General features: G+C 51.0%; 11 protein-coding genes and 1 long non-coding RNA gene across 23 annotated transcripts; 6 read left to right on the top strand and 6 right to left on the bottom strand.

Moving 5' to 3' along the window:
- Window positions 1-13223: 13223 nt before the first annotated feature.
- ADA (adenosine deaminase) lies at window positions 13224-34583 on the top strand. The gene is made up of 11 exons (XM_055722354.1): window positions 13224-13335; window positions 20622-20683; window positions 23832-23954; window positions 24091-24234; window positions 25018-25133; window positions 27415-27539; window positions 29950-30021; window positions 30278-30379; window positions 31140-31207; window positions 31699-31828; window positions 33085-34583. Exons 1-11 carry the CDS (start codon window positions 13300-13302, stop codon window positions 33184-33186), a joined length of 1080 nt encoding a protein of 359 aa, XP_055578329.1. The 5' UTR covers window positions 13224-13299; the 3' UTR covers window positions 33187-34583.
- A 1787-nt stretch (window positions 34584-36370) lies between these two features.
- Window positions 36371-62829, bottom strand: PKIG (cAMP-dependent protein kinase inhibitor gamma). 3 transcript variants are annotated; one of them, XM_055722362.1, is made up of 4 exons: window positions 62811-62829; window positions 48200-48267; window positions 38448-38623; window positions 36371-37304 (listed from the first exon to the last, which is right to left on the bottom strand). In XM_055722362.1, exons 3-4 carry the CDS (start codon window positions 38596-38598, stop codon window positions 37225-37227), a joined length of 231 nt encoding a protein of 76 aa, XP_055578337.1. In that variant the 5' UTR covers window positions 38599-38623; window positions 48200-48267; window positions 62811-62829; the 3' UTR covers window positions 36371-37224. The 3 variants fall into 3 exon arrangements, with proteins under 3 accessions (XP_055578337.1, XP_055578336.1, XP_005439067.1); XM_055722361.1 differs by lacking the exon at window positions 62811-62829 and adding an exon at window positions 53924-54055; XM_005439010.3 differs by lacking the exon at window positions 62811-62829 and adding an exon at window positions 53628-53858.
- A 6843-nt stretch (window positions 62830-69672) lies between these two features.
- On the top strand, window positions 69673-78054 carry SERINC3 (serine incorporator 3). The gene is made up of 10 exons (XM_055722252.1): window positions 69673-69807; window positions 70367-70528; window positions 70997-71190; window positions 72305-72384; window positions 73143-73280; window positions 74134-74303; window positions 75035-75125; window positions 75534-75711; window positions 76136-76363; window positions 77132-78054. Exons 1-10 carry the CDS (start codon window positions 69769-69771, stop codon window positions 77268-77270), a joined length of 1419 nt encoding a protein of 472 aa, XP_055578227.1. The 5' UTR covers window positions 69673-69768; the 3' UTR covers window positions 77271-78054.
- A 293-nt stretch (window positions 78055-78347) lies between these two features.
- On the bottom strand, window positions 78348-87881 carry TTPAL (alpha tocopherol transfer protein like). Of its 2 annotated transcripts, none has more exons than XM_055722254.1 (5): window positions 87793-87881; window positions 85858-86310; window positions 84939-85132; window positions 82946-83056; window positions 78348-82229 (listed from the first exon to the last, which is right to left on the bottom strand). In XM_055722254.1, the coding sequence occupies exons 2-5, from the start codon at window positions 86294-86296 to the stop codon at window positions 81954-81956; spliced, it is 1020 nt and encodes a 339-aa protein (XP_055578229.1). In that variant the 5' UTR covers window positions 86297-86310; window positions 87793-87881; the 3' UTR covers window positions 78348-81953. The 2 variants fall into 2 exon arrangements, with proteins under 2 accessions (XP_055578229.1, XP_055578228.1); XM_055722253.1 differs by having other exon boundaries at window positions 87824-87879.
- Window positions 87882-95835: 7954 nt separating this feature from the next.
- On the bottom strand, window positions 95836-133795 carry HNF4A (hepatocyte nuclear factor 4 alpha). 2 transcript variants are annotated; one of them, XM_027805166.2, is made up of 10 exons: window positions 133246-133795; window positions 111388-111562; window positions 109441-109535; window positions 106865-106971; window positions 104183-104338; window positions 100740-100827; window positions 100068-100223; window positions 99547-99783; window positions 98743-98865; window positions 95836-98073 (listed from the first exon to the last, which is right to left on the bottom strand). In XM_027805166.2, exons 1-10 carry the CDS (start codon window positions 133292-133294, stop codon window positions 97931-97933), a joined length of 1329 nt encoding a protein of 442 aa, XP_027660967.1. In that variant the 5' UTR covers window positions 133295-133795; the 3' UTR covers window positions 95836-97930. The 2 variants fall into 2 exon arrangements, with proteins under 2 accessions (XP_027660967.1, XP_005439063.1); XM_005439006.3 differs by lacking the exon at window positions 133246-133795 and adding an exon at window positions 115232-115477.
- Window positions 117889-129649, top strand: LOC114015795 (uncharacterized). Its single transcript, XR_008734191.1, has 2 exons — window positions 117889-119627; window positions 122797-129649. It is a non-coding gene; the product is annotated as an uncharacterized LOC114015795 (long non-coding RNA).
- Window positions 133796-134716: 921 nt separating the features above from the next.
- Window positions 134717-140180, bottom strand: R3HDML (R3H domain containing like). 2 transcript variants are annotated; one of them, XM_055723076.1, is made up of 5 exons: window positions 140026-140180; window positions 139068-139427; window positions 137601-137719; window positions 136934-137066; window positions 134717-135810 (listed from the first exon to the last, which is right to left on the bottom strand). In XM_055723076.1, the coding sequence occupies exons 2-5, from the start codon at window positions 139326-139328 to the stop codon at window positions 135691-135693; spliced, it is 633 nt and encodes a 210-aa protein (XP_055579051.1). In that variant the 5' UTR covers window positions 139329-139427; window positions 140026-140180; the 3' UTR covers window positions 134717-135690. The 2 variants fall into 2 exon arrangements, with proteins under 2 accessions (XP_055579051.1, XP_055579052.1); XM_055723077.1 differs by lacking the exon at window positions 140026-140180 and having other exon boundaries at window positions 134717-135591; window positions 135695-135810; window positions 139068-139689.
- Window positions 140181-158651: 18471 nt separating this feature from the next.
- Window positions 158652-171907, top strand: FITM2 (fat storage inducing transmembrane protein 2). 3 transcript variants are annotated; one of them, XR_008734199.1, is made up of 4 exons: window positions 158652-158860; window positions 160822-160986; window positions 166647-166792; window positions 171185-171907. XR_008734199.1 is itself a non-coding variant. In XM_055722540.1 (3 exons), the coding sequence occupies exons 1-3, from the start codon at window positions 158688-158690 to the stop codon at window positions 166648-166650; spliced, it is 342 nt and encodes a 113-aa protein (XP_055578515.1). In that variant the 5' UTR covers window positions 158652-158687; the 3' UTR covers window positions 166651-167174. The 3 variants fall into 3 exon arrangements, 2 of the variants coding, with proteins under 2 accessions (XP_055578515.1, XP_055578514.1); XM_055722540.1 differs by lacking the exon at window positions 171185-171907 and having other exon boundaries at window positions 166647-167174; XM_055722539.1 differs by lacking the exons at window positions 166647-166792; window positions 171185-171907 and having other exon boundaries at window positions 158653-158860; window positions 160822-165304.
- Window positions 171555-185419, bottom strand: GDAP1L1 (ganglioside induced differentiation associated protein 1 like 1). Its single transcript, XM_005439001.4, has 6 exons — window positions 184899-185419; window positions 181821-182013; window positions 178268-178441; window positions 176049-176146; window positions 175780-175894; window positions 171555-172935 (listed from the first exon to the last, which is right to left on the bottom strand). The coding sequence occupies exons 1-6, from the start codon at window positions 185076-185078 to the stop codon at window positions 172592-172594; spliced, it is 1104 nt and encodes a 367-aa protein (XP_005439058.1). The 5' UTR covers window positions 185079-185419; the 3' UTR covers window positions 171555-172591.
- Window positions 185420-189556: 4137 nt separating this feature from the next.
- LOC102049354 (oxidative stress-responsive serine-rich protein 1-like) lies at window positions 189557-194418 on the bottom strand. Its single transcript, XM_055722469.1, has 4 exons — window positions 194332-194418; window positions 193645-193764; window positions 191866-191976; window positions 189557-191203 (listed from the first exon to the last, which is right to left on the bottom strand). The coding sequence occupies exons 2-4, from the start codon at window positions 193719-193721 to the stop codon at window positions 190519-190521; spliced, it is 873 nt and encodes a 290-aa protein (XP_055578444.1). The 5' UTR covers window positions 193722-193764; window positions 194332-194418; the 3' UTR covers window positions 189557-190518.
- Window positions 194419-194466: 48 nt separating this feature from the next.
- Window positions 194467-201736, top strand: LOC102049183 (oxidative stress-responsive serine-rich protein 1). 5 transcript variants are annotated; one of them, XM_055722470.1, is made up of 4 exons: window positions 194467-194568; window positions 198123-198239; window positions 200047-200160; window positions 200921-201736. In XM_055722470.1, the coding sequence occupies exons 2-4, from the start codon at window positions 198163-198165 to the stop codon at window positions 201612-201614; spliced, it is 885 nt and encodes a 294-aa protein (XP_055578445.1). In that variant the 5' UTR covers window positions 194467-194568; window positions 198123-198162; the 3' UTR covers window positions 201615-201736. The 5 variants fall into 5 exon arrangements, with proteins under 5 accessions (XP_055578445.1, XP_014135301.1, XP_055578446.1 ...); XM_014279826.3 differs by lacking the exon at window positions 194467-194568 and adding an exon at window positions 195680-195756; XM_055722471.1 differs by lacking the exon at window positions 194467-194568 and adding an exon at window positions 195774-196277.
- Window positions 201737-205112: 3376 nt separating this feature from the next.
- On the top strand, window positions 205113-239441 carry JPH2 (junctophilin 2). Its single transcript, XM_055722894.1, has 6 exons — window positions 205113-206075; window positions 213549-214332; window positions 230251-230369; window positions 233911-234701; window positions 235777-235874; window positions 236946-239441. The coding sequence occupies exons 1-5, from the start codon at window positions 205697-205699 to the stop codon at window positions 235855-235857; spliced, it is 2154 nt and encodes a 717-aa protein (XP_055578869.1). The 5' UTR covers window positions 205113-205696; the 3' UTR covers window positions 235858-235874; window positions 236946-239441.
- The last annotated feature ends 5323 nt before the right edge of the window (window positions 239442-244764 follow it).

Below are 244764 nucleotides of genomic sequence, written 5' to 3' on the forward strand. Positions count from 1 at the left end.
GTCTGCTCTCCCTGCTCCGGCTGAGCCCAGTAAAGGACGACATCTCCTACAGGTGCTGCAAAGGCAGCAGCTCATAGTGTGAATAGCAGTGTGTGCATGGGGCAGCCAGGCTGCACTTCAGCCCTTACTGACGGCCCAGGCTGGAAGGGATGTTTTGAGGTGCTTTTGGCTGCAGTGCATGCTGTCCATGCTGTGTTTCTGACATTATCTCACTCTCCATCCTGGAGCAGGGAGCTCCCCAGGCCACATGGAGAAATCCTGGTCTCCCTGTGCTGTGATTTTGCTGGAAACCACATCTAGCACAATGTGTTTGGGGTTAGGAGAGCCATTTCCCCAGTGGCTGGCAGCACTCTCCACTGCCAGAAGCTGACCACATTCAAACCCTGGTTTTCTTTACATCCCCTGGTCCTGCTGAGCTGTGGTCTGCAGCCTGCGCAGGCGAAGCCACTCTGCTGGCCTGCCATCCAGAAAGCATGCTCTGGATTGCCTTTATGAGAATGAAACACAAACACTTTGCAAACCGCAGTCCTTGAGTGCGAGGCAGTGAGCCGAGAGCTGTCAAAGCAAAAGGGAAGATCCTCCAGGCTGCGCAGGTGAAGCCCAGCCAGCCTGGTACGCGCAAGTGGAGTAGCAACAAGTGCAGAGGCTCTGGCTCCAAGGGACATCAGCCACCCTCGGCGTTGCAACCCTGGCTTGGAGATCTTACTTTGCTGCTGCCACTGTTCACCAGTCCCACGTGGGATCCCCGTCACAGAGGTGGTGCTGGGCATGAGAGGAGACCAGTGGTGCAGCCTCTGCTGCAGAGCAGCCTCCTTGTTCAGCAGTTTGGCTCAGGGATGCTCTGCTCAGCCCAGGGTCCCTGCAGGGGGGCAGAGCTGCTAAAGCCTCTCTCCCTGAATCCATGCCGTGATAGTGCTGCTGTGCCTTCCCTTGCGTTACATTCACCCTTATGCCACCTCTGATGGCACCAGAGCGGCTGCAACTCATGGAAAGGCAGATTGAAGGTTCTGCAGTGACATGCAGCTTCTGCTTGGACCTGGCCATGTCCCCCACAGCTTGGTTGTCCTTCCTGTCCCCACACAGGGCCATGGGCACCTGCTTTGAGACAGCTTTCCTCTCCCAGGACCTTCCCCTCCCTGGGCTGGTCTGTGGGGTGAGAGCCCAGCCTTTCCCCTCCTGCCTCTGAGCCCTGGCCCCTGGAAACATTTGCAAGGAAATAGCTGAAGGTATTGAAAGGGGAGGCAGGAAACGCTCCGAATTTTTTTTTTTCTAAATATACTGACACTAATGTTGTTTGCAGTGTTAAAAATAGAAATCAAGGGAACCTGCCTTTTTCCTGTTTGCTTTCAGCTCTCGCTTTCCTGCCTGTCTCTGTGTTCTGGGGATCTGCGTGAAAATAAACCCAATGAAAAAGATCTCAGCAGTGTGCAAAGCAAAGCCAGATGGGTTTTACCTCCAGCTCCAGCTTCTCCAGACAGGGCCATGCCCCCCTGGGCAGCGTGGGGAGCTTGAGGCTGTGAGCTCGGTGCCTCGGGCAGCTGTCCCCACAGGCTCTGAGCTGTGGTGGGACCATGTGCTGACACACTGCTGCAACACTGGCCGCTCTTGCTGGGTGTCTCTGGCAGTGTGGCCACCCTCCTGCACCCTGTGTCCAGGCTCTGGTCACTCTCCTGACTTTCCCAGGTATCTCAGTGCAGCGAGTTGACTCCAAGCAGTGCTGCTGCTCTCCCTTCTGCGGTCGACGGAGAGCCAGAGCTGGATCTGCTGGTGTGCTACTGCAGGAGCCCTGGGCAAAATCCCCCCCGTGCCCACCTCTCCTGTTGAAGATGTTTCCCCAGGTGCCTGCGGCTGGGCAGAACACCCCTCCACCACGTCCTGTGTGTGCTCATTCCCAGGTCTCCGTCGGTACACTGGGAAGATCTTGTTGCCAGTCTCTCAATGGCTGTGCTCAGCACCTGCACCGTTGAATTCAGAGGCTGAGGGATTCAAGCTCACTTTGGCAGTACTGAGCCAGACCAGGGCACACAGAGCTTGAGGGATAAGGATGTGGGAGCCAGCTCCCTGCCCTGTATGGGGAAAAGAAAACACCAGAGCACAGCAAACTGGCCAGGGAGACTGTCTGAACACCAACGTGCTTTTCATTCAGGAGGAGATACCGCACCCCTGGTCAGCGCAGCTGCCTGCCTGCTCCAGGTGTTCAGATGAAAAGCTAGGCACTCATTTTTTAGCAGAGCAAATCAGGGTATGCGTGTCTTGGATGGAGGCTGCTGCCTGATTTATTACAGACACAGCTCTAGGTGCCTCAGGAGAGTAGGTCCTGGCAGAGGATGAGAGACAGGCGTATGTAAGGATGGATTGCAGTGCACAAAATGCTGCATTGTAGTAAGACTGCTTGGAATGCAGTCTTGCATTCCCTTGGAAGGGAGGATGAATGTGTCTTCTGGCCCAGTTTGCATTCCTCTGCCCTCCCCGTTCCTTTCTTCAGTCAGTGAACAGGGAGGATGGGCAGCCCTGGGCTCTGGTCTGTCTTGGAAAGCCACAAGGCAGCCAAGCTGCTGGGGGACTGGCTCTGCTGTGCCACCCTCTGGGCAGCATCCCTCAAAAGGCTGGTATTTCTAAGGAGTGGTTTTCTGTAGGGTGACAACTTACTAGGTTGACCTCAGGTTGTTCTTTCAAAAGTCTTTGGTCAGCTGAAAATCAGGTGTTTAAAATGTCACTGGACTATCACGAGTCACTGTCTGGGCCGGTTTTGTATCACAGAGTCAGTTCTGCGTGTCACTGGTAAGTCCACTCTTGAACCTGGCATGATGTGATTTTAAAAACACCTCCACAAGAAGCTTCCCTGAGTTTCCTTCCCCCTTCCAGCTGCTTTCCTGGCCCTGGCATAGCCCTGGCCCCTGGCAGCCAGCCCACCTCTTCTGCAGCTTTTCAGCTGCCTCTTTCCCTGCCAGGCATGTCTGGGGCCGCTAGCGCTCGGTCTCTTTGCTATCAGCAAACGTTCAGGTCTTTCAGCAGCCATATGTCAGCGGTATCCGAAGGGGCCGTTGGTTTGCAGAGTGTGACAGTGACCTGGGTTGGTGGATGGATCATGACTGGCTGCTAACAGGACACCCCTGCTGACGGGGTTGCATCGGGGGCTCCCTGATTGTGCTTTTGGGGCCCATTTGGGCACCAAACCTGTGGTGGAAATGGGATCCTGACCCCACCTGGTGCTGATCAGCAACCTGTCAAGGTGTTAACTGGGACTGAACTGGAACTATTGACAGAGGATGGACGTACAGCCATGGAGACTGACAGCCCATCCCTGTAAGCTTCTCCCCTGCTTGGTGCACTGAGCCTGCACAGTCCCTCTGTAAGGCACAGAGGGCAACTGCCCCCAGTTTACAGATGGGAGCTGAACCCCAGGAACTTCCCAAGCTTTCCCCTGTTCCCGGTCCTGCTGCTGACCTGCAAGATATCCCCTCCACAGCTTTGGTGGGAATGAGGAATGGGACACAGCCTTGGCATCCGAGCTGACGCCGGAGGAGAAAATAGCCCTTTGAAAGGACTTTAGCCAGAACTTACATATTCAGATGCTCATCTGCACCCGAACCGAGGGCCCTGGGGTGGCGGGCAGCGATGTCACCCGGGGATCACCGGAGGCGGCTGATGTTTCCACGGCGCTTGTGTTCCCCTGCTGAAGGACGATCGCCCTGCATCACCGCAGCTCCGGGGGCTGGAGCTGCCTTCTGCGGTGGGATGGGTAGCAGCAGCGCCGCAGTTCCACAGCCCCCAGACCCACAGATCCAGCTCTGCAGCTGCCCCCTGCTCTGCAGCCCCGCAGCAGCCCCCGGCCCCAACTCCACAGCCCCAGCCCCGCAGCAGCCCCCAGCCCTGCAGCCCGGCCCGCAGCAGCCCCCACCCCGCAGCCGCCCCCAGCCCCGCAGCCCGGCCCGCAGCCGCCCCCACCCCGCAGCCGCCCCCAGCCCCGCAGCCCGGCCCGCAGCAGCCCCCAGCCCCGCAGCAGCCCCCAGCCCTGCAGCCCGGCCCGCAGCAGCCCCCAGCCCCGCAGCCGCCCCCAGCCCCGCAGCCCGGCCCGCAGCCGCCCCCACCCCGCAGCAGCCCCCAGCCCTGCAGCCCGGCCCGCAGCAGCCCCCAGCCCCGCAGCAGCCCCCAGCCCTGCAGCCCGGCCCGCAGCAGCCCCCACCCCGCAGCCGCCCCCAGCCCCGCAGCCCGGCCCGCAGCCGCCCCCACCCCGCAGCCGCCCCCAGCCCCAGCCGCAGCCGCCCCCACCCCGCAGCCCGGCCCGCAGAGCGCACGGGCTCTGCCTCCCTCTGGTGGCCGCTCTGCTCGGGCTCCGCCGGGCGCCGGTGGGGGGCTGCACCCCGGCCCGCACCCCGCTCCCGCACCCCGGCCCGCACCCCTCTCTCGCACCCCTGCCCCGGGCTCCCCGCCTGCCCCGGCGCCCCCCGCCCCACGGCGCTTCCCCGCGCCCCCACACGCGTTATCCCAGCCCCGTGCCCGCGGGGGCTGCAGGCAAGGCCAGCGGGTTCGCAGGCAGAGCCCGATCCTTCCTTGCTCAGCACCATTCCTGGATATTCACCTTTCGCTTCTCAGCGAAGCCTTTCTGCTGTCACTGGAGGAAAACATTTTGTAGAAAACTTGCATCATGCCTAGGGAAAGACTGGAAATTAAGCCAGCTTCCCACCTCACTAGAGACAGCTAAGAATTGAATCTTTTCTTCCTGATAATCTGTTTTCAATTTCTTCTGCCACCCTTGAAGACAAGAACTGAACAAAACAAGAGCTCCAGGAGATCCTATAGAATATTATTGGGGTCAAGGCCCTGGATTAGATAAAGTGTCTCCAGAAATCTCCAGCTCAACACAGTGAGGCTCGGTTCCTCTTCAAACTTTTGTTCCCGGAGCAGGAGGGCTTCCCGGGCTGCCCAGGGGCTTGCAGCCGCCTTTCGTGGGGGCAGCAGCCAGGCAGCCCCTGTATGCCCCAGCAGCACCATTCCTGCTGGGAGCCAGCACTGGGGAGATGGGTGGGAGCATCTGGCTCTTCCCCTTCTCCCTCTGCTTCTTCTCCCCTTCACCTGCCTTTCTCTCTCTTCCTGCTATTCCTTCTTTTAACAGCATCCAATGCAACAGCCCTGGTGTTGATATTTCTGCTGGTGGTCTGCAAGCCCAGTTTGAGGAGTGAGCATCTCCTGGGACCAGGACCCCACAGGTGAGTGCTGTGACCCTTAGTCTGGGACCAGTCAGACCCCAGCTGGCCCTGCGAGAGGGGTGATCTGGGCATCCTGGGATGGCAACATCGAGCTGGGACCAGGGAGGACAATTTAAGTTACAGCTCTGCTCTCCAGATCCTAAATCTGGGCATGAAGATAGCTCCTGTATCACTCAAAATCACCTACAGGCAGGGTGGAGCAGTAGCAGGGATGGACTGATGCCAGCCCAAACCCTGCTGTCTGCCAGGTTCAGGGGTCTCACTGTGCCCTGGGTCAGGGTGGCAGAGGGGCAGAGGCAACCCCCCAGCTTTGCTTTGCAAGATGTGACACTGCAAGTGTCAGAGCCCTGAGAACACGAATGGGCCTTGATGGCCTCACCCAGCCCCGCACCCATGGGCCCAGGAGCTCTATTTAAGCTCAGCCCAGGGCCTCAGACTCTTTCTGAGCTGTGCTGGAACGTGTGGCTCCAGTCCAGCTCCAGTGGTGCATGGCCATGGGGTCATTGGTCCTGACCTCAATCTACTGACTGTCTTCCTGGCCTGGTGTCAGCCCTACACCATCACTGTGGACCTGCCTGGTGCTCTTGGACCCAATCCTGATGGGCACGGTGACTTCTCAGCTTGACCTGGGACCTGCCTCATCGCTGTGATTACTGCCTTATGATCTGTGCTCTTGGTTGGACCTGCCTGCCTGCCCCAAGTCTGTGCTGCTCCCCTTGCCGGCCCAGTGCCTGGGTCTGGGCACAGCTCCGCATCTCTGGACTGGACTAAGGTGGAGGTGAAGGTATGGGACAACGATGGACTCTCTAGCCCTGGTCCACCAGTGCTGCTGAGACCAGGGACCACTTTCAGCTGTGGCACTGCTGCACTGCAGCCTGAGCCGAATGGCTTGGTCAGAGCCTGTACAAGTGGAATAAGCCAGCACTAAATCCCTGATGTGGGGTTTTGGATGGATGGGATGCCCTTTCCCCCAGTGCTGAGGGGCCCCACACCCCCCCATGGTGTGACCCGTCCCATGCAGTGGCTTCTGCATCCCTTCAGCAGCTGACCAGCCTACTCCCATCTCTTTTGCCCCAGTCCCATCCAAACTGACTGTGTGATAAAGGGTTGAGAGCTCAGTTAAAATGCCTGAAGAAACGCAAAGCTGATCCTGTGGCTCCTTGTGTGGGGACACCCACACAAACCTGGCTCCAGAAGGTGTTGCCTGGGCACCCTGCGGAGAGGTGAGATGTGACACTGGCTTCAGCAGGAACTGGAAGCTCCCAGATCCCCTTGACCCCTGCCTGGCCTGGGAAGAGGAGCTGTGCTGTTGGCTGGGGAGATCCAGGTTTTCCTGCTGTGACAGCATCCCACTCTGGAGCTGAAGCTGTGATACTAGCAGGAGTCTGAGGAGGGCAATATTATGCTGCTGTTTTCTGCTGCTCAGTCCCAACCAAAGTATCTCTAAGAAGGTCGAGTTTGGCAGCAACATTCTCCCTTTCTTTTTCTTTTTGCCACTGCAGTGAAGATGGGGCGCATGGCACTGTCCTGCGGCACCACAGCCCGTCTGAGATGTGCTGTCCTCAGCTCCTCTCTGTCCTTCAGTGGGCTGGGTGGCAGTGTCTGGTCAAGCACTTGTAATCTAATTACCTGCTTATACTGGGGGCTGGAGGGCAGCTCAGCCCTCCCAGTGCAACACGTGCAGCTAAACCCTGGCACACAGTCTCCTCTGGGGCTGGAGAAGCTTGTTCCCGCTGGTCACAGCAGCCAGGTGTGCATACAGCACCCTGACCAGAGGTTTCGTTTGGGATCCTCGTTACTCCATCCCAGTGCAGTGACTCTGCAACTTTTAGACACTACTGGACCATGGGACAGGGTGTGAAACCTAATCTAGCTCCGTGGTGGCTGGAGTGGTCTGTGAGGATGGAAATCTGCTCCGAGCGCAGCCCTGGATGGCGGGAGGAAGGGCTGGGAAGCACTGTGGGTCTGGGGCTGCAGAGCTTTGCGTAGGTAGAAAACTGCACAAGCCTCGGCTCCCTGGGCTGTGCCTTTCAGAGAGAAAATCAGAGGTGTCAGCCCATGTGTCTCCTGGTCCTTAGTAAAAAAGTGGATTTAAATAGAGACGTGTGTTAACCGGCCACAGCTGGGCTTACACTTGGCCTTGGGAGCTGTATCTGCATTGCTCTGCCCCGTGACCCACTCGCCAGGGCAGGGCAGCCTGCTCCGTGCGGAATTTCATCGTGCCGCAGGAAGGGTTGGGGTGGGGAATCGTTCTGGAGGGGGCTTGGCAGGCTCCTCTCCGCTCCTCCCTGGTGGGTCCCAGTGCGACGGGCTGCACTGCGGGCTCAGGGTGCTCTGGGCCAGGACCAGAAGGGCTAGTCCAGCTCTGCAGGAGAAGTCAGGCAGGTCTTCTCATAAGGATCATGTCCCAGCCCCATCCTGGACACTGTGCTGCTGCTCCTGTGGAGGTTCTGATCTACAGGTGAGCTATGCCTTCTGAGATGGTGCTAAAACCCCTCAGGAGAAGCACATTGGGCCAGGCTGGGCTGAATCTGGGTGCAAACCTGGGTCTCTGTTGGTGTGTGGTGCCTACAAGAAGGGCCGCCACCTCAGCAGAGAGAGAAGGGCCTGATCGCCTGTCCTCACAGGATGGTTCCTTCTCCTGCAAAATGGCAAGGATGGCTCTTCCCTGTCTTTCCCCTTGGCTCCTCTCAGCACACCCTGAGACGAGCTCAGGGCATTGCTGAGCTCCAGCTCTTGCACCCAGTGCCTCAATTAGGGATGTGTTTAAGGAACGACATAGCCGAGGAATGTGTCCCCACTTCCTTATTGCTGGCAACTGGACATGGTGTGGGGACCTGCTGGGGCATGCCTAGCTTGCATTCCACTCCTGTTTCTGCGTTTCCCTTTGTGAGCTGTCTGCACCTCACCTCCACGGTATGGCAAGGTAAACCCTGATTCCATTTGTGGTGTCGTTACCTTTCATCTTGAACTTGCATACTTGATTTTCGTACTGTGAAGCTGACTGACAAAGTGGGTAGGGCAGAGGGAAAGGTGGTGGTCCCAGCAAGGCGAAGCTGCCCCGTGCTGTGGGGACTGTGTGCTCCTCTCGCCTGCAGGCACCAGGTCCATCTGCAACCTGTGATCTGAAGAGCTGGGTGAGAGCAGGGCTGCCTTTATCTTTAGATAACCCACAGCTTCCAGGGTGGGTCTTGGAGGCATTCCCAGGTATGAAACACTGCCAGACCCAGACCACTGCTCTTTTCCCCAGCCCAAAGCACTGACACCATGTTTCTCTGCCTTTTCTCTGCTGTATCACTTTTCATGCTGTGCTGTATCAACGTTCTGTGGGCTCTGGAGCAGCCCAGTTTACCCATAGCTCAATTCAGACAGCCTCTCTGGTCCAGGAGATGTTGAGAATAAGTTCAGATATATTAGCATGGCCTGACGCTCGGTGCAAAGTGGACCTCTGTGTTACAGCCTTAATCTGGTTAGGGGATCAGCGTGGCAGGCTTGCAGCAGCCCACGTGGCTCTGCCAGAAGCTGCATCCCGGGGGATGACCAGGAGTCTGTGCTGGGCATGTTGACATCAGCCAGGTGTGCATTTCTGTGCTGCTCAAAAAGGGAAAATGCAACCTTTTGACATGATAGCCTCATTTATACCCTAGGGTATGTCTTGGGGTGGAGGGCCACTGTGGAGGTTAACAGGTTTTTCTATTTTCATGCTAGTGTCATGTGTAGTGGTGTGAGGGTTGTGGTATCCTTGGAGCAGTGCCAGGCAGGAGCCCCCGGCAAGGCTTGCCTGCCCAGTGGCAGCTCGCAGGTGTACTTGTGTAGCCACCAGCCCTCCGAGGAGCTGCTTGGTGGCACCTTGTGGTTGCCCTAATGCTCCTGGGGCTGCAGTTGCGTGAATATCCTTAAGGAAAACCTGTCACCTGCTCCCTGCTGATGGAGAGCTGGGGGAAAGTCTGCCCGGGACCGTGGCGTGATGCAGGACCTGCTTCTGCTTTTGGAGGCCAGTGTTGGGGCTGCTTCCAGCTCCTTTGAGAGCAGAGGGAAATGAAGTCCCTTTGGGGAGCAGCGTGGATCCTCAGCTGGGTTTTTGCCTTTCCCATTAACCGCAGGGTCCAGTGATCCCCAGCAGGAACCAAGGCATTCACAGCTGAGTTCCCACCAGTGACTCCAGTGTGGGGACTGGTGGTGTTTCGCTCTGCGGCAGAGGTTTTGCCCTGCCCTGCAGGGAAGCTGCAGAAGTTAAATGGGAAATGCTGAGATAAGTCAGGGCTTTGTCTCAAAAACAAAAATTTTGCAGAAGCAATGGATGTTTGGGCTGAGAGCGTCTACTCTTGCAAAAACGACCACTATAGCAGTATGTCATGTTTATATATGACAGCAGCTTTTGTAGTATCTTGCTAGTAGAATTAATCTAAACACTTTTTCTTCCCTTAGCCACTTAGCATGAGCTGTAGTGTGGCATTCTTTGGTATCTAGTAAAAAAACAAACAAATTACCCCAAACCAAAACAAAAAAGTATTTGTTTGTTTGGGTTTCTTTCTGTTTTGAAAAATCTAAGCCCAGCATAAGCAAACATGTTAATATCTTTGGGAAGTTGTTTGCAGGTGTCAGCCACCCTGACACACAGCTGGTAGTAACCTGTGGGACCAAGAGAAAGAGAGCAGGTTTAAATATAACTTCTGGGAAATAAGCATTGGAGTAACTTCCAAGATCAGCTTTACCCCTACTTTGCTGCCTGGGATTTTCCTAAAAAGACAAGACAATCGATTAGCAGCAGAGACTGAAGTCATAGGCAGACTGTGTGGATACCAGCAGCTGCTTCCCCCCAGGGATGGCTCCAGAGCATCCTCATGCAGTGCCTTGTACTTGGCCAGAGCACTGGAAGCATGAGATGTGTTCCTCCTACCATCCCTGCTAGCCTGTGGTGGCTTCCATGCATGGTAATCGAGCCCCGGGTGCCTCTTGCATCCCCCAGCCCTGTTAGTGTGTGCACTGATCCCTCACCTTTGCTCCAGCAGCCCTGGGGAAACAGCACAGCTAGTGCTCCTGCAGCTGCCCAGATGTGCATCCTCCTGCCTGCATGCCTGGGACTGCCTCTCCTCCTGCTTGCAGGGGTCAGGAGAGGCTCCCAGCTCAAGGCAGCGACACGAACCGAGTGGGCAAAATCACATTGGGACCTTTCATAACTGTGTTTTCCTCCTGAATTGTTGTTTGCTTCTTGTTCCTAACAGCAAAGCTCTGGGGAGCATCTGTTGTGCTGATGGGATGGAGGGGTTTTGTCTCTTCTCCGCTACAAAAGCACCAGCCCTCGACGCTGAACCCAGCACAGGGCTGGCTGTCTTTTGCAAGTGACTCAAAGGTGTGACCAAAAGGGAAGGGAAAGCAAATGAGGTCAGAAGTGTTGGGCTGGCACAAATATCCAAGCAAGGGTGTTGTGTGGAACACAGGTCCCTGCCCGTGCCCCTCTGGCTTGCCAGGTAGGAAGTCATCATCAGCCATTAAATAACAGACTTGTTCCTCTTGAGCCTTCTGGCTGCAGGGAGATGTGGTCTTCTCCGTAGGAAAACATGCATTTAATACTAGCAGCACAGCAGTTATTGCAACCACCCTGGTTAAGCCAGTGGTAAAGATGGATGAAGTGGATCAAGGTCAGGTCAATTAAAATCAGCCCAAGCCTTATTTCCAAGGCTCTGCAACACAGTTGCGTGCGATGAATGCACTGTGCAGTCCTGGTGCTGACACTCCTGGAAAGAGCTGAGTTTGCAGAGCACGTGCATTTGCTAAGCAGAAAAAAAAACCACCAAAAACCCCTTACTGCACCATTCCCTGTCAATGGAGCCAGTTCAGCTCCACTTGCCTCTTTCTGACCTTTGCTAACAAGTCATCTCCTGGCAGAAAACTACCCACATGTTATTTTTTACCTTGTAATTTTCTTTGATCTCAAATAAAGTCTCTAAGTGACCTATGTCCTCCCAGTGCAGATGACACATCGAGCAAGGCTCTGCCCACAAAGGAACATTAGAAAGCACCATGTACTCACACTGGGACTGTTATTGTTACAGATGCTTTGAACCAGAAGTCAGACCTCAAATATATGATGCTGTGGGACATTCTCCAGGCAAAATAGGTGTTTTTCAAGTGGCTGCTAAAAAAGACCCATGAAGTGGAGGTGAAATAGTCCACCTGAGCCAGAGCTCACTTTGCCCAGGGACAGTTTCATACCCAGTTGCTAATTTGCACACTCAGGCTTTGTGTTTCTGCCCAGAACCTCCATGCACAACCAGGGGAGTTTTACCCAATTTCAGCAATTGCAAAGCTTTGGGAGCTTGGAACAATGTCACCTTTTGGTGACTCCAGAAATCACAAGTTTTCGTGCAAACAACAGCTGCTGCTTATTCCCACTGGTTTCCCATCAGCCTGGGGTAGCACTGTGCCATCCCACAGGCTCCCGAAAGCTCTGAGCAGTTCTGGCACCGTCCTTGGCAGCTAAGAGTTACTTCCCCCTGCCAGTCACTAGTTTGTAAAGAATATTTTTGCCAGTTAGCTGTGGCTAATGTGTTTTTATTTTTTACAGTATGGATACAGTCAGGGCACCTCTGAAAGGTGGTACTCCATAAAAGAGAACATGTTGGTGAACTTTCTCCCCAGCCAAACCCTGCACTTTTCCCACGGGCTCCGCTGCAGTGCACGTACCCAAATGACCTTGGGATTCAAGCTGAAAAACTGCTGGTTCCTCAATGCCTACTTGGCTTTGGGGCAGATATTCCATCACTGCTCTCATGGCAAAGCTGGGGAGGAGTGGCAAGGGATGCCAGTGGCGTTTTCCTGTGGAGCAATGACTCTGTAGCATGTTCTGCACTCACTGAGCAGTGCCTAGCACCAGTTTGCAATCCCCGCTTTCAGGGCTGCTCGCTCCCCTGGGCTGTTTCATGTCACCTTGCTGGGGTGGCAGCGTGGCTGTGACTGCCCGGTGCTGGAGGAGCGCCCAGCCCTCACCATCCCCGCGGGCAGGGCTCCGGTCTAGCTAATCCCCTGCTGCCAGCTTCCACAAACAGTGTCCTTCTGGTGTAAACACAGCTGGGGAAGAAAAGGAAACTTCATTTCCCAACCATTTGTGGTAGCCGTCACACCTACAGCCCCAAATGCTTTCTCTGTTTATGTGCCAGAGCATGTAATAACAGTATTTTACATTAACATAGTGATTTTCATCTCCAAGGCTACCAGCAGAGCTGGCCTGAGGTCTGGGGATGGCCTTGCCTGCGCAAGCGAGAACAAAATGCAGAAGAAAACTGCCACAAAACCGTGGTCCTTGGCTCTGCAGTGACTTTGGAAACATCACCTGCCTGCTCAGCACCTTCCAGGCAGCTTGGATCTCACCTCACCCAGGGCTGCACGAGGACTCAAGGGAGATTCGCTCTGGGGAGTGGTTCCACCTTGCAGATTTGCCTTTAGCTAAATGGGTGCAACTTTGCGGCTGCTTCAAGACTGGAGCAGCTGAAAGCTCTGCTCCTCCAGATCAGAGAGGCTGTGCCCGGCAGGGAAGAGCAGGACTTTGCCCCACCATCCCTGGCACAGGCTGCCATGTGCATCACCTGTGGGAGAGGAAGGCAGGAGGCAGAGGAGCAGTGTGGAACATGGTCAGCAAAAATCAGAAACGACACACTGAGCCTGGGTGTGCGGGAGCTGAAAGCAGGTGTAGGATGGACCAAACAAGGCCAAAAAGCCTGGGGCAAAAGAAGAGTCACTGGGTAGCGACTTTGCCAGCAGGAAAGAGGGCGAGGGGTGGTCGTTCCTCAGCTGAACGATTAAGTCCTTTTTAGGTTAAAAAAGTAAAAATTGTTGTATTGGCTTAAGACTGCAACCAAAGTCGGAGCGCGCGTTCCCGCCCCGGGAGCTGTTTCTGTCCTACGCTGTTACCCCCGCGTTTTCTTTTCTACGGTGTTACTGGGGGCGCGCGGGGCGGGGCTCCGGGGGCTCGGGGCGGGGCCAGCTCTGCCCGCCGGGGCGCGCGGGGCGGGGCGGGGCGGGGCCAGCGCGCGGTGCGGGGCGGGGCGGTGCGGTGCGGTGCGGTGCGGACAGCGGCGGCAGCAGCAGCATGGAGCGGGGGCTGCGCGTCTTCGGGGACCCCAAGGTGAGGGAGCGGGGGCTGCGCGTCTTCGGGGACCCCAGGGTGAGGCGGCGGCGTGGCCGGGGGCGCCGGGCTGGGGACGGGACGCGGCCAGGGGCAGAGGTTGCCGTGCCCCGGAGCTGGGAGCCGCGCCGTGCCCCCGGGGCCGGGGACGGAGCGTGCCCCCGGGGCTGAGGTGCCGCGCACCGGGGCTGGGGGCCGCGCCGTGCCCCGTAGCCGAGACCCCGCACACGCAGCCGGGGCGGGAGTCGGGCTGCCCGGCGCGGGGAGCGGGGACGTGCCCGGGGCGCGGCAGCCGAGCCGTGCGGGTGAGCCCTGGGGGCCGCTCGGCGGTACCGGGCAGGGACCGCGCTGCCCGGGCCCAGGGACCCGGCAGGAGCTGCTCGGGGGTCCCGCCGCCGCAGCGCCCGCCTGGGTCACCCTGAGCTGGGGCACGGCTGGAGGCACCAGCGCTGAAGGGTCCGGTGCCCCAGCCGTTGCCTTTCTCCTAAACCACATATCTTCTCTGGGCGTTTTTGTTTCGGGATTTGTTTTTATTGTGTTGTGGGTGGGTTTGGGTTTTTTTTTTGTGTTTCTCTTTTTTCCCCTCTTACACATTTAGTTCAATTATTCTTCAGATACCCAAGATACCATCTTGGAGGCTGCTGCCGGAGTGTGCTCCAGTCTTTTGTTCTTACCATGCGCTGTATAAATACACCTCAAGTGGGATTATACAGTAACATGTTTATTAATCAGATCATTAAAAAGTTGACAAGGAAGAAGATGGCCCATATGTGGTTAGCGATGAACCCGTATCCAAGGGCAGACCCTGCCCGTGCTGTGGGACAGCTCGGCTCTTCGGCTGGGCGCTGGGTGCCGGCGCGTGGGGCGCAGGTTTGCTCTGCCAGGCAGCGCTGGGCTCTTGGTAGGCAGAGAGGGGCCAGGGCAGAGGGCACCAAGAAAAGTGATGTGAGGATCACAGTGGGCCTGATCTGGGAGAACCCCGGTGGTGGCAACTGTATGTGGCTTTACTGGAGAAGATGTCTCTGAAAAGCCATAAAGGTTGGGGGGATTTTGCTGCTGTTTGCATTTACTGCCACTCCCAAACCATTTATCTCTCATCTTGAGCTTACACCAGGGAGGTCTAGTGTACATGGAGAAGCCTGTGTGCATGGGTCTGATTCATGTTTTGTTCTACTGCTACGTGAGGTTTCCCTCTTGGAGAAGGTGACCCATGCAATAGCAGGCAAACCTTGATACCAAAATCCAGCGAATGGCTGACATCGGCTAATGGTTAAAGTCTTTTTAAGAGTACTTCACTTTTGGGAGTTGTTGTCATCTCATCAGCTCCACTGAGAACAGAAGCTGTTGGTGCACTGTAGTGATTTTAAAATTTTGGCTGAGAGAAGCAAGTTTTTCTTTCACGTGTGCTTCTTCCTATTTTTTCAGTGTGTGGGAGAGTGGGGTCCCAAAGAGAGAAACCTAGGAAAAACCATGCAGGGTTTGACTGCTAAGATCAGGCTTCTGTTGTCTGGTTGCCGGCAATTACGAGACTGGTTTTCCTGAGTCAGGCAGTCCCTTTCAGTCCTGTGAACCTGCTAAGTCAGGTTTGGGAGGAAAAAAAAATGGGTCTGAAGTCAGTTAATGGGCGCTATTCATTCCCCTGGACCCTCTGCTATTGGGAGCGATCAGTTTTGTGTTTTAGAGATGTTTCTGGTAACTGGAGCAGCTTCGAGCCCTGGCTGAACACTGAGGCTGGGGCTGCCTCCACGTTTTTCGGGAACTCGCAGACTCCCAGCAACCGCAGTGGGTGAACAGGGAGCTGCTGGGGCTGCTGGAGGGTGACTTTGAACCCTGCTTATCATGGCCATAAAAGAGCAGAAAAGACTGCCATTCCTTAGACGGCGACCATCAGCCTCTTCCCGGCTTCACAACCAGAGCAGAGACCACGTTCTTGCTTGCCGCTGCTCCAGCGCAGGGACTTCAGGACACACGACTCTTCTCCTGCGGCTCCTGTGTGCCTTGAGCAGTGCTGTGGGGAGCAGGATGGGAACGGGGGCTTCTGGGGTCAGGCCCGCACCCTGCCAGCCACGGAATGCTTGTTCCCAAAACAAGCATCACGTCGCGTTGGGCAGGTGTTCCCGCAGGCCCTCCCGGGGCATGCTTTGTGTGTCATGGCATTCCTAATCCAACCTTCCGACGTGCCCTTCGCACCTGGGAACTGGTGGAAATGGCCAGAACTGGCTGTAGCTGCGTCTGTCTTGTCAGTGGTTAGGGGAGCATCTGGTGACCAAATCTGGATGGCACCAAAGATGTCCGCTTGGCTGCAGAGTGCTGGCGGTACCCAGGGAGGTTTGGGTGGGCGTTCTGCCCTGCCCCCTATAACGCTGCAGCCCCCCCTGCTCGAGACAGAACTGCCCATCTGTGCCAAGCTGATAGTACAGGTATTTGCCTTGGGCACGAAACAAATAATAAAAATTTTAGAAGATGATCCTTATTGTGGGGAGTGCAAGTACATGAGGGTGTATCCAGGACGATGTTTTCTTTGGCTTATCCACTTTTTACACACAGCCTGACCCCTGACAGGTCAAAGCGTGGTGCTGCTGAGCATTGAGCTCAGCTGTACCTCAGGCAGTAGGTGCTCGTGCGCATACTCATTCCTTCGGTAACATGGCGCAGGCAAGCGCTCGGATAACCTCCCTGGATCCACTTGTCAAACGTGGTGACAGAAAGAGGCTGGTTTGCTGCTGCACGAAGCACAAGGACTCTGTTTATTGCTGTGAAGCGTTGCCTCGTTCCAGCCCCATGTGGGTGCGAGGTCTGTGGTGGCTCAGGGAGGGATGTGACCCTGCCACCCCCTGGGAGCTGTCTCTGCAGGAGGGGGATGCGCAGCCACCAGCACCTATTAACAGCACCAGGAGCCTTGTACCGAGGTCAAGTAGTGGGTGCCAGGAGAAGTGATACTAAAGGCTGCTCAGCACAGGAGCATCCTCCTCCTCAATCACCAAACCCACGCATCCTGTGAATGCTTGTCTAGAAAGCACAAATATTTCTTGCAATGGACCAGTGTGTCGTGTGGGTCTTGCAGTCTTCCACGTTTATCTTAAAAGCCCAAGCTTTAAAGCATATGGTAGATTCGTCTCTAAAATGCATTTGTGGGCGTCATCAGGTTTGAGGACAGTACTGTGCCTCTTCCACTTCACATCCCTCTTGATCCACTCTCACCTCTTGCTTCTAAATGAGCGTCTGTGGTGAGTTTGTGACGAGGCTGCTCCTGACAGCATGCTCTCATAAACCCACTGTTTAGGGAACACATTTCTTTCTTTTTGCAGTAACTGGCATTCATCTTATCTCTTGTTGATTTTTGCTCTCTATTAACATGTTCCTGGCACGTGTATCTAACAATTGACAAATGAGAGCTATAACTACTCTGTTTTTCAGGTATCAAGATCAATAGAGTAAACTTTAAATTACCATGTTTTAATGTGCTGATAAATAATCCTGGGCAAAGTCACTGCTAAAGGTTTCAAACTGATGCAACTTTAGCAGCTGCCTGGATTATCTATTAACAACTACTGGAAAACATCAAAATAAAAGGTGAGGTGGATGTTACTTTTACCGTGGTGTTAGGGCTGATGTTGGTCATTGTATATATTTTTAAAAAGCACTAAAACCACGTAATAAGAGAAATTCCCTCAAGTGCCTTAGCTTGGATGGTACTTTTTATGCCACGTAACAGGCAAACAGAGCAGTTAACTGCTCTGTCATGGTCGGCTGAACAAACCGTGGAGGAAGAGAGAAGTTCTGTTGGGTTGACTGTAGCTGAAAAGACTTTGAATGTTCGGTTACCTTTTAATTTCACTAAATTGAAAATAATCAGACTCAGTCTATTAACAGAACGTACTTGTCTGCAGTTCCTCATTTTGTGTTTGAATTTATTTTTAAAGCTTGTGAATTTCCAAAGAAAACATGCTGGTTTTCAGACAAGAAAAGTCACGCCAATGCCCTTAAAACTTCTCCTTTTTTTTAAATCTGAACTAACTTGCTGATATATGTGCTAATAAGTCATGTGCCATGGTTGAGCTAAAATTTTTTTTGCATAAAAATGGAAAGCGCTCGGTCTGCTCAGAGAGCCTTGCTGGGCATTATCTGTGCTGAGGACGCACAATTTATGGCCATTTATGTCTTTTGAACTCGTCCCTCTGGCTTTTCACAACTCTTCAGTGAAACTCTGAGATTTTATTGAGTTGTATGATGGGTTTTTGATGCACTGGCCAGCAGCCAGTGAACTGGCTCCCAGCTGCAGCGCTGCGGAGATGCAGAAGGAGGGCTGGAGAGTGGCTGCACAAGGGTGGTCCTGAGGGTCCTTGCTGCAGCTGGAGGAAGAGCAGAGCTCCTGCCCCAGGAAAACATTTGACAGCTGTGCTGCTTTCTTGTTCTTCATCAGAGCAACCGTTACCATGTCCAAGTTAGCTGTGAGAAAGGAAGGCATGGCTGGTCCCAGAATGGTTGAAGGCTCCTCTCCAGTGCTGGTGGTGCTGTTGGGGTCCTGGACCAAGTGTTGAGATCCCTGTTTAATCTGCATGCACAGGCTTCCTCTCCAAATAAACCAGAGGGCTTGGGGTGGGAGACCACATGTTCATGGGTCTCTGTGCCGAGGAGCAGAGCCCTGGACTGCTGCATTCATCTTGTTTCTGCTTGCTCAAGCATTGTCTCCTGGAGCAAGAGTTCAGAGAAAACTCTTTTATCTTTAAGTGGGTACATTCCTTGACTTATAGCAAGGTCACGTCACCCACTTGTATCTGGAAAAGTCTTGTGCTTTGTTTACCCAAAACAAACACGCAGGAAGAGAGATGAAATGTAATCTGCAGCGAGCAGCCTTGTACAGACCTGGAAACCTGCGGGGTTTGTGGGCAAGGCGCCTGGGGAGCCGAGCTGCTGGCTTGTGCCTCTTCTGATTGTGTCCTTATCTAGGGCTGGCTTTTGGTGAAGACCCTTGCAGGCACACCTTTACTTCTCTTGAACGTCCTTTGGTAGTCTTCATAGCACAGATTAGTTCTCAGCTGCAGAAAACGCAACACCCTGCCCCTGCCCAATCTTGATTGGGCAACACCCAACACCCTGCACTGATCTTGAGGAGCTCCACAACTTTTTGAGGAGAGCAGCATTGCACAAGACTTTCTTAGCACTTGGTTTAGGTCCCTCCAGACCCAAAGAAATACATGGCAGGAGAAGGCATGGCCTGTTGCTGCTGTTGGAGAGGATCCTTGCTGCTTTACAAGCATCTCGTCTGCAGTAGTGGCAGGAGGTGGTTTGCATGAACAAAGGACAGCACTGAATTTGCTTTTGCATTCGTGGAAGTGTCATGTTGGGATGTTCTTGCATGAAATGCTTGAGAAATGTTTGGAGTGAAAATATATCCAACATGAGCGAGTTTCAAGCCTGTAACTCCATCAGAAGGTCACAAGGGCTTTTGAAAACCTCAAGGAATGGAGCTTGCATGGTTTTGAAATGGGAATTGGAGCTCAAGAGTGGAAAATGTGCCAGGCATCCACATCTGGTGGGGCAGATCATGCCTGTAGTCTGTCATTTTATCTGCTGCTTCTCAGGACTTTTAGTTCTCATAAGCAGGACTGTGTAACTTGAGGTGGGGGGAAAGTTCAGGTTTTGCCCTCTTGAAATCTTCATCCCTGTAGATTCAGATAGTGTCTTAAGGGTAGGAGAAGTGACAGGGATATCTTTTTACAAACTGTGAGCAGCAGTGTCTGTGTGGGTAGTCATGACCCCTGGGCCAGCTGATTGCAACGGTGCAGGATCAGCAGCTCGAGCTGCCCTGAGCATTTGGTATCACATCGGTGCACGTTTCAGTGGCATCTTCATGGCCATCCTATGGAGGTGGCCTGAACAAGCACTGTCCCACCCCAGCAACGATGGCCTTTTGCAGCAGAAGTGGTCAATGAAAACCGTGGCCATGAGTCAGAAGGTGGGTGTCAGGCATCTAGGGCTGCGGGAGGAGATGGGGATGAGAGCGAGCTTGTGGGCATCAGTGCGTGCCCCAGAGATGGGCATTGCCACCCTGCGCTGGGAGCTGGGCCAGGAGTAGTGTCAGCTGCTCGTGGGTGCTTCACGGGAGAGCAAAAGGCTCTGGAGGTGGACAGTTATCCATTGCTTTGCTTGTAGGCACCACTTACTCATTTTTCTTCCAGCTTCTTGTAGTTATCGTTTGATACATACCCTGCCATCAGAGGATTTGTGGGTTTTAATTAGTAACCCTGGGTGGTTTAGTTAGCCATGCAAATACTCAGCTCTCTTCTGAATCCTACTCAGTTCTTACTCTCGGCATCCTGCAGCAATCATCTACACAGGAAAATCTGCGCAGTGTTGTAACTAATAAGAACTTTGTGTGTTAAGTTGCTGCTCTACAGTTTCATTAAAACAATAACAAATGTATTTTGTAAGCTGTTCTGTTGCTTGAAAGAAAACAGTTCTGTAAATATAAAGATCTGGCTGAAACATTTTACAGCTAATATTTTCCTTCCCTGTTCAACTTCCAAATTACTGTTACCATGTTCCTCTCAAAAGTCCCAGCTGTCTAATGCAAAAAGCTTGTTCTTCTGGGGCTTTTCTCCAAAATCCATTGTTTAAACAATTATCAGGGAAAGAGGACTCCAGCGTGAAGAGATCTGAGTTACTGTCCCAGGTTTTAATGGGGTGTTTAAAGTGTTTTATTTTTAAACCAGCTTGTTAGCTTTATGGGGCAACTCTTGGGTTTTTATTTTTTACAGCACATTGGACCATGGGACTAACTCCATGTGCAGGATTAGAAAGCCTTTAAGCTCTGATAATGCCAAGTAATTAACAATATATCAGGAGCCGATTCTTGGAACTGAAGTCAAAGTTTTTGTTTGAGGACTCTTAGCAAATTAATTGATGCTTGGGTGCCTGTGAATTCCAGAAGGAGCAAGCTGGAAAGTGAAGGTGTTTGGGGTTTGTTTTTTTTCACTCTTCCCAAACTCTAAACCATGCAAGCTAAATAAGGGTGGGGCAGTTCCTGAAAATTACGGGAAACAGAATAGATTTCTAAAGATCCATTAATTGTGTGAGCTGAAGCAGCAACAAGCAAATATTTAGACCTTATGTAGGTGCTGAAAAATAAACTTTATGATGATAGTATTTAAAAAATATTCTTGTGCTTCCTCTTTGTCCCTGTGTTGGCTGCATTTATACCCATGTTACACCAGCTGCTTATCTCTAAACTTTTGCTGCGGGTCTCAGAGTACGTCACTGATTTCCTCGTTATCTTATTGCAGGTAGAGCTTCATGTCCACCTGGATGGAGCCATTAGACCAGAAACAATCTTGCACTTCGGCCGGTGAGTTGTGGGGGGAGGAAAGCTCTGCCAGCTGCGGTTCAAAGGCATCCTCTCCTCTACTTGTCCAGTTCCTGACAGAAGAGCTTGTGCTGGCAGGCTGGCAGGCGCTTTCCCCTGTGTGTGCTGGTCTCATCTCTGCACAGATGGGTCCTCTGGCTGCACGATGCAAGAGCACTGAGCGCATCCCAAAAGGTCTGCGCTGGTAGCAGGAATGAGAGCGCGGTGGGCATCGGTCCTGTGAGCCGGGCAGGCTAAGAGGAGCCACTGTGAGAAAAGTACAGAAGATGTCTCATGAACAGAGCTGTCTGCCTTTGAAGCGTACCCAGGAAGCAGCAGACTCCGTCTATTCTTGTTTCTTTTTGCACATTCCTAATTGCAAAAGCGAGTAAAATGAAAGCAGGCTGGGAGCGTCGTCTCAGTGGTGGTGCTGTGCCGCAGCCTTGGGAGGCAAAACCAGCTTGGGTGCTGCTGTGTGCCTTTGAACCCCAACTGAGCCAGCACTCGGGGAGGCACGCTTGTGTGATGGTGACCCAGGAAAGCGCTTGGCAGTGACTTGAAGAGAGGTTGTTTCCTTGACAGAGCCCACGTGCATCTTCTTGCCTCCGTGTAGCTTGTGTGGGAAGCACCAGGGTGAATAATTAACTGGTGGGAGGACCTGGCTCCATGGTTGTAAGCAGAATAAACTTAAGACTTCTTCTGGCTGTCACTATTCAAAAAGCTAATGGAGACCAACAGGTACCCTCAGATTGAGAAAGCAACAAGCTTAAAAGTTTTAGGAAGCAGCTCTTAGGCACAACTCCAGTACTATGGGGAGGACAGCAGTGAGGAGGAGGAGGATAGGAAGTGGTTCTGGCATCTCATGAGCCCAGCGGACTCCAGGGCAGTGCAATCCTAGGGGAAAGTATTCCTTCTAAAGTAGCTTTTTCTGCAGCAAGTGGCCGTACGTTTTGCAGTGCGGTCAGAGCAAAGAGGGTGGATCAGAGATGTCCATCTCATTCGTTGCAGGACATTGGCACGGTGAGCGGAGTCAGGGTTCCTGCTGGCTCTGCCCTTGCCAATGGTGGGCTGCAGGGCTGGAACACGAGTCCTGATGGACAGAAGAGCCGGTGCTGATTCTCTGGGGCTCTGCTGGGTCCCTCCGCCAGCAAAGGAAAAACACCGGTCTAGTCCCCAGGAAGGCTGTAGGAGCCCTGAAGTCCAGGAGGCACCGGCCATCTGAGGATCCTGTGCTTCAGTCTTGCTTAGGGCAGAAACCTTCATTGCCCGAGTGTGTGCCGAGTTGCCTCTTATTTTTAAACAGCCCTGGCATCCCCTGCAGCTGCCAGCCCTCGGGTGGAGCAAGTCTGTGCTATTCATGGGCTCTAAAACTAGCGGTCACACAAATATAAAAGCAATGGGGCAGTGCAGGAGTCTGTAGGGAACTGCTTTAATAACCTCACCCTGGACACAAGAAGCTGCTTGTGGTCTATTTTTGAAGGTAAAGACCTGAAATAAATTTGCCAGGTGGTGCCTGACCATATGCAAATAACCCGAAGCTGCTGGGATGCACAAGCCCCCTTGGGCAGTGGCTGAGCTCGGCTTTTTTGAGAAACTTTGGCTTCAATTCTGTCAAGTCTGGGTCAGGCTTTGCATCCCCTCTACCTTGCCAAAGGGTTTAGAACCATGGCAGATCCTCGTGGGCTGGGGTGTCCCCAGGAGAGGTGCCCTCTCTGCGGTGGGATGGTGTGCGTGGCTCTGCCGGTGGCTGGAGGTAGCTCTGGGCAGGATGCTGAGGTGCCCGTGGGCACGAGCACGTTCCCCTGGGGCAACTTTGCTCTGGGAAGGCTCCTGGCTACCAGGAGGGTTGGATGGGGTAGCAGCAGCTCCCAAAGCCGTGCTGGCAAGCTCTGACTCCAGTATCTGCACTGTGGGTCGTCCCAAAGCACTGTCGCTGCTGGCTGTACAGAGGCAATCCTTTGGGAAGCACAGGAAAGAGACCGGGGAGACAGCTCTGCCATAGGAAACTTTCCCTGGGCACGTGGAGGAAGACCTGGGCTTGTTCTCGGAGCTGGAGACCGATGTGTCAGTGCCACGGAAAGGGCAAAGCAGGGAGGAAAACCGATGCCTTGGCAGTGATGAATGTCCTCTGTTGAGCGCCAGCAACTTAATCTGTGCAGACTGCATGTGAAGGCTGAGCGTGGGGCTGGTTTCCTTCCTGCCCGAGCAGGGAACGAGCGATGTGTCCCCTGCCCCAGAGTGGGGTCCTTTGGGCTGCTTCCCGGCGGGTTGCTCATCCGGATGGCTGCTGGCATCGGGACGCTAGAGCTGGCTGTGGTGGTTTGTCTCTATTTGCAGAGAGATCCATCGCTCAGCTGTAATCCACTATGGCAGGAAAGAGGATTAAAAACAAATATCTAGTTATTATTCCTAATTTAGGTTGGCATGTGCAGGGTAACAGGGTGTGGGGTGGGGGTGGCAAAGTCTGCCCAGGGAGCATGCAGCATTCTTGGGGGGCAGCCTCACCAAGCCCAGCTGTCACCCCAGAAGGGACTCCAGGTGCTCCAAGGAAAAATGGTATCTTCCCTCTTGGAAGCATTGAGGTCAACTTTGCCCTCTTCATCCCTTTGGCGAGAGCAGTTGTTGGGATTGTCTTTTGCTCCTGCGAGGGAGTCGTCCCCATCAGAGAAGGTGCCACCGCAGTGCTGGGCTTGGGAACCGGCTTGCTCGCAGGAGCTGCCAGCGTTAGACCCACAAGCCACAATGCTTGTGTGTGTGTCATTTTTCAAGCCTTTGAGCCTGTGTAAGTGGAAATAAGCTTTTCTAAAGAATTTTGGCAATTCTGAGACTACGGCTAGGAGGTGCCAAGAAATAATCCAAAGACCCTTTAGATGAACTCCTTGTTAAACTTAGAATGTGCTCTGGCTGTGTTCCTGCTGGGTCACTCTGGGCTTGTATTCTGGTTTATTTATGCTTTGCCTGTATTTTGGATTGCCTGCCTTCCTGCTGAGATACAGGGCTGCATCTGTGAGGGGATTTTGGAAGGACCACGTGTGCCATCTTTTCTGTGAAGAAATGGAGGTTAATGCTGCCAGCTAGGTTTGCTGTATGGAATGGAACCACGAAAAATTCAGTAGCCTTCCCTGTCAGTAATATGTGGCTTCATTTCCAGGAAAAGAGGGGTTCCTCTCCCTGGCAGCACTGTTGATGACCTCCTGAACCATGTCAGCTGCAGAATACCAATGACACTTACTCAATTTTTAGGAAAGTTTAATCACTACATGCCTGCCATTGCGTAAGTGCCCTGCTTTGTGCTGCTTCCCCTTCAACCCTTGGCAGGGCCCACTGGCTGATGCTGCTCAGCCTTGGAGCTCACCTTGCCTGTCCCCCGTGTGCCCTGAGGGTGATGGGTCCCTCTGCCGTCCCTACAGGGGTGACCGTGAGGCAGTGAGGAGGATCGCCTACGAGCTGGTGGAAACGAAAGCAAAAGAAGGAGTCATCTACGTGGAGGTCCGGTACAGCCCTCACCTCCTGGCCAACTGCTGCGTGGATCCCATCCCCTGGGGCCAAAGCGAGTGAGTGACCCTGCCGTGCCAGGGGGCTGGTGGGTGGCCAGCCAGCGTGTGTTCAGCCTGGTGTAACCAAACCTTCTCTCTCCTCCAGCGCAGCCAGCGCCGGCACGCTTCCGCTTCTCTTCCCCATCGTTAGGATTTTTCATCTTAAACTATCTCTGCATGGTGCCGTGTCCTAACATCCCTTGCTTTGGGCATGTAATTCTGCATGTGCAGAGCAGCTGTGCTTAAACTTCTGGCTGAAGCCGCTCTTGGTGTGAGGGAAGGCGGTGTTTGGATATGGATTGCCTGCATGCAAAATGTGAATTTGAGCTGGTGGAGACAGAGGGCAGTACTGGAGAGGGCTGGCGGTCTGGTCCCTTCTTTGCATGTCATCCCCTCTGTGATGTGTGCCTCTGATTAAAGCAGTTCTGGGCTCTGTGGCCCCTTGCAAATTGTGCTGTTGAGCCCACATGCTTGGCCCTGCCCAGCAAGCAGTTGTGTGCCCTGATGAGATGCTTTGGCAGGATCAGCATCCAGATCCCTTAGGCTTTTCTAGATCTTGCTATCATCTTTGCATGCTTTTGTGCCTGACATCTGGTAAGTGTGGGCATGGCATGGGTGCAAAAGGTGCTCTTCAGCTCTGGGCAGTCTCGTTGGGCATCTCTGGATGTTAAGGCGAGCGGGACCCCGGGCAGCCTGGGTTTTGCATGGCGTGTCCTGTAGGGATGCTGACTGGACCTGTGACCCCTGCCTGCCTCCCTGGTGGGTGCCCAGCCTCTCGCTGACCGCTTTTCTTCCCTGCAGGGGAGACCTCACTCCAGATGAAGTCGTTAACCTCGTAAATCAGGGACTACAGGATGGAGAAAGGGATTTCCGCATCAAAGCCAGGTCTATTCTATGCTGCATGCGCCATATGCCAAGTAATGTATTGCAGCTGCCCTGCTGCTCTGCTCCCCTTCCCTGACGCGTGGCGGCGGGTGACATCCCCTGGGTTCAGGTCCCCACAGAAATGCGGGGAAAGCCCCGGTCCCATGGCCCTGGGTCTGATGGGTGCTGAGGAATAGTTTTTTCTTGGTGGGCGTCCTCTGCTCCCTTCACTATGGGGAAGGGATCTGCTAGATGTGAGAGTGGGGGCCTGTAGGCACAGCCAGTATTGGAAAGGGAGACAAAATGGGCTTTTCTGTCCTCTCCTGGGAGCGATGTGGTTTCTGCTCTTACCTCGCTCCCTGCCCCAAGGCTGGAGCTCTCCTTGGGCCAGCTGAAGCCATTGCCACAGCGAGCAGTTGTGTCTGCCGTGACCGTCTGGTGGGTCCGGGAGCAAACAGTCACGGGAGAAGGACCAGGCGTGAGACCTCGCACTGCCCCTGCTCATGGTCATGCTGCTACAGCAGCGTAGCTCTTCATCAGCCTGGATCATGGGTCAGCCAGAGAATCCACTGGCTGCGGTCTCTGCTAGTTTAAGTTGAAAACACAAGTAAAATATACTTAAGTCGCATATATAAAATATTTTTTTATAAAATCAGCAACTCTGAACTTCGTCGGTAACAGGTGCTGTGACCCAGGATAGGAAGAAAACCCAATTTGCAGTGTTCCGTTGGGCTGCCGAGTTCTGCGAACATCTTCCTCTAGGGAAAGATGCAGTCAGAACAAAGTTGTATGACAGTAGCTGTTCTGTGTGAAGACTTTGTTATAAACATCTTCATATCTCACAACAGGTTTATGTAGGCTTAGTAGGCTAGATGGTGGAAAGATTTTTGCTAACGAATACATGGTTAATTTGTGTCTAGAAATGTGAAAAATTATATTCTTGGAAACTGGATGATTTGAGAGTGTTTGTTTTCTTGCTTATACAATCAACCCCAAACAGTATTTGAAAACTTGAACCTTACATTTCTGGCTTCTAGGAAGAAAACTTTTTTCTTCGTAGAAACTGGAAAGCTGTAAGGCAATATCGCACTTGTCTGCAGTTGCAGTTGTGCCGGTACACAAGTGGTACAGGCAGAAGGTGGCGGGAGCATCTGAAGAAATGTGCAGCGTGTGCTTGCACAGCCAGGGGCATTTGCAAACGATGGAGTTGGCACTCTCATGCCTGTGTCCCAGGGCACCAGCTCTTACCCAGAGCCACTGACGTGCTCGATACGAGAGTCTTTAGCACTGCATTCAGGTTGTGTTGCACAGTGAGGAGCCACCCTGTGATTTGTGAACTGCTGAGAGAAAGGCAGAGGTGCCAGCCAGAACTACCTCATATTAAACTTGTTAATATAATAATGGCTCTAACCCAGTGAGCTGGAAACTGATGAAAAATGAAGGTGAAATTACACATGTTTTATTGTATGTTTATATGATTTTGGGATTGTACGTACACGGCAGGTGCCTGTTAATTATTAACGCTACTGTTTATCTCTGTTTCTTGGCCTTTTTGCTAAGGGAAAGTGCTATGTGAGCTGGTAGATGTGTGTCCTTTCTCAGAGGTTATCTATCCTGAGCAGAGATAGCTCTGAAGTAGTTGTTGGCCCTTTGTGACTTTCTTTCTCACTGATGCCAAAAAGACAAAACTTCGCAATGTTAAAGGTCAGCCTTCCGGGAGGCTGACCAGCTCCTTCCCACCAGGAGTAGCATCTATTGTCCTGCCTGGGGGAGTCGGGGGTGCTGTGCAACAGGGCAGGGCTGTCATACAGGGCTCAGCAGACATCCCTCCCAGCCCAGACTCCTCCATAATGCAACACCTCCGATGGGCTGGTTCTTCCTTGCCCAGCCTGTCACGGGGTGAATGCTCAGGAGCAAGTTGAGGAATTTCTCCCACGCACCGTGTTACAGCACCTGGGTTGTGCAGTTCAGCTTACCTTGGGCCAACTGCCACAATCACCACCGCGTTTGGAGGTTTTTGTTGTTGGGGTTTTTTTCCCCCTGCTCAAAATGAGCAAAAAATCATGATGAGAGCAGTTTTATAGCTAGTAAATGCATTTGATTTGCCTTTCATTGATGATGGACTAATCAGTTGACAGCTCATATTTGCCTGAAGATGCCAGACCTTTGTTTGTTAGTTTTCTTTTTGAGTGTCAAATTTTAGGAAAGACCAAAGAAAATAGCTTTAGCCTTCTATTTATAACTAGGCTATAGGACCAGGATTTGTTTAGAAAAATGCTGAAGGTGTGACCTTCACAAATGCTTTCTGCTCAACCCTGGCGCTGTCTCTTCCAGGCTGGTCCCCGGAGGTGGTAGAGCTCTGCAAGAAGTATCGAAACAACTCTGTGGTGGCCATCGACCTGGCTGGAGATGAGTCCGTGAAGATGGAGAATTCCTCTGAGCATAGGAAGGCTTACGAGGTTTGTTCAATAAGCTGCTTAAAAGAAATTATAAGAAAAACCATATATTGAGGGGATATGCAGCATGTTATTCTGACTGCAAACAGCTGGTACAGCTTAAATGCGCTGCAGTTATTAAAAACAGTCAGTTGAACAGCAGAAGTATTTGTTTATATTTTCTAAATAATTAATGGCAGGCATCATTGCTTACACATGGCCTTAGAGCTGGAGCTTGGCACGCTACCCTGTAGCACAGAGTGCAATGGGAGTGACATGGAGCCCGTGTCCCCTTGGCAGCACCCCGGGGGGGTCTGCTGCTGCGGCTTGGCAAAACCACCCCCGAGGGTGGAAGAGACTGGCCTTTCCAGTCTGGCAGAAATCTGCCCAAGGAGAAGAGGAGCAGCTGCAGGTTTGAAGTGCTTTTATCTGATCATTTCAAATGCAAACGCTGGAATGGCTTCAGGAGCCTGATCCGAGACTCTCCCTAGACCTCAGTGCTTTGCAGTGCTCGGAAGGGGAAGCCTCGTGCCTCGCTTCTCGTTGGTGGGAGTTTGGGGTTGGTGGTCCCCTGCATCAGCGGCAGACGAGCTTGTGCAGCAGCAGCACTGCTGGAAAGGACAGTGGTTTGCAGGCAGCGCTCAGGTCTGAAGCAGCACAGGGTTTTCTCAGGGTCTTTGTCCCTGTCAGCGGGAGCCGGGAGCCGGTGCAAGGTCCGCCTGCACTGCTGTGCTGGGTGAACTGAGTGGTTCTAAAGTGAGATGCAGGCACAGGGTTTCATTAAGAGGCAGGGAAGTATGCCTCATCCCGCCCTGGTGTGGCACTGTACCCAGGTCCAGACTCCTCCATCTGAAGGATGCGTCTTGTCTGTGCTGGGGGTTCGCTCAGGCTCTGAGATGCTGAAGCATCTGTCAACCCCTCATGGCCTGTGTGGCAGGGAAGTACATCCCCATAAATATTGCTGCTGTGCTCCGTGGGGGACATAATGCACCAGGGAAGCTGGAGAGACTTGTCATGTCCCTCAAGCAGGCATGTTCTGCCTGGGAGCTCTCGGGGCTGCTGGAGGGGAAAGAGCAGATAACAATGAAAACTTGACTGGTTGCTGGCTGTGGAGGAGCACCGGGAAGGATAGAGCCAAGCATCCTAGGACCACTGTGTCCAAAGAAACAGGGATCATTGGAGGAGAAGCCAAGGGAATTGCCATGTGTCCTTGGACAAATGGTTTGAAAAAGTGATTAAAGCATTTCTGGGAAGGTATACCCATGGGTGGACGTTAGACACAAGCTCCCTCCTGGATGGAGAGGCTCAGACTTCAGCAGCCAGGAGGATTAGTGGGGAAGGGTCCTTGTGCATGTGCTTTTCCTGACCCCTCTGCTCCTGTTGTGATAGTTAGGGATGCCTGTCTTCAGAGTGGGGGGTGAGAGTTTCTGCTTTCTTTCATCCTCTGTAGAAGCAAGTGGAAAATCTCTGTGCTGGTGTGAATCTGTCTCTCTTCTTGGTCTGGTACTTCAGCCCAAAAGAATTTTTTATTTTAAAAAGTGTCAACAATTAGCTGTTTGGGAAAAAACAGCACTGACTTAAATGTAGGGAGCACAGAGTGCCTTTCAGGTTGATGCACACAAGGCTCCTCTGAAGACATCCTAGGTAGAGCCTGGCCTGATTTACACTGGGGTTCTGTGTGCAGCACATGAGGAGCTGAAAATTAAGTAACTGAAAAAAGACCTGAGTGAAAAGGTCTGAAGGAGTGCCCAGGAAGCACGTCTGCTGCAAGACGGGGCTTGCAGCCTGCCTGCCGCTGCCGGCTGGGTGGCCCTTCTCCAGCAAGGCAGGAGCCAGGCTTCCCCCAAGGTTGTATGGCTTCCCAAAGCCCAGGTAGTGGCCATCCTGGCAAGGGATTTCTTGGGATGGCCACAGAGAGCATCTCAAACTGCTCCCAAAGCTGCACCCGTAGGGTGGTCCCGGCTGGGCTGCCTCTGTCCCCAGTGCTCAGTGTCTGAGCTGAGCGTTGCTTCATCTCTGCCCTGGGGGCTTTTAAGTTCTCCCATTTGGTTGCAGCCAGCCAGAAGAGGAGGAGTTTCAGACAGGAGCTGCTGCAAGGTTTGTGGGGAAGGGCAGGGGGTGGAGGAGGGAGAGCTTAGAGCTTCTTGCTGTCTAGAGGAGACAGCGGTGAGCTCAGCCGGTATTTAAAGACCCTGAGGAGTCTGGCTGGGCTGCAGGGGAAGGTAACCAGGCTTTCTAAGTTTCTGTGTCTGGCATTCCCGAGCTCTTCTCCTAGCCTGTGCTGCAGCAGAGAGCATGCGCCTCTCATGGTGCAGGGCTCGTGATTTGGGGGCTCTTCGCACAGAGTTGTGCCCCCAAGAGTGGTGCCAGCCCAGGGGTTTGCTGACCATGCTGCAGGCGATGGGAAAGGACCGTGTCCTCCCTTGGTTTGCAGGAAGCTGAAAGATGTGGGATTCATCGTACTGTCCATGCTGGGGAAGCCGGCCCGCCTGCCATCATCAAGGAGGTACGGGGAGCTCCTGGTTGGGGCTGGGAGACTGGCAGGGGTGGGAAATGCCCCTGCACCCCCTGCACTGGGGAGAGAGGGACCCATGTCCTCTGTCCTCATAGAGCAGAGCGAACATCGGGGATGCAGGCAGAGATCTGGCCCCGATGGCTCTGAGAAAGACCTCCCCAGAGCTGGCTCGGTGGGGCAGGGCTCTGGGCGGGCAGGAGCCCAGCTGGTGCTCGGAGGCTGTGTGTGGTTTTCCTGTGCTCTCTAGGCAGTTTATCTCCTGAAGGCTGAGCGCATTGGCCATGGTTACCGTGTCCTGGAGGACCCTGAGCTCTACAAGGAGCTTTTGGGAGCAAAGATGCATTTTGAGGTAAGGATGCATGGTGTGGGTGTGACAGCCAGGTAGCTGCTGTCTGAGTGCAAAATCAGCCCTCGTTTGTGCTGTGCTGCAGCCAGGGACACGACCTGACATGTGCGTGCTTTAGTATCGACACATGTGTGTTGATGTTGCTGTTGAATCCAGATGCCCAAAGATCTGCAGCAGAAACGGTGGAGACACCTGACTGTTTGCTGGGATCTTTGCTACACGGAGCACTGGTGCACACAGCAGCTTGCAGGAGGTGTGTAGCAGAAACAAACAGATCCTGGTCTGGCTAAGGATAAATTTTAGAGGGCTTATTCACTAATTTGTATACCTCAAGCCTCCTACCACAAATCAGGCTGCTGTACCAGAGCCTGTCTGGTTAGAGGGTGGAAGTGACTGGGAGTTACTGTGCATGGGCAGATTTCCTTGGCTTTTCCGCAGGATGGGTGTATCCAACTAATATATGGAATATTTATGTATGTACTTAACGCCAGTGGTTTCTTAACTGTGGTCAACACATGGCTGGTGGCTGGCTGGCCACGGGAAACATCCCGGGGGCTCGTGCTGCTGCCACATGGGCTGTGGGCTCTTCACATCTGTGTCCTGGGATGTGCACTGGTCCATTGGAGTAGCACCGAGGGGCAGCTGTGAACAAAGCTCTAAACCTGTATCTGGCTTTACCAGCATGCTTAGCTATCTGTGTACACAGCTGGGGTTCAGATCTGTGTGGTTGATTCTCATTTTTGTGTTTAACATCCCCAAACAGGTCTGCCCTTTGTCCAGTTATTTCACTGGAGCATGTCTTCCAGACTTTGGGAAACACCCAGTAGCACAGTAAGACTTCTCAATTATGTTCAGTCTTAAATAACCGCAATTTGGGTTGATTATAGCTGCTTTATTGCTTTACAAATCTAACGTACATTAACCGCTTAGGACAATGTAGTGCATCCTCACCCTTTGGCTCCGAGGGTCCCTGTGCAGCTGGAGGGGGTCCCTTGGGGAGGCTGTGGTGTCTCTCCTGCCCCTGCTCTCAGCTGTGGGGTATGAGATGCTGCATGCTGGCTGCTAGCCCTGGTTTGTGGGTGAGAGCTGAGGTTGCTGAACCTCTAGGTACAAGATGCCCTGCTCCTTGCTGCACCGCAGCAGCAGATCAGTGCAGAGCACTGGCGAGACAAGCCAAGCCCTGTGTTTATGCACAGCAACACAAGCTGCAGGGACAGCTGTGAGGTCTTGGCTTTTACTGCATTTTACCCTGAGAAGTGCACGACCGGTGCTGCATCCCAGTGTTTTGCCCACCACGCCGGTTCAACCCAAGTTTCTTGCAGATTTAGGAAGGATCGTGCTAACTATTCTATAAACACGGATGACCCCCTCATCTTTAACTCCAATATTGACAAGGATTATAGCATAGTGAAGGACTACATGGGCTTCACTGAAGAGGATTTCAAGAGAGTGGTAAGTTGACTTTGGCTGGACGCTTTGCTGATGTCCCGGTGCAGCCCAGGACAACCTGCTGGTTTTCTTTATAAGCTGAAGAGTTTTTAATGGAAGTCAGAAAATCTCACGCTGGCTTTGTAAGCAGGAGGCTGGGGGAGGGATGCTGGGAGTGCTGTGGGGATCAGGGGGATGTGAGTGCAGGGTGGGCTCTGCAGGGGCTGCATCATTTGGGCTGACTGCTTTGGGCTTAATGGGGAGCAGGTCAGGGTGTAAATTGTCCACTGACGTCCTTGCAGCAGGTCACAGCAGTAAGGAAGGTAGGTGACTGGGGGTTTTTTTTGTTTTTTTTTTTCTTCTGGATTTAGAATTGCAGGTAGGTTATTTCAAGGCCTGGCCCAGAAATTAGCAAGATTCAGCAGGTACGAAAATGCTTGCAGATTTTGCATAACATCAGCATGCAAAAACTGAGTTGGAAACAAAGTGACTGCTGGCTTCCATTTGGCACACACGGTCATTTATGTGTCTTTGATTACATCCTTGATTTTCTAATTATTCACCCAGGACAGAAAGACGGGATAGCTGTTAGGAGGTTGACTGGGTACCAAGCAAACCTGTCCTTGTTTGCATTTAGAGTCATGCTCCACACTTTCACCTACATGTCTCCAAGGATACTTGCTTGGATTGGGAAGTGCAGGATGCATCAGTCCTGCTCTCAGCTCTGGCTGGAGGAACAAATCCCTTTCTCCTAAAGACATCACCCTCTCTGGGTCTGGAAGGAGGAACGCGGACAGCTCTGGGATCCTGGACCCAGCTGTCCTGCTGCCAGCTGTCCTCTTCTGGCAAAACCAGGTTGTTCCCGTGTAATAGAAGAGAAGTCCCTGCGGAAGGCGGCCGAGCAGGTTAAATCGCACAGCCAGGCTGTGTCCCAGCAGCATGTCCCTGTGTCCCGTCAGGCTACCACCACCTCTGTGCCAGGAGGGGCCCTTGTCCAAAGGGCAGCTGGGAGCATAGGAGCGGGTCTGCAGTGCATATCCTAAAAACTTTAAAGTGTTTAGAGACCTTTGCTTTGTGCCTGCCTCATTCCTCTTGGGACTGTTGCGAGTGATGGGCTAGAGCCCTGTAAAACAAGGCCCTGGAGATGAATCTTGGAGGGGGAACTCTACACCCTCCCTCACCTGTTGCTGCTCAGGGCGAGATGCTGGGCTGCGCACAACCATGTGTCTGTGTCTGGTGTGTCATAATGTCTCTCTTGTGTCCCTCCTCTGCCCCCCCAGAACATCAACGCAGCTCAGTCCAGCTTCTTACCCGAGAAGGAAAAGCAGGAGCTGCTGAACACGCTGTATGAAGCCTATGGGATGGTCCCCAACGCATTGTGACCCATCCCTGTGAGCCAGCATGGAGCGGTGGCCCTTCTTCATGTGTGCTTGACTCCTCTGTGCTAGTGGGAGCACCAGGAGATGTGCCCAGAGTTGGTCTCTATTACTGGCAGCCCTGTGTTAACCCTCACAAGTGCTCAGCAGAATCAGCTATCACATATACCTATCTATACCCTCCCAAACTCCCCCAAATGGATATCCAGCTTCCTGTCTTGCTGTTCTGCCCGCAGACGGAACCTGCCTCCTAGACTGACTCCCTTCACCATTTGCCAGTGTTTCTGTACCACAAATGTGGACAGAAGAACCTCCCCTGCATTTTTTTTCCCCTCTTCCCTTGCTTTATCTGTCCTGCCTCACTGCCTAGCCGTCGCCTGCAGTGCAGAAATAACCACCTTTAACTGTGACTGTAGCCTGGGTGACTTCACCTTTCTAGGAAAAAGGTGTGTCAGTGCTGAGAGGGAGTGAGCAGGCACTCCAGAAACAGGGTTTAGGAAGTTGGAACATATTTTTACCATTTTGGGCCAAAATCTGCCTTCTGGGACTTTTCCCAGTTCTGTACTTATCCTGGAGAATTCCTGTGAACTGCAGTTTGCTCTTCCTCTAGCTTTGTTTAGGACTTGGAAAAAACATGATCAATCGACTGTTTTAACTACTCTGCCCTCCTCCTGACTTGATGTAATCCTTAGGCGCTATTAAAACTGAATGAGTAAATTAATAAGCTGGGGCCCAATGTCACATGTTCACTCTGGTCCCATCTGAATTGCTTCTCTCACTCAACCACGGTGCTGGCTGGAAGTCAGATCTTCAGTTTGGTGGAGAATTTATACAGAAGTATTCACCATAAGCCATTATGGTGCATTATAGTATTTTTACTTAATACACAATAGAGCTGTGCAGCCAGAGAAGAGACCATCATTTTCTTACATGAGTGTGTGCTGTGCTTTAGCATCCTAGGTGTCTGCCAAGGTGCTTACTCCAAAGATACTGTACCAAAAAGTTGCCTTTGAGAAGGGGCCGTGGTCACACACTCACAGTGTGTGAGACTGGTCCAGTCTCAGCCAGCAGCGACTGCGTGCTGGGAGTATTTCCATGCTTTCTGGGCTTCCATATTTGTCTTCTGAGTAAAATACTCATCTCTGAAGTATGTGGTGCATATATATACACACAGATATATATATATATAGCTAGATAGATGGATATGAGAGAGTGAATTTCTTACTTTTATAAAACAAATGATAAAGCATCATCTTTAAGATCATGATTGCAGTAAGAACCAGGCTTTTTTGGGTAACTTTTTCTCCAAAAATTGTTTCTGAAGAAGAGTTGCTTGTTTGGATTCTGGGCAGTTGATTGTTAATCCTGTTTAATAAAATAACAGATTTATATTAAAAGATAAATCCTCCTGCCTTTCTGTTCAAGGGTGACTGTTAGGAACTGTGGTCTGTGGTCCACAAGGTGAGCCATCGTACCCCTGCTAGAGCACAGGGTTAATCGGTCGGGGTGATGGGGGCTGTGGCAGCTCGATTCCTGACTTCTGCCAGCTCGGAGCACTTTGACAGCCACAGGGAAAGTTTCCCTGCTCCCTTGCTAGACAGGCAAGTTGGATTTATGGAAGCAGGTCGTTCCAACCTCACGTGTCCTCCCTTCGGTAAGCAAAGGGGTGCATATCACTGCTAGAAGCAGTGTTGCCATCGCTGCGTCCTCTCGCTTTTTCTGGCACATATCAAAAACAGTTTATGGGGTGGGGTTTTTTTTCCCCTGTTTCCCGAGTTGTGCACGGTGGGTTGATGCTAAGGGCCAGAAGTGATGCAGCCTGGGCTGCCGGGCTGTTGGACTGCACTGTCAGCTCGGGCAGAGAGTGTTTGCTGAAAGACTTTCTGATCGTTTAGTGCTGGGTTAGAGTTTCAGGAAGTCTGGCAGGCCCCTATATTCAACTGAAACGAAGGGCTGGGAGCACACGTGTGCTCAGCAGCTTTTGCACGTCAGGATGTCGCTGGATTAAGCCAGAGCCCTTGGTCTTTCAGCACAGTCAGCAGCGGCAGCTGAGCTGGCTCTTTCACTTGCAGGGGGAACCTGATGCCTCTTGCCTGTCCTCTGAAGGTAGCTGGCCAACAGGTCCCCCTAATCATCTGCCTAAATGTATTTCTGGAACAGATATTTTCTGACCAGGGAGAGCTAAGATTAGCCCACATTTGGCTGCTGGAGGTCTTGCATGGTGCACAGTCCCTCTGCACCCGCCTTTCAGCTTTCTCTGGATGTGTCAGCGTGAGCCAAAAATACTGTTCAGTGGCAGTGAGGAGAGCTGGAAATGGGGCTTAAAGACCCAACTGTGCGGTCAGCCAAGCCCAGCAGCTACCTGCTGTTTTGCCCCTGGGAATGGGAAAATGGGAGCAGGCTCTTGGCTGCTGGCCGGGCAGAGCTGCAATAGCATCCAGGCAGCTCCGGCAGCTGAGCTGGTTTGCAGCTGCCAAAGCAGCAGATGCAGCCACTACCTGGCTGCCAAACCCTTGTTCCTTGTGGGGACTGGAGCTTCAGACATCTCTGTGCTGGTCCCACAGCCATCGCTTCTCAGAGGCCCACAGACAATTCTCCCTGTCTGGCAGCTGCTTCTCTGCTTATTTATGGCCTTGTTTTCTCTGATAAATTTCAAACTCGTAACATTCAGTTCTTCCCTAGGCTGCCAGGGTGATGCTCGTCCTTGTGTCACCAGTGGAGAGTTTCTCAGGCCAGCTCTGCCTTGTCCCTGCGCCGGCCAGTGGTCCCAGCCAGGCTGTGGCTGCTTCCCACAGCTGTACCGGCAATGTCCTCGTAGCTCTGTGCTGCACAGGGGAGACACCTTTTCCCACCGGCACCTCCCGAGTCCCGAGCCAGCCTTGTGCCTGACTTCAGGGGCAGTATTGAGGGGAGCAGTGCTCCCATGGGTGGGTGAAACACCTGTGGGAAAAGTGCTGCCTGGCAGCAAACCTACGAAAGTGGGGCAGACTTCTAGCATTTTCCATGCCCAGCTACATCTGCTTCCACCCAGATGCTGCAAACCTGCAGGTTTTCACAGAAGGGACTCTTGTAACACACTCTCGTGTCCACCTGCTAGGGGAAGCCGGTGGAACAACCCCCAGCTCAACCAGCTATGAGGCAAGACAGAGGAAAGAGAAACATCCAGGCAAAAAAAAACCCCCTCCTTCAGTACTTGAAGGCTGCGTTATTTATTCCAACAGCTTATATAGTTTTATCAAACCATCTTTAACACAAAACATGTCTCCTAAAAGAGAGAAGGGTGTGAGATCCTACCAGAGATCATTTCAGCTAACAGCTTGCAAAGTTAAGCCTGAATTTTAACAGTCAAACCAACAAAATGTTTCTCCCCTCCCCTTAACAATACCTTAAAATGCTAAAACCCGAAGAAAAACATGCCTGTGGCTGGTGCTGCTGGTCTGTAGGTGGAGTTCATCCACACAGAGCTGTGCTTTGGTCCTTTCCTGATGCTCAGTGGCAGCAGCACAGGTGAGTGGTGCTTGACGTGAAGGCAGCGGGACTGGCCGGGTCCCTTCCCTGCTGCCCACCCTGATGAGGGACCACATGGACAGTCCAGAGGCCAGGTTAGGTCTAAGATGCAGATGAGGGTGAGGCTTAGAAAAACCAATAATCTAAATTCCTAATCTATGGAAACAGAATAAATAATAGTCTAAATTTGCAAAGGAGGAAGGTACCTTGGACAGGAAAGTCTGACATGTCTATTATTACTGAAACTGTTTTTTCCCCTAGGGGAAAATTGCAGCTAAGGCATCTTGAGAATGGCTCATATCACTACAACCACGGCAGTGTTGCTCTAAATCACTAGGGATGGGAGCAGAAGTCTTTTGGAGGCGTCAGTCCTTGCACAGCATCTTGTGGTGCTCTAAACAAAAATGGTTGCAGCAGAGGCATTTGACAGACAACTTGCTGTTCCAGGTTGGATTTTGTCCGCAGATTCAACAGCAAATTCTGGTTTAATGTTCACAGCAAGGCCCTCCTCCTGCCCATTCCACCCCCTGTACACTGTCATGGGGAGGGGCTGTTTTCTTGCCCCTTTGGTCTTGCTCCAGGGTCGTTCTCAGAAGAAGTGGCATCTCTTTGGCTTTCTGCAGAAGGGAGGATTGGGAAGAAAGCACGGTTACACCCTGCTGAGGACACAAGCGATCAGTAGTTGCCACAACTGATTTTATTCAGATTGTCACCTGCAGACCTAGCGCTACCCTCCTGTGGCCAGATATTTGGCTTAAGACTATTGGGTTCTCCCTTCTCGTTCCTGGAATACAAATGCTTCTCACGCTGCCGGTGATGCTGGAGGGAGCCTGGGGGCAGGGATGTGCTCTCCTGGATTAACCTGCCACAGCAACTCACAAGTGCTCCAGGAATTCCTGCCAGACATCCTGGCAGCTAGCTGAGATGCTGGCTGTTAGAAAAGCTCTAGTTTGTCCTTGTTACGGATGGGTGGGTGGAGAGGTGCTAGTATGGACATGTTGAAAGAGGTACAGTTAGGGTAATGTGTTCTAAAGTGGTTTTATAGTTACAGATTGTAGGCTGGAGGACTAAAAGAGCAAGGGCAAAAACTGAGTTTACCCTCTGCGGTGGTGCTGGATGTTTTGTTGCTCGTTAGTGAAATCAGAGTGGCTGGTTTGCTTGTGCTCTGAACAGAGGATTCATGCTCCTTGTAGCCAGCTGGCCAGTATATACTGAGCAGGGTGATCCTGCTGCCGTGTTTGGGCTACAGGGGAAGATTTGTAGGTGGCTGGTGGTGTTTAAAATTATTTCTGTGACCTTTAAGATACCGTGGAACTATTTGAAGGCTGATTTTAAAAAAAAACAACCCAAAGCAACCAGCAAAGAAAAAGCAAACCACAACCTGCCCCACACTTGATTTCTATAAAGCCTAAGGTATACCTGATGTGTAATTTGCTGTGGGATGGCTCTTGGTCAGCCCATGGCTTGTTCAAGCACCAGTGGCTCTACAAACCAGCCGAGCGAAGGGTCTTGGCTGGAGTGTGCAGTGCTCATGTGCCAGGAACCCAGGGACCACCCTGTTCACTGCAACAGCCCCTCAGCCTGCGGAGTCTCCCACTAGCTGAGTACCCACCGAGCATGAAGACACTGGCTGTAGCAAGGCCTGAGCATCTGTGTGATGCTCCCAGAGGCAGCACTGGTCAGCCGTACTGCCGTTTGGTGCCTTGCTCTTCCAGCCTGAGCGCCAGGAGCTGAGTTTACCGGTGTCTGCAGCAGCTCACCTGCTCCTTCAACGGCGAGGTCACCTAGGTCCTTGGTCAGCTTGCGCATGCTGATGGTGGTTGCATCTCGTTGGATGTCATGGACAGCGTTCCTCCGACCGGCCCGATCGCAGGAAATAAAGTCGGTGTATGTGCTGGACTCTACCTCCATTGCATCTCTATACACCTGCAAAATGCTGCAGAGAAAACACAGCTGTGAGGTCAAGGATGCTCAGCAAGCCTGGAGTCATGGCTTTGCCCAGGTTAGGTTACTCTGTGGAGTTAAATTACAGCATGAAAAAATAGTCCCTGTAATTCTGCTCCAGCTCCTCTAACAGTAGCTACTAAAATCTCAGATATCAACCCTGTCATGTGGGATGGTGCGGAGGGTGACCCATCATGCTGGGTGAGGGCAGGTGGGCAGGGAGGGTCCATCCCAGCTGCCTTGCTGGTCCTTGTTCTGCCTTCCCATTGCAAAGCAAGGCAGACAAGGCGTTTGCCTCCCCTTTTGAGCTTCTGTCCTTCTTTAGGAGCTGCAAGGTCACTTGCAGCAGCTTTTTTCCTACAGAAAAAGCCCTCCTTCTGCCTCAAAATGCCATGGGAGCTTTGAACGGAGGCCAAATCTGGCTCACTGTGGGGGGGATGGGGTGCTGATCCAACCTGAATTCGTAATGGGGAACGGTCAGGGCCTGGATGGGTACCCGCTGGAAAGCTGGGGGAGCAGGGCAGCATGTTGTGGGGATGGGGCTTTGGGTGAGTACTGATCTCCGCTGGCTGCCAGATGCCACTGAAAAAGTGTCGCACTGGACTGCTTTGGGATAAGCACTTTAAGATGTGAAAATCAGCCCTTCTGTGAGATGTTTGGATCCCTTCGCTCCAGGCTGGTGTCTGTGCCAAGCACAGCATGAAGAAAGGCTTGGAGCAGCCACTCGTCACACGCCAGCCCCGCTGTGAGCCAGCCTTTAGTTCAGCCTGTCAAGTCCTTAAGTTGTTGGTTTTTCATTCTAGCTGATGGTGTAACTCGGGTCCAGGGAGCTCACCGGCCTGGGGAGCGCAGCGCAGGCGTCCTGGCTCCGGGCAGAGCTCGCAAGCGCACGCTGCCTCTGCCCTGGCAACCTGGGGCTCTGCTCCTGCTCTTCTTTATTCAGTTTGGCACTTAGTTTCTTTTTCTACATGGAAGTTAGAGATTGATTGTTGTCTTATCTGTGATTCTACTCACTGTGAAAAATGCCCTTAGCCCTGCTGATGCTGCCAATACTTGAGGAGGTCCCAATCAGAAACACTTGTGTGTAATGAAAAAAAATTCAGCGTCTTGTCATTCACTTGCTTTTGTGTCTTGGGGTTAACAACCCGCTGAGAAATTTGCCTAGCCTCCTGTACAAACCCTGCTTTAAGACTGATCTTCCTACTAGGGAAATCTGCTGGCAAACCACCAGCCTGGGCTGGAATCGCACTCCTTGCTCTGTAATCCCCAATGTTCAGGCATTAGAAAGGAGATACTGGCGAAGAAGCAATAGCCAGGACAAAAGAGGTTAAATTCTCCCCGTTCCTGAGACTGAGCAGGGTGCAGTAACCTCAAACCTGCACAAACCCAGTACATTTTGGTAGCTCCAGGGACTCCTTCCTTGGTGCTGATGCCCGCTCAGGCAGTGCTGGCACCAGTTTGCTGGTGGGTCGTGGGGCTTGGCCCACCCAGACCCCCCAGGACAAGAGATTTGCTTCTCTGAATCCAGCACATCCTTGCAAACACGCGCCTCCCCTCAGGGCTTGGTGTCCATCTAGCCCCTGTTAAATGACCCCCAGCAAAAGCTGCATCCTCTGTCCCAGGGAGAGATGCCAACTGTTATTTCTCCTTGACTTCCCTCCTCCCTTTCCAGGCATGCCCTTCCTGCGACGAGGCACCCGCTCTGGATGCAGCAGGCTGGTTGATCTCAGCGAGCAAAGCGCCTTTTGCCCAGGGCAGGACAAGCATCCATCATTCCCAGACAAGTCCTCCTCACAGCCCATGGCATGCCACAGGCTGCTGACTGTCTGTAGCTGCCGGAGCGATGGCATACGGACTTGGGAGGCTTCCCTAAGTGATCCTGGGTCCACCTTCACATCAGTGAGGCCAATCCAGGGGTGGTATGCTCAGGAGTCCTCCTGCACTTGCACCGGAGATGGACCACCTGGTTCGTAGGATAGACTCTACAGACAGGGGAGCAGGAGCCGGCCAGCTCCGGGATGCAGCATCTTCCCGGTGTCCCTTGATGTAGCTGCCAACGGGGGGTGTGCTCACCTGCGGCAGTGCCAAAGGGCGGAATGCCCCATCACATGGGAAAAGGATGGGATCTTGATTAAAAACAGGGGAAGGAACCAAGTGTGCAGAAGCTGGTCCTGCTCAGGGCAGGCTTGGTCCCAGCTCAGCGGACGGCAGATGGCGTGTGTGGTTTAGTTATTTTCCGTGGCTGGGCAGGCTCCTGCCTTCCCCTCTCTGCGCAGAGAGCTGGAGAGGGCGGATTTATGAGCAAAGCTTTCAAATTTGTGCAGTTCCTTCAGGATTTTCAAGGTAGGAGGCTCTCAAAAGCCTTGCAGGCAGACCCCTCCCCGCTGGCAGGGACACACCAGCCTCTACCTCCAGGCAGCTGTCAGACCGAGGAGGTGATGGGAGCAGCCACCTCAATTTTTTGATAGAAAAACCTGATTTTTCAAAGAGCATTTTCACATTTCCAGGCAGATGTGTAACAGTTCAGTGGGTTTTTAGTCAGTGGAAGAATCTTTTAACATCTGCCAGGGGCAAGAAAGGAATCACTTTCCCTCTTGCCCACGTAGTTCAACCTGAAACTGTGTCACTGTGGGCAGTCATTTAGCAGTGGCAGGGGGTGCAAAGAGCGCTGCAGCACCCGCCGGCCCCCCACCTTCAGTTTTTCATACTCCCGTGGGCCAGCAGGAGGGAATGATTTTGCTCTTGCAAAGCACATTGCCAGAGCTTTTGCCAGGCGTTGTGGGAATAAGCCCACAGCACACAAATACACCGTGCAAGGGGTTCCAGGGTGCTTCGAAGACATGATTCAGCTTGTCCCCAGAGGGCCATTCTGTGCCTCCCTTTCCTCCTTGCTGTTGATGGGAGTAGGAATGGTCCCTGCACCCTCGGCGCAGCATACCAACCTGTGGAGGCAGGGCAGGGGACATGTGGCACGGTGACAAAGGACCTGCTGCCAGTGGCTCATCCCTCAAAAACTTTTCTGTGCTGCTTGGAGGGAGGTTGTATCCCCTCCAGATGGCCACAAGTGAAGAAGCCCCTTGGCAAGCTGCCACAGGCACCCGACGTGTCCCCAGAGCTGCCTCTGCTCCCATGCCCCCTGAAATAATCTGGCTCTGCCAAACCTGCCCTTTGGTCTCAACTTATTTTTCTGTGTTGTCTTGTGAGGACTAAAAAATCTGGAGCTGTAATAGTCTTGGCTTTGCTGGCATGAGCTCAGCTTCTGGAGCGGTTTTGCTCTTGGATTGCAGCTGGGCTCACCGGCATTTTCCAGGGAAGTCACCCAGCAGCTGATGGATCAGCTGGCTTTGCTGTAGGTGGTTGCAGCTAAACAAGCCATACTTATACTGGGGCTGAATTGTACCCATTTAGAAGGTGGATGCTAAGAAATTCAAAGGTTAAATGTTTTTTCTGCCTTTCCGTAGAAGAAACCAGGGCATTTCTTTTGGGTCAGCTCAGTGTCGCTCTTGGTCCCACTGGCAAGCCAGCGTTTCAGTCCCATTTCCCCGTTTGCCTGCTTCTCCACAGCACAGATCCCAGGGACTACAAGCAAACAGCTACTGCAAATAATATAAGAATGGCAGACAAATGACCTGGAAACGCCAGGGGCAGGTTAAACTCAACACAGGGCCATGTGCCTGCAGGGCAAACACAAGCCCTGTGACCTGAGCCAGTGGCCAGGCTCTAACTCCCAGGGATCAGATGGATGTTACAGTCACACCCAGCCCTGGATTCCAGTTTCAAGGAAACCCTTCACACGATATCGCATCTGTCCCTTGTCTAGGTTAATCTGTAGGCTTTTTATGGCTAGGAAGGGATATTTTTGGACTCCACAGTGATGCTGGCCATCAGCAGGCTGGGCTGAATTCAGCCAGCTTCCCCTCCGCTGCCTGCTCTGCTCTCTTGCTGCTCTGCCTCTTACCTCTTGCCATCCTCAGGATTTTCCGCTCCACCTAACCCACCTTTGCAGTGAGCACAAAGGGCCCTTAGGTCAGAGAAAGTCCTGTTTGTCTCTGCATGGCAGCCGTGACATTTTTGGGCGTAAGGTGGCTTAGTCACCTGCTTAGACATCCCTTTAGGGCAGCCAGCACAGCACCCCTGGGCTGCTGTAAGGAAGGAGGTTCAAAGGCTGAACACAGCAATGGATTTCCCTGCTTAACTAAGCCTGGAATCGTTGCCTGCTCCCACCCTGCTTTCCTTCAGAGATGTCCCTCTTCCTCAGGAGCAAGCGGAGGCATTGCCCTGCCCACGGTGCTCTCCCCTGGGACACCCAAGGAGGGGGACCTGCGCCTCGTCCCCCCCTGCGGCCGCAGCGGGCAGCCCCCGAGGGCAGGGACCGCGATGCCGAGCTCCCGGAGCAGGAGCCCCAGCAGACTGATGTCCTGGGGTGCTGCTGCCCATCTGGGGCCCCGGGCCAGCCCATTGCCAGTGGCAAGAACCAACAGCTGCGGGTTCTGGTTGGAGATGGCTCCCTCATCCCACAGCCCGGCGGGGGACGTGCTTTCCCACCTGCTTGGTGTCACACCAGCAGGTCTAATGCTCTCCTTTGGCCGCCAAACTTCTAGAGTCATAAAGCCACAAAGCCGAGCTAAACCTTGCTGTGTTTCTGGGGTGAAATTTCAAAGTTCTGCCAGGGAACAGGGATGCAACCCCTTCTTCTACTCATGCATCGCATCCCACTTCTCTCCCCTTCATTGGCAACCTGCAGGGGCCATGGCATGAAGTCACAGGGTCGCCTTCAGACGCTCCGCATTGTGCAGTGCCCCTTGCCCTTTCATTCCAGGGTACAGTGACTATTATTAGACCTCTCCTGCTGGGGCCGGATCCATAACAACAGCAAAACATACTCAACAGCCCTGCTGGGCTTTTAAAATATTTACAGTGTAAGATGGTTTACTGCAGAGGGGGGCCTGGTAGAGCACAGAGATGGGAGCACCGGGATTTCTGTGCTCCCTGTGGGGCTGCTGTGAGGTTTCCTGCTGGGAGAGTCGCATCCAGCAAGGAGGAAAAAAAATCCTGTAGGCTGAAGCCATCACTTGAGGTCAGGGGGTTTCCACCAACTGTCTGACAGCTTCCAGCTGGAATTTCCGCAAATTTTCCACTGGGTCTTGTCTGGGAAGATGGGTGAGGGGCTGCACATCAAAGAAGGAGGGCTCTGCGATGGTGTTATTGGGGTTAGAGAGTATTTTTAGACCTGTGCTCATGCCTAAAAGGCCTCGCTGTGGCTCATGACCCCCATGCACTAGAATTTAGACCTGTGGCCAGAAGCCAAGCTGAAGATGCAAATGCCCGGTTGGGAGCCTGGTCTGGTAGTGGCTACGTATGCAACAAGCATTGGTAGGGCTGTTGACAGGGTCTGCATCAGCGCAGAGCTCTCCTGCTTTCCTGCTGGGTCTGTGGACCCGTCAAAATGTGATGGTGACGGGTCTCGTTGGCCAGAATTGATATTCTCCAACCTGCTGAGCCCCAGGTTTCCCAGTGGATTGAGGAAACAGGCAGGATCATGGCAGCAGCCTGGTCTCCTATGAGGGCACATGTGTCCCGTGCTGAGCAAATTCTTTCCAGGCAAGAATAGTGTGAAAATGCCTCACCACACTTCAGTGGTGAAGAGATGTCAAGGCTAGGCATGGCACACTGGTATTTTTGGAAAGCTTTTGCTGTGGGATTCCTCATAACTCTGCACCCTCTGGCTCTTACACTAAATACAATCAATTCAGTCAGCACAGACATCACAGCTTCTCCGGCCACTGCAGTGGTTTTGCAGGAGCAGAGCTTCTAGGGTTCTCTAGGACTTAGTGGAAATTTATAATTAATTTAGGAAAAGAGTAGATACAGCAGGGGGACTGGGGCTCAGTGTCCACAAGCAGATCCCTCCTTTTGCTTTGGCCTGGTTTTACAGTATAAAGGCCACTTAATGCCTGTAGAACTGGTAACTAATTGCTTAGCCCCAGGTCTAAGATTAGGCTTGGAGACTCCTCTGCAACTTCACAAACTTTGCATTTAGCTCTACCAAGCCCCTTAAACTCCATCCCCTCCCTCCTGGCCTTCAGCACACCCTCAGGGACCCCTGCTGCAGTGTCTCTGCTGTCCCAGGCAGTTCCTGCTGCCCCACATCCTCCCAGCCACTGCCTGGCTCCCAGCTGATACAGGAGAAGCTCCAGACAGATTTCAAAATCACGTCCAACCCTTGGCATAGGGGTAGGGTGAGTCTTTATGTGCGCTGCTGCAGTCCCCATGGGAGAGGGGAAGGCTTGGGGCGGGGAGTGTGGGAGCCAGGAGGGGATTGCTCAGCCCCACCGGCATCTCGTTAAGGTCAGGATGTGTGGGTGAAGGCGGGAGGGACCCAGTCTGTCCGTCTGTCCATCCGCCAGGAGGGCAGCCCGGTGCCCAGCTCTGGCCACGCAGCACTGCCAGCCAGCATCCCCATGGCTGGAGCAGGCAGCACCCCTCTGCCAGCCCCACGGGAACGGGTGCTGAGCATCTGCTCCAAAAATCCTGTGCCACGCAGGAATCACAGTTTGCCTTGGCAACCAGAGTTGATGGAGCTCTCTGCTCCTCCCTCCTCTCAGCACCAAGCCTTGGCTACAGCTTCAGCCTCTTCTGCAGCTTCTCACTAAGTTGATTAATGGAAATAATTGGTCTCTTTGTGCATCTGGAGACAGTTGCCGTGACAGCAGTTGTATTTTTGTTTTGTTCCCGGGTTGAACTTGTTTTTCACATCCCACAGCTTCAAAGTGCTAATAAATCAGGGCACTCGGGTGTCATCCCCCCCACCTCTGAAAGGTGCACATCCCTCCGAGGGATGGGGTGGCAGAGCGGGATGAGGCACACTCAGCCCTAGCAGCCCTTAGGATGTGGCAGGCTGGCACCTTTCTCCCCCCCGACATTTTTCACCCCCTCAAGCCAGGTGGCTTGAGGCACACTGGGTGGACATGATATTCTGACTTCTGCACAGAAAGCAGCGAGACAGATTCCCTGTGTTCACCCAGCATGGCCATGAGCACCCATCACCTTGTGAGCTAGCACCCAAGTGTCTCTCTGTCCCCTGCAGAGACCCTTTCAAAGCTGTAAAAAGTATGAGGCCATGAGTCCCTTCTCCATTATTTTTATTTTCTCCTAATTTCTTCTTTCCCTTCCTTTACTTGTCAACATATTTTTACATGAACAAAACCAGTGACTGCGTGGAAGATCTGCTAATGCAAATTTGCAAAGCAGATGAACCACAGACAAGTCACATTAAACCCTTCAGCTGCAAAAGCCCCACAGCTGCTGTCACAGGCATGTTCCAGGAAGACTCGTGTATTTTCCCTGCTTGTGATGTGCATCAAACTTGGCCACGGGGTGGATTCCTTTGCAATGGAAAGCCCCTCCAGACTTGGGTTCCCAGTCTTCCCCCAAATCATTCAGGAAGAAAAGTCCCTACTGGATTTCACCTCAAAGGCTGGAAACCCCTGCCGTGGTCCCACAGGTCTTCTGATCACACCAAGGTGCTGACCTCTGAGTGAACATCACCTACTCAAACCCCGCTTGAATTCCTGGCCCAGGGTCCCTCACTGCCAGCACCACCTCCCCAACACCTTGCAGGCTTCCCTGAGCAAGGAGAAGTCAAGTAAGTGCTGAGGAGATGCAGCTGGGGGTATTTTCTAATTTTCTATCCTAGCACAGCTGCCCTTGTCACACATAAAAGGAAGGTGTGAGCCATAGCAGCCCTCGATGGGATGGCTCTGTTTCTGGGTGGAAGAGGACCTTTCTATGGCAACAGAGGTGAGCGAGAACAGATTTTTATGCCTAATGAGAAAGAGTAATTTTGTCTAGCTTTTCTTTGTGATGTGAGGAGTGGGGCTCTCCTGCTGTGTGGGAGCAGTGCTGGTGTGGCTGGGAAGGAGAGCTTGGCTTGGAAGAGGTGCTGTGCAGGCTGTGCCTGTGCAGTTCTGGCTGCTGCTAGGTGAGGGGGCTCTGCTTAGCACGGGGGGTGTGAGGCTCAGAGCCACCTGTCCTGGCTTTTCCTTATTCAGGCTTGCACAACCCCATAGAAAGTCTCATCCAGCATCCACAGAGCCCCTCGGACTTGGTGTGGTCTAAGGGGCTGAGTGAGAAGCTGTGAAGCCTCCTGAGGTGCGAGAGCCCTGGCAGCTCCCAACAGTACTTAAAAAGAACCGGGGCAACTCTTCGGAGCGTCAGTGTGGAAGGAGGCTGATTAGCAAAACCAGGCTTAGCTCTGGCTGCCACGGCAGGGGAGCAAGCTGGCCCCAGACCTCCCACCCCAGGCAGGGGCAGTGCTTGCCTGGGAAAATCTATCTTTGGGAGCTGTGGGAGGGATTGGGTGCCTGGCATGGTGCTGTTGGTGTTTTACATACAATAGAAAAGGGAAGTGTAGGAGTGAAACGCAGGCTGGTGGTGGGAAGTGGCTGAGCTAAGCCCTTCTGGGTGGCTCCACGGCTCCCATTACCCACTGAGATCAGCAGTCCCTTTGGCTGTGTGACTTTGCTGGGACCTCCACATGGGCAGGGAAAGCTCTGCTGGCGTGCACACCCCCTTCTCTGACTGTTTCTGTGATGGGTGAAGTTTTGTACATCTGTGTCAGGTGATAGCAGCTTCTGCAGGCAGGGTAAATCTGTCTGCGTAAGTCACCAGGGATGTGACATCTAGTCACGAGTCGAGGCAGCACTCGAGACGTGCCTGTAACGTTACACTGGGATGCTCAGCAATCATTGCAAGTTACAGTCTCAGAAAAGGTGAAGCTTCTAATGAAATGAATTGCCAGCTATGTTATGGTCCACTTGAAAGGCAGCCCAGGTGTAGGATACAGGTGATGCAGGATATAGGTGAAGGATGCAGGAGATGAACTGCTCTGAGGGACCTGCAGGAGAAATGTCTACGTGTGCCAAAGAGTCCTGAGATCCTGCATAGCCAGACCAGCAAACAATACAACCATGGCAGATCTGTGTACAGGAGAGCTGAGCACAGGAACAAGAGAAAGCAGCAAGATGACATGAGGACTGAGGAGATGCTCTGGGCACAGCAGCCATGGAAGCGAAACCATAAAAAGGACTGTCTGAGCTGGCAGATCTGCCGTTTACACAAGTGCTGCAAAAGGTTAAGCTTTGGGGGTTCCCTGGATCTTGCTGGGCTCGCTCTACCCGCAGAGCAAAACTCGCTTACATGGTTGTGTACAGGCAAAGGATATTTCCATGCAAAGTACGCGGGCAGCCTGCAAGCAGGATTTGCAAACGATGTCCGTGTGGCTGGCAGGGGAGAGGCATGGCTTGCACTAGGGGCTGCACTTAGTCAGCCCTGGGACACTGCCTGGGACAAGTACATGGCTATGAAGTATGGAAAATACAGCAGGAAAGTCATTCCAGCAAAATTATTGGTATTTTTTTCCCTTTAGCAGCTTTCTAGCGTCTAGTAATTCACAATATACAGAGGGAGGACAAGTGACTCTATGAAATGGGAAGGAAAACCTCATTCCTGTTTGTGTAATATCTCCCTGTGAATAAAAATTTTATCAGTCCATAGTGTGAATCTTTACCTGAGTTAGTTGACTTTCCTTCTGGACATGACTTCAAACAAGCTTCGTACGCAGCAGGGCAACAGCTTCTGGGGAAGGGAAAGAAAATAAATGTAAGAAAACATAATCTGTGCTTTTGTTGGGAAACATAAAGCTCAGCTGTTTTCCACCAGCTAGGACAGCCGAGGGGATGTGGGGTCTGGCGGGGCTCTGCCCAGCAGGCTCAGCTGGAGCCTGGCTTGGGGACACCAGCCGCAGGGCTGCGGGTGTTCGTATGGCACCTCGGGAGGGTTTGTGCCAACAGAGGTTTGGCCTTTCATGTCTAAGAGCAAGGAAAGGCCAGCCAGGGGCTGGCTTTGCAGAAGTTCTCCTTGGTTTTGCTTCTCCTTTTGTTGACCTGTGAGTGTGCCGGGGAGAGCTGCAGCCACTCATGCTGCCTGACCTGCTCCACGGGGGGACCGGCAGCTGTGGGGGGGTGTGTATAAATGACCATCGGTTTGCAGCTCCACTGCCCTTTAAAGAAGTGACACTTCCGTGTCGGCTTTTCCAAGGCAAAAGGGGAAGCTTGATCTGGTACTTGTAATCACCTTGCTGTATGGGTTTTGCTGCACAAAGAAACCTTGGGTTCCTTTGCTGTTTGTGCATGGCTGTGCCTTCCCCCCTGTCCCCAAGCCCCACTCAGAGACATTTCCTCTGTGGCCTCAACATCTGTGGGTGCGTTGCAATCTCCTGACCTGCAGAGCCCAGCCAAACAAGACACTTGCTTATTTTAGCAGCTGTTTCAGCTTTCAGACTTTTTGGAACATTATGGACTATTTTTTTTCCACTTTGTCCCAGGGACAAATATTAACAGAACAGAAAGCAAGAGAAAAACCATTTAACCATATAAGCCGTAGCTCATCCAGCAATTGATTGGTCTGGCCCATCGGTGTTGAGTACCACTCTGGCTAGAACTATTCCCCATCGTTTTCCAGGCTGGGAGAGATCTACAGCTTTTCTCTCTATTTTTTTGACCCACTTTTAAAACTCCCTAGCTGTTGGAGCCGACAACTTGCTGGCTCTGGTCCTGCTTCAAGGACGGGGCACTTGCTGCTTCTGTGTGTCCGTTTGCCCATCTGTTAAACGGAGCTATTAATACTCGCTCCCCTCGCTAGATGCTTCAAATATTTGTAAAGCACTTTCGGATCTGCAGATGACAGACTTACAGAAGTGGAAAATACTAATTATGATCATGACAGTAGCCAGACAAAGACGTGGAGATTTTACAATACACTTTTTGGTGTTCACCCCATTCACAGGGAAGTGCTTACTGGAAACGCTGGACCGGAAAAGAAACAGTATTCCCACAACTCGAGGAATATGCATCACCCTTTTGGGGCACCAAGTAGGCAAACAAAAGCAGGAAGGAAGAAAGGCAGCTTTGGAAATCTATAAGTCTTTATTTTCTTCTTTTGCCTTCCTGCCCTGCTCTGGCTTGTGTGTTACACAGCCCAAACAGTTAAACCTCCAGCACTTGATGTGTTGCAAAATATCTCGAAATATGTGGCCCTCTGCCAAGAAAGGCTTAAAGAAACTTCTACTTCAGAGCATCATTGCTCCAATTTATCACCGAACAGCCCTCTTCCTGATGGGATGTGGGGTGAAACACATTTTTCTTTCAAAGCAGGCTGATTTTGGTGATGAAAACTCTTAAGCAACTGGTACTGGCTTTCCAACCCTGGAGCCCTGGCTCTGGTTCAATATTTCTTCCCACAGCTCTCACTGGGGAATCTGGAGTCTGCAAACCTGAAGCTGAGCCCCTTGCTCCATCCCTGAAGGCTCATCCTTTTCCAGTTCATCTGGTCCTGCTCCTGGGGTGACGGGCAGAGCTCTGAAGGCCCCTCTGTGCAAAGGCCAGGCAATAACCTACACAGAGTTCAGGGATTTAAGGGTGGTGAGGTCCATGCAGTATGCCTAAGGATGGGGTAAAGTCACTTAAAGAAGAACACTTTACATCTCCTGATCTAGTCCTATAACCCGTCAAGGTACATGGATTATTCTGGGACTCCTGTGGAAATAAATGTTCACGGCATAGCTAAACATCCATACCCCATCAGGAATGAACTACAAGGGCATCAGCATGATGCACGTGTTTGAGGTTCAGATTCCCTCCATGTTTATCAGCTGTTACCCAAAAGGAACAAACACACAAAACAAGCTCGATGCTCTCAGCATTGCTTCAAAATGAATATATGTTCAAAACAAACAAACAAAAAAAACTCTGAAAGCTTTTTGGTGGGATTCAGCATCATTCTACACAGCAGCTGTTATGGTGCTGCTTTTGATCCAGGGAGGAAATCCTTTCTGGTTTCAAGCAAGGTGATGGCAGCAGAGAGAAGGTTGTTCTAGTGTCTTTTGACTCCTGGGTAAACAACAGGCTGCACGCGCTGCTGGTGGGAACAGGAGCCCACTGCCTCCTCTAGTGCCCTGTCCCCGGCAGCAGCTGGCATCCTTGGCCTCGGAGGTGCAAGAAAGCTTGTAACTATAGTGGAATGTTTTTCATAAGTCACTAATTACTCTGATCCAGGAAGTTTTATAATCCTTAAAATACAATGTCCTCTTAATCATACCCAGGATTGTTTTGCTACTGAGATAACTATCTGATCTCCATTAAAATGCCTTCTGAGCTCTTTGTTCCAGCGATACCTTGTGTCGACGAGCACCACAGATTAATTGCACTTTGTGGAAATGGTAATTCCAGTAAAGTTGATGACTCTCTGGTGGGGATATGTTTGGCTTATTACATCACTGCAAATATCAACAAAAGTTGGCATTTTGTTGCTTGCTGGGGAGTTCCTGAGGCAGTGGTTGGCAGCTGGCAGCGTGCCTGCGTGCAGGAGCTGTGCAAAGCGCAGCGAGCCCAGCCTCGCCGGGGCTCTGCTGGGGAGGGAGCGTTGGGGAGCTCACTGTGCAAGCCAGGAACAGGTGGTGTAAAGTACGTATCCCCGTGGGCTCGGAGGGAGTGAGAGCTTTCAAACCGGGGAACAGGTCATTCATAGTCCAGTGGCCGTTCTTCCCGCTCGCGCTACAGGTGCCGGCTGAGCCCTGGAGCGATGTCTCAGCCTCTCCAGCTGCCATTGTGAGGAGCTGGGGACAAAGTCCACCCACAGCTGAACCTGCCCTTCTCACTGTTGAGCAGCTCCCTTATGACTTGGCTTTTTCTAGTCATGGGGCTAGAGACAACTAGAAGCATGGTCGGTTTTTGGTTTTGGTTTTTTTTTTTCCCTCCCCTCTAAAATGGGTACTGTGATGGAAACCCTGTTTTCTGGATCAGTCCATAAATACAGCTTTGGTGACACAAGGAAACCTTGAGAGTGTGAACAAGGTGAAAATGGGAGAGACCAGAACTGGATGGCATAGAAAGGCAAACAAAAGGCTGGGTTGCAGCTTCTGCTGTTCCTTATGGACTTGTATATTCATCCCTGACCGTGCCACAGACCTGTATGAACCCAGGAAAATCATCTGCTTTGTGTGTAGCCTACGGAAAACAGGAATAATGCTGGTGCCTAGTCGCCCAGACAGGCTGCAGGGATTAACACACAGCAGTATGCTGCAGGACCTGGCCCTGAAATGTGGGAGATCAGGAAATATTAACTTGGAAAATGTTTTCCATAGTTATATCAGGCGGCAGGGTTATGTACCTTTGGGTATTCCTCTGAGTGGGCTCAAAAGTAGCTTTAGTTTTCTTTGGAATAAGAGGATAAAGGAAAAAAGCAAAAGTCCTCGTTCTAGCTCACCGCATGCCTGTAGAGCTTCTCAGAACTGGCCCCTGAGTACAGAAATACTGGGTGGCTGGAAGATGCATGGCTATGAAAGTCCTTGGGTTTCCATCTCTTTGTGGCCAAGCTGCCTATGCTGGGAGCCCATATACGGTATTTAATGGTCTCCAGCTTTTTGAGGCATCGGAGCCCATGCTCTTTGGAAAGCGTCCTTGAAAATGATGGCATGGGGGACTTGTACATCCATGTGGAACTCTGTCTGAAGGACTGACTCAATGCCCTGCTCTGTGCTTGAGGTATATTAAGCAGTCCTGGTGCATCCATGTTTGTAAATGGCCATTTAACCTACATCAGCACTATAAATGAATCCAGCCATTGAGGATCTCTTCATGCAACCTTCTTTCCCAAACACCATCCCTCACGAGAGCAGAAAAGAGGCAGTTTCTCAGTTGGGTGGCCACGCATTAGCATGGTGGCCCTTTCCAGCCAAAAGTTTCAGAAGCCAAGGTCTGCCCCACAACTACCGAAGCCAGGCACGCCGACCTCACCACGGGTGAACATCCCAGAGCCTGCAGGGCTGCAACCATCTGAGGGTCTCTGCCACCCGGTCAAGCCATCCCCACTCCACAAGTCTCCCCTCGCGCTTGCACTGCTGCAGCATCCCCGCTGCAGCTGCCTCTTGCTCATTTGACCGCAGCATGTCCCCCTCTTAGTGCGAGTCACCCAGGGCATTGCTTCTGGGTTCACAGCTGTGCTTGGCTCTTGTTCTGCAGAACCATTTACCCGCTCTAAGCAAAGGGAAACATTTCCCAAACACCCCTTTGGGGCCAAGGCATCGCGTGCATGTGAAAGCTCATCACTGTGGCTCGCTACCAGCTCCTTGGGGGACTCCAGAGAGAGGAGGGAAAGACACACAGCTCTGAGGTGGAGGAATTTGCAAAGCCTCCTGAGAATACCACCACACAGCAGTTCTTTTTTTATCCCGAGCCTTTGCCTGTTAAAACATTTGCTTGGAAAGCTGGATGCCAGCGAGCCTCCAAGCCTGCTTCTGCTGTCACACGCTGCAAAGCTCTCACTTATGCCTGCAGTTCGAAGGGAAGCCCTGGGCAGCCCTGCAGCTCCTGACAGCCCTAAGGGTGGTAGATTCATGCCATGGCCCCGCACAGGCAGCACACGGTGCCTGTCCCGCAGACTGGCATCCTTTCTCGTGCAAGCACAGAGCCACCCCGATGCTGTAAGGGATTCCCTCCGGCGTGTTGCTCGGAATAAAAGGGCGCGTGTCAGAAATGAGGCCAGAAATCCCTGCGGGGGTCACTGATCCACAGTCCTGGGTGACTTCTAACCGCCACATCTGCTCTCCGTGCTACCCCTTTGCAGCAAGCACTGAACTGCACGATTTTCCAAGTGAAGCAGCAGCCACCTCCCTGCCATCAGCCTACAAACGGTTTCTCCCAACAACAAAAAAATCTGGGAGGCAGCTTAGTGTTTCATCTCAGTTTGTGGGCAGCAAAACTCTGGCTGTTCACAGTCGGTTAGGTAAAAGTTAACCGTATCTCTAAACAAACCACCTCTTTGTAGCACAGCCGGGGGCAGCGGGTGAGCAGCCGCTCTCTGTGCTGCCAGTCTGGTCTCCTGCCCGCCATCCATCCCAGCCCCACGCCTGCCCCACATGCCTGCACAGCCCTACTTACGGCCACCCAGGGTCCCGCTGCTCCTGGAATGCCCAGCTCCACGGTCCTGCTGCCGAGGAAGCGATCGAGGCTGGATTACACCCTGCTGGCGTTTCTGCCCAGTGTGGCGAGCAGCCGAGCTGGCCAGGGGATCGCAGCCAGTTTCAGACTTGCTGTTTCCTTATACTGGGAGCTGCTAAATGAAGTTGCACTTCTGGGGCCGAGGGGCGTGTTCTCCTCCCTCCCAAGTCAGTCCCTGCCTGCTGTAATCCAATGCTCATCCCGATGATGTCAAGCAGCTACTGCTCAACTCCTACCTTACAGTCGGCAGGAGGGATCCGTTTCCTTTTCACAGCGATCTTTGTTTAGCTTCGCCTTGTAACCCCATCTCCTGGCAGCTGCATGTGCCCGAGCATCCTCCCTTCGATGCCGGGTGCTGCGGCAGCTGCTGCAAGGTGCTTCCTCCTGCCTCCTCCGGTGCATCGCTTGGGTGCACGTCCCAGCTGCATCCCGCCGTTCACCCTCTCCATCGGGGCTTGGCCAAAGGTGCCACTGCACCCTGAGCTCTTTTACCAGGTGTAGTGCTGACAAAATGCCTCCCAAGAAAAAAACAGCTTTGTGTCTTTTTAGAGTGCCTTTTACTCCACTGACTCCCACAGGGTAAAATCCAAGCACGCTGCAGCTCCATCTGCCCCTGCATGCCAGCCTTATGTGGGGGTGAAATGCAGAGGTGGGCACAGCACCTGGATTGAAGGTGGGGAGGGTGCTTAGGGCAAGGCAATATCGAGCACGTACCTTTGTACCCACCCTGCTGTGAAGCACAGCCTGGCAGCTCTCGATGAGCTCGGGGCGGCTCCAGAACAAGAGGAAGTTTGAGCTGTTCTTGGCACCACAGGGGTCCAGGAAGGTCCCTCTGGGTGGTATCACCTTCCTGTGCTATGTCTGCCTTGGGGACACTGCTGGGTGGCTGAAGCCAAACGAACAAGGTGATTGCAGTGCCAGGTCTCCAGTCATCCTCCTGGCCCTTGCTCCAGCCCAGCCCTACCAGTGTGTAGCAAGGTGTGTGAGCACACAAGGGTGTGCACAGTGCTGTCTGCTCCTGCCTGAACACCCAGACTGGAGCAGGGCTCGTTAGTGCTAATTGTTTTGCTGAGAGAGTTAAAGATTCACTCCATCCCTGCTGTAAGGTCACTGGAGTTCTCAGCCTCGTAAGGGGAGAAGAAGTGGCACGACTGAACTGGAGAGCACCGAGGGTGTTTGCCAAGGACTGGATCCAGTCCCCGTTTGAGCTAGACGAGCTTTTATTTCAGGGCAAAGTGAGCAGTGAGAGCCAGGACTTGGCTCTGCCAGCCTGCCATCTCGCTGAGCACCACAGACACAGAAGCGCCGTCTCTGCCATCCGGCAGCTCTGCTATGGCAGATGGGCCCCAGAGCCGGTGGGTGCTGGCGAGGAGCACCAGCCTCTCCTCTCGCCCCGGCACCGGCTGCGCAGCCGGACCCGCTCCACCTCTGCTGACTCCAGCCAGAATGTGTGTGTGCGCCTGAAAACACGCTGTTTGCCGTGAGATACCCACACCCCTGCCATCGCACGCAGGAAGAGATAAAAACACCAACAAAAGCAGCAGGCAGTGCAGGAAACACCCTGATGACAATACCGAGGCACAGAGGAAGGGGAACGGACCTCAACAGAGCAAAACATCACCATGCTCCGTGCATCCCCACACTGACCTCGTGTAGCTCTGCCTCCCGATTCAATTCGGGTTTATTTCCAAACCAGCCCTGGGAAGCCACTTTGATTTCCTGAGACGTCTCTCTCCCCAGTGCTTCTGAGTCACGCGTTACTACTTATCTAAAAGTAAGGGTAAGGGATTCACCTGCCTGTCTTGGTGAGATGCAACAGAGGGAGGAGAGCTCTGCCACGCTGTGCCGAGGGACCGGCACAGCCTCGGGAGGTTGCTACACTGGCCTGGCCAAAGCTGCAGTTTTCTCTCGACTCCAGCTTGTGTTTGAAAGCGATCCAGAAGGCAGCGGCTTCACACTAACGCTTGGAGCGCAGGGTCTGAAGGCCAAACCTGGTAAGGGTGCAAATGCTACACGAGCAACCCAGGCGTTGGCTTGGCAGCCTGCGGCCAGCACCGTTACTGCAGGCAATGTATAGCACTGGCAACAACAAAGCACTTCAGAAAACCAGGAGCACAGCATATGTACTTTTAAAATAAGATGTGATTTTGCCTTACTCAGACCTCCCAACCCTGTGTGTCTGGTCCTGGGAACAAGCCCCTGAGAGAATCCATCAAAGAGTCCATCCTTCTCTGCACACACTCGCATGTCCTTGCAGTGACCTCCTCATCCAACACTATCCCCTACAAGGACTGGTCAAACATTTTCCATCAAAACTCTTTTGAAGTAGAAAAATGCAGTTTCGAATTTTCTACAGAACATAATTTTTTTTTTTTCACAAGGGGAAAAAAAATAAATCCCGAGATGCCAAAAAGTTTGCCTGAAATCTTAACCCATTAGGATAAAAATGCATGGCTTTCAATCTATTTAGCCTTCTTATTTTTAAATGAGAGTTGACATTTTTCACTGGAAAGCCACCTGAATGTCTAGTTAATTCTCAGGTTCACTGTTTCTTGTCCTATTGCTCCACACACCATAAGACATTCACCCAGAGGTGTGGGCTCTGAGTAAATGCAGTTCCTATCCCACCATAGTGAGAAGACGTTACAGCTGCCTGGCACGGCACGCTCCACGTGATGGATGGCATTACAGCCTTGAGCCAACTGACTCAGCTGCAGTCACAATCAGCCTTTAATGGCTTCTACTTTACCGATACACTTGTATTTGATGAGGTTTATGCTGCCTGTTGCATCCATCTGCTTTATACTGTGCTACCCCCTGTGGTCTAGGACTGGTGGCAATGTCACTGCTGCTCTGGACAGCAGGAGGTTTGGCGCTGCTCTGTTGGCTGCTGCTGCTGTTGATGATGCAGTTGGTCTGCAGAGAATTGCGGTGCTTTTTTTTAGCTCTGCATCACAGAGTGGGATGCCAGGGAGCAGCACCCCAGCGAAGGGATGGTCCTACAATGCCCTGCAGCTTGCGCTGTGGGTGCCACCTTCACTGCTGCGGTGCAGCACAGGACGAGAGAGCAGGGCTCAGGGAAGAGCAACAAGCTGTTCTGTGGGTTGACAGTCAACCTTCAGCTGGGGGGAGGGACAAAGCCAGAGCAATCTCGTAAGGCAAATGAGTCAAAATGAGGTGAGAGTATCCCTGAGGGTGCTAATGTAAAGAAACCCACCCCCGGAGCCATGCTGCTGTGCTGGATTGCATGCTGCCTGCTCCAGCAAGAAAAACCACCAGCACAAAGGACTGTTTGGGAAGCTTTAAAGCCCAGGGAGACAAGATGTCACTTCTGAAGGATCTGACCTGCCTCTGACCTGAATGTTTTTGTAGCCTGAGCCTCGCTTCCCTCAGAAGCTTGTGCTGCTGGGGTTGGAGCAGCGCTGTGATAGCCTGCTGATGTAGCATGAAGCTTCCTCACGTAAGAGCAGCTTCCCGCTGCATTTCCCAGGCATTGAGCTCTCTGTGTCACTTGATGTCATCAAGATTGCAAGGAAATGTGGAATGGCACAAGATACGCATGGAAAAAATGTGACAACTTCGGGTTTTTTTCCCCAGACTTCCTCCCCCAAAATAAATACTTTAAATAAACTTTGATCAAAAAACCCACAGAACATATTTCAGCAGTCTGCTGGACTCTTTAAGGAAAGTGTGAATATCTTAAGCCATCAAGTAACAGCTTGCACTTGGAGATTCGTGAGAAGAAGAGAAACTGGCAGGTAAAAGCAGCTTTAGTGAGAAGCCACTCTTTGCTGTCAAAGGGAAAACATGGTTTGCCATCGGTCAAGGAAGAGAGAATGGGTGTCGGGACAGCTGAATGAATTATCAGCACTCAGACCCATTTTGTTTTTATAGAAGTTGTTCATCCAGAAAGGTTCATCAACAAGTGAAATGAAAAAAGCTTGTAATGAGGCTAAACTCATTAGCGAACCGGCTGCAGGGCCACCTCTGAAGCGGGCAGGGTCGAAGAGCCGTGCAGGGCAGTGGGGAGCCCCTCGGCGCTGGGACAGTGGGGACGTGCATCGCGGCTGCCGGCAGGGTGGCTCGGTGTGGGGCTGACATGCCAGCAGGGCAGAGCACACTCAAAAAACTGTTTACTTTGAGCTGGAGCTATTTTTAGCTGCAGTAATCTGTGCAGAGATGATAAAGCTTTTCATTGCAAAGTGAGTGGCTGTGCTTTGCTTCTGGGCAATTTCACTCCATGAGCTCATCCCTTCCCCCTTCCCAGCCGTTACTCCCCACGGACCTTATCTCCTCTGTCTGTTGAGCCAAACACCTCCAAAAGCTTTGTCCCGGCTATGCAGGTTGGAGTCTCAGCCCAAACTGAGATTTTTTTCCCCTCTTTCCCTAGGGAATGTATTCAGTCTGGAAAATAAATGAACTTTTTTTTTTTTTTTAAGTCTCCAAAGTCCGGTTCAAAGCTTTTGCTGAAAGCCCATCATAGAGATGCACCCTCTAATCCTTCATTTCTGCAAAACTGTCCAAAGGCTCTTGCAGCATCAGTCACTTGATGGTTCCCTCTTTGCAGCTGCCACAAATACAAGCAGGTCTCAAACTCAGATCTCGTGGCAAGCCAGCCATCAGGCAGTGACAGCACTGCCCCACGCCACGCTTTACCCAAGGGGTCCCCAAGCCCATCACAAACTCCCTTACACACTCTATATAAGAAGCACTTTACCTGCTGCTGATAGGAGAAAGCGTGGCAGCTGGCTAGCGGCACAAAGACTACAAAACAAGCACAAATCCTGCTTGGTAAGGGATTTGTTTGTCTAAAGGAATCCAGAAGCTTCTTCAGTGTAAACCCACAAAGGTCATGCATCCAGCACATGCTTCACCAGAAAATCATCCCACTAGTAAAAGCTTTCTGGTTTGGGACACGGGGTGAACAGCAGCATCGCTGCCAGCTCAGGGACATATTCAGGGGGGGTGGGGAGAATATGCGAGTATTAATTAAATAGGCTCATTCTGCATGCTAAGAAAGGTCAGATACACAGAAAGAGCTAAAAATGATTGTCAGGATGAGAAGGTACAACAGGAGAGGTGTTGCTCAAGTTGATCGCAAGTGCCTGCTCAGGTCTCACTGGCAGGGAAGCAGGAGACGCTGCTGTCCCCACGCAGGTCCTCCTTCCCTTTGTCCCTCTTTCTGCTGGAGGGGGTGGTTGGAAAAAAACGAGTAGCAGGCTGTGTTGGCAGTTGTGCTTCTCTCTTTTGGAGAGCAAAGGGGTATGCTAATAAATGAGAAGAAAACAGTTGTGTCTGTCAGCTTTATAACACGTGCCAGAGCCACCCAGCCAATGGTGATGGTTTTCCCCTGGTGTTTGGCAACCAGACGCGGATTCCTGTTGCAGATGTGCAGAAGGCATGTAAATATTTTGATCCTGACTTGTGCTCTCAGATAAGCGGGCTTTCACGTGATTTTATTTCATGCACTCTGAATGAGGTACTCCTGCTTTGGAATGGTGAGGGATCAAACTCAGGTTATTAATCCTCTGTTGTGAGTCAAAAGACTGCAAGCTTCAAGCTTCACCTTATACACTCATTCTCTTCCTAAGGTTGGGAAAAAATACAGCCTAACCTCCTGGCATGATTCCCTGCTTTCCACGTTGGTTCATTAAAGGGTACATGTAACCAGATGCCTTCTCACGAAGCAGCTGGCCACCGTGACAGCCAGGATAAGCTCAGCAAGGCTGTTCCTGTGTCCTGTGCCATCCCATGCCCTCAGACACGGTATCCTTGATCTATCCTCACTGTTCCCGAGGCCATAAAGACTGGGACTGGGGAGGTGCAGCATCCCTGTGATCTGGTTTGAGAGCAGCAGGAGTTCAGGGTGCTCCATGGGAAGAGCTTCATGTTCTGGTCAGGGAACAAAATATTCTGTTTGTGCTGACAGTGTGCATAAAATAAACCCAGGGTTTGCCTAATGACCTGGGAGCATTCCACTCAGGCATTGCATACAGCCCTTTGCTCCCAGCATCGTACTGGGAACCCGCCTCGGGTTCCAGGTGTTGCCCAGGTGTGCAGTGGCTGACAGGGAGGTGTAAGCAAAGGTGACAGGGCCACCCTGCATGTTGGGTGGACCAGAGAGGGGCTCTGCCACCCCAGGGTGGATGCAGGGGCTGCCAAAACCCTGTTGTTCCTTACGGACTGCGTGGGCAGAGTACAGTGCTGGCTCCTGGGAGGAATGTGGGATGCTGCGGGGCATGGGATTTGCCAGGAGGCAGAGCCATTAATTCTGAAATGATCCTGGTGGTGCTACAGTGTGTAACCACCTTCCATCCCAACTGTAGTAGCAGATATTAAGACATAGTCTCAGCCTGGGAAAGCTTAGTCTTTTAAATAGCCAAGACAGAGAAAAATAAAGGAAAAGAGATATTATCATCTCCTTTTGGCAGTTGGCTAATGGAAGGACAGAAGGCTAAATGACCACTACAGAGACACATTATCACCCAGCCCAGAACATTAACCTTGTCCACACTGTTGCTGGCAGCATCACCATGCCTGTCGCAGATGGACAGCCTGGTGCTCTTGCGGGGCCCTGCCAGCAGACCTTCCTCACCTAATAATGGCCAATGCCACTCCCCACTGCTCTTGGGATGTATTTTATTTACTGGGGTTTGTGTCATGATTGTTCCCTTATGGTTATTCTAGCATCTCCAGTTTTTAAAGGGTTCCACTTATTCCCTTAATTCACTGTATCTGTTTCGGATTCTTGCTTTCTCCCAAAGCTGGGCTGAGGTTTTTTGGACAGGTGTAAAGTTTTTGCTTTTATGCAGGACTACAGCTTTTTTGGACACAGAGTTTAATGTTTTCATGCAGATTCCAGTTGCTGCTTATTTTGGTGGCTTAAATAATATCCTTTTATAACATCTCTCAAGTTTTCAGCTTTGTAAAACTTGGCCTGATAAAGCATCAAGTATCTTTATTCAGATTATCCATTGCAAGAATAATTTAGCAATGACATTTAAACAGACAAGACATCAGCTTCCTTGAGCCATACATTAAAACCTTAGTTTCGTACAATCTCAAGTTAGATGCCTTATAAAAGGTCTTGCAGAAGACCCTTTAATTAAAATCCTACCATCCAGGCTGCCCTGGGGCAGAGAGTTTCAGTCATAGTTAATATAAAAGTCTGGGTTTGGGTCTGGGTTCCTTGCCCTCATACTGAGTGAGGTGTAAATGCCAGTCACCATCTAAAATACCCTTTACCCAAACTGCTGTGCTGCCTGGCAGCTCCTCCCTGCATGCAAAGGTGGCTGCAATATTTCTGACCTACTCTGTATGCTGCAAACTATCAGTGCAACAGTCATGCCATTATTTCTATATGTAAACATATTTCTATATGTTGGCCATCCTGCACAGGCACGTTAAGGCAGCAGCCTCTACAACAAGCTATACACCTGTAAAATGCCGCACTTGATAGATGGGCACTTCGCAAGCTGCCCTTTCCAAGCTGGCTGTGGCTGCTGGGACCTGGCTGACCAACCGAGCTGCTAGGCAGGGGGATGGTGTACAGAACTGCACTTGCAGTGCAGAATTGGTACCCCAACCTGCCCCAGCTCTCCCTATCGCTATGGCAACTGGCAGGAGATCTCTGTTTGGACAAGAGGTGTTGCTCCACAGCAGCGCTGGCTGCTTTCCTGCAGAAACGAGGGCTCAAACTAGGCAACCAGGAGGGAAAATCCTCTTTATTGTGACTAAGAGGCCCTTTTAGTTATTATTTATCCAAGTCTCCAGGCACTGTAACATATCATTAATAATATAATCAAATCTCAGCAATCTTCAAGGATGAGTTGAACAAGCATGTAGCCAGTTGGGAACCTGAAGAATTCCTTTATGCTTCTTCATTGCTTATGGGAAGACCATCGTTGTCTCTCCAACAGCAACACCAAACACACCCCTTCTGTGCTGAAGGCAGGAGGTCACCAGCTTTTCAGTAACTAAACCAGTTTGGGAAGTTAAGCCTGCTAGCTGTCACATTGCTAACAAGAATGTGGGTGAAACTGAGAGCTAGGATTAATAGAATAACAGCTCCCCCTTTTCCCATCTTTATTTGCATGACAGGAAAAAAAAGAAAAAAAAAGACTCACTGAATCAATCTACTGGTTTATTAGATAACTGTAAGATGCAAAATTAGAGAAACCTCATAGATTTGATATTGAAATGTTGGAAGCTGGAGTGTGTGATCTCACCTGCAGAGTAATTACTGATCTGGAGTAAACCACTACTTGATAGGGGTCTTTACCCCAAGAATTAATGTGGAGGGGCTTGTGTGCTATGAATTTCATCCTAATTTGCTGCGTCCTGACTTCCTCATGTAAAGAGGTCATCTTGGCAAGGCTTATGGTATATTTACCACTGTTTGTTCAACGGTGCTTTAAACTGGGACATCACCACAGTCCAAACAATTCAGTTGTGCCCACTGGCTAGGGATCCAGCCCAGCGAGAGCCAGGAGCTGACACTGGCATTGTCAGCGATGGTATCCAAACAAGCTAAGTTTGGGAAGCTGTTGTCTTTCATCATTCAACATTTTCAGTTGGGTTCATTTAGTTCCAAGCTGGGTAATTACAGCCTCATTATTTTTCCTTTTTACAATGAAGACAAGACTGCAAGCCAGGCAGAATAATTCCTCCTGCTACTGTTGCCAAGATATGATAGCACATCTACGCCGTAAGGAATGTGTCATGATATCAGTTTTATTAATGGTAAATAATGGCCCTTCAGTGAAGCAATACCTTAATGCCAGCTGGTGCCTAGCCATAAAACGCTAACTAAATTTCAAATCCTATAGACAGATAATTGAGTCAAGATTATCACTGCCCAGCACATTCCTTGTTGACCAGCATGCGTCAGGTGTTGCATGTTGGTTTATTCACTGAAATTAGTATCTGGCTGCAATCAGTCTTCCATTCTAAACCCACAAAAACTCATCTAAAAATAAGATATCAAAGTTCCCACGACAGTAAGTAGAGGCCAGGACAAAGGGAGTGATGGTAGATCAGGTATCAGAGAGCAAAATTCATCCTGTCTGTCCACCTTCACTGGCAAGAGGGAGAGCTCGCTGACTACCATGAGTAGATACCTACCTTGTAGGCAGCTTCAATGCAGTGAGATGAAACCCACCCAAGTAGGAAAGGAGAAGAGATACCTCATTTATGCTGTTGTATCTCACCAAAGGCTCTGTGTTCTTGTAGGGACTTTTCTCAGACCAGAAACCACTGCTGGTGCAGTGAAATTTTCTGACATACACTTGGGCACCAGCATGTCCACTTCTGCTTTGCTTTGATGGCTCTTGCATGAAATTGTTTGAGGACTGTAACAATACTAAATATGTGTTTGGAAAAAACAGCTTTGAAAAGAAAATACCCCCAAGAATTGCATTGTGGGACTATCAAAGCATCAGGTTCTGCATAAGCCCCTGAAAACACGGTAACAAAGTTGTACTTTGTTATACAGGTATACAACACAGCTGTTCATTAAAAATGGTAAGCCATCCTTTAGAGTCTGAAAAAAACCTTCTGCCATTATCTCACAATGACTGCAAATTCAGGACTGAACTATTATTTATGTTAGGGGGAAATCACTCTGCTTCTGCCGCTGGAACACCTGTGGGGGTCAAGCTTAGCAAGGTACCTGCTTTTGTTTCCCATGGACACCCTTAACTTTGCAGTGACATGACACTCTCAATGTACATTTAAAAAATTTGTGTGTGTGTTTGTAGTAAAGGCTCCGTGTTCTCAAGCGTGTTCTGCCGCAGGAAGCTGGTTCATAAGATCCCCCTGATAAACCAACACTCAGCCTTCAGTTCTTCCCCTTTCCTCCCTTCCAGAATTGAGCTTGTGGCTGTTCCTGCCCCCAGTGATGTGGGCACAGAGAGTGCTGAGCCTTGTCAGCTCTTGCCCTGCACGGCCTTGGGCAAACTGCTTGATTTAGACTCTCTCAGGCAACAGCCCTATTGAACTCAATGATGTGACTAGAATTAGACTCCCCTAGGGTACTTTTTTTCTAAACCATCTAGGATGGGAAAAACATTTCTATAAAGAATGCCATGACTCACTCTCCAACAGCATGGAGGCTCAGAGCAACCAGAAAAGAGTTAACAGCACAGCCACACACGCGCGCGCGCACACACACACACACACCCCACCCCCCCACCCCCCGCAGTATTTCAGAGTTTCTAAATACAGAGTTCCTTTCCAATCTGGATGCCCATTTTTGTTATCTTAAAAGTATTTCTGGAACTCTTGGCCAGCTTTAAACAAACAAACAGGGAGAAATATTTGTGAAGATAACGTGGTCAAGAGTGTTTGGTTAATGAGTCTTTCTAAATTGGAGGATTTCATTTTTAGACTTCATTTCTTTAAAGCTTGTGAACAGAAGAAAAAATTGCTCTGGAGACATTAAATCACACAACCATCCCAGCTATTGGTTTTGGAATAACAATCATTCAACTTAGCAAATATCGAACGTGGGAAGGGATTTATCTGACGCATCTATATGCTCATGTGAACTCCTTCCTCAAGGAGAAACAATCTCTCTGCTGGAGACACAAGAGGAAGGAACTGTTTTCCCTTCTTTAAAAAAATACAACATAAGCAACTGTAACACACTAAATGCTTCCTGGCACAAGTGCAAAAATGCAGCGTCTAAAATGTCATCTGGTACGCTGGGAGCATTTACATGATTTAAAAGATTTATGAGAAAAAAACCCTATTTGACTAGCTTCAGAGCATCTTGGAAAGCAGCCGCCCCAGTGTGGGGGACAATGGGAAAAGAGGGGGAAAGAAATCTCCGGCTAAAAGAAATTAGTAGCCAGTATGATCCTGCATTGCTCTTTTTAGTACAAGAAAAAATTGGGTCAGGCACTCATCTGATTTTAAGCTGTGTGGAAAGTGAGCAAACGGAGCCTGCCATGACTCTGGGATATGTTCATTTTCTCACATTACCTATTGACTCACATCATCCTGTCGCTCACCTAAAGCCACACAACTCGTCACTGCTCGAGGCAGGATTAAATCCAGAAATTCCTGACTTTTCCTCCCACTATTGTTTCACTAGAAGCTGTTCTGTTGCAGTGATCATTGGTACGAGAAGGCTGGCCAGCTGGATTTCAGTGCAGGCTCTCTCATGGGAGAAATGGGGTCACAGAGGGAAAATAAATCCTTGCTTAATAAAAAAAAGTATATCAGGCAAGGAAAAAACACGGAAACATTTGACATAATAAACTCAGCAATGTTTCTGTGTGCTTGGACAATACTCAGGTAGAAGATTGGCTCACTTTGTGGCCACCCACTCTTGAAGTGGCTACTTAAAAGCAGGAACCTTGATGCCCTGTGCAGCCTGAGGTGCTCTAGTATCAAAACCAAGTCTAGATCAGCATCGCCAGCCGGAGCAGGGGCTGATGCCTGGCTCTGCGCTGTCTTGCCTGCAGGGCTGGGGGAAGGTGCCAAGCTCCAGCGATGCCTCTGGCTGCGAGGCTCCTGGGACGGTTACTACCCACTCACCTCCGTGCAGAGCTAAAGCTGTTCCAACAGTGCTAGCCCCTTCTGGGTCAGATCCTGCTCCCCAGAGGGCCCTGCCTGAGCATCCCATGCTGTCTGCAGGGATACCATGCTCACTTATCACAAAAGGCCACCTTTCACTCCCTCCTCCTTTTCACCAGCCATCTGTTGCTAGTCCCTTCCACGGTTCATTCACAGATGTCACTGCAGAACTTCTGTACGAAATATTCCCTCCAGTATATCTCTGCTTGTGTTTTATTGTTGGTGTTTGTTGTTGGGTTTTTTTTAAATAAGCTTATATTTAATGTTATTTTAATATTTTGCAATATTGGATATTATGTAATTGGTAATATCATTCCAGGGTATTGGATAATGGTGAACATTTCTCTCCATCTGTTTTACCAATTATTTTTACCTAAACTAATGCAGTCTGCAGACCAGAGCACATGATCTGAAGTGAATTGAAGTAGTGAAGAGGTCTCTGGTGACATATAAGGATTTAGAGATTGAGCAAAGGTGTCCTATAAAATAAATTTCTGGCCAAACAAAACTGGAAAGACACAAAGATTACAATTCCTCTATCATAGCAGCAGTGACTCATCCAGTTGCATAGTCACTTGGGGTGAAAAAGAAAACAGTTACTCAATCTCTCAGGGATTTAGACACAGAAGAATATATTATGCAAGTTTTAGCAGCGTTACTAATGGCCTTGAAGCGCACAACTCTACTATGACTCTCACTCAGCTCAGCGGATCACAAATAAGATGACTCACGTATCCATGACATGATAGGAAAACAGAGAATCTAAGAAGTGCAGAGGCAGGTGCTAATGCAGTCACAGAGCACGCAGTCAAGGGAAGATCAGAATTATAAAATCGTGAGCAAAAGACTGCAGAGAAAAGCAGCTTGCATATTTGAAGACTCAAGAGTGTGGACTAGGCTGATTTTTCCTGATCCCACATCGCAGGGGCTCACGACTGTAAAGCCAGGCTGTGCACAGCGAAGAGCCACGCTACTGGCACCGGTCACCTGCGCTTCCCTGGGGAATCGCAGCACACAGCACACGGTGTTCCTTTGCATATTACTGGTGAGTGAGTCTCTGTATCCACAGCACATGATTAGATTAGACCCCAGTGAAAGTCATCTGGGAACTCCATAAACTTAACAATATTTATACTTGAGAGGACTTTCTGCCCTGCTGGAACATCATGATTTTGTAGAAGCTATTAACTCTGACCATTTGAAGACTAAATAAACCCACTGGTGGTTTCAGCCATAACAGTATTTTGCCCTTTATCTAGTGACTAACTTCCTCACGGATGGAGGACTTTTGACAGCTCCTCTCAAAGCACGGTTTAAAATCTGGAGGGTGGAATAGAGCTCAACCCAAAGCCTGAACTAAACTGCTGGAAAAGCAGTTGTCCCTAAAGAAAACCTTGTAATTCTTTATGCTCTGGAGACCCAATCAAAGCACAGTTATAAATACTGTTTAAAGCCAAACACTTTATAGAAGTCCAGTAATTAGGAGGGTTATATTAGAAAGCTGATGCTGATACCTCAAAATGTGGAAGTTTATGCAGGCCAGAGCACAGTAAGATGTTTAGACCTGCATATGGGTCAAGGCAATACTACTGTAGAAACACAGACCATGTATGATTTTTTTTTTTAAAATTTTTACAGTTCGTTTGACCCACCTATTCCAATTTGCAGTTTCCCTTCACCTGACTGAAAGATTGTGGATGGTCAAAGGATTATTTGATTACAACCTGTCTATGGGATGTTACCTGCAAAAACACAGCCCATGCAGAGCAGGGACCCTCAAATACTCTGGGAACATCAGAAAAAGTTCTGCCTTTTTGTTATCACAAAAGGGAGACCCTGGAGATTAACAAGAATAGCACTAATGCACCAGTTTGAGTGACATTTTTTTATGAGCTCAACTGCACAAAGAACTGCAGAGAACTACTTTCAAATGATTATACCTGACACAGTTCCTTTAAATATTACCTAATTTCAAGGCTTTTATTCTAGGCACTTCAGCTAACATATAGATATGTATGGGATGTACCGTTTGGATATGTAAGGGATGCACCATCTCATCCTGCTGTCAGAACTGATTAACATACCAAAGCAGGGTATTTTTGTACAAACCAGGATAACCTCCTGCCACATCCTGTCTTGTTCCCATAGCAGACAGTCACTAGGCTGACTTCATCTTTATCTCCTGTTAAACATGTGTGGTTTGAGGTGATATTACGCAGAACCAGAGGGGGCTTATGCTGGGAAGTAAAATGAGCACTTGGAAATCTCTTTTTACATGGACAGTTGAAAGAAAAAGCTTTTAATCTGTACCCTTTGTCTTTCCCTAGCATAATCCACAACACTTAATGAAACTGTTAATCTTATAAATGTCCTGTGAAGAAAACATTCTCAGTCTCAGGATTTAGCTGAGTTTCATCACTGTATTAGGAAATATACCTACGAATTTGTTTACCCAGGATTTCCAGGAAAGGAACACAGAATTTTGGATTCTGCCTTTATTCTGCAAACATTCATGTGAACAAACAGTGGAGTAGCAGGGATGCGGCAAAAGCCTTCTTACAGATCCAGCTGGTGCACCCAAAAGGGTAATAAAAATATGTTAATAATAAAGGCTCATATATTATCTGAAGGAAGCACAGTTTCACTGATTTATGGTCTGATCTTTTTCTGAAAGAAGCCTGTATGTCTTCATGAATGAGGCTGATTACAAGAGAGATGATACTGTTAACATAATGTTCATATATCGAGTATTAAAGCTGCTGTGGAAAATAAGTGGATGGTTTACTGGATGCTTTTTGTCATTTCTTGGCAATTTTAGATGGTAATAAAGCTGTCATTCTGATTATTTGTCCCTTTCTGTGATGGAAGCAGTTCTTTTGGAAAGGGACTGTGTGAAGGCAAGAAGGGTCTGACGCAGTGGGTAGTGACATGAAATAGCTGGAATTGCTATGGCAAGCACGTATCCTATAACTCAAACTGGTCAGCGCTGACCCTGCCCTGTGACATTTTGCAACACCAGTGCCAATAAAGTAGCACCTAACTGCTTTCTTAATTGCCTGTGTCAATTTTTGTCACCCCACAGCTACCTCTCATCTATTTCATTTGCTCCCAGACCCCCAGCAACAGGGGAGTGTAGGCACTCAGCTGTTTCTCTCTAACTCCTCCAGACTGCAAGTTGTGCACTATGCTTGTAATCCAAAACCCGGGAGGCCCCAGAGCAGAACAATGTCTCTTTTCACATGATTCCTCTACTTCTATTTCCATTTTAAATTACGTCTCTAGCGTTTACAGCTGTGCACCTTCAAAATATGAACCAAGCGTGGCATAAACCGATGCAGAAGTGTGTCCTTGAGAACCCCCACCTCTGAAAGGCTCAGGAGCTTTCCTGCTTCCACCCAGAGCCCCCTCACAACACGGCACAGGCCAAAGCTCAGGGACACCCCTCGGTGCTCAAAGCAGGAGCAGTAACATGGCATGAGTTTTCCAGCTCATCTGTCTCATGACATGACGGGACAAGTGTGGGAGCGAGTTACACGTTCCCCCCCCCGTGGTCCAACTGCTCCAAGAGGCTGCGCAGGCCCCTCCTGGGCCTCCAGCAGGGCAGGTGACAGCAGTGTCCCCAGCCCCTGAGCAGCACGGCCCACACCGGCACCCCTCGGGCTGTCCGTGCAGCAGCTGTAGGCCGCCCGCCCGCTTCCTCAGGCCGCCGGTTGTCACCGTCCCTCCGGTGAGGGGTGAGGTCAGTGCTTGAGCGGTGACGCAGGTGTAACTCACACGGCTTCGACCCAGCCTTAGCACGGACGTGACGCTTGTCACCGCGCCCGGTGACACCGTGTCCCCTCCGGCACCCGAGGGGTCAGCTCTGCCCGTGCAAACGGGGTACAGGGCATGCCGGGGTGCCCTGTGCCGGGGTGCCCTGTGCCGGGGTGCCTTGCCTTGCAAGCTGCTGGCGCTCAGGGACATGGGACGGCAATATGTCGGGCCCCAGCTCCTGCGCGCGGCGGGGGCGGCCCCGGTGACTGACTGGCGGCCCCGGTGGCAGGCCCGCCCCGCCGCCATGCCGCCAGCCCGCCCGCGGCACCCCCGCTGCTGCCATGGCAACCGCCGAACATCCCCCGAGGCCACAGGGAGAGAGAGCTATCGAATGGCTGCCGGGCCTGCCAATCAGCCTCATTCATTGGCTGTCCTGCTGGAGGAACCGCCCACTCACGGACATTTCCGACCAATCAGAGCCCCTTCTCCTCACGACCGCCTCGCGGCGGAGGGGGCGGAAGAAGCCTTCACAAACAGCGACCCCCCGCGCCCTTCGCCGTCCCTGCCTAGCCTCCTGCTCGCGCGCGGCTCCATCCTGCCTTCTCATTGGCGGGCAGCGGCCCCCGAGCGCACCAGCGTGGCAGGGGCAGCCAATGAGCGGCGGCGGTGCTGGACGGGGGCCGCCTGACGCCGCAGGGTGGGGGCGGAAGCAGGAAGTGGCCGGAGGGGTCTCGGCGGTGGCGGCGCCATGGGGGCGGCGCTGGGGGTCTGCTCGCTGGCCAGCTGGGTGAGTGGCGGCTGCGGGGGGGCTGCCCCGCCAGATCCTCCCCCTTCCTTCCCGGGGAGCCAGCCGGGAGCCGCGCCTGGGCCGAGGGCCGGTGCCCCCGCCGGCTCCCCTCCCGCGGCCTGCGGGCAGAAGCCCGGTCCCGCCAGCTGCGGGAGCCGGGGGGCGGCCTCAGCCTCTCGGAGCGGCGCGGGCGCCAGGCTGTAGCTGTCCTGCGCCTGCCTCGGGGCCGCGGGACTCGCCCGGCGGGAGGCGGGTGGCCGGCGGCCCGGGCCCGCCCTTGCGGGGTGGTGTCGGTGGCCGCGGCGCTGCTGGGCGCTGCTGGCCGCTGCCGAGCGGCGGACCCCGGGAGCTGAGCCCGGGCTGATAAGCCGAGTTATCTAGGGGGTGTGCTCAGACACGGTGTCAGGCAGAAATGGCGATTAAACGTTTTATCTGTGCGGTCCGGGAGGGTGTGGAGTGTTGCTAAATGGAGTTTGGGTTTTCCTCTCCCGGTGTCACTGAACACCCCGGTGCCAGCTGCGAGGGGAATGCCCTTACTATTTCTGTCTCTGTCCTTCAGATTCCCTGCCTGTGCAGCGGTGCCTCGTGTTTACTGTGCCGATGTTGTCCCAACAGCAAGAATTCAACAGTGACGCGTCTCATCTATGCCTTCCTCCTCCTCCTTAGTACTGTTCTTGCTTGCATTATGCTGGCACCAGGGATGGAAGAGCAGCTGAAAAAGGTATGGAGGGGAAAACCTCCTTCTCACTGTTTGCAAAACCATTACTTGTGCCAGTGGCTATCGGTTCTCTTTACTGGGAATGGATTACCAGAGACACGAACACCCAATGTGCCTTGTCCCCTGAGTTAAGAGACTGCGTTTACTGCACGGCTTCTAGCTGAAATAACAAATTCAGTGAATGTACATGTTTAAGTATGTGCCTGGTCTCTGAGACCTGACCAGACCTGGAGATTGCCAGTCATTATCTGAGGGCCTGCTGAATGGTGTCTTAATCTTCCTGGATGCTTTTAGTGATGACGTGGGGAAAGAAAGATGATAATAAAGTCTGTGCAGGCTGGCTGAGCACAAGGTCTTTTGTTATCAGATCTCCCAGATGACAGTTGACTGAAAGCCTTGGCTGTTAGAGCACTTAAAGAATGTAATTGCAAATGCAGATGTAAATTCACAACTAAGTGTGTCTTTACTCAGATACCTGGATTTTGTGATGAGGGGCTTCATACTCGCATACCACATCTGGATGGCTTTGTCAGCTGTGATGTCTTTGTTGGATACAGAGCTGTCTATCGAATCAGCTTTGCCATGGCAGTGTTCTTCTTTCTCCTCTCTCTGCTCATGATAGAAGTGAAAACAAGTAATGATCCAAGAGCTTCGGTACACAATGGGTATGTGTGTGAGCCAGCTGTCTGGTTGTCTCCTCTCTCAGTTTTCTTTGCTGAACGCAGTGGCAAATTGTTTATGCCTGCATTGACAGCCTCAAGTTTCTTTTCAACTGAATACAGGGTAATGCAAAGCTTTTCCCCTAAAAAGCTTCCTATTTATGTCTTATGTTCAATGTACTGATAATTGGGTAACCAAAAGGGTGGTGCTCTAGGCACCCCCTCTGTGTTTTCACAGAGATGCTAGATTTCAGCTAGTTTATATTGCCATCCCTGCGCTGACTAGTGCTCATGGGGTCATTCACTAGGCCAGTCTGACTCAGTAAGCCAGCAGAAACTGGTTTCTGAGTTCTGATTCACTGATTTAACTGGGTTAGTTCTGGGCTAGATAACTGAATTACTATAGTGTCATTTAATTTGAAAGAGACCTTTGGAGATTATATGATCCAACTTCCTGGTTAGAGCAGGATCAACGTGGAACAGATTATTCAGGGTCTTGTTTAGGTCAGTTTTGAATGTCTTGAAAGTTGGGGATGCTTTGACCTCTCTGGGCAACACTTGCAATTTTTTGCAATAGATAATTGTTCCTATTCTTGCAGCTTGTGTGTGTTGCCTCTTGTCCTGCTGCTGTGCACCTGCAAGAAAATCTGGTTGTGTCTTCTTTACACCATTCTTTCAGGCAGTTGAAAACAGCAATTAGATCTCCCTTTTCCTTTCTCCAAGTTAAACAGTGCAGTTAGCCTTCCTCCCTGCAAGGATGAGCTGCTGACTCACATTCTGTTTGTTGGAGCTCCTCTTTCAGCAAAGCTTTCCAGCCAGTCAGCCCCCAGTGTGTCCTGCTGCGCAGGGGTTTTCTGTCCCAGGTGCAACACTCTGCATTTGCCTTTGTTGAACTTTGAGGTTTCTGTGAGTCCATGTCTCCAATGTATTAACCATTGCTTCACCCTCTCCCCCTGATTTGAAGGATATCTTTATCTGTAATCCCACTGAACACAACATTTTTTCTTTAAATGTTTGTTAAGGCACTCATCCATGTACAGCAAGCTGCTTATAGATCACGTAAAATGACTGTTGTGTGCAGAGTAAGACCAATATTTTCAACTTATATGTTCTTTTAAAGGTTCTGGTTCTTCAAAATAGCTGCCATTGTGGCTATCATGGTTGGAGCATTTTACATTCCTGAAGGGCCTTTCACAAGAGGTACAGTTGATATGTCATCATGGAATTCTGTTTATTAAACTCAAACCTTTTCACAGACTTAACTGGCTATAGTTGCAATAGTGAAAGTTGTCTTGTAGAAGACAGTGTCCTACTTCTTCAGGTTATCTCGGTTCATCCAGTATTTTGGTGACCAACTGAAGTTACGGCAATAAGCAGTCTCTTTTCCAGTGTATAGCTGTTGGGTATTAGTAATTCAGTATATATATAGATGTATTCATATTAATATATTCAGTATATCATGACATGATCACTTCTGGGCTGAGTCTTCAGACTCTGTTTAGATTAGAGCCAGCTTAGAAAACTGGCAAGTGCTAAATACTTCCCTAGAATCTCTGGAAAAATCTGTGCAAGAAACTTTTACTGTCTGGCCACATAACAGGAACTTGAAGGGGTTGTTGACCCTCAAAAGAAATGTGGCATGATTATTCTTTATGTACTTAGCTAACACAAGACTTCTTTATGTACATCTTGCATTCATTCTGAAAACATGTTGGGCTAAACATTCCCATGCGCAACCTGACTAGCATAAGCTGCACCCTTGAATAGCTGGGACTCCTTGCATGCTTCTGCAGGATGGAGGCCAATATGATTAACAGCATCTGCATTTCTAAATATAGTTCCAGATATTTTCATTATTTTTCTTCTGTATAATTAGTAGCTTTTAATGTATTTATTTTAAACTGGGGTAGCATGCAAATGCTAAAAGCTAATCTTGTTTTTCTTGCTTCCTTTTCTAGCTTGGTTTGCTATTGGTATTTGCGGAGCCTTCTGCTTCATTCTTATCCAGTTGGTGCTTCTTGTGGACTTTGCTCACTCCTGGAATGAGAACTGGGTTGAGAGAATGGAGGAGGGAAATTCTAAATGTTGGTATGCAGGTAGGAATCATAACCTATGAAGGATTTGTTTCTGCTGACCAGTACTCTGTGGATTATCACTTACTAGACTGTGGGCATAACTAGAATTATGCTCCAGTCTCCTTGAGTCACTACTGTAAATATTTGGAATTAATAGCTGCCGTGTTGCTTTTTTCTCATTAAATAAAATGCAAAATATTTTAGGCTTGTGATTAGCAGATCTGACAGTCATAATAAACAACACTTGCCTAGTTTGCGGTGCAAGTGCAGAGTTAGTAGCTGGATTTCTTCAACTCTGACTTTGCCGCCTCCCCTGCTGAGGTCCTCGGGAAGTCAGTTATGTCGATGACAGTGGCTGCAGTACAACACAAAGCGTGCCTCAGCGCACGCTCCCGAGCTGACCTCTAAATTACAAAGTGCTAATTGTTGTGGTTCTTTGTTCATAGCTACAAATGCTGCAACAGCATTTTATAGCTTCTTATAAAGAACATAGCAGAATGGAAATGAAAATGGGTGGCCTTTAGCATAGAAGGGGGAATTCAGGGCTTACAAATAGCCCGTGAGAAGCATGTGAAAAGCACTCTCATTTTGACACTGTGGCCTGACATCAGTTAAGCCAATTAAAATGCTACTGAAAGGCAGGTCCTGCTTCCCTGATGGCAGCGTTGGCTTTCCTCTGAGCTACACTTAGTGAGCCGAAGCAGAAATTTAGCCATACCTAATACAAATGCATTTTGCTAGTCTAGTTTTCTGAACCAGGCTTCCAGGTGAGGAAGAGGGACTGTCTCATCACAATAGTAGCTGGTTATTAAATCACGTTAAATATATTGTTAAACTATATGTGTATTCTAACAGTTCATTTTTTCCCCTCCAGCTCTGCTGTCCTGTACAAGTTTGTTCTATGCCTTGTCGCTGGTTTTTATTGTTCTCTTCTGTGTTTTCTACACCAAGCCTGATGACTGCACTGAGAACAAGTTCTTCATAAGCATTAACATGATCCTGTGCATTGCTGTCTCCGTTGTTTCTATCCTTCCAAAAGTTCAGGTATTCTTCTCTGCTGTTTTCTTCTGACATACAAAGCAGGGAAGTAAGAAAGATGTAGCACCAATTCAGACATAACAAGTTTAAAATTTTGCTATGCTAGCTAGGAACATATTTTTTTTAAAAAATAATCTTGCTCTGAAACCAGCGCACTATGTAGTGACGTATTTCTTGAAGATACGTGTGGGGTTTTTTTGGCTAATGTTGTTTTAGACTTTTTTTCTGTGTGGGAGACTGCTACCATGGTTTTGGTGATGAAAGGTTGTGGCAGAACAGAGACACCCGTTAACGAAAAGCAAAATAAGCTGGTAATTTATTGGCTTAATGCCATGGCTTTGAAATAATGGGTAGGCATGTTTAATATGAGAGGAAGCATGCATGTTCCTTGATTCTGAACTGGTATTGCTCAAATAAATCACATGCTAGATTTGTATCTCTAGAACTGTTAAGCAAGTTGGGATTAACTCAGTTAGAACCCATAACTGAGTTTTGGGCACAGAGAAACTGGATTTGGTTTGCTTATTCCTTCCATGCTTGAGTTGCTCACTACATAAATTGTATTACTCTAAGGAGTTTCTTCCAGTCTTCTGAACATAGAACAAAGCCCAGTGCATTGCTAAAAATAAAGGTTTTCATGCTAGTAATTGCTGAATCTGTGGCAGTACGTTAAAATTATTCAACTATAGGTAAAACTTGCCCTTTTGACCTTGGCTTGCTATTCTGTCTTTGAACAGGAACATCAGCCTCGCTCTGGCCTCCTCCAGTCCTCAGTTATCACACTCTACACCATGTATCTCACTTGGTCAGCCATGTCCAATGAGCCTGGTAAGCAGCAGGCTGTCTTGAGTAACACGTTTTGGTGTGAAAGCAGAAGCTGTTGATGGGGCTTGTAATTATTACAGATCACTGTGCTGATCTGTCTAGATAGAATGTAGTGGGGGCAGTAAAGCTGACTTTACAGAAACCATCAAATTGCACCTTTCCAGAACTAAACTGGGGTATCCGTGAGGGGGGAGAGGGAAGTGTTGGGGCATTCTTATTTTATTTATTTATTTATTACACTTTTGTCTAGCTCACAGGGAAGAAAAATATTCTGTGCCATTGCTGCCTCTGGGGAATTGGAGAGATCAGCAGTTAGAGGGAATGAAAAACTGCAAGCTTATTTGTAATGTCTTCTTAGCTAAATGCTGACAAAGCTCATCTCTCTTTAATCTGCCTTGAAATCCCTTTCAGAACGAAACTGTAACCCAAGTTTGCTGAACATCATTACCCAGATAGCTACACCCACAGCTGTTCCAGCAAATACCACTGTCGTACCTGCTACTCCAGCTCCGCCCAAGTCCCTGCAGTGGTGGGATGCCCAGAGTGTTGTTGGATTGGTTATCTTTGTCCTTTGCCTTTTGTATTCCAGGTGGGATCAGCACTGCTATCAAATGAGAAATGTTTGGGATTTTTCTGCTTTTTTTTTTTGGTTTGAATCCAGGTTTAGTGAAAAATGTACCTGCCTTTATTCATATCCAAGGCTTGAGCCCAAATATGGGTAATAACCCTGGTTCTGTTTTGTGGATGAGGATAGGCCTTATTAGCCCAAACCAGAGAATTGAACAAAATGTGTTACAAGACCTGGACTAGGAACACTGTTTAATTAGGTTAACAAAAAAAGCTTGGATGAAAACAGATCTCTTTGAGAAGCTTCCTTGTGTTTCCAGATGGATTTAAAAAATGTTATTTGCTAGTCCCAGATATTCATTGTAGCCTGTTGCTTGCTTTATTAGCAGACAGAACGAAGTGAAAAAGGAGTTTTTAACCATGTCTCTTTTTGGGTTACACTGCAGCATTCGCTCTTCAAGTAACAGCCAGGTGAACAAGCTGACACTGTCTGGGAGTGACAGTGCCATTCTGGAGGAGACTGTGGGAACAGGCAGCGGGGCTGCAGAGGATGGAGAAGTGCGCCGTGTCATGGATAATGAGAAGGATGGTGTTCAGTACAGCTACACCTTCTTTCACTTCATGCTCTTTCTTGCATCTCTTTACATCATGATGACACTCACAAACTGGTACAGGTAAGAGCAAACAGAAAGCAGCGGGTTGTGTGTGCTAGCCAGCATGTAGTTTCTAGGTGCATAGGCTACTGCTGCCAGGCTGGTTAAGGTGCTGCTGTCCCTATGCCAGTAACATGACAGTTGCGCCTTCTCAATTTTGTGTTGCTGAATTAAGATGTAAAAAGGCAAAATCAGCAGCTGTAGTCCTAGTGGACTGCTTCACAGCTGCAGGGGCAGAAAGCGTGGTTACAGTCCTTCAGATAGGCAAGTAGGAGGAAGGATACATATGAAATTGGTTTAAGGTGGCTTCCTGGGGAGTTTGTCAGAGGCCAGCTTGATACTACTGGCTTGTCACCCTGGGAAAGGTGTGCGTGGACAGCCATACATGCCACTTAAACAGCGATATGATTTCCTAGATGTGTTGGGAATACTTGGACATATCCTCTACTGCTGAAGCTTCTGAACAGCTTTCCCCAGGACTGCCATGTTGTATACATTAGCAAACCCACTTACAGAGCAGCAGCTGTCAGGAGACTATTGCATAGGTCACTCAAATACTTCCTTTAAGAGTAGCACAAGCAGGTCGATTTTGAACAGTGGTACCAAGAACAAGCAGCCTATGAAGGAACCACAGGAAACTGCTGGTTTAGTTGTCTCGCTGTGCTCCCACAAAGGTTCTTGCATCAGAGGGTCCCAAAGGATTGTCCTAACTTCAGATTTATATGACATGTAGCAAGGAGTAGTGGAAGGTGCCTTCTGTATCTATTAATTGACGACTTTACTTTTCAGCCCTGATGCAGATTTTAAAACAATGACAAGTAAGTGGCCAGCCGTGTGGGTGAAGATAACCTCCAGCTGGGTTTGTCTCATCCTCTATCTTTGGACCCTTGTGGCTCCTCTTGTCCTCACTAATAGGGACTTCAGTTAAATTGCTGCACCTGAGCTTACAAAAGTGGGGAACTTTTTGCTGAGAGCCAAAATGTTCATGTATTGCTTTAGTTACACTGTCTATGTTACTGTTTCTTATGTTGATATTAACATGCAGGTGGATAGAAAGTTATGTATTGCATAATGCTTGATGCAGAATCAAAATTATTATGTTACCTTTCTATTTTAACCTTGTCATGGTTATCTTATTACTGCATTTTTAAAATTCACTACAGTTGTGCTGTCAAAGCGCAAAAGAAAGTATCTGTTCTGTCCAATAGCCACAACCTTTCTACTGAATATAAGTAACACTTAGCTAAATATGAGTAATATATTTTAAAGAACAATTATATTCAGCATAATGCACTAGTATGCTAAGGTTTGGGTTCCTGGAAGTTTAAGCCATGCTGCTTGATTTCTACATTCCACTGCAAAAGTTTATTTAAATTATACTTACTTTCCTGTGTTGTGGCAAACCCCCCTGTATTCCTCACCAAAAGAATACAACTTCAAGGTTGAAAAACTGGTTCACTAGTTCCTTTTCAGAAAAAACTCCCTTTCTAGGAGCCAGCTTCTATGGTAACTTCTTTTTTAGCATGTTTGCCAAATATGGAGTGGTAAGTGTATGACTAGCTTAAACAACTTCGATGGGGGTGGAAAAATAGAGCTTCTACTGGATTTCAATTGTCTAATATGCTTATAAAAATAATGTACCTGAAATTATTATTGGCACTAAGGCATTTGCACTGTCAACTCATTTGAATAAAGCAGACTAACTACTGAAACTGTTGCAGATTTGTTGAGAAGCATTAAGAAGTACCAGTTATTCTTCAATGCAAAATTATTAAAATGCTAATTAGCTGCCACAGTGTCCAGTTGGATGTGACTGGATGTTTTCTCCATGAAGCAACTAGGGAGTCATAATGTTTTTTTTTTGAAACAAACTGCATCTTCCATGTGATTCTTGCAACTGTGTGGTTAGTGTGGAACTAAGTATATGTTGCTATTGTCTTTTTTTTTTACAATAAAATACCCCAACATGACACGAGGCAAAAATATTTTAAATATCAAATCAGCAGCTGTTACAATGTGTTTAATCACCCAGTCGTGCATCATAGAAGTACACATTTTGACCACTCCATTTTATAAAATGCAATATAAAAATAAATTTTGTCAAAATAAGATGTACACTTAACCACCCAACGCTTCTAGGCCCACATATAACAGAAGGCAAAATTATTAGTTTGAATAACACTATGATTAACTCATGCCAAAATGAATTTAACAAAACAAATACTTCACCCAGTTCCTGAAAATACCTCAGGGTTTGTAACACCCATTTGCAACAGTATAAATTCAAGTACTTTTATGTACAGTATGCAGCTACCTCTTGTCCCACTTAATGGCAAATGCCATGGCTGCCCAGTGCAGTTCAAGTATCTTTCCTTACCAGGTGTTGGAATTGGCAGGGATGGCTTATGTACTGGGCAAGGCATATAACCTCCAGAAACAAAGTTACTTCAAGTGGAAAAAAGCACAGATCAGTTTTAGTGCTGTAAAAACCAACAACCCACAACCAAAAAAATTCCCCAACCTGTAAGCTTTGCCTATCTTTTCTATTAACTTGCAGAGAAGGAGACTGCATACTTAAAAACAAGTGTTTATTTGCCAAATGCTGACTTAAGAAATTTTGGGAACAAACTGGTTTCTTTGCTAGTAAGTGCTCAAGCTCAGAGAGCATTCTCAGCTCAGTAGTCAGGTGCATGTAAAACAGAGCTGTGCTTACTGTTAAGCCAAGCCAAGCACTGGTTATGAACCTAAAAAGTGTTAGAGATACAGCTCAGTATGGGTGCAACTCTCTCTGAGTTCTAAAGCCGAGAAAGAGCAAATTAGAAGTAACAGTTAGATGCCTGATAAAGCTAAGTTCAAGCTTAGTTTAAACATCCTGACATCAACTGCCCAGCAGCCAAGTTTAAGAAAAAGAAGTTCTGGAGGCATAAGACAGGCTATTTTCCACATTGATGATATAGCCTTATCTATTACATTTAAAACATTTAGTCTTAGTTTCTCTGGGAGCAGAGGAGAAAAGGGGAGGAAGGGACTGATCTAGTTTGCCCACTATTTAAGGCATGCAAGAGAATATAAAAGCCTAAAAAAAAGGGTGTTGTTTCTGTAGAGGTTCCTCAGCCACCTGCTGAATACCACTAGGTGTTTTTTTTTTTCTTTTTGAAGGACACTAAATCAAATTTTGAATATTCAACCTCCTTCTCTAATAGTTACATAAGAGGATCAAAGTAGTTGTTCTTAACAGGTTAACTGTCAAAATACCACCACTTCAAACCCTGCAGCACAATTAAGGGAAGAGGCTCAAAATACCAGTCATGCCTTCACCTCTAGAAAAAATGGTCCATTCTGGTTTTTTTGGGTTTTTTTTGTTTTTTTTTTTTTTTTTTTTTTTAATTTTACATTGTGGCTGGACTTCAGAGGCACTACAACATAAATACCAGTCTCTACGTTCTGGCAGTTAAACAGCATGGGCAGCCACTTACCTAAGTCCTGGTGCTGTGTGCTACTGTCTTGCTAGGTGGCACAAAGAACTGAATTAATCTCCGCAAAACACACAGCATATTACGGTCAGAAATTAAAAAGTGGCTAGCAGTACTCTCTTACTTTAAGTAGATTAAAATTGTTGGGCTTTTTTTCCCCCTACACTAAAGGCAATAGCTGTCAAAGAGGAGTAAGAATTGACTTACAAAAGGTAGGAAAAATCAGATGCTTTCAATGAGGATATTTAATCTCTTCCCACCTTCAATCTAGAACAGTTCAAGTGACAAGTTCCACGCTCCCACAAATTCTGAACTGCCACCCAGAAAAAAAGCTTCACCGTTTACCCCTTTTCAGAACCCAGTCTCCTTTTATAATGCTTGGATGGCAGGTATAGCATTTGCTACCCCCTAGGTCCAGGGTGAGGCCTGCTGCCAGATCAGGAAGTCATTACAGTGGTAGTCTCATCTCTTTTTGGCAATGCAATCATGCTGTAGGGGGACTGAGGGAAAGAAAGACATTCAAAACAGAGTTTGGCACTTTGAAAAGTGAATGTCTGAAATCCTCAAGATGCTTTAGTTTTATATTTACAGAAACATAACTGGTACCTATAATCACACTTGGCACTAAATAAAGATTTCACCCAGAGAAAGTGCTCAAGAGAAAAGTCTCCAATTAGAAGGGAAGGGATGTTCTTTTTCACCAAACAGTGAAATATTTCACCTTGAAGTAACAGGGTGTGCGCTTTCCTGGTCCTAGTGAGGTTTCCCGTCTCCACACTATTACAGAGCAGAAAAAAAAATGTGCAAAGAGTGTGCTGAGAGCTAAATTCTAATTAAGACCATTAAACAGATTGAACCTGGGGAGTGGGAACAGCTTATTTAGACATAGGTATCTTACCCTGATTTGACATTGGAGTCTTAGCTCTGTCTCTAGACAAAGACCTAGAACCACAGGCATACAAGCTAAGGGTAAATATTACAGGGATGATTAAAGTCTAACTTCATACAGGAACATGACAACCAAAGACAAAAGAGGTCAACAAAGTGGAAAACAAAGTTGTAACATTTCACAAAATAGCTGACAAGCACAGTGAACAAAATGCTACAATACCAGGAAATTTAAGAATGTGCTTTCAAATAGCCTGTCTGCATTTGGTTTCACAGACTTAAACTCAAATTCTGCCCAAAGTTACAAGCTAAAGCAGCACCTTGCTGTCTCACATGAAGTATTGCCTTCTATACCTTATATGCCAACTGCTACAAAGCCTCCTTACAAATTCTGTGTATGAGTTAGTTACCCAGTTCCTCATCACAACCAGCTGACAAACTGAACAACTGACAACATGGGAAAGCAGATGGCATAAGTTTTTCTTACTTGGTCCCAAACCTCATTATCTGATGCTGTTATCCAATCGAAAGCCTTAGCACATGATCTAAAAATCTTTATGTTTTCTGAAAGTGAAGGTTGCAACTGTTTATACTAAACCTTGGCATAGATGTTATAGTAGTTAAGCCTCCAGGTATAGTTCTTCCTGCTGTGAGGAAGTTTCAGAGATTATCTGCATACTGATATTCATGGATAAGAAAGTTTTGCTCTGTATTAATTTTATAAAAATATGGATTGAGATATTTCAGAAGTGCCAACTCACAATCTGAACCAAGTGACAGAGGATGGGCCAAGTTGGACTTTTTATGTTTTTAAGCAATCTTCACTGACAGAACTACATTTTGCAGAGCTCAAAAGCAATTTTCTTGTTTTCAGAATGGGAAGGAACAGATGGTCACAAAGCTATGAAATCATCACTGTCACTGTTCACCTGCGTGGGGAGGGGATAAGAAACTATCAAGCTTACCATACTGTAATTTTTGTTTACCATTAGAAAGAATAGGCCAGTTTGCATCATTCACACAGAGGTTGACGAGCCTCAAGTACTCTACATAACTTGTGCCCTTTGCCTTTATCACCCCCAAACTCTGCCCTGCCCCTATTGTGCCTTCTTTAGCTTCCTTTGGTTCTACAGTGTAAAGTGCCTCAGCGGTCTGTTCCTAAACTGCAAGTTTAGGAGTAAGGCAGAGTTCACAATATCCCTATCAGAACAGATCTTAACTGTGCTGGAAAACTTCCCTTCACTGGTTTGTTAATAACAGTAATACAGCTGAGGTTTCATGCCTCGCAGAGAATCATCACATTGCTTGTCATCAGCATCCCCACTCACTAGCATGTCATGGGGTGAGCTGTCGCATGGGAGAACCAACTGTGAGAAATCATGCAGAAAGTCCTCTTCGGAGGCTAGCAGCAGCTCATTCCATGCAGAGATGTCCAGCTTCCCTGAAGTTCCACCATACTCTTCAGGAAGGATCACTGGGGGAATGTTTTGATGAAGAGAATTCAGATCACAGCCATGAAGAAAAAACTGAAGGAGAAAGCAGAAGATAGCTGTTAGTAGTGCATACCAAATGCTTTACAGCAAACAAACAGTCAGCTAACAAGCTTACTCTGAGTTAAAGAGCAAATTTCAGAAATTATGTTTTTATGGGCAAGCGACAGCATACAACATTGGGCAGGTGTAGTTAGACACACTAGTGAGAGGTGTCTTGGGACAACCCAAGCCTAGTGCAGCTTAAATCCCAGCAAGAAACTTGACATGTGCTAGTTTGTGCCAAGATTCCAAATTCAGCTCGTCCCCAAGTTCATTCATGGGATTGGAAGCACTTATCATTGTGAAAAAAGCATCATCCTTCACAATTACATTCAGTCCTATGGAAAGAATACTTGTGCCATGCAGGACACTTGCTTAAGGAGAAGAAGATTTCCTGTGATGCCACCTCCTAAACAAATTGTTACTTGCTGAAATAACCCAACCCCAGGGATAGAATTAATGCCCTGAATACACAGCCTATGTACTAAAGTTCCATATTAGTATGCCAATATTCAATTCCTCAAAGCTTCTCCCTCATGAAGAATTTTGCCAACAGGCATATTTTTAAAAAATATATCAGAAAGGACCAGTTAGATCAAGTAAATAGAACCAACATTGTTCTAGTTGTGGAGTTTTTCAATGTTTTTTTACTTGCAGTGGCCAAGCACATAACCCAAACCCAATAACATTAAAATGACATAAATCCTTACCCGGTTTGCTATCTTTTCCTTCAGAAAAGGCTTGATGATTGCAAAAATGCCTTTGAATATACGAGGCTCATTTATTATGTTAACAGCTTTTATTCGAATGGGGAATCCATCCTGAAGGGTAAAGAAGATTTTTATAATGCAGTTTAGAAAACATCTGCCATCTTCCTCTTTTTAAGATTTCCTGAAACTGACTGCCAGCACAACCCACCAGCTCCCAAACTTTTTCATCTGAGGTACCAACATAAACCAATACAGCAACAGAAATTCACCTCGTAATAGGGAACAGTCTCAGGAGGAGATCTGCAAGCATAAAAATAAAGTCAAGAGACAAGAAAACCCTGCATTGAGAAATACATCGCTGTCAGTGAATTTTCATTTCTTACTGTTCTTCATCTCCCCTGACAAAGACACCTAGGTAATCACTGTCCTTCATTCACATATTCCCAACCCTGATAATGATGCAGTTACAAAGTAACAACCCAGGTTTCTGTGGGGGTGCACCACATTGGGAGCCAGAGCAGGCTGATTCTAACAGTGTGTCCAAACACATGATTTGGTGCCCAAGACACTCTGAAATGTGCTTTTATGTAAGGAAGAAATCTAATATCACTATTTTTCTGCCATTCCAACTATTCTGTCAAGCTAACTGCAAAAGACAAACAGGCTCTGCTGCCAACAGAATACACAGCATCTGCTATACAAGATAGTTTAAAACAACAGCTAGTTATGAGATTTCTGCTGGAGATACTTATTTGCAGAAACATTTTTCCAAGGCAAAAGGTCACGATCAGCAATTAAAGTCTCATGTGCCACAGTGAAGTTTCCTTCCCTTATAACCAGCTCTGCATATACAGAGCAAGCAGTCAATGCTTGGAGTGAAAAGCAGGTAACATGCACTGCAGGAGTACTTTTCTCCTTAAGAAGGTCAGTGAATTAGCTCATCTTTACAAGAGACACAGCTCAGCAAGTCTGATGCAACACATTTATATACAATCCATACTTTCACGTCCTTCACCAAGTTCAGCTTTTGTTTTGTGAAAAGCTTCCACTAATAACAGCAGGACACCCATCACACTATTTGTATGAATTAAACATGGGATCAGACAGTAAAATGACAAGTTTAGATTATCAGCAATCTAAAGGAGCAAGTTCTTATATAGGCATTCATAGACTCACTGCTATCATCTCCCTGAACTCCCCTGGTTCCTCCCATCCTTCCTTACCCCCCATAGATACAACAAAGAACATAACTAGCTCAGGCCAGAATAAAAGTAATGATGGCATAAATCCATTCAAGAGAAGATTTCCTCACCTTACTCCTCCAGATAGGATGGTAAAACATCAAGTAAAATCATCAGACCATCCTGCCACCTTGGCCAGGTTACTCCTTTCACCTTCCTATTCTGTACAACTCCACTTGTGCTTACACCCTTGCTCTAACTTGCTCTCCATCATTTTCCTTCCAAACATCTAGACAGAGATCCTTTTTATTACTCTTTTGTGGCCCCCTAAGCTGAAGAAGACTCTCTTCTTTCAGGGAATGGATGGAAATCCTCCTCAAATCACACCCTCTCTGCAAAATTTTTACAGCAGTACTTGAACTTGCACTTCCCCAGTGGTTAGCTCCATCTTGGCTGACAGGAACCATTTAAATAACAAGCCATTCCTCAGCATTCAGGCAAAACAGTGTCTTCTAAGCGTAATTCGCTGTTCTCTCTCTTCCTTACCACTACCTGACAAAACTAATTTTTTCTCTTCCAACTCAAAGTTTGCATTTCTAATGCAAATTTATTTTCAGGGATGCAAAAGTCAAAAAAAGGACAAGTGAGGTAATTTGGCAAGGGTGTGAGAAACTGGTTGGGCAGAGACACCTTTTAAGTCTGCTAGTAAAGGCCAAGATGCTGAGGTTTCTGGTAACATAGTCAAGAACTCTAGACAAAGAAGCAGTCATTTACAATGCACAAGCTTATTTTCCCACCAGTTCAGGTCTTACCTGAAGAATTCCAATCACTTTTTTGGCTACAAAAGGACCAAAATGAGACGCCTTAGATAAGCTGACTCCTTTGTAGTCTGCCAGGATTACAATTCCATTCACCTGGGTCTCTTCGGACTGAATGAGTTTTTCTAACGTTAAGTATATGGCACGAATGTTCTCAGTAATCGGATAATTACTGGGTGTCCATCTGTCTGAGGTTACAAGACATGGATGGTAAGTCGGAGAATAAATATAAGCTAATAATACACATTCCAAAAACTGATTTTCTATTTTCCTGGACTCTTAAAAGTTAGTCTTTAACAGCCACAGTCCTAGCTCAGAGCAGCCTTTCTTAAGCAAGAGATAAATGGCAACTCATGTTTACTTCAGGGAAAAGGCAATGGTTTTAAGAACCCTGTTCTCTACCCAGCACAGCTTATTAGAAGCAGCTTCAGCTCAGAAAGAAAGCAGGTAAATGGAAAAAGAGGAGAATGAATGAAGGCAAATTTACAGCAAGCCTGGCAGCACCAGAAGTACATAGAAAGCTCTGAATGTTTACATGGGAGTCCTAGGCTCCTCTCTCCACTTACTGTCAAAACAAAACACAAGCTTCTAACTGTAGGCCAACAGCCCTGTTTCAATTTGAGTTACTACACATTAATTTTTCTTGAATTACCTAATATTTCATCAACCCACCTCACTGCATTTTCATTTTGACATAACTGCAGTTATTGCTGACACAGGAAAAGGAACTGGTATACCGTTGGCTAACGGCAAATGTGTCCCTTCACAAGTTAGCTTTTCAAATTTCAAAGAGAACCCATGTACTCTGCTAAGTAACCACTGTTCACAGGAGAGAAGGAAGCAAGGAAGCAGATCTTTTTGACTCGGACACACCTTGAACTCTGAGAACAAAGACATTCATGCATTTCAGTACCTGGTCGGATGCAGACAATGTGGCGTCCCTCTGGGTCCAGACGAGGCAGCACAGTGACAAAACCAGACTCTAGGACAGGCTTTATTGCAGATGGCTTCAAGTTATTGAAGACCTCAGGCCAGCTCCTCCTACAGCTGTGGTAGTTCACCAGAAGCTGAAGAGCTCGATCGTAATCAAATTTCCTGGCTCTGAGGAATCTTAGCAAAAAAGCATCGTCCAGGCAGGTCCCCAGGGAGGGATAGTCTTTGCACACCATATCTCGGAGTGCCTGCACATCACGGAGCCTCCATTCAGGTTTTTCTTGGAGCTCTTCCCGGGCTTTGGTAATGAGATCAGGAGACAGAGAGCAAACATACTTTGGCCTATCTGGCAAGAACTCGTTGTCCGATGGAGACCCCACTGATGGGCTTGTCCTGGTGCAGTCGCTGTCTCCTGACATAATGTGGCAGGAATCTGTCAAAAACCAAGTGTTACACATGACAAACAACCCCACAGACTAACAAGTATATTAACTATTTATGTATTTATTATGTCCTGTATCTCTCTGTTTCTTGGCTAAGGAGACTGCCCTTCCAAGAACAAGCACTACAGCCAGAAGCACAGTTCAGACACTAATTCTCTTGCTAGGATTAGAAAGTGCAGGTTTCTCTAATCTCTTTATCTTATAGCAGGTAGAAAACTACCCTGGATGAAATCTAACAGAATTAAAATACAGGATTACACAGCTGCATTGCAAAACACAGAATTTAATTTGCCTTAACATTTATTTCCTAGGTTTAATTAGAAACTAAAGCAAACACATCCTAGTTAGGCAGGATCTCACATTTGGTCAAATTACACCTTCCTCTGAGAAACTCTCAGCTGTCTGGGCTCAGCTAGTTTTCATTAGCTTCTCTGGCAAATACATGCCTCAATTAGCATGTCTGCCCACATGAACATTTTGAGCAATTCAGGAGGCGCGGCACTCAGGAACATAAGAAACAGCTGCAGTTCAGACTGGATGAGCAGGTGAGAAAATTAGACTCTCATGCCAGCACTGCATGGATATCAAGGTAGGCTTAATCTAGTTTTAATGTGCTGCCAATATTTCTGAACTGGGAGCTGAATTTGCAAATCCAGTAGCAAGTGGATAGAAATGAGTAAAAAAATTATAAAATTATGAGCCTGGCATATTTCCTGCAGCTTGATCTGGGACTTAAAGAGAAATATATGCCTTTTTTTCCTGAGCTAGTCCTATTCAAGAGTCAGTCACGGCACACTATACCGCTCTTGGGTGTCACACAGGAATTGCCAGTCAGAATAATACTATCCCACATAACCAGCTTCCTCCTGCAGTGACAGACATCTGAATGATTTACTTCTACCATCCCTTCCCCAGGCTCCTCGGGAGAGGTCCCAGGATCACTCAGAGGGCTGTGCTTCACCTCCTTACAGACCGGGTTGTGCAGCACCCGAATCCCTAGTCCCTGCCCTGCCTGTGCTCCCAGCACTGAGGTGGGTGTAGGGGCAAGGAGGCCCGCTAAGCGCCAGCATTGTGCCCCTCCAGTCTTATCCCCTCTCAGTGCCAGACCCAGCCCCCCCCCCCCCCACCCCTCAGCGCCAGACCCAGCCCCCCCCCCCCCCCCCCCTCAGCGCCAGACCCAGCCCCCCCCCCCCACCCCTCAGCGCCAGACCCAGCCCCCCCCCCCCCACCCCTCAGCGCCAGAACCAGCCCCCCCCCCAGACCCCTCAGCGCCAGAACCAGCCCCCCCCCCAGACCCCTCAGCGCCAGAACCAGCCCCCCCCCAAGACCCCTCAGCGCCAGAACCAGACCCCCCCCAGACCCCTCAGCGCCAGAACCAGACACCCCCCCCCAGACCCCTCAGCGCCAGAACCAGACACCCACCCCCCCCCCCCGACTCCTCAGCGCCAGAACCAGCCCCCCAGACCCCTCACCTGCAGCCCGGGCCCTGCCCCGCCGCCGTACCAGAGCGCTCCCGCGCAGCTGCGCCGTCTCCAGGCAGCGGCGCCCCGGAACTACAACAGCCGCCCGGAAGTGACGTTGGCGCCGCGCGTGCGCGGTCACTGCCGAGCGCTGCGGGCTCCCGCTCATGCCCGGCGGCAGCGCCTCCAGCCGCGGCGCGGCCCCGTGCGCGTCCCCGCGGTGCGCAGCGGGCCGAAAACGTGGGTTTGCCCCCGCTTCTGGTGGCTGCGCAGTGAGGGAACCCTGAGACCGCTTCGTGGGGGGCACTTCTGCCCCTTAATAACGCCTCAACCTCTTTCATAACGACATTTCATTGCCTCCAGCCGTCAGTCGCAAACTGCAATTCATATATGCTCTTTATATATAAATATATATAGATATAGATATATAAAGCTCCCCTGAAACTGGCCTTCGAGAACAGCAGTGCTCAGGTGGTGACCTCTGGGCCTCTCCGTGCCAGGACTGGGCCTTCCCCCGCCCCGCCTGCGGCCAGGCCGGTACCTCAGGCCGCGTCGCGCCCCGGGAGCGGCAGCAGAAGAGCGGGTGGCGGGAACGGGGCCGCAGCCCCATGCGCGGGCCCTGCAGCCTCTCCCTGCCAGCCAGAGCTCCCCAGCCAGAGCAGCTGCAGGGTTACCTGCTCAGAGCCAGGGGAGCCTCCAGGCTGGCTCCTGCTGGGGTGGGAGCAGGGCCCAGCTGTTGCCCGGGTTGAAATGCCGACAGAGGAACAAAGTGCTAATAAAGGCAGATTGGGTTTTGAGAAGACAGAAAGACGTATCCCACATGAGTTTGGATGGTGATGCCTGACCTGTCTGCATGGAATTTGTAATAAAAAAGATGGATGCTGCCGAGCTTGCTGCATTAAAAATGGTTCAGCAAAAGTGGCTCAGCAGGGAGTCCTGGGGAGCGGGAAGAATGATGCATAACCCCACCGATCAATGGATGCATTTGGTTGCAAAACAGGCTCAGCGTCCTACTGGGGACGGTCCCCGTGCTGCAAGGTCCCAGTCAGCTCGGTGAAATCTTTCCTCTTGCCTGCGCGTTTTCAGCCAGGAGAGGGAGTCAAAGATGAACAAAGAGCGGGAATCCCAGGAACCCACAGCAGGAAACAAGTCCCTTCGGCAGCATCTGAGATACAGCTCTGATTTATTTCTCTTCCAAGATTTCACCCTTATACAAAGTGGAAAATGTTTCAGTGACACCATGTCTGGAAAGAGATATGCCAGCATGGAAACAAATTGAGTGTACCACAGGCACTTACCTGCGGAGACACATTTCAGAGGAGTACGTTGATCCAACCCCACGCTGATGTTCCAGTCCACTCCTGCTTTGGGCCCAGCCAGCTCAGAGCTGGGTGCAGCCTGGCAAGCTGGTGCCCTAAGCTGGGACCAGTTTGGATCTGTGGGAATTAGACCTGCCTTTGATGTTGCTTCATGCCTTTTCCAGTAGCTTGGATAAATGAGGTTGGAGGGGACCTCAGGAGAACAAGAGACCTTACATTGCTCCTGTTTCCATGTGTACAGCTCCTGGGCACAGAAATGCACAGCATGAGCAGAGAAACCACTCAGTGGGACCTGGAGTCCCAGGACAGAGGTAAGAGCCTGAAGCTGGCAGCTGCAGACACAGTTGGGAGGGAGGGAGGGAGAAGGTGCATGTTGGGGAAATGGGTCTGTGGCCTCGCAGCTGAAGGAGGTTCCTGGGTGCACCTGATACAGCTAATTGTTGAAATTAGCAGGGAGGCAGGGCTAATCTGAGAAAAGGCTTCAAAACACCAAATAGCTGGGAAATACCGGGGCTGCAAACAGGAATTTATGCTACAGGTTGCAAAATTTGGTTGGAATTTGCACCTGTCAAACAAGGGAGGAAAATTTAGCAGGGATGTGGCAGTTCCAGACCTGACTGGTTAATAGCTGCTGTAACAGGGTGTTAGGAGTAGGCAGGGATGTTTGAAAGGAGTGATGTGGGAAGGAAGCTCTGTTTTGAGAGCAAGAAGGGCAGGAAACAAGTGAGAATTGGTAGCAATCACATTGAGACACATATGAGAAAGGATACTAAAAAAAGAGCAAGAGCCTTAGGCAGGTAAGAGAGAATAAGGAAGGAAAGTAAAAGTGAGAATACTGCATAGCGAAGAACTGGATGTGAAATATAATTTGGGTATGGTCCCCAAATGAAGTAACTACCCTACCTCGGTTTTCCGTGTAATGAGGAATGTTGAACTCAAGGAGAGCAGTGGATGGTGAATGGAAATGAGGGGTTCAAGCACCAAGCCAAGTTGTAGGGGGAGTTTTAAAGTACTGCCACATGAAATCACAGGAACTGTAGTAAGAGTTTCTGTAATTTACTCTACCTGGTGTTGGCATCCTGTGACTAGTAACCAGTAAAGGCAGAACCTGTCTATAAGGAAGTAAGAGGTAAAAACTGAAAACAAACATCCAGGCACTGACCATCCTCCCCTAACTGGAGAGTGTTGACCTTACCCACAGCAGCAGGAGGGAGAAGGCCATACTGGACCACATGCATGCAACCCTCCCCAACTAAAAGATGAACCTCACCAACTCTGCCACTTCATCAGCTCCATATTTACACTATTTGCAGGAGCTTCAGTGAGGAGTTGTGTTGCCTGACCTTGGGAGCCACACCTGGAGCCCCATGGGGAATCCAGCCCTTCTCATGTTCCTCTCTCCTACCACATGTGATTCATACCTTTCTTAGCTCTGATCCTGGGTGCTCCTGCGCCCTGCCGTTATGTTATAAATGAATGGCTGTTGGTGTTGGTTGATATTTAATGAAGTCCATGTAATACTCTTCACTCATTTACTTACCCAAACAGTCTTAATACCCAGCCTGGGAAAGTTATCTTGGCTTCTTCAAGCTTTTCCACCATCAGCAATAAACATTTTACAGTCTTGGCAAGCTGAGGCTGAAAAGAGAGCATGACTTCAAACAGCATTGCTCACAGAGCAGGCTTTAAACTGATATTAAATCACTAAACTGTGCAAACATAACAGTCCTGTAATAAAGATAATCTATGTGCAGTTCAAGCCGAGAGGGTCTCTGGTCTGAGGGGTGCAGGTGGAACCTCTGGGTTCCCTTTTGAGTGGCTCCACATGAGAGCAGAGAGCCACTAGTTCCATAGTGCTGGGTGAGGTCTGGCCACGCATGGGGCCGTGTTGTATCTCAAGTCCCAGCTTTGTCTATCGCACCAGTCCGGCAGCACGGAAAGGGCTGTAGGGTAGTGGCAGCCCCTACTAATTGCACCAGGCAAGGCTATGCCAGAGTGGTGTAACCTGCTCCACGGGGTGCTTGGCTGTGATACAATCCAACTACTATTCCTTTGTGCTCAAAAGGTGAAGTGACTAAGAAAATATGCCCCAGATTGCCAGAAGTATTCATGGTCTCAAAGCCTGGAAGCACACATCCTCCAGGACAGGCTTCCATGCCTGGTCTCACCCTGCACGTTGTGGTGTGAGGAGGGGATCTCACAGATGACAACCTCAGCAGTGAGAAGCAGATGCTGTGCTGCAGAGCACTGCCCCTGCTCTGCACATGCTCTCCCCACACATACAGCAGGCCAGACCCACATGCAAAACTATGGAAACAGGCACTAATACGCAAATGTACACAAATCTGTAGCATCTGCTGCCAAAGCAGCTGTAGGCAGGCAGGCAGGCAGGCAGCCCCCACCCAACCATATAAAGTTGTGCTAATGTGCAGTTAGACCACCAGGAAGCCAAGCGTGTGGTGTGACACAGACACGTAGCTGTACCAAGCCCAGGCTTTGAGAGAAGACTTCCCCTCACCTTGGCTTTGCTAGCTTCAAGACCAGCAATGTTTTTGCAAAAGCTTGGCGAGGAATGTACTTGGCAGGACCTCTGAATGTTTTAAATATTACAGGATTTTTGTAGTTTAATTTCATAGAATCATAAAATAGTTTGGGTTGGAAGGGACCTTTAAAGGTCATCTAGACCAGCCTCCAATTTACTCTGAACTGAGACAGTATTTTCCCAGTCTTTCATGGTGTTTTGTGGTGCCCTGGCACACTGGAAGGAAAGCAGCTATGTCTGTGGTAGGGTGGGTCCCTGGCAGGATTAGCCCATGCAGGGGGCTGTGAGGTTGCTGCTCAGAGACCTGTGCTCCTTGTCAGCCCCTTCATGGCAATGGCTGCAGTGCTGCTGAGTGTGTTAAAGCAGTGGAGGCACTTGGGTTTGCTCCTGGAGGAACCTGGTTGGTAAAAGATGTAGGATTACTTTCCAGGGGCAGAATGAGGGAAGTGCTGCTGCTTCCTCGGTTGGACTGGTTGATTTTGCTCTTGGGGCTTTCAACCTGGTGTCCCTCACAAGCCCTTATATCAGTGGGAAGGAATGAAGCAGGGCTTGGTGCTGGATTAAGCCCTAAGCAACATCTCAGATGCTTGTACACCCTTGGGATGAAGGAATACAGCTGCATGGCGGGCTGTGAGGAGAGGAGAGGAGCTGCATGCAGCAAATAGTAGGATTTCAATGGAAATGTAAGAGCCTGCAATGCTGGAGCTGTCTCCACTGCCTCCTCCATGGGCATGCAGTACAGCAGGTCTCCAGCCTGCTCTCCCAGGTGAGAAGATGCTACTCTAATCCAGCACCTTAAGGTAATTTTAAGAGAGGGCTAAAAACCACTCAGAAGTGAGGATCCCAAAGGTTGTCCTTTGTGCAAGAAGTGCTGTAGTCCAGAGTCAGCGATTCTGGGTCTGGCACTACAGTTTCTCTTTGCTGCTTCTGACTCGAGATTTTTTTCTCATTTGCTTGCCTCTTAACTGGTGCATAAGCTGGGGACCTCCACGTCTGTTTAGGTGGACCTTTAAGGCTTTGTATCCTCTACAGATCAGCTCTGAGTGGATCCTAAGATATGCATGAGACAGTGCGCTCCATGTTAGTGGTTAATGGTAATACTAATCCACCAACAGAATTAATTAATGGGTATTTTTAAGGTACAGTGAGGTTTTGGAGAGTCCTGGAGAGGAATAGAGAAGTGTATTATTGAGTTACTTTATTGTAATGATTTTCCTGTCAGTGAGGGGGAACATGTCATGTTCCAGGCAGTGCTAACACCTGCGTTGGCAGCTGCAGTGAGGAATTCCTGTCTGCCTCACAAGCTTTCTGCTATGGGTGTCCATCCAGGCATGTCCCTCAGGCAGCTCTTGCACTGCTTATCACACCCATAGCAGTTTCTAGGAGGAGGTACAGAATCACAACCCAAGACCAGAGTCATCTGGCGTGGGGTCCCCCAGGGTCAGAAGGGCTCCCTGATCTTCATGTGTCCATACGGTCTCAAGGGACTGCAGGGCCCAGCCAGGCAGAACTGCCAGATGCAAGGGACTGAAATGGCGCATGGCTTTGCAGAGCCCAGTGGTTTGTGTAACCCATATCTTCTGCGACTGATTTCCCAAGTTAGGGGTGTCCTCAGGCCTCTGAAAGCTGATGAAGCAGCCAGTCAGGCAGGCATGGTATCACTCCAGGTCCAAAGCCAGAGTAAACCTTAGAAATACACTTCCTAAACCACCTTCCTTCCCAAGACCCAGGTTAGACTCAGAGCTCTTCTCCCCCTGGGCTTGAACCGGGCGCATAATGTTTGGAGCTGGGGTCCAGCAGCTGCTTCTTTCTTACACAAGACACTGAACTGAAGGACGTGACTACAGTCTTGTCTGTGCCGAGCTCTCCTGCTCACTCCACACCTAACAAAGCTGACAGTATATTGCCATTTTTATTGGCCTGGCTGGCAATTTTTCAGGTGCTAGGTGTGTTTATGATTATCAGGGTCACACCTTAATTAGGAATGGGGAGAGGGGTTTTAAACATACCCACACCTTACCCTTGTTCCTCCAGCCTCTCTGAATGGAAAGGGGTTGTGCAGTGTGTTGCCTGAATTCCCCAATTAGTTGGTGATATTTGCACCCAGCCTCGAGGGAACTGGCCAGCCTGGCACAGAGAACTGCCTGGCTCAGCAGTGCCACGTTGCTGAGCTGTCCCTGCTGCCTCTTGTTCATGACTATCTGTGCCTGTGTGTGCACTTGCAAGTTTAATAGCAGCAATAGTTGCTTTTGTCAGAGATGATATGCAGGCCATAAAACTCGTTTGCCATTCTTTTCTTTTTTTCTCTCACTGAGATATGAAAGCCGTGGAAAAGGCTCCAGAGTCTGTTGGCTATTTCAGATGAAGGTTATATAAGGAATATGAAAAGAATGCATTTTATAGTAGCCAGAGGACCTAAAAATACCACTTTCACAGATCTTTGGACATCGTGAAAAGATTTTGCAGCTGGAGATACTGCTCTCCAGGAAATCATCCTTAGTCTAGGTTGCAAGCACAGAAGAGGACAGTAAAACTCTTTTGTGTCCCGGAACAATGTAGAGAAGTTGTGTCTTTAAAGCCAACACTAGCTGTCCTCACAGCAGCCATCTCAGGTGACATGGGACATTGCCTGTGGGCTCCAGAGAGCCTAGCAGGGTAAAACAGGGTGGCAAGAGTGGTAAAACCAGTGTCTCAGGGTGATTCCAGGCTGGAGTGACAAAAAGGGTGAGGGCTGGGATTGAGGATGCCAGTTAAGGGTAAGGCTGTCTCTGGGGCAGTTTTGGGGGTTTTCCAAGTGAGCTGAATCCAGCACTAAGAAACGTCCTGTAAGTATTGCACTGATTTAAGATTAACCAGGTGAAGGGCAACCTTGATAGAGCAGTTCATGGGAAGGAATCCAGGAGAATTTATTGCTTCAAAGATTTGATATTACATCTATGGATTTTTTAGGGCATATACCTAGGTGAAACCAACCATGGGTCACAGGGTTCCCGTGACTGGCAGATGAGTCCTTTTTATTCCACATTAAAGAGAAGGAGCTAACTCCTTTTCCTTCGCTTGACTGAACTAACCATGTAGTAGTTGTGTGTGCGCTGAGATAATGCATGTCCTCCAACTGCCTTTGCTGACCTTGTTCAGGCATTAAGTGATGGCATTGGGGCTCTAGGTCATTATGGGTGCACACATATTGAGGGCATGTTATCTGAGGTCTGTCCTATTCTCCTGGGTCCTTGGTCCCAGAGTGGAGGCAGATTCTAAATGCTGTCTCCCCATGGTCTTCAGGTGCACTCTGAATCTCATCCCTGCCTCTCATCCATGCTGACAGTTTTTACCAGCATAACTGTCACTGGGAGGCCACTGGGTGTGCAAGTGGGATGGAAAATCAGGCTGCTTCTCATCCCTCGTACCTGGGATGAGACTGCCCACCTCATTTCACACCTGGGGTGGGAGATGGGGGAACGTGAGGGGCATCTCCTGCAGATCAGAGCTTGAAAATGCTGGGTGATGTTCCTCCCCAGATACCTAATCTTTACAGCCATCTAGACCTCTCTCCTCTCTTCTTGTTATCTTCCTGGGCAGGCTACAGCTGAGAGCAGGCTCCCATGATCAGAAGAGCAGGCCATTAAGAGCCTTCTCTAATTGTCAGTGTATTTCTTCACTTTTACAACCAGGGACAACTTGACTTTCACATTATCGTCTTACCGTGCCCCCTAGGCTCAGCCTGCCTTTGGCTGCACCTGCTGCCAGCAGTTGGATGGCTGTGTGTGAACCAGAGCGGAATCGTCACCCCAAAGTGCTAGAAATTACCTTTGAAATACAAGAGGGACTTAAAAATGAACATATTCTAAATGCTAATAACATATTTTGGCTTCCTTTGCTTGGCTTTCAGAGTGTGGTTACTTCAAGTCTTTAAGCTCCCTGGAATCATGAAAGCAAATATTTATTCTTCATGTTTGTTTTTCTTTTAATGAAAATGGAGATTGTCATTCAATCTTATGATTCCAGCACATGTGGCTTCAGGACAGACAGCTAACATTAGGCTTGCCAGGAAATAGTGACAGCTGGCGACAGCGTCAAACACTTGTTTGGGCTTTTTCCTCAATACACATATGCTTTGTGCTCAGACCAACAGGGAGGTGAGCCCCTTGATTTAAAATAAATCCTCCCAGAAGAAAGAAATCCATCTGTCTGGGAAAAGTTAAAAAATATTTTTGCATTTATTTTTTTTTATGAATACAAACCCTAGTGAAGAAATATTCCTCTGTTTCCATTGGAAGGCAGTAACCAGCAAAAATTAATATACAATATCAAGGAATGCTTGGTGCAAACGGACCAGAAAGGATTCCCCACAGAGTATGCCTACATACAGGAAAAAAGGTTGCTGCAGTTGGAAAAGACAAACGGGTTATTATGGTTTTTTTGCATTTAATCTCCCAATTATAAATAATCAATGTGATTTACAAAATAATTTACAGAAAATGATTGGATTCATCATTGTAATAAATTACTCGGTACGATGCCACCAGCATTAAGAAACAACACAATACTTCTGACACCATCAGCGTCAGTGTTTCATTTTTGCATTGGAAATCAAGGGACAGACCTGCAGCTCCTCTGGCTGGGCTGGCTCAGATTTGTGCCCGCCAGGGACCTCTTGGCAGCCATGGTTCCAACAATTTCATCTTACCGAGAGGCCAGCACCCCACATAGTCTACGGTTAGTTAGAGCTGATACTGCCTTGCGTTGCCAAAAATGACTCAGGCCTGAAGTCATGAAGGGCTCTGTGAGCTCCAGCCCTGCTGGCAACCAGAGAGGCAAGCACTGGGCACCGGAGGGCTCCTTTCCTGGTTTCAGCTGTAAAACAAAGGTCAGATCTGCAGGGTTTTGGCACGGGCAGGCACAGAGAGACAGGGACTGTGGGAGGGAGGGAGCAGAGCAGGTGAGTGCCGACCCAAGGCTAGGGCAGACCCAAGGGGCTTGGGCGAGACAGCATCTTTCCTAGACCTCTGTCATCCTTCTCTGCAGGACTCAAAACATTGTCATTTTTAGGTTGCTGCCCTCAAACCCTCTGAGGTCTGAAGGAGCCGTAACAAATTCTTACCATGTTATGAAGACCTATAAATCTGTTATCAACCACTCTAAGCTGAAGGAGTGACACGGGACTGGACAGAAGATTATATGGCATATCTTAGCATTAAAGATGAGTCTGAGCAGAGATCCTGGGTCACAATGCTCCCTGCACTTGGGCAGCCCAAGACCTTGGTCTAATCTGTGAGGCTCAGGCTCTTCTCACCCTAACAGGTCTTTCCACTTCATATGACCTTCTCCCCGCTTCCTACCAAACAGGCATCCAGTGGTCTTCTTCTAACTGCTGAGAAGCAGTAGCAGGGCCAGTGATATTTTGGGCAGTGCTGCCCATCGCTAGGCTGTATGGGGGTGACCTCATCCCATTAGCTGAAATCTCCTGAATCCCATGGTCCCCCAGCTTCCCAGTCCAGGTAGCGAGGAGGCAGTAATTGGTGTAAGGGGAGGATTTGGCAGTGGTTGCCTCTCTGAGCCTTGTGGAAGGAGGGCAGTCATGGCACAGAGGTAACAAAACCCATCAAAAGGCAGAAGGATCCAAACAGTGGAGAATCCTGGTGGGCCAGACTTTGCCCCAGTATCAGCTGAAAAGATTTGTTAGGCCTGGCTGGGAGGGTTAGTGCGCTGGGTGGAGACACCATGCAAAGATCTGGGACTAGCCAAGGCTGAGGAGTGGTTCTGCCAGTGCTGCCTGGGCAAAACCTGTGTGCTTCACCTGCTGCAGTGCTCCTGGGGGAGCTTCCATCTCCATCAAGTCTGGCTGGGCTGGGGGCTGTCTGGGAAGCCGGCATGGCTGCAGGAGGAAAGCCTTCCATTCACACAGCACAGAGAGTTGCTTGTTCGTGGGGTCTGGTGTGTGCTGAACCAACGCTGAGAGGTGGCAATGGGGGAGCAGTCAGCTGCGCTGTCGCCAGCCAGTCACTGCAACCTCCCCACAGAGGGAGGCAGAAATCTGGCCCTTCATACAAGGACTGAGGGTTTCAGTAATGCTTCAACCTTAGTTCTGGGACTTGGGGCTGCTCGTGGCGCACACCGTCTGTAGCTGCAGGAAGACAGCTTGTGTGGTGGTTGTGGGCTAATCCAATAAGCCAGTCTGTGTGTTTGCACCCAAGGACCTCTGAATGGCTTCTCTTTTCACAGTGACAGAGTCAGTTCGAGCTTTTCTCCCACGCAGTCTTCTAAACGAGGCCAGATGACCTGCAGATTGCTAGATGACCTCCTGTTTCGTGATGGTGGGCTGCGGGATGGAGGTGGGCTGTTTTGCCACAGTTGCAATGGCTCCAGGCAGCAGCTTGTATTGCTCTGGTCCTGACCCTGCAGGTGGAGATGGCTGTGGAGTTTCTGGAGTAGCTACAGAGAGAGAAACCAAATTAGAAGAGGGCCTCGTGGATCTGACAGCACTGGGATCTGTTCTCAGTCATGCGGGGTTCAGATGTAAGCAAGGCAGAGGCTCTGTAGCAAAACCATAGCTACTAATGGCTTGTGTGTTTGCAGCAAGGCAGCCCAGATACACAGGCACAGTTAGATGCCCTGGAAGAAACCACAATAGCGAACACTGAATGAGGGGAGCTGCTGCCATTTTGACCTGTACTGGCTCCTTTTTTGGTCAGCTGAGGTCATCTCAGCTCAAATTCCCAAGTGGTGGCCCTGTGTGGTGGACCAGAGTCTCTGTGGTTTTGCAGAGGGAAAGTGAGATGTGTCTGAACCATTCAGGGGAAGAGGAGCCTTTCCACTGATTTCAGTAGGCACTGGACGGGATCATTCATACCTTAAGGGCTATGTAAAAGCTACAGTCTGCCAAGGAACATCTTGTTGAATTGGTTAGTCTAGCCTAATCTAATCTAACCCACCTCTCTGTTTGTCTTTCCCTCCTTTCTGCATAGGAATTTCTCACACACTTACTATCAGAGACTCTGTCTTGCATGGAAATTTCCTTGCGAGGTAGAAACTACCTCAACAGGCACCCTGGAAAGCTCTCAGTTTCTTCTGGGAGCTCTCCACCTCTCTGGTGATACTCACACATCTGCCCATTGTGCATCTGAGGAGGCATTGTGTTGGCCACAATGACATTTGTTCCCAGGTTCTCCTGGATCAAATGAGGGTGCAGGGGGTGGTGAGCATGCGGCGTTTCACTTGATGAGCCTAAAAAAGTGCATGTAACATTAGTTGCCACAACAGCAGAAGGAGACAGTTCAGATGGGCAGATCAACTGCACCAAAATGTCCAAGGCTTTGTGCATGACCAGCCTGTGCATATGTAATTGGAGCGCACCTTCCCATCTTCCTCCACAGATGCCTTGGTTTTACTAATCCCTGTCTGCTGTCTGCATTTCCTCCTATACAAGATTACATTCCTCTCCTCCTGAGTCACATCTCCACATAAAGAACAGCACAGTGACAACTTTTCATTTTGTTATGTCCCATTGAATGCTCCCACTAGAAAATCTGGGACACACTTTCAATCAGAGCTTTCAGACCCTTTTGTTTTGATGACTCCCTTCTGACAGGGAGGAGGATTAGTGAAATGGCTGGCTGGGAGGAGTTTGGGCATTGCATAGCAAAGCTTGTCTGCATGCAGAGGACTGGGGATGCCTCTTTGTAAATAGATGCACAGCTAATGCATCTCTTTAGGTGGGTAGAAATGGAGGACCCTTTGTTACCACAGCCACTGATAGGGGGAGATGATTCTGTGTGAGTCAAGGGCTGACCTGCGTACAGGCTGTCTCCACCTTTTTCAGGTAGGAAATTACGGCTGTGGAGGTTCTCAAGGGGAGGGTGATCAGGGAACACTGAGAGGCCCCTTGCAGAGCCATCAAGCACTCACCTCCCAGCAGCATCTCCTGCAGCAGGTTGTCAATCTTAGCCATACCAAAGAGCTTGACGAACTGGATCTGCTCTATCATCTGCCAGGTGATGCTCTGTAGCACAGGCAGCAGCAGCAGCAGCTCCCCGAAGCGGCCCCGTGAGTCATACTGCCGGTCATTGATGTAGTCCTCCAGGCTGACCTGCACCTGGTACCGCATCCGCTTGATCTTGGAGGGGTCACTCAGTCCTTTGGCATCTGAAACAACCCACAGACCAAACTATCCAGGCTGCCTCCCTAGGAGCTGCCCTTCAGTAGCAGCATGAAGTCTGGGCACAGGCTGAGGTGAGCTGCCTCTGATTCTCTATCATCTGCTGTAACGGGCACTTTTTCCCTTCTTAGGCTGACTTCTCCCCTCCTTCTCAGAACAGTTTGGCCCAGAGAAGAGACCAGGCAGCATCTCCACAACGCAGGACCAGCGTTAGTTGGCATAACCTAGACTAGAGTCCTCTGATGGTAACCCTCACCAAGCTGGAGCATACCTGGGTCGAAGAAGATGATGGCTTTCAAGCAGGCATATTCATTATCATCTATCTGCAGCTCCTGGAAGGGAAGGACCAGCTCATCTAGGATGCGGATGGCCACGCGGTTCACCTCCACCAGTTCGGGGCAGTTCCGTGGGATGATGTGGTCATTTCCTTTGGACAAGCAGCACAGAGACCACCACCTTATCATTGCCCAAGACTTATCAAGGGTGACAAAGAGTTCAAAACCTGGATAACCAACGCTGAGATAATTTTGAGGGTGGACTTAAGAAGCTCCTCCTTCTGCCCCTTCCCTGGCTCAGCCCACCAGAAATGCTGGTCTGTGTTGCCAGAGCAGCCTCTCCTTACAGAGGAGCCACTCAAGCATGGAAAAGCTGACCAAGGAACAAAACCCTTTTTCTCAATCACACCACAGCCTGCTTACACAAATCTGGGGGGCCAATGAGAATGTTTATAGTCCCCCAACTTTGCCACATGATGTGGCCTTGATATGAATGTCAGCCAGGCCTAGCTGCCCCCAAAGGTTGTGATAAGCTTGCTAAAATACAGAAGAGGTCAAGCTACCACCCTGCAAAAAGATGTCCACAAACACTGAACCACCCTGTCCTTCACCCCAGCAGGGAAGCTTCGCAGAAGCAGATGGGCTGGGAGCAGAAGTGCACTCTTTACCTAGCAGCAAGACGTCCTTGAACACCATGGACCTCTTGGCAGCTCCCAGTAACAGATGTTCCCCTGCATGTGCTCGCAGCAGTGCTACCTGCAACAGAAGAGAAAAGTTATTTGGGTGATGCAGAGACAGAGACAAGGCTGTGATTTCACATAAGCAAGAAAGCCCAGCATTCCTGTGCTGCACTCAGGGATGTGGAGTGAGAGCCCCTCTCCAGTCACAGTCAGAGAAAGAGGTCAAAAAATGGTTTTCTCCTGTGCATAGACAGCTATAAATCCATCAGAACCCCCAGGTAATAGGCAGCACCTGAAACATCCTGTATTCATGGCACATGTCATGAGCAAGACCATGCCAGACTGTCCCAGGACCACACGCCAGCAGTGGGACATGTTCACTGTGGCCCATTTGCAGACAAGACAACTCCTACCAAATGCCGAACGAGAGACCATGCTCCAGCCTAGAAAGAGGGAAGAGGTACGATCTACTGCTGTGGACAGTTGCTGTCCCTCTGGGCCATGCCCACTTCCCACATCATGGGGACCCACATCCACCTGGATGGTGGGGTCACCCTCTGACCATTCATTCCCTCCACAGCAATGGGCATTTGGGCCAGGGAAGCCAAAGGGATGTTTTTCTGCCCTGACGTTAATGATTGAAGTGTTTCATTTTACACCCTCCAGTGGCTCCTGAGAATGTTCTGAATCTTTTGCCCTCCTTCAGTTAAAAATTTCAGAGATTTAGGCAGAAACAGAAGTTAACAATTGGACAGCCTGACACAGAGGCTTCTTAATGCCCAGCCAGGAGCCTCTGCTGAAGAAAACAGTCATTAAACATTAATGGAGAGATTCTGAAAAGTGCGTCCTGATGGGAATAGTCCCCTTTTCCAGTGTGTTATCCCTCAGCATCTGAAAAAGCCAAGAGAAGTCTTACCCTAACAAATGCCAGGAGGATGTGTCACCCATAGAAGAGAGCTCTCATTAGACAAGATGCTGATGTCTGACAGAGGGATATTTTTTTTTTTGGCAGAGGGAGAAAAATGTTATGCAAAATAAACAGAGTGGAGGGTCCTTGCAGAAAGGCTACACACACATGATACTGGGGAACTTTTATCTATATGCCAAAATCTAGCCTGTTTCTATCACTATCCAAACATAGGTGGATATGTTAGCCAAGCTGCTTGTAATTACCAGAGATGCATGAAACTGAGTTTTCCTATCTAATGAGACATTGAAAAGGATGGAAAAACTACAAGTCTCAAGGGGCAGCAAAGCCCTCATGTCGAAATTTCCTGCCTAATACAAGTTCAAGAAAGCTCAGTTTGGAACAACCATTTTTATTTCCTTAAAATTTGCTCGTTTGAGCAGGGTTAAAGTCAATTACTTTAACAAGGCAAAACCATCTCATTTGTATTTGTTCTTGCAGTGATCAACCTGAGATACATCGTTCCATTGTGAACTAGGATAAATATAAAAGTTGTAACACAAGAAAGTAGAACTTTAACTTTGAAATTAAATTGCTTTGCCCCACCAAACCCAGTACTTTGACATTTTGGTGCAGAGGAAGAATGAGGGGTTGGGTATGACCTTTCCTATAAAAATGTTGGCAGTGAGGATTCATTCCCAGGCAACATTTTAATGGCAATGTAACAGTGTTTCCCAACATGAAATGTTCCCACTGGACATGTCTTGACTGGCTCCCATGCCCCTTGGGCAGCTGCCTTGCACATAGCTTTGTTCATTCCTGTTCCCTGGCATTTCTGTCCTTCCTCCTGCGCTCCCCTGCATATTTTCTGCCTCTGTTCTCATACTGTCCTTCAAAAGCATGAATGGCATTAATTGATTAGTTTCAGTGCAGCACAGTCTTTCCTCTCGAGCCCCTTGGGACCGATTGGGAACTGCCTATGATGGGAGGTGGCTGGTCATAACAGAAGACCTATTTCAGTCGAGACAAGCCTGTGGAGGATGCTGAGAGCAGCCTCTCTCCCCTGTGGGAAGACAGGGTTCAGACTGTCATCTTTAGGTTTTGTTTTCTTTGAGAAATTTTGCAGCCCCACAATTGTAAAATGAGCTCATGTAGAAATTGCTGTAGTTTGCAGAGTTACTAACCAGGTTCAATGCCTCTGTTCCAAATGGCACAAGGATGCAATGGATTATGCAGAGCTGCTCCAAGCCTCTGCTGGGCTGCAGCCTGTTTGCTGTGGAAATGTCATTTGCCATTGGAGTCCATTTTGGTTTTCATAATTTTTAAGTCGTGTTTGCCTTAGTAGTTTAACAGATTTCTTACGATTTTAAACAATTTAGCACTTGCATATAATAGAAAAGAGGGAAATATGCTCCTGTGTTAATTGAATTGCATTGAATTCCCTGGGGCTCTGTGCTGCTGAGTGGTTACTGAAGAGCTCAGATTTAGGATTTAGTGGGGTTTGATCAGCTGGATACTCTCACTTTCTGGATATCCTTTTTCTTCATGATATAAAAGTTATGTCTAGGTCAATAGGGCTGGAGACTGATCCTAGATGAAGAGAACACACACTGGGTTTGTGTACACTGGGCAGACTGGAAATACCTTCCTACCTGTGACAGGATCTGTGCTGGCCACTGCCAGATGTGCTATACTATGCCAGAAGTGTTATCCCTTCCTCCTGGAGCCTCCCCACCATCCACACATGTTGCTCAAGACTGACACACATCATGTCCTGCAACATTTGCTGCAGGCTTCTGAAATTTGGACTTACACAGGAGATTTCTCCCTGTATCTCTTTGAGGCTGCCTGAGATCCTGCAGTGCAGTTTTATAGAAGATATCAAACCCCCTGTGCTTATCTTGGTTAGGGAAACAGCAAATGTCATTTTAGTGTGTCATGTGTCAACACATGACATGTCAACACAGTAATTTGTGTTAAATGCAAATATATTCCTGGGGTTTAACCCTGAAAAGAGATTTTCGTATTGCCTTGGGAGCAAACTAGTGTTTAGTTTCATTAATTCCACACTAGGAGAACAGTTACAAACATGTCCCCAGGCAAGAAGCAGAAAGAAATGCAGATAGGCAGAATTGTGTTTAAGTCTTAAGCAGACCTTAGGCTAGAAATCTGTCCTACTAAGTCTCATTACCCTAAGCATTTGTGTAGCACTTCAGGTTTTCAAAGTGCTGCACAAACTATAATTAATAAATAATTGACAGAATGACCCATGCAAAATGCGCACCTGATTATGTACTTAATTTGAGCTCAATGTTATCATGACTGTGCTCATCGACTGATTAGCTGCACATGCAAATGGCCTGTGCTGGCATTGTATGGATGCTGTTCCCAATCAGCTGCAGCAGTCAGGATAACAGTGTGGACAACACGCATTTTCTTTGAAGGTCTCAGCTGCCTGGCTGTCCTTCGGCTCCCCGCTGCCTTCGCCAGGGTAGAGCAAGGGAGGGTGGGTGGGGGGACTTGCCTGGTCATCCAGGGGCAGCTCACAGAAGGCAGGGATGTACTTGGCCCACTCCACCAGCACCAGCAGCTGCTGTTTCATGGACTCACACACATCGGAGATGTTGGCAATCTTCTTCCCTCGGATGTCTCCGTTGATCACAGGAACTGGGGATGATATCTGGAAGGAGAGAAGAGATCCTTTAGCTTTCAGTGCCACAGACAGGAAAATCCCAGGCTTATAGGTTGTGTTGATGCAGATTCCAGCATCAATGATGACTTTTTTCTCTTGCACACCCAACTCCCAGAATATGTGGCCCAGCACAACTAATTTAAATTGAGATGAACCTGGGGATCTGTGAACATGCAATGCTTCAGAGCTGAGGCTGTGGATCATCCTGGTAAACTGCCATGCCTTGAATAGACTGGAAAGCACAGAAGGAATGTTTCTAAAGCCAAGATCTTCCTCCCACTGAACAAATGTGCTCAGTCAAGATCCAGGTGGGAACAGAGGGGCTCATGTAGCAGTCAGCCTCACCAGTAGCAAGGACACGTCCACCCAGTGCTGTTGTGCAAGCTACTTGGTCCCACCAAAGGGCAGGGTACTGCTCCCCCTTCCACGCTGCTCCAGAGCTAGTGCTTGGACAGACCTGCCTTGTCTGCTTTTGACAGGGGACGTGCAGGCTTTACTTCTCCTGTCTGCGTCAGCGTGAGCACAAGAAGTCTCTGCTGAAGGTAGCTTTCCAAGTCCTGACAGTGCTTTCTCTAAGCACCAGGTCATTAATATTTGAATTACCCACTTTGAAATGCTCAAGACAGACTTTAAAGACAACATTCCCTGTCCCCCACCCTGTCCGTCCCTCCCTGCAGCTTTTAGACCCTTTTGGCAAAACTGCACATGTGCAAACGTGCCCACAACACCGATCATATTTTTTGCATGGCGAATTATTTGTGATTGCAGAGACAAATGGGGCCATTTTGTTTGCAAGGGACAAGTCTGATAACTCCACAAGTACCATCACACAGAGCTGGAAAGAACATCTCCCCCAAACCAGGCACCCAACCTCCTGCCCGGTTCTCATGCATAGCTGCTCACCCAGCTCATCTAAAAATTTGCCCTTAGTCACTACTTTATCCTCATGCTTCTGTAAGCAATTAACTCAACCCCATCACTGCCCTCCGCCTGCCCTCGTTGCTCTTGTACAGCATCAGCTCTTCCTGTCCTGTTGCTGCCAGCATTTTCAGCTTGGACCCTGTCAGCCTCCCCAAGGAAATGGAATTCAAATGCCATCTGCATTTTTTTTTTTTCTTCAGGTTGCATTACCTGGAAGCTTTCCAGCTCTTGAGCTATTATTGAATAAATAAGATTGTAAAAATCTCACCATGTATTACCCTAATCAGAGGGCCCGGAAGGCTTAGCAAATAAATAAAGACCTCTGAGTGAGTGACCCGAGATCTTGGAGAAAGCAGCTCCTCAGCAGTATCTTGTTCTAATTAGCTAGGCACATAAAAGTTACCAATTACCGTGCTGGAGCCTGCCTTGTTTAATGAGTCTCTCTGTGCTCTGTGGGAGAGCAGGAGCTCCCCTGGATTTGTCGATGGTTGTAGTTTTTATCAGCAGACCCTGCTCCAGACTTACACATGATGCCACTGCAGGAAATGCCCTTCCCTTGGAGATCTGGTGACTGGTGACCCCATTATCTCACACCTCTAGGAGCAGCACCAATGTTATTTTTATAGGGTATATAAATATATTAGGGCCTGCATAGGACAAGGTGAGACATGGGTTGAGGTCAGATATGCTTTTTGGCTCTTGGCCCTTCTAGCATATCCTCCCCTTGGGGAAGCAGACCTTACAGCCTGAGCCATAGCATGGAGCCCAGGGCACAGCATGTCCTGTCTGGAGCGTCTCCTGGGGCAGCCTGCAGGGTAATACGCCCCTTGAAGCAAGGAAGAACACAGACTGCCAACTCGAACCCCTCTTCATTTTCCCTGGGACAAGCAGTGCTGCTCTCCACAGCTCCCATGAGGAGAGGCAGCTTTTGCCTCTGGCACAGCCCCATCCTCATCACTTGTTCCCACAGACAAGCCCTTCCGACAGCCAGTACACTCCCATCCTGTCCTGTGTCCTCCCAGGGAGTACTGATCCGATGTACACCGTTTGTAATATCCAGATTCTTAAATCAGAGTCATCTTTTCAGATGAATTATCTAGGAAACAAGTCTTGGCAGTACACTTGTGGAAATGGAGAATTTCAAGCAAATACTGGAAAGAATATCTGCATAAAACGAGCATGAAACTGATTCCTGGTGAAACTGCAGGAAGCCAGAACCCAAAGTTCCTAACAGCCGGTGGGGAGGGGAGGCTGCTTGTGCAAGGCCAGCCCCTCAGCTGGCTTAGGCAGCCGCTGCTCCTTGGATTTCAATGATTCTACCTTATTTTCTGCCAGCAGCTCTCCAGCCTTCATGTGTCCCATCAAAGCAGAACAGATTATTGCATATTATTACAACCGAGTTCTGGACCACGGAGCATTAAAGGGATGGTTTCAGGTAACAAATTCTTTTGAAAACCTAGTGTTGAGCTGGCAGATAAGTTACTTAGAAAAGAGGTGGTAATTTGAAGACTCAGCTATTAAATACTTGACTGGCTCTACTAGCCAGGTAGTGCCTGATGCTTTTGTATTTGCCAAAGAAGAAAGAAGAGGTACCTGTTGTGCCAGGACTTCTGCCTGCAGTAAGACATTGATGGAGGGCAAGCTGCTGTCTTCATAACTTGATCGCCGGGTGCTGATTCGGTCCCGTTCATTTTGTACAGCTGCAAGAGAGTATTTTGGCTGAGCTACAGGTCGTTCACGGCAATGCAGATCAAAAACTAGCACAGACTTTTGGCATCCCCCTTAACTGCAGTTTCCCAGCTTCCCTGCCTGGCAGGGCAGAGGTGCAGCTGTGTCTGGTTTGTGACAGGGTGCCTGCAAGAGCTGCAAGAGCTGACCACGTCTGGTGGTTCTGTTTTCACATTCAGTTTACTAGACTTTCCTGGGATGGGGTCATTTCATAACCCAAACATCTGGTTCAAAGCCTGTAGAATTCAATGGGAAAGTTTCCTTTCAAAGGATCTGGCTCTGGGTTTTTTCATTTCAAGCTATGGGGTCTGAAACTGCGGTCATGCTCACGTATACAGCCCAAAGCTCATGTGTGGAATGGACGAGTTGAGTATCTGCACGGCTTCTTTGTCTGTCCACATAACTTCTGTAAGCTCCATTTGGGAAGCTCTTGCACTGGGTAAGTGCAGTTGGAAAACTTCCATCTAAGCTACAATAGGGAAGGAAGTGCAGAACAGCTCCTACTTACCTATCCAGAGCAACAGAGCTCTCTCATACCTTACTGTAAAGAGAGTCTCAGGACAGGTGTCACCCCAATGTGCCTCCCTGCTTGGTCTAGTCTTGAGGACCTGGGCTTTGAGTCTGGAGGTGGCAGCAGCCAGAGCAGAAGCAGCAGTGCTGAGGGGGGGGATCTGTGTCTCTGCCTGCCACGAGGCTGTGGGCTGGCCCTAACTCACCACAGCCATGCCAGTCAAAGCCATCTGCTCAAATAAGTTATTGATCGATGGCAGGGGAAACAGAACAGTCCCTGCCTTAGGCTGGTGGCTCTCTGGATTGATACGTTCTCAATGTATAAATCCACCTGATAAAAAGCAATAATGAGGCTGGGCCAGAAGAAAAGCCATGCAGTCAGCGGCTGTAAATAGGAGCTCTCAAGGTTATGCTGCTTGTTATCAGTAGCAGGCCCCCGAGTTCAGTCACGCCATGATGTTTTCCAAATGTTTGCTCAGTATTAGCTGGTCATGCACCTAATGTAACTTCTATTGAATATTAACAGACAGCAGCAAAACTCTGGGCATGGGATGAGCGGGTGCTGCAGGGTGAGGAGGATTCCTATGTTCTTCAGGAAAAGTCAAGCCAAGTTCTTTGCGATACCTCATCCCCTTTAACAGGGAATAAATGTTCCTGCTCAGAGGTGTTTCCACAGGCTGGTGTTCCCGGGGAAGCCACCCAGACACTGCTGGTACTTCCCTGTTGACATCAAGGACTCCTTTTCTCCCAAGTTTCTACTTGAGGGGGTGTGAACTGGGGGGAGCACAGGGTTTAGTTTCTGTACGTGGGACAACAGGACCAAATGCCTCCCAGTTGCCCCTTTTCAGACATCAATGGGGTGATCTCTGCAGAGTGCCACGCAGCTCCTCTGGGCTGCTCCTGGCAGTGTGTATCTCCACCCACAGGGCCACCAGTGGGGCCACCAGCAGGACCACAGCAGCCCCAGGTTTCCTTGCCACTGTGAATACTCCTGAGAATCAAGCAGGGCTGAACAAGGGGTGAATCCTGGCCTGTCATGTCTGAGTCATGGGGACCTGGAAAGGCTGCAGAGACAGAGAGGCGGGGAAGCTGGTGGGGTGAGCCTGGGCTATGCAGGGCCGCGGAGGGGGATATATTTATTCATTTCTTATGTGGTTAAATAGCCAAAATGCTCCACCTTGCTCTAAGTCCTTTCTGCTGTGGCTGATATGTCAGATAAAACTAAACTCTCTGCAGCAAGAACCTATATGCACATTAGGAAAAAAAGGCACAGAATGACAGTTGGACCTTTGCTGGACTCACTTGTCCAGCAGTGGATTTCATGGTGACTCTGGGGCAACAGCACTTAGAGCAGTTTTCCCAAAGTGTTTCCAAATTTCCAGGCTTTCTTTGAAGTTTCTGCTTCTCACTGATGTTGAGGAGCATTCCCAAACTGCTTGGATGCTCCAGCTGTGTGGGAGCACGGGTGATGTGTGTGTCAGCATGGGCGAGAGTGGGCTGAAGAGGTCTGGGTGTGATTTGTATGAGCACGGGCAGTTCTGAGACACAAGCACAGCCCTGCAGCACTCTTGTAGGGTTGTCTTTGCTGGCATTGTGTGAGATGTCCTGAGAAAGGCCCCTGAAATTGAATCTGGGAGCACACAGGGCCCCCTTGCCTTGCCCTCAACTGTTGGGACAATGGCTGCTTGCAAGGACTTTGCATGGGTGGGAGTGGGCAGGTTGGGCACGTGCAGGGCTCATGACTAGAGGCCAAAATTCTCCCTAAACCCCTCTGTGGTGAGGGTCTGGATCTGGGCACAGGAGAGCACTATGGACAGAAGACAGGGCTGTGATGGCAGGGACTGGCCTTGGGCTGTGAGGGCTTCCTCAAACATATGCAGCCAGTGTGACTGCTGCTGGGGAGAGCACGGGGAAGCCACACCATCACTCACCTTCCTTCTTCATTCCTGCTCGGAAGCACTTCTTAAGTCTGCAGTATCGACACTGGTTTCTTTTATCTTTGTCTACCACACACTGCCTGTTAAACCTGGGAAGAAAGAGAGCTGTAAGGAGCAGCAAGACTGAGCCTGAAGGCAGGAGAAGACAGAGCCCCAAGCTCCAAGGTACACTCAGCTCAGGTTCCCAAAGGCTCACTCTGAGAAAGGAACCCTGGTCTGTGCCATTTCCATGCTTGTTTTAACCTGAGGTTTCTTTGCACTGAACATCTCGGAGAGCCCTCTGCTCTACCTCTGGATGTTCAATAAGGACGGGCTAGAGCTGACAGTTGCAGGCAGGAGCTCAGGCTGCTGGTCTTACTAACCACTAGGCATAGGATGCTCGTGCTGGACTAACAAGCTGCAGTGAAGTTAAGAGTGTGAGCCAGGAGGGTAAGAGCCAGCTTGGTAGCCTCTGTTGTAAGTTAGATCCCAGTTAGAAGGGAAGAAGAATGCATTTAATCTGAATAAAAAAAGGGTAGAAGGTTGTTCCTGAGCTAGCAGGGTTAAGAAGTGGGTTTAAGTCCCTGTATCTCTCAAGGGCTGTGTCTGGGATCCAGGCAGGTTGGTTCTGACCTCTGGGCAGCATCACTGGTGTGCAAACAGGTCGGCAGCCACCTGCGCTTCAGAGAGGACTTGGGAAGCAACCAGCTCCTTCCCTCCACACTTGCATCACCAAATCCATCACAATGGCAGGGTAAACACTGATGCGTGGTTCTTGCATGCAGCACAGGCCTGGTGGCTGTTTGCAGCATGAATTTCACTTGCAAATTTGCTCTAACTTACTGTGGATTGATCAAGCTTGCCAAGTAAAGACAAAGGCTTACAGAGCTGGGAAAGGGCTCCCAGCCATGCTGAGTTTGGTAGCTTTTGAAAAGGCTTGTTTCTACTGTGCTTTTTAAAGCCCCAAGCTAAGATTTGCCCAAATGGATGCTTGAAACCAGCTTTTTAAGCATTTCTGTAGCACTTATATAAAAGCTCCAGTCTCCAAAAAACTGGGCATGCTGGCTTGGCTTTTCCACTGGAGCTGTGGGGAGGAGGCTCTATAGGTAGCCAGCTTAAATAAACCTGGGATGCAAGTGATAATGTGCTTCACGTGCACTCATAAACCTGGGGCTTCTTTCTGTCACTCAGATTTTAGAGTCATGTTGCTCTTCATGCTGTTCAAGTGGCTGTCAGGCCATCAGGAGGAACTCACTCAAAAAGCCTGAGTGATGTAGACACTGAGCTGAGGTTCCCTCTGCGACTCTCTCTGTGTGGGCTGCTCAGAGCAGGGAGCAGGCAGGTCACAGCCACTGGTGGCATGGGGAGCCATGGGCTACTACCAATGACACAAGGTGCAGTGCACAAGTTGCAGGAGTAACATGGGCGCCTCGTCCTCAGAGATGTGCACACGGCGCCGCCCAGCTTGTTGCTCCTTAGATGGTCCTTTGTCATGTAACAGGCAGTGACAGCATTTTAGGTAGATGGCAGACACACTTCCATCTCTTGATGGAGGAAGGATGGGAGGCCACCGAAGTGCCCCCAGGGCGTGAGTGGTGTCTGTGCTGCATTCAGAGCACAGAGTAGCGAGGTGCTCAGCCCCTGTAATAGGGCTTCCCCCCAGCATCACCTTGCTTGCTGGCTGTGTCCACAGTTGGCCATGTCCGTTTGCAAGAACGTGTGCTTGGCCCCTAAAGAATGGGGCAAGACCTGCCAGGGTCTTTCCCTGGTGATCACTGAAGGGTAATCCCAGAGTGAGAGCTGTCTCTGACCCTTTCCAGCTGGGGGGGTGTGAGGTCAGGGAAGGTGGTGGAGGACACAGGAAGGATGAAGAACTATGCTGCTACGCTTTGATGACTTTGCCATTCAGCTCCTACAGACTGTTTTGTCTCAGCCATGTGACTCTGTCCCCTCTGTCCTTACCTGCAGGAGTACATGTGGTTCTTCCGGACACTCCTCCTGAAGAAGCCTTTGCAGCCATCACAGCTGGAAGCCCCGTAATGCTTCCCCGTGGCACGGTCCCCACAAATGGCACACAGTGCGCTCACACCGATGCTGTTGGAAGTGTTGAGGTTGGCTGCTTCTGATGGAGACGTGTCTGCATGGGGAAGAACACAGGAAGAAGAAGACAGTGAGACAGACAGCCAACATTTCCTACTCAGTTTCCAGTAAGAGACTTGACTTTTGGAGGAACCAGCCAGCTGCAGCCAGGCTGTGAAGCAGGGGCCAGTCAGAAAGGTGCGTAAGAAGTGGTGGGTGCTATGAATGTCTTAAGTCAATGCATTTTGAGTGTGCAAAAGCTCCCTGTGTGCCAGGGTGAGACAGCTCTTCCCAAAGGCCTGACTCCAGTGATGCCTCAGACAAAGTGGAAGTCGCAGAGCAGAGCCAAAATTTCTCAGGGATTTGCAGACACTTGGGGCTGCAGTAGTGTGGCCAGAGATAACGCTGGTCCAAAGTTAAAGCTGAGGTATTATAGCTCAGGGTGACGGGCTGATTTATTAGAGAGGTGTTTGTGTTATAGCACTGAAAGAGCCCGAGACACCCCTGAGCAGATACTATTAGAGAAATGAAGTGACTGGCTCCCTTTGCTGGAGAGCCTTTCTGCCAGGCACAGAGCTCCAGCCTGCATGGTGGTTCTTCAGGAGAACAAGACTTCAGGCATGTAACAAACTCAAATGACGTCAGCTGGAAAACTCGTGTGGGCAAACACTACCCATGCAAGGAAGGACTGATCAAGCTAACTCAGAAAGGGGGGTGCTATAGCATGGAGGAGGATGTATGCTGGGTATCTTCCGGAGTCTGGTACCACCACAGCTGAGATTGATGTGTTTTACAGGCCTTACAGACTGAGCGGGGCTGGCAATTGCAAGGATCTTTTGGGAGCATGGGGAATTGCAGCAGCCTCTATAAGAAAGGAGATCTGAAAGGCTCAAAACGATACAAGGCCTACACTAAAACCCCTCCAGCAAGCCAAACAAACCTCAAGGCTGAAGGGATCAGCCCTTAATTCAGTTAATCTAATTGTCCCCTCCCATGTACATTTTCCTGTATCAGCACAGGCATGTTCCCCTGCCTCAGTGGAAATCCTGGTTGCAAATGATACCCAGGATCTGCAAAGCCATAGAAACTGGCTGAGATTTTAATACTTGAGTTTATTGGTGCCTGGTCTCTGGGTTTGGCAGGGACACGGTTAACTCTCCCTGGGATGGTCACAGCTGCTCCCACTTGGCACCCAGCAGAAAGGGAGCTGGGTGCTATAAAAAGGCTGGTCCCAGCAGGGCTCCTTTTGGTAGCTGGAGCATGGGTGCTGGGGGTGGCTAAGGCAATGCTGCCTGGGGCAGGGCTACAGTTTTGGCTTTTATTTTGCACAGGAAGGGGTGTTGCAGCAGGCACTGCACAGCCTACTCGTGCCATCCCTCGGCAGGAGTAACTGGTATGGATCCAGCAGTGAGCTAGTCCTTTTGCTGGCTCTGGCAACAGCTTACATTTTGCTGCCTGCTTTCTGTCTAATTCCTTGTGTCCCTCCTATGTTTCTTCCTGAGTCAGTTTGCTGCCTCTCTGCATCCCTGCCTGGCATGCCCTGTCACACAGCCGCACTTCCGTGCACGCAGCACTGCCTGGGCAAAGCTCCTCTCTCCATTCCTAAAGCCCTGAGCTCCTCCCAGGCCTGTTTGGGCTGTCTCTTGTATCTACAAGCAGCTTGCCTCTGAAAACATCCTCCCTTCCAACGCATCCCGAGGGCTCAGCTGGATGAAGGTCATTCCAGAAGGAAAGTTAGATTTCCAGTTTCAGCTAAACATAGGACTTAGATGAGAGACAAAGGGCTGATCTGCCTATAATCACATTACTTGTGTATCTGTGACAGCCCAGATAAATCCCTTTATAGCAGTATGTCATGCTGTAATCAGATGAGCATAGAACAGGAAAAACTGGCACCATTATCAAAGAAATTACAACATCTTAGACTAATAAGCAGCCAACAATGAAATTATTGCCTAATGGATAATTTTCCAACTGTTTTTTTGGTAGTGCCAGAAATACGGGCTTCTGGCTGCTGCAGTGAAGTGGGTTTAATGGGGTTGATTTAGAGTTAAGGTAAATGGAGGAAACTAAAAACGTGACGTTGAGACCTTGACGCTGAGACTTGTGTTAGGACAGGAGCTCCTCAAGAGGCTCCCGAGCCTGTCTGAACATGGGATGTATTTGGTCTGTGACGGTGGCAAATCGTCACTGCTGAGCAGCTGCCTCTGGGCTGGAGCTGCAGAGCTGTGCAGGGCAGGGGCCGAGCTCTCCTGCAGTCCTCAGCCAGAAAAGGAGGTGGAGGTTTTGCAGGCAGAGGCACAGGCAGTTGCTGGAGAGCCGAAGCAGCCCTGGGCGGGAGACCTGCCCCTGGTCTGAAGCTGGGCAGAGGAGGAGGAGAGGTGTTGGTGCTGCCTGACCCAGCTGACTCATCCACCCTTATGGCGTATTTCATATTGTGTCTGATCTCGTCATATAAAATTATCGTGCCCTCTGCCCTGTGGAGCCCTCGGTCCTGGGGGGCTGAGTCACAGCCCCCTGGGCAGAAGCTTCTGCATACTGAGTGGGAGAGGGGCATGGGGAGGGAGCAAGACCTGGGCTTGTCTCGGAGGGTCCAGATAGACATCGGCAGAGCCGAAAGGGGCTGCTTTCTGCACCAAGACCCCTGGGTGGGTCAGAGCAGCCCCCAGGAGCAGAGAAGGGACTAAGACCCAGGACAGCGGGGGGTTATTGCACAGCAGAGCCCCTTTGGCACCACAGTGTCACATCCATGATGGAGCAGAGCCATAACCTGGGGAAGACGCACACAGGCTGAGGCGAGAGCCCACCAGCACAGCCGTCCTGCGTCAGGGGTGCCCCAGCAGACTCAGTGACGCAGCAGGCAGGAGGAAAGGGCTCGGGGGTCGCCTTCTGCGGTGTCCTTTAGTTTAGTCATTAACCTCTTATTTAGAGAGACTTCAGGGGGAACATGGAGAGGAATGTCCTGTTATCTCTGAGCATTTAATCACCAGGACTTGTTGGCCCCCAAATTGGTGGGCCGGTGTTGTGAATCCTGGTGGGTTAAGTTCCTGAGGGGATGGGAACACTCGCCTGTCCTTGCCAGGTCCCCTTGCCCCTTGTCCTGGGGGCTGAGCCTCTGGGCTCCACCATGCTCCCAGGGAAGGGGATGCCACCCCACACCCCAGCACTGCACAGGAAAGGGTTGTGGTCTCGGGACAGCGGCGGGGGCAGTGCCTGAATCGCTTTTTTGTAGTGGTTTCCACCCTTGCCAGGTGCTACATGGCTTTCTGCTCCAGGAAAACCGAACTCCAGCTGCCACAGGCTCGATTGTCTGTTTGGTGAGCCATCAGCAGCATTTCACTTGGAAACTTTTGGCTAGTCTTTTCTCTTGTTTGGGGTCTGGGGGATGTGAGATGCCTCCCTGTGCTCAGCCCCAGCCCCGGTCCCTGGGCTGAATTCTGGTGGGGACCTCTCATTGCACCCAGCTCCTAGCGTGTGCCTGTCCCCAAGATATCTGGGCTGCAGGGCACTATCCTGCCTGCACCGAGCACAGCAATATTCCACCACCTCTACTTTTCGCTGGGGGAAGCAGAAACCCCCCAGCAAGCTGCTGGGAGTCCCCTGCTGACACCCCTGCCATGCCCCAGCCCTCCCCAGGAGCATTTCGGCGGCTGCCCCAGGGACTGCTCCTCCGGCAGCCCTCAGCTCATCCCACCACAGCGGAGGGGAGAAGACGAAGGGGACTTACCGTTGCCCATCGCCAGCACCTGCATGTTCTCAAACTCCAGAGTGGTATATGCCGGGTCCAGTGCTGCGCTATAATCTGCCATCTCCATGTCTATTAGGGCTTTGGAAAGGCGCATTATCATCAGCAAACACGAGCCAGATTGTACCGATTCCCTTGTCTGAGGCTATTGGCCCTTCTGCCTCCCTCTGCCTTCGCTGCGTCCCCTATCTGTTGTCTTTTATTTCAAATATTTCTCTGAAAGGATTTGCTGAGCTTCAAGGCCTATACTCCCCAGAGGGGTGGAGGCAGGAGGCAGGGGGTTAATCTTTAATCATCTCACCCACTGCCGAATGCTGCTAAGCTGTTTTTTTTTGGTGGAGCAGCAGTCATTCTTGTTGACTGTTTGTTATTGAATCTCAAAGTGCTTTGTCGATCCCAGCTCCTGGGTGCAGGCAGGACCACGGGAGCAGGCACTCACTGATGAGGGAACACCTTCCTGGGCTATTGACCTTGATGCTGAGGTGTGGGTGTTGGTCCTAATTGTACCTGGGGTGGAAAACTTGGACAAAACCCTGCTGGGAGAACAAGGGTGCTCTTCACTTCTGGTGTTGCCTTCCCCTCTCCACTCCTGGTTGCCTTCACTCCCATTTTCCCATTCTTTTGCTCCCTCCATCCCTCCTACCCCCTCTCCTTTTCTCTCCCTCCCTGTCAGGGAAGGTCAGTGCCTGCCTGGCAATTTACACATTGCTATGCAAAGTAACGACGTATGACTCCTTTTACTTCCCTATAAACCAAGTTTTACAGGGGCTGGATGCCCTATAAACAGATCCCACTTTGCCGCCGCGGTCAAATGGTGAGTGGGGCTGGAGGGTGACATGGGTGTCCTGGGCATCACCGGGGCTGCTCCTGTCCCACCACTGGAACCACCCTGTGCCAGACACCCCCTAGCCTTGGGTTTTCACTGACATGGCTTAGAATTTTCAACAGGACCCCCTAGCCTTGGGTTTTCACTGACATGGCTTAGAATTTTCAACAGGCATTTTAGAACACAGCAGGGCTTTACTCTGCAGCGGGATTTTTCCTTCGGTGGATGCAGCTGTCACTAGGTCTCTGCCACCGGCACCAGCAGTGGTCCTGCCACCTCACCCAGACCTTGGGTCTGACCATGCTGGTGCCAAGCAGGTGGGACTGGAGCAAGCAGCAGAGGTGCCTGTGCTCTGCTGCTTGCTAACCTGGGTGCTCTCCTGCCCAGCTGCCCCTGGGCACATCACTCCTCTGCTTTAGACAGGACTGAGCTGTTTCAGTGTAATTGTAAGATCAATGAATGGGAATCTAACCGACTGCTGAATGGCATCTGCATGGCACAGGAGAACCAGCAATTAATAGTTCAATATCAGCTCACTCTGCATTGAGAACATCCCATGATTTTGCAACCGGCAGCAGGTAACTGAGTCAACATACTGAAGATTTGGGCTCCCAGCTGGCTTGTACTTGTGCTTGCCAGGCACCCCAGTGCAGCCCTGGCCCTGATGGTGCCCCAAGCCACCCTGGCCACAGTGACATCGCTGCCACAACATGACACCAAGGTCTCTGGCTCCACAATAGCACATGCCTTTGGGCAGTGGTGCTAGCAACAATTTGCTATTCGTGTTTTAGGAGCACAAGAGATTGTTCAAGCAGCCCTTGCCCCCCAAAGCTATGACCTATGTAGCACTTCCAAACAGCTCTTCTACTTTAAGGCTACAGGTCTGCAGGAGCGAAGCTGAGCAGATGGGAGAGCCCCTGCTTTCTCACTTGGGACTGGTGCTAAATGATCCTTTGCTGCAGGGAAAACAGTCGTCCGGTTTGTGCTCCTGAGAGACTGGCCAGAGCTCTCTGCACTCACGTGCCGGTGGCTCTTCCCTTCAGCAGGAGCAGTCGTGAGCTAAAAATTGTTTTTACAGTGTGCACACTGGGATGGGGATGCTAAGGTAGAGCATAGCCCCCTCTGTGGCCTCGTCCCAGGGACCTCCTTCCCAATCCTGGCTGGGCCACAATGATCCCTTTGATTAGATAAATGCTACAGACACTATGTCAAATATGTGCAGGATTTGCCACAGCGTCTAGTAAAATATCGTAAAAGCATGGCCCGTTTTGCTCCGCTCAGCAAAACAAACCTTTTGCTTAAATAGCCTGCTGAGCAAGGCAGGCTGCAAAGGCTGTTGGCTTCCTGGGCAGGAAGGATTAAAAGGGCCAGGAATAGAAACTGGAGAGGCAGCGTGTGCGGGAGAGCAGCAGATAAGGAGTGGGGAAGTTTGGAGAGCATTAGGTGGCTCACGAGGCTGGGACTGTCGATGGGACGTGGTGCTTTCCGCCCGGGGTTGTGTTGACTGTTGTTTTCTCACTACTGGTGTCCTCTGTCAGTCACCAGTGCCCCCTCCCAAATCCCTTGTCTTGGTGTGGAGGTCGAGGACCAAACCGGCCAAGGACACTGTGTTTCCTTTGCCCCGGAGATGGGTTTGTGATGGAAACACATCAGCTGTTTCCTGGGCGCAGTCTGCTGTGGGAGATGATGTGTCCCCAGGGGTGTTCTGCCTGGGGAGTCCTTGTGTCCCCAACATCCCTGCGTGGTAGGGTTTGGGACAACTTGCCAATGTAGTCATGGCTTGGACTACCCAACAGGACACCACAGCCCTGCAGCTGTTTGAGGTTGAAGATGTTCAAGTCAGCAGCTGGTTGTGCAGCTGATTCAAACATTTCTGTCCTACAGAAGATGTTCTGTCATTTTTATTCCAGACAGAAACAACTTGTAGCTGGCAAACCCCCGCTGGCAGGCAAAAGCTGTTCCTAGACCAGGTGCTCAGGGGAAGTTCAGCTATCAGGCCCTCTCTTCTCTCCTCCTGTCCCCATTTTCTGTGCCCTTCACCCACATCTCCTACGCCAGGAGATGGCTGCAAAGGAAACCATGGCAGCTCCAGGACATGAAGTGTTCCGCACCAAGCAGTTACTTAGTTTTTATCTATTTGAGCAGTAAATCCTTTCCCACGCTGGCATATTATGACACTAATTCTCCCTTATCGATATATCCCTGACTGGCAAATGCACCCAAAGCAGAAGGGTGAAAAGCCTGAAAATAAGATCTATGCTTCTCAGTATATGAGGATCAGGAAAAGGGTATTTAATAGAGCATTTATGATAAGGATGCTATCAGTCACCATGCTTGCAAGCTCTTCATGTCAAGTGGGTGAGCAGGCTCCTCTCATGGGGTTCCTCCTGCCCTTCTTGAACACGGTGTCATAGGATCAAAGGATAACTGAGGTTGAAAGGGACCTCAGGGTCTCTGCTCCAACTTCGTGCTTCGGGAAGCAGAGCCAGCTGAGAGAGCAGCGTGGGTTACTTGGGTCTTGAACAGGATGGGCACCACAACTTCTCTAGGCGACTGGTGCTTGACTGTCCTCATGGTGAGTCACTTTCTCCTTAGACACCGTCTGAACGTCTCTCCAGTTTTTATGCCTGTTGATCTCCTCCTGCCATGCACCCTCTGAGGAGCTTGGTCACATCTTCTCAATGCCCCTGTGTGGGTTACGCTCCTGCGGTTCCTGCTGGCCCATTTCTCCAGCCTGCTGTGGGACAGCAGCCCTGCCTCCAGTGTATCAACCAGACCCCCCAGTCTGGGGCCGCCCACAAACTTGCTGAGCATGGACAGTGATCAGATTGTGGCCAGAAGCCCGAGGCGCTCCTGCCCTTTGCTTTTCTCTCTCCCAGCTCTGTACTCTCAAGAAATCTCCAGCAGAAATGCCTGTGCCCAGAGCCAGCAGGACCAACCTCATCTTACATCAGCGATGCCACTGCTGCCCCTTGCAGCCCCAACTCCCATGTCACTCGCAGCTTCAAAGCCACTGTGGGGCTGGACTGGCTTTTTCTTGGCATGCAAGTGAAGCAGAGATGGGCTCAGGTCTGAAACCTCTCCAGAGCAGGAAATCCCCGAGCAAAGCTAGGGCCTCTGCTCAGCCCACCACTGTTTTCACTGAGCGAGCTGCTGGGGAAGCACGAAGCCCAATTACAAGACAAAGAACAAAAGTCCCAGGGGAACGTCGCCAGGGTAGTCATCTCCACACATGCAAAGGTCCCTTCTGCCTGGGTTTTTTTTTCCCCTTTGAAATTTCAAATTCCAGTTTGTGGACAAAGTCCTGCCTATCTGAGAATATAGATCTCCGACCACTGACCAAACTCCACTTAAAGCAGTCCTGAGGGCTGCTCTTCCCCTTGCCCATGGATGCCTCCGCTCAGTCCCTGGGTTTGCCGTATTGCACCGAAACTTTTGCACCAGAGCAGAGCACTCATACTCATACAGAAAGCGGATTTTGCTTGTTTCAGCCTAAAAGTCAGCATCTCCCTTTCTCCTCATGGAATGGGAAGGACCATCCAGAATAACCAGGTAGGAGCCTTATCACCTGCAATTCATTTGGGCAGCCATTGCAGATAGAAAATGAGAAGGAGAGACAGGACCTTCCATTGTGCTTATACCAGCAATTTTAGCTCGTCATTTAAATTAGGGAAGTGGGGAAAAAAAGGCAGCTTCAGAGGGGATGGAAAACAAGAGGGAACATGAGCTTATGGAAGCAGAGCCACTCTGTATGGTTAACTGATAACTCCAATTTGCTTCTTCCCTCTCATCTTTTCTGATTCTCCCGATTAAGCTCAACTTATTCTCATGCTAATCATTTCTTGACCTGTTTAGTCTGCATTAAAAAATTAACAGAGAGCAGTTTACTGCATGACTGGCTCACACCGAACTGCTACAGATTAGCAGGCAGGCTTTAAGCCTCTACACAGGACTTTTGGGTCTAGCAGCCAGTCTGCACAGCTTGAGGATGAGCTTTTTTCCTGTTTTTAAAGAACAGCTTTTTCTAAAGTCAGTATAAACCCCCCTCCCTTCATGCCTTAAGTATATTTGCTCTGTGACTATTTCCAAATGGGAAAGATAAAGCCAAGGGCTTGTGTTTTGTCAGACTTTTTGTAAACAGGAATATTTAGGCCACACTGTCAAATCCTTCTGCCTTCTACCTCAGCATGCCACGACTCTGGAGCAGAGTTGTCAGTGCGTTAATAAGCAGCTCCAAGGAATTTGGCGGAGGCTGGGGGACTGCAGGTCAATACAGCTGAAACAAGCCCCTGGTTCAAGTGGTGGCTCCAGGCGACGATGTGGTGGACACACAAATGGGGATCTGCTCCCACGTCTGTCCCCAGAATGTCCCCAGCAGCAGCAAGGAGTCTCCAAGAAAACAAGAAGTTGTTTAGGATCTGTTTGCCCCTTGCCAGCCACACACAGCATATCCCTGCCCTGTCAAAACAGTTCATGGAGGTGAACCAGAAAGATCCACCACCTCTATTCAGGGAGGTGGATCAGAAAAATCCAGCCACAAGAGGCAAGAAGTGACCACAGCCACGTGCCAGACCCATGCCTGGGGGAAGATGCAGGCATTTTATCGTCCTGTTCAACAACAAATCACTCTTGGTGATTTATTTTCCCCAGTGCTGAAGCACCTGTTGCTGTGGTTGGGACAGATGCTGTTTGGAGCTGGGGGCGATGCCCAGGACAGGCAATGCCTGAGCAGACCCTGGACACACTATCACTGGTGACCCTGTGACATGCAGTGGCATCCTGGGCTCCCCAGCACAGCTCAGGGTGACAGAGGCAGCTTCATGCAAACCCCAGGCTATTCCTCACCAATGCCAAAGTTATCAAAAAGTGGCCAAACCAACTGGATCTGTCGAGGCCCCCAGGCCATAAAATCACTGTATGGAGAATCAAGGCAGTTACTGGACATTGGGAAGAGACGCTTCAAAGGAGGTAGCAGACTCCGCTTGAACTTCTCTCCAAAAGCAACATATGCATGTCAGCCAAAGCTGGGGTGGACGTTGGATCTGGAGGCAATTATTGGAGCTAAAATAAGTAACTGCTGTGCAAAAGTGGTAGGGGAAGAACTGCAAATGTGGGGACAGACAGACCATTTCAACATATACTGCTTTAGTGATAACACTGTGTGTACCTTTCATCCCAGGACCAGAAAGGGGTTTATTATCCTGTCTAACAAAGGGTCTGAACACTTGAGGAAGTAATTATTAGTGCTCTTGGGAGCTGTTGTTCTGCAAGGACAGTAAGTTTGAGCTGTTCTCAGAAGGGCAGTTGTGCTCGAAAATGCAGTGCCTTTGCTGGTGTGTATTTGCAATCACTCTGCCTGCATTGCAGCCCTCAAAACCAGCATCTGTCCTCTGGGACCTGCAAGTCAGCACTTGTGACTCTGGAAATCTGGCTGCTGTGTTTTTATGCAAAATCACCCAATGGGCCCACGACGAAGTGAGGAAGAATTGTTATATTCACCTTCTTCCATTACACCATGGGCTGCAACTTGGCCCAAGCTACAGCTCCCACCGTTGATCCCACTTACTCCATCTAAATCCCCCCACTGTGACCATTGCACTCCACCCAAACCCGAACCCAGCAGAGACCTTTCCAGCAAAGCACTCTTCTGCCTATTTGGGAGGAAATCCAGAAAGCTCTGACTTTGCCACATGCTGTCCCAGATGCACTGTCTACGCTGGCAGATACTTGGCTCGAATCCAGCAGTTTAAGCCCCATTTAAATGGGGGAGCAGAAGCCACGGGGAAGCAGCATTGCCGGAGAGAGGGTGTGCTGCCAGCAACGAGCACCTATTGCTTTCTGTGCCGCACCAGCTCATGCATTTAGTATGGCAGGGATCTCAGCAGCCCATGTCTGGACCCAGAGAGAACTTATTTAGCAGGTGGATATGATCCCTTTGGAACTAAGGTAATCTAGCAGCTTCCCAGGGAAAAGATCCCTGCTGAGCTCACAGTCTGGCAGGCAAATGAGCCTCTGCCTTCACCTCTAGTAGCTGTTCTCAGGGCTTTTAAGTTTCACTGGCTTGATACGTTCATTACACGCACACAAAACAGCCCCTGAATCATTCCAGCTTGTGGAGCAATAGGTGGAGGAGAACAGCCAAAATCAACACAGGTTACAAAGTGTTTTTTTTAAATTTATCTTTTTTGGGAAGGTGAATGCATCAGCAAGCCATGTCTGGAAATGACCTCCACTCAGGGCTGGGGCTCTCAGGATCAGCCCTCACTAGAAATGAAGGCAAAAGACTGCAAAGCTGCTGGGGTGTGGAGGGAGAATGGCAGTGGGGCAAGGGCAGCAGGGGGACAGTCTGAGCTCTTGTCCCCAGAGGAGGGCAAGTCAAGGGCTCATCAAGGGCAAAAAGCATCTTCCTGAATCCAACAGCCATGGGCTGCTCCAACTGCCTTCCTCCTGCCCCGGGCTGGCTGGAAAAGTCAGCCCCAGCTGGGGAGCTGAACGCCGGGGGAGCATCTCAGGAAAGGGTCACATGAGTGTCTGATGGGAGGCCACATGAAGAAGGCAGAAAGCTGCCATAGGTGGGAGCACTGGTCAGGTCTGAACTGGGGAAGGTAGTCTGGGCATGGGAAAAAAAGAAAAAAAAAGGGTGGTAAGTTAAAATTTGAAAGATTCTGGTTTCTGGAGTCAGAAAGGAACAAGCTAGTGCAAAATATTTTTTCTCCTGCAGGAGTGTGCCTGAATAGGCTGTCTGGTCCCCAGCGTCCTCAACTGCCAGAGCACAGCAAGTGCCAGAGGGGTAAGTGGGAGCAAAACAGTATTCAGGAGCTCCATGTCCACAGCAGATCCGCACTCCTGCAGCCGGTGGCTACCATAGCGTTCTGCACAACACAACGATCCTGTCTACTGACACAGAAACAAAAAAAACACAGCAGAAAGCAAGGGATGGGAACATCGGAGCTTTCTACGCGCAAGGTTTGTTGCATGGGGGACAGCAAGGGGGGGTGGGGATGGAAATCACACGTCTCCACAGTCCCATAAACCCATGGCCAGGACACTGCAGTGCCAACTGCCTGGCTCCTGGCTAACAAACAACACAGCAAACTGCTAACTAGCCTTTGAGTATTTGACCTATGTCTCCAAGACAGGATAGCACTATTTGTCCCTTAACATTCCTGCAAAGCCCAGTGCCGTTGGCCTCTTGTATCATAAAGATATTAAAATATATTATGACCATAAACTACATCACTTGAGGAAATGAACCATTTCTAGTAAACGTGTCATGGGACGCCGAAGCCATGAACTATTCTAAATTAATCTCTGGCTGATAAAGAGCGCAGGTATTTGCTGGGAGCAGCTTCCAGTGTGTGGCTGCCCATGCAGCGCTGGCATGGGGAGCTCATCCCGCAGGATAGTGGCTCAGGGTGCAGGCTGCCCCAGGAGGCATAAACCCCACTGCCAGTGCAAGCCCTGCTTCAGGGGAATTGCTCAAGCAAGAGGAGCCCCAAGAATTTTGCTGTGCCCCAGGGTCGAGCGGGGGCTGTTGGGGTGTTTTGTGGGCGAGGCTCTGCGGGGCAAAGCAGTCCAGGGCTCAGGATGCACCAAACACGTCCGAGTGCCTGCAGACCCCCCTGAGCACCCTGAGCCCAGTCAGGCTCCTCGCTGCCTCGCCTCCACGCTGAGGTCCCTGGGGTGCTGGGGCCGAGGGGCTGAGCACAGAGCCAGCTGGTGGGGGATGTGCACTGGAGGCGGCCGTGGAGGGGGACCCAAAAAACCTTTCTAGTAAGAGCTCTGTACAACCGATAAGGTTTGCATTGAAACTTCTTCTCTCAGTTCCTTTCAAGCTTTCATTATGAGGGCTGGGTAAGTCCTGCTGCAGACCTCTTTGGGTAAGGAGCAGGCAGCAAACAGGGCAGGACCAGAGGTTGTCCTGCAAGCCGGCAGGATCCGTCCCTGGGCCTGCTGAGGCTGCACCACGGGGCAGTAATGCCAGACAGTGGGATCTGGGCTGAGAATGATCAGTTCATTTCCCAAATGGCACAGGCAGTCACCAGGGTGTCCGTGGGACGCCAGCCTGGCTCCACCACCTCTTCCCCCAGGAGTCACAACACCCACTCCCCCATGCCACCCGCACTGGAGTGTCCCTCTCGAGACCCTCGGAACCGAGCTTGGGGACATCAGCCATTGCTACCCACAAACCTGGCATGTTCACTCCGCACGCAGCAAAACAGAAACCAGAGACATGGGAGGACCCTCAGAGGGGGACTAGCAATAGGTATGTGGGGGAAGAGCAGATTTTGGCTGCTCTGAAACCCCGCTGGAGACCCTGGGGGTTGCCAGTGCCCTTCACTCACATCAACTCCGCAGGGCTGGCTATGCAGCTACTTCTCTCCCTGCTGCGAGTGCCAGGGGGAGCACGGGGGGTACCTGGTGTTTCCTGGAGCAGGTCGTATCTGCTGCCATTCATCTTCCAGGGGCGCTCAGCTCTGCGGGCAGAGCTAGGGGAGTCTGGCCCTTGGATGGGGCCGTCCAGCCAACAAGCCCCCCACGGGCAGCAGGGCACGAGCCATGCCCGGGAGCTGGCTGCGGTGCGGTGGCAGGGACCGGCTAATCCCTTAATGCTGGTCACAATGAGATTTGATGGGGAGCAGGAGTTTGTGCTGCAGAGTTGCAGGTTTTAAAGGGTTCTGGCCACTACCCGGAGGGGAATTATAAGGTGGCTCCAGGTCTGTGCTCTACTGCTGGTGCCCACAGCAATGCCCACTGCTTTCTGGGCCACCTTTCCAAGGTGCCCTCACCCTGGCCTCTAGCCTGCCTGGGTTTCTGTGGGGCAGGGGGTGCCCAACCACACATGCACCTCTGGAGGCTGCTCCAGAAAATGTGCCTGGGTGTGTTTAACAGCAGGAGTGGGCCTAAATCCCTCTCCAGGGAGAGTCTGACCACTTTCACTTTAAAATGTTTCTATATAAATACCCAGAACACCATATCCTTGAGAAACCACCTTTTTCTCCCCCTCTAGCCACCACCACAACACGCAGGGCTGGGAGATGCAGGGGCAAGGCAGGAGAGCAGGCAGGAGCTGCATGCGTGGTGCTCCCTGCCTTTGGGCAGCCCTGAACTTTGTGTCCTGCAGACCCCAGAGAGCATCTCCAGTGGTTCCAAACACCCTGGGGGTATCGCTGCCAGAGCTCTCCCACGGCTCTTCAGGCGCCTGCGTGCTCTGTGCTGGTGTCATCCTTTCCCCATCCTCTCCCAAGGAAATTGGGACCTGGAAAACTCTCAGGGCTGAGATTTCTTAATCAACCGTGCGTGTTGGTGCTGTCAATGGGGAATCCAGGAGCCCAGGCAGTCTGAGATTTTGGCTAGTGTCTTGTGCCATGGCCTGTCCGGGGCAAGCCCAGCAGGAATAAAAGGGAATTTCCAACTGCCAGACTACAAGAGAGCCCTCTCTACCACCACAGTGCTGAACTCTCTGCGTTTTTTTCTGGAGATGAAGCTGCTGTGACACTCTCGTGTTGATTTATTTGGCCCCGGTCCGGAGGGGAGCACAGAAGGCTGCTGAGCACCGAGATTTTTCTCCGCTGCAGGGAGTGTGTGCTGGCATGTGTGGCCCTGCTTAGCCTGGAGGAGGAAAATTAGGTGAGGGATTAGAGTGGCACTTCACTGGGTTTTGACAGACACTGAGCAATAAATTGAATGCTGACAAGGAGAACTGGGCACCTTTACAATGCAGCCCTGTGCTGTAGGACCAGGGCCAGAAGCAAGCAAGGCCTCACCAGCGTCCACACCCAGAAGAGCCAACTCGTGGCCAAGCCCGTCTGAAACACTCATTTTCCTGCACTTCCCTTCCTCCTTGGATGGATTTCCTCCCACCAAGCCCACCTCTGCTTTTGCTGTGCTAAAGAGGAGACAGCTCATTCCTGCCCTCCAGAGACATCGGACCCCAAGCGCTACCTTGAAGGCATGAGTCTAATGGAGCAAAACCATTCCTAAACCATTCCCATTCCATCTTCGTGAGCCTCTGCTCTCACTCAGGGCTGCCTGGGATGCATTTGAATTAATTTGGAGCACACACAATAATCCCCTGATGAGTCAGGGGTGGGAAATGACCAGCAGACCCGTACTCCGGCTCCGTGCCCGGGGAAGGGGTGCACTGACAACAGGGGCTGAAGCCCAGCATGCCCACATGGAGCCGGGAGCAGCATCAAGGGCAGGGCTGGGTTTGAACTGTGTGTGACCCCATGACACCTCCCTTCACCGCTCTGTTTCCACACGGGTTTTAATGCCTGTAACAGGGAAACACACCCAGGTCAACAGAGATTTCTCCCAGACAGCAGCAGTCCCCCGTCACACACCCATGGATGGGCCATGGGCAGCACCTGGCTCTGCTTCCACCAGGGTGTCCATGTGGTGGCAAAGCCACCACCTCCATCCCACCCCCATTTAGCCCTTGACGGCAGCAGTCCCTAGGCAGGGGAGCAGCCAGGGCTGTGGATCTGAAGCCCGGCTGTTTGCCTTCTTGCCCGTCCTGCCTCCTCATTCCACCCTTCATTTCCTGGTGCTGCCTTTGCCCTGCTGACGGCAGGCTCTCTGCATGGGCTGGTTCCCTCAGGCACCCATCGGTGCCTTCTCCGCTGCCAGAGCACCTTGACCTGGCCGAGGGTGCCTGTCCCTGGGGCAGGACCTGCTCCTGCTCTTGGGTGGTGGTGGCTGCAAGCGAGAGGCCATACAGCTTGCTGGATGGGAGCCTGCAGCACAGACAGGGCTTTTTTTTATGGGGCAGTTGTTATTTTATTCCTTCTGCTGAGCCCCCCAGTGTTGCCCTGTCCATTAACCTGACACCCTGCCCAACCCCACAGCCCATGGCTAAATTTCCTTGGGTGCTGTTAGCAGCAGTGAATTCTCTTCCCAGGATGAGCTGATGCTTCTCACCAGGGTGGTGGGGTGGACCCTGCCATCCCAGTGATGGTGTGGGATGAAGGATTGCCCAGCCAGCTGGAAACTGGGGCAGGCTGGCACGCTGGAGAGGAACAGCAGCAGCTTCTTATCATGGGGCATCAAGGAGCATCATCATCCATGGGGCATCAAGGCTTTGGGGACCATGTGGCAAAATGGTGAGCCTCCCCTGGGAGCAGAGGGGGAGAGAAGTGGCCGAGTGGGGCAGGAGGAGCCAGGCCCTGCAGCCTCTGTGAACGGTGCTGGGCCATAAACGCGGCACGGTGGCTGTCATTTATGTGTCAGCAAACACGTTGAGTGGGCTCGACTATTGATTCTGACTGCATAAAAGAGTGTTGTGGCACTTGTTCAGGTTTGTGCAGGTTTTACAGCTCTTGTTCCAAGAAGTGCCTATGTATTTGGTTTTGTTTCTTCCTTCAGGTCTTCTGTCTGTTGACATTGGCTCTCCTAACGTGCGTTGGGCCATGCCAGGAAGCTGAGTGTACAGCTCTCCTTGCGTTTCCCACTTTCCCAGGGGTTATCGCCTATAAAATCTCACACACACCCATGGCTGGGACAGGTTTCTGGTGCAGAGGCAGGTGAAAGGTGCCTGCAGGTCCCACGTTGATGGGTTTGGGTGCCTCATGCTGGGTGGCAGGAGCTGAGCCACCCACCCTGACAGATGGGTTTTAAGGTGGATGGACAAAGCCACAGGGAAGGTGCTGCCCTGGGTAGCCTGAGGCAGGATGAGCAAGGACAGAGGGCTGGAGGGCTGCAATGAAAATTGGAGTGTAAAACCAGCTTGGATCTCCAGAGAAGGAGAAGGTGTCAGGGCTCCCAGAGCATCATCGCAGAGGAGATGGCGCATGCGTGGTGACCCACAGCAGGACACACACAGTATCACCCATTCCCCACCTCCAGTCTTTTTCCCACCAGGAGATGCCAGCACCAGCTGAGCCCACAGTGACACCTTGGTGGCGGGGGGCTCAGAGGGCTTTGAGCCCACAGTGATGGTCCCCATCCACCCCTTGGCACCGGGGCTGCTGGTACCATGGGGATGCAGCTGAAGTCCCTCCAGTGGCTGCAGCATTTTGGGATAGAAAGTCTGGTCCAGCCTTGCAGACCCTTCAGCTTTTGGGAGCCAGGATCTGTGTCCTCCTCGGCTGCTTGTGCCTTTCCATAGCCACTTGCTTTACATGGAGCAGCTCCTCTCACACCTTTGGTGTATCATCCAGAGCCCAGATTTACTTTTTGAGGCACTTGTTTCCTGAAGGGATTTGCTGGGTAATTTCTGTTGATGCTTAGGCTGAAGCTTTGACGGGAGCCATTTCTGGGAGTAATTGCTTCTGGGACCTGGCTTTGCTTAGAGGTCCTGGTGGGAATGTGGTGCCTCTGCCCAGCACAGGCGAGCAGAGCCATCACCCCTGGGTTCACGATACAGCCACTACCTTGAAATTTGCCTTCTGTGAAAATTCTGCAACATTTGCCTTTTCCACAAACATTTCTGCCAGGAACCTTGTTTGCTTGAATATTTGAGGAAAGCAAACAGAGAAGGAGCCTGAACACAAACAGTCATGGACATTTTTTTGCAGTCTTTGCCCCATTCTAACCCCGAGCCCGCCAGCAGAGACACTTGCAGGTGTCCCCCCTGCCCAACGTACCCCTTGGCTGTGCCCTATGCACTGCCCCGTCCCTCGCTGCTGGCCCTGGTCCCACTGCAAATATTTCTGTCTTGAAAGAAAATCACCCAGACCTTGCTGTCTGTGGGACCACCACCACTCACCACCCCTTTGCACTCACTTTAAATAAACATCATTTTTTAATGCCGTTTAAGAAATGTCAGCAGATGACTAACTGAGCATGTCTGCCTTGCTGACCTACACCTGCTCTTCGGAGCTCAAAATAGCTCTCAGACACTCCTCAAACCTTCCCCAGCCTCATGCTGCTCCCCTGCCAGAGCTGGAGCTCATTGCCCACTGATAGCAGCCCTCTGTGCTCACTCCCCCTTATAAAAATACCATCGTATTTTCAGGTGAAGCCGGACGAGGGTGTGCTGCTGGCCCGATAAGCAGCCGTGGTGAGGCAGCTGCCCCGGCCTGATGGAAGTTGCAGCCCTGTGGGCAAGCGCAGCTGCCCGGTGACACTGAGCAGCATTCCTGCAGCCTGACGCTATGGAGGGAGCATCCCCAGCTCTTCCTGAAGGAAACCTTCACCAAGCACTGGCAAACAGCACTCAGGATCAGGCCAAGGTGTCTAAAGTAGTGATTGTCCCTTTTGCATCCCATCTAAATACCAGTGCTTATTCCTGGGTGTGACAAGACCCTGCTCAGCCATTTCTTGCCCTGCTAAGTGCTGACCCTGCCAGCACCAGTGTTAGGGCCACCCCCTGCAGGCAGCGGGGACAGTGAGAGTGGGGACAGGGAAGGGGGCTGTGCTGGGTGTCCGAATGCCCACTGGTCCCTGACAGCCTCCAGGCCACGGACACAGAGCACAAGGAGTAAACAGAGGAGTTAAATAGCAGTTGACAGGAGAAATCAAGGGGGGAAAGCTCAGTTTGGGTCATATCTAGTGGAAAGCTATAAAAGAATTAGACCCATGTGCCAATGAAAAATGGTTGCTTCACAGTGAAAAGTAAAAATACTCAGAAATTCTGCCTCCTCTTACGTTCTTCAGCTGAAACTATTCACCACATCTGACCAAAACGCCTGAGCAGCTCTGACGTCTTGCATTTTTCAGCTAATTTCCAAAGCTGCTTTACTGAGCTGGCCCCGATCATGCGCTGGTCCCTGCTGTAACCACCAGCCCCAGGGATCCCTGGCTCTGTGAGATGCTCCTGAAATAGGAAGGAGCAGTGCTGCCTGCGCTGGGATTGAGGGTGGTTGCCCCAGTGGCACCCAGGTCTCGTCGGGAGGATAAAGGTGGAGCCGGGGGTCCGTTGCCTCTTCACTGCCAGGAGAGGCTCATCCCCTCGCTCCCTCTCCATCCCCTACCCTGCACAACCATTTGCAGCCTCCACGTGGGAATTTAGCACTACAGTGCCTGGAGGAGCCCTTGCCAGCTCACAGTCCATCCTCAGCGGGTGCTGGTGAGGATGCTGAGCGTGCTCCCAGCCCCTCGGCTCTCCGGCAGCTGTGGCATCCCTCCCTTCTCACCCAGGGACCCACACAGAGTGCTGGGGACAGGACACCTCTGTCACCATCTGGCGGGGAATCCTCCAAGTCCTTTACACAAGGCACAGGTCTGATGGGAGGGAAGTAAGTGCCCCCAGCGTGTGGTTTAGGGGGGATGCTTGGTGGCAGATTGAGGCAGGGGTGGATGGGGGAGGGTTGCAGTCACTGCAGCAGGGGGATGGATGCCCCACTCTCTGCTCTTACTGATGCCACCGCTGCAAAGAGCGGGCTAGACCCACTCGCTGTCCCAAGGCTGAGTGCCGGTGCCCAGCTTCCCCCTCAGAATATATCCCTGGCTTCAAATGGATGCTGAAATACTGAAGCCCCTGAGATGGATGGGGAGACAGAAAAATGAGAAAATCTTTCCATCTGTCAAAGGAAACTGCAAATAGCTGTATGACCCCTCCAAGGCTGAAGGCTCATCTGGTGGACCCCGGTGTGCGGAAGCCAGGGGCTGCCCTGTCCCCCATCCCCGCCAGCCCTTCCTTGCCTCTGTTTGGATAATTTTTCCACCCCTTTTATTTATAAGGACTCCCCTCCTTCTGCCAACACTCTTGAGTTTCCTCTTGCTTTGGACTGGGAGGCCTGTCTTGCTTTTTTATTCTTATTGTTTTTCTCTCTCCCCCTTGCAAGGCCCCTGGCTCAGCAGCCCAGCCCCACGGCAGGCTGGCAAGCAGTGGGTGCCAGCCGGAGCGCAGGAGCAGATGGGGAGAGCGGCCACAGGTGGGATGCCCAGCTCTGCCTCTGCCTGCCCTGGCTCAGCTGATGGCTCAGTTGCTGACCCTCAGGCTGAAAAATGAGGGAAAAATCAGGATTTTTTAAAAAAAAAGGTCAGGAGAAAATTAACAGCAGAAAAGTTTGCCTGCCTGTATGTAAGGTCACCGATGTGCCGGGGCCAGCGAGCGGCTGCTCGCATTAGAGCCAGCTGGAAGTGGGCAGAATAACTCAATTGTAAGTGACTAAAGAGCTTGTTCAGCTCCTTGTGTTGCATCTGTGAGGCAAAGACTGTTGCTTGCTGCAGAAATGAGGCTGGCTTTGCACCTTGGGGCAAAGCAGGACACAGGCACCCTGGATTTGGGGACACGCAGACCCAGCCACCCTGCACTGCCGTGTCTCCCAGGCTGACTGGAATGTCACTTGAGCCTCCCTTCTCCTGCAAATGAAGCACAAGTCAGCCCTGTGAGCTCGTGGGTCAGGAGCCATCTCCCACCAGCAGCAGGGATTCATGGAGAGCTTCAGCCTGAAGGATGCTCAGCACCCGCTTCTTCTGGCCAGCCCACAGAGGTGCCCTCGCTCCAGGATTCGACCCTCTGTACATCTCAGAGACATCAGGCCTTCGTTTGATGCGCTCACAAGCAGCCTGCATCGCGCAGCTCCTTGCACATTGTCCAAGCAGTGCCAGATGGACACAAAACCACAACCTGCACTGAATAGACCAAAATCTCGGCATTTTTATGCATCCGGCTTTATGCGAGGCGCTGTCTCACTGCCGGCTCCTGCAGCTCAGAGGCATAGGTGAAGGGAGCTCCTCCTGAGCCCCAGCTCCTGCGGGCCTGGGACATCCAATTGAGCATCCTGATAAAAACAGGCTAAACCACAGCATTTTGTAACTGCTTGACTACAGCTCCCTGCTCCAGCTCGGCCTAGCGATGCTATTGCAGATCCTATGCAATTCCTACACGTTTCCATTGCAATAGGTGATGGACCCACCAAAATGCTGATGAGCCCTGTGTCTGGCCATGCCTTGGTGATGGGAGCTGAAATTAAAGTGATCTGGAGAGTATTGAAGTGCTGGGGGCTGGGGCAAAGAGGTGTGGGGCCTCACTGCAGCATGGGTGCCTGGCACGAGGGTGGGTTAGGGATGGAGGTGGCACCTGTAGGAGCCTGCAGGCCTGGAGCAAGAGAAACCACCACCCAGAATGGGGCCATGAGCAAAGTGTGAGGAGGTGACTTGGGAGAACCACAAGTCCTCCTGGGGCCTGGCTGCAGCACACATGGCAGCTGGAGCGCGGGCTGGTGGGGCTGTGCGTGCTTGTGAGTGGGTTGTGGTAAAGAAGAGGCATGAAAAATACAGTGAGGAGAGGCAAGGTAGCATGATGGAGAGCCACGGGGTGTGATGGAGAGCCAGGGGGTGTGATGGAGAGCCGGGGGAAGTGATGGAGAACCAGGGGAAGTGATGGAGAGCCATGAGGATGTGATGGAGAACCTCATAACTGTGAGACCTCATCTGCTGGGGCCTCACTCGACACCCTCGCCATGCCCAGAGAACTGGGGTTCCCAGATCACACGGGACCGAACCAGCCCCAGCCCCTTGCTGGGTAGGGAAGCTGCAGCAGGGGCACAGTCGGACCCGTCCCGAGGATAACAGCAGGCTGATGACAGCCCAGGGGAACCTGTCCCCTGCTGCCCACGTGTGTTTGTTGGCAGTTGGCATCTGGCACAGCCAAGGAGAGCAGTGGCGTGGGGCTGCCCCGGGCTGGTACCCGCTGTGCCACGCAGGGAACATGAGCACAGGCCTGGCGGGCACCTCTCTGCCACCGGGGCCCCCGGGCAGCAGCGAGCCCCCACGGGGACCAGAGGCTGCGGCTCGCCCGGGCACTGCACTCCCTGCTGGGAAACCTGCCCAGCCGCAACACCAGCCCGGCCCCAGCCCTGGGCGCCCGCTGTGCCTGCCCACGCAGCCCAGGCGTGCCACGGGCCGCCCGCAGCCTTTGTGTTGGGGCTGGCACCACGTCACCTCCTTCCTAAACAGCTTCCACTTCTGCTGCGGACCCCGCAGCAGCCCCTCTGCCAGCAGGTTGGACCGCTCTGCTCCCTTGGGCACGTGCCTTCTTCTTCGAGCCAAGCAGAGTGAAAGAGAGAAAATACATACGTATGTATTTATATTATATAAAAATCAATCGGGGAGCCTTTTTCCACCTCCATCTCCAGCCTTTGCAGGTGCCTGAGCCGGTGGGGGCCAGGCAGCGCGGTGGGGCCGGGGCGTGGGGCTGGGGGCTGCTGCCCGCTCCCAGCCCCGCTTCCCGTAAGCGACGCCGGGGCGGCAGCGCGGGCGATGGAAACGCTGTACTCACCATATGGAGCCTCCATCTTAGCGCTTAGCTGGGTGCTTACATTGACCATGTCTCGCCGGCTACTGCTATGGGGACTTGGGGCGAAAACCAGAGGAAGTAGAGGAATAAAAAGAAATCTAAATAAATAAATAAAAACGTCTTTCACTAAGGAACTAGGTGAAGGCAGGAGGGAGCACGGAGAGGCAGGGCGAGGAAACCTGCCTCTCCTGTTATCTTATTGATTCGCTTAATCAGGGCTAATGTGGGTGGAGATGTTAAATAGTAACCAAGCTCTTATGGAAACCAATCTGCAAGGTGCCGTTGCTGTAGCTATAGTAACTGCTGCCAAGCTAGAAACTCAAACATGGCTTTTACTGGGCTCTTTTGGAGCTCCCATTTCCACCCGCTGTCAAGGCCGGGGCAGCTGCCGGGCTGGGGTTCACCCTCGGCCGTGGGGGGGACGGGGCAGCCGCATCCCACTGTGCAGCCCGCCGGTGCTGCCGGTTTTTGTGCCGTCGCCTGCCCGTGATGGGAAAACCACAGCTGAGCTGCCTGCGGGCAAGGGGCAAACGTGGCATGGGGGCCAGGGGCCATGGGACAAGCTGCGGGGGCTGGCGTGTGGTGGCACGGGCAGAGCAGAGCCTGGCCCAGGCACAGGGGGCAAAATACCCCGGCCATGAGTCAGGGCTTGTCCACTCGGTGCAAAACTGGAGGGGTCACCTGAGGATTGGGATCCACGGGGATGCTGTGGCGGGATGCTGGGTGGTACCCTGAGCACGGGGCCAGCGCGTAGGGCATTTACAGCTCCTCCGCTTCTCCTTCTGCTCCCCAAGTCAGGGGGACTTGCAGCCCTCACAGACATCTCTGCTCCCTCTCCCTCGGGGACCACCGCGCCGAGGAGGAGCCCCAGAGACCTCATGGTGCCAGGACACGCAGCTGTGGTCCCCAGCCTCCCCGCGGGGCTGCGGCAGCCCCTGTGCCGATGCTGGCTCTGTGGCAGGAGCAGCCCCTGCTCCCAGGGGACTGCACTGAGACAAGCAGTTGCTTGAGAAGAGCTGTTGCTGAGATGACACCAAATATGTGGGGAACCCAGAGCTGGAGCTGAAAAAGTGATCGGCCGGCAGCACAGGGCCTCCCACATCTTTCATACGTCTCGGGAAGGGGCTGGAGGAGGCACCGAGTGGTCCCTGCCGGTCCTGGGACCTCACAGCACCCCGGCTATGGAAACCCTGCAGCCCCAGGGGGACAACACCAGGCACATCTGCACCCTTGGATGAAAAAGCACATCCCAAGGGAGCATGCAGCGGGGTGGGGGCAAGCGGGGAGGAGGCTGCCGGGACGCAGTGAGCTGCAGCACAGGAATCCGTGGCTGGGGGCTCAGAGCCAGGGCCTGGGAATTGGGGAACCCCTGAGTTTGCTGAGTGCCAAGAGGTCCTGGAGAGGGAGGGGGTGTGGATGACGGGGTACTCAGTGGCGCTGGGGGTGAGGCAGGGCAGTGGGGTGGTGTGGGGCAGCCTGGGTGGGACAGGGAGCTTGTGGCCCTTCAGCGTCATTGTCACCCGGTGTCCCAGCAGTGCTGGCTTCTCCCACACGATGGAGCAAAGCGCCTGAGCATCTCCCGGGGCCGTGGGCCGTGACCCCACCAAGGGCTTCTGCACCCCTTTGCTGTTTACCCCCCAAACCAGAGCAAAGGCGCCGGCTCAGCGTTACCCCAAGGCTCCAGGCTGCAAGTAAGGGAGGACCCACACGAGCACAGGGTCTCCAGGCTGCTTTATTGGGGGGCTCAGAGCTGGGAGCCCCGTTGCTGAAGGGGCTGCGATGCAGTGGGGGCACGCTCAGGGCTCCTCACTTCTCCAGCCGCTTGCCACGAGGGGAACATCTCTGTATTTGCTTACAACAGCCTCTGCTTAGCACAGGTGGGAGGCAGTGGGGAACACCTCCCCCCCCCGGCCTGCGGAGCAGGGACCACGCCAGCCAACCTAGCTCCCTCCATGCACCCCCAAACCATCCCTATTTTGGGAAAGAGGGACTTGAACTGTCCCTATTTCCCCCAACGTGGGAAGCAGCCAGACAACACGGGCGCTGCCAGAGAGGTGTGTTAAAAAAGCAGTTTCCTACGCGGCACTAGGGATGAAGCAGGTTGGACATCTGGGCTGTGTGGGGGGGGTCAGTGTTATAAATAATTCTCATTCACCCCAACCCCATTCCCAGGGGCAACTCGTGGGGCTGCAGCCCTAGAACCAGCTGACTTGGTTGGATTTGAGTCCGGTGAAGCACATGTTGTTGGAGCAGCCCCCGCCGTAGGTAGGGGGGCAGGCTGAGCACGGTCGCCCCACCTTGTACGGCGCTTCTCCCAGCCAGTTGCCCCTAAAAAGAGAGGAGGGCATCACCTCTGAGCGCCACCGCCTCACTGCCGGCACCAGAGTGAGGGGGGAGGACGGCACAGGGGGGCTTCCCTCCACGCACTTACTTGATGGCGTAGTTGCAGACGAGGAGGATGGCATGCCGCCACGTGCTGCCCCACACCCGCACATTGGTGCAGGTGCTGAGGGCGCAGCCCAGGCGGCTGGAGGATGCCCACACCATCTGTGCCGGGACAGAGAACAGGCACTGTCGGCAGCCGCCCATCCAGGCACCCCACAGATAATCACCCCGGGAACCTCAGCGCAGGGCTCCATCCCACCAGGAGATTGCATCCCACCTGCCTGAATGTCTTGTGTTGGATGCTGTGCCCATCGCGGGCAGTGCTTTGTCACCAGAGGGTGATTTTTGCTGTCCCTCTTCTGCCTGCAGCCTGTGCTGCCCTGCAAGGAGCTGCTTTGCCAAGCTCACTTCAATGAGCAACAGAGTTTGGGTCACTTCTCTGATTTACCCAGGTTAGTTCCCAAACCTCACCCTGAATCATGGCCAGCAGCTTACCTTGCACACAGGGAGGTCAAACAGCCAGAAGCTCACCCTAAAGACTCTCTAGGCTGAATTTCTTCCTTAAAAAATGTATCTTGCATATTTGCAACCCAGAGCATCTCTGAGCATCCCCACGGATGAGCCACACGGGGATGCAGATGCAAAGGTTGGAGCCATGCAGAGGAGGTAGTTAGGGGTTGGCACAGCTTCACCTCTGGGCAGGGGAGCAGAGGGAGGTTTTCCACCTTGTGCTGGCCAAGCTGCCGGTGGATGTGCCAGGGGATGAAGGTGCCGCATTCCTGGGGAGCCGGACACGGCTGGGCTCTATAAAGCTGCTCCATCACAGAGGAGAGGATTCATGCTCGGTAAAAGCAAAAAATGGTGGGGGTTTTTCTTCACCCACTTTGAGGAACCAGTGAGGTAATGAGGAGAAAAAGGCCAAAGCACAGGAAAAAAATTTAAAAAATTAAAACCTCCAGGCTGACTGCACTTAGCGGGCTGGGAGCCCTGGGACCTCCATGCAGGCAGCCTGATTCCCACGAGGTCCCAGGGTGGGAGGGCATTGCTGCCAGCTGCCTGCACCCCTCCGGTAGGCACGCTGCCTGCTGCCAGCCCTGCTGCCTGATGCGAAGCAAGCAGCTGCCAGAATTCCATCCTGCATCCCAACTGCTGCTGGGAGAAGGGCTGCGGGCTGCACTGGGTGCTGCAGCAGCCCAAGGTGCTGTGAGCTGCCTCCTGTTTGCAGCTGGGTCCCAGGGGGCTGCGGGGGGCTGCTGGGGGGCGGGGGGAGGGCTGTGGTGCTCACCTGCGTGTAGTGGCTGCAGACAGAGCCGCTACATTTGGAGGGGCAGCGGGGGTTGCACTCGCGGGGCTGGGGGAAGGAGTAGTGCTGCTTCTCCTGGTGCCACGATTTCACCATGTCCATGACGGAGTGGTACCTGCAGAAGGTGCTGCATGTGAGGTGGACCTCCTCCACCTCAGAGGTCATGGGCGAAGGAGAGGAGTGGGAGGAAGGCTCCATGATGAGGGAATGGGGGAGAGAAGCTGGTTGGAGCGAGGGCCCATCAGGACCAAGCGCTCCTGGGGAGAATGGGCAATGACATCCTTGTGCCAAGTTCACTTGTACCCAAGGCCAGAAGACCTGGCCCTCGCTGGAGGCCCCTGAGCGCTCAGCCTTGTGGTGCCAATCTGGGACCCACATTGTCCTGGTCCATGTGCCAGGCGGAGGGGATTAATGCCATGCTCCCCATATGAACAGCGGACACCTCTGGTTTCCTGTATTTACCCTTCTGCAAGAGCTGGACTCTCCTTCTCCACCCCAGGGGGCTTGATGTGCCTCTTGGTTGCATCTCAGTCCTTTGCAGCCAGCTCAGAGCCTCTGCTCCTCGACTGAGGGGCTGCTGCTGCTCCTCCTCCAGCATCGTGGGGTGCAGGGGGTTTCCAGGAGTCTGCTCTGCCCATGGGGCACTCACCTGCCCGAGTGGATGGAGAGGTTCTGCCCCACATATTTCATCATCTGGGGGGGGCCGTGGTCCCACAGGCAGCGTGCAGCCCATGCCTCCGCTGCCCTGGCCAGCCGCTCGTCCCACACCTGGCCAGGAGGAAAGGAAAAGAGCAGGCAGGGATTTTGGCTGCCCAGAGGAGGAAGGAGGAGGAGAAACCACCCCCTTGTGCTCAGGGGGCTTTCTGAGCAACCATGAGTGTCCAAAAAACATGACTCACATGTGAGGCTGGAAAAAGCCCAGGGAAAGCATGGCAGCGTGTCCAGGAGCGATGATGAATCACCGCAGCTGCCCACCATGGCTCTTGGGCACATTGGGTGCCCACTGCCCAGGCGGAGCACGGATGCCCTGAAGCAGCACGAGCCCTGCGTGTGTGATTCCCTCCGGGAATGAGCTCCTTCTGCAGCAGGTGGGGGTGAAACCCCACAGCCCCCTGCTGCTGCTGCAGCTCACAGCCATCCCCTGCCCTCCACCACAGCCCTGGCCGCAGACTGACCGGTGAGGACAGCTGGTTCCTTCATGCATTATTTAAAGGTTTCTCACCCATCCTGAACCACTTTGGGGAGATGTCTGGAAAAGTTATTTTGGAAGGCAGGAATTTAGGCCAAGCAAGAAGCAGCACAGGATGCTCCCAGGCATGTCCGACCTGCTCTGGTACCCACCAAGCTGGGCTGCTGTGTGCTTCTCCCAAACTGGCATCCAGGGACCACCCAGCCACTCCAGGTCGGAGCTTTGGTCCCCTGCCTGGGAGCAGAGCAGCATGTGGCACCTCCTGCCCCAAGGGTCCCACTCTGTGCTGGCTGGCAATCTTGGTGGCCCTTGGTGCCTCCCCTCCCCTTTTCTCCTCCCTTTAGGGGTGGGTTAGGAGCTCCACACAGGGTGGAAACAACGTGGGGAATGCTTTGCCCCGGGGTAGCCCTCGTCTGGAGGAGATGCCTGACCCAGTGAGGCTGGGCAGCCCCTCTCTGACCCACTCCCACGTTTCTTCTCCCAGGGGCTGGCATCCCTGGCCCCCCTCCCAAGAAACCCTGTTGCTTGGGATGGGGCCGTCCCTCACTGCTGGGTTCAGGGAGCGGCTCCCACCCGGCCTTTGGGTCGGGACCTGAGTTTTTCATGCTTGTAGCCACCTCCCTTCCCCTAATGCTACCTCTGCAGCTCGGCTGGGTGGAGCCTGCCATCCCACAGCCAGCAAGCTCCCAGATGTCCCAGGCACGGGACCATGGGTCCTAAATCTGCCCCCTGGGTTGAAACACCACCCTGTTGGTACCCCATCCCTCCTGCACAGAGGCTGCATGGGTCTGCCCTGCACCAGCGATGCGAAGCATCCCCCAGGACAGACGTTCAGCCGCGAATCTGGGGCAGCACCCCATCCCCATCTCCCCACCGCAGCAGCCAAGAGCTGTGGACCCACAAGTGCCCTGCCGGAGCCCGACTCACCATATACTCCATGTTGGCGGCAGGGGGGGAAACCTGTGCCCGCACTTGGTTGTGGTAGTCCAGAATCATGCTCATGTCACGGGGGGAGAGGTATCTCTTCCGACGGCTCCGGGGGACCCCCACACCCCACAGCAGGCCCGCGGCTCGGCCCCCGGGGGGGGACAGGAGCTCGGTAGCGTTGGGCAGCAGGAAGGAGCTGGACTGCTGTGTCATCCAGAAGCCCAAGGCAGTGAGGTACAGGTGCAAGTGGAGCACGGGCATGCTAGTCCGGCTGGCGGGATCGGCCAGCGGCTTTCCGCTCCTGCACCGAGTGAAGCAAGGACAAGGCGGGTCACTGGTCCCTGCTGCTGGCGTGTGGATCTAGGAGAGAAAAACAACACAGGCATCACTCAGGTTTGCAAACACCACTTCCCAAAATAAGATGAAAAAAGATTTTCCTTTTTTTCCTTTGCAAAATAATTTTTTAAAAAATTAATCCCTTTGATAACCTCTTTTACAACAGCAAATTCCCAGGAGTGGCAGGGAGATGTCTGAGGAATTGGTTTTCTAATTGTTTCTTTTTTAAAAAAATAAATTAAAAAAAAGAGTACAAAATCTCCTCCATTTTTTCACTTACGGCACATACCTGCCAGGCAGGGGCTAATTAGAAACATGCTGAGATGTTCGCTGCAGCCGCCTGCCCTGTAACTTCCCAGGCGTTTGGTGTAAATCCCCAGCACAAATGGAAATCTCATACAGATAAAGAAGTGCACAGCAAGATTTAAAAGCATCAGCCAGAAATCCTAACGACTCTATCACGGGGAAAGAAAAATAAAACCATTGGAAAAGCAGAATAACTTTTTTTTAAATAAAAAGGAAAATGCCGGAATATGTCCTCGTCTCTCAGCTGATGCACCTCCTAGCATCCCTGCCAGCCGTTCCCCGGAGCAGCGGGGAGGATGTTCCCCCGACTACGTACCTGGAGGACTGAGCCAAGAGCAGCCCAGCGCGGCGGCGGTTGCAGCAGCCGGTGGGATTGACCTTCGCAAACAACCTGCTGGGGCAGATGTGGGGGAGAGGTTTAGCCTAGCCCCGCCGGGCAGCCCGCTGCGGCATCTGACGCAGAAGTTGCATCTTAACTCTTCCCCTGGGGAATGTCCTGAAGTTCGGAAGGAGCCCTGCTAGGAGATTTATAGGCTGCTGGATGCATCCGCGCACACAGGCGTGCGCGCAGCACACTGACCCTGCACGGTGCTGGCGGGGGGATGCGAGCAGAGCCCGGCTCACTCCTCCAGCGGGCACAGGAGCTGCTCATCGGCTGCTGGCTGGGGGTTTTATAAGCTACCTACAGGGAGAGATTCCCAGAGTCGTCTCTCCCCTGTTCATCCCTCCCCAGGGTCTTGCTGGGAACTGTGGATAGGGAAGCGAATCCAGGTCAGCAAGGGGGATGGAGGGGGTTTTGCTCCAGCAAGGCAGCGGCGGGGCTGGCACTCGCCAGGACCCCAGGGTCACCCTGCCTTGGTGCGAGCTGAGCAGATGGCAGAGATGTCCCTTTCTGGGGGTGGCTGGGAGGGGACCTGGCGACCACACGTGTCCCTGGGCCAGCAGCTCTCCCCGTTACAAATGAAACCACTTGCCAGGCTGGGCACTGCTGCTGATGGGTTCCCCAAGGACTAGGGCTTGCTGCAGCCCACGGGGGCTCTGCCTGCATCCCACTGCTGACCTGGGCTGATGATGCCCAGCCAGGGTCATCTCAGGGGAAAACAGCCATTCCTTTGCAGGCTGTGCTCCTCTGGGCAGCCCAACTGTTGTCCAGGTGTCTGTCCCCAGGGAGGGGAAGTGGCTGCAGAAGTCTGAAAGCCGTACACAATCCTGCAGCATCAAGAGTGTTTCCCTACAACATCCCAAGCAGCCACAATGCCTGGGGCCAGCTGAATTAATGTAGGTCACAAAAATGCAAGCCTGGTAGGCTTGAGGGGCTGCTTGCAATGCCTGTCACATCTCTTCCTCCCACCACGCCGGGAGCCAGCGTGAGCAGCCACTTGTGAGCTGTAGCACGGCTTGCTGCCATCATCCCCCCACGCCACGGTGCCCCCGGCTTGCCCCATGCCTTGCCAGGCCAGGGTTCACCAGGGCACAGGCAGGTTTGGGGCCAGGGTTTGGCTCTTTGATTGCATGAAGGGGGGAGCACCAAGGCCAACATCCCTCTCCTGAGCTGGCTGGAGGCATGGAGACAGGCACAGAGCTGGGAGAAGAGCATGCCTGGAGAAAAACTGGTGCTCAGGCAGGGAGACAAGAAGGCTGCTGGGATGGTGCGGGGAGAAGGCAGTCCCACAGCAGCAGCCCATCTCTGCTTCTCATCCTCACTGGTTTGACTGGGATGAGGACTGAGGATCCTGGACATGCATCTCCTGCCCCATGCCAGGGCTGTTGGCACACCCCAGCTGCACCCAGCTGCCTCAGTGACCCGCCATGCAACAGAAGCCAACCAGGAGCTTGGGGAGGAGCAGACCCGAGCGTGGAGTGGGAATAACGCCCAGGTGCTGAGCTGATGTGCTATATCAGTGCAGGCTCACCCTGCTGCGAGCCTCTGCCGAAATAGTCCCCCGTGTATATTTTTCCTGGCATCCGCTCTCCTGTAAAACAACTCAAGATGCTGCAGGCCCCGGGGAGCAGCTGGAGACATGTGCCAGAGGGTTATTTCCATCCACTCCCACCCAGCAGGTGGGATGATGCTTGTACCAGCGAGGAGACAGGGAAACTGCTGCTGAGGCATCTGTGGCCCCACTGTGGTGCTGCAGGAGGGAACCCCTCAGTGCAGAGAGCAGCAGCACCCCGTAAACCAGCAGGGCTAGGCACACTGCTGGGGGCTGTGTCGTGCTGCGTGTGTCAGTGCTGGGCATGCCGGGGTGGCAGGGTGGCTCCCAGAGCCCACCAGCTTTCCAGGCTGCCTGTTGTAGGGGGTCTTACCAGCTCAGCTTCGCCTTCCCAGCACCAGACCACCCCAAAACACCAGCCGTTTCTCTGCAGGTGGCAGGCAAAGCACCATCCCCAGTTTACCAGCCCCACTGACACCTCTGTGGTCACATATGTGGAGGCAAGTGCCAGCTCCAGGGGCCAGTGGCACAGCAGCCCTTTGCACGGCACCGGGATGGTCCCTCTGCTCAGCCCCAGCTATCAAGTCTCTCATTAGTAAGGCTGGTAAAGGCAATTTCATTCCCAGCAGATTAGTAAGGCAGATGGGGACACACAGCAGCGATCGCAACTGGGCAGACTGGGGGACATGGTCTGGGCACACTGGGAGGAGCAGCTGCTGCCAAGTACACCAAGGTAGGGAGGGCACTGGGGCTGTGTTATAGAAAGGGATTTTTTTTAAATGATTTTTTTCTTTCACAAAAGAGAGAGCTCTGAGCAGCGAATGTTCATCCAGCACCATGAACTGCAAGGCTTTGCATGTGGGAATTTTGAGGGGAGGGGGGGATGTTTCCCTGAGACCCGGGGAGAACAAACCCACCGCAGCTCCCGCTGCCACGCAGCAGCCCAGCCGCACCGAGCCTCTGCGCGGAGACAGGGCAAGGGTTTTGTCTTGGGTGCAGATTGAAAGCACTGCTTAATCAGCACTCCACGAGACAATCCAAATTCCAGGAACTGGAAGGGGTTTGTGTCCCTGCCAGGCGTAATATCCTGCAGCCCAGACTGGCCCGGCTGCCAAAGCACACGGTATCTGCAGCGAGGACCTCGCTGGGAGCCAAGAAGCACACGCATTCAGCTGGATACAGCAGCAGCGCTGGCAAATTCTCCTTTTAATAAGCATCAGGAGGGGAAAAAAAAGAGATAAATCACTGGGTTTACAGCACTGTCTTGGCAGAGATGCCCAACGATGCTTTTAAGACCAACAGACACAGCAGCTTGCTCCAGAATAAGCCATAATGGGACTTGCAGGATTTCTCTGCCGTGGTTGTTTGTCCTGTCTGTTGGCTTCAGGCATCACCCATCACCCATGTACCGAGGTGGGAGATGGTGACAAGCCCACATAGGACTGAGCAGGGCTTTGCCCTACGCTGAGGACAGCATCTGCTGTGGTCCCTGAACGCTCCTACGCCTGGAGGATGTTGACGTGGCTTTCTGTAGCAGGGCCCTTCTCTTGCTGGGGTAAAATAAAACAAAACCAAAGCCCTGTTTGAACAAAACTGTTTTCCCAGCGAATGCACAAACCCTGTTGCTCTAGTAAAATATTCCCCTGCCATGAACGGGCAGAAAGGCTCATTTTCCAGCTGAAAGCTGTTCCTTTCCCCCCATCCTGCCCCAATCACCACCAACAACTCCAGCTACCCCAGTGCCCACCCTGGCAGAAAAGGAAAGTGGGGCTTTTGACAGCTTTTTGCATTTCTAGAGCTCTGTAGATGTTCAACACATCTGGAGCTTAGTTCCTCCTCATGCATCATGAAAAGAGATCTTCCTTCTGACTGAGATTGATCTCCGTGTCTTGTGACATGAGAAAACGCAGGCTGAACTCCTGTACACTTATTTGTGATCTCCCTGGAGTGAAAGACCCCATTGAGCTGTAACCCAGCTGAGATCAGCCCAGAAGTCTGAGGACCTCCGAGTCACCCTTCTTGCTAATTATGGCCACATGCTTGTAAATGTTGAATCCCTTTCTGAACCAAGCTGAGTCTTAGAGGAAGAGATGCACAAGAGTCGAATCTCTCACTGAAGAGATGACCTCCCAGGCTGCGGGAACGGGGAAATTAATTCCCATCTGCCAGTAGATCTGTGCCCTTCTTGGCCAGAACACGGGGACACCATGTTGGGATGGACCTTACCGAAGCATTCAGCCTTCCTTCGTCAAAATTAAAGAAGTTAGGTAGCTATCAACCCCCTTCTCCCTGGTATGTCAGATATCACGGGAACAGGGCAAATTTCTCAACAGGAATTTCACAATTTTAATAAGAAGTAGTTAAAAGAGTGAATTTTGATCATCTGAATTTTTCCTGCCATTTGCTGTTAAAACCTGGGACAGAGCAAGAAGCCAAGGTGCAATGCACCTTCACCTCACTTTCCCTCGCCGCACCCACCAGGCCATGTCTGCACCCAGGAATCTGCTTTCCCTGTGCCACTGCAGTGCAGTCACACCAGGAAGGAGGGAAAATTGAGCATGGGCTCCTAAGATCACCAGTAAGTGAGAGGGTCTTGCTACTTTGGTTTTCAGGTCTACCAGAGAGGTCCCTCGCTCCTGTTGCATGTGCTGACAGGATGGGCTCGGTGATGGGCACGGCACAGGGCAAACCACGTAGTGGTATAGTTTGTACCTATAGCTACGTGCACTGGGGCTCTGGGTGGTGGGAGAGAAGGGCAAACCCTCCGGCTGGAGGCTTGCATCTCCTCCAGCTGGTAGCTGTGCCACAAATTGCAACGCTCCGGGCTTTACAGGAATCTTTGGAGCAAACCTCAAGTAAGATAGCCCATGTGCACTTGCCAGAGCTTGCGGGACTGTTTACGAAGGGTTCAGCTAATTGATTTCTACTGGATTTTTTCCTGACCCCAGGCCCACGCCGAATCCTCCTCTTGGAGCCTGCCTCCTAACCCACTTGGGCAGCGACCGTGTCTCCTGGGCAGCATTTCTGCTGTTTGGGGCCAGCTGGCAGCAGCGGCACAGCCCAGACTGCAGCACCAGCCCCTCGCAGGGGAACATTTCACCTCTGCCAGGGCTGTGACTGCAGGCGGGACGGGGGCAGCGCTTGGGCCAGCCAGGGGCACAGCTCGTGCTGGGGCACCACGTGTGTGACCCTGAACACGCAGCCACGGCAGCAGGGACCACAGCGGAGAGATCAGCAGGATGGGTTGGAGACGGCCAAGTCTTCTCCAGCCTTTATCTCACCTACTCAAGGCTTCACGGCCTGCCTATGGCAGCACGCTGACATGTGGCTTTTAAAGCCTAGCCCAGACTCTGGGGTTTAGAGCATTTCCATAAATAAACATGAGATGCCTCACTACTCCCTCCCGCGCTCTCTGATCACAAAGACATTGAACCCTCTCTGATTTGTAGGCCTGTTTGCAATCCACGGATGTTGCTGTAAAACCCATTCACGGGATTGTTCCTATGCCACAGGCAGGCCGGTCCATCAACAGGGACAGTTGGTTTTGTTCTCCACAGCGGAGCCCATGGTCCCAGAGCTTTTCATACGATGATGCCTAGCGCCTGCCTCCGCTTCAGGTGCCACGTCCTCTCACAGCCCACCACTTCCACTTGCATATTTGCTAGAACGTGAGAAAAACTTAAAAAAAAAAAGGTGAAAAAATCCCCTTTCCCATTTTATATATAGTGATGCTGTGGGCAGCCAGCAGTCGGGAGTGTGGGCACAGCCTGCACGTGTGGGTCCGACCACCCGGGCTGGTCTCGGCGAGGTGGCACATAGCAGCCTGGCTACTGACCCCCTCTCCAAAGGCCACCTGGGCACTGCCCCAGCTCTGCGAGCTGCCGTTTGCTCCTTTTACTGCTGCAACTGGCCAGGCCCTGGCAAGGACCTGATCCTGGGAGCCATCAGCACCAACGGTGGCTGAAAATACAGCAGGGCTAATGCTTTTGTGGCACAAAGTAAAACCAGCTTGTTCTGGGGGTATTAACTAAGATGTCCATTAAGGTACGTGGGATTCTACGTGATCTCCTTGGACAATAGGTGGGTGTCAGACCCCCCCTCCCCCCCCAGCCCCTGTGGCACTGTTGGAGCTGTGGTCCCCACCAGCAGCCCGCGACTGCCGGTGAGGAAGCTGTGAAGGCCACCGGCTCCAGCCAGCACCAAGATATAATTGGAGCCTTTGAAAGGCGAGAAATTTTTCCGCCAGCTCTAGAAATAAATGTCTCTGAAGTTGAGCACTGTGGACAGTAGTTCCTCGCAAAGGTGTTTTTTACAGTAACTGAGCTAAATTTAGAAATCCACTTAATAACATGGAAGCTTCTCTCAGCACAATTCGGAAGATAGTTAATTTGCTGTTTGCTAACGATTTATTTTTTAGCCAGGTGCTGCAGGTGCGTGATGGCCTGGCTGCACTCTGCCGAGGTGAGAAGAATGTAACAGGTCAATGGAAAAAGGGACCATCACACCATGAGTCCACGGAGACCAAGATAGACCCAAGCCTGGGAGCCAACCATCAGCTGTGACCTGCTCGCCAGCCGCACCCAGGCTGGGCACCGGGACCCCCTGCCCCACAGCAGTGCTGTGCCCACCACCCCCAGCCCCACGGCACACCCACAGCTTGCCCACCCCCAGCTCTGCCCACACACACACACGGGCCAGAGTCCACAGCCCCAGGAACGTGATGATGGAGGGGGAGGTCTTTTACTGTGCTTATCACCTGCTCTCTGCAAGGTCAGCTTTCAGGCTCAGAGGTGGAAAACCCATCGGTCTCACCCTGGGGTCCCGGTGGGAGTTCCTCCTCCCATGGGGCAAAACCACCCTGCATGAAAGGCATCATCTGGGGCGAGCTGAGATCATTTCTCTCCTCAGCACCCGACACAGTAAGCGCTACCTGTGTAATGCCTGGGAACGCTGCAGCTCCAGCAACGGGCTGGATCAGCTGCTGGTCAGGGGCTAGTGGATCACAGCTCCAAAAGCCCAGACCCAGCGAAGTGAAGTCAGGACACCCTGGCAGCCTCACCGTGTAATTTTCTTGCTCGGACGGGTGTGTGCCGCAGCTTGACTGCAGCCCCTGTGTATTCACTCCATTCCCTCTTTTTTTCCAAGCCCAAATTTAAGATAGAAACTGAGCACCTGGCGTGGGTTCACAGGCGGGTTTTTCATGGCTGCACAGGGAGGTCTTGTTCCCGTTGCTTCTCTGCTCGGGGGTGGCCCCGCTGCTCATGTGCCTGGGCCCCCACTGTGGCACCAGCAAACGCCCTCCAACCATCCCCACCAGCGCACCGGTCACTGTCTCCAGCTGCAAAATGTTTTTGCTGGTGTTTGTTTGGCCTGGATTAAACAACAGTGGGGCTAAGAGATGCTGCTTTGCCTCCCCGGCTCTGAAGGAAGAGGGGGACATTTGCAGTGGTTTATCAGGCTTTGGGATGTTCGGATGGGGTCTCCTGAAGCTGTTAGCTCACCCCAGGGTCTGTCTGGGCCATGTCCAGCAGGCAGGAGGTTGTGGCTCTGGTGGGTAGTGATCACCTGGAATGCTTTAAAAGCAGACTCTGGTGAGTGCAGGAAGGTGGTGCAGAAGGAAAGATGCAGCACAGGAGCTCTCAGGGGCGTTTGGAGGAGATGGAGGGGCTTTGGGCAGGAAAGATGTGCCCATACAGGCTCAGGGTGAATTAATACCTCTTCACAAGGCTGAGAAACAGCAGCAGTTCAGCTCTGCTGCGGCTCCCCGAGGAGGCCAGCGGTTCTGAAGCAGAGTGAGCACCTGATGGGTGAGATGGGGGTGTAATCCCAAAGCTTTTGGTTTCCTGAGTGACACTGGGAAAACCACTTTCTGTACATATTTCTCCATCTGTACCATCACACTGATCACATCTACCAGAGGGCTTTGAGGGCTGCCAGCAACCGGCCCAGCATCAGAGCTGGTCCTGCCCTTCCAGGTGAGCAGGGCAGGACTACGCAGGATTTCTGCAACATCTGCCTGATTCTGGCATTGAAACTGAAAGAAACCTCAATTATTTTTTCTCACTTTTAAGATCTCTTGCTGTACCTGCACACCTTGGGTGATCCTGGCTCCTGCCTGCAGAACGTGAGCAGCTTGATGGACACTTTGTATCTTTACCCCTCCGCTCTCCCGTAAAGATTCGTTGTGAATCTTTGCCAAGAAATCTCCCTTTTCGCATGGGACTTCCAAGCTTTCCCACAACCAGATGGCTGGATCCAAGCCACCAGATTTCTGTCTGCCTGGACATGAAATCTGTTAGGTTCAACTGTGGAGGCTCAGATGTTTGCAAGAACCATTTTACTCAAAGCTGGACAAAGGCTGGAAAAGCAGAAAATGAGAATCTTGGGATGTGCTTTTCTGCTTCATTTCCTTAGCCCTCACCCAAGAAAGACCGCACTGCCCTGCACGCAGAGATCCTGCAGCCCCTGCTCTGGCACACCAGGCAGGGGTTGAAGAGCCCGTAGACACGCCATCCCTGCTGCCTTCTGCCAGACCTACCGAGGCGTCATCTGCTCCTCCTCTGTCTTGGATTCCATCTTCATTACAACAAAATGTTCATGTTGGGGGCCTGCATGCACTTGACTGTCCAAAAAGCAACCTCCTGCTTTTTGGATTGCTACCCCGAGGCTGAGCCAGGAGCCAAGCATGTATGTGAGGTATAAAGGAATGGAAATCAAGAGCTCTGACTCCAAAAGCATTTGCCAGGTGATATAAGGAAAGGAGCTCCCTGGGCTCAGGCTCAGACTGTGCCAGACACTGCAAAAAGGAGCTGAAGTCCCTGAACTCACTTAGACACCCCATCTGCCATAAGTGATAAGTTTTGTTGCTCCAAGACATTAAAAGCCTGTGAGGAACTGTGCAGCTGGAGGTCCTGGCCAGACATGTTGTGTCAGTGTCACAGCATCCCTGTGGAGCCGCTTTGTGCTGCAGAAGCTGGGAGAGGGTTGGGCTGGGAGGTGGACATGGCCGTGGTTTTGGGGTGCAGAAGCTCAGCAAGAAGAGCCAAAGGTGGTGAGGAGCGCACCCACACCTCCTTCCCATGCTGGGCTGTCCCGCAGGGTTTTGAAGTGGAAAAAAAAGCAGCAAACAGCGCAGCATCGTTATAGATGACCTGTGCCTAGAGAAAAAGAAAAGAACCCATGCTGGCAGAGCAGAGGCCATGTCAAATCTTCCTTGGCTTTCAAGTGAAAGAGACCATCTTCTGCCATCTGTCCCTTGCCCACGACCTGGTGCCAGTGTCAGTGTTTGCTGGCTGCTCTGGGCGTTAAGGCAGTTTGTGTTGTTTCACGTTGGGATGTATTTCTCTGCCTGCTGAGGTCACTGGCCACAGCGGCCACAGCAAGGCTTACTTGCAGATCCTGCCCTGCACGAGCTTAATATCAACAAGAAGCCCAAGAATTCCCTTAAGCTGTGGGCTAACGGGCCCAGCAGTGAATTATTCCTTCCCAAAGAGCTTGAAGCGTGGCTGTAAACCCCAGAGAGCTTTCCTCTGCCCACCAGCCCAGCCACGGCAGGACGCGTGGCACTGGCTGCCTCAGGAGTGCCACCAGCGGATCCCTGCTGCTGGGGGGGGACGACTGCTGGCGGGGGGAGCCATCCCGGGGGGCTCCCACCACGAAAGGCTCTCGTGCAGGGATGGTCCCCTTGGCTGGCCCTGGTAAGGGGTTGGTGTGTCAGTGCATGGCCTGGGTTCCTCAGCCAGAACACCCGTGGTGGGTGGACACGAGGGTCACCAGTCCCAGCCAGGTATGACTCCCTGATGTACACGTGCTTTGGTCTGCCAGACGTAAGTGAGGGTTTAAAATACACTGGGAAAGAAAACACATATCTAGGAAGATACAGAAGGGAATCAGATCCCGATCAAAGCCTTGGAAGAACCAAAGCCATGACATGCAGTGTAACTGAGCGCACCCAAAATGGGAGCAATTCTCTCCATATCTCTCTGAGCAGGGAGGCACAATTGCCGGGGTCTTTTCTTCCCAAACAAGGGATGTGCTAACATGTGAGTCCCTGAAAACCCTGGAATTTGGACGCCTTGTCTGGTCTGAGGGCGCTCTGAGTGCTGGCAGCTCCACTGAGCCCACCCTCCCAGCACCCACCCTCTGAAGTACAGAGGGAGCTGGATGCTTATCAGCAGCTCTATCCATCACCCAGGCTGTGCCCACACAGTGACAGAGGTCTGATGGTGGCTCGTGCTGACACATCCGTGTTAGTGTGACCTTGCCCATGTGCCAGCAGCAATGGGGAGGAAATGGCAGTGGAGCTGGGCACACACCGGTCCCTGGAACACGCACCCCACAGGGACCTGGGCTTGTGGTGGCTGTTAAGGACTATGGCTGAGGAGGTTTGTGCTGCCCCACTCTCCCCACTGCTGCCAGCGAGATTTAACTAGCTGCGCAGGCAGGCGTGGTACAATCCAGCCTTCATCTTGCTAACAGATGTGCTGGTGCCAGCTCCCGCAGGAGCACCTGGCAGGTCGGAGGGAGGTGCTCAGTGAAGGAACGGACAGAGCCCATCTGCCCCGCGGCTGGTGCCTTGCAGGACAGCAAACACTGAGCTCACCGAGGCAGCTGTTGCCTTTGGCTCGTCCCTCTCCCTGCTCCACTTCCCCAGCAGAGACGGAGCGCGGTTTTACCCCGGCATCCCATCTGCTGCCCATGTGTTGCTGCCAAAGGGAGCCCGCTGGAGCAGTCTGCACCCAGCTTTCCCTGCCTCGACACCAGGGTAGGCGAGAGCCGTGCAGGAGCATTGTGCCCCAGGCACTGGGAGAGGGGCACCCCTGCAGCCTCCACCAGCATCTTCCCAGCACGTGTCCCAGAGCCAAGGGGAAAGACACCCTCAAGGGCTACACACAGTGCCCAGCTGGACCCCGTTCCAGCCCCAGCGCTTCCTTTTGTGTTTGTCAACATCCAGCTGCCCGCTCCTGGCTGAGAGAAAGGGAGGGTGGCATTAGCCCAGGGGACATGTCCGAGCAGGGGAATGCTGGGTCAGGTTTGGGCAGGGGGGTGAGGAATGAGCCTGGCCTCATCCTTCTCATCTTGTGTTCAGCTGTTTGTAGTTTTTCCCTTCCCTTTTTCTTATTTAAGCTGGCATTTTCATGCTGTGCTGATGACAGGGGAAGCCTGGCAGCGCTGGAGGGTGGTTTGGTGGCTGGGGCTAACTGCTGGGTGTCACATCTCCCCCTCCACCGGCTGCTGCCGTACAGATGCCACAGGCAGAATGGACCAGCAGAGCCCTCTTTCCAAAACCAACACCTTGAACCCCTGTAAGTGGGTTAGGGGATGTCAGAAACTAGAACTTGATAAATTCATGGAGGTGTTATATGATGGTATGCCTTCTGGCATGGGTGGCTCACAACATCCACCATTAAACCTGCGACAGCAGGCGGGAGATCCAGTGTGCTGTCAGGCTCTGTGCACAGCTGATGCCTATCTGGAGTAACTGGGATGAATGAAGGGGTTATAAAGCTACAGTAGCAGTGCTGGGAGTAGGACTGGTCTTCTCCCCAGACAAGAAAAGAACTTTCCTCTCTGCCTGCTGCAGTGATGGAAAGGATGAGATGTCTCTATGAGTTCACGGACCATGCTAAGGGGAAAACCTCCAGACCTCCTTGCCGCGGTGTTTTGTTTCTACCCGCCTCCCGAAGTGGTTCAGTAAATCAACAAGGCTCCCCTCTGTGCCTGCCGAAACCCCTACATCTGCCTTGCACAGATGACCGTTGAGGTGATGAGGAGGGTTAATTGACTCTGACAAATATTTGCCTGTTTCTCTGGGTTTACAGAAACCTTGCTCCAGCCCCAGCTTTGAAGTGGAGTTCAAAGCCCCAGCAATGCCAATGTCTCGGGGGGAGCGAGCCCTCATCAGTGCGCAAAAATGCTGCTCTACAAAGGGAACCCCGTTTCCCCATCCTCCTCCGAGGGCATCCGGCACAGCACTGGCATCTTCCATTGTTTCACAGGGTCCTGCTTGTCTCCCCATGCCAGGGTAAGATCTGCTTTGCCAATTACTTGGAGCCTGCATTAAACAGCCTGAAGAAAGGCCTTTTCCCAGCAAAGTGACAGAATATGCTTCTCATGTTTGGTTTGGTTTTTTTTTTTCCCCTAACCTCTGAATGGTGTCAACAGAGATTGGGCTGAGTTGCACATTTGTGGTGGGATCATATTTTTAAAAAATAGCTTGTTTGAACTGTACAAATAAACACTTGTGAAAAGAATCCTGCTTCTTTAAGTGAAGCTGGTAAATGCTCTGATTTAGTTAAAGCACCTAGGATTTGGCTTTAATTTTATTTTTCACCAAACTTAAAGCTAGAGAGGGGAAAAAATTGTTTATTCTCAGAACAGGTAGAGTCCAGGCAGCAGGAGCACAACCTCCACCACCCCTCCTCCTCAGGCTGTCAGTGACACCCCACTGTGCACTGCTGACCACCCTCCATACCTTCCTTCCCCTTGGTAAGACACAGACTGGGTCGCTGTATTTTGGGAGATGCTCTGCTCTTGGCAGACTGGGATGTGCCTCCTTAGCGAGAGCTAAGAGCAGTCAGTCTGGTCTATTTCATGTCAGGAAACTGGGCCAGACCAAAATGGACCAGTAATGGCCCTGCCAGGCTCTTGTGCCTGACAGTAAAATATCATGAGATGCTTTGGAGAAGGTGCAGAAATTCCCTAGCAAACAATTCAGGATTAATGTGCTGTTTGGAAGCATTTAACCCTAATGGCAGTTGTCCTTCTGCCTGGTGGGACCCACAGGAGCACACAGCAAAGGAAATGCTCCCAAACTCCTGCAGAAGCTGAAGGAAAGAGTCCTGGCTGGGAAAAAGGTGACAAACCAGAGCCCAGGCACCAGTACAGCTCTGGGCTTCTCCTTGAGGCAAATTAATTTCTTCACTGCCCTAACCCCAGGGATGTCTGTCCCGGGTAGGGCTCAGCACACTTCACACTCACATGTCCTCTCACCTCGCTGTCTTTCCGCCCATCTTGTCTTTCAGGTGCCACCCATAGTTGATGACCACAGCAATGAACTCCACAGCCTGGGGCACCCTTGTTTCTTTTGCCAAAGGCCGAGATGTGGGGCAGCCCTGTGGCAAAAGAGCATGGCAAGGTGAGGAGGAGTTGTTGAGCTTGCTGAACACTGGAAATATACAGGTAAAAAAAAAGAGAAAAAGAACAAATAATTCGAAAAAAATTTATTATATTAAACATCCAAGTTAAGACTGTGACAATCCTGAAGGCACTGGCTATTCAGCATACACTTTGAACATCTATTGTAATTATTATTTTTTATCTACAGAGCATTTCTTTAGTCATTATGGTCAGGACAAATTCAAATCTCATTTCCAGGCAACATTACTATAGTTAACCAAGCCAATAAAGCACAGCTTAAATATTATGTATGTATATTTTTCAGTTTTTACACATAATATTTGTAATTATATATTTGACTGAAATAGCCACAGCTCACGTCATATGGCTGGCTGTACCAGTTATCCAGTCAAGAAACCAGGAATATTAACTGTGGTCCCTGAAGCTGATCAACACAGTCACTTCCAAATTTTACACCTGAATATATGACTCTGATTCTTCCCTGCAAACATATGAGCTAAAAATGCACCAGTAGTTTGAAAAGTATGTATTTCCAAATCGAATAAATAAGCACAGACCATTTCCTTCCTGTATTTGTTCAGTACCGATAAACAGTAATTTCTTTGTCTAAAAATTGCAGTATTTTGGTAGAGTAGCTCAAGGGCTGCCCAGCAAAGGCTTTTGTGGAAATTGTCATTATGAGTTTGCATGATGTTTAATCTATGATTGATAATCGTTATAGAAAGGGAATAAATGGAAACAACAAATAACGCTTTTAGTACATGGCTAACAGAAAGGTTAATCAGTCTGGGCAGGAGTTATTGCCCAGTAACTGCGCTGCTCGCTCAGCCTGCAAGGAAAAACCTACCCAGCAGCTACCCCCAAAAGACAACACAGCAAGAATCAAATTAAGTCAAATACACAGGTGTTGGGGGGTGAAGATTTTCTTTGGCGAACATAGAAGGTGTGAATTATATGCTGTGCAAAAAAAGGGAGTATTTCAGCAAGGAGCTGCACACACAGCCACCACAGCTGCTCAAGGAAGTCAGGCAATTATAGATAAACATGACTAATCAAGACCATTTTACACCCAAGCACATGTACGCTTAATCACATGAATTATATATTTTTTTTCACATGTAATCTCATTCCCAGTTCATCTGCTAATAAGCTGTTGATTTGCATTGTGGGAAGAGTGACTATTTTATACCTTTGTGAACTCACTATTTTTAAGCTCTTCAGACCATTATCATAGACCTCTGCAACCTCACAATTCTCTCTGAAAGATATTCAGGAAGGAGGAGACCCTCTCCCATATCTCACTCAGGGTATGGGGATAGAGAAGTTAAGGGATTTGCCTATGGCTGGAGAGGGAGTTTTTCAGAGCCACAAATTAAACCCAGCTCCCTGGAGTCCATGCTCATCACAAGACCATTCTCTCCTGTAAATTAAAACCTGTCATTAGTCTGCTCTGCTGCAATCTGGCTGTGTGGAACAAGAAATGTAAATATTTTGTAGCAGTACGTATTAATTTGTAGGATTAATGAAGTTTGTGCTGCTGAAAACTGAATCGGTCCTTTCTTACGGTTTGCCCCATATCCCAAAATATTTTGATCTTTGGATATAACCACCAAATATGCTGAAAATTCCCTGCAGCTCAGATCATACCCTTCCTATTCATTTGAGGAGAGCTGGAGGAGAAATGTGTGACCTGCAGATGTTTTCATGATGGGTCCAGTGATAGTTCAGTCTGTACAAATTCCCTGGGGTTAATTTCCACATCTTTTTCCAAAATTCTTGGGGTTTCAGGACTGGGAAAGACCTTTCCCATTTATTTGGGCAGCCACACAGGCGGTGTGTTACCATCGTCTCCCTTCTGTCTCTCCACTTAGCATCTCTGCTGTAAATAACGCAGCATCTGCATACAGGAGCAAGACTGAACCTTGGCTCTGCCCAGACCGACGACAAGACCAGGGCTTGTAGGAAGAGCATCCCTCCTCAGCAGAAATGGGCAGCAAAGATCTAGGGCAGTGTGAGGGCAAGGCTGCTATGCCTCTGCTCCTGGCTGCATTTCAAAGGCATCACTGCACAAAAGAAGAAAGCACAGTATTATTTTTTTTTAATTTTTTTAAGCTGACAGTGAACAGAGAAGGCTGGGGAGCTCAAGCACTGAGGTTGACGGACAGTGTCTCAGCAAAGGGCCAGAACTATCTTAAACTCCAAGCTTAAGCCCCTATTAGGCAAAGAAAATACAGCACAAATTATGCTTATGTAGCACCTCTCATGCAAACATCCCAGGACGCTCCACAATCAAACTCAAACACAATCAATCATGGAGATGTGAGCAGTGTTCACCAAAGAAAACAGAGAGCAGGGGAGGCTCGGCATGAATGAGTGGCACAGCTGCCACGAGCACCTGGCTTCTAAAGGGCAGGGCTGGGGGGCTGGCGAAGGCCCCCCGGGCAGGCAGTGATGGGTAAGAAATGCTAGCAGGGTGTGGGAATTGCTGTGAGGCTGGAGGACAAGCCGGAAAAAAAGGAGGTCTCCCAGGTCCAAATGGGCCATTACTAGTGGGGTACCTCAGCCCCACCAAGCATATGGACGCAGGCTGGTGGCTCTGCCAGTCCCACCAGGCAGCGTGCTCAGACAGACACCCACCTGGAGCACACCTTTACCAGCCTGTGAGAACCCACCTTAGCACAAACGTGGGTCAGGAAAGACCCATTGCTTGTGTTTTGTTAAAAAAATTGGGTAGCTTTTCTCTCCTGCTCCTCCAGGCGTCCTTCCTTGGACGCAACAGAGAGCAGTGGACCCAGAAATCTAAAAAACAAACCCCCCAAACCAACAAACAAAACCTCCTGTTTAGCAGAGTCAAGAGGCTTAGTTTGACTGTTTGACCTGAGATGTTAATTCAAGCTTCTTGGACCTGCTCTACAGCAAACCTCCAAACCTTTGCCACTTTATTTGTCAGTGTCAGGAGGCTCCCTGTCCGGGGCACTCACGGTAGCTGAAGGTCCTGCAAGGCTTTGTCAAAGCACTGAAGAAATAAATTCCAGTAACTCATCCTGCAAATGGCTTTAAGGCACAATCAACTTTTCAGTAGCACTCTTGCCACCTTCTAGCATGCCACGTCTTTGAGCGTGTTTAGCAGGAAGAACTAGTGAGTAGGGGTCTCGTGACATGTATGCATGAGGCTGTGACACTACTGCAGCACATTCAGATACAGCATCGTTTTCTCAGCATCGAAGTGACAGCAGATCACAGTGCAGCACCAGGAGCCTGAGCAAAATGCCACTGTTTTACAGAAGGTCTGAATTCTCCACAGCTAATTTTAAGCACCTAGATTAGGTGTACAGTTGCCCTAGGCTCCTGGCAAGGGTTGCTAAGGCTGCCTTTCCACTGACTGTATACCGAGACTGGGGTGACTGTTTCCAGATGAGGTTCCTCAGTTCTGTGGAAGGTATGCATACCACAGTCTCGCATCAGCAAGACAGACTTCTTTGCAAAGTAATTAACAGAATCACCAAAATGAGACAAACTAATTTTCTAAGTGACTTAATTACTTAAAAGAATTAACAATTGACTGAGGACTGTCATTATTCTTGCTCCAATGAATCGTGAAATACCTGATACAACATGAACTCTATGACCAGGAAAGATTTCCTCCAAACCTGCCGCAGTTCAGGAGTAAGGATGCTCTTCCCGGATGTGTTGGATCTTACTTCAAGTCTCTGCTCAGGTGGCTGGGATCCCATTGCCTGTCCAAGTAAGCGCCCTAAGCGTGGGGTGACTGGGCATGCAGGGACAAGGTTTACCAACCACGCTTCAGCTCTGAAAGGTGTTCTACAGCCCCTAATGAATCTCCCGCTGTGTACTTCAGAGGCAAAATGTGGTTTCTCAATGGAAGTGAAACAATGTGTTGAGAACCTTTGTTCAAATTAAACTGGGGGTGGGGGGAACAAACCCCATTTTTTTAAATCAAATAGTCTGGAAGATTTCAGCTTGAATCAGGCGGCGATTTGGTAAGGTTAAGGGAAAAGATGTGAAGAAAGGGAAGGACAGCCACATCTGCTATACCTGACAAATTAGTTTAGTATGGCTTATGCCTGTTCCAACTTGACTGGGTGTCTGTGAGAGCTCTTTGGGAACCTTCTGCAATCCCCCTAGAACACCCTGTTTATGAATAAAAGCTTTTTCTGCAGTTTTAAAAGACCCAAATTGTACTTCTCTGATTCTTTACAAAGGAACAGCAATCGGCTCCTCAGAAGGACTATTGGCCTTGGCTGGGGCACATGGCAGCACATACATGGCCCAAAAGTAGAGATTTACTGTAAATCTGCAGGACACCTGGACCCAGCTGAGCTTTGCTCACTGCACTTGTGAGAATCCACAATTTACAGAGATAATCCTCAGACATTTCAAGCTAGGCTGAAGATAGACACATTTCCAGCCCATGCCATCAACTCCATTCAACTGGAACAGGTGCCAAGCTTATGAAATCCTCCTGCCGTGTGGTAGACACCACAGCATGCTTCATTAGCAGCCAGCCGAGCAGCTCGCCACCTCCAGCTCGCAGGCATTGCAAACAGTCTGGAGATCAGAGACCCAAACCTGGGAAGCAAAGGAGGCAAGGTTTCAAAGGCAGAGGGGGATTTAGGCAGACAATGCTGGACTCTGTAAAACCTGCTCCCAGCCCCTCTTATCCTCACTCGTTTGAGTGAACGCAGCTGTCTGTCTTGTCTAATTCAGGGGTACAAAGCTGGGGCTGGAAGTGCTAGACGTGGCCATGGCAGTCTTATTAAAAACAACATGTAATAAATTGCCAAATGCCATTTACCCTGGATAACCTCCTCAGCTGAAACTCTCCGTATCTACTGGGGCTGCTTTGATGTGTCCTCCCGCTCTTTCAGCCCAGATGTTGCCATAGATTTGCTGACGATGACTGCAAACCGGCTTTGAAACGCGCTCTGGCAAGAAATCCCTTCCCATCCTGTCTCAGATGGGGTCTGCTTTTTTTCCCGCCTCACATTTTTCTTACTGAGGCCATTGGGATGAACAAAGGCTCTTTGTTCATTTAGCCGTTTCTCTGCTTGCCGATGCTTTTTTTTTTTTTAATTTTTTAATAACTAAGTTGAAATGACAGCAGTTCAATAGATGAAATAGTTCTTAAATACCGCAGTGACGGGCAGTGCTTGGGCACCACTTCCAGCCATACACACTGACCGTGGAAGGCCGCAGGAGCCTTACCTGCCCCAGCAATACTTTCTCCCTGTCCCTCAAGCCCCAGGAAAAAAGAAAATTCGACTGAGTGATGACATTGTCAGATTTTCTTTTGAATATTATGGTGAGCCAGCACCTGCTATAGGGTCAGGCCCCTTGCCCTAGGGACGAGGGCAAACGGCCTCAAGCTGCGCCAGGGGAAGGTTGGGAAAAACCTCATGGAAAAGGTGGTCGAGCACTGGGCCAGGCTGGAGGTGTGTACGAGACGTGTGGATGTGGCACCTGGGGACACCGGGCTGGCGGCGGGCAGGGCAGCGCTGCGTTAGCGGCTGGCCTCCATGATCTTCAAGGCCTGTTCCGACCTGAACGAGCCGATAGGGCCCACGAGCCCCTCAGGGCACCTCTTCTGGGCCTGGAAGCAACCCGCCCGCCGGATGGCGGGGGCCAGACATGATCTGTGTTCTCGTTGTGCCAGGGGCAGAGCAGCGAGCCCCCCGGCGCACAGCCCCTCCGCCGCGCCCGCCCGCGGCCCCCTCAGCGCGCCTGCGCACGGCCCTGCAGGGGGCGCCCCTCCCCGCCGCACCGCGCACGCGCGCAGCCCTTCCCGCCTCCCAGCCTTGGCAGCCGCCGCGGGGGGGCGCCCGAGCGGGGCGGCGGGGGAGAGCGCGGCCGTGACGCGGTACGGCGGCCGGGCGGGGCGGCGGCGATGGAGCGGCTGGAGCGGTGCGGCCGCTGGCTGCGGGCCGGGCTGGCCGCCGGGCAGGTGCGCCGCCGGCTGCCCTGGGTGCTGCTCGCCATCGTTCTCCTCGGGTCCGCCCTCAAGGACGGTGACCTGGTCCCCGAGACGCCCATGCGGAACAAGCGCAACCCGCTCAACGTGTGAGGAGAGCCGGGGGGGCGGCGGGCGGGGGGAACGCGGGCCCTGCGGGGCGGGCGGCCCTGGCGGGGGGCGGGCTGCCGTGGGCCTGCGCCCCTCCTGGGGCGGGGGGCGGCCTCTGCCGGGCGGGGGGGAGCGCACCCGGCTGTGGGGCCCGGTGTGAGCCGAGGGGCTGTGAGGCTGCAGGGCGGGGGGGCGTCACAGCACCTGCAGCTTCTCCGACAGCTTTTACTGGAAGAGGGAAAGAAGGAATTTTTTTCCTTCTTTAGCGCCCAGAGACTTCCTAATACTCGTACCTGGTAGTTACTGAGCTGACCTAAAAGCAAGCTGAGGAAAATAAGTTGTCCAGCGTCGTTTGTGAAAGCGGGGTTACTGCCACCCTAGTCTGCTGCTTGGGCAGTGATTTCACCGCCTTAGTCATTCCTTCAGCCTGCCTTCGGACATTTGGAAGGGCGTGAGGAGGCCCGGCGGTGGGCTGGCCGCCTGCTCTGCCTGCTGCAGGTCAGCAAGTGAAGCAGAAATTGCTGGTTTCCCCCGTGCCTCGGGGAGTTTTGTACTTCATTGATTCAGGTTTGTCGTTTGGTGACGTGGGAGCTGCTTTTAGCGTGATTGAAAAGAAGGATTGGCAGGAGCACTCAGAGAGTGGAATTGAAGTTACGGTAAAAACATACCACGGTTCCATTCCCCCTTTTTAAATAGAGGAAGGTTATCTGTGCTGACAGTTCCTGAGGCAGGTTTTTTCCCTGCAAATTACTTGCCGGCAGCAGTTATGTTAGCAGCCTTCTTCGCTTCTAACTGTCTCAATAAAATGAGGATTTTATTTTCAATTACTATTCCACGTGTAGTTGCCACACAGATGCCACTGTAAAATTAAGAGAAAAGGAGGTGCTCCTCAAAATCCTGGGCAAGGCCCTCACTAGTTTCGTTACGCTCTTAATGAAGGTGCAGAACTTCCTTCTTACTTGTTTCTGTCTTCAGTACCGAGGCGTCGATTAAATGGTGACTGCCTGTGTCTGGCTGTAGCTCAGCCACAGACCAGAATTCTGCTGTCCCCGTTTTTCACACCAGGATGTGGGTAACGAAGGGGGCTGCACAGTGCCCCTCTCCCACCAGCTGATAGGAAGCTGCATTGGAAGGTGCTGATGGGAGAAAGGAGATTGTAGTCTGTCATCTCCTTAACTTGTTAGTAAATTCACCTGCATGTGCTCCATTTTAAGATCTCAGAAGAGGACTAGCTACACAATACTGTCTTCTGCTAAACAAGTTATCAGCCCATCATCAGCTTGTTTTCAAGATTTTGTAGGCATCACAGCAAAAATTTTCAACGCAGAGAGCAAACTTTGATATGGAGCCATTTGTGTACGCTAAAGGAAAGCTTTCATCAGCTGGAGGGACACCAAAGGAACAAACACATTGTGCATCTTCATTTATTTTATAAGGTGATGATGGAGGAAAAGCTCCATGGGCTGATTAGGAAAAAGTCAACCCTTCTGGCTGTCTTACTGAATATCGTGAGGTTGAGGTTGTGAAGGTCTTTGAAAGCAAAGGTAATTGAGATGAAGAAAGAGAGTCTAAAGGGTTACTGTGAGCAGGGTGGCAAGCTAAAAATACATTCTTGCAGCTGCATTTTGAGTAGGGCAGAGTTGAGCAGGCTTGTAGGGTAAAAGGAATTGCAAAACTGGACTGCAAGTCTGAACAAAGGCTCTAGGTCCAAGGAAATGCAACTGGGAACAACAGTTTAAGTACCTGGTTGAGGAAGTATTCAGGTGTTGGGCCTGAAAGGAATAGTGGGGAGAGGGTTAAGATTTTATTTTAGCCAAGCTTTACTTTAAGGGGAGGGCACAGGTGTCTAGATGGTTCTGAACACTGACTTTGAACACCTGCTTCTTCAAGCACCACCCCTTACCCCAGCTCCTGTGAAGTTTAACACATGCATGTTTTTCTTTTGGCTTTTCTCTGGCAGATATTTTGTGAAGGTGGCTTGGGCATGGACACTCTGGCTTCTGCTGCCCTTCATCACAGTCACCACCTACCAGTTTGCCAAGAACAAGTTCCTCTATGGTCCCACGAAGAGCATTTTGATTGTGTTGCGGCGTCTCAGTGCACTGCTGGTGGGCAGTGCTGTCTGGTATGTCTGCACTGGACTCTTCCTCTATATTGAGAATCTCACTGGCACGTGCTCTACCCCGGGTATACTCAGCGAGCCTCGCCGCCTCTATGCCACCAAGCAGGAATGCCACCAGGACAACGGGATATGGAATGGTTTTGATATCTCAGGGCACTGCTTTCTGCTCTCGTACTGTGCTCTGATGATTGTGGAGGAAGTGGCTGTGCTGGAAGGCTTGTCCATAGACCATAACTCTAAGCTGCGTGTTGTGATCAACATTCTGTTTGTTTCCTTGTGTTTCCTCACCATGATCTGGGTGTTCATGTTTCTCTGTACTGCCGTGTATTTCCATGACTTCAGTCAAAAGCTTCTCGGTGTGCTGATAGGTCTGTCAGCTTGGTACGGGACATACAGATTTTGGTACTTGAAACCCTTTTCTCCTGGACTACCTCTTCCAAATATACCTTTGAGTTCAAAGAAATACAGTTATAGCAGATAAAATAAGTTTTAAGATGTTTGGATTTTGCTTTCAGTGCTGGAGTAGTTGAATGTAGGAACGGTTACTGTATTTCCACTGTAAGGAACAAGGTGATGGCTTGAAGGAAACCAAATCTGTACTAGCCAGTGGCTGGCAGGTGGTAATGAGCTTCTTCCTCAGGAGAAAAAAAAAATGGTATTGGAAGAGGTCTGCTCTTGTTTAGGAGCTGCTGACTGACATTCTCAGCAAAGAAATTGAAGTTGGTTCTGTTTCTGTTACTAATAAATGGAGAAGCAGATCCAAGGCTGACAGAGGCCTTTGCTCTTCAAGAGCTTGACTGATCACAGTTAATTCTCCCTCTTCCTTTTTGATTTATGTCAAAACTTTTTACACTCCTATGTGTATTGCCTTACAGGAAAGCTCTAATAATGACAGTGCTGCTAAGTGCTGCGAAAATACCAGTACTCATTAAAGCAGTATATAGCTCTGTTGTGAAACCAGAACATCTCATGTTATCAAGGGTTAAATACGTTAGCGCCACAAATGCTGCTTCTTAGCTGTCTGCACCTTCTGCAACAAAGAGAGTAACTTTGAGATGTAATGTCTTAAGCAGGCTGTGACTTTAAATTCGTACCTGCCTTTGAAAAGAAAACTCTTGAAAAACAGGCCTTAACTTAGGTGAAGAATAATATTTTATTGTTTTATTCTTGACAGAAAAAATGAACTCCGTAATGTTGCTAAAAAGTCTGAGAATTGGAGTTTTAATTATTTTTTTTTTCATCTTATGACTTGCACACTTTGCAATGAGTACTTTGTGGTATGTTTCTTCTAGAAGAACAAATTCTGTTGTTACAAGTTAGCTTAACCTGCTGTTTCTCAAATAGTCTGCTTGGTAATGAATGAAATGTTTATCCTAAGAGCTGCAAAGCAGTATGCTTGGAGCAATGTTTATTCTTGCTTATCCAGCCATGTCAATAAGCTACTTAATTTTGATTGCACGTAAAGCTGTGGCCACTTTTGATGTGGCTGGAAACCCACTACTGAATAAAACACTACTGTTATGTAATGAATAGGTATGAGGTAGGATGGGCTTACTTATCATATCAATCAGACATTTAGCATAGTCTTTTATCTTGAAAAGTTTTTTATTATTTCATAAAGGCTCAGTCGTAGCACAGTTGCACAGAATTTGTTTGACAGTTGTAGTGATGAGGAAGACGTCCAAAAAGGTCTCTGGGCAAGACTGTGGATAATGCCTGCTAATCCGAGAGTGGGCTTGATCTGGCTGTAGCATTTGACTCCAAAGTGATTATTTTACTGAATATAGGTTATGATGCACTCACTGTAGTCTAATCTTGGCACATTTCTTTTTGCCATATCAACAACTGTCTTCCAGTAAGTGAGTGGTAGCGTTTGCAATAACTACCGCAGTGTTAATTCCACGCTTATGGTCTGCCTTTGAGGAGAGCTGAATTCACCTGAATTTCCACTGAATTCAGTGGCGGTTGTTGTGTACCCTTATAAAGTACAAATAGCCTCTCAGAAAGAAGCTGTTTCAGGAGGTTATGTATTTTCTGTCAAGCTCCTCCTTTTGTTTTTGTACTAAATTGCCTTTTAAGCTGTCTGTTTGGAAAATTTGCACTGATTAACTCATATTGGGTTTAACTAAATTTGTTTAAGCAATGCAAATTCATTTGCAGACATTCTTTTGATGTAATGTAAGTCTGCTCCCAATAGATTTAAGCTAGACCGCAAGCCACTTTCACCATGAAACAGGATTATGTACCCAGAAGGTTTTCTGATTAATTTCATTAAATTAAAGTTTCTATTTTAGGTTATCTTTATGTAACTTTGCTATATAGATGAGGCCTCGGAACAGGAAATGTTGTTTATGTAAACCAACTGACTTGCTGAAATTATGTTCAGTTTCACAAATGTTTTATGCAGTCACTACAGGGATATTCTTGTCCCCTTCTAAGCAGTGTCAATCAAACTTTTTATTATGGATATACTGTGGGATACAGTAAATAATATTTTTATTTAAACAATGAAAGAAAAACACTTGAAAACTTTGTCAGTGTTTATGTCTGAGAATCTGTTTCTGGTGTCTGTAAAGATACTGCTGCTGCTCTTCACTTCCCTGAATGATCCAGACTCTTGGTATTTTTGTGACTACCGAGATGCATGGTCAAACTGACATTGATAATTCTGCTGTATTTCAGTGGGTTAATATAGCACAGGTTCTCAAAAGTACAGGGTATAAAAAGAAGCAAAACAAAAAAAATAAAGCCATGCTTGATGCAAGCAGGTTTCCTGATGTGGGCCTGTTAACACCAGGCGGTTCATTTTGTAGACCTGGACAGTTGCTTATTGTAGCAATATGAAAGCCTAATCCAGTGAAATATATGGGAAAATTCCCATGGGCTGTAGTACTGCTTATGAGTTTGGAAATCTTGGCGTATGTGTCTGTCTCAGTACCTGGAGACCATGTGCCAACTGTTGGCTTAGAAAGTTCCCTTGTGCTCCAGACCTTTATTTTGCACTTTTTTACTCAATTTCAGGATAAGCCTTTGCTTCCTTGCACTTTAACTGGAAAGTAAAGGTTGCAAATTTTCTGTTCGTGTGTGTGCCATCACCTTTATCTGACTTCCTTCCCTCTCCCAAATACACTTCTGTCATTAAAATAAAAATATAGTTTCTCTATGACATATTTGCAGCCAAAGGGAAGCATTGCTGTGAGTAGCTGGGTTTCAGGTCCTGTGCCAAAGGCACAAATCAGCCATCAACAAGTATTACTGTTTCAAGATTTTTAAAGTGTTACCTTTTAAAGGAAAATTTTCATATTTTGTAGTGAATTCAAAAAGACAGCAACTTGAATCACAAGAAACACGGGTTTTCTTCTTTTTTTCTTTTTCTCTTTTCTGCATTAAAGTATTCCTCTTGTTCCTGCAGAACTGTCTTTGTGTCTGTAAAATTATCTAGGGAATTGTCTCCAATATCTTACTAGCATATTACTTTTTTCAGCATATGTTTGCTAATTTTTCATTGCCTGTGTCTGTCTAGCCAATTTGGTGGGCTCTGTTTCGCGGTACTTTCACAGATGCAGCATTTGGCCTCACTGATGTGGCTGAGGCAGTTCTTGGTCTCGGTGCTTTAAACATTTTCCTCTGCTGGGGCCAGCAAGGAAGAGAGTCTCAGCTAAAACACAGTGGGAAGATTAACTGGATTAGGATTCATTTCACTCTTCACTTACCTGGTACTCTTTCAAATGTTTGCGTCACTGGAGGCAAGATCAGGCAAACGGGAAAGGTTAGATCTTCTGCAAGAGCCATCTGAACAGTTCAGACTAAGTATATCTGAAGCTGGGGTTTGATTCTTCCTCAGAGTCTTTGTTCAAAACGGATTTCTTCCATGAATGCTTCACTGGTGCTAAATGGTGTTCTTGGTTTGCCAGTATATTTGTGTGTACTGAAACTTAGGTTGTGGAGCGGCTGCAAAAGGAGAATCCTGTGTTCTGGTTTGATGCATGGCAATTCGTGACAAAGTGAGAAACACCTAGTTATGCCCTGTGGTGCACTTTAATGGAAAAAACTGTAGGGGCTGCTGTGATGTATTAAATGTTTTGGAAGAATGCAGGTTTAGTTGTGAACACAAGTCTATGGTCACTTTTCTTAGTGAAATAATACTTGGGTTTTCCCACTGCAGCTACTCCGCAATCAGCCTTTTCCAGCCCTTTGCCTTTGATCAGCCTGTGTTTATCTCTGTTCGCTCAGAAACCTGTTTCTTGGGATTATTTCTTTTCATAGCTTCGTCTCGCCTCCTGGAGTGCAGATTAGTAATAAATGCTCTTCACCTCTGCTAGCTGCGTGCTTTCTCTATATATATTTTGTGTTCCCTGCCTTTAAGTATTTTGCCAAAGCTTAAGACGAAAGTAATTCATGCTAGCAAAAAAGGCTGTTGTGGTTATGAACTCATAATTAGCCATTATTAAAAGGAGCGGGTCTGTCACTGTAATGGTGTTTACCTGGAAAAAAAGTACCTGCTTAATTTATTGAAGCAGAACTACACCTGAGGTGCTTGAACTCAGGGAAGGAAGGAGAAGCTAACGTGACGTGGTGCTTGCTGTGTTAGTAGAGTCAGCTTTGTCCTTTTCTTGGGGAGCAAGCACTGCATTTCTGTAAATGTTTCACCCAGATGTTTAGTAGGAGATCAACTATTTGAAACGCGGGAAGGGTACCTTAGCGCTTAAACAAAGAATACATTGAGAACATAAAGGTTACAGGCTGGAAAAGCAGAAATGGAAATGCCTGTCGGGATTGAGTGCAGTCCCTGGAATTTCAGGTGATTATGTAGTAATATTTAGACTGAAAGATGATTTAAATGACCCTCTGTCCATCACAAAACACAGGCAATGCCATGTGCCTTGTACCAAGCTGAGTAATTTCTCTGTAAAGTTTTGGAACTATAATATGGCATAGAAAATACACAGTAGGTGAAGAGCTTTACCAGCCTTTCTGCAGAGTTGAACTTCAAGGGAAAGCAGTACTCGGAAAAATGCCCTTTCTGTCACGCTTTTCCTGACAGTGTGTCTGACGGTAGGAGACCTGCAGTTGTACTGTGTGTCTCCCCACTGGTGTATGGCTGAAGAAAGGTAAGTGTGGAACAGAAGTAAATACAAATGATGACTATTTTTTTCTCTCACATTTCTGAAGCCTTTTTCCATGTCCAGTCTGGGTTCATTTTGCAGTTTTAGGTCACGTATTCCCTCATGATGTAATTTAATGCATTTAATCAGTGGGAAAGGCGGTTGATGGGAGAGCAATAAACAGGCGTATCCTTCAATGTAAATGTCAGCTCCCTTCCGAAATGCATTCCCTGAATCCTGCGCTGCCTGTGTTCTGCAGAGCCTTCCCTGTCTCGTGGGGGCTTGGGAGAAGAGCAGTGCGGAGGGGTTACACACATGGTGACTGTCAGCGACAGGCTTCATCATGGCTCGTTGCTGGAGACAATTCAGCTAAATAAGTTGTGGCTCAAAATAGCAGACTGTGAAGGAGAAAGCTGTGCAAAATTGATTGAAAATAAAGATGCTAAGCCCACAAAGCCTGTTAGTCTTATATCCAAATGTGTGAATTGTCGCACCCAAACCCAGCAGGATTGTGCTGATTTGGAATGGCACTTAGGGTCTGCCTTCTGTGTTTTGCAGGTGATGGAAGCGAGCGTGGATTTAATATGGCCTTGGTATGGTATCATTCCAGACCACAGCTCTTCCCAGCACGGTGCACTGTTGCTCCAGCTTTGCCATAGCCTGACCTGACTGATCTGATTTTTAGAAAAATAGGAATGATAGAGGTTTGTGCTTTTTAAGAATTTTTTTTTTTCCCCTGTTGATTGCCATGATTTGGAAGTTAAGAGAAAAAATTATGCCAGGGTAGGGTTTTTTTTGCTTTATTTTGTTTTCTGAGGGTTTTTGTTTTTGTTTTGGGGCTGAGGTTTTTTGCTTGTGGTCAAGAATCCTCCATGTTGCTGTTCTGTAGTGGCTGGCTCCAAGGGCATGGAATGGAAAGAAACTGCTTTTGGTAAGCAAAAATAGAAGAGTGTTCCAGGAGGCTTGCAGTGCAGTGCCATGACCTTGTGATGTAAAGAGCATGTGCAAAACAGCACTTAACTATGCAGAATACTTACTTCTATGTCAAGAAGTGCCTGCAGCATTATAAAGCACCCTGAAACCTGGTTACACTCTGTTCTGATTGCAAAGTAGCTTTATTTGGATAACTCTCCTGCAGCTAAAAAGGATTTAGGTCATAGGAGGGATGAGGTACTGGTAGGAAAGGGCTGAGACAGGAGGCAGTGAAAGTAGGGGGATGGATGGTGTTATTTTTTGCTCTGAAGAGCTTTTTAGCAAGAGTGTACCTCCTTCATCTCTTAGCAGTTCTTTCCCAGAAGGTGGAAGTGGGAGGTGCTGTGTCCACTGATGCAGAGCTTCCCGACCTGTGGGCTCCTGACCACAGAAATGTCTCTGAGAATGGTCATGCACCCCGGCTGTCTGCAGCAGGGGAGTGAAATCTGGGACGTCCAGGAGAGAGGAAAGGGGTAGGATGGCAGAGAGGAGTAAGGAAAGAAGGAGCTGAAAGTAGATCATTGTGCAGAGGAGAAAGACAAAAGGAAGAAAAAGGGTACTGTGAGCTCCCGGGGAGGGAGTGGGTGGAGGTTGACACTTGGCTCATGGATGCTCCTCAGCATCAAAGTGGCATGGAAATAGAAATGATCTGCTCTGGCAAGGGCAACTGCTGCCCGCAGCCTCTGCTCGCCTTCGCTGCAGCTGCAGTGATGGACATCTGTGTTCTGACAAAGCAATTTTCATCTAAATTATTGATGGCTTATGTGGTACTCTTTCTTTCACTGGGAGGTGTTTAAAGCAGATTGTTTTCTCTCTGTTTCATCCTTCAGAGGGAAGTGTGTAAAATGGAGAATGAAACACGGTGACAGTAAATGCGTCATTTGGGCACATTTGGAAATCAGCATGAGGTGGAAAAAATAGGAAATTTGTTTGCCACGAATGTGCTTCATCTAGGAATACGAGTTCCTGTGTGTTTGCACTACTGCTTAAAACCTTAGATTCAGTGCTAGAAACAGCTTGGTCTGGAAACCTCTACAATGTGATCATGAGGCCATGCTTTAGGAGCTCCGTCAGGGGTATGAAACCTGTGCCAGTTCACAACATGCTTCAGCAGATGGTTTCATTCCCCTTCATACCTGTGGGTTTGAACTTTTCTCTGGGTGCGGGCCGCTGAACACGCATTGGGGTCTTCATTCTGCCCCGCCAAGGCAACAAGAGCTTTTCTACAGACTTGTGTAAGAAGAGTAGCTTTGGTGATGGCCTGAACAGATGTGAAATCACCCTCTTAATCCTCTGCTATGCCACAAGTAACTGCAGGTGTGGAGTTACAGTAGCTGGCTCTAGGGTTGTGTGTTATTTTTTGGTTCTTTGATTATGTCGTTTTTAATCCCATATTGTTGTATTTTATATTATCCCTGGCCATCTCAATATTCTATTATCATATTATCCTGTATTATTTTAATCCCACATATCTCTCCAGAAACTGAGAGATTTAGCTGCTGTCGTTGCCTGCATTGTGGATCTAGTCTGGGGGGCGGTTTGGCTTTGATCTTAGTGATGGCACTGAATGCCATCAAACGCAACCTGATGAGAAATATTTTTACAAGCTTTAATGTTTGCTGTTCTGATGTGGAGAAGTCTGCATGTATTTTCCTAGCAGGAAGAAAGTTTCCCTTTGCTTGAAGTAGCAGCTCTTACACCATCCCTCCGTCCTCCTTAGCCAGGATACTGAGATGGCAGTTGGCTAGTAAGGATGTTTTTTCATTCAGAAAGGGAGGAAGACTTGGCAATTAATTTCTGAGAGATGGTCACTGGGTATTCTTAGGCAGCCCTTGATCTTGTTTTCTTTGACAACTTGTGACAGGCTTTGTGGTGTGTTCTCTGTGCTCTGGCAAGCTTGTTGAAACCCTTTATTCTGCATGGAGGGGTTGCATGACAAGCAAAGGAGAAGGCTGCCAGCCCGCTGCAACGCTGACACGTAATTTTTCAGTTTTCGTAACAGTCTTTTGAGCAAAACCCATAGGAGTAAAAAGATTTCAGCAGATGTATTTCTATAAATCTGACCATTGGGAGTCTATTAAACAGGAGGCTTGGGAGGGAGGAGGAGGAGTGACCGCTCCTTGTGAGCCTGCTCAGCATCGGGGGTGCTTAGAGGGGCTTGGACTTCACAAGTAGCCCCTGATTTTCTTCCCTCTGGTAATTAAAATTTCCACATTTGAGCACAGATAAAGATTTTGAGGACCTGACGTGCCTAAAAGCATATTTGCCTCTAAAACACAGGGACTTTGAAGGATAAAAATACGCTCGGGTAAATAAGTACGTAGAGGGTAAAGCCTAAGAAGGACCCTAAGTGGGGCCGGCTCAGGTACACGGAGGCATTTGGTGCAAGATACAGCCCGAGCCATTCCCTCTGCTGTCTGGTGCAGCCGAGCCAGTGCTCCAGTGACAGCGGTGGCTATGGAATTAACTGCTCAGCTGCAAATGTGAAGGTGTCCAGATGTTTGCTCCAAATAGTATCTCTGAGGTGCCTCACCTTCCAGCCTTACCCCTCGGACGCTGCGGTTCCTCCACACCTTGCTGAGAACAAAGCATGGGGTCCTAGAGCGAGAAGACAGATTTTTGCTATCATTTTCATATTTCTGTGTACAGAAAATGCCTTGGGCAGAAAACATCGGGCCAGTGCCTGGCTTATGGCCACATAGGGCAGTGGTCTCCCCTTTTAGGTGGAACTAAAGCAGAAAAAGTCTGATTAGGCTCCGATCAGCGAGAGTGAAAGCAACTTTTAATGGTGACAGCCTGTAATCGCCACAGGGCTGCTAACAGTAACTCGCTAATCTGGATTGATCGGGGTGGTGACATTCATCTCCGGGTTCGTTTCAGCATGGTCTCAAACATCCGTCCAGCCTCTGCCTGTCACAGTAATTGTCTTTTATCGCTCTCCCAGATTGCTTTTCCCTGGAGCAAAGTCCTGGTGTTTTTTCATTACCGCGGCAGGGAAACAAGGCTCAGCAATGGGGAGTGGCACTTTTTTTCAATTTGGTTCAAAACAAAAGCTTGTTAGTGAATATTCCTAGCCGAGAACCTGTACAGAGCTCATCACTACAACATCTGTGGCATCCCAGCAGCCCAAGCAGCGACATTGTGATAGCTTTCACATGCTGGCCCGAGCCGACCCGTGCCTTGTTCCAGCTGCTGGCTCAGACTGGTTTCCGTATAATAGTTGCATTTTAACAGTGTGCTCCAAAACAGAACAAACACCTATTTTTTTCCAGCGTTTAGAGTTCTGATTTGCTTCATGATTTAAAAATTATTCTTAGGTGGTTTTTTTTTAAAAAAGAAACACAACAAAACAAGGAGCCAAGTAACCAGCAGCAGTCTTGCTAAGCAGCTTCCTTCTGCCCCATTCTTGGGCTGAAATCCTGGGAACTGAGCAAGTATTTGCTCTTGTTCCCCTCTGGGTTTCTTGGCCTTGTACCCCCATTAACACTCCTTTCTTCACCTGACATGTGCATTTCATCAGCTTCTGGAGATCACCAGGGAGTGTGTATAGGACAGTGGGCAAAGGTAAGAGGGTGAAATCTTGGTAAGGGTCTCATGTCAGTGTATCTCTATAAATTATTGTGAGGAGGTTAGTATCAGCTAGTGGACCAGATGAGCTGTGGGTCATCATGTACAATCTTACATCTTTCAGATCAAGCAAAAGGGATGTCAGAGGTGACCTCAGGGGACCCTCTTGGCTCCCTCTTCAAAAAGAGGCAAAGTAACTTATTTCTTCCGAAGTCATTGATACCACGAAGCAAACATATATGGAACTATACTTAGGAGAACATGCATCTGTAATGTTTTAATCAGCAGCCTTGGCTGCAGGTGCCCAGGCTGTGTGGGCAGGTGATGGGTTTGGGTTCTGACACACCGATTTTAAGTGCGACCCTAATCACTGGGTGGTATCAGGGATAACACAGCACCTTTGCAGTTACACAGGTCCTCGTATTCCAGAAGTATGTCAGGCCAGCTTACACGATCATGACAAGCACAGCATAAATTTGTGCATTTTGCACCATCTGATTGCTACGTGCTCATCCCTTGTAATTCCTGCTAAATATTCACAATTCTGTGGCTGCCAGGTTGTATCAAGAACCAAAGCTCCCGGGAAATCCGGCTACTTTCAAATACATAAAGATAATTTTTGGGTTGGAGGCAAATGCGATTTGTATTACTCCAGCCACATTTGGCATACGTTCCCAAGCCTAGAGATGCAGCATGACTCACTAGGGATCATCGGAGCACTTGGAAAACCAGCCAGAAGAGATCCTAACAGGCTGAGTGCTTACAGAAATGACTGCCTTGAAATAGGAATACATATTGTTTCCGTGCGAGTTTTATACCAATGCAGTACATGAGAAGGCACAAACCACATGCCCATCCCTCTGCCCGTGGGCATGCTTTGCGATAAGACTAGAAGGATGTTGAACACAATTTAGAAATGTGAAGCCGTTACTCCTCCCATATGGTTTATTGAGGATCTCAGTTTTCAAAGCATGAGTAGCAGTGAGGCCCGTTATTCTTTCCAGCATGCAAAAGGCACAAGAAAGTCATCAATGTGATTCTGTGCAAAGTGTCTCTAAGAAAACACATAGCGAGGAAATGACAGAAAAGAGCCCCCGATGGAACAGAAAGACAAAGCGCCTTCAGGAAAGTGCTGCAAAGTTCTGAAAATGGTTGTACTTTTTCAGAGTCCAGGTATGCTCAGTTGGTGAAAGATGTTTTGCAAATCCGTGAAGGAAAACTCAAGAGACAGAGCCAAAAGGCTTAAAACAATAATCTCCTTCGTGTGCCAAAATTCAGGATGGAAGTCAAAATGATTTATCTCAGGAAAAAAGTGTGGCAGTTAAAGACAGACTTTAAATTCTTTTAAAAAAAAGCCCACCAAAACCAGACGTAGAAAGTGGATACATTCTAAGAGCAGCTCAATAAAAAATACTCTTTTTAATGAAAATAATTTTAAAAATGGATACTTGAAGAACGCAAATCCACCTTGACTGTGACCTGCTACCGCACCTTGCTCCCAGGAAAGCCTCTGAGCACAACACAACGCCTTCTAGAAGAAGAAAGTCCCCGCTACCTGCATGTGTGAAATGTGGCCGGTGAATAATTGGAAACACAAACGTACAAGTCCCATTAGTTAACTTGGGTGTTGGGAAACTTCCCGGGATTCCTGTCTTTCCCAGTGGAGCCGGCTGGTGCTGGAGGTGGTGGTGCTTCCCGGTGGGCACGGCTGAGCCCGTGAACCCCTGAGCCTCTCACTGGAGTTCAATACTTAAACCTAAAAAAAGGCATTTACAAGTTGACGCTTTTTTTGTTGTTGTTGTCTTATTTCCTTGCAGTATACGTTTCTACTTCTAGATTATGGAATGTTACATTAAACAATATAATTATTCATTACCTTGCTTCAAATTTCATTACAGTTACTGAGGCTTCATCATAATTTCACACAGCACAGAGACACCAAACTAAACACCAAGCAGCCAGCACTAGATGTATTTTTTCTTTAAGTACCAATAAGCAAAATATCCCATTCCTCCCAGAGATCCCATCAGGAAGGAGGCTCCAAAGAAGGAGGGAGGTTTCCGCTTGACCAGCCTGAAGGCGTTGGGTACCACTGCGGAGAGGAGCGTGGTATGTATATCTCCCAAAACTTTCCGGAAGGCGAAGCGTTTTTGTATCCTGTCGAAGAAGGACTGTAGGTTGGGTCTGCTGCCATCTTCCCAGTATTTCTTAGAGAGTCCCAGAAACTTGAGGCGGTGCAGGGTGGCTCCTAACAAGACATCAGCCAAAGTAAAGACGCATCCGCAGAGCCAAAGTTCACACTTCTGCCCTGGAGAGAGAAGCGACAGAGCAGGTAGGGTGAGAAACCCTTGCGTGGGCACCTAAAGGGTTGCTCAAAAGATACACAGAGGCAGGAGCATTTGTGTTAGACCTGGGGTGTTTTTTCTCAGTTCTCTGATGTCCCAAGAGATCAGATCCCATCTACCAAGCTATGTGATGGAGGATGTGCGGGTCCAAAAAGCTGGGAATACGAGATAATAATTTATAGCCTGTGTGAGGATACAGGTCACTGTCTGCAAAACGGTCCTGCTGCCTCTCTCCCAAGTCAAGACCAGTAGGAGATGGCATCCTCCTGTACCCAGGAGGTCCCTGGAAAAGGGCCCTTGGCCCCCCTTGGAGGCAGATGCGGTGCAGTCACCCCTTCTGCTGTGTTAGCGCCCGGGGAGGGCAGCAGCGTTTGTCCTTCGCTGCACCGGGAGCTGTTTCAGGAGCGTCATGTTAACTTGTCCTATTTTAGGGATGTGAGAAATCCTCAGGAATCAAAACCATTTGCTGGCCTGGCCTGGCTTCTCTCCCTGTGCACTGTCAGGGAGGTCCTGCCTCTGTCCCCTCTCCTGCACCAGGGACCCTGCCCCAAGTCCCCAGCACTGGCAGCACATCTGTGCCGAGCGCCAGGTTTGCAGGGGAGGCAGAGCTCAGCGCAGATGCTGGGCATGAAGAAAGACACCAAAGTGGTGATGGCCCCTGATAATGGGTGACACTGGAAATAGCCCCACCAGAGAGACATCCAGAAATAAACCAAGCTGTTGCTAGTCTGGAAGAAGCAGAGTCAGGCCAGGATTAAGCACTCACCTGATGCCTTTTCAATTCTGAGGAGCAAGCAGGGCTCAGATGGAGCTGAGAGAAGGGATGGGAGGTGCAGGTAAGGAAGAACAGCAGAAGGGGCACAAAACCTGGCCCCATCCAGCCTGAGCCCCTGGCTTTGCACCAAATCCTTAATTCTGGGGTTCTTCCACTGTCCTGTAGCTCTCAGGGAAGGAGAGAGGCACCTTTATTGCACCCCTGTGCAGGCACTGCTGCTGCAGGGCTGTCTGCAGGGCCAGGCTGGGGAGTTACTGGTAATTAGCAGCCCTCATTTGTAGCTGCTTGGCAGCCTGCCTAATCCTGCTAGAGGCACAGCCCAAATGGACAGATTGCCTGTGCCTAATTAGTCAATAAATGTTTTCAGTGACTAATGAATTGTGGGGGTTCTTCAGCCAGAGCCTCCTGGGTGCTGTGGGGACCCTGAGGATGCTTTGGCTGAGAGCAGGGGAAGTGGGGCTGAGGTGGCTGCTTTGCTCCCAGGCACTGCTGCAGGCAAAGGAGAAAAAGCACACGTGAGGATGGCAACTTCGGGAGAGAGCCACGATCCAGCCCTGTCCCTCCTGACTCTGGGCTTGCACCCGCTGCTGAGCTCTGGACCCTACTGTGGGGTGCCCCAGCCCCTTGCACCCCTTCCCATCACCAAGGTGGGGCAGAAGTGTGGGTGAAGGCAACTTGTCCCCTTTGCATCCACAGTGGCCCCAGCTCAGACCAGCTGTCCCAGTGGGTCAGGTCGCCCTATGCTCCTGCAGCATCTCCCCCCTGCTTCTGTCTGCCCTGCCCTGCCTGCATCGCTGCGCCTCGGCCGGCAGCCTGGGCTGCGTGGGAGGAGAGCTGCTGCACTGCGGCTCCTGGGAAGTTGCCAAAGGGCTGGTGCTTGTGGCCGCTGCTGAGATCCTGACCCGGCTGTGGGCACAGCAGCGGGAGCTGGGGGACCCGGAGCAGAGGGCAGAAGTGGCACGCAAGGACCGAAGGCAGTGGGATGCCCAGGTGCTGGCAGCAGCAGCAGCAGCCACCCCTCTGCTCTAGGCACCCAGGACATCCACCGAGGGCACCTCATTAGGCTGAATTCTGCAGTGCTATCCCAGCTCTCTGATCAGTTAATGAGGGTGTTCATTGGAGGCAATTAGGGCGATGCAGGGTGCCGCTGTGAATGCATTAGGGCCTTGCAGAACCTGACCTTGGCACCTCTGAGGGCCCTTCGGGGCAGCCCCGTGTGACGCACGGCTCCCTGCAGCCGGGGCTGGTGCGGAGGGCGGGGGGGTTGTGGGGCTGTCCCCTGATTAACTGCATCCGTGCTCTGCTCCAGACCTGGCACCGTGGCACTGGCAGCTGCCAGCCCTCCTGGGGCTGGGGTTTCAAGCCCTGCCAGCAGCGGGGACAGGAGGATGATGGCATCATCCTGAGGCGACGGCAGGACAAGTGATGCCCAGCTGTGCCCATGCATCCCTGTCTGCCAGGACGCCAGGGTGGCTCTCGGCAGGCACCCAGCAGCATGTGTTTGATGTCAGGGATGGCTGGTGTTGCTCCCTCCCACCCGCTGGCGTTTGACGCAGGTCCTGTAAAGGCTCTCACCTCTCCAGGGCCCCTCAGATTCCCATTGGGCTTCTGCTCCACTGGGATGTGTCACAGCCTCGTGGCCGGAGGGGGCTCGGGCTGTGCTCCTCCTGGTGCAGGAGCCTGGGGCCAGCCTGCCTCTCCCTGAACCAGCCAGAGCACCAGCCCGTGGCAGCCCCTTGCTGGGTCGGAGGAGACCTGCCACCACCCTTCAATGACTTTGGAGCTTCCACAGAGCAGCTGCGAGGACAGAGATCCTGCTGTCCCCTGTGGCAAGGGGTGGTTTGCTGGAGGTGAGACCATGGCTGTAACTATATCAGTGCACCCAAAAACCAGAGAGCCCAGCAACAGCCTCAGCCCCACCAGTGGTGGCCCCGTGGGGAAAGCTCAGCAGGTGCAAAGCCATCAGCTGTTCCTGGTGTTGCACCTCAGCCTTGTGTGGAAAAGCATCCCATAAATGCAGCCTGGCGCTTACCTTGGTACTCCAGTTTCCGCTTCTCCAGCTCAGCCTCAATCTGGTCTAACACCATCCCCAGTTCGCCAAGGATCTTCTTCAAGTAGTTCACGTTGTCGTGCTCCAGAATCTTGGCCTGGGTGGAGAGCAAGGTGAGGATGGGGGATGGATGGATGGACAGACACGTGTCCCTGCAACTGTGCGGGGACACAAGAAACCAGGTGTCCGTCGCAGGTCCATGGGTCATGTCCCCCCACCACCAGAGGTTTGTGTGGCTTTCACCCATTTACCATGAGCTTCTTCTGCTTGGAGAGGTAGGGCTCCGACAGCTGTGGCTCCTCTTCGTGGTCCAGCTTCATCAGCTCCGTGCTGGCGTTAGCTAAATGTCCTGGGGGCAGAAAGACAGAGGGACTGGGGGGCTGTGTTTGGCAGGGGTTGGGATGATACGTAAGTCTGGTAGCAAAGCACCTTGTCCTGCCTGTGAAATAGTGTAGCAGCAACAAGAAAAACACCCCAGAGAGCTAAAATTGACCAAACTCATGGCTTGCTACTGCTGTGCTGCCATACGAGCAGGTGGCTGGCTGGGGCATCGCACACTCTCCCAAGGACACGTGGCTTCTTCAGCCCCTCATCCACTCATGGCAGGGCAGCACTGGCTGTGGGGTACAGCAGATCCCCCTCCCTGGCTGTGGTGAGTCCCACTCTGTGGGTTTCAGCTCTTCCTTTCCTCTGCTGGATTCATATTAGAGCTGCTAGCAGGATCTCTATCTCTTTCTGTTTTAAGAACATTCCTGAGCCTCCCCATAACCTGGTTCCTGCAGCTACATCCCAGCAGGTTGTTCCTTTGGGATGTCCGAGCCGGCTGCCCATGTGTGGGTGTGCGTGCAGAGCAGCACGGCAGGGAGCAGCGGGATGCTCCCTCCCAAATGAAGCTGTCCCACCCCGGCTCGGTGTACAGGGATGCAATTCAGTAGCATGGAGCCCATCATGAGCACGGGAGAGATGCCCACTACCCTCCTCCCTCACAGGGCACGGGGAGGATGCAAAGGCCTTTGTGCAAGGGAGCTAACGGAGGGAAATGAGCAGAGTAAATAGAAGAAGAGAACACGAGATGCAGAGTAACACCTTAGGGACAACAAAAATTACCCAAAGCTGGGCTAATCTCTTCCTGCCGGGGACCATCTGTCTCTCCTTCCTTGTTGCCTCCAGCAAGAGCTTGGCTTTGCCGATGGGTGGGTGCAGGAGGTGCCAGGGCTGGCCAGGGCAGCAGCCAGCAGCGGGCTGTATGCTGCCACAAAATGGTGAAACTCCCTGTTTCCCATCACAAGCCTTGAAGCCTGTGCTCGCTAAGGCTTCCAGCTGGCTCTCCTGGGGCTGCAGCTCAGAGGGAAACCTCGATATCACCCTGGGTTCATTCCCCTGTTTCCGTTGGGACAGCCTGGACCTTGGTTCACCCTCTTCTTAGGACACAACTACATGGATTTGCCTCAGCACCCACTGCAACAGGGCAGCTGAGACATTGCTGGGGCACAGGGGATGTGCTGGGGGGGAAGGGTGCCACCAGCACTGGGGCATCCCATGGGCCTGCTCACAGCCCCTCCGTTGCAATGGCTTGGGAAAAATGCCACCAGAAAAGAGGTTTGGGTGGGGAGATATTTTTAAGGACCTCAGTGGGGTGCTGGGGAGGTGATGCGAGGCAGGCGGTGGCTGATGCCATCACAGCAGTGCTCTTTGGGGGGGGGCTGGGCTCAGCACCCTGCATCTGCCTGAGGTCTGAGGGTGGAGGTGACTCCTGGTGACATGGGGAAAGCCGCCTGTGCAGGGTGCCCACAGAGGCAGGGCAGATCACAAGATACACCTCAGGGACAGCCTTTTTCTCTTTGTGCATGAGTGCAACCCATGTCAGAGGGACCATCCATGACCCAGGCAGCTGAAGGGACAGTGAAGGGGGGTTGCTACAGGCGCTGCTTGGGGCAGGAGCCTAAAGGAGGGAAGAGATGTTGCGCATAATGATGCCCTCCCAACAAGGTCACTTTTCTGGCAAGGGAACTCTTTCCAGGAGAAATCCTTGCTGTTGAGTTATATTAAGCATCGTCAATGTTTCATGAGCGCTTGAAGGTCAGTACATAGTCTTATGCCGATTCATCCACTATCTGCAACTCAATCTGGCTGTACTCTCCCACCTTTTTCCTTAGAGCTATTGGAAGGAAAGGGGACGTGTGGGAGAAGGAGCAAATTCATGTGCCCCAGAAAGAGCTGAGCAAGAACTATGCATGGCCATGGGAGTCCAGTCACCTCCAGGGCTGGGAAGCCTCTACAGAGTGCCTGCAGCTCCCAGATCAGCTGTGCTTTGCTATTTTGCAGCTCGGTCCCTGCCTGCATTGGTGGAAAAGGGAGACGAGCAGGGTGGCCGGCCGGGCTGCGGAGCCAAACCAAGCCTAGAGGAAGGGCTGGAGGAGCTGGCCCACTGGCACTGGCCGCGGGCAGCCCTGCCGGAGAGGCAACTTACTGCGGATCTCAGCGGTCGCGTACTTTGGGATCATGGAATCGGTGGTGAGCTCGGGGTGCAGGATGCAGCCGTGCGTGTAGGCGTCCATGGGCAGCGAGTCCAGTAGCTCCCGGTACTGCAGCACCCGCGAGTGCAGCAGGCTGCCCGGCTCGGGGATCAGCTGGGTGACGTTTTCTGTGAGGGCAAAGGGAAAGCTGTTAGCAGGACCCAGGGGGGCTCAGGCACTCATTAGTGGCTCATTAGCCTGCGCTGGACTCCAGTGTGTTATCCTGCTTGAGCTACCTCCAAGCAGGCTGGCTGTGGCAGTGCTTTAACCCAAAACTGTACCCCGTGCCTCTCCCCACAGCCCATGCCGGCCAGGCACACATCCAGACCGTGCCCAGCGATGGGAAAACCCACAGGACCACAGGGATGTGTACGTGTGTCGTTACCCAGCCCCGCAGCCCCTGCGTCTCCAGGAGCTCAGTGCAGCAAGCCCTTCATCTCTGCAGCCCCCAAATTGTATGCTGTGGTTTTACATCTCTTAGAAGAACAAAATCTTCTTGCTCTGCAGAAAACAGCTAAAACACAGCGATTTGAGTCTGGGATCTTCTGAGTTATGCACTTGTTACAGCAGTGGCAATGAGGTACCTAATTGCCTTGTGCTTTCTTGAAAATGCCATTCAGAATGGGTAATCGGGGCGTAGATGATCAAGGAAGGAGCCCAGCACATCTCCCCACCGCGCTCAGCTGGTGCCTCAGCGGCAGGAGCATCCCTCGTCCCGGACGGCTCCGCTTCTCCGCACCTTGGGGTTTATTCATCTGCGGATGGCAGTTTGCATCATGCTCTTTTTATCACACTTTCTGTTCAAAATACATGGCAGATGACACCACAAGGAGCGAAATGTTGCTCTTTTCTCCCCCAGGAATATCAGGTCCTTTATTTTATGGGATCATAAATGTGTACGGTGTTTGCAGATAGCAGGTTGTGAGTAAACTTACCACTGGGACTTGGCGAAGCCGGTTGCCCACATGCTGCCCGCAGTGTGGGGCTCACTGGGCACCTGCGCCTTGGGCTGCCCATCGGCAGAAGAACTTTGCCAGACATGGGCAACGCGGCCCCTTAATTAAGAGCCTGAAATGACGGCTCTGCCTAGCTCCATTGCCAGTGGCAGGAGCAAGGCTGCGTGGCGATGCCCACCGGCAGAGATGCACAGCTCGCCCTGCCCCGGGCCAGGCAGCATCACACCTGCCCGTGCCTCTGGCTGGACAGGGGCCAGGGAAATTTTGGTGGCTCCTGTATTGCAAACATCCCAGCAGCTCTGATGTGGGACTGTCTCTGCTGGTAGGCTCCCCAGAGTTCTTCTGACCGATGGGCATCAGTATTACTGTCCCCTGCGGGAGGGGAGCCCTGCCCATGGGCTGCTTGCTGCCTGGACTCCAGCTCTCCAAGCGAGGATTTTCCATCTGAGAAAAGTGACTGGCTGAATGAAATAATCATTGACCTACAGCCTGCGTGCGCCTTCCACAGGGCTCCCGGCCAGCACTCGATGGGCTGGGGCTGAGGCTAGAAACCAGCACATCCAGAGTGACCACCCCATTCGGCAGCCAGACGGAGTGACCACAATGAAATAGCGGTGTTCTGGCTGCCGGCCCGTGTCCTTCAACACGTCCCAGGGAGGTTTTTTGGTGGGATGGTACTTGCCCTGTCTTTCCACGCCATGGCAGACCTGTATGTATGGGCTGTTGTTGCACATAGTCAGCAGACGATGGGCTGTGCAGGGGTGGGGGGATGCTCTGAAGGACAGGGCTGGCAATGCAGAACTTGGAGGAGCCCCTCACCCAGGCTCTGAGCTGTGCTGCCACCAGCCAACTCATCAGTGGTTTCTTGGCACTGCTGGGCAGTGCCCTCATGAGAAGCGCCCTCAAAGGTGACTTATCAGCACTATTCACTGCTTTTCTGGGAAAAGAAAAGCATTGCTCATCACACCCCCCTTTACTGATGGCTGACCCTCAGTGTGTGTGTACGCAGCTGAAACAGACCATGCTCCCAGCCAGGGGAAAACTCAGTGACTACACCTTCTTATAAAGGCATTTTCAAGCTCTGCATGTTTCTGCAAGGTGCATGATTCCCCCTCAGACCAACACCGTGTCATCCTGACAATGCTTTTGCCAGCTAGCATTGGTGGGTGAGGGCTCGGAGCAGAGCACACACCAGGGACTGATGCCCTGGACCCTCTTCCCTGGAGCTTCCCCTCTCCATTTCTCAGCAAAGAGGTAAGAAATTGCACCTGGCTGGAAAATCTCAGTGACAGGAGTTTTCCAGTGCACGGGCAGCACTGTGTCCCCCTCCTGCTGGGGACAGCCTGTTGTCACATATGCTGGTACACCTGCCCTTTGCAGAGACAAGGCGAAGCGGTGCAGGAACCACAGCCCCATGGACTGACGCTCCCTGCTGCTCCTTGGCCCTGGGGCTGCCTCTGGGCAGGAACGTGGCTCCCATTCCCTGGGAGCTGCTGCCAGCAGGGGCTGCTCCTCACTGATCCCATCCCTGCTGCCCTGCCAGTGAGCGAGCACCGAGCATCGTGCCTCCACTGAGCAGCACCACCGTGGCGGGGCTGGGAGAGGACAGCAGCTGAGCTGGCAAGATGCCCTTGCTTTGGGAGCTATTTTGAGATGGTTTTGATGTCTCTGTTGCAAGAGGGATGGATGCTGGGGCGAACGTCGTGATGGCACAGCCCAAGCTCCCTGCTCAGCTTTGAAGCCTCCCTGGCAGGGCGTCCCAGCCCGACAGCCGCAGGTTTGGGGAAATGAGGGCAAAGGGATGTGAGATGCCGACAAGAAGCTGCTTGCCGCAGTGCCCGTGCAAACAGCCGCCTTCCAGCATCCTGGTGTGCCGGGCTGAGCCGGCCACTGACTGCAGCCCTGCTCCAGGGGGAATACAAGCTTCCCTCTCCTGGCTGTCCCTGCCTCTGGGTTTGTGTCACATCATCCTCCCATGGTCCCCAGCACTTCTGGCTTTGACTTTAAAGAGGCAGTTGTCTCTGAGGTGCAGAGGCACCAGGGATGGCAGGGTCCCCTGCCCACGGCTGGTGGCACAGGGCTCCTCATGGAAGAGGAGAGGGACAGCAGCACCCGGCTCAAAGCCACCTTCTCTCAGTGGGGCCAATTATGGCAGGTTTTACACCCTTACCCGATGCCAAAGTACAAAGGTGGCTGAACCCAGGAACATTCCCATGGGCCGTGCCAGCTGTGGCTCTGGTGAGATGCCACCACACACCACAGGGACGGGGAGAAATGGTCCAGTTTGGGATCATGGCCTCCAAGGCAGACAAAGAGGACACCCAGCTACGCCTCCTCCCAGAGCCCTCCAGCAGCACTTCCAAGGGATTATTTGGGGATTTCTGCTGGAGATCCTTAATTTTCATGAGAAAAAAGAAGTTTGAGGAGGGTTGGTGGCTTGCTGCTCTTCTAGGAAAAAGATGAAACTTCAAAGGAAAAAGTGGTTGCATTTGGCAAACATCTGGATTAGACCTGAGATTCCCCCAAGATGCAGTCTACCCCCCTCACTTACCTCCTGTGAAGTTCTTCTCCATGTAGTCAATGATCTGGTTGTAGTCGCTGATGATGTTGTCCCTGTGGATGATGACAGGCACCTCCTCCCCCAGGTTGAGCCGCATGAACCAGGGCTCCTTGTGCTCCATCAGGGGCATGCTGACGTCCCGCTCCTCGCAGGGCAGCCCCTTCTCTGCAATGACCAGCCGCACCTGGGGCAAGAGGCCAGGGAGAAAGGGCTCAGCACTGCGCACCAAGCTGGTCCCCAGAGCCCTCAAAGCAAACCAACCCCACCGCCACCCCATCTCACCTCCCTGGCCCTCCCCTCCCACTCAAGCACAGCAATGTGCCAGGACACGTGCTCATCCTGCAAGAAGCCAAGCAGCTCTTGGCATGGGGCAGCTGAAAAATCCAGGCAGCCAAGCAAGGATTTGCTTTTCCAGTAAAGAAGGGAGACCCAAACCCATCCTAAAATTGGGGGATCATGGACCGTCCTCTCGCTGGTTGCTGGTGGCCTATGCAACAGGTGGAGGGGGTGGAGGGGCTGGTGGGCTGAGAGCCCACCCCTTGGCACTGGGCAGAGGCAGGTGGCAGCTCCCCAGCTGGGGGCAATCAGTGATGCTGCTGTGGGTCCCAGCATAACCCAGCACACACCCAGGGAGGATGAGGAGGAAGCAGAGGCTGCAGCAGTGCTATGCCTTGCACTTGCACCCAGTGGGTCCTACCACCCAGCTGAAGGAGACCTGGAGGCTAACTCAGGTATGTCCCACTCCCAGGGGTGGGCCCTGGCTTCCCCAGGCACGTTTTGAGTAGGGAGGAGGCTCCGTTTTGTGGAGGGTCTCAAGCAGCCCCTGTGACCCTGCACAGCACCCCTCCTCCTCTGTGCTGCTGCTGGCCTGAGGACATCACCCATCAGCTTTGCACCCCTTGTGCCAAACCCGCTGCTGGCCCCTGCCCTCCTCCAGCCCCGGGCCAGCGAGTGGCACCGCGGGGGTGGCACCCACCAGTCTCATGGGTGGGAAAGCCGGATCCCGTGGTGCAGAGGGGCAGGAGGAGGCAGGAGTGGGGCTGGATGTGGGGCACCTACAGCTGGCTCTCAGGGCTGATCCTGCTGCTTTGAGATGGTGTTGGATATGCGCTTAGGAGTGGCATTTTAGGCTTCTGGGTTATAAAAACCTGACCATTATGAACTAAGTATGTGAAACATGCAAAAAAAACAACCTTGGAGGATGTGAGACAGCCACGATATACAGAACCACTGAATGAGGGAAAAGTGCTGTTTTTCTCCAACTAGCAGCAGCTAAAAATACAACTTAACAAATATAAGCATTTCTATGAGTACTTCAGTGTTCCTGGGGAGTTAGTCATTAATTATTTACGGGGCTGGCAAATTCATTTTTTCTTTTAAAGTCAAACAAGAAAACGCCCGGGTCCCTCAGCTGCAACTTGCCCTTGGCCTTTTCCTCCTGGCTGATGGCTAAACCCTGGCCAGGACCACCCGGGTCACCCCGCCCCGAGCTCCCTGTGCCCCCCTGTTCTGCTCTCAGGAGCCGAGGCTGAAGGCCTGGCTGGGGCAGCTGCCAGGCAGGAGGCAGTGCAGGCAGCAGGGCTCAGCTCCGGGGGTAACCCCAGTGCCTGCGGGCGAGAGGACCCCCTGCCAGCGCCCCGAGGAGGGGTCCCAGGCCAAGGGTGATGACACCTGCCCGGACCCCCCAGATGGCCCCCACAGTGCCAGCACGGCTGCAATGAGGCATCTTGTATAAAAATCCAAAGCTGGCTGTAAACTCAAAAAGCCCTTAGCAGGCAAGGCCAGATCCTGGTGGCGCTCAGGATCCCTCCCACAAACAGCCCGGTGCCCATGGAGGGTGGTTCCAAGCAGCTCCCGGGGCAGAGCAGGAAAAGCTGCACCTGCAGCCGGCTCCGAGCAAAACTCCTCTACTGGGGGGTCCCATGCAGCCCCTGCCACTCCTTGTCCTGCAATGTTCATCACACTGGCTTGTGCTCAGCTGCCTTCCAGTAAACACCCTTTCCTTGCAAGTGACCTCAAAAGCAAAGCTTGGAGCCAACGTGCCAGCCGGTGCCATGGCTCTAGGTGTGCTCTGCCCTGTCCCCAGCCCCACAGAGCTGAAGCCGGTTGTAGGAACCCCCGGACAAGAAGTGCCTTCACCGCTGCCTCCCTGTCACTGGCAGCCAAACGAGCAAGACAAAAAACAACAGCAAGCCCAGCACGAGGTGGGGGAGCAGGGCACGAGCATCCCTCACCGGTGCGGCTCAGAGGCCCATTAGTCACCCGCTGCCAGCCGCGGTGAAGCCGACCATGTGCAGCCACCCTGCTGCATCGGGCACCCTCCGCTTCCTTTGTGCCTGCAACAGCAACGGGCGTCTCTGCCCCCGGCCCCCCGGCCTCCCCGCCAGGCTGCGGGGCTCCAGGGGCCCTGGCACTGGGGGAACTTTGTGTTCCCCCCCTCTGAACAGCCGATTCCCCGTATAATAATAACGGTGCGGGAATGACGGGGGGCTTGGGGCCAGGGGAGGAGGTCGGCTTTGCTACACAGCTGGTGTGCTGCAAAATGAGCATTTACTATTGCCTGGAAAATGTGATTTCTCGCTGGGGCACCTCGGGAATAGGATTTCCAGGGCGCTGCTGCAATGTCAGGGGTAAATATTGTCGCTGCGTGCTGGGATCCACTCCCGGGAAGGAGCCCGGCTCGGGGGCTGCCTCCCCCTCTCCCAGCAGCAGGGTGGTCCCAGGGCCTGGCTCAGCCTTTGTCTGTGCTCCTGGCCATGCCACAGCGGGGCTGTGAGCGAGCACAAAGCTGAGGCAGCTCCGGTGCGAGCCTGCAAGCCGCGATCCCAAAGCAAAAGCAGGATTTGGGAGGCCCCCCCCCGCGCCATCCCCTCCCCAGGCAGCCGCTGTTCAAACGCAGCACCGCAGGTACAAAAGAGCTGCCTGGCCACACGCTGTTGCCCTCGCCAGCCCTGGGGGTGAGCCCCTCGCTCTCCCCTTGAGTGCATCCATCCTTCCGAGGCAAGGGGATGCCCTGGGGGCTGGAGGCAATTCTTCCCCAGGAACCTAGCCGAGCGATTATATTTTTACCTTTTGCGAGCTGAAGGACTGGGTCCAGTGGTACAAAACCAGTCTGTCCTGGGATTTGAGAGCGGGGTCTGTCGGGTCCTGATTTTCCTCCCCCTCCGTGGATTTCCCTGCGTCGTTCTCCAGCGCCGAGATGGGCCACCAGCTGCAGTTGGTGGGAGTAACATTATTGGGAGTCGCCATGACAGCCTGCGAGCGAGCGGGAGAGGGACGAGGGGGCGAGCGGCGCTAGCCCAGCATCACATGGGCTCCTGCCAGCAGCATCACTCCTGGGGCAGCTCCATCTCCCCGGCTGGGGTGGGCAGCGCAGGGCCGTGGGCACTGGGGGTCACAGGAGAGGATGGCGGCGGTGGCGGCGGTGGCGCGGGAGCGATCGCAGCCCATCCCCACTCGTGGCGGGGCTCCCACGGAAACGTGCAGGCATCGCTTCAATAGACGAGTCAGCAGCGGAGGCTCCTGCTGCCTGCCTGCCTGCCAGCTCGGCAATCCGGGGCAGCTCCAGCCCCTGCGGCTGCTTAGGAATATTTTGCGGCAGAGATTAGGATTTTTTTGACTGGTTTAGATATGGCAGATATGTAATAAATAGCTACGTTGATGGATACTGGCTTTAAAATGCCTAGCAAGTGTCTTCCCTGCCTTGCAACCTTCATGGAAAGAAGCAGCAATGGCTCTTTAAAGGTACTGGATGATTTTTGGAGAGCGGAGATTAATTACTGCCTAATGGGTGTTATGTAGCCTGTACTGGGGTAGAGCCCAAGAGCCCTCGCTATGTACCTGAGCTCCAGGGTGGCCAGCCAAACCAGCCGGCATCCTGCACCAAAGCCCGCACTGTTAGGGGTCATTTCCAGAATTAGCAAGGTGCGTCGCAATTGCAAACCAGCCGGGTTCCCTCTGCCCAGAGAGCACAGGGGCTCCTGGGGCTGCTGCTCTCCGGGCACTATGAGCATCCCCCAGAGGTTTGCAGGCAAATGTGTGTAGGCAGCTGACACCTTTCTGGACACGGTGACCTGGACATCTAGGCCTGTGCCTTATGCCACGTGGCTTTGTCACGCTCCATCTTCAGCAACCTGGCAGCCTGGAGATAATTTCCCAGACATGGGACTAGCTGCTGGTGCCGGGCAGCAAAACCAGCCCAGTTATGGGGGCTGTAGGGGCAGGTTCTGGGGAGGATGGAGGAGACGGCCATGCAGGTGCAGGGAGCCAGCCCGTATCTCGGGGCTGCAAGGGGGGCAAATGAACCTCCTCAGTGTCTTGCTCCCATCTCCACCCATGCTGGACTGGTGAGGTTTGCCACAGAGGAAGGTTTGGGAGAGCTGGTTCGAACGCAGAAACTTAGGCATACTTTGCCCAAGAGCACTGGGAGGGAGTGGGGCCAAATTGGTACTCAGCTGCATGAACATAGTGAAAGGAGCGATAATCTGGGGACTCTGAGGTGAGAATGAATCCTTCGGTGTCGTGATGTCTGCTCTCAAGGGGATGCAGGAGGGTGATGGTGGAGGGGTGAGACTGGCAAGTGCTATGCCCTGCCCTGCCTTCTGCCCCACAGGCAGCAGCCCCCAAAACCATCCTCCCTCCCCAGCCCAGGGCTTCCCAAGTGCTGCCAGAGATCCTGCACTGGCCTCGGGGACACCCACAGGGAAAAGTCCTTGCTTGGCCTCTGCTTTGGGGCTGCCAGGTCGGGGCAGTGACGTGCCTGCTGCAAACCTGGAGAAAAATGAGCTTTAAAGAGCTGGCCCCAAGGCACAGTGCCATCCTGCCTTCTGGTCCGCAGCTTCCCCTCCCCTGCAGGAGACCCCTCGCTGCCCACGAAGCATCTTTTGGGGCACCTTTTACTGGAAGGGGACACTTTTGGGTTTAGGAAAGGAAAGGAGCCGCTTGACCAAGCAGAAGCGGTTCTCTCCTGCGGATGGCTGTCCAGAAAGCCCCATCTAGTGGCATATTTTGTGATGAATTAATGTTGCGCCGTTGGGAATAAAAAATGACAAGTCACTTCATCCCTGTGGGTGCTGCAAGTGGACGGTGCCTCTGGAGGTGCTTCTTTATTTAGCTGGGATTGGGCTTGCTAAACTGAGCAAGGTTTGAGGGGGCAGGATGGGTGCCAGTGCCCTTTAGAGGTGCCCTGTCCTTGCGTGACCTTGAGATCATCCCCAGCTCTTGTCCACAGCCTTCCTGCCTGCGGAAGGGGTTGATGCTGGGCTGCCCTGTGGGATGCTGTCCAGCCGGACCTGGTGGCACTGGCAGAGCCCGGGCAGAAGGTGCCATGGGGCAGGACTGTGGGTGCTGCCAGCTCGGGAATGTACAATCCGGGGGGGTGTCTCATCTCAGAGCTGATGCCCTGAGAAAGCAGGTGGCCAGAGTCCATCACAGGACTTTGCCAGCACAGAAGCACCTTCCCTGGTTTAGAAGGAGAGGGTGGAAATCAGGATGTAGAATCAGCTCCATTGATTTTTTTTTTTTTTCTTTTCCCAGTGGCCTGATTCAGCATCTGCCAGTGTAAAGCTTAGCGAGGATTTGGTTTGGCTTCTGTAAGGTGAGAAATACATTTCATCCATGCAAGGTGCCTTTCTGCATCCTGCTTTGGCTGAACTAGTCCTGAAAATAGACAGGCAAGTAACTTGTACAGTGCTGGAGGTGGGGAGAAGCCACTGAAAAAAACCCCAGCCTGCACGTGCCGAGAAAGGATGCAGAGGTGGGATCAGAGGAAAGTCCTGGGAGCCCTGCAAGCCCACCAATGCTTTCTCAGAATATTTTAGACATATTCTTCCATAGATTGACTGAGGACACATCCTAGAGCATCTGTGGGCAGAAAAAATTCCCCAGGCTTGTTGGGCAGGTGCAGCAGCGGGCTGGGAGCAGTAAGGCTGGCAAGGCTGCACTCAGTGCTGCTTGTACCAGGCAGCCTCGGAGGCCAAGTGCTGACGCTCATTAATCAAGCTCATCAATCAAGGTAATTGCGCTGTGCAGGCATTCCCAGAGAAGATGCTCTTTGCTGGTACAGCTTGAGCTTTCAGGCAGGCAGCAAGCAGGAGCGACTGAGTTATCAGAGGAGTGAAGTGGATGAGCTGAACTGGGAAGGCTTTGAAGGAAACGGAAAGTTTGTGTTTGGGACCTCTCTTAGAGCTCGTTGTGTCACCCAGAGATGGTTTGAGCAATGGAAATGTCAGCAGTGATGTTTCAGTGTGTTTGCTACAAGCCTGACGGTTGCAGGCAAGAAGCTGAAGTATCTGCCCTTCCTCTGCCGCAGGCAGCACTAGACCTGCTTAAACGCCAGCACAAACAGTAATTCAGGCAGAATACAAAACCACTGTGCTCTTGTCTCTTTTCTCCTTTCCCTCCCTGCTCACTACTCGTTACTTCTGTCCTGTGTAGGACACTATGGAAATGTGCCCGAAGAAAGTGCCCTCAGACTTCCCTCCCATCCAACCTTCTGGAGTGAATCTGAACTCACTTCTCAGCCCCAAACTTCAGGCTTCAGGCTGTACCTCAGACTGCTTTAACCGCCACGATTTCCTCGCTTCCCTCACTCTGCTGCACGTTGTCCTGCTCCACAGCTGAAACCAGCCTCGTGCCCTCCCCACATCGCCGATCACTACTGGGTTTCTGTAACACCTACTCGAAGGTCTAGACACCTCCAGGGGTTTGTGCGTGCTTTATTCAAGAGAAGCAGGACTGTGCTCCGCTGCAGAAACAACTGCATGAGGTGACCTTGATCCAGGCTGCCACTCCACGTTTCTGGGGAAAAGAGCCTTGCTGTGCCCCTTCATAGGGCTCCAGCTGCAGAGGGGAGTGAGCATAACTAGTACCTGCTATAAATCACTGCCTCTGTGCATGGTGAAGATCTGTGCCCTGGCTTCACATGTGTGGGCACCAGCTCGATGCTCGCCAAGAGGCCGGGTAATTGTTAAGAGTGTCTAAAAGGGAGAAATACTGCACCTAGCAACAATACCTTCAAACGACTTCAAAGAGGGCACAAAACCAACACATGAACAGAAACACAAGCTGACACCCTCTGCTGAAGCAGAAATAGCCTTTAGAAAACAGCAGCAGCAAAGATAACTAGTACTAAATATTTAATTTTAAAAGCAAAGTACATATTATATCGGATTTGCTGTAGGGAGAAAGAAGGGGAAGTGAAGAAACCCAAAGTTCTGTGTGTGAATAGGCAGGACAGTGCTGGAAAAGGAAGGTAAAGGGGACAGTAAAATCCCCCAAGAAAATTTAGAAATCATTTGAGAGTACAAGTCAATATTGCATACTAAATAACTGCATGACACTTAAGAACAAAATAATAGTTTTAGTTGTATACTTATGTTAACTTATTTGGATTTATTTAAACTCTAAATCTGAACTTCCTGGATTCATAGTGTAAGTTTTAGGGATGATTAGAATAAAATCTACAGGCAGCAATTATAATCTAGAATGTCTGAGTCTTCTCTAGCACAGAGTACAGAGCCAACTCTCTGCATCTGCTGTCATCTATTTTTATACAACTGCTTGTGACTCCTTGGCTTGCTGACCACTAATTTTTAAGCACGTAAATGAAAACTGCAGTATTTTACCTCAAACATGGTTGTTTAGCATGTGTGTACAGCTGACACTGAAAGTACTTTTGGGGTTTTATTTAAAAAAAAAAAAAAAAGTCGAGGGGAGATGAGCATAAGTCAAATTATTCAGTCTTTAATTTGCTGGATTTTGACAAACATTTATTAATCCAGGTCTCAGCAACAAACTTTATTTCAGTATTTTCAACCAGAAGGAACGTTATAGCTCTACACCACACAGCCTGTATGATACACACTTCTTGTTTACCCTATTTCCACACCACTTTGTGTATCAAACATACTCAGAAACAACCTGTATAGATGGCTCCACCACCTCCACTTCTAAGACAGCACGGCCCAAAAAAACTGTTAGCCTGCTTCACTTCCCCCTAAATTATTCCATCTGTAAAGCACAAATAACAAAATATATTTTTTCTTCTAAGAGCTTCACTTATCTGCAAAAAAATAGAACTGCTTAAGAGTGAGCTAGTTAGATTACAAAAAAGGTCCAAGCACATACCCGCACATTCTGGGCCTCCCAACAAACTTGTGAGGAGGAAGCACTCATAATTTGATCCAACTAAAAAAGGAGCCAAATAGTGTTCAATGAAAGGAGACTCACCCTATCCAAAATAGCAAATGCCTTCTCATTCTCCTCTCTAGAGCAGGATGAGGAAGATAAGAGCTATAGCTATGAAACATTTTTCTAAGTACTGGGACATATTAAGACTGAACCTTCTGAATACTGCAAAACTTCAGAAAAAAAAACCCTAAAAGGCTCCCCCCTGCCCCCAAAACATAGTGAAAACAGCATACAGAGCTTGAATATCCACAGCACAAACCGAAAAACAAAGGGAGTTCATTTGATCTACAGTGCTTTTGTTAAGGTATTCAGACTTTAGTGCATTCTTTTTAGAACTAGCTTGGAAACTATATTCCATTTTTCATTTTATTAGAAAACTAAACTGTATGAGGCAAAGAAACATTTGATCAAACACACAACAGTGAAAACATGGCACTGACAAGGCATTTAATCCAACCATTATCACAAACTCTGATGCAGGATGCTCTATTGCTTTCAGTCAAGTATACATCATTTCTGCCATGTGAGACATTTTCTTGGGAATATATAAGTAGTATTCCATGTATCCCGAAAGATCTTCAATGGTCACGTCATCCACAAAGGCTCGAGCTTGCTCGGAACAGGACCTAGGAGAACTTGACGAGGCTGTCCCACAAGGGGACCTATTTTGAAGAGACTGGGCATGGACACCCAGCACTGCCTTTTCGCATTCTGACAGGACGCTCCGTAAGCCAGAGAAAGAGTACACTTCCATGGTTCGCCACTGCTTGCACTGGCATTTCTTGTCCGTACAAGGGCACTGCTTGCCATTGCTAAGCATGGATAAGGACTGGAAATCTGAGGTTTGGCTAGAATGCAAGCTCGTTTCAAAGGATGAGGAGAGAGTAGAGCAATTCCCTCCTGGCTTCTCCAAAGGCTCTTCGGTGGTCAAAGCTTCCAAAGGTTCAGTTCTGTCATCACTGGCCTCAAAGTGAGAATCGTGCCTGTCCTTCGTACCGTATTCTGCTGTAACAAAAATGTCTGAACTGATACTACCCTTGGACGTGTCGGCCTGGGTTTTGTGTTTCAGCTGGTTACTGGCTTTCGTATTGCAGTATGTAAACTTGGGAGGATGCAGGACGGGAGACTTGGAGCGTCTGCGACGTGGTACTCTCGCCGATCCTCTAGAAGGCTTTCTCACACACCTGCAGGGTTGTAATGGGTGAGCAGGTAGGTAACTCCAGAATCCACACCATAGCTCAATAAGCTCTAAAATGTGGCTAAAAACCTTGTAGAAATTGGGGTTTTTTTCTGCTTAGAAAAATCAGGTGACTGTCACTTACAGTCTCTGACAGGTAAAGTGGAGGAGTCTGAAGAAACCAGGCCCCCCCCAAAGTAAAGACAAATACAAACCACCCTTATTTAAAGGTACTTCCGCCCAAATCTCCTGTGTTAAGCAAATGATACTTTGTCATCCTAAATTGAACTGTAGTGCAGAACCTGGACACCCGTTGGAGCTGCTGACAGAACTGCACTAAATATCCTGGTATATCAACACAGAAATAAAATAACCCAAGAAAGAGGTGAGAGGGGGTTGCAAAGGTGTAAGACTTGAAAAAAGTGGATTTCTGAGGAAATCAGTGGAAAAGGAAGTTACCCTCTCTATGAGACAATTTTTTTTTAAAAGGCTTTGATGAAATCCCCTTTAAAAACATCATTATCGAACAGTTATGGTAAAGTTTTTTAATAGAAAGACAAGAAAAGATATGTTGAAGCAACTAATTAACAGCAACCTGCATTGGAAAGTGCAGTGTTAAATGTCTCAAACCAGAAACACGTTCATGGTGCTGTGAATGGTATGCTTTACCCATGCCACGCTTCCTTTGAGCAGACCGTCTGTTGCTTGCCTCCATCCATGGCTGCTCTTGTTGGTGTTCTAAGAATCATCCCATCGCTCACAGACAGAGCTGCAATACATCTGAGCAAAAAAGGGAAATGCCACGTTACAGTAATGCCTGAGCATACTGCTTCATTTGTACATTGAACATCCAGCCTATCTGCTTTAGATGCTTAGCTAAGACATGTTAAGTTCACAGCCTTGACTTCCTCTACAGTCAGTGGTTAGAAACAGGATTATTACAGAGATTTATCTAACCACTCTTACTATATTGACCTCAGTCAAGTGTCTAAAGATAGGTGAGATGAAATGAAAGGAGGCCAAAATGCCCAGAGGCTGATGTCATACCCTATTTGTACCAAAATGACACATTAAAGAATGTAAATTCAGGTTCCAAATGTTCTTGTCAGACAATAGTTGTTAAAGATAGGCTCTTACTCATCTGAACTGCAAAGTCAGGAACGTATAGCAGCAGCCTGAGGAGGAGTCAGTGGAAAAGTGGATGCACAATGCACAGTGACGGATTACTAATTTATTTCTCATTAAATTTCCCAGATAAACAGGGAATGAAAAAAAAACATCTGGCCCTGGAGGTCCAGACAACAAACAGAAACGCCTTAGCACGCAGATCTGTATTTATGATGGCTCTGTGTGTGATTTGGAACACGGGATAGGAAATTGCAAGAAACAAGGCTGAAATTCTAGCAGAAGAGCCCAAGTACACTGCCCAAAATTGATCTTACGGCATTAGTCACAAGACTCGAGCTGTTCAAAACATGTGCCAGCAAAACAGGATCTTTGTATGCCTAAGAAGATATCATCAGGAATCAACCAGAATTCCACACATCAAAAGCACAATGCTTAATAGGCACAGTTCCTTGTTAGAGAACAGCTATATTTTTCCACATTTAACAGAAGACCTCCTGAAGTAGAGGGAACGAGTATCAAAGCAAAATATAATTTAACATGCAGAGGAAGTCATGATAGCAGTATTGATGGCTGTGGAGGTGAATTCATAATGTAACATTAATTATCAATACAAAGTTGTCTCTTGACAATTCCTTGTGAATTCCTAAAAGATTACAAGTGAACTACCTCACAAAGCGTTAAGACTGCATAATTTTCTTAACTCCTACTTTTAAGGAAGATGCTTATACTACATATTAGCAGTATACCCATGTGTTATGGAATAAGTTTTTAGTATAAAAATGTCTGCGGACATTTTACTCTACAAAATCGCCTAAAATCAGAAACGATCAGTGCTCTTATGTAGCCTGATGACTTCCAGCAAGGCTGGGCTCTCCGGCACACTATGGATTGTTGGTGCTGTCTATCAGATGCTCTCCAAGCAAATTTTTGTGCACCACAGTAAAGGCCGATAATGTGGCTGAAGACACCAGCATTTACATGAATGGACAAACAAGTTCTGTATCACACATGGTGACTACAGCTACAACAGTTAAGAGTGGGTTCACTGCTTTGGGCGAGTCATTTCATGTTTTTGTACAGTCACCATCTAATTTCAGTTGGATACTGTGTCAAAATTAGTCAGTAATAAAGTACTGCTTTGCCTGTTAGACAGTTATAACAACTGCATTTCATGTTAAGTGATGTAGTTTTCTCCCCTTGGAAAGAAAGGAACCTTTCACCAAATGACATTTGTTTTGAGATGCAAAATAATAGAAAGCAAATGTAAGTATGTATCGAAAAACCTGAGAAGTGCCATGGTCCTTTTCGTTGCTCGCTTACCCTGCTGCATCCACTCTCAGCTTCTTGAAAGCTGTTTGCAGACTCTCCTCCTCTTCATCTTTAGCTTCCAAGTCCATTGATGGCTCTCAGCGTGTAACCGACTGTGCCATACAGAATAAACTGAAATACAAAAATTTGACACTGAGCTCTAAACACACACGGTCTCTACAAAACCGAGATGACATGTGCGACGGATGCCCGTTCTTCTGCGGGCAATCGCGCTGCCGTCTGACCAGACTTGTCCAGTATTTTTTACCGTGAACTCTAAACTCTGGGTTTCTCAGAACAGGCGCAGCCGATGTTAAAAATAACCCAGTGTCTTTTTCTTACTGGGTAAGCAGGTATGCGTGCTGGCAGCAGGCACGAGTGCAGCCCTGCGACGCGCCGGACGCCGCCACAAGAGCCGGAGCCAGGGAGAGCTGGCGCTGCCGCCGCGGCGGGACAGCCCCTGCCGACGGCCGGCCCGCGGGCAGACCGAGGCAGAGCCCCGCCGCCCCGCACCCCCCGGCCGCTCCCCAGCCCCGGCAGCGCAGCGCTGGGTCCTCCCGGGCCGCGGCCTGACCCGCCCACGCCCCGTCACCGCGCCGCCCGCGCCCCCGGGGCCTCCCCTCACCGCCCAGCCCCCTCTCCCCCGCGCCCCCCGCTCCCCGGGGCCGCGGCCGTCCTGGCACGGCGGACGCCACTCACCGCCGCCCCCAGCCCCGCGCCCGCCGGGCCCCGAGCACAACAGGAAGTGAGGTCACCGCCCCCGGGGGCGCGCATGCGCGCGCGCGCTGCCCGCCGCGCCCCGGCTGCCCCGCCCTGCCGCCGGCCCGCCCCCGCCCGGCCGCCATCGCTTCCGGCGGAAGGGGCGGGGCAGCCCCGCGCAGCCCGGCGGGAGGCGGCGGAGGCGGCGGGGCCGGGCCCGGCCCTCGGGCGAGCGCGGTAAGTGCGGGCGGCGGGGCGCTGCTCCCGGCGGGTTCCTGCTCCCCCGCGGCGGGCAGAGCCGGCCGGGCCCCCGCGGCGGGGCCCCCTGTCCCTCGCGGGTTGCCAGAGGCGCTGCCGGTCCCTTGGCGGGGCTGGAGGGCGCGGGGCGAGCCCCGGCGGGGCGCAGGGGCTGTGCTGAGTCACCGCGGTGGAGTCGGGCCCCGCCTCAGCTCCGGGGGTAACGAGCAGGTGCCGCCGGGGCTGGGGGCGGCAGTGGCCGGAGGGCGGCCAGGGAACGGCCGCGACGGGCTGTACCGGGGGGGCTGCTGGGGGCCTCGGCCGCGGGTGCCTTCGAGCTTTCGGTCTCTCTACGTGCCCGTCTTGAATCCAGCTGGACGCGCTTGTGCGTTGTGCCCTGGTGGGGGGCGGGCGGTGGGTCAGCAGGCCTGTGTTGCTGGGAAATGGCTGAAAATTAATGGGGAGAGGATGGGTGTGTGTTTAGGAGATAAAGAACACAACTGTCAGTGTGGGGTTTTGACACAGCATTAAGCCCTGATTGTTTTTCACAGTAATTTGCTTTTTCTTGATATCTGTGTTAGTTGGCTGGTGTGTCTGAAATGCTTAAGTTTATGCACAGTTATCACTGAGTGGGGTTTTATCTGAATAAATTCTGTATCTCTGAGGATTTACTGAGTCAGTGAGGAAGGTCAGCGTGATAAAATATGTGGTCTAATTCTGGTAGTATGTTTTGAATAACACGCCGTGATTTAAAAACTTTTTACTCTCATTTTCTTGCTGCAGTTATATAATACAGGGTGGTGGTATTAAAAAAAAAAAACAAACCAATAAATATTGCAGGCTGACCTTTTTCTTTTAAGGAATCTTCTTTTTAAGTCGGGGGAAAAAGCTTACTGAAGCAAGGACCAGATATTTCACTGGAACAGTAGTATTTAGCTAAAAAGGTATATAGAATAATAACTTGTTGAGACGAGCCTCGTGTTGTCAATCTCTGTGTTAGTTTCCTTTTCTCCTGTTTACTTGCTCTCTGACGCACTGGACAATGTGTGCCTTGAAGTTGTTATGATACATTATCCCTCTGTGTGTGTCATAACAGCTGTCTGCAATGCAGGGCGTCCAGGTGAAATCATAGCAGAGCCAGCAGCTGGAACAACAGTGGGGAGAGCTGCCACCTCCGACTGGAATGAGGTTGTGAGGGAACAGAAATTACTACTCAGTATCTGAATAAGCAGCTGAGCAGCAGAGGTTCAGATTACTCCTCTCGCTTCACTGAGACCTTTTCCATGCTACAAAAAAAGCTGGTGCTTAGTTGGTAAAAGTTGTACTAACCTAGGCGTTATTAGTATATTATTAGGCAGGGTTAGTGCTCCGTCTAAGTGTGTTCTCCTTACAGGAGCTGTTGATTCTTAGGGTTTGGGGAAGATAAAGAATTACAGAACTGTTGAGGTTGGCAGGGACGCCTGCAGGGCCACCCCAAGCCGGTGTCCCAGGGCCATGTCCAGGTAGCTTTCAAGTATCTCCAAGGAGAGAGGCCCCACAGCCTCCCTGGGCAGCCGGTGCCAGTGCTCAGTCGCCCTCGTGGCAGAGGAGTGTTTCCTTATGCTCGGACAGCACCTCCTGCATTTCAGTGTGTGCCCACGGCCTCTGGTCCTGTCACTGCGCACCACTGAGAAGAGCCTGGCTCTGTCGTCTTTGTACCCACCCTTCAGGTATTTACATACACTGGTGAGATCCCTTCTGAGCCTTTTCTTCTGTTGGCTGAACGGTCCTAGCTCTCCGAGCCTCATAGGAGAGATGTTCCAGTCCCTTCATCGTCTTCGTGGCCCTTCACAGGATTCTCTCTGGTAGTGGGGAGGCCAGCGCTGGACACAGCACTTCAGCTGTGGTCTCACCAGTGCTGAATAGAAGGAAGGATCAGCTCCCTCAACTTGCAGCCCAGGACACGGTTAGTCCCTTTGCACATTGCTGGCTCCTCTCCATCCCAGTGTCCACCTGGACCCCTAGAGCCTTTTCTACAAGGCTGTGCTGTACGTGGGCTTGTTCCTCCCCAGGGGCAGGGCTTTGCGCCTCCCCTTGTTGAAGTTCATGAGGTTTGTGTCGGACCCTTTCTCCAGCCTGTTGAGGTGCCTCAGGTGTACCAGCCACTCACCCCAGTTTGGTGTCAACGGCAAACCTGCTGAAGGTACGCTGTCCCGCATGATCCACATCACTAATTAAGATGTTAAACAGGACTGGACACAGTATTGACCCCTGGCATACAGTGCTAGTTGCTGCCCTCCAACTAGATTTTGTGCCGCTGATCACCATCCTCTGGGCTCAGCTGTTCAGCTGCTTTTTAGTCCACCTCGCTGACTGATGGCCCAGCCTAGAGGGTCTTGGGGGAGACAGTGTCAAAAGCCTTACTGAAATCCAGGTAGAAAATAGCTGCTGCTCTCCCCTTGCCTACCAAACCAGTCTCATTGTAGAATGTTGTCAAGTGTGACAACCTTGTAATTTAAAAAAAGTCTGAGAAGATGATCTCCTCATGCCCCATACAGTGTGGCCAAAGACTCTCCTGGTGATGGCACCCACACCAAGCGGTCCTGCTTTTCCAGAAGTATTCAAGTCCAAAGCATTAAATGAAGCAGGCTAATCAGCCAAGTAAACTTCAACAAATGCTGGGCTTGAGGTGGTCTGGTGTAGAACTGGGACTGGCTGCTGGCAGTGGTTTCTGCTCAGCAAAAGCAAAGACAGTGCTAAGAAACATTTATTGATTATTTCATTAGCAGAAGCGTGGCTGGTGTAGGACGTGCACGTGACTGAAGGAATGTAAGGCACTGAAAAGCATCAAATTTAGAAAGATTTGAGATTCCTTTGAAGCTGGATTAAGTGATGGCCAGGGTAGATTTCAAAAAAACCACCACATATCAGCCAGTTTTTATCAATTCTTTTTTTAATTAAAACAAGGCTTATTTTTGCTCTTTGTACTTGTATTTGCATTTGTACTTGTTCAAGACCTGATATGAGAACATTTTAATGTCTATTTGCAATCAAAACCACATGTTCTGATAAGATTGTGTAATTATTGCTGGGATCTAGACATAAGGTCAAAAAAATTGTTTAGCTTAACATTTTATACTGTTCTAAGAAAAATCTGTTGGTTTTGGGTTTTTTAATTATATATGCAACATCAAATCCCAAAGTTGGAAACAGCAGTTGTGGGAAGTTCACTGTTTCTAATGGTGGTGTTTCTTCTCACCTTTCACCTCTTCTGAAATTACTCTGGTAACACTGCAGGACAGTCATCTGTCTAGACTGTAACGGATGTGCAGGATGCTCTTGACACTAAATTTTACTTTAAGTTGTTCATTCACTTATGTGGTTGTACAAGAGACTTTGTTCCATTCTTGGGTATCGTAAAGCTTGTTCTGAATTTCTGAATCAACTTTCAAAAATGTTCTACTAGAATTACCTCAGCTTGAGTTTATTTTCATGTATTATGATGCTGCTGGGCAACTAATGTTTTTAGCAAGGCATTGGGCCTTATTTTCTTATGTCTTTTTTTCTGATTGTAGCTGTACATGGTAACTCTGTCACTTTCTGGCCATTCCAATAATGAAAACAGAAGCTAAGGATGGAGAAGAGGAAAGCCTGCAGACAGCATTCAAAAAGCTAAGAGTTGACACAGCTGGGTGAGTAACACCACAGGGAGGTACATAGTTAGCATATTACAAATGGACTTGAAGGGAACACCCTTGCTGTTAACTTTGAGGGAATGAGGTAATTGTAAAAGGTTAGGCACTGAAAGCCTTCATTTTGGTTAAACTGAAATAAATTTGCTAGCTGTAGACGGCACTTCTCAAGGAATTGTAATTTGTTTGATCGCTGTTAGCTCCCAACAGGCTTGAAACAAACCTAACAACAGTCAGCAGTTGACAACATGCTTGGCATAAATTTTGGTATGACTCTGGCTGCCAGGGATTGTCCATAGCGCTAGAACTCTGCTAGTTAGCGTGTTGTCATGGCTCTGAAGGCCTGTCGTGAGAATAAACTCCCATCTTTTCCCAGGAGAGAAATGTTGTTTCCATGTCAGTAAAGGAGGGCATTAGATTCAGTGCATGATTCCCACACAGACTGTTTTCCTTGCTGTCACTTACAAATTTCCTATTTATAACCAAAATCAGTAAATGGGAAAGAATGTTTTTTGTGTTGTCTGGTTTTGTGGGAGATCTGACACATGGCACTTAGCCTGCCTGTCCCAGGTAGCAGAACACAAGCAGCATGTCTTCTGTTGGCGATGACAATTTCTATCTAAAATGGAGAAGGGGGGGAAAGGCTTTTATGTAATGTTTTCTGCTGACAAAGATGCCCCATTATGTGTTATTTGTATAGTACTGTGTTTCAGTAAGCTATTGTCAGTGATGCAATTATGCCAGTAACTGAAATGAAGGTGTAAGTAAGGCGGGATGTAAATACCAAGGTGGTAACTAGAATTGCCATAGAGTTTAGATCGTGAGTAGATGGACTTCCAAAGTTATCTTTCCCTTAAGTAATTAAACTCATTAGAAATGAATCACCACACAAATGCCTCTTCTTCAGTATCTCTAGTCCCACCCCCTAGTCAGGCATACTTAGTTACTTTGGAGTTTTTACTGTTGGCCTTCAATTTTCTGCATTGTATTCATTTTCCTTTAAATGGAAAATAGATGTTTGATAGTTTGGACTCTATTAAATATCAGTTAACCTTATCCTAGATCAGTGTGTGGGGACTTGTTTTCACTTTTCAGGGAATCCGCCCTGCTTACAAACTAATTTAATAAGGGATTTGGAAAATAATTTCCTTGTGAATTCCAGTGTAATATGTGAAGTCATAACTTGGAAAAATTGTTCTTGGGATTAGTACAGCTCCTTGAAGATGGGAGTTTGGGATGAAATTATAGCATCAGAAAAATTAGGAAATCTTTGAAGGTCCCTGGCTTGAATAGAAGTTGAAGATGTGATACAACTCTGTTGCTCAAGTGATTGAACTTGCAATAGTATCAAGAGTTGTAGCTTATGTTGTCCTAGACAGAGGCTTAAGTGTTCTTCAGTTAAACAAAGTCTATTTATGTACAAAGAACATTTATTTTTAGGAAAGAATGACTTGCTTGTCTCTGGAAAAAGAGACGTGTTTCTTCAGTGATGGTGTTTTTCCCCTCCCCTCTCCCGGGAAACTGAAATTTAGTCACTGTGTGTGCTTCGTCATTGACATGTGGAGCTTGGATTTGCAGTCTAGTTGCTGAATGGCATCATGTTTGGTGAAAGAGTGTTATACAAACTTTTGAGATAGGAATATGTAAACGCTGTTTTTCTGATTTGGGTCTTTGTGGACACGTCTTTTAAGGTATATTGTAAAAAAAATTTGAAGCAATCTTTTCTGGGAAAGAAGATTTACAAGTTTTTTCATATTTGTAGTGCTAACCAGTCCAGGCTGTTAATTTTTCATTCTGTCTCTCACAGGTCTACTGCTTCTCTCTCTGTGGGTGAAGGGACAGGTCCAAGAGCACTAGTTAGAGCAGTGGCAGATGAAAACAAACCGAAGAATGCGTGTACTTCTAAGGAAACCTGGCATGGGTAAGAGAAGCTTAGGATTATCAGGCTACTTCAGATGACACTGCACTGAAAGGGAATTTTAAAGGGACAAGGTTTCTAGTACCTACACCCTTGAACAAGGAATCCAAGTTTTCTTTATTAAAGAACTACTTTAAATATTCTGCACCACCTTTTTCTGTTCATATGTGACTACTATTCTTATTTACAGTTATGTGAAGGGAAAGGAAATACTGTTCAACTGTAGGTTGCTAAACATTATAGATATTTCTTAATATAAATCTGAACTGCAGTTTCTGAATCAGTCAGTCATGAATGCATCTTTCAGTCACTGTTTGACATTGCAGAAGCTGTCGCTATGCCTTGGGAACTAGATTAAAAGAAAGAATTGGTGGCTGTAGTACCTACACAGAACTTCACGCTCATTTCCTACTGAAACAAACCCACCTTTTGCCCTTGCTTCGTTACTTTTGTGCTGTCGTCTTGTGCTTTGTCCTTCCCTTAGAGGTTATTTTGTCATGTCTCACATGCTTTACTCATTTTCTAACCTTAAAAGCATGCACTTTTGGTTTCATTTCTCAGGTGTTCCTTTTGTATTTTGTACAGCTGCTTGACTAGAACAAAGTCAAATTCCAAGATAGCAGAATACCCTGAGCAAACATTCTGAGTTTAAAGCTCTTCCATGCAATATCAGTGCAGAAGAGATTTTGCCCAATAGTATTTATAATCCAGCAATAAGTCTTCTGGTGATTTTTCACTCCCTTTTTGTGTCTTTTCCTGGTAGGTCTATGAAGAAGCCATCAAGAGGAGTTGTGAGAACCCAGCGTCGCAGGCGTTCCAAGTCTCCAATTCTTCATCCTCCAAGGTTTATCCATTGCAGCACAAAATCACATTCCACGTGCAACCAGCTAGTCCACAAGAGCCAGGCTGCTGCCCAGGATGAGAGCAGTGGGTTTGGGATGCCGGTCCCAAAGGAAGCTTGTGCACACGAACGATGCAGTATTGCTCCTGATATTGGCCAGAAGGGAGCTGATGCTGAGTCTTTGGGAGCTTCTGTTACACAGTTGGTGTCAGAGAACAGACAGGAGAACTCTCCAGCTGCTGTTTCCGTAGCATCCAAAGCAAGCCTAAAGACCACGGAGCTTTCTGACTTTCAGTCTGTGTCCAAGCTGAACATGAATAAGCCGTGTGCATGTGCAGATAAAGCCTGTCAGTGTAAACGGTGGCAAGATATGGAAGTGTACAAATTCTCTGGCTTGCAGAACACTCTCCCATTGGCACCTGATAGAAGAACAGTTTCTGAGGATCACTCCCAGGTGTTGCCATCAAGAACTCCCTCAAGTTCTCCACGCTCTTGCTCTGAGCAAGCCAGGGCCTTTGTGGATGATGTGACTATTGAAGATCTTTCAGGATACGTGGAATATTACTTGTATATTCCAAAGAAGATGTCTCACATGGCAGAAATGATGTACACCTGACACCAATGAGCACTAAAAACGGAAGGGTGGGTGATTTAAGTCTGCCTTCAGTCACACTCATGTGAGATGCAACCCAACCTCTGCTCACTGTGCTTGCAATAAAAACACTTCTTTGCATCTTAGCTAATGTTCATTATTTAAGCTGGATAAATGGTTTAGCTTAAGCATTATAATTTGAGCTTGGAGTAGATAATGATGTAAACACAGTGAACGTGTTTAGAGTGTACCTGCCTATAGTTAAGAGACCTGATACTTGGGGAAATTCTACTTTGTTTTCAAAAATCCTCGTTTTGGTTTGTTGGAGAAGAGTGCCTAGATTGCTTGGTGCTTAGAGCTCTTGCCGTGAGAAACCCGGTGTAATTAACCTTCTTTGAAATCACTTTGACCTCAGGTTGTAACACTTATGCCTACATTTTTGGATGCTTGTGCCTCTGATTTTATTTCATAAAGGAGTGTGACAATCTCCTATGCTCCCTTTGGTACTGTTACCAATCTAGGAGAATTCAGGGGAGACAGTCATCTTTTCATGATGGAAACATTGTTATTTCTTTGTGCCTAAAGAGGCTTTATCTCTGATCAGCTGAACAGGCATCCTCCTTCCCTGTCTTTGGTAATGTTAATGTAGTCAGATGTTACTAGATTGACACAACATTTGCTTGGTAGGCTACTACCTGATGAGGAAAAGAAATGTGAACTATCAAAGCAAGATTGTTTCAAGAGGTTATTCTGATCTCTGTAGTGTTGCTTAGAGGAAAATGTAAAGCAAGCATATCTTTTTATCCCATGTCCGATAGGCTTTAGAGACTTGTCTGCAGCAGGAGAAATACCCTGCTTTCTTCAGGGAGATTTTCTTCAGTTAACCAAAGGAAAAATGAGATGATGGACTGCGTTCAGTGTGTCTTTTATGAAGGCAGAAACCGCATTTGCTCACTTCAGTTGTCTTAATTCACGCACTCTGGTGTGTTGGGATGTTGTGTTTTAGCTTTGTTCAGCCTGCTCTGTAACATCAAGTATAAGCCTTCAAGTATTAATACTCATAGACTTGAGTGAACAGCTGTCAGCTGCACAGCTGGGGAATCTTCAGCACTGTGTTTTTTCTCTTCCACTCCAGTCTTTTTACTAAACCATTGTCACTGTAGATGCCTTTTCCAGCTTTGCATTCTTCCTGAAATTTACTACTTCAGAAACAACCAGCTTGCCATCCTTTGTGTGCATCAGCACAATTTGTCTTTTATAAATACGCGTGTAGCAAAGGAGCACCCCACCAAATAATAAGATTTCTTGAGGGAGAGGTGAGTTGTGTTAAGATTGTCTTTACTATTTGCAGTACTCGAACTTTTCTGGCTGTAAGATCTGGAGAAGAAATGGAGACAAACGTTTCCCAAAATCCTTTCATGTTACTGTCAGGGTTTTTTTTGTCATTTCTATGGCAGTACCTAGTATCTTTGAACAAGTGGCCATGCAAATGTACCTGTTTTGCCAATTCTGAAGTCTCATCTAATCCTTGCAGAGTGTACTTGGATCCCGTGTCTCCCTTCCATTTCCCTGCTCTTAAATAGCCATATTTCTGCCACCTGTGTTCTGAATTCAAGGCAATTGTTTGGTAACTATTTTCTGCAATACTGGGTTTCAAAGTGCAAAATGACCTTACTTCTGAAATAAGCACTCTTTACTGTTCCCAAACGCTTGCAGGCAGCAACCACAGCAACACCGTTGTGGGGCTTAGAATGCCTTCCAAGACCATGCTGCTTTTTAGCATTTCTTTCATTAGTCACCACAGACCTGTACCTGCAGGGTTTAGGATTGCAATGTCAAGCGCTGTCAAGCTCTAAATACTGCTGTATTTAGAAAGTGGATCAAAATCCAGGAGGTAATATTAAAAAAACGGAGTAGAACGCATGAGCTGGTGCAGACTGGGAAGGGAGGCAAGCGGTGCTGGGCCACTAGAGGTCAGGCCCAGGCTGGGTGCTGGCTGGGTGCAGCGGGCTCCTTCCCGCTCAGCTTTCGGAGGAGAATGTGAATTTTTCTGCCAAGATGAAGAAATAAGACCAGCTCTGGGTGGTGCCTTAATGTGCACACGATGTTAGGGCTTTCTGAAGTTTGTGTAAGTTAGCGGTCAACAAAAGCTCTTTAAATGCCAACATCTGCGTAAGTTACTAACATTTAAACAAAGTGTGCTATCAGTTCACAACTGTGCTATGTAATTAGGAAAAGTTGCTAAGTAAATAATTATATGGTCCTGAACTTGGCATCGTTTCAGGGCAGTTACAGTATCTTTGGGCTGGTAAGTGCTGGAACACCATGAAATAGAAGACCATGATTAGCTACAACTGTTGCCTTAATGCTTTCCCTTCTGTTACTATGAAGTGTTAAGATGCTTTGGTCTCCCCAGAAACCACAAAACAAAACCTTCTAGTTTTGCTTTGAGAAAATTTGAATTTCCAGCCCTTAATCATGCAGCAAGAACCTTGAAAGCGTGCCTGAGTAGTCTAAAAGCTTAGCTTAAAAAAAAAAAATCCAACTTGAGCCAATTTCACAATTTGACTTATTTTTTTAAAGGAAGCTTTAGAGGGCCAGTTCTGCCAAGCGGCACTTTTGAGTTGTGTTGGAGTCCCTTCCCAAAGTGCACATTCCTTCTTGTGGCTGAGTAAAAGTGAAGCCTTTTATAATTAGCTTTATAGTGGGCAGCTGGCCCTCACCTGTGCCTGCAGGTATTTGTAGTTCGTGTGCTGTATATACATCCTTAGCTTTTCTTGCAGTTATATAGCGTATGGTTTTTTCTATACCTCTTCTTTCCTAGAAACACCGATGAGGAGGTTGGGCAAGTTGTAAACCTGTGTTATGCGAGTGTGAAACTCGCTGTTGCCTATGGCAGCTTTGTCCCCGTGCTCAGCCCATGTCTCGGAGCTGGCCCGGAAGGGCAGAGCTCTCCCCACAGCTCTCGCAGCTTCTCAGCATGTGGTGGTCAGTAAGGGGGGGATCAGCTCCATGCTCCTGCTGCGGCAGTGTCTGTAGGAGATGGGGCAGGTGCGGCTGGAAGAAGACAGGGCTTGGATTAGCCTGTTCTCTGGTGTTCCACGCCTTGTGCTCTCTACCACCTGCGTCTGATGATGTGAATTGTTACAGGCATGGTGGGCTGCCACTACTCTTAATGCATTTGCAACTGTCCCAGGGGTATGGTCTCACCTTTCTTTTCCAAACGTTTTGAGACTAGACTGTGCTGTCGGCTGTTGGACAGGGGCGTATTTGGGGGGTGGTTGTGTGGGGGAGAGAGGGGGATGGCCGCTAGTGGTTTGGTTTTGGGGTTTTTTTGCACTACCTTAAGAGCAGCCCTGGAAATTCACTGTAGAAGTGGCGTGTACGCTGCAGCCCGGGCGGCGGCAGTGCTTTTACTCCTTGTTGTAAGGCTGCCCACCGGGGCCGGGCCGCCGCGGGCATCCCCGGGAGGGGGCCCGGCCCGGCCGCGCTGCGGGGCGGGCGGCGGGGGAGCGACGCGCCCCTTCCCAGGCGCTATTTTAAGCAGACATTCACTTTCCCAGCCTCTTCTCCGCCTGGATCCCTGCCCGGGGCGGGGAGGAGTGGGGATGCGGCTCTTCCCTCCTTCATAAAAGGGCCCCGAGGCGGGGGCCGGGCTCCGGGGGGTTATTTTTGGGAGCAGCTCCCGGGATCCGATGGCCTTGTTAGGGCAGCGCTGACCTTTCCCGGCGGGGAGGAGAGCGGGCCGGGCAGCGGCGGGGCCGGGGGAGCGCGTTCGGCTCGGGACCCCCTTCCTCCTCCTCCTCCTCCTCCTCCTGCTCCTCTTCCCCCGCCGCCGCGGGGCTCGGCTGCCCGGCGCGGCCCCATGCCCGCGGCGGGGGCGCGGCGGCGGGGCAGGTAGCGGGGGGGGGCTCGGCTGCCCCTCCCGGGGGGCTCGGGCCCGGCCTGGCCCTCTCCCCTCCCTCCAATTCCTCCTTCCTCCCGTGCCCCGGCCCCTCCGGGCCAGGCGAGGCAGGAGCGGCCGCTCCCGGCGCCCGTCCCGGCTCCTCCGGGGATGCGGCAGCCGCCCCCGGCCCCTGGGATCGCTGCCGGGCACCGGGGGCACCATGAGCGGCGGCAGGTTTGATTTTGATGATGGAGGGGCCTATTGCGGGGGCTGGGAAGGGGGCAAAGCCCACGGGCATGGCATCTGCACCGGCCCCAAGGGCCAGGGCGAGTACTCGGGCTCCTGGAACTACGGCTTTGAAGTGGTGGGCATATACACGTGGCCCAGTGGCAACACCTACGAAGGCTACTGGTCCCAAGGCAAGAGGCATGGCCTCGGAATCGAGACCAAAGGACGCTGGGTTTACAGAGGCGAGTGGACCCATGGCTTTAAGGGACGGTATGGCGCCAGGCAGAGCATGAGCAGCGGAGCCAAGTACGAAGGTACCTGGAATAACGGCCTGCAGGACGGCTATGGCACCGAGACCTACGCTGACGGAGGTAAGGGTGACTCCAGGGTGGCTGGGAGGGCAATGAACAGCCTGGTACCCAGCCCGCGATGGCAGAGGCTGCGTGTTGTCCCCGCTGAAGGGGTGACCTGATCCTGCCCACAATAGTGGGATCCAGACAGGCACAGCGGTCTGCAGTGAGCCATTGGGGTGCTTCGGGCAAGAAGTGGGGCTCAGGGTGCAACTGCCCACCTCGTAGCTGTGTGTGTGTGTGTGTGTGTGTACCTCGCTTCTCCCAGCCGGGTGCAGTGTGCACGGCTTGCAGTCTGCAGGCATGAGGGAGGAGCAGCAGGAGCATTGCCCCCACCATCCCTCCCTTGGGAACTGCTCTGGCGTGTCCGTATTGATAGTTAACACCAGGCAGCTCAATTTGTGTAGTCTGTGACTCCTGGTTCCCCAGGGACTGATTATTGCAGTACATCGCCAAACTAAACCAGAAACTCCTTGCCGGTGCACGATGCAGCGAGCTGTTCGCTCGCTCGCTGGGCAGCGAGTTGTGAATGTTTTCAGGTCGGATACAAGCTGCCCATGGCATCACGGCACACTTTGCCTATGCATTAAATACCATTTGCGTGCCTCTGACAGGCTGCCTGGACATCTGCTTTGCTCAACTGTTTTGGTTGAGTACATCTAAGCTGTTTCGAATACATAGTCACACGCCTTTCCCTAAAATAAATGCCTTCGATTACTTGGAAGCTGTCAACCTCTGCTAGTACAGAAATGTACTGCATAGTCAGATATTTGTTGTGCTCCGTAAATGCTCAGTCTAATTGTGTTCTTGCATTAGTGGCAATTTTGGGGTTAGAAACATTGCAAGAATCTCTGTGCCAGTAATTCTGTAGCTCTTCGCTGCTTTAATGTTCCAGGCTGCCATATTTAGGATAGCTAAATAGAGGGGGTGATTTGAAAGAAATACTCTTCAAAATATGGATCAGAATCGCATCTATATTTATCTAGGACAGGCAGTGGAGTTAGTTTGTAAAGAAAAATAACAGTAATGGTATAAAGCTTCAGAATGAAAAGCATCAGATTTATAGACGTTAGGAAAATGGACCAGCTCTCAGGGTTATGCTTTTACATACCTGTTTCTCAATAACTTGCCTAGGCACATGGCTAGTTGAGCCTGGGGATGTAGTCTTGAAGTTGACTCATTTTTCTTTGTGCCCCCTTAGAGGCTGTAGGTACTGCTACAAACTGATGTGTCCCTCCAGCTCCTTGAACTTTCTCCCTCCTCTGCCCCGTGGCCGTGGAACAGTTCAGCGCTGAGCTGTGCAGCTTGCACGGTGGCAGGGAGTGTTCAGGCTAACACACAGGGATGCACCTGTGCATTGCAGAACCTCGGTGTGTGGCCGTAAGACGTGTAGGTTACGTGTAAGGAGGGCTCTGACAGGTTACGAGCAGTGGCCAAGTAACTCTCAGCAGCGGCTGCTGTTGGGAATTTCATTTTGGCGATGGCAAGGTCTCCTCTGAATTTGCGTGGCCGGTTCCTCGCTTCTTCCTAAAATACATCCTCTTCTAAGAGTGCAGCTACTGAACTTCAAGTTAATGTTGCGGAGGAGAGTTTTGAGAAGCAAAACTTGATGTAGGAGTCTGAATTTTATTAGATCTTGAACTTAAAGCTTGGGACAGAAGTGGGAGAAAGATGAGACAAGATTTTCTCCTGTAAAGATATGTAATATATTGCTTCTGTTAGCATAGTGCTCGCTGGGCTGTTGTCCCACACCCAAGAACATGCCATCTGCGTGGTCCCTGGTGCCCTGGTAGTTTAGCACTGATCTGTGAAGATGTGCCCTGCCAGAGCCACCCCGGGCAGCGCTGAGCTGAGCCCCCAGGGCCCGGATAGACCTGGCGCACGAGGGCTGTGCCGTGGTGCCCGGCGGCTGCTCCTTGCATTGTGCCATCATGGCCTGGCTGGTCCGAGCCATTCATTCAACATGTGAGCTTCTCTGATGGTACAGGAATGTGTAGAAAGCTGCATCTGAAGCCGAGGTGGGCATCACCAGCCAGCATCACATTTGTAGGACAGGGGTGGAATGACTTACTGACTCGCAGGACCCGCTCCTGTTTTGCCTCCTCACCTGTGCGCTGTAACCATCTGCAAGATCCAGACGTGGCCAGGCTGCTAATTGGACCTGTTAATATTAGAATTTGAGATTGCCAAGTTACACATCTGGAAAGGCTTTGGAAATCTGCCATCCTTCAAGTAGGGGACGTGGTTCCCAAGCCCCCTGGAAGCCAGCCACATGAGGAAGAGGGCTCTGGGAACGTGCGGCTCTTGCCAGGTCATTAGAAGCTTTAGGTCATGGTTGGCCTGCCTGCAGATTTCAAGGAGATGTAGCTGATTCTAATGTTATAAAATAGACTTTAAATTAACTTTTTATATATACATATATGGAGACATGCACATAAAAACTTTATACTTCAAAATACACATAAAATATACTTACGAGATTGTCTGTGATTTGTATCTTGGCTGGCTGAGGCTGGTGGGTAATTAAGGCCCAAATATGGAGTGAAGCTTTTTGAAATCCGATATAGATTTTTGGTGTCTAATAAGAAGTGGACTCATGGTATGGTTTAGCCCAGGCACTGCATGGGTCACTTGCTTTTTCTCTCCACTACCAAATACCCATTTCTGTTAAAGCTACGGGAGACCAGTGGCTTAAAGAGCTCGCCTTCTGTAATGTTGTTTGAAACCAGCCAAAGGGTTCAGAGCTCCTGGTGTGGCTGGACAGAGAGTAACATCACGATATATTGCCTTGGGTGTCCAAGCTGAATATACGTGTGTGCCTGCTGCTGTCACCAGGAAAGAGCTTAGAGCCCTTTACAGGGGCGGGATGTGGCAGCTACAGTGGGAAGTGACTGGGGTCGTGGAAGGCACCACATGAGGAAACTCAACATTTTGCAACATAAGCCATGAGTAAACACCTAGTTATTCGGCTTCCGCCTGTAAGTTTTGTCTCTGCTATAAAGGCGGCCTCATTTGGGGGACACTTCCATGCTTCTGACTCCAAGTGCTTGACCCAGTCAAGTCTTACTGTAGAAAAACACCACGCTGCTAACAGCGAATCATGCTGCATACCCAGGATCTGACCCAAAGCTAGCTTTGCTATACAAATAACTGTTTATGTATATCAGGGGGGTGGCAGGGGTACAACACCACCTCACTTGCAGTCAAAGCAGCTGAAAACCAACTTATTTTTGATGCTGCAACTCCGTCTCTAGGGTGCTAAAAGAATTAACTGCATGTGGAAACAATTAGACCATTCAGTGATCACAAGACCACAAGAAAGGGGAAAGAAATGTGAAAGTGTGCTTTACTGGGAGAGATGAAACGGGGTGATATGAAGCAGCACCAGTTCCTTGGGTGCCTGGGGCGGGGAAGGCGCAGTGGGAAGGGGCTGGGGCAGAAGCAGCAGCATGTTCCTGCTGTCGGGGAAGCAGGAACAGGCTCTGGATGAGCAGAGGTGGTGCTGGTTTGTGTCTGCTGCCTCTGTAGCAAAGCTGCTGCGTGGCTAAATTTGACCCGTGAATTAATGCTGTGAATTTTTTTACCCTTCGCTGTTTTGTTTTTTTCCCCTGCCTTTCTTTTCTAACAGAACCCACCAGATAGAACTTTTGGCATCAAAAAGAAACACCAGGTTTTCACTGGTCTGTCTCATATGTGGTACTGTGCATGGATTTAATGTCCCTGGCCTTTTACACTGAGTTCTTCGAACACATCTGTCATCACAGTATCTGGGTAACAGCAGGGGATCATAGAGCAGTGATATGATTTGAGTTGTTTGCATTATTTACCTGGTTGTTTGTATTATTTACATTCATCACTAATTATACTAGAGCTTCGAGGCGTGTTGGGAAGGGGAGATGTGATGCTGCTGACAGCGGGCTGGGTGTGCACCAGGAGCTGAAGCTTTTGCCTTTGATGCTTCCGGGCACCATCCCATCCTGCTGCCAGGGTGAAATGGGGTGCTACCACCCTGCTGGCGCGTTTGGAGGTGGAGGCTGCAGGGATACCACTTTCATTGATCCCACAATTTTATCCTTCCCATCCTATGATGATAGCCCAGCAGGGCCACCCCCTGGCTTTGGTTGGGGGACAGGCAAAGGTGATCAACCGCATGTCTGGGGGTTGCAGAGAAAGCAGTGCTTTTTGTCATTATAATAAGAAAAAATGCAGGATAAAGGACTGTTGGGGTCCTGTCCCCTGGTAATCACCCCGCGATGGGGTTAGGTGGCTCTGTCCCACCACCTTATTGAATCAGGCAGGCCTGGGGAGACAGGGAAGGGGGGTTCTGTCCCATTTTCATCCTAAATAGGGATTTTTAGTTTTGCTTTTTTTCACATCCATTGCTTTTTTTAATTCTTTTTTACAGAATCTCAGACACGTGTGAGTGCCTGGCTGGCAGCTTTGTGTCCTGCCTGTTCCCCCTTGCCCAGGCTGCTGTTGATACTCAGGGGGTAGCGGTGGCTCAGGGACGTGCAGCCCTGCTCAGTGACCGCCCATGGTACGGAGGGGGTTTGCACAGCCCTGTTCTCTCTTGAACTGGCTGCACTGGGACGTGGTGGTGAGCTGGGGCTTGGCTCAACTCAAACCTTGCGTGCCCCAATGCACGGCCGCCGGCGCCTCCAGCTGCTCTCAGCAGCTTCTGGCTCCGCTCCAGGGGTGGTTTATGGCTCTGCCCTGGCACGAGGCCTCAGCCAGGCACTGAATCACAGCAGGACGGGCACGGCAGTGCCTGCTGACCCCCCCAGTGCTTGGGCAGCTGTGGCAGTGTGCTGTGTCGGTGCCCCCCATCAAGCCAGGCAGAGCTGGCCGGTTTGGTCACACCACGTGCCGTAGGGACGATGTTGCCTGTGCTGTACAGGCTGAAATCAGGTGGGAGACCAGCCTGGAGAGCTCGTGTTGAGGGCAGCCATGGGTGTCGCCGGGAAGTGGCACCTCAGCCTTTGCTCCCAGAAGACCTGCTGTGCCACATGGCTTCTCCCACCCAGGTGGCCCCAGTGCTGCTCAGGGGAATGGAGGGGACGGGCACTTGCTGAGGGCAGCAGCTTCTTCAGCCTGGCCCCCGAGGAGCGGCCAAGTCCCCTAAACCTGCGAAGCTTTTCCAGAGTTCCTTTTCCAGGGTGTTAACGTGGCAGCACTACCAATGTCACCCCGATCGTGTGTCACCCCTGTTGTCTGGCTGGGGGCGGGGATGGAGCACTGACTTCAACAGCTCTCGCTGGGGAGGGATGTGGGGGCAGTATAGGGGTCTCCGTAACGTCACTTCGTGCTGGGAAGCCTCATCACCATTGTACAGAGAGGGATTTGGGAGCACAGTGAGGAACACAGCCAGATGCCTGGGCATCTTCAGCGACAGTCCTTGGCTCCCAGCTCACACCCAGCCCCCTAACCTGTGCTGCCCACCTTATTTTTCCTAATGGAGCTTCAAGCTCTGCTGAGAAACTGGGCAATGGCCCCTTGCTCTGGCAGACTGCTCCCCGTGGCTAGCCACAGCCTGCGGATGCTCTGCACTACCTGAACCCTTACTTTTTTTGGTAGAGGAGACCAACTGTTTGCAGGAGCCCAAAATCCCATGTGCCGCAGGGTGGGCAGGGGCTGGCGGGGGGCGGCTCACCCTGGGGCAGCAGCTGCTGCCTGCTCGGGCACTTCTTGTCTTTCCTGGCCCCCAGTGCTGTAAGTTAACACCCCACAGGCAGGTCCAAAGAGGATTTCAACGAAACCTGAAGCTTGGGAGGAGAGATTATGCTGCAGAAGTGGCCTGGGAGACCGTAAAATATGCACTCCCACAATTGCCAAAGAAGGAACTGGATTTGCTCCCTGGGGAGCAGGGTCATCCCTGGTCTCAGTGACGGTGTCTGAGGGGGCAGATGAATGCCTTGAAGATAGGTCACCCCTTTGGCCTCAGCCCAGCCCTGCTGAGCCTCCCCAGGACCCTGGGAGTGCTTGTTCTCCCCAAAATTTGTGCCTCCTGGTAGGTCACTGCTTAGTGAAAACCAGGTTTAGGACAGATGCCCATGAAAATGCCCCCAGCATGGCTGGCTCTTCACTTCCATGAAGCAGCACGTGTCAGAGTAAAGGAGTGGGGTGGCCTTTCCAAGCGCGTTTGTGCTCCCACAGCACCCTCTGCCCATACTCCGGGATGGGGGGCTATTGTGGCATCTGCCCTGCAGGGTGCTGGTCTGGGGCAAGCTGGCCCGTTCCAAGTCCTGTAGTGCCAGGGGCAGAGCTGAATGTAGCTTTTGTTTTGGGTGGTTTTCTGGTTTCTGAGGCAACCGCATCTGCAGACTGAGGGGAGCCAGGCTGGGGAGATGGCTCATCTCATCCCATGCCATCCTGTCCCGTCCTGACCCGTCCCATCCCACAGGGCTCAGCAGGGATGCTCTGACCCTTGCAGCCCGCTGTGCTGGTGTGAGAGTGCAGGTGCTGTAGGCAAAGGCTGCCCTGCCAGCCCTCCTGCTCGTCCTAGGAGCACTTCTTGCAGGGGGCTTTGATGCTACTAATTTAAGTCTCTTGACATCCTGGTGAGAAAAATCAGAGCAGTGGTTTCCAGTTCCCTCTTCTGGAACCTGCAAATGTGCAGACCTGGAAAGGGCCTGAAGAGGAGTGGTGTGCTTTTCCCAGTTGCCCAAGGTGTCGCTGCCAAGGTCCTGCTGGCTATTAGCAGGGCCCTGTACCTGGGGTGCAGCCCTGGCCATGGTGAACATGATCCTCTCTATGTCCCCCATCATATGACGCTGTGATCATATGACACTGGAGCTGGGTCTGGAGGAGTATCGTAGGGCAGCATCTTTTGGGGCAGAGCTGGAGGAACCCCACACAGAGCTTCTCAGTTCTTCTCCTCTCTTCTTTTTTTGCCCCTCTCTTGCTTGGTGTAGTGTGGCACAAGCCTTGGTCTTGGGACCACAGACAGCCTGTATGTCAGGGCCAAGCAGATATGTGGCTGCAGGCACCGGGACAGCCTGTGATATGGCCAGGCACCCGACTTGGGGGTCTAGAGCCGGCTCTGGCAGCCTGTGAGTGACGAACTGCAGAATGGGCTGAAAGAGACTGTCACCAAGCCAAGGGGAGCTGTGCCACCACAGCTCACGTGTCCACCGGGGCTGCTGGCGCCATCGGCACAGCACAAACTCCACCCCTGCAGGGCTGCCTCCGTGCTCTGGATGCAAATCCAGACTCTGTCCCGTAAGCGGCTTTGGGTTTGCACCAGTGTCCCCTGGGTCCCCAGCCCCTTTCCAGGGAGCTATCACCTGCCAGCAGCAGCTCTCAGGCTTGTGTCCTCTGCTCCCTAGGGACTGCTGGTTTTGCATGGGGGTGAGCACTAGTGGAGTTGAGGCTCCTGCCTTGGAGGGAAGGCACGTGCGTCTGCTCTAGGGCAGCGCTACCCTGCAGCCCACCTTCCTTTACTGGCTCACCCAGCAGCAAGCTGCCTTTTCACCCCGTCCCTCTTCTCTCCCGCAGGCACATACCAGGGCCAGTTCACCAACGGCATGCGGCATGGCTATGGCGTGCGGCAGAGCGTGCCCTACGGCATGGCCTCCGTGGTCCGCTCCCCACTGCGCACCTCCCTCTCCTCCCTGCGGAGCGAGCACAGCAATGGCACCCTGCCCCAGCAGGACTCCCCCGCCGGCAACCCTGAGAGCCTGCCTCTCTCACCCACCATCACCCGCGGGGGCTTCGCCCTCAGCCTCTACGCGGAGGCGGAGGCTGGCAAGCCCAAGAAGGGGGGGCTCTTCCGCAGGGGCTCCTTGCTGGGGAAGCTGAAGAAGTCCGAGTCCAAGTCATCCCTGGCCAGCCAGAAGAGCCGCGTCAGCTTCCTCAAGAGCGAGAGCGGGATCAGCTCGGCCGCCAGCGATGCCACCTCCACCGTCAGCCTGGGCGAAGGTGCCGAGGGTGAGGAGTACTCCCCCTTCGAGTCCGACATCGATGCCACCACCACTGAGACCTACATGGGTGAGTGGAAGAACGACAAGCGGGCCGGCTTTGGCGTCAGCGAGCGCTCCAGCGGGCTGAAGTACGAAGGTGAGTGGCTGGACAACCTGCGGCATGGCTATGGCTGCACCACGCTGCCCGACGGCAAGAAGGAGGAGGGCAAGTACCGCCACAACGTCCTTGTCAAGGGCATGAAGAAGCGCGTGATACCCCTCAAGAGCGCCAAGATCCGGCAGAAGGTGGACAGGAGTGTGGAGGGGGCTCAGAGGGCTGCGGCCATCGCCCGGCAGAAGTCAGAGATTGCAGCATCCAGGTGGGTGCTTGGGGCTCCAATGCACAGGTCCTGTGGTGGTGGTGGTTCTCCCCATCCCACGTGTCCCTCTGGAGCCATGCTGCATGCCTCCTCGCTGTGCAGTAGCAGTGGCAACCGGTGCCGCTCTCCGCAATTTCTATTTACTTCTTTGTACTAAATGCTGGCAGAATGGGGCCAAGGGCCCTCGTGGCAGGTCAGGAGCATTCAGGACCTGTCTTCTTTCTCACCCTCTCCCCTGTCCCCCTGCAGCCCTGGTCCAGGGGGGAGCTGCTGGGCAGCAGGGACTGGCCCTAGCCCTGGCGCTCAGCAGGATGGGGAGCGTGAGCTGGTGGGATGGGGAGCACCCTGGTGCTGTGCCAGGCTGCTGGAGTCACTGGGTCCTAGATGGGGCAGGATGAGAAACAGTGGGGTTTGACTGTGGTAAATCCAGCAGGCTTATGAGCAGCAAGTGAGATGTGTCCCAGATAAACTGGGTCTGCAGCAGAGCATAGCTTTAGCCCCAGAGTCCCTGGTGTGGCTCTGTGGGGAGTTTATGGGATGCATTAGGGTTGTTGCTTATTTTTAGTGGCTTGGTATAATGAGCTTTCTGGGACAAGCACTGCTGTGCTGGGATGCTGTGAACCTGGAGGCAGGACCTGCAGCGGGTACCAAACAGTGGAGGAGGCTGCCCTGGGGAGCCCCATCTTCCCCCCACAACCCAGCTGCCCTCGGACAGGCTCTGACTGTTTCTGCCACGAAGGAGGCAATAGCCAGAGCCAGGGTGGGTGGCTGAGCCCACACTGGAGCACCGAGCCCAAACCTGTGGCACACAGCCTGATTCTGTAGCCTGTGATGCTTTAGGATGTCAGGGAAGGAGGAAGCACGGGGGGCTCAGCTGGGTTTGCCCCCTTTTGTCCCCCAGTTTGTCCTGGCCAGACCTCAGCAGTAGGAAGGGGGCTGACAGCGTGCCTGGGGATGTGTGCCACAGGGGCATGTGAGGGAGGAGTGTGCAAGGGGCTGCTGCGAGCACATGGCAGCCTCGTACTGCACTGGTGTCCCTTGCACCCACAGATCTGTGGGCACTGCCAGGAACCACATTGCCGCTGCACTGCCCGGTGCGTTGGGATCAGACAGGTAGGCTCTGCTCAGAATTAGCCATGTTAGAAATTTGTGGGAAAGGAAAGTGCTAATTGCTCCACCTTCCCGCCTGGGATGGAAGAGGGAAGAGATAAAGAGTGGCTCTAGGGTCTGTTGGGAAGGGGGCAGGGAATAAACTTCTTCTCCTGCTCGCATCCCTGCCTGTGTCCAAGCTGCACAGGCAGCACGCTTCTCGTCCCACAGCATTTCTGCCAGTCTTGGACCCAGCCCAGCAGAGACCAGGATCGTCAGGCAGGGTCAAAGCCTTTGCTCCTCTCCTCTTCCTGGGGGAAGTGTGGTTGTGACACACCTCGAGGTTTCACCTTGCCTCTCCATCAAAACCTTGCCTTGTTCAGGCTATGCCCAGCTGCTGGGCAGTGGCTGCAACTCCATGGCTGTCCTGCCGTGTTCTATTCAAATGCTTTTTAATTATCAGTTACTTCATTAAGGCAGAGATGGGTGATAATGGCAGCAGGGAGGGTGCCTGCTCCCAAACCCCATCTTTCTGCTCTGAGAAACGCTGTCTCTACTCTCTCAGCATCCATTTCTGCTCTAAAGTTTTCTGGGAAGTGTGATTGTTATTTTAGCAAAACCCAGTTGCCTCAGAGACCAGCAGAGGAAAAATGGCAGAACTGCAAGTGGAACAGTGCGCAGGGCCAGCTAGGATATAAATAATAGGCTGGGGCAGCATGGGGTCCACTGGATCCTCCCGGTAGGGCAGGCTCAGCCCGTCACCAGCTTTATTGTGTCCAGGAAAAGTGTACAGCCCTGGCACTGGGCACCTGTAGATAAGGAGGCTGGAGCTGCAAAAGCTGCTCCCCAAGAGCTTGGCCAGTTTACACAAACCTCTTTTTATTATACACTATTTACACTTTGGATCAAAGGCGGCTCTGCAGTGTTTTCCGTCAGGGGCTGGAATGCGCCTGCTGCCCTGGCGGGAGACCGCATCCCTCCCCAGCGCAGCTGGGGAATAATTTCCTATTAAGGAAACTTTGGAGCTGGAGGAAATAAGACGTTAAAGCCGGTTTCCTCCAGGGAGTCCTCCGTTAGCAGACCCTGCGAGTGCGGCTGTGGTGGCGGGGGGACAGAATGCTGCTTTCCACTGCGGTGCGGTGCCCCGGTCCTGTCCCTGCGGTGCTGCCTGCGCTGAGCTGGCCCTGCTGCAAAAGGAGCATTCGGGCTCCTCCGTCCCGTAAACTACAACTCACCATTTCCATCTGTGTTTATTCCTGGTGTATGTGGCTCTGGGCAGAGCCACTCTCTCTATGTGCTGCCTTGTGAAAATCCTTCTCATGCTTTCCTTCCTCCTCCTTTCAGCTCAGATTTGGGGCTGAGAGTACATATAGATAATTTTGCATCGAGAGGGTCCTTAGGTTAAACCCTAGCTCTGCCACAGACTTTCTTTTCAGCCTTGAACCTTGCCTCAGTTTCCACACTCAGAACAGAGAGTAATTGCAGACAGATTGTGAAAATCAATTATTACGGTTTATAAAAAGGCTGTACTATCATTAGCACGGCCCTAGCACATAACTACAGGGTGGAGTTTTCTAGACGGAGCGTTTATATTTCTCCTTGGATGGCAGTGTGTACCTTACCCAAAGAAACGTCTTTGAGGCTACACAAATCCTTTTTTGGGGGAAGATGTGATGGATCTGTGTGTAATATTATTGCTAGGAGCTGAGTAGCAGGACACAGCAGCCGGGCTGTGCAGACGCCCGACCGCCTCCGCGTACCTGTGCTGTTGTATCTGGATGTTTGGGTTTCGTTTGCTCCTGGCCCTCAGGGTAGCCCCTTGCAGAGCTAAACTACCGTAACATCCAGCCTTCCGCTCTCTGGGGGGAAATGTCAGGAGAAGACCAGATTTCACTCTTTTGCACCATAAAAGGCACTTTAGAGATAGAAATCCTGAGGAAAACAAGCCCAAGTGCTGGAAGCTGCCTCGGCCTGTTGCACCGCAGGAATGCCAGGCGCGTGCGCGGGCAGGCGGCTACCGGCAGCGCTGCTGGGTGCCCTGCCTGTGAGCTGCCGGGCAGAGACGGGCGGGAGAGCCGCGATGGCCGAGGGTGATGGTCAGCCACGGTCAGCAAACCTCCCTCATCCCACGCTCTGCTCCGAGGGCGTCTGAGGCACCGGGCTGCTTTGCAGCTCCTGTCCCGCCTGCCTGCTTGGTTTGGGCATTCCAGCCGGTGCCGTGGGCACTGCCAGCTATTGCCTGCCCTGCGGCACTGCCTGGCCTCCTCAGCTCCATCCCGAATCCCCCCGGGTCAGCAATCCAGCCGCTTTCCCCATTGTGCAAGAAGCTGAGGACAGAGCTGGCATCGCCTTGCTGCTGGCAGAGTGAACAGTGATTTTTTTTTTTTTTTTCATTATTTTTTCATTGTTTTAGTAAAAATCATTTGGCATGGGGGCATTCTGTCCAGAACAGAGTCAGCCGGCTGCCCCCTCACCCCAGGCAAAGCCCCTTGGCGCTGCTCCGATGTCAGGCAGAAACGCCGGGGGCATGTCTGTTGGCAGCGCTGGGATCAGCTGGTGGGATGGAGCTAATGGAAGTCAAAGCGTGATGAATCCTCACCCCGGCTGCTGTCACTCGGGAGAAAAGTCATCTCGGAGCGCAGCCTCTGTGGCAGCCAGTGAACATGGCTTTACTCCTGCCCAGGGGTAACTACAGATGGGGGGGGGGTGGGGGGGTGGGTTAACACACCCCGTACGGTGGTGGCTAGCTGTGCCCTGTGCTGCTGGGGCCCTGGGACTTGTCTTGCTGTGATCCCGAGGGATTCCCATAAGAGCAGGAGTGCGGCTGTTCCCACAGTGCCAGGTGAAGGCACTCGCCCCAGCCCTCCCCCTTTCCCTCCCTCTGCCCTGTTTGGGGGCTCCTTTGAAAAAATGTTAGGCTGGGTGGGAAAGACAGTGAGGTCCTGGGATTGCAGCTGGGACATCATCTCCCCAGTGCTTAAGTAGACGAGCTGGCTGGAGGACAAGCCAGCAGGTCTGTCCCCTGCCAGCCCCCGCAAGGAGGGGACAGCCACCACCAAGCCATCAGCAAGCCGGTTAAAAGCCACCCTGAGGTGTGCAATGGCTGCCCTGGAGTTTTTGGGGCATATGGGTTAGTGCCAAACGGGGTGCTCTGCACCCCTGGGTGCTTGGGGAGCGGCAGCACCTTCCTGCGCAGTATGTGTTTGCCTGTCACGTGGGGAGGATTGTCCCACTGAAAGCAGGCAGCAGGAGCATGGAAATGGTCAGCTTTCATGTCTTCAGAACAGATTAAAATAAAATAAATGAGAGGAAGGGCAGGACCAGCTCCAGGGGGAACCTTTGATTTTATTGAAAGCTGTACTGAGCCAGGCAGCTCATACAGGGGGTTTCCTCCACACTGTCGCTTTTGGGGGACAAAATGAGTGTAAATACTGCAAATCCCACCTCCGTCCCACTGCAGTAGTGTCTGCCACCATCTGCCTCTGCAGGCAGTTGTGCTTCCCAGTGACTTGGATCAAAATCAACGGAGGGACTTGGCCACGCATCCTGCAAGGCATGGGTCTGGCCATGCTCTGAGATTGTTTGATGGGTGTATGTCCTGGTAATAACACCTCAGATATAGCTGCCAGGTGTTGTGGGATTGATAGGAAAGCAAGATAATAGAGGTAATAATGGTTGCTGTCCTTCACCTGTTTGTCTTCAGACACTGGCCCTGAAGCCCCTGTGCAGCTGGGTGTTTCATGCCTGGAGAGTACAACTAAAAGTGAATGCATTTTGGATTTATCTTTGGGTTTAATGTAGTATCTATAGAGGTCCTGCAATACTCCTGCTTGCATAGATAACTGCAATAATTTCTGAACTGCATTCTGAAATGTGAGGCATTAATTCCTGTTAAAGTAGGGTTTAGTCACCGTGCTGAGCCTGGGCTGTGTTAAAGTGATGCCGAGCTACGGTGGGTGCTTGGTGTCAGAAATCACATCGGTGCAGCTTCCCTGGCAGCAACACGTGGGCATCACTCATAGTGTGAGCTGTCCATGCCCACGTCTTTGGGGCACATCTTAGCTCTCCCTTCAAATAACAAGAGTGCTTAACGGCTCCCGTATCGCTTTCCAAACCTCCCCTGCCCAGCCACATTCCCGGCAGTGCTGCCGCTGTCTCCCTGTGCTCAGCATTTCCAGCCTGCGTGGCCAGGCGACAGCGAGCATCTCCTCAGGGAATGCGGGTGTGTGGTGCAAATGACGTCCCAAAATTGCTGGAGTCAGCAGAGCCTCCTGACTAAATAAGGGCAGGCAGAGCAGGGTTTTATCAGCGCTGCCCAGCACGACAGCTGAGAGCCAAGGCCCGTGGCAGCCCACGCCGCTGGAGCTGGGTTGTGCACTTCCACCGATAAGGTGCTTTATTTGGCACGGCTCTGCCCCGGCAAGCTCCTGCCCTCCTCCTGGGTGCTCCTGGGGGTTTATGGCACTGGTGCGGAAGGTGGGCAGCAAAAGTGATGGCTTCCTGATGCACCTGGTTGGGGAGGCACAGTGTGTGGCCAGGGCTGGGCTGGTGGCTGCAGTGGCCGCAACCATCCTGGGGCTAATGGTGCAGCTCAGCTTTCCCAGGGCCAGAGAGTTCGGAGCTGGGGTTTTCAGGTCTGGTTGAATCAGACTCAGGGTTTGCTTTGAAAGATTTTTAGGATTTTTTTTTTTTTTTTTTTAGCATGTTTTGATTTCTGCGTTCCTCAGGCTTTTAGCCAGAGGCATGGATGGGAGTCCCGTGCATTCCCAGAGCTTTTGGTGTGAGGCTGTAGGGCAGGATGCTCATGGCCACCCTGCAAGAGTGGGCAGCAGTGGTGGTTCAAGGCAGTCCCTGCCAGGTGGACTCCCTGCTTAGGAGAGCAGCTGCTCCTCCTCTGCTGTCCCAGCTTCACAATCTCTCTGCTCCAGGACTGCACACCCCCATGTAATGGGGTGTGAATGGGGTGTGTAACAAGGAGGTATCAGCAGGCAGGAGATGGGAGAGTTTGTCCTGGCCCCGGGTGGGATATTGTGATTTGCTTCCAAGCAGGAGCTGCCAGGGAGAGACACAGGACTTGGGAGCAGCATTTCTGCAGCTGTATGATCAGACACCAAAGATGCTGCAGCCTGACCTCTCAGGGGACTTAAAAGATAGGTGAGTGCAGAAGGGGGCGACAGGACTACCCCAGCTTCATTAAAATCCCCCCACCCTGCAACTCCCTGTGGGGGCAGGGGGAGCTGAGACCGAGCAAGGTGCAGCCACGCCTGGAGGCGGTCGAGTGGCAGGAGCCGAGGGCAGGTCCTGGACAGCTGGGTGTTCTGGCTGCCCCACAGCCCCCATAGTGGGAACGAGCATCTCTGCTTCCACAGGCAGGGCTCGGAGAGAGCCAGCACACGCGTGGCAGGGAGAAATGAGGGCAGCTGTGCAGCTCCTGCCATAGCTGGGGGCCAACACGGAGCAGTGAGGGATCGTTCCTTGGTCCTGCTCTCCCAGCAAAGACATTTCTTACAGAGCTCAGTGTGTTTATAAAGAGAATAATCTTGTTTCATTCACTTTTGGTTAATAGAAATCCAGTTGCTGGCATCTTTTTCCACACCAACCAAAGCTCAGGGCTGGGACTCTCCTGCTTCCCGCGAGGTTCTGGTGCCAGCAGTGCTCCCTCCTTCCCATGAAACCAGGTGAATAAAGACCTTTTCCCCTTGCAGCTCCTGAGCAGGCATGACCTCCTCTGTGTGGCTTATCAGCACAAACCGAGGTCAGTGTCCAGGGACAGTGAGGGGAAACCTGCCTGGTCCATGCCACTGCGGCCAGGACCACTTCAGCTTGGGATTCCCTCAAAGCTCTTGAAGCAAGAACGCCCCTGGCTGCCTTCTGCCATGGCGTCACGTTGTCACCCCGCATGGTTTGGTTAGGAGTAATGCTTCCACCCAAGCCTCCCTGCACCCTGGATCAAGAGCTCAGGGACTTTGTGTCACTTGCATCCTGGAGATGGGGATGCTTAGCTCCTGTCCCAGAGCCAGGGCTTGGTCTTTACAGCCTTGTGATCAAGACTGAGCAGGGCTGGTTTGGGCTTGGGTGAGCTGGGATTTTGTGGTTTTGCTGCCCCAGAGCACCATTCTCCAGCTCTGCAGAAGTATTGCCTGTTTCCCACTGCTGCCTGACCCTCGTCCCACCCCAAATGGCCCCTGGGCTCACCCCTCCTTCTAGCTCACCCTTGCAGTCCTGGCTGCTGGAGCCAGGCAGGGAGCAGGCTGCAGGGGCTGGCCGAGTCCCTCTCCGTTCCTGCTCCCGTGTGGCCATGGGGACAGTGAGCCCCAGGGTTAGGGCCCAGTACCAGGATCAGACACCTGCCCCAGCTGCAGGACTGCCCCTGCTATGTGGGCCCTTGTGGGCTGGAGGGGTTCAGTGCCGTGGAACGAGTGATGGCGTGATGCCTTCACCCCTTTCTTGTAGCCCTTCCCCAGGATGGCCTCGTCCCCAGCCCAGGCTGGCTGCGGCTCCAGCACTGACACATTTTTGGCCCACTGTGCTCATTACGCTGAGATGTGTTTTGACTCCAGAGGAGGGTGCACACAGCTTTATCTATTTTCCATCCGCCTCACATTAATTTCCTTAGGCGCTTCATGCCCTATAAGGGCAAGAGGGAGCATGTGCTTTCCGTAACTCCATGGAGAAAGCATCTGTTGGGCAGCAAACTGCCTTCTCCAGGGCTTTCTGGGTCTTTGGGGCTGAAGCAAGTGGGGCTGTGGCTTGCAGGGATCCCCTCAAGAGGAGTAGAGTTTGAATAGCAGGATGTCAGCCCCAGGCATGGGTATGACTCAGAGCCAGCCACGCAGGGAAAGTGGAATTAATGGGCTGTTCATTCTGACCTTGTGGGAAACCCTTATCTCAACAGCTTACAAACACAGAAAGGGAAAAACGAAGTGTGACTTTAATCTGCAAAAACAACTGTGGAAAATGGTAGCTTCTCGTTCAATTGATCTGCTGCTGCATGGAGCAGGAAGACTTTGACTCCCATCCGAATGCTTGAAATCAGCCAGCAGGGAGCTGAGCTTTCAAATCATCAGATTCAGTCAGGCTTTGGTTGGAGGTTATCATCATTTCAGTGGAATGTGAAATAAGCATATCTTGAAAAATAAAATGCATTTAAGTAAAAAGTCCAATTTAAACATAAAGCCTGAGATACAGAAAACCTCCCTCCTCCTGGAGGAGGTGCATTTTTTTCAGCTTATCCTGGTGCTGAGTCAGAGCCCTTTGGCTTTCTGAGTCTTAGTTTTAGTCGTTTTGCTCCTGCAAGGCCTTCTGAGCCTTCGGTGAGTGCCAGGAGGGACCTGGTGTCCCATCTGGCTGGGTTGGGTGCAGATGCACAGGGATGCGGGTGCTGCTGCCTGGGCAGTGGGCTGGCAGCCCTCACAGCTCCCTGCTCCCTTTTATTTCTCCTGGACCTTGGATCTGTGAATGTCAACTTGAGAGACCTAGAGGACTGGGACAAAAAGGCTTCTGTCTTAAATTTTGATGAATAATTTGGCTTCTGACCAAATACAATATTTTAAGGAATCTGCCTGTTTAATTTCCTTTTTTTTAAAATCCTTCTTTTCCTTTTTAACTGGGAAAAAGATCATAAACAGATACTGCAGTTCCTCACTTTTGGTTTGGATTGCTGAAATCTGGAAAAGTGAAGTTAGAAGTTGCTAAAACTTTTCACTGAAAAAGCTAACAATCTTAGAGGGAAGACACACATTTCGACCCGTTTTAGACTGATGGAGGTGGCAGTTGGGTAAAACACACTCGGTCTGTGGATGCTATCCATTTGACAGAGCTTGGGACTGGGCAGGAGCTCCTGGATCAGGCAGGGCTCCTTCACAACAAAAGAATGCTGCAGCCCTGGTGTCTTCTTGGAAGTGGGAATTCCTTCCCCTGGGCAGGGTGGGAAGCAGTCCCTGCCTGCTCAGTGCAGCTACAGGCAGGGAGGCGGGAGCACGTGGGGGATGAAAAGCTGGAAGACCCCGATTGCATATGTGCTGTAAAGATGTTTTGATGCCCTTATCGGTGGGATAACCCAGCTGCTTTGATCTCGCAGTGGTAGCTAATTAAACAAGGGTCCCCAGAGTATTAGTTGAACCCCTTTGGTAATGGTGTGGTGGAAGCTGGAATAGGTCAGTGGTGTTTGTGCGTAGTCCCAAGGCTGTGCTGCTCTGGGAGACTGGCTCTGCCAGGCTCCGCTTCATCCGCATGCAGGGCAGCATGGAGGACAGCGGACCTGAAAACCAGGGGAAGGAGGAAGGAGTCCAGTTGGCAGCTGCAAATCCCCTTTTTTTTCTCCCCAAGATATCTCTGTGGATGCTCTTACAAGCTGCTCCCAGCCCGACTGTGCAGGCAGAGCAGGCTCCGGCAGGGAGAGGAGCTGCCTGTCCTGCTCATCTGGGGCCAGTGCAGTGGCCTCAGGGCCATGCTACTGGACCAGTGGGTCTGGGGCCAGTGCAGTGGCCTCAGGGCCATGCTACCAGACCAGTGGCCAGCAGCTCTGGGAGCCAGGAGGCTCTGGCTTGTGCTGCTCCATTTAGAGCCGGCTCCAGGCAGCTGCCGGTTGGCATCCGAGGGCTGCGGGGGAAACAGAGAGCAGCTGCGGGCTCTGCTAGCCCGGCCAGCTCATCGCAGCCCATGGGCTGCTGTGCGGGCTGGCACAGTCCAGCCCTGGCGGCGAGCTGCCCACCCAGTCCCACTCAGCTCACAGGGCCATCAGGCCGGTGGAGTTTAATTGAGCAAATCTCCCATACACAGAGCCGGGGTGCGTAGGTTGTCGTCTTATTGAAGACAGCTGCAGATCTGTCTGCTGTAAGATTAATATCACTTTAACTGTTCCAAGGGGAAGTATCCCTTGGTGAAAGATGCAAGTGGCTCTGAGCTATTTAGGGCTGAGGATAACATTTCGGTATTTAAAAAATTCACCAAGTAATCATAAAGGCTAATGCTTGCTGAGCTCGTTAGGTGGCAGGGAGCTCTGCCAGGCCTGTGCTCCTGAAGTACTGCACAGAAAAGGATGCTTTTCTCCTGGCTGAATGGCCTGTTCATGCCTTTTTTATGGAAGGATAGAGAAAAGGTCTGATTTATCCAGCTAAGTAGCCTGGGCACGTACAGAGTGCTACCACTTCTGTGTAAGTGCTGGTACCATGAGTGAAAAGCCTGGGGCATCTCATAAGCCATCTGCCACAGAAAGGAGGCTGAAGGGCAGAGCTGCCCTGCAAGGTCAGGATGGCTTCTCATTTTGGATTTCTTTTATGGTGGTGTGGAGGCAGTTTGTGTTGGTTTATGCTTAATTCACAATTTAGATCACACCTGGCAGGTACAGAGTCCATAAGATAAACCAGGAGCCTCATGCACCCCAACAATGTCAGAGTCTAAATTGCGTGGGTACATGCACATGAGTGATGGAGCAAGAGGAGGATGAATGGTACAGCTGGCTCTTGGGGCAGGATGCCTGTGGGGCAGGACACACAGATGGGTTTGGCTGTGGGCAGGAAAAGTGGCACGAAAGATGGACTGAAAAAGGATATTCAGTCCGATGGGCTGGTCACCAGCTAATGAGGGTAGCAGAGCTTTGCTGTTACCTGCATGCACATGGAAGCAGAGGGAGAGGCACAAAGGAGATGGACTGGGACTGAGCAGGAAGAAAAGGATGCTTCTGCTGTAGAGGTGACACAAGTCCAAAGGCAGCATGGAAAACAGAGAAGTCAGGAAGTGTCTGTCCTGATCAGGTCATAGAATCATAGAATGGTTTGGGTTGGCAGGGACCTTTAAAGGTCATCTAGTCCAGCCACCAACACAGACTTGTGTTGGTCAGGTCTGTGTGTCCTTGCCCTTTGCAATGTGAATGCAGAAGGGACCATGTTGCCATCAACAAAAGGACTTCTGCAGCTTTCTCTCTATCCCGTCTGAGTGCTGCAGACAAACTGTTATCTTATGCTTCTTCAGAAGGACGAAATTATTGCTGCTGGATGCTGGAACAGGGACTTGGCTGGGGCTGGAAAAGCCAGTTTCCAGGAGAGGGGAGTTTAGCAGAAGTCTCCATTCCTAGAGCTGACTGATGAATTACATTTGCTTAATTGGCCTTTTAGGCAGCTGATGATATCAAGAATGGCAAGAAAAAAGTGTTCAGCTGGTCTTTGCTCAGGGTTTGCTGAATCAATGGGAGGAAGGAGATCCTGGAGAAGGAAGGACAGCGCTGGACAAGTCTGTCTTTCCCTTAATAAACAAATGTGCAATAGCTTGGGCTGAGAGCTAAGTTCTTCCCCTATTTCTAGCCGCAAGGTCATTGCTGCACCTGCAGGCACCCCAGCCCCATCTGGAATTTGCAGTATTCTCTGCTAATTCCAATCTCATTTACAGTCTAATCCAACATAGATGTGCAAAACCACATAAACTGTCCAAAGAGACAGGCATGTTGGCTTGGCTTTGGGTCTCACCTGTTATCATGGTGTTCAGCTGCGGCTTGTGTGTCCGCAGGGGATTTTAGTAGCAGTCAGAGGAATGATTTGGGCAGCATTTCTGGGAGATGGCCAGGAATGGTGCTCTGTCCTGCACTAGTAAAAAAGCAATTAGAGCATTAGAGCCGTGGCAGAGAAGCAAATAAAACAGCAGATGCATTTAACTGTCCCTCTCCCACCCATTCAGCTGGGGTGTGAAGCTTCCCTGCCCGGCATGGACCTGGAGGAGCCACCGTGACCCAGCCGGTGCTGCTGGGAGGCAGCGGCAGCAAGGCTGGGCTGGGGCTGCAGGCATTGCCCACATGCCTCCCCTCGGCTCGGGCACAGGGCTGCTGCTCCTCCTTGCAAAGAATTCACTGGAGCTATTTTTAACCGTGCTGCCTGGGGAGATGGCTCAGGGTGAAACTAGGAAGCGCTGTCCCGGGCGGTACTGCCTCGCCTGGGATGGAGAGCACCAGCGTGGGTTTGTAAAGGCCCCTCTTTCTGTTTATTGCCCCTGGTTAGATGTGTTTAACATTTGTGGCTCATTGTCCAGCGCTGCCCTTGAAAAGGGGATTTTGAGTTCTGCTGCTGAGTGCTGTAAAATCCGTGGGCCTCTGTTTCAGTTTCACCCTGACCTCTTCTATCTCCAGACATTCTCCTCTGCTGTTTTTTGCACAGGCTGCTTTCTGCAGGGGCACTGGGAGCTGACAGCACAACCAGTAGTAAATAAAAAAGTGTGGCCCTGATTCAAGTGCTGCCTGCAAAGTGTTGACTTTATATGCATATAAGAAAAGACCAGCATTTTCCTTTTGCAAAAGGATTCTCTTTTTTGAACAGATCTTAGCCTTGGAAGAAATTTTTCCTCTCATATGTTTCATGTCTAAAGTGCAGAGATCACCTTCCTGCCTCCCTCAAACCTGCCTGAACTTTTTTTTTTTTTTTTTACTGCTGAGCTTGGCAGACCCCAGGCTGTGGGCTGGGAGAGACTTTGGTGTTGTGGGTTGCATGCGCTGGGCTCTCCCAAGGCGGCTGGTATTTGTCTCCTGCTTTGCAGCCAGGGCCAAGTTTTTCTCTGTGTTGAGCTCCCAGGCACTGCCAGCCATGTGGATAAATGATAAATTCAGAAATACTCTAGGCAAAGTTAGATGTTATTGTTGTGGCTGGGCCCTTTCCTCCAGGCTGTGCTTTGTCATGGTGTTACTAAACCCTCAGCGTGACTTTGTGGAGGGCTGCGAGCAGCAGTGCCTTCCCTTCGTGTCCTGGGAATGTGCGTGTGCTGGGGGAGATGTACTTAAAACACCTGCCGTGTCTGTAAGCCACATGTTCATCACCTGGCTGCTGCTGTAATAAGTGATCTCAGTGATGGAGGGACCCAGCGCAGGGCATCAGCATCCCTGCTGCAGCCAGGCTGCTGGCCAGGCAGAGCAGCCCTCTGTCTTGCACCACAGCCGCCCCGGGATGCCAAGGCCAACACGTGGTGTGCTGGAGGTGCCAGATTTGAAACTGCAGCTGTGCTGATCATAGTCTCCCCAAATTAAACACTTCTGGACAACTTTGCAAGCAGGGGGACAGGAGCAGAGGTCAGGCGTGTCCTGCAGAGCGAGGGAGCTGGGCAAAGCTGCCATACAGCTTGCATCCCCAGGGCAGTAGGGGGTCCCTGAGTTGTGCTGCTCAGCCTGCTGTCACAGCTCCATGTGTGGAGCTCGGGGGCTGCCCCATGGCCTCCCTGGCCTCACTCCTCTCTGTGCCCAGGAGGGCTCGTGGTAGAGCCCTGCTAGCCTTGGGGCTGCGGTGGCTGGCAGCGGTGGCCCAGCCTAGCTGGCTCAGCTCCCCACCACCCACAGCATCCTCAGCGCAGCCTCTGCAACCCAGGTCAGGGTCTTCCTGGCCTCACCATCCCTTTACCTGCAGGAATCACAGTACTCAAACCCTACGCAGCAACCATGTAGCAGCCAGCAGCTTCTCTGGAGGGCAGGAGAAGAGCAAAACTGGGAGATGCCTTGTCACCTCTAACGCCCCCAGGCTGTTCCCTTGTGTCGGTCCCAGGTGCTGGGGGAGAGCTGAGCATGCAGGAGCCATCCGTACCTGTTTGGTAACACATTGGTGTGCATCCAGCTCAGTCCTTCCTTACTAGTGGAGGGAGCAGACCCCCACATCCAGTCCACTTCCAGATTACTTTTTTACCTTTAAGAAAGCATCCACCCATTGCCAGGAGCTGCCTGCTGCTCCCCTAGCTGATTATCTGGCTGGGAAGTGCCCAGGATAGCCTCTGCCTGGCTCAGCGAGCAGCCGAAAAGGAGGATTTTATCTCTGTATGGTGAATCCTGTCCTCCGAGAGCAGCAAGACAAAGTCAGGGGTCAGAGCATGTCCTGCCGGCGTGAAGAGCTGGATCCTCACTTTGCAAGCTTCTTCCCAGGGCCGGCGCCAGGCAGGCTGTGTGCCCCACACGCAGCACGCCCAGCCCGCTCTGATCCCCCAGGCATGGAAAGCACAGAAACATCCCCCTTGGCCCCTGACAGATTATAGTGGAATTTATCACGTTGATTATATGCTACCAAAAAAGGAGGTGCTTTCTCTAGTCAGAGCTGCCTCAGACCTCCTGCTTGTGAGCAACAGCTTAAAATTGCTGTTTTCTGCCTCATCGTGTCTTGTTTCTGGGTTTTCCAGGAGCTATAATAATTTTGGATAAAAAGACCAAGAATGACAGCAATCCCAGGCAGCTCAGCCTGCAGAGAAAGTGGGGAGATAACATGTGAGTGTGGGCAGGGGGTGAATCATGGCTCCAGTGGAGCAGGATGTCATCCCAGGGAGAGACAGGCTGAGCTGCAGCAGCTCCACACCCTCTTCTCTATCGCAGGGCCCTGAACAGCGTTTTCCACTCCCCATCAAGCCACACTGCTGCCTGTATCAGTTGGGATTAATGCCCTGCATTTAGTTCTTTCCCTGCAGCTACTCAAAAGGGTGTCTCCGTGTGTGTGTGTATGTGTATGTATGTATGTGTATATATAGATCTTCTACTTTCCAAGTGTCTCAGAACAGCATTTCTATCACCTTTTCATTGCACCTGTCAAGTATTCAGACTAAAGCTAGTCTCGTCTGTCTACTGCATCTCAGCTTAATGCTGAAGAATTAATCCTGATTTCACAACTGACAGTCCAAAAATTCCTCTGGAGCATTTTCACTGCAAGGATGAGAACTGCATCTTTCCTCATTTTTTGTCCTAAAACATGACCAGATACCAACCTGAGTCTGAAAAGGGCTCATCAGGCATGGGAAGACCATATTAGAGGTTATAATTCATAGTGAATTGGTGTTTGAGGACTGCTAACTGCTTATCTAACTGTCCACAGAAAAATACGTGGGTTTGCATGTACAGCCAATGTATGCTCCATTATGTGCAGCAAGGGAAATACGGGAAGCCTCAGCAAATATGATAGTAAGAGCGTGGGGAAAGCAGCTCTCTGTAAGCCCCGGGGGGAACAAAGCAGCTGAATATATGGTGCTTCACCCTCCCTTATTTTTAAGGTGTGATTTTGCTGTTTGAAGTCAGCTCCTTCCCAGACCATGAGCAGCTGGGCTGTAAAGCCAACCCTGCTTTTAGCATGAAGATCACAGGGCCCCGAGTGCAAGGCACGTGAGGAATACGACAGCTGGCCAGCAAAATAACTCTAATAGCCCTATAGCCTGATGGAACAAGGAAATACTCTGGGAAGGAGCGGAGAGAACTTGGGCAGCCAAGCTGAGGAGGTGGCAACAGCTCTGCCTTGCCTAGCACAGGGGAGAGCAGCCCCCCGAGCTGCAGTGAGTAAAGGAGCCCCTTGGACAATGTGTGTTGTTTGCTGGCAAGTTACGGGAGAGACATTTGGGGTAAAACATGTCTGGTGTGCTGGGCAGGGGCACGCTGCCTCTGGCAAGGTGCAGCAACTCAAGGCTGGTCACAGCACAGCGGTGTTCAGCCATCATGTTATTGTTGCCTTATGCTCCAAAGATGCCCACAGCGATGCTTCAGGCATTCCTCTGAGCTAGGTTTTCAGTGCTTCGCAGCACAGCAGCAAGTCTGTTTTGCAGCAGCAGCTGCCTCGCTGCAACACACGAGCATGCTTGTGTTTGTAAATATCCCTGCCTGGTTCGCTTGCGTGGCTACGTGCAGCCTTCCCACCTGAACCTGAAGCATCTGTGACCCTTGTTGAAAATCTGGTCTTTCCTCCTCGAGTGCGGGGGTTTGGGGTCAAGTGGGCGAGCGCTGAGTGCTGTTATGCCAGATGGGCTGATTTGGTTTTGTTGCTGGACGGGGTCTGCTGCTCGAGCTGGGGCAATCTTGGTTCAGATGTTGCTCACTGTTGTCCTCTCTTCTCTCCACAGGACGGCTCATGCCAAAGCCAAGGCTGAAGGGTCTGAGCAGGCAGCTCAAGCAGCTAACAATGAATCGGGCATAGCCAGAATGATGGCCAGGGAGCTCTCCCCGGACTTCTACCAGCCAGGTAGGACCAGAGGCATCTTCTAAGAGGCATTTTGCAGTTTCCTTGCAGCATCTGTTCAAATACTTCACCTGCTTTATAACAAGTTGCCCTTCTGTCTGTCCTAAATCCTCTTTTGTACAAGTTCAGCTAGCGCCCTGCCCTGGATGATTTGCTGTCCTCCTTACACCACTGTTTAACCTGTTGGAAAAACCCAGAGTCCCTCAGCTTCCCCTCGTGTTTCTCCACATGCTGAAGCCCTCCCAGCACCAGGCAGGGCAGGCAGTGAGCTCGGGTCTATTTGCAATGCTCCTGTAGATATATCCCTCCTGGCTTTTTCTTGGAACAGCTTTGCACATTGACTCACAAGCCCGTACTCTGCGGGGCCCCACACCGCACCAGGGTATGATCAGACTCAGCTAATTAGAGGCTGTAATATCCTACAAGAAAGTTGCTAATGCAAAATACTACTTCCCTGATTCCCTATTTATTTGTTAGCGTCACTGCTGATTATTTGGCTGGGAAAACACTTGGGAGGTTCCTTCTGTGAGACCAAGCACTGAGGATTAGTAGATAGGAGGTATAATGTTATAGGCAGCATTGTGAATGCCATTACCTTTTCCTAGACCAAGTTAGCTAGGGTTATGTTCTTCCTGGAAAGCTTTCCTTTCTGGAGAGGGAACATAATAACAAAGCAGAAAAGGATCCAAGTGCCTATTTTTACCTTCTCTTTCTTATTATGTGGCTTTGTTACCTGGAACAAGTGCCCTGTGGCTGCTGAGGCAGGATCACAGCAGCAAAACTGGGGCTAAAAGCCAGAGGTTTACTCCTGCTAAGCAAAACCTGCTGCCTGCTCCTGCTCTGATTTCTGTGCCTCCAGGTCTCTGGTACTGCACCCCGGTCCAGGGTGTGCAGTGGGAAAGGGGAACACCTCACACCTGATGCTTGGCCGGGGAGAGTCATGCTGACAAATTTGCCTAAATTCCCTGTACTCCCATCTTGACGTGCACCTACTAGGTCGGGAGACACTGTGCTGGAGGGCTGCCTGTTCCTCCCCACCGCCCAGCAAGGCCCATTGGAGCTGGCTTTGAGTGGGGAAACACCACAGTGCCCAGGCATGGGCATGAGCCAGCATGTGGCACTTCATTTAACAATAGCTAAACGTTGCTTGATCCTGACATAAGCCCCTCAGCTGCCACTCACAGCTCCACATTCACCCTTTGCACACTGGGGTATTTATAGCACAGAGGCAAAGGAAACTGGAATTCCTGATGGAAGGTTTTTGATATCTAGCTAGATTATTTTTTCCACCCATGGCAATTGAATGAGACAATTGAAATGGTCTCTACAAAATGCTTGAAGCAGCCTGGCCTCTGTTGCTGGCTCTTCAAGTGCTGAGTCCTCTCACTGCTTTTATGTAGGGCTTCACTTGGGTCCTGGCCCCTCTCAGTGGCCTTGTAAGCTGCTGATGTGTGTTTGTGTTTTTCTTTTAAATCGTCTTATTTCTTTAAAATCTCTGAATTCCCCAAGTGCACAACAAGGGGAAACGTCTCTTGTGTGTCTGCACCATCCAGGAGCAAACAAAGTCCACCCTTGGATTTTGATTTTGCTGGGACTCGAAGCTGCTCGTCACACAGCCAGGAGAGCCTGGTAGTCTTCTGCCGCTGAGTTTCCTCCCCACCCCCCCCCCCACCCCCCACCCCCCCCCCCCCGCTGTCCTGGCAGATAGACCTGCTATGTCTGGCACGGGCCAATCCTGCTCAGCAAGCCTCATATCTCTAATAAGTATCCAGCCCTGGATATCAACCCTAATAGCTTAGAGCAGAGGGATGTATGCCAAAGCCCTTGCTGCAATGTCATGCCGGCAGGTGAGGGTGGGGAGGTGAGGAGGATCAGAGCTGTGCAGTGCCCTCCAGGCAGCTGGGGGCTTTTTGGTATGAATTATTCAGGAGGAGAAGAAAGTAGCAGGAGAGCGCAAGGAGTCTGGAGCTGCAGGCAGCCTTTTTTGAGGAGTCTGAACAACTGTTGAAACGGCTTCCAAATAATCCACTTGCAGCCAGAAATAAATGGCCCTGAATGGGTTGCCAGCTGATTGACAGGAGTGTGCAGGCAGGGCACAGCAGCTAAAATCAGTGCTCTCTTTCTCCCCACTGCCCCTTCCAAGCGGGGGCATTGCCTGCATGGGCAGAAGGTAGCAGCGTGCAAATCACACCGCTGATTTATTAGAGGGAAAGGAGCACCAATCCCAGTCTCCTGACTGGGCTCGAGTCTGCGTCTGCTTGGGGTGGAGGAGACAAGGGGAGGAACTGCAAGGCAGCTGGGGCCAGAGCGGCTCCAGGATCTGTGCTGTTCAGGAGCACAGAGTAAGCCCTGTATGTCTGCACCCCTCAGCATCACTTGGATTCAGCTGAATGAGGCCACAGCCACTTTCAAAAGCAGGTGCTTTGCTTCCAAACAAGCTGTTTTGTGACCTCACGCTGCCCATAAGAAGCATGCTCTTCACGTTCTCACTTGCTATGAGCATCCCAGTGACATGTGGGGACCCCTGTCCCAGCATGGGTCCCAGCATGTAGAGCACTGTGCAGGGTGGTTATTCCAAAAGATATTCCCAGTTGTTCAGTGGTGGATTTTGCTTAGCCAGCCACCCAGCACAGCAGATACCTTTGGTGTCAGGCTCTGGCTGACTTCCCCAGACTCCAGCTGGTCTGCAGTTTGCTTTGCAGACACAGCCTAGGGTTAACAAGAAGTAAAGATTTAATGATAGGTGTATAATTGAACTGAGGGCAATGTGGCTAAGAGCTGACAAATCAGTGTCGGAGTTGAGGCCAGAGCAAAGCCAAAGCTCTGCATCAACTGGTGTGATGGTGCCAGGTAATTTTGCTGCTGTTGCAGGGCTCAGTGCAGAGAGGAGGGCTGTGAAACTGCCAGCCCTGCTCCATGCATGAGAAATGGGGTTTTTTCCCCATCGTGAGGGATGACAGGTGGATCATCTGGGCATACCTGCCTTTCCCGAGGAGGCTGGACATCCCCTGTATCACTTGTGAAGTTGCCATGGTATTAAACATCAAAGAAGCCACATGGAAGAGTTTCCCAGCCATTAAAAAAACCAAACCAAACCAAACCAAACCAAACCAAAACAAAAAAAACCAAACCAAAACTTTGATGGGAGCTGGATCCTCTTTAGCCCCAGGATAGCCCATCTGTGTGGCTGCAAAAAGCTGGGCTGCAGATTTTCACTGTTTCTTTACCCTTACCTGGAGCTCCACACCTGCTCTGTTGGCTCTTTCCAGCTGGACTTCATGTGGTGGGGCTCAGAGCCTCCAGCTGCTCCTGGAGGAAATCTCTCCAGGAAGCAGCTTCTGGTTTGGGAGCAGCTTCTGTGTTGGGAGCAGCTTGGTTTGGGAGCAGCTCTGGTTTGGGAGCACCTCCTCTCCCAGCCTCCAGCCCGGACCCTCTCTCACTCGTCCTCAAACCCACGAGGGCGTAATGGTGGCACAGAGCCAGAGCGGCCCGCTGTCCCTCGGGTCCCCCGGGCGGTGCCTCACACCATCCCCTCTCTCCGCAGGCCCCGAGTACCAGAAGCGGAAGCTGCTGCAGGAGATCATGGAGAACGCGGAGCACGCCGTCAACATGGAGGAGGAGGCGCCACGGCCCGAAGGCGCCCCGCCGCCCCCCACGCCCCCCGAGAGCCCCCAGCTCCACGAGCAGGATGAGGCCCGCCGCCGCGCCAGCCCGGCCCCCAGCCCTGCCGCCACCCCTCCCGAGGCCAAGCGGGCCAAAGCAGCCCCCCGCCAGGACGGTGCCCTCCGTCCGGGCAGCTGGGCCGGGGCGGGCAGCCCGGCGGGCGGCGGGAGCCCCGTGCCCCTCGAGGGTGAGGGCCGTCCGGCCTCGCGGGGCTGGGGGCACCCCACCGAGCAGATGGAGATCGGGCCGCTGCAGAGGATGGCGCACGAGCCCGACGTCGAGCTCGTCAAGGGCTACCACGGCTACGCTGTGCGCACCTCCCCGGTCTCCCCCGCTGCGGACTATGAGGAGGAGCTGCCCCCCGAGCCCGAGCCGCAGCCCCCGCCACCACGGGGGGACCCCCAGCGCCGGGGGGGCATCTCCACCCCACCGCAGGAGCTGGAGGAGAAGGCAGCGGCCAGCGCGGAGGCCATGCCGGAGCCGCCGCAGCCCAAGGAGCCAAAGCAGCGCCCCAGCCCCGAGCGCAGGGCTGCGGGCCGGGCCGAGCCCACCGCTGGCAGCAAGACTGAGGGCAGGGCACCGGGGCGGACGGAGCCCAAGGCGGGGGCCAAGCGGGGCCCGGCCCCGCCAGCGGCGGTGGTGGCAGCGCAGGAGGAAGAGGAGTGTGAAGAGGTGACGTGGAGGCAGCCCAGGAGGCACCCCGGGAGCCATCTCTGCCTTTTTACTTTTTGTTTATTTTTCCCAGGAGGTCCAAAAGGGCCCAGAGGGATGCAGAGCCCAGGGCCGGGGGGCTGCAGTGGGCCCCCAGCAGCATCCAGAGGCTCTTTTCGGCATCCCAACGCCGCTGACCTCCCCGTCCTGCTGCCTTCCCAGCCTGCCCTGCCCCAGCGCTGGCGCTGGCGCTCACAACCCTCTTATTTTAACTGCCTCTCTGCACCAGGGCAGATCAGCTTCCCGACACATCCCTATTTCAAAATTTGAGGAAAACAGGCATCTTCGGATTCATTTTTTACATTTGTCTCCCCCTCTTTTCGCACCCTCTTTACCAGCTAACATGGATGTGGAAAACTGAGGGGAAAATGTAGGACGGGAATGAAAAAGCAAAGCAGGGTTGTTTTTTTTACCTGTTTTTACTTTTTTGCAGTAAGGGCACCTCATGAGCTGGCATGTGGTTTCGAATCACCAGCTGATTTCCCAGGTTTAAAATATAGTCACTGAAATTAGTTTTGCTGGGAGCAAATACAGCTGTAAACCCAGACAGTTTATTAGCCCGCTGCTTCTCATCTTGCAACCCTTTAGACGTGAATGGTTCTGATGCGACTTTAGAAAAGCACAGCTTGGAAATATTTTGGTCTGAAATTAGAGCAGTCTCATGTGGGTGCATTTATTTATCTTAAAAATGGCAACTTTGCAAACATGGCAATGTAGGTGGAGAAAGGAGTTGGGAGGAGCAGCCCGACATGGACTTAGCACTTCACGTGCCTGTGGTCAGGGTCTCCCTTCATCTGACTTAGCCTCAGAAGAAGCGTGATTTAGCCTCCTTAGAAGGAGTTTGCAAGGGAGACATAGGAATAGGGATTGACAGATATATTGAACTAGTTCAAAATTCAGGCTGGCTGTTAAGAGCCAGATATCTGTGCGTTGGGAGTGGGTAATTCTGGTATTTTTGAATAGCAGAACCAAGCTGCATCTGTCTCCTCACCTGGAGCTCTGGTGTATAATTCTCTGTTTTGGGTTTTTCCTTCAGGGACCTAACACAATCGTGATCTGCATGGTCATCTTACTGAACATTGGTCTGGCCATCCTATTTGTACATTTTTTGACATGATGTACCCCTCAGACAAGGTAAGAAGAGCAATGAGATTTTACCCTCAACTTATAGATGTCACTGTGGATGTTTTAGGGTTAACTAGCTTTACTGCCAATGCAAATCATTCATTGATGGGTGCCCTGGTGATGAAAATGCATGGGTATTTATTCAATAGATGCAATTACCTTGCATTGAGCATTGGGAATTCTCAGTTATCCCTTGCCTGTCCCAAGAGTGATTTGTGGAGTAATTTCAGTGGATAGTTCTCAAGTCTTTTCATAAAATTATTTCCTCAAAGTTAAAAAATTGAACTGTGTTGATCAGATACAATCTCACAGTATAGTTTCGCCTTCCCAGTTGCATGGGCATGATTCACGGAGTGAGACTTCCAGTGCAAGAATGCATGACATTAAATTTGAAATTTGTTTTCTGCGAACATGTTTTGAGAAACACTTTCAAATTGTTGTTCTATGCCAGCTGCTGCCAGGTAACTCATACATTGCAATATTTCTTGGCACTCAGCCCAGCAAGAGGCAAGAACACAAAAAAAAATATGACACTCTGAAATCTGCAGCTCCAATTGCCCCAGTGCTAGTTCTGTAGCTGTTGTTTCTAGTCATTTTACTAAAGGTAAATATAATCTGAGATGTGTATCTGACTAAGGTTAAACGGGAGCTCGCTCAGGCCTTCCACTTGAGTTGGGATGAGGGTTTGCATTTGGATTCGGTGGCAATAAAATCTTGTGAGGTGTCTTGTGCCTGTGGGATTCCTACACACAGGAATATGTCATGGGTTTCCGCAAGGTTTTTGTCACCTTGGGCTCAAATATTGCAGAAATAACCCCCGTCAAGGCTGAACCTGATCCTTGGGCCTCATGTGACCATAATGCGAGAGGTACCTCCTAAGCTGCCATGAGGGTATTGGGCTGCCTTCCCACAGCCTCCTGCAGGATAAAACTGCTCTGCTGGGCACTGCTTTCTGTTGTCATCTTAGTCCTCACTCTGTCTGCACAGGTGAAAGCCTTGCAGACAGCCAAAATTACGTTTTGGGTGTGTTTTTTCTCCCTCTTTACTCTTCACTCTTCTGTTCATCTCTGTCTGGGACAGGCGTTGCTGCTGATGGAGACCACAGACCTTGGCGGGGATTAAAACTCAGCCACCTGGAAACACCTAAAAGGACTTGTGATCTCAAGGTTGCACTGCAAACATCAACCGTAAATGAGAGCACCTGAAGATCAATTTAGTCTCCCTGCTCCCAGGCTGTGGCTGGCCTCTGCAATCTACCAAGGAAAAGCCAGGGTTTCTGCAATTCAGTCTCCTTCTCTTCTTTGTATAAAATAACAGTTGCCTTAAATTGTTCTCACCAAAGCCATCAACTGTCCTGTCATGCCAGAGATGAGGGATTTATCTGTAGCTGTAGGAAAACGAGTGAGAAGGTCTCCTGCGTGCACACTGATGTGTTTTGTAACTCCCTTGGTTGACTCGGTGTCAGAGATTTCCCAAAAAACAGCATCCATGGTGTGGAGATGAAGCAATACACAGCAACCAAAATGACTCGTGAGAGCCACGTCACAGCTAGGGGTGGACAACGTCACCCTCTGTGCTTGGAAGTCATCCAAAGGGATGAATAAAAAGTCTTTTCCCATCGCCTGGAGTAGTTTTCCTCATATAGAGGACTGAGAGGGGGAGCAAGTTGGAAATTGGACTTGTTGAAGTGTAACCAGAGTCCTGCCCACGCCTGCTGACACACGACAGACAGGGGCTGCGGGGTGGGGTGCGAGGGACTGGCTGATCCAAGGCTGTTTGTGCATGTGGGGGGTGCTGCAGGTGGAGACGGTGCCTGTTGCGGGATCAGGTGCCATTGGAGTGCTGTCCTGCCACCAGAGAAGCATCTTGCAGTGGGAGACTTCCCACCGTATCGGAAAAGGAAATAGGTGTGCTGAATTTGTCCCTTTACCCCTTTTTTCTATGAAAATGTTGTGAGTTACGATGAAAAGGAGGTACTTACTGAAAAATACCTCCGTACACCTGCAGGTTCCTCCCCTTGGCATGCTGGGCTGCAGGGGGGCTCCTGGGCTCTCTCATTGCAACAGAGTGAACAGACTTTCCAGCCAGAGGATGCAGGGTGGCTGTCGTGGGAGAGGTTACATTATTCCTGAAAGAAAAAAAGGTGCAGAGACCCGAGTGACTCCAGTGTATTTGGGTGTTAGGCTCAAAAATACACAGCAACCAGACTTTCAGCAGTGGTAGAGTACAGTGGGGCAATTCTAGCTTGTTGTTCTTGCGTGCGAGGCTTAGAAGCCTGAGTGATTTGCACTGATTCTTCCCAAAGCTGCGACAGGGAGTGACCTTTGGAAGATGTTTCCACCATGATCTGCTCTGATCCTTAGCAGTGTGAGCTTTGAAGGTCGGCACAGATGAAGTTACAGTTTAGTGTGAGGCTGAGTGCTTGGACATGTTTCTTCCTTCTTTTTAAGAGCAATATGTATTTTCTATCCCTTTTTCAAGATAATTGGAAATGTTATTTATAGTCAGCTGTGCACCTCTGTGTATCTTGAGGTCCCGCAGCACAGGACTGGGTGGGAAAACCTGAGGGACTGGAAAGAATGGGGAAATGATAGCTGGGAAAAACCCGGGTGCCCAGTCTGCTCCAAAGATCAATCTGAAAGGATTTCAGAGACAGGGTAGCAGACACACAGGGGTTTACGCTGACTGGAGAGATGGGGGAGAACCTGCCTAATTTATCTGCTCTAATTATGGCATAAGAGAGTGAGAATAATTCAGTACTTTTCTTTGTGAACCAAGTTTATTTTTTAACCTTATTCAGCTCAGGAACGTTGCCACAGTAGCAAATATGTGGTGTTAACTGTGGGAGAAGTGAATGTGATCCCTTTCTAAAAGCCACGTGGCTGTACCAGTCCTGAGAAAGCTATGCAGCAGCATCTACACTTCCACAGAGCATAGTCTAGTAGCAATTTGCTTCTTTTCTTTTTTTCTTAAGTATAAATGTATTGCAAACCCCAGGCTCTGATGCCTTTGACATTTTATCCCTGTTTGCTGGCACTCACTTGCCAGCTCTGCAGTTCAATATGCCAACTGCTTTTATTAACCACCAAGACAATTTCCGTTGAGAGACCTGAGGGGCTTTTATTTATCACTGAGCACAAAAATGGATCTTTTTCAACAGTGCTAAGGTAATTTCTGCCCCTACCCCCACCCCACTTTTTTATGCATGTGATATGCACTCGGTAATGTGCTTTCCTCCTAGGAACTTTCTGAGAAAAGTAGGTAGATTTGCTTTTATGTGACGTATAAATATATCCATATTGCACTGAGATATGGATATATACATATATATAGCCCCTTAGGGATTTCGTTTTCTTAGATGCAAAATAACAGATTTACCTCAAACTGCATGCTTTCAAAACTGACTAGGATATTGTGTTATACTTTTCAGGTCTTACAAAGATGCAGATACATTTCACTCTTCACACAAAAATACCCTCATCACAGATTTTGCAAGCTGTTTACTACAATCTGTGTACTACTGTCCGGAGTTTTCTGTCGGTTGTTCTGCTGGATTATGTGCAATAATAAACAGTTATCTGCTCACTGTATCCATGTGGATCTTTGCAGGTCAATCTTCAGCTTTCTTTCAAGGTTGACACATTCACTCCAGTCTTAAATGGGAGTTCATCAACACGTGGTACAGAATTTCGTAGATGGCATCTGGATAGTCTTCAGCTTTTTCCCGGTATCTATTTAAAAATCTTGCATTTGTTGTTGATGGGGGAAACTTTGCAAAGATAAATTTTTTCACTTACTGCTTTTTAGAAGTTTGGTGCCAGGTGTTTGAGGACACCTCCTGCTTTCTGAACAAGCTCTGTGTGCTACCATCGTGCTGGCCCCCACCAGAGGTTGCACAGGCCCAGGAGGAAGGGCAGCTTGCTGGCCCGAAGTCTGCCCAGGTGATGCCGACAGGTCCCTTCCCTGCCTCCCAACCCAGGGCTGCTGCCAAGTTGCTTCCAAGCTGTGCATCACTGCCTGTTCCTCTAGTGCCACAGCCCTCCTGGGTTTGGAGAGGAGTGATTCTCCCCTGCCTGCGGTCAGTCCTCTCAGCCTCTTCAAACAGCCAAAGTGAGAGGAAAGCCAGGCACAGTGGGCAGGGAAATGGCAGCTGGGGGAAGAGTGATTTATGAGGGAGGACGGGAGAGCAGAGCCCAGCGCCAGCCAGGGGCAGTGGGGCCCAGGGGCCCAAGGAATCCAGAGTAGCCAAAACCTTCAATCCCTTTTCTATTTCTGGAGTACCTCACATGAGCAAAGCCAGCCTGTGCAGAGAGGCTGGCAGGATGCAGGCTCAGCTTCTGTGGGCAGCGGAGTCTCCCCCAGCTTCTGTGGGTATAAGGGGTCTCATGACAGAAGATTTCGTGCTCTGGTAGAGGCTTAAGGAGCTGAGTTTGATGTAATGGTGGCTTTACTCTCCTCTGAGCTTATTTTGCTTCTGCTATGTGAGTAACCAGCAGCATCTCATTCATCCAGTCACTGGGAGGAGGCTGGGGACAGCAGGGTAACTGGAGCCCTTTGCACCTCATAAATCTCAGGCTGATGAATGGAGCATATCTTTGGCCCATGTGCGGCAGAGGCAGCAGGGAGGTAGGTGGGTCTGCTGCTAAAGCGATGACATATTGCTTCAAAAATATTAATAAAGGCAGAACAAAAAGCCTGCCCCTTCCTCAGGGGAGGGGGAACAGCGCTGGGTCTCTGCCTCAGAAGCTGCTGGTTTCAGGGGTAACGTCCCCACCCTGCTTCTGGCCAGGCGTCCCTGGGCAGGCAGGGAGGTGTCCGATACGTGAGAACCAGGATAAAGGCACTAGCCTGATCCTGTGTCCGAAGGGCAGCAGCCTCAGCCTCACCGGTGGGAGGGAAGGTGCAATCTGAGCCCCGGTGTCCTTTGAGAGTGACCTGCCCAGGCGTCCTGGAGACCGGCACGCTGCCCTCCACCGCCCTTGCAGGGCATCGGGGCTCTCGGGAGCAAGCCCTGCTCTTGGCCTGCATCTTCCAACAAGAGGAATGGCCAGAGCTTGGGTGAAGGTGGCCCTGGCAGTGAGTAGGTGCCGGGAAGCTCAGCGGGGTGGCTGTGTTCCTTTCTGGCCCAGGAGCCAGGAACGGGGCTGGCTCTCCACCACCGCCTTTGCTCCAGAACCCTTCCTAGAGGAAGCCAATGTGATGCTGGGAGCATTAATGCACCGGGGAACAGCCACTGTTTAGCAGCTCCAGTGAAACACTGTCACATGCCTGGCCATGGCTTAGTCCCCAAACCTGGCTCTGCAAATTCTGGCTTTCCCCTCCCACCTGGCCAAGCCAAGGGCACACCATGCCCAGCTCTGGGCTGGCAAGGGGCCCTGCAGTGGCCACCCTCTCCTCTCCTCTTCTGCCAGAAACGCTGTCACTGCATGGCTGGAAAAAGTTGCTTTTACTTTATTTCCTCCAAGCAGCCACCCACGCCGTGCCTGTGAGGACAAACAGGATCGGCCAGCACGGGAGAACAACGGGCTTTCACTGGCCATCTCAAAATCATATTAGCACCGGGAGCACACCAGGACCTTCTCCATGAGAGGGGAAAGCTTAAAGGCTTCCTGGCTTGTGCCTTCAGGCATTCCCTTTCGGAGGAGCAGCGAGTGGCCACCAGGCCGCCAGTGCACTGGCAGCATCCCCTGTCTCTATAGAAACGGCACACTGAGCCCAATTCACAAGGTGGTCATAAGAAAAGTCAGCAATTATAAAACACAGACTGTCCTTAATACTTCTGGCCATCACCCATGGCACAGGGGACCTGTGGTGTTGGAGTCACGTCCCCTCCCTCAGTTGATAGCTGGGGAGGTCCCCCTGGTTTGGGGCACAGGCAATGCCAGTGATGTCCTCCCATTGGGGTCTGCATTTAGACCCTGGCAGGGCAGAAACATGCAGAGCTGGCTAACTGCTAACTGAAGGTATTTCCATAAACCAGCACCAGCCCTCCAGGACTGGCAAGCTTGGATCTGCTGTGCATCACAGCATGCTCCCCAGAATGGATGCCTTGGTTTGAAGAGTGCTGAGGAGCAACCTCAGAGAGGAGGCAGGTCGGGGGCAGCACTGGCCAGAGACCCTTCCGGAGGCCTTAGGGAACATGAATTGCAACATAAACAAGTAACTGCTGAGTTACATTAACACTGCTGTAGGACTATCCCCCAGGCTTTATTAGCAGCTCCTTAATTGGGGCCTGCTTGAACTAATGAGTTCAAAGCAGCAGCCAGGGGCCAGACCAGATTGAAAGAGACTGTATCTCATTTGTCCCCTAGTGTGTGGTCCACCCTCTTTTGTGGTTCTGAAGTCAGTTGCTCAGCATCTTCTTCAGTGACCAGAGCATTACTAATTTAAAGGTACCACTATTTTAATCCTTGTAATGTGCTCTTTGCAAGATTGTGCTGCAGAGCAGAAGCCAAGCTCTAACAGCCTGCTCTGGTTCCAGGGAGGTGCTGGGTGCCCTTGTAGTCTTTTTGTCCTTTTTTTTTTTTTTTTTTTTTTTTTTCTTTTTAGCGAGAGCTGCAGGTGTTTAGTGGGTTACTCCCTAACGTGGCTTTGGGGCAGGCTGGTTCCTGGGGTGCTGGCCAGGACTGCAGGGGAGATGCACTCACAAAGAGCTATCAGCATGGCCACACTCTCCTATGGTACAGGCTGGTGTGGATGCCCAGTTTCCCCCACGAAAGTACATTTTCCACCACCCAAATCTAGAGAAAAGGTAAGAAAACAACCTGACTGGGACTTAAACTGAAGATTTGTGGAAGTTTATTTAAAATTCTGAGTTTTGTAGGAGTAAATAATCCTTGCTGGGTACACATCTGTGCACTGCATAGAGGCAATTATGCTGTGGCCTCTGTCACCAATGCACCAGGGCCAGCCAGATCCAGGTAAATATACTGAATGTTCTATCTCCTAAAATGCAAGTCTGAATGCTGTGAGCTTCAGCCAGCCTGTGGTTCTTCAGGCCCATAAAGCTTGCTCACCCTGCTTGCACCAGCGCTTCCCCAAGCTGCTGCCACCTCTGTGCAGTGCTCACAAATCCATCCCCTCCCCGCAGGGCTCTGCAGTGGTGCCAGGGTCCCACTCTCCTGCCAGGGGACTTGTTTGCTTGTAATTGAAGAAAGCAGATGGCATTTTACCAGGTTAACAGGCACTGGAAGGGCAGGGGTTAGAAATAATGAGATTTAATTAAGAAAGTAACAGGCTAGATCAAAATTCAGGAGTGGTTTCGATGTGGTAGATTATTTAGGAGTGATAGATTCTCTGTTTAGTGGCATATTTATAAACTTGAAGCTTAAACTCATGCTGTTGAGACTAAATAAATGCTGAAGGTAAAATACAGCTTCAGATTTTATGAGCAAGGTGGAGTGTTTCAGGGTACCATGTAATCCAGGCTGAAGACTGAAGGGCGCCCTTTCATTTCATCTAAGGAATTAAGGTTTTTATTCAGACTCTGGATATCCAGAGGAAGTTACAGGGATGAGTTATTTCTTTTAATTCCTTTCTGCTAGTGATTTATTTCCTGACAGCACACAGCTGCCTGTCTTTTCAACCAGCTTCTCCTTACCAAGCTGAGTGCTGACCTTCTGCCTCCACTTCCACCTAAAACCCTCTCGACTCGTCCTCATACATGCTGGGGGAGGGAGCAGGAGCTCATTCCTCATCTACGGAGTTTAATGCTCTGGTGCGTTTGCCGGAGATCTTGTGGTACTGGGGGAATTTATCTGCCAATTACTTCTCAAAAAAATAACAAGGGTCATGCAGTACTTGGCAGATTAGGGGAGGACTGGGTTTTAATTGAATCCCAAGTATGTTGAACAAAAAGTTCAGAACTATCAATTAGCTGTTGGCTATAAATAAGAGAATAGCGCTTTTAAGATGTCTCTGTCTGGGGGGAGAAAAGCATGAAGGGGAACAGTGAAGGCTGGAAAAGTGATGGGGAGGTGGAAAAGATCCTGATGGAGATGTTTCAGAGTTGAGCTACTACTTGGGTTTGCAGAGATCGAGGTCGTCTGTCGAACTGCACGTCCCATGCCTGGGAAATGTTTTAGGTCATGCAGGTGGGGTTTAGAGCTCAGACAGTAAATCCTCTTCCCACGTGGCCTCAGGGCAAAGTGGGCTCCCCTGTGTTCTCTGCACCTGCATCCCCAGGGGGAAGGGCTGGGTGACACAGGACAGCCTGCTCCCGAGGAGATGCTCCTGTGCTGGAGGCCCTGGGGAGACACCATCCTCCATAGCCCCAGGGGCAGCTGGGCTGTGCTGCCATGATCTAGCTACTGTACCAAAGCAAACAGCACTGGGATGCAGAGTCCAGCTCTTCCTCCTCTCCAACCCCACTGTGCTTGCAGGGTGTTACCAATTTACTGCGCTGCTAAGAAAGGTTAATTTTCTCCTCCCTCCCTTGCCATCATCCATCCCTTTATAGCAGTTGGCTGGAGTGCAGGGAGTGAAAGGATGGGATGGAATGGGATGGGATGGGATGTGATGCGATGCGATGCTGCTCGCTGTATGTCTCTGGCTCTTGGGGCTGGTGGGGGTGTGTGCACCCAAAGGTGCCTGCGTGCTCAGGACCTTGTGCCCCAGGCAGCTGCAAGCCACAGTTGTCTGTGAAGATGAAGAAAATTAATTCCTGTGCTGGCTAGACAGGGCATGGAGTGGCTTAAGGGGAAGAAGCTGTTATGTTCTGAGTAGGTAAATCTGATGCACTGGAAGAAGGACTCATTAGCACAGGAGCCCAGCTTAGCTCTGGACTATGCAGTGAGTTGTTGCTGTTAGCCTCAACCCAGCCCATGTAGGGACTGACACATCCAGACCTCAGCCCTGGATTTTGCTACATTCAGGGGAGCAGCAGCCGCCCCAGGGCTCC

This window comes from Falco cherrug, chromosome 10, assembly GCF_023634085.1.
Source record: "Falco cherrug isolate bFalChe1 chromosome 10, bFalChe1.pri, whole genome shotgun sequence".
Lineage (NCBI taxonomy): Eukaryota > Metazoa > Chordata > Aves > Falconiformes > Falconidae > Falco > Falco cherrug.

What these genes read in the sequence shown, in the direction of transcription:
- HNF4A (XM_005439006.3), bottom strand. Translation starts at nt 115,352, where the DNA reads ATGATAATGCGCCTTTCCAAAGCCCTAATAGACATGGAGATGGCAGAT. An exon ending in AGCTGCCCCTGGATGACCAG is followed by an intron (nt 100,828 to 104,182) that starts GCAAGTCCCCCC and finishes CTTCTGTTGCAG; the next exon opens with GTAGCACTGCTGCGAGCACA. An exon ending in CAAGGACGTCTTGCTGCTAG is followed by an intron (nt 100,224 to 100,739) that starts GTAAAGAGTGCA and finishes GCTTGTCCAAAG; the next exon opens with GAAATGACCACATCATCCCA.
- GDAP1L1 (XM_005439001.4), bottom strand. Translation starts at nt 185,078, where the DNA reads ATGGCGACTCCCAATAATGTTACTCCCACCAACTGCAGCTGGTGGCCC. An exon ending in AGTCCTTCAGCTCGCAAAAG is followed by an intron (nt 182,014 to 184,898) that starts GTAAAAATATAA and finishes CTCTTGCCCCAG; the next exon opens with GTGCGGCTGGTCATTGCAGA. An exon ending in GCGGAAACTGGAGTACCAAG is followed by an intron (nt 172,936 to 175,779) that starts GTAAGCGCCAGG and finishes TTCTCTCTCCAG; the next exon opens with GGCAGAAGTGTGAACTTTGG.
- LOC102049354 (XM_055722469.1), bottom strand. Translation starts at nt 193,721, where the DNA reads ATGGACTTGGAAGCTAAAGATGAAGAGGAGGAGAGTCTGCAAACAGCT. An exon ending in CTGAGAGTGGATGCAGCAGG is followed by an intron (nt 191,977 to 193,644) that starts GTAAGCGAGCAA and finishes TTTTTTGCTCAG; the next exon opens with ATGTATTGCAGCTCTGTCTG. An exon ending in TCAAAGGAAGCGTGGCATGG is followed by an intron (nt 191,204 to 191,865) that starts GTAAAGCATACC and finishes ACAACCCTGCAG; the next exon opens with GTGTGTGAGAAAGCCTTCTA.
- ADA (XM_055722354.1), top strand. Translation starts at nt 13,300, where the DNA reads ATGGAGCGGGGGCTGCGCGTCTTCGGGGACCCCAAG. An exon ending in CACTACATGCCTGCCATTGC is followed by an intron (nt 23,955 to 24,090) that starts GTAAGTGCCCTG and finishes CCGTCCCTACAG; the next exon opens with GGGTGACCGTGAGGCAGTGA. An exon ending in GAGCAAAGATGCATTTTGAG is followed by an intron (nt 30,380 to 31,139) that starts GTAAGGATGCAT and finishes ATCCCCAAACAG; the next exon opens with GTCTGCCCTTTGTCCAGTTA.
- R3HDML (XM_055723077.1), bottom strand. Translation starts at nt 139,328, where the DNA reads ATGCCCGTGCTCCACTTGCACCTGTACCTCACTGCCTTGGGCTTCTGG. An exon ending in CCGCCAACATGGAGTATATG is followed by an intron (nt 137,720 to 139,067) that starts GTGAGTCGGGCT and finishes CCTCCTGGCCAG; the next exon opens with GTGTGGGACGAGCGGCTGGC. An exon ending in TCTGCAGCCACTACACGCAG is followed by an intron (nt 135,811 to 136,933) that starts GTGAGCACCACA and finishes GTCCCGGCACAG; the next exon opens with ATGGTGTGGGCATCCTCCAG.
- JPH2 (XM_055722894.1), top strand. Translation starts at nt 205,697, where the DNA reads ATGAGCGGCGGCAGGTTTGATTTTGATGATGGAGGGGCCTATTGCGGG. An exon ending in TCAGAGATTGCAGCATCCAG is followed by an intron (nt 214,333 to 230,250) that starts GTGGGTGCTTGG and finishes TTCTCTCCACAG; the next exon opens with GACGGCTCATGCCAAAGCCA. An exon ending in CCCGGACTTCTACCAGCCAG is followed by an intron (nt 230,370 to 233,910) that starts GTAGGACCAGAG and finishes CTCTCTCCGCAG; the next exon opens with GCCCCGAGTACCAGAAGCGG.
- PKIG (XM_055722362.1), bottom strand. Translation starts at nt 38,598, where the DNA reads ATGGAGGTAGAGTCCAGCACATACACCGACTTTATTTCCTGCGATCGG. An exon ending in CCTCGCCGTTGAAGGAGCAG is followed by an intron (nt 37,305 to 38,447) that starts GTGAGCTGCTGC and finishes TCCCTTCTGCAG; the next exon opens with AAAGCCAAAGAGATGCCACT.
- FITM2 (XM_055722539.1), top strand. Translation starts at nt 158,688, where the DNA reads ATGGAGCGGCTGGAGCGGTGCGGCCGCTGGCTGCGGGCCGGGCTGGCC. An exon ending in AAGCGCAACCCGCTCAACGT is followed by an intron (nt 158,861 to 160,821) that starts GTGAGGAGAGCC and finishes TTTCTCTGGCAG; the next exon opens with ATATTTTGTGAAGGTGGCTT.
- LOC102049183 (XM_055722470.1), top strand. Translation starts at nt 198,163, where the DNA reads ATGAAAACAGAAGCTAAGGATGGAGAAGAGGAAAGCCTGCAGACAGCA. An exon ending in CTAAGAGTTGACACAGCTGG is followed by an intron (nt 198,240 to 200,046) that starts GTGAGTAACACC and finishes TGTCTCTCACAG; the next exon opens with GTCTACTGCTTCTCTCTCTG. An exon ending in TCTAAGGAAACCTGGCATGG is followed by an intron (nt 200,161 to 200,920) that starts GTAAGAGAAGCT and finishes TTTTCCTGGTAG; the next exon opens with GTCTATGAAGAAGCCATCAA.
- TTPAL (XM_055722254.1), bottom strand. Translation starts at nt 86,296, where the DNA reads ATGTCAGGAGACAGCGACTGCACCAGGACAAGCCCATCAGTGGGGTCT. An exon ending in CATTGTCTGCATCCGACCAG is followed by an intron (nt 85,133 to 85,857) that starts GTACTGAAATGC and finishes TTGTAACCTCAG; the next exon opens with ACAGATGGACACCCAGTAAT. An exon ending in AGGAAAAGATAGCAAACCGG is followed by an intron (nt 82,230 to 82,945) that starts GTAAGGATTTAT and finishes TTTCTCCTTCAG; the next exon opens with TTTTTTCTTCATGGCTGTGA.
- SERINC3 (XM_055722252.1), top strand. Translation starts at nt 69,769, where the DNA reads ATGGGGGCGGCGCTGGGGGTCTGCTCGCTGGCCAGCTGG. An exon ending in TCTGCTCGCTGGCCAGCTGG is followed by an intron (nt 69,808 to 70,366) that starts GTGAGTGGCGGC and finishes TCTGTCCTTCAG; the next exon opens with ATTCCCTGCCTGTGCAGCGG. An exon ending in TGAAGGGCCTTTCACAAGAG is followed by an intron (nt 72,385 to 73,142) that starts GTACAGTTGATA and finishes TTCCTTTTCTAG; the next exon opens with CTTGGTTTGCTATTGGTATT.